Source organism: Zootermopsis nevadensis, unplaced genomic scaffold (assembly GCF_977971745.1).
Source record: "Zootermopsis nevadensis isolate Lab colony 2312 unplaced genomic scaffold, Znev_1.0 Znev_ptg000042l, whole genome shotgun sequence".
Classification (NCBI taxonomy): domain Eukaryota; kingdom Metazoa; phylum Arthropoda; class Insecta; order Blattodea; family Termopsidae; genus Zootermopsis; species Zootermopsis nevadensis.
This window is the reverse complement of record NW_028259174.1, coordinates 5,287-293,644: the sequence shown is the minus strand read 5'-3', so window position 1 is coordinate 293,644 and position 288,358 is coordinate 5,287. Positions and strand designations below refer to the sequence as shown.

General features: G+C 38.2%; 12 protein-coding genes, 4 long non-coding RNA genes and 6 pseudogenes across 60 annotated transcripts in view; 5 read left to right on the top strand and 17 right to left on the bottom strand.

Moving 5' to 3' along the window:
* Nucleotides 1-4,433, top strand: part of LOC147871733 (uncharacterized) — a 4,938-nt gene extending 505 nt beyond the window's left edge. Inside the window, exon 2 of the mRNA XM_087360295.1 lies at nt 1-4,433. This exon is cut by the window's left edge and continues 80 nt beyond it. Coding sequence (XP_087216421.1) covers nt 1,556-2,485 — 930 coding nt within the window. The 5' untranslated portion in view covers nt 1-1,555 and the 3' untranslated portion in view covers nt 2,486-4,433.
* Nucleotides 1-6,227, bottom strand: part of LOC147871732 (uncharacterized) — a 13,780-nt gene extending 7,553 nt beyond the window's left edge. Inside the window, exon 1 of the mRNA XM_087360293.1 lies at nt 6,086-6,227. The gene's annotated coding sequence lies outside the window, so the exon portion shown is untranslated. The remainder of the gene's footprint in view (nt 1-6,085) is intronic.
* Nucleotides 6,179-14,434, bottom strand: LOC147871730 (uncharacterized). The gene is made up of 5 exons (XM_087360318.1): nt 14,293-14,434; nt 14,132-14,204; nt 12,178-12,262; nt 11,870-12,039; nt 6,179-6,539 (listed from the first exon to the last, which is right to left on the bottom strand). The coding sequence occupies exons 2-5, from the start codon at nt 14,184-14,186 to the stop codon at nt 6,280-6,282; spliced, it is 570 nt and encodes a 189-aa protein (XP_087216444.1). The 5' UTR covers nt 14,187-14,204; nt 14,293-14,434; the 3' UTR covers nt 6,179-6,279.
* Nucleotides 12,450-12,562, bottom strand: LOC147871731 (U5 spliceosomal RNA; annotated as a pseudogene).
* Nucleotides 14,435-14,643: 209 nt separating the features above from the next.
* On the bottom strand, nt 14,644-23,386 carry LOC147871729 (X-linked retinitis pigmentosa GTPase regulator-like; annotated as a pseudogene). Its single transcript, XR_015538380.1, has 10 exons — nt 23,287-23,386; nt 22,867-22,929; nt 22,056-22,208; nt 20,938-21,090; nt 19,971-20,124; nt 19,443-19,601; nt 18,547-18,668; nt 15,927-16,028; nt 15,302-15,559; nt 14,644-14,836 (listed from the first exon to the last, which is right to left on the bottom strand). The product of XR_015538380.1 is annotated as an X-linked retinitis pigmentosa GTPase regulator-like (transcript).
* Nucleotides 23,387-49,916: 26,530 nt separating this feature from the next.
* Nucleotides 49,917-50,029, bottom strand: LOC147871728 (U5 spliceosomal RNA; annotated as a pseudogene).
* Nucleotides 50,030-56,597: 6,568 nt separating this feature from the next.
* On the bottom strand, nt 56,598-66,030 carry LOC147871727 (calcineurin-binding protein cabin-1-like). The gene is made up of 10 exons (XM_087360275.1): nt 66,019-66,030; nt 65,415-65,594; nt 63,862-63,999; nt 61,899-62,088; nt 61,200-61,345; nt 60,610-60,723; nt 60,116-60,280; nt 58,543-58,641; nt 57,870-57,976; nt 56,598-57,094 (listed from the first exon to the last, which is right to left on the bottom strand). Exons 1-10 carry the CDS (start codon nt 66,028-66,030, stop codon nt 57,046-57,048), a joined length of 1,200 nt encoding a protein of 399 aa, XP_087216401.1. The 3' UTR covers nt 56,598-57,045.
* A 3,563-nt stretch (nt 66,031-69,593) lies between these two features.
* On the bottom strand, nt 69,594-84,451 carry LOC147871725 (fatty acid synthase-like). Of its 10 annotated transcripts, none has more exons than XM_087360310.1 (10): nt 84,266-84,435; nt 83,414-84,118; nt 83,000-83,116; nt 80,420-80,648; nt 77,519-77,765; nt 77,313-77,424; nt 75,664-75,957; nt 73,686-73,982; nt 72,774-72,964; nt 69,594-70,025 (listed from the first exon to the last, which is right to left on the bottom strand). In XM_087360310.1, the coding sequence occupies exons 7-10, from the start codon at nt 75,676-75,678 to the stop codon at nt 69,956-69,958; spliced, it is 573 nt and encodes a 190-aa protein (XP_087216436.1). In that variant the 5' UTR covers nt 75,679-75,957; nt 77,313-77,424; nt 77,519-77,765; nt 80,420-80,648; nt 83,000-83,116; nt 83,414-84,118; nt 84,266-84,435; the 3' UTR covers nt 69,594-69,955. The 10 variants fall into 10 exon arrangements, with proteins under 10 accessions (XP_087216436.1, XP_087216433.1, XP_087216438.1 ...); XM_087360307.1 differs by having other exon boundaries at nt 77,313-77,765; nt 83,414-83,538; nt 83,893-84,118; XM_087360312.1 differs by having other exon boundaries at nt 77,313-77,765; nt 84,363-84,451.
* Nucleotides 74,626-76,322, top strand: LOC147871726 (uncharacterized). Its single transcript, XR_015538379.1, has 2 exons — nt 74,626-74,904; nt 75,379-76,322. It is a non-coding gene; the product is annotated as an uncharacterized LOC147871726 (long non-coding RNA).
* Nucleotides 84,452-84,779: 328 nt separating the features above from the next.
* On the top strand, nt 84,780-96,460 carry LOC147871724 (uncharacterized). The gene is made up of 2 exons (XR_015538382.1): nt 84,780-85,024; nt 92,671-96,460. It is a non-coding gene; the product is annotated as an uncharacterized LOC147871724 (long non-coding RNA).
* Nucleotides 91,767-128,923, bottom strand: LOC147871722 (structural maintenance of chromosomes protein 6-like). 17 transcript variants are annotated; one of them, XM_087360279.1, is made up of 15 exons: nt 128,531-128,579; nt 125,411-125,516; nt 115,900-116,059; nt 115,273-115,468; nt 114,557-114,715; nt 113,738-113,898; nt 111,571-111,660; nt 110,579-110,701; nt 104,055-104,213; nt 102,407-102,551; nt 101,229-101,289; nt 99,111-99,256; nt 97,678-97,863; nt 93,655-93,718; nt 91,767-93,025 (listed from the first exon to the last, which is right to left on the bottom strand). In XM_087360279.1, the coding sequence occupies exons 1-9, from the start codon at nt 128,562-128,564 to the stop codon at nt 104,169-104,171; spliced, it is 1,074 nt and encodes a 357-aa protein (XP_087216405.1). In that variant the 5' UTR covers nt 128,565-128,579; the 3' UTR covers nt 91,767-93,025; nt 93,655-93,718; nt 97,678-97,863; nt 99,111-99,256; nt 101,229-101,289; nt 102,407-102,551; nt 104,055-104,168. The 17 variants fall into 17 exon arrangements, with proteins under 17 accessions (XP_087216405.1, XP_087216406.1, XP_087216408.1 ...); XM_087360280.1 differs by having other exon boundaries at nt 91,767-92,573; XM_087360282.1 differs by lacking the exon at nt 97,678-97,863.
* LOC147871723 (U5 spliceosomal RNA) lies at nt 125,707-125,819 on the bottom strand (annotated as a pseudogene).
* Nucleotides 128,924-131,893: 2,970 nt separating the features above from the next.
* On the bottom strand, nt 131,894-139,925 carry LOC147871721 (uncharacterized). 3 transcript variants are annotated; one of them, XM_087360329.1, is made up of 4 exons: nt 139,784-139,925; nt 136,355-136,427; nt 136,056-136,216; nt 131,894-135,670 (listed from the first exon to the last, which is right to left on the bottom strand). In XM_087360329.1, exons 2-4 carry the CDS (start codon nt 136,423-136,425, stop codon nt 135,615-135,617), a joined length of 288 nt encoding a protein of 95 aa, XP_087216455.1. In that variant the 5' UTR covers nt 136,426-136,427; nt 139,784-139,925; the 3' UTR covers nt 131,894-135,614. The 3 variants fall into 3 exon arrangements, with proteins under 3 accessions (XP_087216455.1, XP_087216454.1, XP_087216456.1); XM_087360328.1 differs by lacking the exon at nt 139,784-139,925 and adding an exon at nt 139,133-139,238; XM_087360330.1 differs by lacking the exon at nt 139,784-139,925 and adding an exon at nt 138,306-138,794.
* Nucleotides 139,877-148,488, bottom strand: LOC147871719 (uncharacterized). Of its 2 annotated transcripts, none has more exons than XM_087360320.1 (5): nt 148,347-148,488; nt 147,806-147,878; nt 145,874-145,958; nt 145,566-145,735; nt 139,877-140,237 (listed from the first exon to the last, which is right to left on the bottom strand). In XM_087360320.1, exons 2-5 carry the CDS (start codon nt 147,858-147,860, stop codon nt 139,978-139,980), a joined length of 570 nt encoding a protein of 189 aa, XP_087216446.1. In that variant the 5' UTR covers nt 147,861-147,878; nt 148,347-148,488; the 3' UTR covers nt 139,877-139,977. The 2 variants fall into 2 exon arrangements, with proteins under 2 accessions (XP_087216446.1, XP_087216445.1); XM_087360319.1 differs by lacking the exon at nt 148,347-148,488 and adding an exon at nt 147,967-148,107.
* On the bottom strand, nt 146,146-146,258 carry LOC147871720 (U5 spliceosomal RNA; annotated as a pseudogene).
* On the bottom strand, nt 148,318-163,269 carry LOC147871718 (X-linked retinitis pigmentosa GTPase regulator-like; annotated as a pseudogene). The gene is made up of 10 exons (XR_015538376.1): nt 163,142-163,269; nt 156,961-157,053; nt 156,541-156,603; nt 155,730-155,882; nt 154,612-154,764; nt 153,117-153,275; nt 152,221-152,342; nt 149,601-149,702; nt 148,976-149,233; nt 148,318-148,510 (listed from the first exon to the last, which is right to left on the bottom strand). The product of XR_015538376.1 is annotated as an X-linked retinitis pigmentosa GTPase regulator-like (transcript).
* A 3,210-nt stretch (nt 163,270-166,479) lies between these two features.
* Nucleotides 166,480-180,352, bottom strand: LOC147871717 (uncharacterized). The gene is made up of 12 exons (XM_087360333.1): nt 180,341-180,352; nt 179,737-179,916; nt 178,257-178,382; nt 175,300-175,479; nt 173,747-173,884; nt 171,783-171,972; nt 171,084-171,229; nt 170,494-170,607; nt 170,000-170,164; nt 168,425-168,523; nt 167,752-167,858; nt 166,480-166,976 (listed from the first exon to the last, which is right to left on the bottom strand). The coding sequence occupies exons 1-12, from the start codon at nt 180,350-180,352 to the stop codon at nt 166,928-166,930; spliced, it is 1,506 nt and encodes a 501-aa protein (XP_087216459.1). The 3' UTR covers nt 166,480-166,927.
* A 3,551-nt stretch (nt 180,353-183,903) lies between these two features.
* On the bottom strand, nt 183,904-198,774 carry LOC147871715 (fatty acid synthase-like). Of its 11 annotated transcripts, none has more exons than XM_087360300.1 (10): nt 198,589-198,757; nt 197,737-198,441; nt 197,323-197,439; nt 194,743-194,971; nt 191,842-192,088; nt 191,636-191,747; nt 189,987-190,280; nt 188,009-188,305; nt 187,097-187,287; nt 183,904-184,335 (listed from the first exon to the last, which is right to left on the bottom strand). In XM_087360300.1, exons 7-10 carry the CDS (start codon nt 189,999-190,001, stop codon nt 184,266-184,268), a joined length of 573 nt encoding a protein of 190 aa, XP_087216426.1. In that variant the 5' UTR covers nt 190,002-190,280; nt 191,636-191,747; nt 191,842-192,088; nt 194,743-194,971; nt 197,323-197,439; nt 197,737-198,441; nt 198,589-198,757; the 3' UTR covers nt 183,904-184,265. The 11 variants fall into 11 exon arrangements, with proteins under 11 accessions (XP_087216426.1, XP_087216422.1, XP_087216424.1 ...); XM_087360296.1 differs by having other exon boundaries at nt 191,636-192,088; nt 197,737-197,861; nt 198,000-198,441; XM_087360298.1 differs by having other exon boundaries at nt 191,636-192,088; nt 197,737-197,861; nt 198,216-198,441.
* LOC147871716 (uncharacterized) lies at nt 188,949-190,645 on the top strand. The gene is made up of 2 exons (XR_015538378.1): nt 188,949-189,227; nt 189,702-190,645. It is a non-coding gene; the product is annotated as an uncharacterized LOC147871716 (long non-coding RNA).
* A 587-nt stretch (nt 198,775-199,361) lies between the features above and the next one.
* LOC147871714 (uncharacterized) lies at nt 199,362-207,394 on the top strand. The gene is made up of 2 exons (XR_015538381.1): nt 199,362-202,424; nt 203,934-207,394. It is a non-coding gene; the product is annotated as an uncharacterized LOC147871714 (long non-coding RNA).
* Nucleotides 206,165-217,235, bottom strand: LOC147871713 (uncharacterized). 4 transcript variants are annotated; one of them, XM_087360323.1, is made up of 6 exons: nt 217,094-217,235; nt 215,908-215,968; nt 213,792-213,937; nt 212,359-212,544; nt 208,053-208,116; nt 206,165-207,423 (listed from the first exon to the last, which is right to left on the bottom strand). In XM_087360323.1, exons 4-6 carry the CDS (start codon nt 212,541-212,543, stop codon nt 207,325-207,327), a joined length of 348 nt encoding a protein of 115 aa, XP_087216449.1. In that variant the 5' UTR covers nt 212,544; nt 213,792-213,937; nt 215,908-215,968; nt 217,094-217,235; the 3' UTR covers nt 206,165-207,324. The 4 variants fall into 4 exon arrangements, with proteins under 4 accessions (XP_087216449.1, XP_087216450.1, XP_087216453.1 ...); XM_087360324.1 differs by having other exon boundaries at nt 206,165-206,971; XM_087360327.1 differs by lacking the exon at nt 212,359-212,544.
* Nucleotides 217,236-218,126: 891 nt separating this feature from the next.
* On the bottom strand, nt 218,127-229,385 carry LOC147871712 (uncharacterized). Of its 2 annotated transcripts, none has more exons than XM_087360321.1 (4): nt 228,825-229,385; nt 224,421-224,512; nt 220,456-220,616; nt 218,127-218,997 (listed from the first exon to the last, which is right to left on the bottom strand). In XM_087360321.1, exons 1-3 carry the CDS (start codon nt 228,996-228,998, stop codon nt 220,496-220,498), a joined length of 387 nt encoding a protein of 128 aa, XP_087216447.1. In that variant the 5' UTR covers nt 228,999-229,385; the 3' UTR covers nt 218,127-218,997; nt 220,456-220,495. The 2 variants fall into 2 exon arrangements, with proteins under 2 accessions (XP_087216447.1, XP_087216448.1); XM_087360322.1 differs by lacking the exon at nt 218,127-218,997 and adding an exon at nt 219,583-219,994.
* Nucleotides 229,386-288,358: the final 58,973 nt, after the last annotated feature.

The following is a 288,358-nucleotide window of genomic DNA, read 5'->3' as shown; positions in this document are numbered from 1 at the left end:
TATGCCGAGTAAACAAATAATAACGCTTCACTACCAAGCCAGTCGCATTATAACAGTTCTACAAGCAGCACGTGGCATCGCATTATTGGAAAACATCAGAAAACTAAAATAAGACGTTATCAACTATTTGAAGTACCAGAGCCAACAACTCCAACAAGGTAAAGTGATACTAATAATACTACTCATATATATACTCGATATATTACGATTACGAAAATAAGAAGCGAAAGAAAGAAGACTTACAATGATACACGAGACGTAGAAAGTTGACTGACCAAGAACAGTTTTCCTCTGAACAGCGACGTAAAGAACTGAAATATCAGACGTATTTAAGAAATAAAGAAGAGCGAAAGAAGACTTACAATGATAGACGAGACCATATTAACGACACACGTAGAAAAACTTATTCGGTAAGAACAGAGGAGAAAAAAACAAGACGCTGAAAAGGAAAGTATTAGATATCAAAGTAAATTAGTAATGAAGAACCAAGGACGACTGCTAATAGCAGCACATTTCAACAACGACGAACATCACTGGCTTGATGAATCGACTCAACGTTCCAGTAAATCGTTTTATGATTGTTGTGCACATGGAAACCCTGATGAACTTAGAAAACTCTTTTCTCTTCGACATTTTCGCAACAAATGTCGTGTTTACAACAACATGATGGCATTCGCATCATTTCAAGCGAATCTCATGGACTTCGGAATTAGTCGACCAGGGCCATATTGTTTTAAATTGCATGGCCAAATTTATTATAACATGAATGCGGCATCTTTTCCGAAAGATAATGAGAATGCAACTTTTGGTCAACTATTTATGATCGACGAAGAAGAAGAATAGAAAATGCACGTCAGAATTCGAAAGGCGACACCAAAGAAGAAATTGTCACGAAATTAACTGATATAATTTCGCGCATTAACGTCCACGCAGAATCCTATCGCATGATGAACTACCAATACAAGCTTGAAAAAGAAAACGCTGAGCGTAACAACGAGTCTGAACCGGAGCTAAACTTGGTTATGTCGATGTTTCCTGGAGACGACAAAAACAGGTACAATCCGAAATGGAGCAATGACGTCGCTGTTGTGTGTCCTAAAACCGACGACGGTGACATTCCTGATTCGTATGTTGTTGTTTACAGTACCAAGGAGCAAAGACTCAGACGTCTTTCGACAATGAATCCATTCGTTGAACCCTTTGTCTATCCCCTTCTGTTTCCTTACGGCACAATGCAATGGCATAAAGACCTCAGACTGAAAGATGCTAAAGTTGGTGATCGTTTAACACGAGGAATGTTCGCTCGCTATAGAATCGCTACTCGCGAAAAGGAATTTAATCCAATCACAAAAAGTGGGAAACTTTTCCAACAATATTTGGTTGATACTGAAATTAAACGTCAAAAAGACGTTATCAACTACTTGAGGTACCAACTCCAACAAGGTAAACGTGTAGATAAGTGCAGCAGTTTGAAAGCAAACTTGCAAAAGAAAAGAAGAAGAAAATCGGGCGCATTAAAGTTTTGAACTCATCGTTCGTTGGATCGCCACGATACATGTTGGAACTGTACCAAGACGCAGCAATGGCAATGGTCGCTGCTTTCGGCACGCCGTGTTTGTTCATCACCATTACGACCAATCCTAATTGGCGTGAAATTCGCGAAAATCTCGAACCACATAAAACACCACCAGACAGACCCGACTTCGTTGACAGAGCATTCAAGTTGAAACTCAATCACTTGATGGATTTGCTGACCAAACATTCAGTTACGGGAAAGTCGCTCGCTTACGTGTACGCAGTTGAGTTTCAGAAGCGAGGACTTCCGCATGCACATATCCTTTTAATCCTCCAAGAAGGATCAAAAATTAAGACTGATGAAGATGTTGACAAATTCATTTGCGCTGAACTACCAGACCCCGAAACAGAACCAAATCTCTACGACATTGTTACGCGTAACGTGATTCATCAATGTAGTCCGCGTTGCATGAAGGGAAATGAGCGTAGTAAAGGTTTTCCCAAACACTTTTCTCCTTGCACAATAATCGTCGAAGACGGTTATCCAAACTACAAACAACAAAATAATGAACGCACTTACTCCGCAAAAAATGGATTTGTCGCAACAAATCAAGACGTTGTTCCATACTGTCCGTATTTGATGCACGAATTAAATTGTCACATCAATGTTGAGTCCGTATCGTCGATTACTTCAGTAAAGTACCTATTCAAATATGCTTTTAAAGGTGGTGATTTGACAAACTATACAATCATCGAAGGAGATGAGCTTCACTACGACGAGATCACCAACTACCAAGACAGTCGCATGATCACTGCTCCAGAAGCAGCACATCGCATTCTTGAAAATGAAATGCACAAACACAGTCATGCAATCAAACGTCTGCCTGTGCATTATTATTTCGAAATTCCAAAGCACTATACGTGGAGAGCAGGAATGAAAGGTACCAATGATGAAGAAGAAAACTGTTGAATACGAACAAAAGACGAACTTGAAGAAACAGAAGTCATGGTTTCCACGAAGAGATGGTAAACACACAATCGGACGCCCTAGAGATCAAGAAACATTCCATCTTCGTGTTCTTTTGATGAATGTGAAAGGCGCAGAAAACTATGAGGACTTAAAGACTTACGACACTGTCACTTACCAAACATTCACAGAAGCCTGTTTAGCACGTGGACTGATCGAAGATGACGCTGAATGCAAGAAGGTGCGATCTACCAAATGCCTTATCAGCTACGTGTGTTGTTTGTTCAGATTCTAATCCATTGTCACCCATTGCACCCCGAAGAGCTTTTCAATGATTTCATCGATATAATGGCGCAAGACTTTAAAAAAACAAGATAAAATTTCTGACTCTGACGCACGTGACAAAGCTCATGCTAATATTAATGAATTGTTAATTATTGAAGGGAAAAGTTTGAAAGACTTTCCAACACTGCCTCAGGAAATTAAAAAATTACAGACAGTAATTAACAAAGAATTAACTGTTGAGGAACACATTGGAATTGGTGAAGAAATGTACAAATCATTCAACGAGAAACAAAAGGAAATCGTTGACTTAATACTTAATCATATAGACGAAAAAATAACTGTCAAAAACCTGTACTTCTACATTGATGGTCCAGGAGGATGCGGTAAAACTTACACATATAAAACATTGTACCATTTGTTAGTAGGACGACAAAAGAAAGTCACTACGATGGCTTATACAGGTATCGCAGCAAGTTTGTTGCCTAAAGGAAACACTGTCCACAGAGTAGCCGGGCTGCCCGTTCCTGTTTTGCCTGACTCTAACACCAACATTTCGATAACGGATAACAGAGGAAAAGAATTGATAGATACAGACGTATTTATTTGGGACAAAGCACCAATGGCACCACGGTATTGTATGGATGTACTCGATAGAACTTTGCGAGACTTCACACGTTGTAACTTACCCTTTGGAGGTAAAGTTATGTTGCTCGGTGGAGACTTTAGACAGATTTTACCTGTCTTACGCAATTCAAACAAAACGTCAACACTGTATTCAACAATAAAATATTCGCCTTTGTGGAAACACTTTAAGGTCACGTCACTGTCTGAAAACATGCGCGCCACACCCCAAGCTATAAAATGGACTAAATTCTTACTCGACCTCGGCGAAGGACGCCTCAACGACCACGACGACATGGTAGAAGTGCCTGAAAACATGGTTTCCACGGGCGATTTAATCGAAAAGATTTGCGGAGATATCATAAGAAACAATGACATCGAAATGCTCGAAACTACCGCAATCCTTGCTGCAAGAAATTGTGACGTCGACGAAATAAATGAGAGAGTTGTTGACTTACTAGACGAAAAGACTGAGCGAATCTACTCGAGCATTGATGGTGTCGAAGACTCGGACATAGAAAAGTTCAGTGAAATGGTGACACCCGAATACTTAGACACTTTGCGACCACGATCACTGCCCCCACATAATTTGCGACTACGTAAGAACGCTATTGTCATGTTGGTACGTAACTTAAGCGTTTGGGAAGGATTAGTTAACGGAACGTGTACGGAATGTCAACAACACTACGTACGTGGAACGACAGATATTGATGTTGGTGACCGTCAAAAGTACATGATTTTGGAAATAAATAGATTAACTCTAAATGGAGTACGCACATTTCAAATAATGAGAATTACACAAAACAACCAATTAATGTATGGAAAACATTGGAAATTGCAAAGTGCGGTCGAATTTGTGGACATTAACGGTACTGGAAACGACGGACATTTTAAGGCATGGCGACGTTACAACGATGAATGGCTTATCTTCGACGATAATCATATTACAAAATCTAGGAAATTTATCGATTAATGTAAAAGTGTAACACTCTTATTATTCGAAAGAATCATACAATAACAAATTTTAGGTCATTTCTTTACTCTATTCTGTTGTCTTCGTATATTGCCTTCAAAAATTCACTTCCCTCTTTTGTCATACTATTTCAACACAAACAATACGTAAGTTGACTGACCAAGAACATTTGGCCTTTCAATAGCGAAGTAAAAACTTAAAGATCAGACTTATCTCACAATTAAAAAAAGCTAAAGCAAAATATTAAGAGAAGAAGGAAAGGTAAGTAAGACTTACATTCATAAACGTAAAAAAAATATGTAAAAAGAACAGAAGGGATAAGAAACAGACTAACATTTGCAAAGGTTGGGTTTTGAACGTAGGAAGTTGACTGACCAAGAACAGCGAAGTAAAGAAGTAAAATATCAGATTAGAAATCAAAAAATATCAAGCCAGTCGCATTATCACTGCTCCAGAAGGAGCACTTCGCATTCTTGAATATTGACTGACAGTTGGCCTAAAACATCAGAAAAGTGAAAGAACACGTTATCAAGTATTTGAAGTACCAACTCCAACAACTTCAATAAGGTAAACTGATACCCATTCGATATATTACGATTACGAAAACTATTATGAAAACTGACTTTATGATCGATTTTAAGACGAAGATTTGCAGGGGTGGGGCTGGACGTAGAAAGTTGACTGACCAAGAACAGTTGGCCTCTGAAAAGCGACGTAAAGAACTAATCCGTCAGACCTATTTAACAAATAAAGTAAAACGAAGGGAGAGTAACATTCATAAACATAGAAAAACGTATACAACAAGAACAGAAAAAAATAAAAAGAAAAAAAAACACGAAGATTAGCAATGGTGTTGCTGGACATAGAAAGTTGACTGATCAAGAACAGTTGGCCTCTGAAAAGCTACGCAAAGAACTAAAACATCAGATTACAGGAAGCTCTCCGAAAGGATTAGCCATCGTTGTCGACAAAAAATGACGTCATCAACAATATCACCTTATATTTGTTTACACACGGGTTAGTTTAGTGTCTTACTCAAGATTTTAAAACGCAACCAACCCCCTTCGGGGGGTTGGTCAAGTGTTTAAATCCCCCATTCGGGTGGGTTAATTTAGTTTCTTACTCAGGGGTTAAAACACTTGAATGAGACACTAAACTAACTCCACTTTGGGACTAACCAAGTTTGGTTGCGTTTTACAAACTTGACCAACCCCCCCTAGGAGCTCCAAAAGGAGCGCCCTGCTCTAGTATAGACAAGTGGGTGGGGAGTGGAAATATTCTACTTGAGTGTGCCCTTTGGAATGCAGACAAATCACATATTGGATTAACTGACAATTCATCCTCAAATAGGAATGATCATACCAGACACGGATTACAACTTAATTCAGAAGGCAAGTAGAAGCTTGTGCAACTCACTGCTAATTAGATTAGGTGCAAACTGGATACCTGTAATCACTGATGTAAGATCTAACCCTTCTTTTAGGCTTAAGCCCAAATCTGTCACCAAATACCTGAAAGATGTCTACATCAATGCTAATAAACCAGTTCTAAATTCAGAATACAATCAAGATAACAATTCTGTGGTGCACCATCATAACATAAGAGGACTTTCAAACAAAACTGATCAACTATCAGTGTCCATTAATAATATATACACACCCTAATCTGTGTTTAACCCAACACCAGAGGTAAAACTTGAAAATGTTACTTTTGGAGGTACTTACTCTAGACGAAATATGGTAAAAGAAGGTGCCAATTTCTCTTGGCAGCTGCCTTCTTCGTTGCCTTGGATTTTGCAGTAGTCTTCGGTCTCGGCGCTTCGGCTTCTTGGTAGGGACTTTTGTAGCTTTCTTAGCCTTAGATGGCAATTTCTTGGCCTTCGGCGCTGGAACCTGCTTCTTTTTCTCAGGAGTCTTCTTCACCGGCGTTTTTTCGAAGATTTCAGCTTTGCCTTTGTAGGTTGCTGCTGTTTCTTTTCCTTCGGTGCAGACGTTGAAGAACTCCTGCCGCGAGCAGTAGTAACTACTGTCGGAGCCTTCTCAGGCTTACCAGAGGATAACTTGAACGAACCAGAAGCTCCTTTGCCTTTGGTCTGCACAAGCTCTCCCGATGCTACGGCTGACTTGAGGTACTTTTTGATGAACGACGCCAACTTTTCAGAATCGACCTTGTAGTTTGCTGCAATATACTTAATTAGATAAATGTATTGTGTCACTAAAATAACAAGAAATAGAAGCTGCATTGTGCAATTGGAATCTAAACATTCCAACATATATGTCCTAGCTATATATAGAGCCCCCACTGGCAATGCTGACTTTCCTAAACAAGTTACAAAGCATTATAAATTATCTTTTTAAACCTACAGCACAACATCGTCAACTGTGGTCCCATTATCATCAATACAAATTATCTTATTGAAAGTCACCATAAAAATGTGTAAAATGCCCGAGTAGCATTTTTCAATGTCATGGCAATAGTTAATTTCCCCATAAGAATCCAAAATTACTCCATCTGATCACGATGTACAACTTCTAGTAATATTAATAATAAAAAAGTCGATCTCCAGTTATCATAAGTACAGAATACCAATCAGACTCAGAAATGAAGACACTATTAAAGAATGTACAACACATGGATTGAAAATTGGCACTCAGTATGAAACAGCCTTGATGTAGATTTAAAATTCAACACATTCCTAAATAATTTCTTAAAAATGTATAAGCAAGTTTCACCAAAAAAAACAGTGATAAAATATCTGAAAAGAATGATTGGATCACAAAGATAAAAAGAGATTACCTAATTTGTCAATAGTGGAACAACCAAGTAATGAAAATTCACTGCAAGAAATATTGTAAGATACTTACTTCCTGGAGGTCAAAATCAGATTAAATGTGACAACCACACTAAACAGCCTAGAGCAAAAAAACAAGATAAAAACAGTCTGGAAAACATGAAAAAAATAAATCAGGGAAATATTCTACAGCAATATTGACCTCATTAATAAAGATAAATGTTAATGTAATAAAAAATATTAAGCTCTTACTAAATTATTTCAATATTTCTTAACAAATACAGAAAAGATTAATAATCACACTACAAAACAGAAGCAGAAGACACAACAAAATATCTTAGTCAAATAATCCCTAACACACTAAGTAGAATGATGGCGCCATCGTCGTCCCAACCAGAGATGACATTATCAGAAACGCAGAGAGAACCCCTATTCTCGTCAGCACTTCAAACACATGTGCAATATTTTTTGTTCTTCCTTTGTGTTCAAGTTGATTTTATTTTTCAAATAGTCTCCCTTTCTCTGTTGTTAAACATCAACTTTTCTCATGTTATACTGTTTAGGCTATCTCCATTCATCCTGTCTTGATTTTGCCACAACTGAAAACTATCCCCTTGCTATTAATGTTAATTTTCAGAATTCATCATCAAAACATAGTTTATGCTGCTTCAATTTGTAACTACATACATTCTCTATGGTAGAGAATGTTAGGTTCACTATAACACTTTTTCAAATATTTCTGAAGTTGTAAAGTTGTTTCCTGGTCTTTAATATTCACACTGTGTACTTTATTCGCATTAAATCTCTCCCTATTAAGCTTTTATGCTACTCACTGGTTTTGTAACAGTCACTCCCCAACTGTTGTAACCACTGGATATTGATCGTTATCTCAGTAAATTTCTATGAAAGCTTAGACATCAAGTATAATTGAATGCTATCTTTTGTCGAACAAGATGTGATGGATATGACTGTCTCTCTTCCTATCGGGAAACACCAAAATGTATTTATACATGTCTCAAAGTGGAAACATTATACACCTCACAGTCAGACTTTCCAATTTGGAAAATGTGTTATCTAATCCCCCCTAAACCTCTACATTAGCACACTAAAATGAAGTGAAATTTTATTTATTTTCCTAATTCTTCTGTTTAGGGTACAACTATAGGATGTAATATAATTTAATTTATTTTTCACAAGAATTAGGATGAATCATGAACTAGATTGTATCATACAGGGAGCACATATTGTGAGGCTGATCAAAAGCAAAAGGTTAGCCTGGCTTGGCCATGTTGCAAGAATGGAAGGAAACCGGGTAACTAGAAGAGTGATGGAATGGAGACCGATTGGAAGAACGATGAGAGGGAGACCATGGAAACGATGGATAGACGACGTGGAGGAGGATGTGAGGACGATGGGAGTAAGAGGATGGAGAAGAATTGTGAATGATAGGACAGTATGGAAAAAAATCATTGAACAAGCTAAGACCCACACAGTGTTATAACGCTATAAGAAGAAGAAGACATGAAAATAGTAATAAATATCTCATATAATTTTGTAATTATATATATTTGCTTTAAATACATTAACTGGCTAATTACTGTTGAAAACAATGTACATATGAAATATGTTCCCTCTTTCAGTAATGCTTTGCTTTCTTAGCAAACATAATTTTATAATAATAATATATATATATATATACATATAAACTATTTGAAAATGTGACTTCCTATATCACCATTCTTGAAAATCAAACATAATCATATAACTTGTAACATAACATAGTCAAAAGTATGATAATGATAAACTTTTCAAAACTGAACATCAGTCAGAAATGACTTGAAGCTTTCACAGTGACTAAATGTGATAAAATCTTCTCAGGCAACCAGCAGCATCAATCTGGAGCAAAGTCCAGCATTTCAGAAACCTACAGGGAATGATGTGACATGTTGCTGATGTTTCTTGTTAAAATACATAATCAATGGAGCCAGACCAATGAATGCATCTGGATCTTTGTGTCAGAATGACCTGATCAGTATCGTCCAAAATCCACAAATCAGTCAAAAGTACCATCATCTGAAACTGCAGTAACACCTCCAGCTTCTTTTGGTCTCTGTGTCACTTAACATGACCTCCGTCTTCTCCAGCCCTGTCCGGTCCTAGCACTGCCTAACCTTATTTGCTTTCTGCCCCACGTTAATGAGCAGGTTCTGTGCTTGGCTCAGCGTGATTAAACTACCCCAGTTGCTCAATGGCCACATGGGAAGGGGAATCAATTATGCACATGAACAACACTGGTTATCCATCACACCACTCCCTGATAACGGAGAAAGGAAAGGTCCCCGAAACATCTGACTTATGCTGCGAATTGACATGGCTGGTTGCCCGAGAAGATTTTATAATCAGTCAGTATCATAAACTACGTAGCAGCCACACATTTCACATTCAGGCACTCAGGTACCAGACACTTCATCAGTCATCTCTCATTACGCTCCGATGTCCCACAGCAGGTCATCGACATGACACAATCTAAACATTCCAGTACCGCATCGTCTATTTTGTAGGATTATTTCACAGATCATGCAATTTCCAAACTTCTGCACGTAAAATATACAACGGAAGTAACAAAGCCTGATCAAAATCAGCGTGAATACGAGCGCTTGAAGCATTTCAGTCAGTAATCACTTGTTTCACAGAAACGAGGCTACTAAACAAATGCTGACTCCATACTGTGCTATGGGCTCAAGAAGCCCTCCCTATTGTCATCAGCTAATTTGCAGATGCCTCAACAGCTGTCAAACACGTAAGATCATGCCATATCCATATCCACAAGACAGTCACTGTCAAGTTCATTACTTTTAGCTGGAACTTCTCTAGTTTTTTGTTAAACATTCCAAGCATCCTGTTCATTTCACCTTATCAATTTGCTATTATTGCAATGTACGAGGTGCGATCAGAAAGTTTACAGACTGCGCCTATAAAAACCTGTACACTTATCTCAGGTATTAAATTCATCCATCACCCTCGGAGTAGTTCCCCTGGGAGTGAACACAACGATCCCAGTGCCGCTGCCAAGCCTGGAAGCATCCCTGGAAATCTTTCTTTGTCAGCCTGTCAAGCACCATCTGCGATTCTGCCTGAATCTCTTCTATCGTCTCAAATCTCCTTCCCTTTAGCTGAATTTTCATCTTTGGCAAGAGGAAGAAGTCACACGGCGAATAAGGAGGGTGCGGGATGACAGCCATGGTGTTTGAGGCCAAAAACTGCCGAACTTTGAGGGCGGTGTGTGCTGGCGCGTTGTCATGATGCGTCGCATGTGGAGTTCTACCTTTAGATTCAGCTGACAGGTCCCATAGCCTATCCCAACAATGTCGCACAAGTCGTTGATGGTACGACGTCGATCTTCGTAACATTTTCGGGCGTTGTGCTCGAAGATGGTCGTCCAGAATGCTCGTCATCATCGACAGAGGTTCGGCCATTTTTAAAACGTGAATGCCACACAAAAGTTTGCGGACTCCCCAAATGCTTGCTTTAGAATTTCATAGGTTTCCGTAGCCGTTTTGGCGAGTCTTTGGCAAAATGTGATGCACACACCATTCTGAAATCGCAGGAGGGTCGGTGTAATGCACTACCAAAACGCCCGTAACCAAGAAACAAATGCTACTTCGATTATGCCAGCTGGCACACTGATTCACTATGATTGTAGGCCGCACCCCCTAGCGGCAGAAGCTCGTACTACATCCGGTTCGCCCTCTATTGACACAGTCTGGAAACTTTCTGATCGCACCTCGTAATCTGCAAACCAGATACTGTGCACCTGTTTTCCATTAATTTTTCTTAGAATAAACAGTGATAATTTCTCTCAAATGCACAGCTAACTGATATTCGTAACAGACACACGTTTAATTGTCTTTGAGGTATAAACTGCATTTTAAGTATTATTTACTGCTTACTTAAACCTCACAACAATAATGAATTAAATCTTATTATTAAGAAACAGATAAAACATAAACTGCAAGATTTGAGATTCTCAAATTGGCGAGTATGAAGATGGCTGTCTTCCAGGTTGTAGTGCCGTGCTGGTAAACTTTCACCAGAATACACGACGCTACAACGCTGAAGACAGCCATTTTTAATGCTAAAATCCATTCAGAGACACTGGTAAACATCGCACACATTTTAGTGAACAAGGCTTGCAGGCATAACCTTGAAAACATAAAGAAGAAATGTTAAGCTTATTTCAGCAAGCTGATGACAGGATTATAGGAAGAGATGATTCACAGATTTCTTAGTGGCACTCACCTAAAGTAAGCAAACTAAAGTTATTATTGGTGTTTTCCCAGAACTGATAATTGTACCATTAGTGTGTTCATTTTTGTGCCTGTGCGTAACAGACATCTTCATGCATATATGTAGACAAAATTTACCAGGAATTAAATTAAATTTACAGCACCTACAATAAGTGCATTGCAATGCACAAAAACAAAAATGATGAACACAACTTCGGACATCTTGTAGGTACAATTATCTGAACCTTATTATGAACCAATAAACAACTTGTCAATAATAACTTTCGCTGATGCATTTTTGGCTTCTTGAAGATCCATACCTCAGACCTGTGAACATACAGCATCACCTATCGGTATTCCTAACCACATCATAGCATACACATTCACAAACACAGCACTCATCGTATACCCAGTGCTATGACTCAACTAACCTGTTTCCTGAAGCTTCAAATATTCTTCTTCTTGTTGTTTGATCACAATACACGTACAGGTGTATGAGCCCTGCTCAGCGAGTCCTCCTTCATAAGATGGAGACGGCCAATTTCGAGACGCACACATCGACTCTAGTGACCTAATGGGGTCGAGTGGGATGTCAGAATTCCTAGCAAACAAAGGGACAGACAGTTATCATGTCAAGACTTCAGATACACCTGGTGGTTTACTTTCATACTTTTACAGGTTCCCTGTGCTGAAGGAAATATTCTCTGTACATCAGAGAGAAGTAATGATGAACACTTACTCTTCGGAAGCAACTAAGATCCTGTCCGAAACTGATCTAGCAGCTGCTTCTGTTGCTTCCTCCGATGACCCTCCATACCCCACACCTGTGAACATACAGCATGTAGAAAGAAAATACAAGCAGTTTTCATCTAGGATTTAAGATGAGCAATGGAATTTGTAACAGTGAATTAATAACGACACAGTAGCGTTTGAGAATAATATTACGTTAGATCCCAAAACTGCACAGTAGTCATTTTTGTCTGACACTCTCAATACAACAAAGTTAAAAAATCAATCAGTAATCCAAATGTAAGAATGAAACAGTATGAATCATATGTTCCCCTCAACAGAAAACTTTAGTAAAAGGTGAAAGATTTATGCGTATTGAAGGGAAACCAGAGTTTTTAAATAAGCTAAATAATGAAGAATAAAAAATTAGATAAAACCCCACGCACTGGGGAAACGTGTAATTATTGACGTTGAAACAAATACGAATTACATGAGTATGAATTACAGAATAATAGCCAAACTGATTTCAAGAAATTCTCTTTCATATTTTATACAATAATAACGAAGACATCACAGTTAAACAACTTTTCTTTTACAACCATAACCAAAAAAGTTAACAGATTTCAAGAATTTCCCTTTCCCACCAGTTGTATTGATTATCAGGGCTAATGAAGGGTAGAAGATGCATAAATAATAAAAAAAAGAGCTAATCCAAACTATTTTGTTTGGTGCATTCACAGAACTTCACAAACTGCTTAACTTTCCTCACACAACAGACCTTCTTTAAGAAACAGTTTGTAATGCTCACTTGTTCTGAAAACTCTTTAGACTCTCCCTCATGACAGCAATGAACTTCACTCTCATTTGTCTCATGGCAGCTCTTACAATGTCCGTCTGTCATGTGCCGGAAGTCCACTTCACACGCACCACTCTGAAGCCATTTTTCAGTTCACTGTCAATCTTTTCAAAACTTCTCTTAGCATGCACCATGACATGAACTCTTGATTTCCTGATTTCTTACTAGCTCTGGAGAAAGTTTACCCCATAATCAAACCAGTGATACTGGACTCCCAGAAAACTATGCCCAAAATACGCCATCAGTAGGTCAGCCTGTTATATGGTGTTCTTTCAAGGATGGAATCACTCAATCCCTATCACATACTTTTATTATAAATTCTGTTGCCCATTCTTTGTTCTCAAATTTCCTAAGTACACGAAGCCTTTGTTTTACCGTCAGTAGAATTTTATTATGATTTTCATCCATCTTCTTTAGAACCCCCACCCCCACCCCACAGGCAAGTTGAAGGCCTATTTCACCTGTGCTTATTTAAAAAAGACGTAATGCATGAATATTCCAAACACTCATAATCAGGAGCTTACTGAACAAGTAAGAACCCATAAATTTCTCCTTCAAGTAGATTATGCAATCATAATCTACAAAGTCTACAGATTTCTAGTACTTTCCTTTTGCAACCATGACAGGCCCAATATAGACAAGTTGGTGGGGAGTGGAAATATTCTACTTGAGTGTGCCCTTTGGAATGCAGACAAATCACATATTGGATTAACTGACATTTCATCCTCAAATAGGAATGATCATACCAGACATGGATTACAACTTAACTCAAAGGGCAAGGAGAAGCTTGTGCAACTCACTGCTAATTAGATTAGGTGCAAACTGGATACCTGTAATCACTGATGTAAGATCTAACCCTTCTTTTAGGCTTAAGCCCAAATCTGTCACCAAATACCTGAAAGATGTCTACATCAATGCTAATAAACCAGTTCTAAATTCAGAATACAATCAAGATAACAATTCTGTGGTGCACCATCATAACATAAGAGGACTTTCAAACAAAACTGATCAACTATCAGTGTCCATTAATAATAAATACACACCCTAATCTGTGTTTAACCCAACACCAGAGGTAAAACTTGAAAATGTTACTTTTGGAGGTACTTACTCTGGACGAAATATGGTAAAAGCAGACCAAAAATTACAAATGAAAGATGCAGCATTTCGGGACTCCAGTAAAACTAGAAAGAGAAATATGATTTTGAGACTGGAGAGGTCCTCAGCCTACAGTAGTCTGCTACTGAACATTGACTTGTAATTATACTTCACTTTTTGAGATGAAGAATTGTTTGTTTTATGCCATTCTATAAAACAGCCTTGTTATATTTGTGAACAGAGGGTAGAGTAGCTCGATTCTTCAGTGCTTTTCGTCGCAAGAAACCATCTTAAGCACAGTCTGCTGGATTTGAAAGCTGTGGTGAGCAACTTTCTGTCACAGAGAAACGTCAGAGTAAGTATATATTAACAGTTCTCATGTTGCAATAGCAACCCACGTGCTGAAGAATTTGATTACATTCAAAGACATCCAGAAAACTTTACAGTAGTCATATATATTGTAACTGCATTAAAAATGTTAAAATGATGTGTGTTTATGCTCAGGCAGACGTTTCTATTTTACTATCAAAGACCCATAAATAAAGATACTTGACCTTTATTCTCCTCTGATTTCATTTTTACATCACTGTTGTCCTCTTGATTACCACCATTATCACAGTTACTTCTGTCACCTTCACTTTTACATATCATCAGTACTTTTTATTTCATCATTGACATCTGAATTTTCAGTAACACCCATTGACTTTGAAATAACTTCCTAAAATAAATAATTAAGACCAAATTAAATAAGAACTGTAAATTCAATATACTGTGTACATCTGCACTTGTACGTACTTACTAAACCCACTGTTATGGAGGAAAGCACAGACAGAGCTTTGCAATACAGTGAAACATCAACAGACACAGCTGCATGAACGACATTACTCTTTTAAGAAATGCATGTCCTTGTACACTTTAACCTTTAAAGGCCAAAAGGTACATCATGTCCCATAACACAAATTTGTAAGAGGCCAAATGAGACAATGACGTCCTTTTAATTGTTAAAAGCTTTACGTACTTAGATAAATAGACAACTCATGTACCCGTGCATGCACGCACACACAGAGAGACAATTAATTCTGGTCTCCCCAAAACCATACATGAGAATGATGACAGCTACCACAAAATGTACCACAATCAGATTATTATGGCAGGAATAATTTAAATTTTTCAAATAACGTACCTTTTTACCATTTTTAGGTTTGGCAGACTTTGCTGACATTTCATCATCAATATCATCATCCGCACCACTGCTCTCCTTCCTTCCTGACAAAGCAGACTTCACTTCAAGATCTCTTTCTATCACCATCTCATCCACACGACTACTTAGATCTTCTTGGAAGGATCGAATTGATTCTGTATTGTTATTGGGACTTTGAACTGGAATATGTTGCAAAGGTGGTAATGTATTCCAATTATTGATGGGCCAGACTGAATTCTCCTAAAATTATTAGAAGCTACATTTGCAACTGGTGGTCACTACAAAACAAAATGTGCCAAGGCTCAAAGAGGACTGCCCACTGAACTGGAACATGAGGAATGCTACTTGCATTCAGATACTAACGATTGTAATAATGTCTCTTGAATTTCCAATTCAAACTGAATGGACACTCTGCTAGTCTCACAAAAACGTTACATTCATAGCGATTCATGTGACTGAGGAAATTAGAAGAAATGTTATTAGTGAAACACAAATAAATAAATAAATAAGCCCCTTTTTCAATAGTCACATGTTCTAAATATGGCTCACTGCCTAGCTCTGGTTTAAGTCAAACAAAAATACTCTGAGAAAGAAAACAATGAATTACCTCACTTTCAGATTCAAGTGAATGACTGATGAGGTCTAATCCATTTTCATCATCTTGCCTTGCACTGGCTAAGACCATTGCGTGGCATCCACCACAAGCAACCTACACACAATAAAACAACATTTCACGCTCGGCAATTAATTTTATAATATGAACCTTTACAAACCTTAAAAATGTAAGAAATATATATATATATATATAATTTATTTATTTAATAAACTTGAAACACTTCTTTATTTACCAAAGCTTTAAACAAATCTTTTGTTGTATCAAAACTGTAAGACCATGGGTACAGCTACCTGTATCAATGATTGCCATAACCATTACTACTCCAACTTCCATGAATTCAAATTTCCTGTTCAATTTAAAAGAAGACAATAACTCATAGTGCATAGGTTCTCAATACGAGGACCTCCAATGTATTTTGTATGGCCTGCATACATTTTTCTAAGACCTGTGTCAAAGTGTGTAATGGAAAACACATCCCTGAGATCAGAGATCATCATGTAATCAGTATTTGGCGTTATCCATTGCTGTGACCAGTTGTTCAGCAACATGAGATGGGATGGCCTATTGGTCTATCATGGGCCAGCAGTTTTCCTCTACTAGAACACTGCCCCCTACCAGGTCATCAATGCCTGACATTACACCAGAATCTCCTGTGGATTTCGGTCTTCACTTTGGTGAGGACATGAATCAGTGCTACACTGCTATCAAGATTCACTGATTTTTATTCTTTCCTGCCTCATTTTCGAATGCATGTAAATTATTTATAATGAAGTACAGTGGCCTGAGCCACATCGGTCCTTGGGCCTACCACGTACTCGCCCCAAAACAAGGCCTAAAAGCTGGGAGTTCTGTATGTGTGTTGTCACCAAGCCTCTGATAAATGTGGGCGCAATTCAAAACAATGTATGTTTATAAGTTGTCAAGGCCATTGTCTGGGGCAAGTACACAGTATGGTCATGAACCAACATGTCTGAGGCCACTATACTTTAATGTGAATAATATGCATGAATATACAAATGAAATGAAAGGACGAGGCCGAGTTCTACAATCCGGATCACAGCCCTAAGCAGGAAACGCAACAACTAATGGAACAGCTAAGGGCCAAATTCCAAACTGCAATTCAGGCACTACAAGACGAACTCCTCAGCACTCACTTGCCAGACCTTCTCCAACAATTTCATTCTCAATATAGGCAAACATAAGAAATTACTCCATGGGATGACTACTAGAAGGCCTGCTTCAAAGTCCACCTCTCCCTCTAGACACTGTGCCCAAAATCTTCAAGCTCCCACATGAAGTCAAGAGAATCACCTCACTGATCACCATCAACAAATCACAATTCCATCCCAACCCACTTCTGCCAAATCCCACCAAACCACCATAAAATCCATCACCATCCAATAATGATTCCATCACTGTCCCATCCATTCCCATCACCACGTCACCCATTCCATCAGGAAACCATAAAAATCCTATCCCAACACATTATCATACCACCAAGAACACTCCATCACCAATACCATACCATCCCATAAACAAACCACCATCACCAACACATTCTATTGCAATTCCATACCATCACAATCAATCTCAATCACCATTCCAACACTCTCACATCACCACTTCACCACCCTATCATTATCATAACTGGCTGACATGGAGCTGCCTGGGTTGTATCACATCACCGTCAGAGCCCTTCAGAATAGACAGAGCTGTCTGTTAAGGCATTCAATGAGGCACCTACTTAACCATTGCATCTGGCTGGTATGGAGGCCCTATTATCGCATCTATGTTACCATCATAATGGGCTGGCACTGAAGCATGAATATGGCCATTGTAATGTCGCTGTATACAGAACTCTACATAGTCATTATAGTGGGCCTATATCGAATTTATAAGGGGTTCATATGCAGGTGTACATATCACAATGATATGGGGTTGTTATAAAACCGTCTGTACAGCCATTATAACCAATTGGTTTAGAGGTCTTTACACAGTCATTAAACTGGGCTGGTACGGGGGCATCTGTATTAACCAACGTATTATTGCTGAGACAGATGGTACAAAATGATGATGGTGATGCTAATGAAATGAGGTAGTGATGGGATGGTGATGGTAGGATTTGAGGTTTTCATGGTGATGAGTACAAAGATGGCCCTACTCTGGGTTGTCTGGTAGAAATTTATCAATGTTTCAGAGGTCCTTGCCCTCGTGATGGAGGTAGCAAGGACCTCTGAACCACACAGCACTACAACCCTGAAGACAGCCATCTTCAAGCTAGTAATGGTTGGGATGCTTTTTAGTGATGAAAACTTGCGAGTAGTACATGTAAATTGCAACAGAAATAAACTGGATAGTGAATGATTACTCAAGGAAAAGCAGCATTACATAGCTCAGCACTCAAGAATCTGCATCACTTTAATGACAGATCATCAAAAACCTTTAGACAGGCACATAAACCCATTTATCATTGTCAAAAACTGTCATAAAGATTTGATAAATTTTACTCATTTATGACCTTGTAGCCCGCAAGTGTGAACATGGTCCTTGGTCTCAAAAATGTTTATTGTGCAGAAACAATCTTCAAGTATGTGCATCCACACATTCTTACTTTCTGAACTGTGTATCCCTTGAACTTAGTAACTTTAAATGGAATCAACTGATTGTCGTTGTCTTGTTCACTACAAAGTTTCCCATGTCGACCTTCCCCGCATGTATACAGGCTGCCTGCATCTAAAAGATTAAAACACATTACAGCAGACTCTCAATTGTGTGAGTAAACAGATGATAGGAGAGGAAGGAAGAACAAAAAAATTATATTTTCTACTGACCGATTCACTCTAGTGACATGCATGCACACAACCAAATCACAATTTCAATTATACGTACAAGCCTACTAAAAACCACAAAGGTTTAAAACAGATTTTTACTGTGTACATAACTGAACAAGAAAACGTTTTAATATAAAAAAAAAGTGACTGCTCACACCACAGAATTTTATATGTACATTTACCTTGAAACAGTTTAACATCACATTTTAAACTTTCGAAGTAAAAAGACAAATGATTACTTTTTATGTAAACAACATAAGTGACAACGTATAAATGGCCAAAACATTCATGGCAATAAATAATATTTAAATTGTACAAAATAAAGTTGTAACTGGTGGTTTAGCATTGAGCTGATTTACCCGATACAAAGGTATGAACCGCAAAACCAATTGTAAGTTACATTAAAATACAGTATTTCTCTTCATGTTAAGTGAACATTGTGTCATGTTCTTATAGAGACTTCTGACAATTTCAATGCAACCTGTAGCAATTTGGTCCAATCCCTTTACTTCCAAAGCTTAGTATTAACATCAAAAAGAAGGAATGCAGAGACAATAGATACTGGTGGATGAGCGAGACAAAACTCTTAACATGGCAATGTCATAGGAAGAAGCACAATGTTCATAAAATCAATTTAATTAATGTATGAACGGTCTGCAAAGAAGCAATGTCCCACCTGTTATAAATGCTGTATGGCTTTCACCACATGCCACATCTCTGATCACACAACCTTCTAAACTTGTGACCCTTGTTGGCAGTACACTTTGAGGAACATCTACTCCGAGACCCAGCTGACCATTAAAGTTATTGCCAAATGCAAACACCTCACCACCAGCTGGAAATTGATAATATACTTAGCTTCATGATTCACGACTCTTACACCAATCTGTAACTACAAAACACTTTGTATTCAATTAAACCAATCCAGAGGCAATAAATTTCAAACCCTATCACGTGGTTCAATCATTATTTTGTTTGTAAATGAACTATCAAACCTGTTTATATTTTGGCACCCCATGATCACTATGTTATTTCTTGAACATTTTCATCCATCACCTACAAAAACCACTTGTACTCAAGTGCACCATTTAGATGTGCACACGTCCACAGTCACTTGTTACAAAGAGAGAATTTTATCTCAACTACATTTCTCTACAAAGAATCAACAAACTCTTGAAGCCAAAGTGAGCAGCATCAACCTCACCCGTCAATGCAACCGTGTGATATCCACCACAGAAAACAGATTTTACTGGAATTCCAAGCGTCACTTTCTGAGGAGAGGTAATGTTTGGTAAGGCTGTCGGGCAGTCCTAACTTTCCTGATTCACTTTCTCCACATGTGTATAAAGTGCTGCTTGCTGAAGACATCAAAGATCTCCTAGTACGGAAATAACTGACAAAAAATAAAATAATTATGTTCATATTTTCAGCTTCCATTACATCATTTATGCTACTAACAGACAAGTACGCCATTCAGTAATGTAAAAGTTTATGTAAGGTGAGAATATTCACTTCTAAAAAGTAAGGAATCAGAATTATTTAAAAAAGTTCCTGCTTTCAATTTTTTTGGAAGCTGGTGGAAGAAGTCAGTTACATTCTTGATACTAGCGATCAAACAAATTTACACGCTCAGTTCATCAAGAAACTACCTCTGATTGATCCTAAAGGTTCACTAGTACATTCACAACAGCCCATTGCTGGATCCTATCCTGAGCAAGTTAAATCCAGTCCACAACCTCACACCCTATTTCCATTTGCAAACAGGGACATCAAGCTCTTGAGAGCTACGACAGACTGTCACGTGAATCCCCGATGTTCAGGGCAGAAACCAATCCATGCTCACATGACTAAGACTTCATTACAATTTCCCATAAACTACTATTACTATTACCATATATGGAATGAGATATTACATAAGCTAAACTCTCTACGACTTTCCCTGTTGGAAACTTTCCATAACAAGACTTGAATTCAAACATCTTTGAATGCATTTCAATACTTCATTATGTGCCATATGCAATATCAGATTGACATAAAATATATTGCTTTTGCACGTCTAGAAAACTGTACTTTAAATTCAGTAATTTTTTGAAAAAGTTTGTATATATGCACTTCTTTGACTCATTTATACAAAATTCTATAATTTCTATTACTCAAAGATTCCAACACACCTGTAACAAATGCTGTGTGATAATATCCAAAACTGATGTGAACAATCTGCTGGTCAAAAGGCATTAAAACAGGACTCAAAACACTATCATTTGTTTCTGGGAGCCCAAGCTGACCACCTGAATTGCTACCCCAAACATAAACATGTCCACAAGCTGTAAAAAACAATGTCAAAAACTGGCATCAGCAGTTATAATATTATGAAACAGTACAAATCCTGGCAGAAGTACAATTATTGTGACAAAATACATAAATTTTCTTGATTGCAAATAAAAATGAAACCTTACTATCTTAACATTTTACTTACCTTTTTACCAACCACCAATGGTTGGACAGAAGTTACCTCTTTTGAAGACTTAACAGACATAATTTACCATGAACAGAGGCATCAAAGAAAGAATAAATTGTGACATTTCTAACTTATTTCCACTAAAACTTGTTAAAATTTAGTCAACACAACAGAATTCTAGTTTTGTTGATGTTATATTTACACATTACAGTTTATAACATAACATGAATACAACTGCAAATAAGGTACAGAATGTTGTCGTTGTTTCTGTTACTATGGTAGCAGCAGCAGGTTTTATTTTCTTTTTGAGAAAAACTTTCACTGTATAGAGTTTATACTAAATTTGTCAGCTCTAAGTTTCATACTGTCTCAAGTTTGTAAGCGTTTATTTCAAACATGACTTGTAGAAATTTTTATAATCTTTACACAAAATTTCAGATTCTTACCTCCAATTCTATCAATGAGAAAGGTGATGAAAATTTTCACAAAGACAACATTCTACAAAGGAAATTACCTTAACAAAGGTGCATATTTTATGACACACCATTTCAGGGCCCTATACTACACTACTGTTGCTCTCACATCTAAAATTTGTGTCTGTCATGTTGCTACCACTGATTGTAGGAACGTCCATAAAATTAAAAAGAAAAAAGGGGAGAAAAGAGAAAGAGGCCAAAATATTCAAAAAAGAAGGGAAGAAAGACAACATTGTAATCTCAGAAGCCCACTACTTTCCTTAAAAAAAGGAAATTATTATAACAAAAACTGTAAAATAATAACCACTCATTTAAGACATAAAGAAACATGAAAGTGCACCAAATGAAATCCTACCTGTGAGTGCAGCAGAAGAAATGCATCCTGCTGACAGCCGAATCATTTCATCACGTACACCCAAAACTCTTGTCGGTGCTGAACGATCGGCTACGTCAACAACACCCAACTGTCCGTCACTGTTGCTCCCCCATGAAAATATTTCACCTGAATCTTAGTTATAAAAAAGAGAGTCAGGAAAAATATTTAAATGCATGAACTGACATTTATACAGAATTTGTAGTTTGAGTCCTGGATAGTCTTCACCCGACCACAGACGCAAACACATCACAAAACACAACTTTGACTACAGAACGACTGATCTAAAACATAAAAAACGACGAAGAGTAAAAATAAACAACCTACAAAATGAAAACTACAAAACAAACAAATCAATGATAGTTGCATTATAAAATATACATTAGTTTTAAAGATAAAAATAACGATAAGAACCTGATGATGATACGGTAGTATCGAAACATGTTGTGAAATAAAATAATGAGCGCTAAAATTGTAACATCGTAATAGCGATGAAGAGCGCCAAATTTTAAGTTTTTAAATTTTAACTTTAATAACACCAATTTTAACAACTAAGTTTTGTGTATAGACGGAAATAAGAAATATATATATTATACAGAAATTAAGTTACAAGGTGAAGAGACAAAACTTTTACGTGCACACTGTACTCTTAGAGAAATGTATCACCTCCACCTTCAGATCCTCAAATCTCACAACTTAAGACGTTTATAAACCTTTAAAAAATCAAGTCAAACTTTATTTCACCATTTGTTCACATACAAAGGCTTAATTAATGCAGCACAAACAAACTAACCTGTACTGAGCAATGTGTGTGCTCTTCCACATGCAACATGAGTAGCCTTTTCTGGCTTCAAACCTAAAAATTAATGCACACACAAATATTAGGCATTAAGTAATAATTACATTTTCACGCATAAACACAAAATTACATTTCCAGGAGAGTTAACCTTTTTCATACTATAATAGGTGCTTAAATCCCCAAACTAAAGGCCGCCAGTGCAATGCATTGACAGCTGGCACAAGGTCAATAAAAGTTAAATATGGAATCACAGAGCATCCTCCAAATTACCCATAATTTAAACAGTTGTAAATAAAATGGTTCTGCAATATAATCTGAGAAAGACTGGGTCAGTCTTTCATTACAGATGCTGTAATACAGGTGTAATATTTTCAGTAAAACATTTCAATTCAGTGCAGGCAATGATGCACTTACTCTTCACACAGCTTGGCTTCACAGTAACATTCTTATGACCGAGACCAAGTTGTCCATAATCGTTATTCCCAAACACAGACACTCTTCCTTTCTCTGGAATTCAAACAAAATTCTACAAATATTCATCAGTCACACATCATTAATAAAACTTCCAAGTCAAATACTATATGAAATAAAAATAGCACCTCTAATAGTATTCTTAGTGTCTCTGGGGCATATCTATATTCATGTATATTGCCAGCCTGCTAATGGACCATATACTGAGCCAGTTCAATCCAGTCAACATCCTCAGTTTCTTTAAAATCCATTTTAATATTATCATCTATATATAACTGGCTCAGTATATGGTCCAGTACATAAATATAGAAAAACCCCATAGACCCTAATAAGCAGAGTGTAGGACAGGTCATAGAATAGCACATTTTATTATAAGAACATAAAATAAATTTAAAAGGTGTCCCACTATATGTCATGTAGGTGCTTGAGGGGGAAGGAGGTATAGCTCCTACTCATTCTTAACCTCGGCACTAGACAGGGTAAGTGGTCAGCATCACACCCCAGCTGTGCTTCACCCCTGGAAAAAGACCCCCGTACCCATTAGATAAGAGGCTGGGTGAACCCCGGAGCCGGTCTAGTCTCAAAGGCTGCCCCTGTCACAGATTGAACCCCGGTAGTACAGTCCGTAGTCAGTCACTATTCTGGCTGAACTACCCCAACTCACTTATTATAAGAACACACACTAACATACTAAATGACATAACAATAACATTATTTTGGTTTGCATATCAATTTTACCTATTTGAAGATGGCTGCATTTTCACTGCACTGAAAAATATGTTTTATCACAATACACAATTTACATATCTACAAAATAACATGCACGTATACATGTTTTACATGACAATAAACCATTCGGTTCCTCAAAACAAAACTTTCTGCCTCTCAACAATTTTTGAGAAAGTTATATGCAAGAGAGCAAATAAATTCTTAAACTCAAACAACATCCTTGTCGAGGAGCAATTTGGATTTAGAAAAAATCTCTCAACAGAAAAGGCTCTATTTAGTTTCACTAATGAAATTGTATGTGCCCTTAACAATAAAATCCATGTGGGTGGAATATCTTGTGACCTAGCCAAGGCATTTGATTGTGTAAACCATGAAATATTACTAATGAAATTGATATTTTATGGAATTCGAGGTATAAATCCTACCTAAATAATAGAAGGCAGAGAGTAGAAATTAAAAGCCGCCATACCAATCATAATACCTATTCAGAATGGGGTATCGTAAATCACGGAGTGCCACAAGGTTCAGTTCTTGGGCCCTTACTTTTCCTCATATAAATCAATGACCTGCCGGCAACTGTGACCTCTACATCCAAACCTATTCTTTTTGCTGATGATACAAGTATCATTATTGCACACCAAGAATTGATCTATCTTGAAAATATCATGAATGATGTCTTTGCCAACATAAATAAATGGTTTAGAGCTAACAAACTGGCACTAAATTTTGAAAAAACAAACTTCATAAAATTTGTTATTAAGCACAAGACATATCCTAGATTAAATATAGGTTTTGAAGAAAAATTAACTGTGGAAGTTGAAACAAACAAATTCCTTGGCTTACAAGTCGACAGTACCTTAAATTGGAAGAAACACATTGAATACATTATTCCCAAATTAAGCTCTGCATGCTTTGCCATGAGAACAGTCGTACCACTCATGACAATAGATACTTTAAAGCTAGTTTACTTTGCATACTTTCACTCTGTATTGTCATATGGATTAATCTTCTGGGGAAATTCAACAGACAGTAATAAAGTTTTTTACATGCAAAAGAAAATAATTAGAATAATGGCCGGTGTCAAAAGCAGGGTATCTTGTAGAAAATTATTTCGTAAATTTAACATACTTCCACTTGCAAGTGAATTTATACTCTGCTTGCTATCATTTGTGGTGGAAAACATGGATAAATTTAAAAGAAATACAGATGTACATAATTTAAATACAAGACGTAAACATGATCTCTATGTGCCAAATAATAACTTTACTAAATATCAGAAAGGAGTGTACTATACAGGTATCAAGTTGTTTAATAATCTTCCACCAACAATTAAAAGTCTAAATTATGATATAAAGGTATTCAAGCTTGCATTGAAAGATTACCTCTTTACTCACTCCTTCTATTCTGTAGATGATTTCATCTCTGCTGAAAATGTTTAAGCTTTATATCCATAATCTACGTATATGTAAAGCAAGTTTTGTATTTATATTTAAAATTCTGAGGTTTATATATATTAATTTGTAAAATTATTTTTCATACTTGTATTGCAGAATCTGAAATTTATGTACATTGATATGTGAAATACGTTCTTGTACTTGTATTGAAAGTTCTGAAGTGTATGTACATTGTATGAAATGACATGTTCTACATCCTTTGGTTGAGTCCTAAGAAGGATCTATGGAATGTAAATAAACTCTACTCTACTCTACTCTACTCAGGCAAAATGCAACAAAGAAATGAAGTTTTGCCGTAACCATTCTGCAACAGAAGTCAAACATTCTTATCAAGTATTCTGAATAGTAACGAAACGCAAATGGATTTGTATGACATATTGAAAATAAAAAAATGTCCGTGCATATACACAGTGAGTCAGAAGTATGTTTACAAACTTCGTGTTCCAGGATCAAAAATAACGGAAAATGTTCCTATGAACATGGGGTCGCAAATGTTTCATTTTCGAAATAATAGCCAAAAATAATTTTCAACAGATGCTCAAAAGTTTTCCCTCCATTTTCCACACATACACGAGCACGACGTACACAAGATTGACGGATTCGTTCGTACACGCCAGGGTTTCCTCGAATCATCTGGCACGCATTCTACACACATTCCCATAGGTCGTCATCATTGTTTATGGGTGTTGCACAAACGACGGACTTCAAGTGACCCAATCCATCGCTGGGGGTACTGTTCATTGAGATGATATCTGACGTGATGGGAGAAGTGTGCTGGGGCTCTGTCGTGCATAAACCACATTTGTCTTCTTGTATTCAGTGGCACATCTTCAAAGAGACGTGGCAAGTGTCCTCTTAGACGCGATGGAAGCAAGTGTGGACCAATAAGCATGTCGCCAACAATTCCTGCCCTAACGTTAATTGAAGATCTTTCCCGGTAGCTGGATTCGCTTTGATATAAAGCCAGTTCATTGAAACTTATTTTTGGCTATTATTTCTAAATTTAAACATTTTCGACCCATGTTCATAGGAACATTTTTTTCTTATTTTTGATCCTGGAACACGCACACAAAGTTTGTAAACATACTTCTGACTCAACCTGTATAGACATGTATTCGACAGCTTTGACACACAAATGGCGGCCGTACAAACGACTTAATTTACCGAGTTTTATGGGATGCATTCTGTTGTGTGTTGAGTGTCATGTTGACAGTCCATCTACCACACAAGAAACCAGTCCTATGACAACCCATAAGCTAAATAGCATTTTACTGTTTAATTACATAGGTGAATCTCCAACATATTCTTAGTAATATTTCCATCTTTCAATAAATGCCCCTCCCAGTAACATGTTCATTTATTGTTAACTGCCTGGATTTGAAATGTGACTTTACACCATTGATTGTGAGTAACAATGTAACTCCCTCACCATGTCGCTACAGGTGGATTCTCAACTAAATAGGTTTGACTTGTTAAAGTAGAAGTTAGTTGTGTACAGTATTGTAGTATTGTTTACAACTAAACTTCTACATACCTGGTAGAAGCAAAATGGTATAGTGCTGCATGCATCCCGACTATAACACTAATGGCACTGGTACATGGCAGCTAGCAGGGATGCAATTTCAACAGGTAATTTCCTTTGAAATTGCACATGAAATTTATTTTCCTAGGCTTTCAATAGGCGCAATGTAATGCAAGGGTGGCGATACACCGAGGCATGCTAATTACCTTCAATGCTCCTCATGCCTTAATCTTAATGTATGAGGAGACAGATTGTTTTTCTCGGACAACAAAACGCCAAGGGTGAATTGCGGGACAGTATTGCCTAATATCCTTTAGGTATTATCACATTTGTCTGGGTGGGAAGGGTGAAACTTGGATTCGAATATGAACCACAAAAGGCAAGGTAAGGGCTCTGCTACCAACTCATCCTGCTTTGCAACAGTTTAAAATCCTACATAGGAGAATTGGTGTACATATCTCACTGTGAAATCAAGATAAATTTAAATTTAACAATTTATGAAATGCACACATGGCATAGCAATTCTGTAACGTCTACCAGAGTTTTACCATTGACACTTGAGAAAGGCACAAGTAACACCAGAGCTGTCTGAGGTCAATGATCTTAGCATGAGTAAGATGTCTGACACCGGTGATGAATTCACTACAGAGGAATCCAAGCTGCTGTTGCGTGTTCCTTTGAGATCACTTGGTGACAAAACACTTACCATGTTTACTCAGAATTTGTGAACAACTACTGATATCACACACATTTTACAGAATGCAGGTATCAGCACATCAAGAGCCTCCCTTGTTTCATGATGTTTCTCATGACAGAGTGACATGATTTATTAAACTTTTGTTCAACACATAACAGGTATTGGTAAACAACTGGGAGTGTGGGCAGTTCTACTAGTCATTAAAAACACATATGAGTCATGTCCTTGAATGCACAAAAGTTCGTGCCATTCCGAAATGAAACCCAAGGTGCGACCAAGACTTCTACTGTAATTATTATGAACTGCTCGTAACAGTAGCTCACACACCAAGTAGTGTGCTGATGAATATACAATTACTGTAATCACTTAGGAAGGTACTGTTAAAACAACATAAAATGTTGAACAAGAGCACTAATGTAAGATTTAAGGTTTTCAAGTTGGTGAGGCTGTTTTCTGGGTTTTTGCACCGTGTAGTCAGTCCGGTACCGATGTTGTAGAGGTCCTTGCTGCAGCGCAACAACCAGAAGACAGCCAACTTCAATAGCATTAATACCAAGCTCCTCTTACCAGTTCACCATAAACTGTAACTAAGCATCCACAAACTAAATGACCTCTGGCAAATACTTTTTACCTTGAATCTTGTTTATCTCTAAAGTATTGACATAATTCTTAACAACACCCTTCTGCTCTTCATTACTTGCACTGCTTACATTTTCTGTATGATTAGTTTTATTTTCTCCAGCTGCAACTTCTCCTGATCCCAAAAATTTATCCCACTTCTGTAATCGCTGCTGGACTTCAACATCTGTTTCAGCAATCCTAAAATAAACAATAAGTGGACAATGACGCAGATACTGTAATAATTGAGACATATTATTTCAATGGTCCAACAGGCATCTGAATACTGTCCATAATAAATATTTTGGCTCTTATGTATTACTAGAGTGAAGTTCTGTTATATCACTGCTGAATGCGTTAACTTTTAACTCCACATTCTTGGAACTACACACATTTAAATGTAATCCAAGTCTCATTTAGACTCATTTTATTTATTTCTGTCAAGATCTCCCTATTACAATTTTCACAACTGCTGTGTAATTCTATTTTACTGTTCATGTTTTGTAATGGATCACACTTTCTGAATTTGTGGTTCATGTACTCATATTATCCTATTCTTTATTACATGCCAGTAACCATATTCTATTTCCACGCTCAATTTCTCCTTCCTACAGTCAAGAATGCTGAAGAACCATGTGTCGCCTCTTCAGTCAATTGCCTCTATGTAATATCACACAGTCAAAACCCAATGTTCACTTCACGCTCCTTCTGGCCTTAAAATGTTACTTTAGTATTCACTTGTTACTGTCCACTTGAGGATGCAATTTAGCATACTTGTGTGGATAGCAGTATAGCTCCTACTCATTACTGACCTCAGCACTGACCTGGTCACCATCACCCCCTGGCTGCACTTTATGTCCCCCTTTTCAGAGAAAGAAATACCAGTACCCACTGGATATGAGACTGGGTGAATACAAGAGCTGAACTGAAAACATATGCTAAATGGACCCTGCTGAGGATCGAACCCATTATTCAGTCGATAGTCAGACAGTACTTTCAATAGGCTACCCCAGCTCACTAATTCAGCATGTTCTCAGAATCCTATTATAAAGCAAAATAGAAAATACTAAAAATGCTTGTGTACTGTTACTAGTCTATAAAATTAAATGCAAATGTTGACAAATCCTCTTTAAAGGAGGTTCAAAATCACCATAAATCAGACATAATTAAACAAAAAATTAACTTAATTAACTAAATTAAATTCTGCAATGCAGAAAAAATGTACCCACACATCATGTAAATGTCAGACTGTAGAGCTAGGGAAGAAGAAGAAGTCAGACATTAAAAGGAAAACAAAACTAATGTAAATAATACACATATTACATTCATCTTTGTTCCAAACTGTTGGCAAGCTTCTCTGCAAAATCCACTGCAGTTTTTATATTCTGTGAACCAAGCTTGTTATTCAAATCGTCCTTTTCCTTCTGATATTCATATGATTTCTGAATCACGGTCACCACAATGAGATATAACACGTAATGAATGTAACTCAATTCCTGATCACCAGAACGCCTACATTATTTTTCTGTGTCAAGCAACTTTTTGGCTGAATTACAAAGCCTACAAAATGAAGAGTTAAAATCATTTCACATACTAATCCTTCTATTTCTAACGTTAAAACCCATAATGTATATAACATAAAATTACTGACATCATTGCTTTTTTCCCTTTGATAAATTCATCAAATTTTTTATATCTTAATTGCGTCATGCTTGTGTTCTTCAATACAATAATTTATTCACCGTCTTTACACAAGCTTAAAAATTGTTAAAATCACTTAAAATTATAACATTTCTTCATTTGATACTGTTATACTGTTATAATTTTAAGTGATTTTAACAATTTTTAAGCTTGTGTAAAGACGGTGAATAAATTATTGTAAATTCATCAAAGTTGTGCAAAACTTCCAAATCTGAAATTGTTTTGCCAATGTATAAAGGTTGCAGCTTTGTTTTTGAAATGTTCAATTTTTTATAATTAAGGAACTATTTATTCTTTTGAGTTTCTCTTTTGTAAGTTTGCAAACACAATTGGCACCAAACTTGTTACGGTAACATGTATAAATTACATCAGAATTGTCTAAAAAAACATTAAATTGTTAGTATTATATAACGAAGTCACTCGTGCACACCACTCAACTATCCATTTAACACGGAAATAGCCTTTTCTTCGACTTCTCACATCCGACATCTTGAATAACTCTCTCTTCCACTTAGTTACCAACATCCTTACATGAAATATTACTAATCTGCAATTCCACTTCTGCCAACTATCAGTTATTAGTGTCACGGTTGGTTGCTACATTAGCTCAGCTGATTAAAAGACCTGCTATTTCTTACACACACACACACACACACACAATTTTGAATAATCCACAATATAAACTGAAATTTATGAGAACTGCAGTTTGAATACTACTTAGGCCACAAACGAAATTACATTTTATTACTAATCCAGTTATCAAATTTAAAGCAGAATCAACGAACTATGGAAAGGACATGCAAAAAGAATGGACAAAATGGAAAAATAATTGGAGATGGTATCATTAGTTAAACTATGTAGGAAATAAAGGAATGTTTACTTAACGAGTGATTAATTAGATGAGAATGAGTTGTCACAATTTTATTTGTTATTTCGTCGCATGCTGATGATTTTTTTAAGGAATTATATTTCCATTTAACTTCAGATTCAGTTGTTGGAATCATTTTTAAACCAAGGAATTCATTGGAAATAAATGTTAAAAATGAAATCACATCTTCTTTTCCTAATTCATGTTAACTTATCTTTCTGCTATTGTTAGAAAGAAACTACTGAAGGCATCAGCATCTTTTCTGGACCCTTATAACATTTTATTGTTTATAAAAAGAGGGCATCTGTTCAGTTAAATGTATTTGTTGTTTCCTACTTTACCAAGTTACATGCTGTTTTTATTTTATGATTATATCTTGCTCGAAGTTTACTATAAAACTTTTCCCCCTTTTTGTAACTTTATTAAGGATTTTACAATGGTTATTATTGGATCATTAGTGTTCCTGTTGTAGATATAAAAGCCTCATTTTACATTTGTAAGATATTTCTATTATGTAATCCAGTTCATTATCTTGTGCGTACTTTAATATTTAACCAGAAAACTGGCTACAAATACTGCAGAAAAGTATACGTAGATCAGTGAGATTTCAGGTTCTCATGGTGGTAACATGAAATGGCCATCTCTAGGTTGTTGTACCATTCTACCAGACTACACAGTGCAATAACCCAGAATACAGCCCTCTTTACAACAAAATGAATTAAACTTATTCTTGCTATAACTGTCTTTTTTGAACAGTTTTCCAAGTTTAGTTTTTTAGTAGAATTTGAAACTGAATGGCTGTCATTATTTTTACAGTTCTCTGTTCCAAATGTACTATAGTAGTTGATGAATTTATTAAGGTAAATGTAGATGAGCTTAGTTTTATATTATCCACAAAAATATTGTCACCTTGAATTCTTGACAATTATTCAATCAAGAAATTTACAATGGACTGCCTATTTCTTCATCATCAATTTTAATGTTTATATGTATTCCAAATGGTCTTCCAGGGAGGATTTCAAAACAGAATGTATTCATTTACTGTTTCCACCATGCATACTCAAAGTGAATATAAAGTATGTTGTATCATTATTACTGCTGATTCCAAATGAAAGAATTACATTTCAGCATATTTAATCATTTAATTTTTGCCTCATATAATAAATGAGAAACCATCACACTAAATCTGAGATTACTTGACAAGACAGTGTGTGAATATTCAATTACTTCCACCAAACATTTTGTTAGATGACAGGTACATACAGTTTGGATCTTGATCATTGCAATGATAAAAAACAAAAAAACTGTTTTGACTTCACTCAGTCCCTCCAAGTACTCTTGAATTACAACTTCCTCCCCTCCAGCCCTCACATGATTTGGGAATTAGCCGAAACAAGAGGGGCAGAAACTTTCTGCTGCTTAGGAACACTCATGCATACACACATAGAAAAACTATATATAAACATTTTGTATATGCAGGCCTATAATGTTAAATCACATTACTGTGCGAAGGTATGCTGTTCCATCATTCAAACCATACACAATTTAACAAAACAACAAAAACATTACTGTGGTTGTAATAACTTTAGTTTTATAAAATTAAAATGACATGAAATCAAAACTGTTTGAAAGCTTGTAAAATAAACTCAGCTGTATGGAGAAATACTGCAATTATCTGTTTTTAAGTGAAAGGTGTTGATGGCAAGAATACAATCTACCTTACTGGAAAGGGGCAAATTCTCCCAAACCAAGGACTCAAATCTAGAAGGAATTTCCTTGCCAGAACCTCGCCACTCCAGGGGAACTAGAAAGATGAAAGAACCAAGCTATGGAAAATAAGAAGTGAAATAGACTGGCCCACCTGGAAAACTTTGAACAGACTCCGTACCTATACTGGCAGATGTGCGGCAAACCTAATGAGGTGGGGTTATCCTTGTGTGAGGGACCAGTGTTCCTGTGGTCACCTCCTGGCTTCCTCCATCTTAGATTCTCCCTGCACAAGCGAAGATTTGGCTACATGTACAGACACTGCCATTCTTCATGCCTGATATTGGATTCAAATATAGTTTTGTATATGTTGTAAATTTACTTTCATATTTATTCTACATTAAATTTTATCCCACCTCCTCTTTTTATCTCAATGGTATTAATATTATTCTATTTAATGATTTCTACTTTGAACGGTGTATTCGGATACAAAATAAATAAATAAAACTGGAAATTGAATCTGTGAGTACAGGGAACATCCAATCATTTTTAAGTAATTACTATCACAAACACAGTATAGCATCCACACTGAGGAACAGAGGGTAAAAAGACATTAGAATAGCTAAATCCAATCTTTCCTAACAGTTTCCATAATACATGTAATTTTCTGTATCTCTAAAAGTGTTTGAGAATATTATCTATGTCAGGCACTGCCTAAACTGATCAAATAATTTAATCCCTGAAGTCATATTCTCTATGAAATAGTAATGTATCTTCTCACTCTAACAACAATATGTCAGTGTGTAGGTCTGGTGGTGTAACTTGTTCATAGGTGCACGCACAGCCAACTTTATGCTCTGAGGGGAAAGACCTCCGAGCACCACTTGCATAAAAATTAATCTAATCGACATGACGACGAGGTAAGGCATCATGGCTTCCTTCTGTCCATAGCCTGTCCTAATTCAGAGCTCAAATAGCTCTCTCTACTCATTCGCTGGACCACACCAGACCAATATACGACAGCTTCGGATGATTAAAATTGTATGACTGCACTGTAAGTCTTACCTCCAGGACCTGTGGTGGCCAGGAAGTTTTAACTTTCTTACCATTAGCATGTTTTATGTTCTTATGAACATCATTCTGACTTCCTGTTTCAAAGAAATCTTTGTTTGAATGATTCAGATCAATGTACTATACCTCTTCTGACATTATGGTACTAGAACAAAGAAATGATTTATTTCAAGTGCTCTGATCAACCAACAAAATTATCAAACCTGTGAATCTATGAGAGTCCTTAAAGAGCCTCTAAAGCTTGAAATGTTGAATAAAAAATATGGGAAACCTAATATACCTTAGGAGCTTTGACAGTAAGGATCAGAGAAAGTGTACAAGCCCATACATAGGAACTGGTTTATTGTACAATACAAACTTCTATAACCACTTACAATTTATGGCTACTGATCGTTTCCTTCTGTAGACTGAATGTGCTGATTGACTCCCATTAATGTTTTCCCAAAATTAACACAAAACAGATCTATCATGTATTTTACAACTTTCGAGGAGTAGCAATTCAAACATGAAGAGCAACAACCTAATTGTCAGCCAATCAGGTATAAGACAAACTGAAATGGGGTTCTTTAGCACAAATTTTGGTGTTAGGATTCTGCTGCAAGTGCAGTTCCCACATCACCTCACACAAAGGAAAGAATTGAGTAAACCTTAGCCAAACGTGACAACAGTTTGGTCAGGGTGTGAGAATGCTGAGCATGTAAGCACTGCCTGGGGTGTGGCTTCTACATCCTGTTCTGAAATAAATGTGACTCCTTGGGGCAAAAAACAAATGCCTAACATGTGACTAACAGGAATGTGTCTTCCCCCTAATTCCTAATTTTTCAACCAAATGAAACTATACAATATCTGGATAGCATTTACCATACAAAATCATGATACATCTTAGTACTACAAAGTCAGACAGTCTGATTTTTGTATCACACTCTTTTTCACACAACCAAGATACAACACTGTGTTGTAAGTTGATACATCACAGTCTTTTCTATTTATCTCTTGTTGGCTTACGGGTTTTCACACCACGCCAGAGGCCATGTAACATCTTCTTGGCTTACGGGGATTTACACCACGCCAGAGGCCATGCACACTCATTCAGAAGCATTCTCTTGGGTTTCAGTAGCGAAATAGTAAACCAATGGAATAATTTCAGATTTAGATAAAGTTACAATGTTAATACATCTCCAAAACTCTAATTATGGCCAACATTCTGCTTGCCCTGACAGCTCCTGGTCAACATTCTCACTAATGTGAACACACTTTTCCTTTGTCATAAACAACTTCCTACATTAGCACACTTTTTTAAATGGCATTGATTTAAATGTGTGGCTAAGTGACAAATGAAATTAGTATAAGCAGAGTGATCAAAAAGTCAAGCAACCTGTTCCTGACATATGGTCTAAAAATAAAAATAAAATTACATTGAAATCAGAAAACAAAAACACTTATATTGTGTGTCAGAAATGTCCACTGTGCTCAGCAATTCACGCATTCATTCTTTAAAACATGTCTGAAAAAGCCAGTGAGGTGCAACTTTGCTATAGAATCGGTTCATGAGACAACATTCTCGATTTGTTTGGCACAGGAGAATCAGAAAATGTATCATTCTGGAGAGTTAAGTTCAAGCGAGATGCCATATGGTGTTTGATGACAAACACTCGTTACACTTATGAAAAAGATATCTTTGCACCTACACAACAGACCAGCTTACATGATGTGACCTCAGTGGGTTTTCTTGCGTGAATTTTTGATCACGTGGCATAAGAAGTAAAAAACTGAACTGAACATAAAATTACACATGAATTACTCTTTACATCTCACTCTCAGTTTCTGCTGAAACACAAAGTTCAAACACACCAGGTAATAGTTTCGTCACCAAAGAAACACTCAATCTTAGTGTGACTTAAAGAGTCTCCTTTGTTCCAAACAGTTTTGTTCTGCAAGGCTGAGGCAAGAAATATGAATGACCCACAAAAAGCTGGTTCTGTTCCATCTTGGCTTACAGCAGTTCCTGCTTCTTCATCTCAGGTGAGTGCTTGGCTCGTCGAAGCTGACTTCCGCTGATGCCGTTACCTCTCCATCTAGTCTGCTTAAACACTGATTCCCTTTACACTTATACACTCAATTGTAACACAGTTCGGTAACTGGTACAGTACACATTAAAACGAAGGCCAATCAGCAATGGAAACTTTTATCCAGAACTTGATGGTTTAAGGCTTTCAGTTTCATTTGTAAATCCTCAACACCGACATCTTTAAATTGAAATTCACTAAAATTCATAAAGCTTTCACCAAATTAATTAGTGATAATGAACTGCTTAGTGTATAAAATTCCTCTTTTGAAAGTGACCGATGCCTGATACTGACTGTAGGGTAAATTTGTGATAATTTTGCCCTCACTAGATGGCAAAGTACTCATTGTGATAACAGTTGTGCAGTGAGTTTGTCAAGGCAAATACATTAATTTCTACAGTCAATATTCTGCCAGTGTTCTGGTAGACTATGTGGGATTTGAGGTTTTCAGGGCAGTGAGTCTGAAGATTGCTGCCTTCTGGGTTGTCTGGTAGATGTCCACCAACGTTTCAGAGGTCCATGCTGCCTTCATCATCAGGGCAATGAATGAGCCATGTGAGAGGAAAGCGCTAGATTTATAGGAACAGGACATTAAAAGGAATAGCTAAATCCTAACCAGTGTCAGAATCAGGCAGGGGGTGGCAACCAATAGGAGGGCTTGGGCAAGTTGTAGAGTGCGCGAGAGATGGAGAGAGAGGTCCGAAGGACAACCCTTTTGAGGGCCTCAAGGAGTCCATCTTGTGGTACACACGGGAGTTGGGTGGTCAAGATGCGGAGGGAAGCAGGAGAGTGGAAGGGAGTACTGGCCGGGGACGGATTTCGCCGGAAAAGGGCAGAGTATTGGTGGGTGGGATAAGCAATGCTCTCTGGGATGCTTCCAGAGCCTTAGGAGGGAGTGAATGAGGGGCTTCCATCACCGGCTCAGGCAAAGTTCATCCTCCCTGTTGAAGTTGTTGGGATGCAATTCAATTTTGACGGCCTCCCTGACCAGCCAATCCATGTATCCAGATCTTGAAGACAGGATACAGATGTCCTGGAGTTGGATGCAGTGGCATGGACTGTCTCTTTTTCTGTGTCAGTTGAAGGTGTTTTGTACACACGACAGAAGCCTTAGATTTAAAAGCAGTTTTCTTAGCTTCCACAAGATTATGATCCGTTGTTTTTTGGACTATGGCATATAAAGACCCATACACTGCTCATAGTATGTAGGAAGCAGTATGACTGATGAAAAATGAAGGCTGGCCACCTTACAAAAGAAAGTCATATGATACACCATGTTGCACTCTAAAAGACTACTTACAAAAAGCATCCGGACGATCCTGCAAGTTTGAACCTGGAAAAGACTGAAAAACCATTTCTAATCTTTCGAAAGTATGAAGTGGAAGCATAAGGCTGTCGGACTAACCATCAATCAAGTCAGATGGGCAGCCTACAATGTTATTGAAGCTGAAGGGATAAACTATCCATTTATTTATGAAAGTCAATGGCTGGTTGGTATTGGTGGTTGAAGAGTTGAATAAAACCCCAGTCAACACTGAACATGTGCTGCCTGTGAGTAAAAAACAGTGCGAACTGTCTGCAAACAATCCATCTGCAGAAATATTTTCTCGAACCAGGCCCACACCAGCAACAATCAATCTCACCCCCCCACCCCCCCAAGGTTCATGTGGTGGATTGTATTTGGACAACAATAAGAAGAAGAATGCTGTCAAATGGATTCAGTGATAGTGGTGGATCAATTTCACTTCATGTGTGATGGGTGCGAGGACTCAGGAGACTGAATAATTACGGCACGTCCACAAATGTGGTGGCAAAGTCGATTTTGAAATTGCGCTAAACTAAACGACAATACGGGGTTACAGGCCAATCTCTTTTTGTACACCAGGCCACGTTTCTTCACAAGTTTTGCATTCACTACCAAGACTCCTCAAGAATGCAATTGAAACTTGTACCAAAGAATTTACGTAATGACACAGACGTACACAAACATCACCAGGTTTCTTGATTTTAAATTTTAAAACTTGTTTTAATTTTATTAATTAAAACAACTAAATTCTGCTATCAGTATAAATAAGTTGATGTAAAATTATCACTCTTTATCTGACTCTAAAGCCAAAAGAATATTAATAAATTTGAGGAGATTGTCGATAAGTATTATCATAAAAAGTAACCTGAACTTATATTTAAGGTTCTTCCAGCAGTGAGTCCAATGATGGCTGTCTTCTGAGTTGCAGCACCGTGTAGTCTGGTAGAAGTTTCCTAGTGTTTCAGAGGTCCTTGCTGCCTCCATCACCACGGTGACGAGTTACATGGTGCTAAACTCAGAAGACAGCCATCTTATAACTTGAAATTACCCAATGATTCCTCAGGCCTCCGTAACAGGCCATAGTGCAGCGAATAAGACTTTCAACTGCAACTAACTTTTCAGAATGCCTGTACTTGAAACTGTTGCTATAGCAGTCTGTACTCTCAAGACACTTCCTCAGCAACTCTTTGCAAGTTTCTTTATTCCTCTGAAACAGAAAACATCCAGAAATGTTGGCTGGTGACCGCTGCGCCCCCAGACCTTCACGATCGCAAAGTTCCATGGCTACTCAACTTCTTCTCAGAAACAGCGCTGCTGGGAGGCTGAAACAAGAACAAAACCTGCGGGACACGAGGCTTATGCCTCACCGCTGCATTTGCTTATGTTAGTGTGATCTAAGAAAATTTAATGTCTGTTTGTGGTAACTACAAAATAAGGAACCAGTGCGATTAACAATATCGACAAAGTAGGAATCAGTCCTATGGTTTTGGTGAGTTGCACGCGAACGTGCATCAACAGCCTCTGAAGAATGCACTAAACGCATTAAACCGAACCCTCAACGACGAACCTCGCAATGAACACATGCCTGCAAGGGGAGTGTCAGCGATAGGCAAAGGGACAATTCATTAAACGCAGTTCAAGGAAATACATCAAAGTCAATCAAGACAGGCGAAGATACCTTAACAGCCTCGGCCGGCTTTACCCCACGGAAAAAACCCCGGTACCCATTGTAGACATTACTGCAAGGGGAGAGTCAGAGATAGAAAATACATCAAAGTCAATCAAGACACGCGAACATGCATTAACAGCCTCGGCCGGCTTTACCCCCGGGAAAGGAACCCGGTACCCATTGTAGACATTCCTGCAAGGGGAGAGTCAGAGATAGGAAATACATCAAAGTCAATCAAGACACGCGAACATGCATTAACAGCCTCAGCCGGCTTTACCCCCGGGAAAGGACCCCGGTACCCATTGTAGACATTCCTGCAAGGGGACAGTCAGAGATAGGAAATACATCAAAGTCAATCAAGACACGCGAACATGCATTAACAGCCTCGGCCGGCTTTACCCCTGGGAAAGGAACCCGGTACCCTATGTAGACATTCCTGCAAGGGGAGAGTCAGAGACAGGAAATACATCAAAGTCAATCAAGACACGCGAACATGCATTAACAGCCTCGGCCGGCTTTACCCCCGGGAAAGGACCCCGGTACCCATTGTAGACATTCCTGCAAGGGGAGAGTCAGAGATAGGAAATACATCAAAGTCAATCAAGACACGCGAACATGCATTAACAGCGTCGGCAGGCTTTACCCCTGGGAAAGGAACCCGGTACTCATTGTAGACATTCCTGCAAGGGGAGAGTCAGAGACAGGAAATACATCAAAGTCAATCAAGACACGCGAACATGCATTAACAGCCTCGGCCGGCTTTACCCCCGGGAAAGGACCCCGGTACCCATTGTAGACATTCCTGCAAGGGGAGAGTCAGAGATAGGAAATACATCAGAGTCAATCAAGACACGCGAACATGCATTAACAGCCTCGGCCATCTCCATCTTACGAAGGAGGACTTGCTGACCAAGTCCCATACACCTACACCTGTGTTGTAATAAAACAACAAGAGGCAGAATATTTGAAGCTTCAAGAAACAATTAACACATTCCTGCAAGGGGAGTGTCAGAGATAGGAAATACCTCAAAGTCAATCAAGACACGCGAACATGCATTAACAGCCTCGGCCATCTCCATCTTACGAAGGAGGACTTGCTGACCAAGTCCCATACACCTACACCTGTGTTGTAATAAAACAACAAGAGGCAGAATATTTGAAGCTTCAAGAAACAATTAACACATTCCTCCAAGGGGGGAGTCAGAGACAGGAAATACATCAAAGTGAATCAAGACACGCGAACATGCATTAACAGCCTCGGCCATCTCCATCTTACGAAGGAGGACTTGCTGACCAAGTCCCATACACCTACACCTGTGTTGTAATAAAACAACAAGAGGCAGAATATTTGAAGCTTCAAGAAACAATTAACACATTCCTCCAAGGGGGGAGTCAGAGACAGGAAATACATCAAAGTGAATCAAGACACGCGAACATGCATTAACAGCCTCGGCCGGCTTTACCCCCGGGAAAGGAACCCGGTACCCATTGTAGACATTCCTGCAAGGGGAGAGTCAGAGATAGGAAATACATCAAAGTCAATCAACACACGCGAACATGCATTAACAGCCTCGGCAGGCTTTACCCCCGGGAAAGGAACCCGGTACCCATTGTAGACATTCCTGCAAGGGGAGAGTCAGAGATAGGAAATACATCAAAGTCAATCAAGACACGCGAACATGCATTAACAGCCTCGGCAGGCTTTACCACCGGGAAAGGAACCCGGTACCCATTGTAGACATTCCTGCAAGGGGAGAGTCAGAGATAGGAAATACACCAAAGTCAATCAAGACACGCGAACATGCATTAAGAGCCTCGGCCGGCTTTACCACCGGGAAAGGAACCCGGTACCCATTGTAGACATTCCTGCCAGGGGAGAGTCAGAGATAGGAAATACATCAAAGTCAATCAAGACACGCGAACATGCATTAAGAGCCTCGGCCGGCTTTATCCCCGGGAAAGGAACCCGGTACCCATTGCAGACATTCCTGCAAGGGGAGAGTCAGAGACAGGAAATACATCAAAGTCAATCAAGACACGCGAACATGCATTAAGAGCCTCGGTCGGCTTTATCCCCGGGAAAGGAACCCGGTACCCATTGCAGACATTCCTGCAAGGGGAGAGTCAGAGACAGGAAATACATCAAAGTCAATCAAGACACGCGAACATGCATTAAGAGCCTCTGAAAAACGCACTGCACGCGCATAGAGGAATATTACAGCCACAATTAATTTCACCAGTACAATTATCTGAACCTGATTAACCAATAAACAACTTGTCAATAATAACTTTCAGTTTTGGCTTCTTGTTCTGAAGATCCATACCTCACGCACCTGCAGTTGTAGTCCGATTTTCGCGATTGTTCTGTCTTCGTACCATCCGAGTCGACCTTCTCTCGTTTTTTCTGCGACAGTCTTCGTTTGCGAGGCGGTCAGCTTGTCTTTGACCGGGGTTCGATCCCCGACTGGGGCAGAGGATTTTTCCTGTAGGCTCTGCGTCCAGACCTGCTCTGGGGCCCACCCAGCCTCTTATTCAATGGGTACCGGGTTCCTTTCTCGGGGGCAAAGCCGGCCGGGGGTGATGCTGACCACTCACCCCCATCTAGTGCCGAGGTCAAGGAAGGGAGGAGCTAGACCTCCTCTCACCCCAAGCGCCTACCTTTCGCATAGCGGGACAAACTTAACTTTACTTTACTTGTGCTGAAAGAAATATTCTCTATAAATCATTGAGTAGTAATGATGAACACAACTTTGGACATCTTGGAGATACAATTACCTGAACCTTATTAACGAATAAACAACTTGTGAAAAAGCAATCTAGCTGATACATCTTTTGCTTCTTGAGATGACCGTCCATACCCCACAGCTGTGAACATACAGCATCACCTATCGGTATTCCTAACCACACATTCACACACATAGCACTCATCGTATACCCAGTGGGTGCTAAGCCTCATCTAACCTGTTTCCTGATGGTTCAAGTGCTCGTCCTCATCCTGTTTTCTCACAACAAAGTATTGCTTGAACTTGCGTTCGAGGGCGAGTTTTCCTTCAATAGTTGGTGGCGGCCAACCTTGAGAGTAATCAAGCGATGTTCGCAAATCATGTGCACCCTTTCCCCAATAGGACAAACGGGTCGACTGCTAAGGTCACATTCACTCGACCTGAGGAGGAATTTGTACTGACAGACAAAAGGAGACAATATTATACCCGTCATTGCAACCTCGAGTGAGTAAGCAAGATCTTCCATTCAGTTGCAGACTGTGAAGTAAGACTTTCCTTCAATTCAACGATTCTGGAATACCAGAACTGAATTGCAAGACATTGAGGACGTTTGGGTGTATGTAGCACCTCCATACGCCGAACGCATCACAGTTACTTGTCCAGAGCCCGATCCTGCAGACGTAACCACTAACGGGTTAGGCAAAGTTACATTCCTGAAACCTTGTTCAGGGTACGGACATCAAGTTTTAATTCAGGCACATTCCATCCGAGAAGTAAATCGCACTAATAAAGACGTAATACTTGGAATATGTCTCTTGTGTGAGGAAACTGGATAACATTAAGCTAGATACACCGATCAAAACTATTATAACACATTCCGTGCCCCAGGCTTGTCGGTTCTACATCTAAGTGTGCCGCCACTGGCCTGCCTGGTGTTGCTCTTTCGTGAAAATTGGAACGTCTGCTGCTACCATGGCAACAGGCACAATTGGCACGTGCTGATGCAGTCCACCACGACTTCTTCCCCGGTACAATCGAGTCTTAAGCCATACACGGCTCAACAGTGCGATGACTAAGCTACGTCTTCAGCGCCGTCAGAACCTCAAATGTCACCAATAAATCTGATTTCTTTATTCACTGTCTACATGGAATTGTACACAAGAGTGACCCCAAAACGCACATTTCAACGGAGCCTCGCTACCCGGTCCGCGACTTAAATACAGCGTCACAGGCTTTTTATATTCCAATACGTTTTAATTAGGAATTTATTTGGCGAGTTCGAGGGAGTGTGTTGTTTCCACGCAAATATGAAGAATATTATGCTCCAGGAATAAATGCTTTTATAGAAAGTGGGAACCTAGAATGACTATTCATCGACACGTAACGTATGAGAAGCTGAAATATTAGTAACAATTGACACCACTTTCCGATTCAGGGGCAAAGACCATTGGTCGTTGCGCAACCGAGAAACACACCGGACGTTGTAACATTTCTCAACAAAGTGCTTCAGCGCCATCGAACCCAGGACCTAGTTTCGACAACCGAAGCCACCGCTCCAATCAAGAGACAGGACACGCTCAGCAACCAAAGGCGTACAGAGGCACCACAGCCTCGGTCGACTGGTCACTCCCAACGATAAAATGAAATCAAGAGAGAGACAATGAATGCAATTCTTATGGTCCTTCAATTGAACTCACATCTGCATTCATGGATGATACAACGCGCAGACAAGTTTCGTGGGCTCACTTCTTCATAAGTCTATACGCCCACTTTGAAGAAACAATAATACATAAATAAACTCATCGCCATGCAAACTTTTGCCTGTGACGCGGACTAGATCATGCTCGCTCGTGATAATCTTGAATTTCGTAATTTTGCTTTTGTGTCGGCTTCGGGTTGTAATGGCGACTGAGAACATTACTCATGCGCCACAAGTGGTCCAGGTGATTTTTGCCAGAGAAATTACTTCATATCGAAGAATGTGCCTGAAACTCTGGTAGAGGTGGGAGAGTCGTATTTATGCAGAAGGTTAGTTCATTTCTTCTAAAAGCCAAGAAATTCTGTGGAAGCATAAATAAAGCAAACATTCACGTAAATAACTCCAAAGGCATTTCCGTTACAAGCGAGAATGAGGCATGCAGGCATTCGACTGCGTATGTGCCCTTAAAAAACATACACGGAGAGAAATTTTAGCAAATCAAAATGACTCCGGTCTGAATGTCGGCAGAAACTCGTCTAGAAAACCGGATTTTCCTTCGGGCTATTTCCCGTTGTAAGCTGAAAGAGCATTTCCTATCAACTCGATAATTAAAGAACTTATTATGGTCAGATCTAATTATTATTCCAAGGTAAATATCCCACGCAGGGAGCTACAGTGTCCCTAAGTGACGCATAAATCATGAAACGCAAGTGCAGATCTTGATCACAGCGATTAAAATATTTGCACTTTCACATTACAGCACAAATGGCTCAAGTGGTTAAGAGGGGACCCACCCCGCCTTCTACTGCGTTTTGGCAGTAGTAGACTTAGCCGCCTTTCTCCACGTAAGTGACACGTAGTCTTAGGGTTCTGGGTTCATTGCCGGATTTACCCCCGGGAAAGGACCCCGGTACCAATTGTAGACATTCCTGCAAGGGGAGTGTCAGAGATAGGAAATACATCAAAGTCAATCAAGACACGCGAACATGCATTAAGAGCCTCGGCCGGCTTTACCTCTGAGAAAGGACCCCGGTAGCCATTGTAGACATTCCTGCAAGGGGAGAGTCAGAGATAGGAAATACATCAAAGTCAATCAAGACACGCGAACATGCATTAAGAGCCTCGGCAGGCTTTACCCCCGGGAAAGGAACCCGGCACACATAGGTTTATGTGTGACTGTTTCTCACGTGTGAATACGAAACTTTACAGGTAGTAATGTTGATTAAAGGGATGTAACGTAACTCTTCATTGTGGGAAAGGATACATGTAAAACCGAAATGTGCTAATTGTTTCCTGTTATCTGTAGTTAGCAAAATTAGTACTTCAAAAATTATGTACCTGAATAAATTGTATAAACATGTGTCTTTTTTTGAAAATAATAAAAAAAAGACTGGTTTGTGGGGAATCTACAAAATTTGTTTTTCCTTTCTTTAAAACTTGACTTTAAACACTTTTACCACTTAACCCACCACCCGTTTATTCGTATCTTAAAATTTTTTATAATTCTGGAATAACGGATAGATCCCTGCTTTATCGACGTAGCTGTACAAAGTTCAGTAATTGTCCAGTATGACAGTTGTAGTTCATGATATTTCCAGTAGATAGTGGTTTATATGTTGCCAGTAGATGTCGCACGCGAACGTCTTGGTTATGATTACAGGTAAATGAAAGACTTGTGTGTAAGAGTACACTCGTATGATAGATTCTAGGCAATGATAAGTGATATAATCTGAAGGAACGAATATTGATTTTGATATGACGATATCTGAATTAACATTTATAATCTCCTCTGAGATTACTAGATCGTATTTGACAGCTTTTATGCGTGTTTTCGAAGTTCACGAGCTATAGCAGAACATTTTGTGGGTATTTTTATACGACGGCGTGTTGTTTGCTGTCAGCCGTGGTTAAGCTTAATTAATGTGCTTCGTGTGAATCAGTCTGTGTTGTGGATTACGGATTGCAAGCAGAAAGGTGGCCAGTTGTCAACTGATGTTTCGGTGTGATGCACACATGTGTGAAGTAAGTGGTTTACATTTTAAGTCTGTATACGTCATTGACATGTGTTTGCAGTAAGCAGGACGGCTTGGTGGCACTAGGACTGAAACTCATTGAATGCTTTCGTGGGACTAATGAATTATAAATCGAATGGACTAGTGTTGACCCTGTAAGGTATAACTGGATGAAAATGTTACCGTGTAATAGCAATTACAGGAAACAAGCTCTGACCAGTAAATTGACGGTAAGTCGTATTTGTGAATGAAGATGGCTTCATCACTTCTGTATTTTAAAGGTGCAAATTCGTACTTTTCAAAATGTTACCAAAGAGCTCCCTTCTTTCCATGAAATGAATGAGTGGGATGTGGAGTGTCAGAGATAGGAAATACATCAAAGTCAATCAAGACACGCGAACATGCATTAACAGCCTCGGCCGGCTTTACCTCTGAGAAAGGACCCCGGTAGCCATTGTAGACATTCCTGCAAGGGGAGAGTCAGAGATAGGAAATACATCAAAGTCAATCAAGACACGCTAACATGCATTAAGAGCCTCGGCAGGCTTTACCCCCGGGAAAGGAACCCGGCACACATTGCAGACATTCCTGCAAGGGGAGAGTCAGAGATAGGAAATACATCAAAGTCAATCAAGACACGCAAACATGCATTAACAGCCTCGGCAGGCTTTACCCCCGGGAAAGGAACCCGGTACCCATTGTAGACATTCCTGCAAGGGGAGAGTCAGAGATAGGAAATACATCAAAGTCAATCAAGACACGCGAACATGCATTAAGAGCCTCGGCCGGCTTTACCCCCGGGAAAGGAACCCGGTATCCATTGTAGACATTCCTGCAAGGGGAGAGTCAGAGATAGGAAATATATCAAAGTCAATCAAGACACGCGAACATGCATTCAGAGCCTCGGCCGGCTTTACCCCCTGGTAAGGAACCCGGTACCCATTGTAGACATTCGTGCAAGGGGAGAGTCAGAGATAGGAAATACATCAAAGTCAATCAAGACACGCGAACATGCATTAACAGCCTCGGCAGGCTTTACCCCCGGGAAAGGAACCCGGTACCCATTGTAGACATTCCTGCAAGGGGAGAGTCAGAGATAGGAAATACATCAAAGTCAATCAAGACACGGGGACATGCATTAACAGCCTCTGCTTCTTGAGATGACTGTCCATTCCCTATTGCTGCTAACAAGCAGCTATTCAAAAATTAAAGTAGGTGCTAGACGCTTCGCTTTCATACTTTTAGAGGTTCCCTGCGCTGAAAGAAATATTCTCTGTACATCAGAGAGACGTAATGATGTTCACTTTCTCTTCGGAAGCGACTAACAGTTTGTCCACAATAATTTTGGCCGCTGCTTCTTTAGCTTTCTCCGATGACCCTCCATACCCCACACCTGCAAACAAGCAGCTTGTATAAAGGAAAATCATGCAGTTTTCATCTAGGATTTAAGATGAGCAATGGCATTTGTAATAGGCTGTAATATTCCTCTATGCGCGTGCAGTGCATTCTTCAGACTGGACAGTCATCTCAAGAAGCAAAGCGTCTAGCAGCCACTTTAATTTTTGACTAGCTGCTTGTTTGCAGCAATGGGGAATGGATCAACGACTGAGGAAGACAAGCGTGGCCAGTGGACATTAAGCTAAATAAATTCACATAATCCTCAAACATTCAGTGTGGTATTCAAAAAGTGCGACCTTATTATGCTGAGCGCATTATTACAAGCAATCGTCTAATGAATTGTATGATTTTAATAGACAGACGAAAGAATTAATGTTTTTGCCACTGATGATAACCTCATGAGGTCGAAACACATTTGGCACAAAATGCTTTTCAGAACGTAAACTGTTCTGTTTGTATGCATCATTTTATATAATTTAGATAAATATAAGTTTCTAAATTTATGCTCCTGAACAGCCCTTTCAGGTTGCATCTCAGCCGCAGCATCCGATAAATGACGTCTGAATATCTGCTTTGTTGGCGCAGTCACATTTCAACAACCGCAAACCTAATCACGTCCAGTCGATGTGATTAAAAGATGAATTTAATAACTTTCATGATAAGACTTAAAAGGCAGTAGACCTAAAATTGCTCAGCACAGAAAGAGACTGTTTTCAAACTCACCAATTCAATAAATCATTTCCAGCATTTGTGTCACAAATATTCAAATCAAAATTTCGGAGAAATAACTGCACTGAAATGTCTTCAGCATAACACAGACTATATTTTTGAATTTATATCTCAATGTTCTTTGTTTTATATTTTCATTATGCACCTGTTCCACAGACCAACTCAATTCAATTCAATTCCATTCACTCACTCACTCAAGTGAGGCGTGGCATGACATAAGAAGCCGGGAGACTTTTATTCCAGTTATGGCACCTGTGGTATCTGGTGCTGAAGACCAGAACTAAATCCTGAGACATGAATTCATTTGATTCTGCTACATAAATGGCACTAAACCAGAGTCATCACAGCAAAGACAGTAAAATAGTGGAAGCATGTGTGCGCATGAAACAAAATGGCTCTTTCCATTATCTTACACTACTTTTCTTATGCAATAGTTGGCCACCCTGATTCCAGAGTTAATATACACCCTATACATTTTTAAAACCAACAGTAACACCCACGCATCAAGGTCACAGGCACAGGTGATGCAACTACGGCAAACAGACCGGTGGACAAAACAGCCAAGTGCTCAATATAATGCACCAACATCCAGTGAGGTGTTACACAAATATGATTTTGTAAAGAACACGCCTTTTATGCTCAGTTAAAAACCATAATCTTTTTGACACTGATGACCTCTAGAGGTCAAAACCCATTTCGCATTAGCGTCCTTCAAAGTGGAGACAGTTTTGTTTGTATGCAAGGTTTTAAGATTACCTTTCAACCACACGACATGGCTGGCAACCTAAGAAGAATCTTACTTGCAAGGAAAGCTCCAGGTCATACTGGCACTTACTTGTTACACTCCAGCTGCTACGACTACTTCTGCGCTCACCTTGAAGGCCCCAGGCTGCAACTGTTCCAGTCCTGAAAACAAAAATGTACAAAGTCCTTTGAAGACTAGTTGACTGGATTCCTGACATCACCATCACATTTTCTTCCTATTCCAGACACCAAATTCACCCTGAGCAACTTCTGTGGTAACCACTTTCATCTCTTAATTATTGTTATACACATTTTGGTTAATGTGTTTTTTCAGAAATACAATTATGTGAAAACTGAGCTCCAGAAAATGTTACTAGGAAGTGGAAAATGGCTGAGTGTTAATTGAAAGCACATTATCTTGGACCAACTAAACTCCCACATACAGTATGCACACGCACATAAAGAGGGGGCGAGTGACATGGGGTTTCTTAAGAACACAGGTCAAGTTTATGGTTGAATTTGGGTTGTGATATCATGTGGGCCCGCAAAGTGATGCTGCACTGCTCTTCAGACAAGCACAAACACAGGTGACACACAATTTGCCACTCAGCAGACTCTGAAGAATTAAGTAAGCCTCTAGTACAGTGTTCCTAGAATGACAAAAAACATTCACATCCAAAATATCCAGTTTCCTGAATGCATACATACACAAACAATAACAGTAGAGATTCTTGGGCAATGACATTCCAGGCTTTTTACAAAAATAAAGTATGTTACAAACATATTTCCAACTCAGTCCTCAGTTATGAAGATGGCGATATGCGTTCAACCCACGAACAAAGGACAAGTAGCGGCTTTGTCATTACGCGTGAATCGAGTGAAGTTATTTACTTCTCAGAATGGCACGTGTAAAATACCCACAATATTAATGGATAAACGTACTCAATTTCCCTTGCCCAAGTCACATACATTCGAATATGCAGTCAATTTCTAGCGTTCTTCTTCCAATCACCGCCCGCACAACATTCGCAAACAACTCAACACAACACAACCTCAAATTGCAAAAAACGAATATGAACGTACGTTGCAGCGTCTTAAAGGATAACCGAATGACAACAGGAAAACCATAACGATCCACACTGCAATGAATATTCTGATTTAATACCTGGGTCCAAGAGTTATGAAGGGAACTGACCCTCAAAACACAAAGAAACTAAAACAAGGCGGGGTCCTGCGCAAGCGCAAGACATCGTCACTTGCCAGCAGTCACAAGTTTCGTGCAAGCAAGCCGCTCTCTCTCTCTCTCTCTAACCGAATTGCTCATGACTGAGCATCCTGACCCCACATGCGTTGCTTCAATAGGCCGTGTTCAATACACTCTCAATAAAGTATCACCACGGTACATAACACAGGAAAGCCGATTTCACTGCACTACACATCACTAGAAAATTATCAGGTCAAGACTTCCGATACACCTGGTGGTTTACTTTCATAATTTTACAGGTTCCCTGTGCTGAAAGAAATATTCTCTGTACATCAGAGAGAAGTAATGATGAACACTTACCCTTTAGACGGGCCGCTGGCACACGCAGCTGGATCTTCCTGCAAGCCAGACAGCTGATCCTGAACAACATGCTTTACTCTCTTTCTTGATGGACCAGGTTCCATTGCTGTGAACATACAGCATGTATAAAGAAAATACAAGCAGTTTTCATCTAGGATTTGACATGGGCAATGGAATTTGTAATAGTGAATTGATAAGGACACGGTAGTGTTTGAGAATAATATTACGTTAGATCCCAAAACTGCACAGAAGTCTTCTTTTTTCTGACATTCTCAATACAACAAAGTTAAAAAAATAAATCAGTAATCTAAATGTAGGAATGAAACTGTATGAACCATATGTTCCCCTCAACAGAAATCTTCAGTAAAAGGCAAAAGATTTATGCGAATATCAAGGGAAACCTGAGTTTTTAAATAAGCTAAATAATGTAGAATAAAAAATTAGATAAAACCCCAAGCATTTGGGAAATGTGTGATTATTGACGTTGAAAGAAATAAGAGTATAATGAAATAACAGTATGTAACGACGCCATGCTGCAGAATTCCGCCCCAAAACATGTAATGACACACACCCTACCACTTACAATCTGGTACCTTGAAACAGTGGGGTGCTTCCTCAAGTATAAACTTTAACCTTTTGCAGCTGAAACTCGTGCAAATAATATTTAAAAATCAACTTTCTTTTTCTAACAAAAAACAGCCTAATCAACTGGTGAATGCTCTTTAGCAAAATTATCAATGCTGATCAGCCTGCAAACTAGTATACCAATTCATCAATGAAGATGAACATGACAAAAATTTAAACCAATGGCAATGGTATATCACCTACGATAGATGTGACAGACATTAAGAGTGTCCCAAGTTACATCTGTCATTTCCATACGGTTATCTCTGCACGAATATCATAAAATGTAAATGTTGTGCATTGAGGGAATTTCTATAAAAGCCCATATTATATTGGACCAAATTGTATCCTTGTATTTAAATACGTGCTCAAAAGCTGTCATTACAATAAAAAAGTCATTCAAATTCTGAATGAAAGTTCTGTAACAAGTGAATAATATGGGCATGTGAATTCTTGCAAAGCAGAAGCAATCTCCTGACCAGCACATCAACATCCAGTCACAATCCCTGCAAGATTTCAACACTGGTATAGTGAAGATAGTTTCAACAAATGTTCTCAAACAAAATGAACAACAGCAAGACCAGCAACGAACATTCACATAAAAGACACACTGCACCTTAAATTCATGGGCAAGGTCTGTGTTGGAAAAGCTGGCAAACAAATCAAAAGAAAACACAAGATACACACACAGATTTCAAACTCGACGTAACATTTGGGTTGTGGGGCTTCCATAAAAATAAATCTGTAACAGGCACAGTATCTTCACTCTCAGTCTGAAGCCATTTTTCAGTTCACTGTCAATCTTTTCAAAACTTCTCATAGCACGCACCATGACATGAACTTTTGATTTCCTCATTTCTTACTAACTCTGGAGAAAGTTTCCCCATAATCAAACCAGTGTTACTGGACTCCCAGAAAACTATGCCCAAAATACGCCATCAGTAGGTCAGCCTGGTATATGGTGTTCTTTCAAGGATGGAATCACTCAATCCCTATCACATACTTTTATTATAAATTCTGTTGCCCATTTTCTGTTCTCAAATTTCCTAAGTACACGAAGCCTTTGTTTTACTGTCAGTAGAATTTTATTATGATTTTCATCCACCTTCTTTAGAACCCCCACCCCCACCCCACAAGTAAGTTGAAGGCCTATTTCACCTGTGCTTATTTAAAAAATTAGTAATGCATGAATATTCCAAACACTCATAATCAGGAGCTTACTGAACAAGTAAGAACCCATAAATTTCTCTTTCATGACATTATGCAATCATAATGTACAAAGTCAACAGATTTCTAGTACTTTCCTTTTGCAACCATGACAGGCCCAATATAGACAAGTTGGTGGGGAGTGGAAATATTCTACTTGAGTGTGCGCTTTGGAATGCAGACAAATCACATATTGGATTAACTGACAATTCATCCTTAAATAGGAATGATCATACCAGACACGGATTACAACTTAATTCAGAAGGCAAGTAGAAGCTTGTGCAACTCACTGCTAATTAGATTAGGTGCAAACTGGATACCTGTAATCACTGATGTAAGATCTAACCCTTCTTTTAGGCTTAAGCCCAAATCTGTCACCAAATACCTGAAAGATGTCTACATCAATGCTAATAAACCAGTTCTAAATTCAGAATACAATCAAGATAACAATTCTGTGGTGCACCATCATAACATAAGAGGACTTTCAAACAAAACTGATCAACTATCAGTGTCCATTAATAATAAACACACACCCTAATCTGTGTTTAACCCAACACCAGAGGTAAAACTTGAAAATGTTACTTTTGGAAGTACTTACTCTAGATGAAATATGGTAAAAGAAGGTGCAAGTATTATTGCCAAAAAGAACCTAAAATTTAATTAGATAAATGTATTGTGTCACTAAAATAACAAGAAATAGACGCTGCATTGTGCAATTGGAATCTAAACATTCCAACATATATGTCCTAGCTATATATAGAGCCCCCACTGGCAATGCTGACTTTCCTAAACAAGTTACAAAGCATTATAAATTATCTTTTTAAACCTACAGCACAACATCGTCAACTGTGGTCCCATTATCATCAATACAAATTATCTTATTGAAAGTCACCATAAAAATGTGTAAAATGATCGACTAGCATCTTCCAATGTCATGGCAATAGTTAATTTCCCCATAAGAATCCAAAATTACTCCATCTGATCACGATGTATGACTTCTAGTAATATTAATAATAAAAAAGTCGATCTCCAGTTATCATAAGTACAGAATATCAATCAGACTCAGAAATGAAGACACTATTAAAGAATGTATAACACATCGAATGAAAATTGGCACTCAGTATTAAACAGCCTTGATGTAGATTCAAAATTCAACACATTCCTAAATAATCTCTTAAAAATGTATAAGCAAGTTTCACCACCAAAACAGTGATAAAATATCTGAAAAGAATGACTGGATCACAAAGATAAAAAAAGATTACCTAATTTGTCAATAGTGGAACAACCAAGTAATGAAAATTCACTGCACGAAATATTACAAGATACTTACTTTCTCGAGGTCTAAATCAGATTAAATGTGACAACCAGACTAAACAGCCTCGAGCAAAAAAACAAAATAAAAGCAGTCTGGAAAACATGAAAGAAATAAATCAGGGAAACATTCTACAGAAATATTGACCTCATTAATAAAGATAAATGATAATGTAATAAAAAATATTAAGCTCTTAGCAAATTATTTCAATATTTCTTAACAAATACAGAAAAGATTAATAATCACGCTACAAAACAGAAGCAGAAGTCACAACAAAATATCTTAGTCAAACAATCCCAAACACACGAAGTAGAATGATGGCGCCATCGTCGTCGCGACCAGAGATGACATTATCAGAAACGCAGAGAGAAAACCTACTCTTGTCAGCACTCCATTTCCACATCTACGAGCACACTTACAACGTATACCATTATTCGCGAGACTGTATTCAAACGTTCAACAGTCGACATACAAAGTACATCTCCACGATGCATTACCTTGATTTTCGCTTCTACGTTCTTTGGTCACCATACTCGAATACGTCACAAGATTTCGTAAAAGCATTCATAGCACGGACACATCATCAACAACACGAAGCTAAGAGTGCACGTGGTTTACGATAGCAATGAAAGCGACGTCGTTCGTTTAATCGGCCAGAATAAATTGTCAGTGACCTTGAAAGTGGTCGAAAATCAGGTTAAAGTTCTGATACTGTTACTATATAGTACGCGGGTTTACGGAACAATGAAACAACAATAACAAATCAAAATTTATTCACGACGGAATTAGGGGGAGGCTAAATTCCGAAAATGCCTGCTACTGCTCAGTTCAAAATATTTTGTCTTCACGACTGATTTCTAAGAACCTGAAGATTATAATATACGAAACAATAATTCTGCCAGTTGTCTTGCATCGGTTCAAAACGTGGTCTCTCACTCTAAGGGAGGATATTTGGGCCTAGGAGAGCAGACGATGGGGTCTGGAGAAAACTGCATAATGAACTTTAAAATTTATATTCCTCCCCCAATATTGTCAGGGTGATTAAGTCGAGAAGAATGAGATGGGCGGGGCATGTAGCGCACATGGATGAGACAAGAGGTGTGCACCGGGTACTGGTTGGGATACCCGAAGGGAAGAGACCGCTGGGTAGACCTAGACGTAGATGGGAGGATAATGTCAGGCGGGATCTATGGGAGACAGAAGTTGAAGGAGCCTGGATTTTGTTGGCCCAGGACAGGGCTTTGGTTAATTCGGTGATGAACCTTCGGGTTCGGTAAGCCATATAGTCAATTAGTTGGCTTCATAAGATATCATTTGCAAATAATATGTCGTGTAATTTGAAAGATGCAGTGTTGACAACCTTCTCTGACCCTTCAAAGTCCGGGCGTGCTGACCTCAGCGGGCCATTTGCAGCTGTGCATGTAATTGAAGACGAAACAATAAACTTGTCTTCAGTGGACAAGATAAAGACTTCCTGTCGCCCATATCAAAACAGTTGGTGATGGAAATCTTGAAAATGTATAAAAAGGTTTGCAATAACTACAAAATGCTTACCAAACCCCTTTCATCTTCTTATAGCTAATTACGTCTGTGTTACATTTGGTTAGTATCAGCCCTATAATTAGATGCGCGTACATAGGTATTCAACAATTAGTGAGATGCCAAGGTAACCCGCTCTAAAAAATGTCGAGCAAATGTGTGGAAACAAGCGCCGAAGTTGAGGCTTGAGTCATTAAATTGGTAATATTTGTCTCCTTGGCAACCTTAGATTTGTGCTGATGAGGAAATATCTTGATCACGTCCTGCTTGCAAAATGGCGAATTAAACACGTCCATGACGAAAAACCTTCTCTGAATACTTTGATATTCAGCTAGTCAAGAAATTTGTTTTTACAAAGGCTCATTTCCACGCTCACAGAAGATTAGGAGAGAAATGCATCTGCCAGAACATCATGCAGAAGTGATGGAATGATGACTGTAGGTGCTAAGGAGCTAGTTACTATGAGAAACTGGCAGAGTGCTGAGGCCACCAACCTGGTCACAAATACTTAGACACTCTGTACTGTGGACGTGGGGATTCCCCACTAAGTAAAGGAGAGCGCACCAAAATGCCTTACCTTGAGGAAACATCTCTCCATGACACACCAGCAGCAATCTCTATGAAACAACTTTAACAAGCAGAAACAGAACAGAATAAAGAATGCAACTTACCACAGAGGCCATTCCACAAAACAATACCTTTATATCTGACATTACGTCAATAAACAGTTTTACGATATGCGTTTTAGTGCACGCTGATTACTGAATTGACAGCGTGTCTACACAACAATTTCGGATTGTGGTCACAATGTTTATTAAGATCCCGGGACCCCTTCAACATGATAATCATATGCTGATTGACTACCCAATATCAAGATCAATAAGGTACCTTCTACCTCCAAGATTCATACGGAAAGGAATCTTCACTCACAGATGGCTCGAACACAAACATCCTGCAAAAGAGCTACACCACTTAAATTCCTCTCCCTTCCATTTCAGCATGTGCTTCTAAACCTGGTGAAAAAACTGTGTTTCTACTCTAGCTCAGACATCCCATGCTTCCTGGTAAATAACTCATATGAATAATCGTAAAGCATTTGCAATGGGTCCATGCGAAAGTTATCTGCTTCAAACATGTACACGACTTAGCAGTCTTGTCTCTTACATTCAAGCACTTAAAGAGACAATAGTGAAGATTAAAAATTAAGGTTTAAGCATGTAGTGGTCCTCAATAAACCATTCAACTTAAAAAAAATTTGTGCTGATGCAGTGTCAACCTCAATATATGTCAATAAATGTTTACCAGTCTGATAGCTTTTCTGATAAAGATTCATATGCAAAGGAATCTTTACTAACAGACAGCTCGAACACTCTAATATTTTAACAAACATCTTGCAAAAGAGCTATACCACAAGAAATACAACAACCAAGTTACAAAGGGCATTGTAATGATAAACAGTGCCACATATTCTTGGACAGACTTAACTCTATCACATGACAAGCACATCTAATACATCATATTGCTAGTGTACTTACACAATGCACGTCAAATTGAGACAGATACATCTGTAGAAGACAGGAGTGCCCTTCATGATCTCAGCCAATTTTCTGTTGAGATATGAAGTGAGCCTGCCAAGTGTACTGAACATAATCCACTGATTTCCTGGCAAGCAGTAGGCTGGTCAGGTGGCAGACAGCTTTCCCCCGAGTAAAATCCCAAGGATCAATTAATCTTCTTCTCCTCAGCTATTCCCATATTCTGTTTATTCCTGTGTCCCACTGCCTCAATTCCTACACTTGACCACCAATAAGAACACACGTAACTGTTGTTGTCAGTAACTTGCAAACGTTGTATTAAGAAGTAAAATATTACAACCTTTTGCGCTGCAGTGGCGTAACGCCGTCACGTCAATTGCCAGCTGACACTGGGTTACAAATTGTTAAAGAAGTTGCAATGAGGCATTCTTAAATATGTGCTCACAGTTGTTACTATATATAGTGCTTTATATTTAATAATAATCTAACCAGAGGCAAATCCAGACGTGCTTTCTTTGTAAATGGGACCTCTTCGAAAATATCCAAAGACACGGGCGGTCGTTTCTTCGTCACTCTCGGCTTTCCTAAAGCAAGTAAATACGGAATACGAAAGAAAATTATAAACCTGTTGAAACAACAGAGACATTTTAAGAGAATACTTACAAATATGGAACTAAAGAAAATTCTCAGTTTATTACAAACAACTTCCTAGTTCCACAAACATTTAAAAAGCCCCCACATAGTATTACAACAAAAATAAAAAAATTTGAAAATCATGTTTATTTCAGATAAAGACATGTTAAAATTAGCAGCTACAATCAATAAACACAAGCAAATTTCCACAAATGAATCACTCTTTCGCTCACTCACTTTCTGTTGGAATCTATAATTTAAAAGACTTGACAACAGTTTCGGGTACTCTAACAAAACTAATTCACAAGGCTGTCATACAACACACCTGCTGCAAGTTACTTTAATAAGCAATACGGTAGCTTATGACACAGAAACACGCTTACCCTTCTATTTCTCTCAAATTAGAAGCCATGAATGGTCCTGCGGCAGCATCCTTGAGCATTTTTTCAAACAGCGTCTTCAAATTGTCATCGAGCTTTCTGCCTTCATTCTGCTCCAAATATTTAAGTATGCAAGCGTGGATCCTATAGTAGACTTCTAAGGCTTCAACTGCCAAGTTCTGTGGATTACTGTAGCTTATCCTACGGGCATAACTAGCCTGCGTCTGATGAAGGTGTTCGCAAGCCTGCAATAAACGTCGCGTCTATATTCAACAGGCATACTCTTGTTCAGTTCATAGTTTGTTAATAAACCATTTTCTTATCAAGGGTTCTGGGCCTTTGTGCATATCAAGTGGTAGCACAGAGCGTGGTTTTGTGATTCTATCTAACTCAAGGTCTTCTGTTATTGCACTCACATTTTTTTCTTTTGTACTGATTATTGTGAATTGTTGTTAATCTGTCAGCTGTTTATCATCTTTACAATGGATCGTGCACTTCCGAATTTGGACTACCTCAGGAAGGATGAGCTGGAATATGAGATCAACATACGGAAGGTCACCGGCCTCCAAGAATATTTAGGTGATTAGCAGGCAGCGAGATTCACGCGTCCGCCTCGGACTCCATCAAACCTCTGGTGAGTTGTTAACCTTGTGCAATAAATTTAATCAGATCCAGGAAATAGAAACTTACATTTGGGCTGACAACATTTTTCCTAATCAGTACACCAGGATTATGATGCGCCTATGCCAGCTGACCTACGGGACTCGTGACCTTGCCGACAGGAAAGTTTCAGACCAGTCCAATCCTGCCTCCCTAGACAAATTGCCTGAGGGCATTTCCCACTTCGCGTCGTCTGTGGAGGAGTTTCAAAGCCATCTCTGCCAGCCCTCCCAGGATCCCACTCACAAACCCCATTCTCTTGATCATTTTACCTCTGACTCTAACCGGGCTCTTATTTCACAACACCAAGAATAATTATAATCCATTTATAAAAACACCAAGGAAGCCTACTGCTCTTACCTTTGCAAAATGGCTAAGGAAAACTCTTGGATTGTGGTCTCTCTTCTCTGCCACTTTACCCAGCGCTCATCTTGTATTCCACAATCCTCTCCTGCAGCATACCATATCTGTCAACATACACCAGTCCTGATATTTTAGCCACAAAAATTATAGCTGAAGTATAATCTATCATAGGACATATGACCGTCTAACAAAACAGCACGCCATTTCCGATGGACATGCGATTTCTCCTATTAAAGACAGGGCGAAGCATACCTAGTCTTTGAGCTGCCTTTCTGTATTTTGATGACAAATCAAAGGGAATTATCAAATGGGTAAACACGTGGAGAGATAAGAAATAGATACAAAATTTTAGTCAGAAAACTTGAAAGGAACAGACCACATGGAAGACAAAGGCTTGGATAAGGGATAATATTAAAATAGATTTTTAATAGTTCCTTAGGAATGGACTGGTCAGGGGCCAGTCGTACATACTTGGTCATCACGATAATGAACCTTCCGATCGCACGCAAGATGGGGAATTTCTTCATTACCCGAGAGACTACGAGCTTCTTACGATAAACTCTGCTCCATGGAGTTAGTCATATGAGATAAATGGCCTACATCTGCAATTTTAAAAATAAAAACACTCAGAACAGCGAAACAACAAACAAAGATTCACTTGACCGCTGACCTTGCTGGCAGTGGTGAAACACTTCTCTGCCGTGTCCAACATCTTCTCCTTTCGATTCTCCAATATCTCAAACATCTCCAGGCTGAGGCTGTCTGTTTCCTGCAGACACACAGTGTTCAATGGTTTACAAAAATTACAATGCAATAATGAGAATGTTTTGTTAATTAAATGGCTTCCCTGATGATGTGAAATTGTAGGTGCAGATAATGGCTATGTCTTCTGTTCTGTCTGTCAAAGATGACGCAGTGTTTCATCTCTGTGGAGAGTTTTGTTACAGCCAATCTCCAGTCTGGAGTCTCTAATGTGTTCCCAACTCCTGGTGGAGATATGAAGACCCAATTGGTCAAGTAAACCTTACTGCATTAGCAGAGGATCTTGTGCACGCCAATCTTTGAGTCTGGAGTCGTCTGCTTCGGTTCCACAGAGGACAGACAACTCCAAAATCAAGAACTGGGCATGTACAACAGGATCAGTCACACCTGCACCATCAGGGAAACCACTGAAATAAGAGAGCACCTTCAAAACTTCAACTGTAAAGATGTGTACAGACCGAGTAAAGACTCTTATCACCTTTCTAACCAGACCTACCACTCAGACACCTTCATCAAGCAACTGCTAAGCCTCACCAGCAGTGACTGACTCAGCAGAACTAACGCACTTTCAACCACTGGGTCACTAAAACTCTTCCACCTACTTTCCTACTCACATGGTTCCTAAAATGTTTCTCATTGACTCTTCTCCTACTTCACTCTGAATTGCCTTTCTGTACTGTGTTCTGCTACAGCAAATGCGTCTGGGCCAAGTCTGAATGGTAAATAAAACATCGATGGAAATCATTCCAACAAGATGGCTATAGCACATCACAGATAAACCAGAGAGAGAGAGAGAAGCAAAAGACTGGCATGGTCACAATATCTCATACGCATTCCTCCTCTGGAGATATCAGCAAGTTTCTCACCACAAATAACATCAAGACAATGCAGTGGCTGAACAAGAAGAGTATTAACATACTGGGACAACTGAAAGATGATCTGGGAGGTGCAAGGACTGACTTTGAAGAGCTCACCAACATACTCCAAGAAACCACAGCAGGGTTAGGTTAGGTTCACAAGAATGTTGAATAACATTCAGAAAGGCCATCTTGCTTCTGAAGAAAAAACTATGCATGTCAGAAGGTCAGAAAAATATCATATAAGTGCGTCACTCTAACTTGTTTTTGCAAGTTTTGAATCAGTGAGCTTAATGGTGACGACATGAGTTTATACTTTACTCTGCATAAGTAACCTAACCTTCAAAGGTCAATGGTTGTCACAAATGTAGGCCCCAGTGAATCTGTAAATGTGTGTGTGTGTGTGTGTGTGTCAATAAACACCATTCCCTGATGGTGGAGATTATAAATCGTACCTCTGCTTCAAACTGATAGACCAATCACCTGAGAATATTCTATTGTGTACATCCTCCGTCATCAGCATCAAACAGTGGACAGCATTTTCAGTTACTTGTTATACGACTCTTGCTCTCAGTGAAGCTCAAAAGCGAGTTTACAGCTACAAGAAACGCTCTTTTATCTTACCTGTTTAAGCAGGCGGGAACAGAAGGAATGCACCATATAGACAAAGGAGCCGTACTCGATCCACATCAATGAATGATTCGCCTCAATATCCAGAGCACGCTGAAAGCAACGCTGAGCAGCAGACGCTTGACGCAAAAAGTCCATCTCGCTCTTCAATGGTTCACACTGCGACATAAAATTGTGTTGAACCTTACCTATTTACAAAATACTGATTGCTACTAGCAAAATTATACACATAGGAGTCTGCTCCCAGTGGCGGATCCGCTTTTCCCATGTGGCACTCCACTGGTCTCAGGACTCTGCCCCATGCAGTTGGCAAGTCAGAGTACACTCCAATGGCATAAGTCCATACCAAATTTCATCAAAATCCATCCAGTGGGTCTCAAGTTCAATCACGCAGACAGATATGACCAGCCACACACATGCATTCACTTCATGCACATCCTGCAAAAGTGATTACATTAAGTGGAACGCACTGTAAATATTTTACTTACAGAATTAAGTTTAGTTTCCAGTTGACTCCCACGAGCAAGCGCCATTCCTGCCCAGGAGTCGATGCGTACAGGATTGACACAAACATCCAGCAGGTAGTGCCTAATTGCCTTCCCCTGCAACAGACACTCCGCACTTTAACCTTGTGTTCACTGTTTCCACACTGCACGGCAATAATCGGTGTCAAAATCATTCAGATAACACTAAGGACTCTTCCACAAACACTTATGTATGTCCATTAATAATTCTGGAGAGGAACTTCAAAGGTTCGTGTTCGAGTCGAACATTTCATGTGCATGGCACAATTTTAAAATTTCAGTACAGAAAAGTAAGATATGGGTTTTACAGGAATTACCCCACACGACCTGAAGCAGTTACTGACAGGACTAAATTACTAGCTTCATACTTACAAGGACACTGAAGACAAAATCAAGGAAGAAATGCTAACAAAGTTTTGTAATGAAATGTCTGTCTTGGTGTTACAGTACAGAAGTGAAGCGAGGGCATTAAGGAAGGTAGAATATTCAAAAAGAGAATCCAAAGAAATTAAGATTAAAGGAAGCACAATTCACATATCTTATCAACTACTTACCCATTCATTAACTTTGAAATAATAGTCAGCCAAGAGGTAGAAGATCGCTGACATGGAGCGAGGCAACTGACTACGAGCATCTCCCAACACGGGAAAAGACGGGCTCGTCCCATCGATATATGCCATCACTTTTTCCACCAGATGTGCTGAAAGCAACACAAATTCATATCAGTTCTGTACGTGCTCGCAGTAGCCGATATAGATGGGGCAGAAGCAGGTACGTCAACATTGTGGAGCCCCTTGCGTGTGGTCGCTGTTACGACTAACAGCTGTTACCGGTACCGAAGTGTCAGAATGGAATACCATGCACGGTGGGCTAGCCAGCTCTTGGCAGATGTGGGCACAGAATTCTGCAGATGCTGCGATATTGTATGGCGAACAGACGGCATCCCGATCAGAGACACTTTGAGTGTCGCCGCGGGGTCGGGACCATTTGTGAAATATTTAAACACACAGCAGGGGGCTGCGCACGCTGATCGTTCTCAGATGGTGAAGACGGCCGGAGGCAAACTGGAGTTCCGTTTACAGTTTGCCTTACAATCCTTCGTATATGGCCTTACAGTACGACCCAACATGAAGATATTCCTTCTGCATTTCACGAAGTCAACCACGTCATTAAAGTGGCTATCACAGACAGCAGATATTGTCCTACAAAATTGCTTTTCTTTTTAAAAATCAGAGTAATAGTAAATATATCACCTGGATTATAATGAGGAGGTATCAGAGAGGCAATCCTTTTCAGCAGACATTCAACATCAGCGGTGATGCTAGTGACACGGTAGGAATCAAATTCTGGCAGTTCATCAGGCAGGTAGAACTGATATAACTGCATGCCCCGCACCCAAGTCAAGGGGACTTGAGGGACTCTGTGGTCCTGAAGGTAGCGCGCCTGTTGGGAGAAGAATGCCTTAGGACCTCAGGTTTGAAAAAAACATTTATGATGAAGTTAAGTATGATACAGCTTGTATTTTTGATTCCCTAAACGTCTGTGATAATAATGGATTCTTTATAAGAACGTTACTTCCGACAGTCATGTTTCACATTTACTGCGAATGCTGTTGTTGTTGTTGTTTCCCCCCCCCCTTACTTCTGTCTTTCGTTTGCTGGTCTAGTCTTTGAGAGTACAAACTTTTTCATGATTCAAACACAGTTCATACATTTCAAACTTTCTAATATCTGTCGTATCCTAATTACGTTAGGTTAGTAGGTACCTTTCCCTGGTGACTTGTAACCGTCCCTTTCCGTCCACCACACGTCACACTGCTTGTTTAGTATACTCGTAGTCGTAGCCTGGTTTGCTCATATGATTACAGCTTCTTGACGTGGGATATGTAAAGATACAGAAAGGGATTGTTGATGATGGTGAGAGGTTGTCGGTGAGCACGAGTTTCCGACTCCCTGGGAATATACGGGAATTAGAAGGTGGAGCAGGTTTCTACACAAATGGACAACAAAGTCTTTCTGTGTTGCACTGATCGACGACACTTTATTTTTCCTTAATACGCGCAGGAACATATATATCTTTTAAGCACTATTCACGGAGGCAGCTGGATGGCTCGGCTGTTCCTTTGTTCTGTCGTACGTTTGTTAAGAAAAACACCCCCGCTCAACCGAAGGACCAAAACTTTAGAGAGCGCCCCGCAACCACGATCGCGCTTAAATACCCCTGCATTACGTAATTTGTCATTGAATTTGGCTTAAAAGCTGCGACCTGATTCGTTCCCCCACAACGGCGGGAACGCGCCTTAAGCTGAGCTCAAAGTCAATTGGTCCATCGCAATGATGCGATGGTCGTAATGCAGTCATCACCCCGCATCTGGAAGGGATGCACACTATTGGTTGGTTGGTGATCATTTCCTGTTAAGAGATTTTGGGCTCTATGAGATAATATTATAGCCATGGATATGTTGTTAAGGGCGTCCTACTATGTGCATGTACACAGTGTAGCACAGTTGTTACAACTTAGATATAAAATCATGTTTAAGACTGTACTACATTAAATCATACTACAATCTTAGTTAAGCAAAGATACATAGTGATTTTTTTGTTAAAAAAACATTAAATTTAAATTTTCATACAGTGATTTGTAAAAGAATAAAGAGAATGTGTTTTTAAGTATGACTTTAAATTTTTTTGCCATTCTTGATGGGAAATTTCCTAGTATTTGTAATCAACTATAATTCATCTTCAGAATTAACAAATTTAAACCTACACGCCCTTTTTTTTTGCTATCCAACTGGATCAGAATACGTGAAAGTGGGTGGTTCTTATGAACACAATAACCAACCTTAAGGTTCCTTATATACAGGGTAAATTCTTGGCCACATTAGCAGTTTTCAAATTCTTAAGATAGCTTATATGCTATGAAGTTAGTTAATTCGACAACCTAACTTTCATTTACTCTCTGATATACTTCTTGTTCATGAAGTTGAACAATCACCAAAGCAAAGATAACAATAGGTGCATACTGCTCCAAACAAAGTACACCAGTGTGTGAAGGGCACGGCACTGTGTAACGAATAGAGAACAACTATTTTAAGCATTTTTATATCAGTAGCTTCAAGTACAGTAAAGAGTAAATCATTATCAATTGTTTTAGAGTACTTAACAAATGCATAAGCTATAATGAATCCATGTGAAATCAGTAAAATTTTTACAATACCAATAGTGTTGTTCTTCTAAAGATTAAATGTTCCAATCTCAAGGAACCGTCCTCGATGGGCAAGACAGCGTACAGAGGCCAGCAGCATTTCCTCAGTGAGGGAGTTGAAAACAAGGTCCACACCTCTACCATTTGTCTCTGACATGATGAGATGCTCAAAAGAGGTTTCTCGAGAGCTGCCAATATTGCGGTCCGTCAACTGGGAAAGAAGATTATATGCACACATGTTTGACAATTTGTATGCATTAAAAGCAAGAGAACTACCTTCAAATTACAAAACATTCTCAAAACGGAGCATAAGATGACTTTACACATCCATTGTGAAAACACTCTAGGAATCTTACCTTCAAGGCCAAGTCCTTTCAATACCTGTTATGGTTGCATGTCTTAAAAGCATATTATTTTACTTTTCATTTTCTGTCACTGTAGTCTAACCAGTGTTATAAATAGGGAAACCTGGAGGAAGAAAAATTTCCATTTCTGAATTTACATTCTGGACAGTAACGAATATTATGTATTCTATAAGGAACATACATCCATTTATAACTTGCAGGTCTAGAGAAAAAGTTCTGCACTTTCTTTAACAGTGATGTAACAGATTCTCCTTGCTGAACAGTCTCAACATCATACCAATGCAAATCCCTATAACATATGTGGTAAGTTAAAAACATTCCAGAATATTTCAAACAGTGTACTGTGCCTGGGTCAAAGGCACGGATCCTGTACTATCTCAATGCATGAATGAGAATATTAATTATGGTAAAAACAGAATTTATGATTCTAGCCACAGAACCAGTACTCAGTTCCTTGGTCCTAGACATTCTTGATCATCTCTCATATGTACAAAGAAAAACAGTATTTTGCCCAACACAGAGAAAACCAAAATGTCCCACAATCTTCTCATGTTGAGGCCCAAATTTCCCCCCATACTAAACACCAAAAATTCAGATTAGATATTTGGAACTTATGACAGCTGCTGCCACGTCATGCATCACTGAGAACCCCCAGAGTCCATCCAGGCCAAAAACAAAAATTTACAACCAAGAAACCAGACAAAAATTATGAATGTTCCTGGTGGAGGTATGGGAACATAATCTAACAGGACAAGCTGACAGCTGCCCCACAATCAGAAAGAATAAAATAAAGAATATAAATAGGAAAATAGCACACACGTTCAGTCCTCCAGCAGATGGCTGAGACAGTAACGCTGTCATGTGAGAAATTCCATAACAGAGCACATACTTCATTATTTGAAAGGGAACTCATTTGTTGCATTGTGACTAGAAATGTTTTGGCACTGACAGGCTTTCGTAGAAGGTGATTATGTGTATGCCCAACTGTTTGGTCATGATGTTGCCACAAGCAGGCAATGCAGAAAGCTGAGCGGGGATGGGGAGCAGTATTTGAGTTCTGTGACAGTATGTTTCACATCGAAACTTCGATTTTTAATGAAATTCACACATAACACTCAGAATCTGTAAAATAATTCAATTTATCATGGCGGAAAATCTCCCCTATGTGTGCATGAGATAGGAAATAGGCTGTTGAAATACCTGTGGAAACTGTTTCTTCATGAATGCCCGTTTCTCCTGCGTGCCAACAGTAGTGAACACTGTACAACCTGCGTGCAGACAGATGTTGATGGCTGCCTGGCCTACACCCCCGCTCTCTAAGTGGACCAGCACAGACTCACCCTTTCTCATGTGACCGATCATCTCAAGTGCATAGTAAGCCTGTTCACAATAAAGCAAAGCAATAAGTTTTTCTTTTTATGTTAAATTCTCTTTAGGTATAAAGGTGGCTCTGTTCTGGGTTGTTGCACTGTGTAGTTTGGTAGAGGTCTGCTGGTGTTTCGGAGGTGCATGTTTCCTGATGGTGGTGGCACCAGCCACCTCTGAAAGATCACAACTTTTATGAGCCTATACAGTAAAAGAACTCAGAAGATGAAGATTGCTGTCTTTTGGGTTGTTGCTCCCTGTAGTCTGATAGATTTCCACCAACATTTCAGAGGTCATACTGCCTGTCATCAGGGCAATAAATGTTAATCGCCCTTTTGACGGAGACAGTATGACTTCTGAACCGTTGGCGGAAATCTACCAGAGTACATAGCGTAACAACCCTGAAGATAGCCACCTCCATACTCACTGCCATTTATACCTGAAATCTCATTTTCTTTAGGGGACTGGCCCTTGCCCAAGTACCATGTCATAAAGATAAATACAAGGTGTGAATGTTAAGATTCACAGTTTCTTGATCTCAAGATCACTAGTAGACCTGGGGGCATGATGAATCTCTTTTAAACTTACATGGGCTGGAAAACTTTACAAAAAAAAAACATCTGTTTTTTCAAACTTGTTAAATAGTTATACATACATCATACAGCTTTAATATGTTCCATTGATCCATAAGTTAGTGAGATGACAGTAGACATAATAAACCATGGATATTAAAAAAACACAATTCACAATTTATACATTGTTAAATAATTATCAATTATTTGCACTGACTGGAAATTCTTTTTAGATAACAAAATACATAATAATTCTGTTAATAACAATTGGAAAGTGTGTGTTGATTCAGACATTAAACTGAATTTTGAGTGGATTCCATCTGACTTCACCATATCCAGTTATACATATTAATATATGAAAGTATTCAATATTATGTATTCGAAACCAAAGAACTTCAATTTATGTCAATAACTTGATCTATTATTTAGTTTAGATTTATTTCGGTGCAAATAAACCCTTGGTATTTTATTTTGTCGTCTGTTACAAGAAAGACATTCAAAAGTAAGCATGTTGCTTTGACAACAAAATAGTAATGCAGAAGCTAGTAGAAGCAATTTCCACCAAAAATACAGCAGTTACATATGGCACGGGAGAAACAAATTTCTGCGAATAAAGAAATGAAACAATAACTGTTCCACCTATCATTATTCAAACAACTTTTTTAATTTGTTATAAATGAAACCACAGAAAGATAATGTGGATAGTTTTCTTTTGTCTAGATCTCGAATATATTATTTAAGCTACCTGAACATATTCACGCTGTAAGACACGAGGCCACGTGTTAGGAATAAGGTAACAAAGATGGAATTGACAAAATATGTAGTATATGCAGGAACTAATAAAAAATACATACAGACGTTTAGTTGGAAATAATAGTCACAACAGATATGCAGGCACAGAACTGACTATAACATTACAACAGAAATCAGAGACATAAATTTCAAATGGAGAGCCCAGAGGTGTCCTGTAACTCGTTGCCCATTCTGGTCATGTCCAGAGAACTCTAGCCCTTCAACACAAAAATTCTTTAGTAACAAATTCCAAGTTTTCCTGAAATACAAAAAAATTTGATGTAATATATAAAACAAACTATTACATTATGTGACATGGAGACATATATACGTGTGTGTGTGTGTGTGTGTGTGTGTCCCTCAGAATTTCATGTTGATTGTGCAATTTCTCACAAGGGCACAGGACGTTCTTTAATAGTGAATGGAGAAACCAGCATATAGACACAGAGGACAGCGTAGATTTTGAAAGCTGACAAGAGAATTGATGAGCAGTAGACTATTATTTAACTACATAATAATTACTATTGGTTGGTTGGTGATCATTTCCTGTTAAGAGATTTTGGGCTCTATGAGATAATATTATAGCCATGGATATGTTGTTAAGGTCGTCCTACTATGTGCATGTACACAGTGAGGCACAGTTGTTACAACTTAGATATAAAATCATGTTTAAGACTGTACTACATTAAATCATACTACAATCTTAGTTACGCAAAGATACATAGTGATTTTTTTTTGTTAAAAAACATTAAATTTAAATTTTCATACATTGATTTGTAAAAGAATAAAGAAAATGTGTTTTTAAGTATGACTTTAGATTTTTTCGCCATTCTTGATGGGAAATTTCCTAGTATTTGTAATCAACTATAATTCATCTTCAGAATTAACAAATTTAAACCTACATGCCCTTTTTTTTTTTTTTTTTTTTTTTGCTATCCAACTGGATCAGAATACGTGAAAGTGGGTGGTTCTTATGAACACAATAACCAACCTTAAGGTTCCTTATATACAGGGTAAATTCTTGGCCACATTAGCAGTTTTCAAATTCTTAAGATAGCTTATACGCTATGAAGTTAGTTAATTCGACAACCTAACTTTCATTTACTCTCTGATATACTTCTTGTTCATGAAGTTGAACAATCAAGCAAGCTCACTTGGCATTAAATTTTAAGTACATTTATTCTGGTCCCTCATCACTATAATGGAACTTTAAAGTAATCACATTACTGTGTACAAGAGTTGATCAGCACCTGTCAGGGTCCAGATTTCCCTCCAGCCACCTGAAGCTGGAGAAATCTCCTCGGGTCATTATGCTGACATAGGCATGTGGCACAGTAACAGTGGCACAGCTGTCTAGTGGCAGGTGTCGGTATGACCCCCACTTTCCATCACTGTATACATTCATAACAAGATCTTTAATGGGCGTGCTGATGTATCCAGAATAAAATAACACCTGAAAATATATACAAAATGTTTCAGAGATCTCATACTGAAATATACCTTCTGCTTGTTCACTTATATATTTAAGTTTCCTTGGCTTACGAGTTCACAATACCTCAGATTGGAAGAAACACATTGAGTATATTATTATTCCCAAATTAAGCTCTGCGTGCCTTGCCATGAGAACAGTCATACCACCCATGACAATAGATACTTTAAAGCTAGTTTACTTTGCTTATTTCCACTCTGTGGTGTCTTATGGATTAATCTTTTGGGGGAATTCAACAGACAGTAATAAAGTTTTTTACATGCAAAAGAAAATAATTAGAATAATGGCCGGTGTCAAAAGCAGGATATCCTGTAGAAAATTATTTCGTAAATTTAATATACTTCCACTTGCAAGTGAATTCATACTCTGCTTGCTATAATTTGTGGTGGAAAAATTGGATAATCTTAAAAGAAATACAGATGTACATAATTTAAATACAAGACGTAAACATGACCTATGTGTGCCAAATGCTAACTTTACTAAATATCAGAAAGGGGTGTACTATACAGGTATCAAGTTGTTTAATAATCTTCCACCAACAATTAAAAATCTAAATTATGATATAAAGGTATTCAAGCCTGCATTGAAAGGTTACCTCTTCACTCACTCTTACTATTCTGTAGACGCTTTCATCTCTGCTGAAAATCCGTAAGCTTTATGTATATCTATAATCTATATGTAAAGTCACTTTTGTATTTCTATTTAAAATTCTCAGTATATGTACATTGATATGTGAAACACGTACTTGTTATTGTGTCGAAAATACAGAAGTTTATGTATATTGAATGAAGTCCTGAGGTTTATGTATATTGCAGAAAATGACTTGTTCTCCATCCTTTGATTGAGTCCTAAGAAGGATCTATGGAATGTAAATAAACTCTACGCTCTAACATACCTGAATACTGCACTTTCCTATCCAAGTCACAAACACTCCAGGTGCCTCATTCTGTCTGGTTCTTCACATCTCCAACTCCAAATAAGCTGCTTCCCCATCACGCACACAACTGATCTTCTGAAACACTGACATTCAGATAACTTTGTCTGCCATCTCTTGGTAATATTACTCCACACACTACAGATACAGTTCACGAGAAAGTTGCCACTAAGCACATCCCCTGATCTCAAACTCCTCTTTCAGACAGACAAGGCACTCACACTGAATCTATAACCGTACACCTCCTCCGAAAGCAAGGAGATCACACGAGGGCCTGAGGTCTTCCTTGTGGCATTGTGAGGCATGCTACTAACTCGTGATACTTGGTCACTAGGAATCTAAAGTGTGCGACCGTGGTGTGGTGGCCACATAACCAACATTACAACCTGTAACCCTAGCTGATTACTTCTACCTTGTCCACTGCGATAGGCTCTTACACAAACTTAAATAAACAGCTACTGAATTTCCACAAGCAAGTCACTAAAACTGAGGCTGCCAACACGTGTCTGTGGATCATCCCAACCGCATCGCCTGATGAATTGTGTCCATCATGCACAATGATCATGTCAGCTCCCGGTGCAAAGTCTTGCTACCTCTGTAGTAATGATGGACTCGTAAATGCGTAACGTCTATAGTATCCCATATGCTTGCAGGCACGCCTACCTGAAACAAAACCATGTACCGAAATAAACATCCGCATTGAGAGACCAGTATTAATTCTTACTACGAAGGCACTCTACACCACATTAATGATCAACTGGCCAACTAAACCGACCTTCCATGCAACCAAAATATTTCTCACTTTACGTCCTTCACACAAAGATGACACACATCAATTCTAATAAAATCAAATTAACTTCCACGCCATGGCAATATATATATATATATATATATATATATAAATATATGACAGTGAATCTGCACTAGACTCGTAATGCAGCCCACGATCACGCCGACCTCAGAATTCGCCATTCTCCTCATACGCAGGGACGGCAACGTCGAAAAAAACAGCGAACACATCCCGCCACCGCTGAACTAGCGATATTCGATGATCGTTATATGCCCACCCTGACGAACTCCTCTGCCATCTAACGACAAAAGGGCTGAAGTAGATGTCCTACCTAGCACACTCCACTGCACTGCCGAACGAAATGCTGCCTGAAATACCACTCCACAAATTGTAAAATCATAAGCAGAAACGGGGTTGCTGGAAAGTACTTCCGTAACCGCCATTAGTTACATCTTAGCCCTTAAAAATGACAGGAACTACAAACAAATGAAGGCGAAACACGCCTACCGTCACCTATAAGAAACCAACTACCAAACATAATCATAACCTAAAATCATTTATGAAACCAACCACACGGAACAACACCTAGGATCGTAAAATACAGCTCAATCAACTTAGCACGAAGCACTATGAAACAAATAACACACATTTCGTAACTAGATCGCCTACATTCTGGCACACATTGCCTCTCGGTCACCCGAATTGTTACTGAACCCAGCGACGTTTCACACCCTGCTTAGATCAAAACCAGACACAAATCTTTAATACCTACACGACTATCTATAACACAAGACACCGAGTGAAAGCGTCCACTGCTAACCGTAGTCTCGGACACGAACTTCCACTCGTCAGACTTCATGTTGGCATGTAGACACTCAACACCTCACGCGGATTCAGCAGCGACATCTTCCCTGTTTATTCAATTCTTGGAAATTTGCAGAAACTAATAAGATGAAACGCGGGCTGCGTCAATTAATCAGGCCAACCAACATCACATATAGAAAACCAACTACCAAACATTTCCATAACCTAAAAATCTTCCATCATTTATGAAAACAGGTAGGATTTCGTAAAATACTGCACAATGAACTTAGCGCGAAGCATTCTTAAACGATTATTCTATATGTCGCCACGGGATTGTACTGCACGACTCTCTTTAGCACACCGACTGACTAAGCCCACTGGTAACCGTACTTACGAACACGAACTTCCCTTCGTCAGACTTCATTATGGCACTTGCAGCACTCAACACCTAATACGGATATTCCCTGCTCGATAATTTCTCACAACTAAATTTGCAGGAGGGCGTAGACCTTCTGCTTGTTCACTTATATATTTAAATTATATCCTTTTATTGAGACATGAATAATGCAGTCATTCGAACTGATGAATCTAATATGAATTATTCTAAGGCTCCTTATTATCATCATAATGTTACTCAATAAGTTTAATAAACATTAATGTTCATTGTCTTCACACAAAAGGCACATGTATTTAATTCAACCTTTTGAAACTCCATGAAACAGAGTCTTTCTTCCAAGCTGATGGTCACTCAGCTAGTAAAGTAAGTCCCGCCTTTCAAGGAAACCAAAGGTTTGTTGCCAACTGGTCCTTATTGTGAGCCACAAGAATACAGTTCACAGCTTCCTATCCTATTCCAATAAGATGAACTTTAATATTATCATTTCAACTAAGCTTCCATCTCCCATGTGGTCTGACTGATTAAATTTTTTTATCTGGATAAGTTTAAATGAATAACAATGAAGTGCCTGTTTCCATTTGTGATCCTTACAATTACTGATTCAGGATGCTAATCTACAGGTCATCCTCTCAACCACAATGCTGTAAAAGCTGGACCACATAGTATGTAACCACTAAACTCACTTCCAAACAAACATTTATTTTGACCTATCTAAAGAATTAAACAAAATTAAACTAACCAATTATAACTTTAAATTCATTACATAATTTCAGTGCCAATTCACAAAGTCTCTTGTTTTAATTTCATGCCAGAAAATCAGCTATCACTCCCAGAAAAGCAAGTAAGCTCTTATGCAACTGGGGAACGACAAAAATCAGCACATATTAAAAATTCTCTCTTTTTGATTCAGACAAAACTAAGTTACATTCATCTACAGAAAAGTTATGAATGGAAAATCCACACTTTAGGTTCTACAGCAAGAACAGAGTCATAGCTCTATACCCTTAACATGACAAACAATCAAACATGCAATATTTGAAAATGAATAAGAAAAGAGTGAACCAACTCAAATCAGCTAATCTTCAAGACAAAAATGTACATTATAACATTTTATCTAAACATGAACAATTATGCAAATTTAAGACAGGTTTTATTTCAACAAAAATTCTGATTGTGGACTTTATTGTAATAGTGAAACTGGCATATGTTCCAAGAATTTATAAATAAGTAAGAACAATAAATTAAATAAATCACCATCTCAGATGGAAATTTTATTTTAAAACATAAAATAATATTTATAAGTCAAAGAGATTAAATATTACACAAATGTTCAAATCTTAGAAATCAGGTGAAAACTTGTTAACATGTGGTACTTTCTTCACTGGCAGTAAAAAGGTTCAAGTAGGAGTCTCTAACCTTACAAAGTTGGTCTCTGGCTCCTTGCGGATACAGTTCATGAGACCCAAAATGCCATTGAGTGGTGTATCCTGAGCTACAAGGATAATGCGATGCTTAGTGTTGCTTTGGATGACAGTCTGCATTTGTGGCAGCCAATCATAGTTCTGGGCTGCAATGTAGATCACAACTGGATTTTCCACCATCAATCCCTGAAACAGATTCCACATACACTTTCTACCAAATATTATAACAAAAAAATCATTTCGTTTACCCAAAGTTTCTTGATGAGCTGATGATCATACTGCCACCTCTGGCTTAACTGGGATTACTTTTTATTAATCATTTTGCTCTTGTCAACCCGAGGTGGTAGATTTCCTCTTATATTATGAAATGGAATTACATAACTTGTAAAATTTACTGTAAAGACATTATCCTTATTTATACAAACTGAAAATCTCAGAATGCCTTTTCAGTAATTTCACTCACATCCATACTTATGTCTTTTATTGGAGTTTTACTTTTAATCAGTTATTATATTTTACACTATGCTGTACTGACTAAGAAGCTATATCACAAATGGATGATGTTACTTTTAGCAAACATGGAAACAATAATCTAAAGAAAGAAATATTTCATTATTAACATTATTAAAGCACATCTGTACTGTCAAGAAAGTATTATTATGGTGAGCACATGCTTGAGAATGAGATGAGTGGGGCATGTAGCATGCATGAGATAGATGATAAACATTCAAATCTTAGGCATGAAAACCTGAAGGTAGGAGGCCACTCTGAAGATTGATACATAGATGGAAGGATAATATTAAAAGAGATAAAAACAGAGTGGATGGATGGGGATTGGATTCATGCGGCTCAGTAAAAGGAAATGTCATAGGCTTTTGTGATCAACATTATAAACGTTCTGCCTTACCTTCCTGAGCAAAAGTAACTTTTCATCCTTTAGGGTTTTCTCAAACACAATTTCAAGCCTAAAGCCATAGATGAACAGACTGTTTGTTTCAGGTTTCTCACGAGTCAGGATGCACGCCCCATCAGCCAGAGCACTTAAAGCAGTCTGCAGAAATTCTCTATACAGCAGGATGTTTGAAGCAATAACCAGGGTACAGTTGCGCTCATTTTCTAATTTGTGTTCCTCAACCATTATCCCTGTCTCGTTTAAGTTTCTGTGTGACAGGTTACAACCATTCGACAGGACTGTTATATTTGCCTGCAATATACAACAACCAAAAAACATGTTCAATTATTGTCGTTCTCTTTGCCTTTTTGTGTTTTTTTAAACATAAGCTTAAACAATATTAGTAAAACATTTCAACAAGAGCCTAGAAGCATCTTAATGCTATTCACAAATCTTTAACCTTCATTAGCCATGCATTATGGCTCAAGTGTGGAACAGTTTGCCAAGGGCCACAGTAACATACTACAAAAACTATTAACCAGCAGACAGCCCCATAGTACACAGGCTTAAATCCCATATTCTCACACAATAAAAGTTAATTTGGTTACATGCACATTTTGCTTTCAGTTATAAAAATTTGGTGCTTTTGGCAGTGAACATGAATATCTTCTGCTTACTCTTTTCCAAATTGGTTACTCTAACACTCAAGTTATTTTCTTGGCACAAATTCTGTGCCTTCCCATGACTCCATCAAGTGCAAACATTACTTCTTGAAGCTTAAGCTAATTAGACATATTAATAATGAACAACGATGGAAACACAGACTATGAACTAGTAGAGATTATAAGTAGGAGAGCTGGTGTAAAACCATAACAAACTCGGTTTGGTTTCAATATTAAGAAACCCAGAAGAAGAAAACACAGAGGTATGCAGAATTATATATAGCTCAGAAGATAAATCTCATAATCTCATGAAGTGGCCCAGAAACTAGGTCATATGGAGAGTCAGACAGCCAAATGATAACAGAAACTAGCTGACACCATCAAACTGCAGAACAGTCCTCTTGATGACACAAAAGCACAGTCAAGAAGGCATGAGCCAGGAGGGAAAACTTGCTGATGGATAGATCAGGCCAAAAGGGAAGGAGCCATAAGCTATGGAATGCCACATACTAATGTTCCAACCAGCCAGGATATGGACTGGTCTGGTAACCACCATAGGAATCCTTGGATCTGTAAGTAAATGAGCCAGCCATGTTATTGGGAAATCAAGAGCTGTTAGGTACAGGAACATCTAAGGAGTGAACAGACTTTAAGATGGACGGAGAATGCATCATTAATGATATATATCATATATAGTGAACTGGATGTATTCTTTGATCTACCTAACTAACCTTACCTGTACATACAAAGAGACTGTGGAAAGGGTTAGATACCAGGAGTAAAAACATTCAGAAAGGGGTTCTGCTCCCAATGGAAAACAGGGATAGTGGCAGTATACCACCAAGACAGAGCATAGCAGCAGGCAGTAGGGTTCAAATCCTGCTTGCCCACCTCACGCCTCAAAGTGGTGCCAGTGTTAAGATAGAGGATTAGTCATGTATTCTAATAGGCCATGGTACTGCACAGGGTGGTCAGTGGTAGTACAGAGGCCACCCAAGTGAACCTATATTGCTATATCTAAGAAGAAGAATTGTTGTGTTTCACAGACAGATGTGGAAATTCTGGTACGAGAACGATACTGCAGCTGTGAGGATGATGTGGTAGGAGTTCAGCATGCAAAGTTACTAGTAAAGAAGACAAGAGAGATAATTACAGAAATGGTACAGACAACATAAAAATGTCAGGAGGTGAGACAATAGAAAGGAAAAGCTGAAATCCCACTTTGTTTCCTCCTATCAAGACATGGACCAATCAACCTCAAGTGAAATAAAAATAATAAATAATGCTGACTATAAATTAAGTAACTCTGTGTCACACATTGTTACACTTGCTTTTATAAGTGGCATGTCCGCAATGATGAGATTCACAGCTGGTGACAGAAGTGTGGTGCCTTGACTGTGCAGCTCCACCACCTTCACATGGGTGACACTCGTGTTCTCCAGAGCTATGTGTGTGCAAACCCTCAGTGCAGTGTGCAGGTTCTACATTAGGTGTGAACACGTATTTCTCGAGCACAGGCTTGGTCGGGCACTTGTATTGAGTTATGGCATTAGTTTGGAGTCCTCGTACTTCCACGCCTGCTGACTGGATGATATCCAACTCCTTATACACATGTACTGACAGCACTGTCACAAGAAACAGTAAAAATATTTACTTAAACTCTCTAGTACAAGTGAATTGGTATGTAATAGGCACAGAAATTAATGAAGAGAAGGGAGTGTGGATGATACAAACAATTTTAGAGGAACTGCATTGCTTTCAATTACAGGGAAAATGTATTCTAGTATTTTGGGTAAATGAATAAAAATATGGCTGGAGATATATTATCAAAGTTACAGAATGGCTTTAGAAAAGTAGCCAGACCAATAGATAACACTCAACAGTTGTAGATTATTCATATAACCCACCTTTGTAGTTTGAAAATGTACTTTCACCGATTTTAATTTGTCTGAAAGCATATCTGATTGTAATTAAACATTGTAAATATGTGCTAATGGTTTTTTGATATGATTATACATCAATCAACTACATAGTCTGGTACACCATCAACACCTTCTGAACATTTGCCCTTACGCTTTTTGTTACCTTTTTCAACTTTAAACTCAGTTACTTGGAATACAACCATGGTTTTATTACAACTGTGGTAACATGCAACTTGAGAATTTAACAAAATTTTGGTTCAAAAATTTATGGCTATTTCTGTGAAGTAGGAATTGAATATAATGAATTCTTCTTGGGCTACCAGCCATGTCAGGTGGTTAAATGGAGAAAAAACTAGCATTTTTAAAACCGTCTTCATCCTCGTCCTCAACAACCTGACACGTCTGGTAGCCCAAGAAGAATTCATTACACTTAGTCACCATGAATGCTTCAGATAATATACAAATAGAATAATTCTGCTGTCTTCTGTGGATTTCTTATGTTTCCTGTCCCACATTTCATTTTGATTTTTTGATCATCTTGTCCTATAGCGAATAAGAACTGCAATGCTCTGAGATGATGAGAATGTAAACATTTATTATAATTCTCAAGTATGTGATAATAAAAATAATATAAAATGGTCTGCACTATTAAAGCCTGAGTTAGATAGCACTGGCGTGAAGTATATTTGAATTCGAAAACGCAAGGAATGAGACAAGCGTAATGAAAGTCGTAAAGACAGAAACAATGATACAGAAGTGCAAAATATTTTTAACAGTGTGAATTGGAAGAGTACAATTCACTTTTACGAACTAACGAAAACTGAGTACAGACGGAATTATACTATTATATGCGACTAAACCTTAGGAAAAGCTGTACACGCTTACATTAATGTATATGGAGATCAAAGGGTCTGAAAGGTAAAACATGAAAAAAGGAGAATGCCCTATGTGTGGCATGAAAATGTTCTGAAACCAAGTTGTAGAACGAAGTTTATATTAGGAATGAAAGAGGACGTTTTGGTAATGAGATACACACACACACAGAGAAATGCACATACCTGTCAGTTGATTGTCCACTGCCCATCAGGATGATAAGTGCTCTGATGATGAAGGCAGCAAGAACCTCTATAATGTTGGTAAATTTCTTCCAGACTACGTGGTGCTACAACCCTGAAGACAGCCACGTACAAGGCAATGTTTTTGAAAGGAACAGAAATATTGTGGAGGTGTGCATGCAGTTCTCCACTCCATGCTAAGAACTCACAAGCAATCTCGTCCCATCAGTACACACATGCACGCGTACAGATGAAGTCTCGTTCAAACTGAAACGGACCAACTCGCCAACATCATGGCTCTTGGTGTTCAGTTCACGGACATCAGCTTCGTCTATTGTGATCTTCTGGATATAGGTTGGAACGAGGAGACGTCGCGATTCTTCCTCAAGTATTTTCATCTGCAGTTGTCCAGGAATGCTACCCAGTCGTCTTTCCACGAAATCTTTCCCGTTTGACCTAAGGGAGAACAAGAAATCATCTACATTAGACAGTACCGTATATTAGGGAGACTTCTACTCATCTCATACCACGAGGCCCACTGGAGTTTGGATAAGGGCATATTCTAATTTGCAGTCTATAAGAGTTTCATGATGTAAAGCCATTAAATTCTCTGTAAATGTGGCAAAGTTCAAACCAGTATGGAGAATTGAGAGCTGATTAAATGTTTGCTCTAGTTCAATTTAGAACTTCAAATGGTCAAAGACTCATTTTTCCTGTCATTAACTCATCACCTTCAACTGACTTAGAAATTTTACAATTCTTCCTTGTTGTTAAAGAAACTCCTTTAGCATGTCTGTGATTGGCAGCTTATAAGTCATTACTCGCAGTTAACATTACTGATTGGCCCTCGATAACGTCATACTACATTTAACGGAATTATATGTCATTTACGAGAGTCAAAAAACAAGCTACGTGTGGCAGTCATCACACGATGACAGCCGGAAGATGTTCGTTGTCCCAACACCACTCACTCCTAGCCAGTAAGCATTGTTACTCAACATTCCAAGTAATATTCCAAATTCATAAGCTTTACTTCTATACTAAATCAAAAAGTGAAATAAGACAGAAATTCAGTGTTTAATTACGTCTCAGAAATGTGGCGTCGTCTCACTGGTCAGTTTCAGTCAATACCCGGTAAAACGAGAGTTCTAACTACGTTCATGTGTCTCAGTCTTCATTATTTTAAATACTGCAAATAAATTGGAACATAGGAAAACCTCCATACAGTACTTATGGGCCATGCGCTAACCAAATTGGTTAATAATTATTAACCAATCTGAAGGTGAATTATAATTAGTGTTACCCAAAGTGAAGTCAAATTTCGGAAGCGTATTACCCACAATAATTAACTAATGTGCCACTGTTAAATTTAAAAATGGGGTCATTAAAATACCTGATGATTAAATGATCTTTAAAATATAATCTGTCCATTATTTATTAAAAAAAGTAAATTAAGAGTGCAAAACTTTCTCTCTCACTCTAAGGGAAAAATTAAGATTGAGGATATCTTCGAACAAAGAATTAAGAATATATTTGGATCTAAGAAAAATACATGATGAGCTTCATAATTTGTACACTTTATTAAATATTATTAGACTGATTAAATAAAGGATGATGAGGTAGAATAGACACGTACATACATGGTCATTAAACCTGAAGAGAATTCTGTGTGGGTTACATTAGTAATGGAGGGAGGTTTATATTAAAATGAACCTTTTTAAAATAGGGCTCAACTAATTCAGGACAGAACACGACAACAAATATTCATATTCCACAAAAGCGAGGAATTTCTTTACCAGTTTAGCAGCTATCAACTTTCAAGACCTAGAATCATGACTTGGCCATCATTACATCCTATTTGCACATTCATCTGATTTTATAAGAAAGAATTTACACATTTTTGGGTTGAACTTTGATAAATGTATACAAGATGAAGTCATGCTGAAACTAGCCTGTAGTTAAGAGGTGATATCAAAATACAAGCAAAGAAGGAAGAGAACACGTGACTTACGATAAGTGATGTGCATAAACAGATGCCTTTGTAATCCAGGGAGAGAAGAGAAAGAAGAAAAAGTATTGGTTTCATCTGACATATGAATGAGTGACAAAATATTTGAACATGCCAAAGACGAAACTTTAGTCAGCAAATTAAACATAAAATCAACTGAAAATAGGTGAGATTTGAGCTTTGCATAGTGATGAGAATTAAGAGGGACATCTTTTGGGATATATCACGATGTAATCCGGTAGACACTAAACATACATTTCAGAGGATCCGACTGATTACGTCGAAAGGGTAAGAACCACCTTCAAAGTTGAAAATTTGTTTATAGATCATCAAAAAATGAAACAAAGAAAATTTGCTCCATCCATCTTTATAGCTCTAAATGACAGAAATGTTTCAAGTCTCATAATGTCATGATAAAACTCTCTGAGTTCTAAGTACAACCCAGAAATTAAACGTCACAGCCACTGATGGAAATCTACCGAAATACTGGAGAAGTGAAAGTTGTGCATGTCAAGATATTTTTTTTCTGCTTCCAAAGAAATGTTCGTTGAGAATTTGTTCCTTAGTAACACACTGCGAACCAAACATTTTATCTGAATGTTTATTGACACATGAGATATGCAGTTCATAGGACGAGGCCACGTACTTGTCTAATTAACTGGACTACACATGTACACCAAAGACAATGAGGTTTATACCAATTTTGAAACCATTGAGCTATATCAACCCTGACTTAAAATCTGACTTCTTTCTACATGCAAAACACAAGAACTGTAAGAAAGGATATTGTTTTATGTGGGCTGAAAACATTAAATGGAATACATGAAATATAAAGAAAAAACTCATATGATTTCAGAAGCTGCATAACTAGCAAATGTGGAATGTAGATTCAGATGAAAACAACATTGAACGATGTAATAAATATCTGAGACCCATAATATTTTTTTGTAAAATTAAAACAAAATTGTACATTATATATCCATTACATAGGGTCACAACAGTTAGCTCATTTGCAAAAACAATGTCTACTAATAAACACCATCACATATTACAGCCTATAAGGTACATTAAAACTACTCCTTTAGATTGTAGCGCTACCTACCATGGTTGTCAGCCCCGAAAGAGTCCTTGGTAGTCACAGCCACGTAGTCGTAACTCTTTATATATGTCCTGTGATGAAAGTTCAAGCAACTCATCATTAATGTGTGGGATCGAGGGCTCCAGCAACACCGTTTCATAGGACATGTTTGCAGGTACTCGCACCAAACCACTTGCCGTTACCTCAAACCTCCCACTTGCTTGCTAAACCATGACCGTAAACTGAATGCTTCCTATAACAAAACAACTGAATATTAATGTTATGGGCTGTAGGTTAACCCTTTAAAGATAAAGAGAGTACCGAAGTGTACTAATTTTAAATGTCCACAAGCAGTTACCTTGATGAAATTAAGTGTCTAGTGTTTTGTTTCTTTGTTTTCCTTATTAAATATAGTCAGCACTGCAAACAAAAGCATTATTAAGATTTTAAAACACATTATTTATTAGCATAAATCCAACATTTCCAGCAGTGGCGTGCAGTGTTATTTTCAGTAAGGGAAGCAGAGCTTTCTTCTGATTGGCAAGTTGACAGTCAATTCGAGACTTGTCAAACATCACAATTTGCACTGTTGAAACAATGGGGGTTTGAGAGTTCTCATGTCGTTTCAGTGCTTTATGAATGTCGTTGGTATCACCGAATCCAGTCTTGTTCCATTTGTTTTCCATTCAGAAACAATAGGCACGACCAACAAAACAATTTTCCTATGTTACGGCAACCGGATGGCCACTCTGTTTTCAAATACTGTTCCAAATAAAATTTCTTCACACACGATTTGGTCTGTCAAAGTTCTGGCAACTTGCATGCCTGTCGTCCTCTTTCGATGATTATTTTCTTTTCAGAAAAGCCCCCACTATTAAACCCCCATTTTAAAAGGTGTTCGACTGCAGTCACATGAAGGTTCTCTACCAACATAACACTTTAGCTATGCATGTAGTCTAATCACTCCTCTGCCACTTGTACCACGAGATTGGAAATACTTCCCTTGCACGCAGATCGTTTACTTTCTGGAGTTTAACGCGCTTCAAAATACGATTGCAGGAGAGGGACATATCGTTGAAAGGATAGGAAACATAAGCACGTACCACTTAAGACACACATATAGACTACGAATGATAAACTGTGTCATTATTCTGTAGTCCTGTGGAACTAAACATCCTCAAATACAACAGGTACATTGGTGTGAATTTTCCCAGACATCAGACTAACTGATTCCCACACTAGTTCCTGTGCAAGATATAACGAGAATGATAAACAAGTTTTAACCTATCTTTGGAAGAACTGTATACATGAGCGTACGATGAACAGGTCTCATATCATGTATAATCTATGAACAAATCAATAATTTTTCAACAGAAATCAGCATCGGAGGTGAACACACAAGTTTTCTAGGTAATAACTTTTGTTTGAAAAGGTACAACATAACCTCTATTATCTACAGAGCCTAAAACTGAATTTAATATGGTTTCTGAAACTGAGCTGTCACGATTATTGCGTGACAAAATACAGATCTTATTAAGATTTATAACATTTACTTGTCGCACTTTTGATAACATATATAATTATATATAACAGAGAATAATTTATGCCTTACTGAAAAATATATTTCTCTCACTGATCAATGCTGCCAACAATATATCGTATCTGTATATCAAACAGATTAACATGAAGATAATGTAAAATTGTAGAAGTATCCGAAGCTTAACTACAATAAATCCTTCTTGGGCTACCGGCTGTGTAAGGTGGCTCAATAAGGAAAAGAACCTTTTTTAAGAATGTGCATTTTTTCAGTGGCTAACCATTAAATTCTAAATTTAAAAATTCAAACTGCTCCAGAACTATTACTTTTAAGACAACGACCCTGATTACAAGAGAACAGAAGCATGACACAATTACATTTCTCATCGCGTAAAAGTAAAAACCAAGTTTAGTTTTCTAAAAAGTCGTACCTAAAGATCAGAAAATATTCGACAATATAAGCTGATACTGGATTAATGTTTGTGAAATTACCATCCTTACGTAACTACAGTGATGAAAGCTATCAAATAAAAACAATCATCGGCAAGCACGCTACAGAGGACCAGTTTGTTACGCAGCTGCCCTGAAGATGAGAGCAGAGATGGCTCTCAAAACGTTGGCAGAGGATATGGTTCATTCACCATTCAGCCACCTGATGTGGCTCGTAGCCCTAAGAATCTTTCATTATATTTCTACACAAAATTGTAAATGAACACTGATTACTAGAATAATGTGATAAGAACATTTTACATAATAAAAAACCTGCATTTATATTAGATTCAAAAGTAAGTCAGATCAGCCAAACTCCTCTTTCTTACTGTGCAAGTACAAAAATCATTTCAAAACACGTTTATTATTTCTATTCGTTTTCTACGTTGAGTATCCCTTCTGGTCATATTTGTAATTTTGGTTCCGAGCCCTCTATTAAAACAACATGGATCAACTTCTGTTATACAGTGAATTTAAAAGACAAATAAGGAGCAAATTTAATCTAACCATGAGGTTGCAAGAGGGAATTTAAATTATCTTATCTCAAAGGTTAATAAAATTAATTACATTACAACTCACAAGGTAGCCAGTGGCAGGAAAGAGATTTATTCCATTAATGATATATCCAGATAAATATTTCGCTGATCCATCCTCTAAGCTGATAATCACAGATCGTTCGCCAGATTTGGCACTCGGCTGTAACAGAATCACAGTACGGACATGCATAAAGAGCAGCGGAAGAACATATCTCAGTAGAGTGGAAATAATGATTAGATGTGACTGGAAGTACACATATCTGGAACAACGAGCAAATAGAAGACACAGATTCCACAGCCACAACCACAACCCTTTGGATATTGCAGCATCATTTTTGCAGCTGACCATAAGATACAGAAGTTTACGTTTATTGTATGAAATGACTTGTTCTCCATCCTTTGGTTTAGTCGTAATAAGGATCTATGGAATGTAAATAAACTCTACTCTCTAACATACCTGAATACTGCACTTCCTTATCCAAGTCACAAACGCTCCAGGTGCTTCGTTCTGTCTGGTTCTTCACATCTCCAACTCCAAATAAGCTGCTTCCCCATCACGCACACAACTGATCTTCTGAAACACTGATATTCAGACAAATTGGTCTGCCGTGTCTTCGTAGATACCAGTCCACACACACTACAGCTACAGTTCACATGAAAGTTGCTACTCAGCACATCCCCTGATCTCAAACTCCTCTTTCAGACAGACAAGGCACTCACACTGAATCTATAACCGTACACCTCCTCGGAAAGCAAGGAGATCACACGAGGGCCTGAGGTCTTCCTTGTGGCATTGTGAGGCATGCTACGAACACCCCATATTTGGTCACTAGGAATCAAAAGTGTGCAACTGTGTTGCGGTGGCCACATAACCAACATTACAACCTGTAACCCTAGCTGCTTACTTCTAGCTTCTTCACTGTGATAAGCTCTTACACAAATTTAAATCAACAGCTACTGAATTTCCACATGCAAGTCACAAAAACAGAGGCTGCCAACACGTGTCTGTGGATCATCCCAACCGCATCGCCTGATGAATTGTGTCCATCATGCACAATGATCATGTCAGCTCCCGGTGCAAAGTCTTGCTACCTCTGTAGTAATGATGGACTCGTAAATGCGTAACGTCTATAGTATCCCATATGCTTGCATTCACGCCTGCCTGAAACAAAACCATGTACAGAAATAAACATCAGCATTGAGAGACCAGTATTAATTCTTACTACGAAGGCACTCTACACCACATTAATAACCTACTGGCAACTAATCCGGCCTTTCGTGCAACCAAAATATTTCCTACTTTACGTACTTCACACAGGAGAAAGATGACAAACATCAGTTCAAATAAAATTACAAGCCCTGGCAATATAAGAGTAAAGCTGCACTCGACCGGGCATGCATCCTACCATCACGCCGTCCGAAGTAAACAATACCAGCAGAGGAACTGCGCCATCTTCTCGCACGCAGGGACGCCAACGTCTGAAAAACAGCTAAAGAAATGAGGTTCTGACGGCGGGAAGTACGAAGATGACGGTCTTCGGGGGATTTATAGCTGTGTTGGTAAATTTCTAGCAGACTACAAGGCGCTGCAACTCAGAACAAAGCCATCTCCAATTCGCTTCAGAAGTTGTCACTGCCAATTATTTGGAAGTAAATATTTAAATTCTACTATTAAGAAGGCATGTTTATGTTGCATTATAAATAGCTATTTTTAACCCTTTAAAGCCTAATGGTAAGTATAAATACCCTAAGCTTCAACAATTAATTTCCCTGCATGTCTCGGCACCGAAGATAAATGCATTCTACTCTCGCATTTCCCTCGTCCTCAACCATCCACACAGGGTCGCCAGTCTATTTTCATTTGCTATTTTGGGCAAACTGTATCAAACAAACACACAATAAAGACACAAAATTTATCTAATTATCCGTCGGCAGGTTTCATTTCGACATGGGTTCGTATTCTTTGATTAGTTAAGCAATGAAGGCCACCACTAAAAGTATTATAGTTCTAAACACTTAAGCACTGGAGGTGGAGACAGATGAGATATTACTTTCTTCTGGCTATTACGTGAGTATATACAATTTCATATAATAATTCACGGCACTCATTGGAACCACGGTTCCGGAGAATTTGACTTAAATACGTCTATACGGAAAGGAAGTTTATATATTGACTTTATTCTAAATATTTCCTTTATAGATCCTTTACAATTGAGATAAGTTTGATTAAGACATTGATTATTTAACTTGAATTAGTTACGTTTAAGATGCATCTGTGGTAGATGAATGGCGGTTGCTTCTAACCTTTCGTCCCCCCTTCCTCAACGGCGGTCTTGGCTTCGTTTCCATAGAAACGGGAAGATGCTGTCATCACTCTGGTTACATTCTGAGACACACGACAGGTGCAGGGATGCCATAAAAAGATACATAGATTTTTAACTCCAATACTTCATGAATTTCAAGGAATTTTTGATGGAGATAGAAATTTTGTATACAGACGTAAACATGTCCACGAATTTCGTGGCATCAGGGTGAAAATTAACATAGGTTGTATCTGTTGACCTAATGATGGAAATTTTGCTTAGACAGTTATAATTAAATGTAATGATTATTAATATTATACGCCACTATCACCGTAATTATAAAATGAAAGGAAGGGATGGTATGAGGACTATAATCACATCAATGATCCTGATGGAGAAAGATGACACCTGAAATGTCGCCGTAAAAGTTTTAGGTCGTACATTCTACTTGATGTTAGGATAATGAACGACGCCATTTCACTTAAAGCCAAGCTAATAATTCCCTAGAAGAGTTTTCAACTACACGCTTCTAGAAAAGCGAAATCTAGAAAGACCAAAGACAGCTCGTGTAAACAAGAAACAGATCTAATGGACCTAAACACATTAGAAAGAAAGTTGGTGTCACAAATTCTTCCCAGGTCGAGAATTCAGGTTCTCACGGCAGCGAGTACGAAGAAGACTGTCTTCTGAGAAGTTTCGGGGGTCATACTGCCTCCATCTTCAGGGCACACACAACGCAACATCGCAGAAGACAGAAATCTTCATTCTCGCCGCTGAGAAAACTTCAAATTTCGCCCTGAAGATGGAGGCAGTATGACCACCGAAACGTTAGTAGAGATCTACCTGACTACAGAGCTCAACATCCCAAAAGACAGAAATATTCATACTCACCGCTTTGAAAACTTCAAATATCGCCCTGAAGATGGAGGCAGTATGACCACCGAAACGTTAGTAGAGATCTACCTGACTACAGAGCTCAACATCCCACAAGACAGAAATATTCATACTCACCGCTTTGAAAACTTCAAATATCGCCCTGAAGATGGAGGCAGTATGACCACCGAAACGTTAGTAGAGATCTACCTGACTACAGAGCTCAACATCCCAGAAGACAGAAATATTCATACTCACCGCTGAGAAAACTTCATATTTCGCCCTGAAGATGGAGGCAGTATGACCACCGAAACGTTAGTAGAGATCTACCTGACTACAGAGCTCAACATCCCAGAAGACAGGAATCTTCATACTCACCGCTGTGAAAACTTCAAATATCGCCCTGAAGACGGAGGCAGTAAGACCCCCGAAACGTTAGTAAAGATCTACCTGACTACACAGCTCAACATCCCAGAATGTAGGAACCTTCTTACTCGCAAATGAAAGAAACTCAAAACTCGTCCTGATGATGGAGGCAGTATGACCTCCGAACTTTACTTTTATACCCTTTAAATGGAATGGTAAGTATACGTACCACCTACTCCAACAATCAGTAACACTTTGTGTGGTTCTCGCCGTAATCAGCGGTCAATTCCTTAAACAGCGTTAACCAGTTGATCTCTGTAATGGTGAAGAGTTGTGTTTTCTTCGCGGTACGGACTGGATTCTTAAATATCATTCAAGGATTCATTCGCTAACAGCATTCTGACATTCCTTTCAATCCATGAACGTACTTCAAATTCGCTACTTTTATAGAATTCAAGTATTCAAGACTATCATCATTTCCCTTCAACTGTTTACTGAGCCTGAGTTCAGTGTTTTTCATGGAACAGGGCGCCATACCCTAAGCCAGATCAGTCCACTCCACACCATGTACGTTTAACGATGTCAGAATTGCGTGGAGTTCTACTCTCACGCCTTTATGGAGTGCGCTTTAGGCTGAGAGCTAAGTTTTTAATATTATCATTAATCAGTGCGTGGCTTGCGTTACGCAGTGGTGTTAAGACATCGCGAAGAATGACGTATTCTCCTTCAGAACCCTCGAGCGTCTGCTCTGGCTAAAATTTGTTTCCTTCTCTCTGGGCTTGAGGAGATATGAAACTATGACAACTGAGAAATGTAAAGGGGAGAATAAAATTAAAATTAACCCTGAAGAAGTAGGATGTAAGCATGTGGCCCCATGGAGAGATCTCATGAACCTCTAAATTCCATAAAAGACTGGGAATTTCTTGACCTGGTCTCAAGGACTCCACTTGTCTCATTCAAAGAACATATGAACCCTGACATCTTACAGGAACATAAATTAGATTTATTGAAATCCATGGAATAATGTAGTTTACAGTATAGCTCCTACTACAGTGTACAAATGAAAGGGACATCAAAGTAATAGATACAAAATAAATGTTCCCCAGTGAATTTCAAACCTCTCTGGCAAATAGAAGTCTCTTCGGGAAATCAAAGATCAATACCTCAAATCACTGTTTTGATTAAAGGTACAGTAAATATAGCCTCCAGCTCATTTTATGATTTGAAACATTTTATATATTTTATATCCTCACTTAAATAATAACAGAGTTGGGATCAAAAGTAATTCATTAAGAACAATAATAAAGACGAATTTGCCAGACTTTAAATAGCAAAGCGTGATAACTCGCCTAGTCAAAAGCAGCAACATTTAAATAAATATTATAAAACCCACGTGATAACTGGCAGCAAAGGTCTTTAAGAATTGTTTTCCAATCCATATGAAATGGTTCTTTAACCATGCTCAAATTCGCACGAGTTACTTATCAGCAGTGGGTAAAACAATTTCGAGATGATGGAACCACCACCCTAGCAAAGAAAACAAATTCTGCGAACACAACAACTCTCTGAAAGCGACAACAGATGAGCAGAAACGTCAGATACTCGGCCGCCATCTTTCGCGTCGGTCTACTTGATCGTTGATTACATGTAGCAAAAAAAATTGTAGGCAGTCACTGCAATATGTCGTTGCCATGGCCGTGTCCAGTTAGGTTATGTATGGCCAGGTCATTATAATTATCTTTATTTCTCTTTATTATTCGTATGTTCACTCAATTTTTTTGGATTAGCTGCTTTGTGATTCATATTTTCATTCTGTCTGTGTGTGTTGTAATTTCAAAGTCTTAAGATAGTATAATTGCGTCATATTGTGAATCAAATATTAAATTAATTATTCGGTTTTGTCCGTCTAATCATTTTACAAATAAGATAATTAAATTATCATTTTATGTCCCACATCAAATAATCGATTTACATTTGGAACATTTTTACAACGTGTTTCGGTTTCATCGAACCATCTTCTGGTGTAAAATTATATCGACAAACTTAAAACTCAATTACAATTTCGATATAATTTTACACCTGAAGATGGTTCGGTGAAACTGAAACATGTTGTAAAAATGTTCCAAATGTAAATCGATTATTCGATGTGGAACATAAGATGATATTTTAATTATCTTATTTGTAAATTTTAAATATAATTGTGATTAGACGGACAAAACCGAATAATTAATTCAAAGTCTTAAATTTAGACAGCTATGTTTCAAACAGTTGTGTGGTTAGTGCACATTCCCAGTTTCACTGTAAATTTATTCAAGATCAAACATTTGATGTCTTCTTCAGTGTTTCAACTTCTTGTGCGTAATGTGTAGATCTATTTGTAGCTTATCATTTCTCTAGGTCAATACTTTGTTTTGTATTATGTGGAATTTATATAATAGTACGAATTTTACTTTATAATATATATTGTATTATTATTTTTATTATGACTTTTTCCACATCTATCGTCATCTGACTGTCTTATGGATCCATGAAATGTAAATAAATTATTATTATTATAGGAATTACTGTGCTTAATCTAAGTCCCTATAACTTGCATGTCACTTTGATGATGTTCACATGGCTTAAGTACACTTCTGCCATTAGAATAATTTCATACAAATAGAATAGCATTAAGGTACGCCACAATATAGTCAATAAAAATATACTCTGCCACATTTATTGATTGTGCGTTACGGAACGGACATAATTAATTTAAACTGTGTCCAGTCTGAATTAATTAGTATCTTATACAAAGTGTTCAAACGTAGAGCTTGGATGAAAATGTAATGATTTAAAGAAAAAGGTCCATATATGGGGATTAAATGTAAGATGCTGGTATATGAGGCTGTGTACCTTGGCATTAGTGCAGTTGAGCAATGGAAGGTTAATGAGTTTCATAAAGGTGCACAACATGATAACAGTTTATGTTCTGGAAATTAAGTGAAGAATTATCATGAGATACCATTTTGTCCTGAAAATAATTATTATAAATTTTCAGGCATGCAGTGTTCTAATTCTGAAGTCCTGAAATTATGATATCAGAAGTCTGCAAGTTTCAGTCTGGAATCTGCCAGTGTAAAGACTCTCTCCTGTTTTGTGTGTTTGGTGCACAAGAAATGTGCTATCTAACAGAATTATGTTTAATTCATAATTTTACAGCAAGAAATTGATATTATCAAAGTAGAAAATAGAGTGAAGAAGATCCCATTGGTATCAACACTGACGAGGTTTACATACCATCGACATTTTCTGTAAAGAATTTTGAACCGGAAGTAAGCATTGCTGTTAGCTTTCATTTGCATGAAATGGTTACAATGAAACAACTTTTCTTCAGCTTAATAATGTTGCAGTTTTGTGCTCTGAACTGGATCACAGGTTCGAAGTGAATAGTCTATTGATTATCTTCACCTACTAAGTGATAACAATCGGACATAGTCGTAAAGAATGTCTGTTCCATTTCATGTAATGGGAGGGAATAGCATTGACTGATACATGTGTGGTGGTTCTACAGAACTGCACAGATTCACCGAAAGATGTACCTGGTTCAGATAGTGAGACGTGTTACGATGGAAATCAGGTCGTCGGTATAAACACAGAGGATGTCACAGATATAGAAGTTGAGGAACACTCTGTGCCAGTAACACAGGTTATCTTATTTTCACTGCCGAGAACATTTTTTACAAGTACACAAAGTCACTTTTGTAGGATCTGAGTTTTTCACAGCGGTGACTCTAATGATGACTGTCTTCTGGGTTGTAGCAACGTGTAGTCTGGTAGAAGTTTACCAGCGTTTCAGAGTTCCTTGCTGCCTCCGTCGTCAGGGCGATGAGTTGGTAACCTGTCAGATTACACGGTGCTACAACCCAGAAGACGGCCATCTTCAAACACACTATTGAGTTTTTCATCTGTTGTTCTATCTGTCCATCCAGAGGAAATGACCCACTTCTGGTGAATGGATTTTGAAGAGTGCTTTCCAAAATGTGTTCAGTGGATTATGTTTTGTTGCACATTGCTTATAGAGTACTAGTTTTAATCAGTCCTTAATTTAGGAAAGTAATTAAATATTGAGTAGATTATGAAATGTTTTAAACAGTGTTATAACCACAGGAACATTGTGTTTCTTCATCCCCTCCATTAACCCTTTGAAACCAAAGCTCATCTGAATAATTTTGAAGAATTCATTCCGTATCACTAAGAAAGCACAACTCTTCAACATTACAAAGATAGCTGGTTATGTTAGGTTATGTTAGGTTGGTTAGGTTAGGTTAGGGTAAGGAAATAATTGCTGTTTGTTAAAGTAGGTGGCGCATGTAGTTACAACTGGGCTTTAAATTGTTAAGCATTGTTTTGATAGTACATCCTGCCACTGAACATAGTTTTCAGGACAGTAGACTGATCGACACCCATTTCTTCAATACCTGTTGGAAATCTTGGGTCTGCAGAAGACTAACATCTGTAAGTATAATAATGACAACCGGAAGATGGGAACAGAACCAATATTCAAAACACTGTTTATATCAAATATAATTCAGACAACACACAATGTCCAGATTGTATCATCAGTCTGCTACTGTCATCATTGCTTAGAGAATCATCAGTTGTCCTGTTATAGACCCAGAACAGTAATGATAACTCTATCCTGCTGTGTAGGAACAGAGTGTAACAAAGTTATGAAGGAAATGAAGTTCGATCTGCTAACATTCATAGATTCTGAAAATGGTTCTGCAGTAAGTGACACTGATATTAGGGTAAGCTGAGTTACCAGACTGCACTTACAGTGAATCTTGCCTAGGATGATGAACCGTGTGGTTTAGTCTTTCCACTGGAATGAGGACTGTCTGTCTGTATGCGGTAGCCCTCTAGTGGCCTTTCCATCAACTTTGAGTTACAACTGACCAGATGGTCAATCCTTTACTGTTCTGTAATTTCCTCTTCTCATGTTCCTTTTATCTTCTCTCTTTCGATGGCTTGACATTCCTTTGCCTGGTCCTGGTGGACCATCTTACAGGATGGGGTTGTTAATAGTTGTGTTGTCTGTGCCTGTGAACTTTAACGGTGCGTGGGCTAAATACTCGATGATGATCTCTTGAGGTTGAGGCACGTTTGGGATTAGTGTCCCTTCAAGTGTAAACAGTTTTGTTTGTATGTATTATTTTATATTTCAATACAATACAAGGTTTTAAGACTCTGAAATGCTGGTAAACTTCTACCAGATTACACAGCAAAACATCTGAAAAGGCAGTTATGTTTATTTAAGCTGATTTTGTGAAAATATATTAACAAGAGTAGCAACACTATATGCTGTTAGTCAAAATCCATCAAGACAACTGCATAACCTCACTTCCTGATACTTAAGTTCCCACACACAAATTAATTTAACTTCTTGTGTGCCAGTTTTTCTAACAAAATCTGACTGGGTCAAGAGAACTTCAGTTTGGACATTACGGCATGGAATGAGAATCTGGGAAGATGTGGCATAAGTGACATTTGCAAGTCTTCCATGCACTGGAGATACGATGCCCCTGAACCTTGTTCCTACCAGGCTGTCATTCAGGAGTCCAACCGATGCATATTGAACTCAGACCTGACAAACTAAATGCATTAGCACATTTACAATATCTCGATAATTTTATAACCTAGCATTCATGTTATGTAAATTCTTCATGTACCACACAGAATTAACAGTTTAAACTAATATGGAGGCCCATAATTCTTGCAATATTTATAAAACACACCTTCCACTAAATTCTGGTCATGTGATGGGGTTTGGTAAGTAAAGTAAAGTTTGTCCCACTATACGCCATGTAGGCGCTTGGGTGGAGAGACGGTATAGCTCCTCTCTTCCTTGACCTCGGCACTAGATGGGGGGTGTGGTCAGCATCACGCTCCGGTCGGCTTTACCTCCGGGAAAGGACCCCCGGTACCCATCGTAGAGGAGGCTGGGTGGGCCCCAGAGGCTAGAGGAAAAATCCTCTGCCCCCGTCGGGGATCGAACCCCGGTCGTCCAGCCCGTAGCTAGTCACTATACTGACTGAGCTATCCAAAAAAACATAATTATCACCTTGGTTTCAGACTCATTCTTTCTCCTCTTCATGTTATGTTCATCCAGAAATTTTTCTCATTTCTTTAACAGAGTCCTTTGAGTGAACATCAACCTTTACACAGTGGAGAGAGTCCATATGCATGTAATGTGTGCAAAAAATCATTTCGTCAAAATGGTGGTCTCAGGACACATCAAGTCACGCACAGTGGAGAGAGTCCATATGCATGTAATGTGTGCAGTAAATCATTTCACTCAGAGGGGTCATATGAAGAGACATCAAAGTATATATCATTGAGACTGTTCTTATGTGTGATGAATGATCAGTGCATACGTAGTACATAGTATCCTAAATCCTATGACATGTAAGATATTTTCCTGCCCTGAGATTCTGAATAAATGTCAACTCGTGCAGAGAATATGTTCCGATACTGGAGTAACGTCTTACCTGTTCACACAAAACAGAAGATATATTTGAAAAAAAGAAGATTGGCAAAAATAAACAGCTTTAAGGGTTTCAGTGAAAGTTCTGTAAGTTCTTTAGAACTATGAAACTAATATATTCGTCTCAGCTTATTTGGCCTGCTCTTCCAATCCTCTTTGCCTACTAAATATGATGCAACACTAATTCATTCAGAACATAACAGAAAAATCTTAATAACAGACTCCATGCAGCAGAGTTCTTGAGTCATCAAGGAATTCCCAGTCTTTCATTGAACCCTAAGTTTCACAGCTTGAGACACTCGAATCAAATACACACACTTTAGAAATCTCGAAAAAAGACTTTTAAAACAAATGCTAGGTCGGAGAAAACATAACATTAATCTATTTTAAGGGATATATTTTGTTTCATTTACGATTCATTAAGGTTACAAGAACAAGAAATAAAATTCTAGCTGGAATATTGCATGGAAGCGAGCACGAGGAAAATTTCCACTTAAAGCCGTTGTGCACAGTTAATCTACGAAAAATTTTTATAAACAAGGTTATACGAGAAATTCAGATTACACATCACGATATAAACTTAAATATTGCTCACAAATCAAACTGTGCGAAACACGAAGTATTTAAACATACCATAATCTTCTTTCCTTTATACTCCAACATAATACACGATCGCCCAACCTCCTGACCGGCTCCCCTGAAAAAGAAGTGAGGTTAGGATCGAATATTTCCGAAAAACCAATATTATTCTAACCTATAGCTAGTGTAAGATAACAGCATTAACATACAAAGGACATACTTGGGACTCGGGCTTTCTTTTAGTCGACATATTTCGCCTTACGTTTCAAACCAACAACGTAGAACACACAATTTACAAACTCAATTGCTCAATGCAAAATGGGCATAGAGTACAGAGTATAGAAGTTCGTAAACAATCACAAGGTACTGTAACCTGTACGAAAGACTTTCTAATGGAACGTCTGAAGAAAATCTACTCCCTCCCAAACCTGCTCCACAGTCCAGGTATTTCTTCATTCAATTGTATGCTTTTCTCGACTGTTACGAAATGTATATGTTAATCTCTGTGTACAGAAAACCACGCGTCAGTTTCTTATATTATGAGAAGAACACCAGATTCATAAGGAACCACTAAAGTAGACTCATGATGTAATTTATGTTCTTGACAACCAAATATGGTGCTTATGCGATTACAATCGCGGTGCCCGAATTTATAACTTGTGTTGGGCAAGGCCGTGGTTTAGGCAACACGGAGTTTTCCTCCGTGGCATCCCAACAATTACTCCATTCACACACAGAAGAAGGCAATGGCAAACCACTTCTGGATCATCTGCCAAGAACGTATATGAACAGGTCCCAGTCCGAGAAAAGGATGGAAGGATCCTGTTCATATGGACCTGTCGTCAGACAGAACACTACAAATAAAATACAGACGGATTAAAACAAATAATTAATATAATATTCACAATATGACGCAATTACACTATCTTATCAGACGTACGCCGCTTTCGCACTACGAAAACTCTTTTATAGAAGCTTAGCAGCAAAGAGACGTGAAAACTAAGCGAAAGGATTCATAATTCATATGACAGCCTAACAGAGGATGCGTGATATTAAAATATGACGAGAATCGAACTCGAGCCGGAGAGAACGAAAATACGTCCCCGTGACAAAATCTAAAAATGTGAAAATCGGCGCTTCTTGTGTCTACGTGCTCTTTCGGTCGACTCTCAAGAGTCCATGTGCGTTGTTTGATCTTAGTTTACGAAAAAGATCAAGATGGCTGCCTCCATCATCAAGGCGATGAGATTCAAGGTCAACATAATTTAACCTCGCCCTGGATATCTATATTAACGTCTATACTTGAGCTTAACACACGCGGTTCAATTTGTTTGTACGAATGATTTATCATTTATTGGTTTCATTGACATAGAAATGTTAATTTTCACCGGAATTAATTTCATCCTGACTAGAGTAATTTTGTTGCTACTCTGTGCTGTGTAATCTGAGCACTTACGTGAATTAAGAATAAGCAACGAATCCGATTAGTTTAATTTCATGTTAATATTTTTGCTGTTTCTAAATGATTACAATAAACTTTCAGCCCTTCTCAACTCTTTAAATCCCAGTGGTAAATGTATATACCATCTGCTTTAATAATAACTATCTTAATTTTGTATTTATGGATATCATATGATTCTCACTTTAACCCTTTGAAGCCGAAGATCGTCTGAATATTATTTACGAATCCAGTCCGTACCGCGAAGAAAACACTACACCTCACCATTACGAAAATCAGCTGGTTAACCCTTTGAAGACGAAGATCGTCTGAATATTATTTATGGATTCAGACCGTACCGCGAAGAAAACACTTCACCTCACCATTACGAAAATCAGCTGGTTAACCCTTTGAAGCCGAAGATCGTCTGAATATTATTTACGAATCCAGACCGTACCGCGAAGAAAACACTTCACTTAACCATTAGAAGTCGAATCAGGCGGTACCACATAAGATTTAACAAAAGAACATCCCGGTCAAAGCCTTAAACATAAAAATAAACTTTGTGGGATTTGAGGTTCTGACGGAGTTGGGTTGTCAAGCCTCTGGGGCTTGTTGGTAGATACCAATGTTTCGGAGGATCTGTTGCTTCTATCCGCAGGTCTGAAGAACTGTGAGCCCAAGCCCACATGGTGTCCGAACTCTTCTGTTATTTACCTGTACTCCGATCTTAATCTGTATGTGACAGGATTTAATCTTGTACGATGGACAGATACATCTTTCAGCTCTGTGTATGTGGACGATACTTTTTGGCTTCATCCACACACGTGCTTAATTCTCTAGCTAAGATTACAGATGCTTACAAATAAGAGAAATTCAGACCTCGGTTTATTTTATTTAATTATTTTATTTTTTATATTCGACTTTAATGACTTTGACTGCAAGATAAACCAGTTACGCGGGAGCAGCGTGTTCGAGATTCAATAATACGTGAGGATGATGTTCATGCCCTGATCCGGGTAGAGAATCTGCCGTGTCAGATGGTTCTTGAACACAGGAATTATTATTTTCTGCTCGATGGAAACCCCGAACAGTTTGAAGCCCAAAATTTGTCGAAATAATATTCAAGAACGCAGTCTGTACCAGGAATGAAAGACAACACTTCACAGTTAAAAAGAGATCGGTAGTTAATGACAGTTTGTTACGAGAATCGAAGCAGTTTGAATTGCTAGTCCTCCTAAGAGAGGGGGCCTATATATTTAAAGTTTTAAAATACATGATAGATCTGTTTTGTGTGAATTTTGGGGAAAATATTAATGGGAGTCTATCAGAACATTCAGTCTACAGAAGGAAACGATCAGTAGCCATAAACTGTAAGTGATTGTAGAAGTTTGTATTGTTCAATAAACCAGTTTCTATGTATGGGCTTGTACACTTTTCTCTGATCCTTACTGTCAAAGCTCCTAAGGTATATTAGGTTTCCCATATTTTTCATTCAACATTTCAAGCTTTCGAGGCTCTTTAAGGTTTGATAATTGTGTTGGTTAATCAGAGCACTTGAAATACATTGTTTCTGTGTTCTAGTACCATAATGTCAGAAGAGATATTGTACATTGATCTGAATCATTCAAACAGAGATTCCTTTGAAACACAGGGAGTCAGAATGATGTTCATAAGAACATAAAACATGCTGATGATAGGAAACTTAAAACTGTTTGTCCACTTGGGTGCGAGCAGTGGTTGTCAGCTGACGTGCCACTGAGAGAAATGGACTCGTCTCCGGGAGAGCTGCGCCTAGATGCTACGTGCGTCGAGGGAGCGGGTCCCGGCTGGGAACCGGGGCCCTTGGCTAAAGGTTTCAGCGCGGTGGGGTGATCTTTAGTGGGGAGCGGTGTCGAGGAATCCAAACTTCTAACTCCCCAGCGCCTGGCCCAGAAGAGGAATGCCTTCTCGACACCAGGACATGATCAATCTGATTGACCACATCCATACTTGGTACCTTCCAAACAAAGGACAAGTTTCTGAAGTGTCCTTCGAGCCTTATCTTGCACATTCTGTCTCCTAAAGGCTCGAAACCTAAATAGCTTCGTTTTTATCCACCCTGCCACGTCCATCCCATACTTCAGCACCTCCGTCATCATGTGGCCACGGTCAGTGTCGCGGTTCGCTTCCGAGTCCGTGAACGTTTGCCAGGGTCCATTACCAAAATGATCCATCCGAGGCTCTTTTGAGAGTATCCTAACAGTACTCGTTTTCCGGGGTGGGGTTGTTATAACCCCAAGCCCCAACCTGGAGGACCAGGGTATCGCTCTTAGTCTGGCGCATCGCCTTAGACCTGTCCGGCTTGGGTGACCCTACCATGAGCCGAAGCTCCGGCCGGCATAGCCCTTTCACACGTGAGCTGAAGTGACTGCTAGAGATAGAAATCCCAGCGAAACGCATTGGACCCTTTCAGACGAGAGCCGCGGTGAACCTGTGCGAGCGGCTCATCAGCCACTATGCAGCTCTCCCCGCTAGAAGCGGCTTATGGCGGGGAGAGTCTTGCCTGCTTCGACATGGAACCCTTTCACACACGCAAAGAAACTTGAATTTGTAGGAAAAAGAGGTGGTTAGAGCAAAAATTTTAATATCAAACGTACCTACGGAACAAGTCAGCGATTTTAAATACTAAATTAGTCCGTTCCTTAGCTATCTTCAATGCTTTCTTGTAAATGTGACTATTTCTATGTTCCTGCAATCCACACTGAACAATATCTGTATGTTGGTACTCGTGTAAATCTAAGCCGCTGTTCAAAGTCTTGTAGCACCGATGTGAGATGTTCATCCTGGAAAGATAACATCTTTTTATCTATTAAATTTGTTACCAGCTACCAAATATGACACTGTCTCATCCAGTTCTATTGATTTGTAACTTAAAATACAAATGAAAAGGGAAAAATACAAGAGCTGAGAGGGTTTACAATGATCCGAGCTGTGCAATAAACAAATCATACTGTCGTCTACATAGGGATTTTAATTCTGTTATTATAATCATCGCTTTTCCAATTTCCATTAAGGAGTGTTGACAACTTAATATATTTCACTAAAATAATTAACACTTTAAAATAAGCACGGTACGCTTCCGTGATAAGAGAAATAATCTAAAATACTTCATCCAAGTATAAAAAGTAATCAAGTATATCAAACTGCTTACATGAATATGAAATATATCTTAGTGCGAAACAATTTATATTTCACAGAATTTATTACAAACTTTTCTCGACTTACTGCGAGCAGGCAACAATTTTTTTAATAGTGGCCAGGCTCATCACTGCGTAATATCAGTCGGACTACATTTTTTCAGTCCCAAACTTTAGGGACAAACATAAGCTAACATTAGATACCCACAAATGCTCAGGTAGAATAGAAGAAATTTAATGAACAAATCAAAATTATTGTTCTCTGGCCAGAATACATTCTGTAATTAATTAGTCTTTATGGAAATATTATCTAAAAATTATACCGCTTCGACTGATTTAATTGAATGAGTTATGAAAATAATTATCGATAGTAAAAAGAAAATTTGGAGAAAAAGCATGACAGTCCATGTTTAAATAAGCAACTTTTATTTTTGTATTATTATCATTCTTATGTCCCACTACACGCCATGTAGGCACTTGGCGTTAACCTCGACACTAGATAGGGGCAGGCAGCCCTCGGAGGAGGAAAAACCCTTTGTCCATGTTGGGGATCAAGTCTATAATCACTCAGCTACCCCAGATCCCCTTTCTATCAATGAAGATTATTAATTATAAACAAGTCTGTAGCGTATCGTCCCAGCGAATTATGTTCATTCTGTGTGTGAAAGTGATGGGTAGGAATAAACAAATGTGTCTGTAGTCTTAAGTAAATGCCTGGAATTATAGGGTAGCATGCAGAATTTAAATCCAGTTATATTTTTTTTTCCTTAAAATCCATCTGCTACATGTGGAGCTGAATCCTACCTTCAATGTGTCTATTCCTCATATTCACGGCGATTCAAATTCAGTAGATTTAAGAATACGCATGTAAAATTGCCTGTGTAATTACAAACCTTCGTTTTCTTCATCTGACAGCTCACGTTTTACGTAGTATAAAAGTAAGTCACGGATCCCATACTCATTCCGCTTGGACACTGCAAGCGATTTCTTAATAAACTCACTCGTCATATTTATTTCGTGACCAAAGAGTTCCCAGCACCTGCGACAAGTATAAATTTATAAAATGAACAAACACGATTAAATCCACGTTTACGGATCACTAATTTGTGTCTGTAAGCGTATACTGTATTCAAATCAACCAAAATTCAAATTGATTTAATTATTATAATGCAATTTAAATTTTAGTTAATAAATAAACTACAATACTGTAACAAGACGCAGCAGCAATTATTCATATATATATATATATTTTAACTCTTAATGACAAGACATGCAGTAGAATCTTATGATCTGTCACACCTGATATACTTAAATATAAAACAGCTTTAAATCACTGGGAGAAAAAGTTCAAAATTCAGTCCTGCAAGCAAAGTCTGAAAATTACATGTTAATGACAATAAACAAAGAATAATGACTTAACCTCAATTTTGATATTCACGTCCTCGACAAAGAGAGCAAAGTCCTGATGGTAGCATTTCATTTCATCTGGCAAGTTCTCTATAACAAAGTCCAATTGCACCTGCTATGCCATTCTCTTGAGAAATACTAATTTTATTTAAATTTCTGGAACATGAAAATTTGAAATTGTTCCCATACGTGGGCACCTCTAGTGACAGGATACATATTCAAATGTCTGCACAAATATTACATATCCGTTCCTTCATTTCAGTAAATTCTGATGACAACTGTGAAATTGTAGACACATTTCTTGGAATACCCCCCAAAAGAATATAATTAATATAATAAGCCTGGAGTAACAAAGGAACTGACCCAATGGCACATGGCAGAAGGGGTAGAGATCTGACTTGTTGAAACCTTTCAAATTTCATTCTGTATCATCTTCAAACAACTACCAGAAATAACACATCATATTTTCTTGTGGGGTAACGTTCTGTAACTTCGATATAATTGTCGATGGTGAAACAAATGAAATATATCGTAACAAATGTATACTTTCACTGGTCTTATTAAAAGAGAAATGGTTTTCAGATCACGTCATACAGTATTTATAAGGAACATATTCAAAATGTAAACAAACTGATATTAAAGTGATAATTAGATATGTGCACAGGTCCAATTTGTTTTAACTCAAACCCAAATACTTAAGTAAGATGACAAACTTAAAATTCGTCAGTCAAAATAAGAATCAAGCTTGTTTCGTATAACAGGTTGTAACCGTCCCACTCCCGTCTGCTGTTGGAGTTGCCCGGCTCGGTTGCAGTCTTGTCGATCCTTGTCGTATGTGATGTAATTCGGGATTTCTGCTCATGTAGGCATGGAACTTTTCTCAGGGAATATTACATGGAGGGGTATAAGCTGAAGGTTTCGGTAATGGCTTCGAGACTGAAGTGCATAGTTTTTTGCAAGCACAATTTATTTCTTTTACGATTCACATCCACTGGCCGAATCGAGCTACAAAACAATTTAGGATGTTGCTTCCTCTGAATTCCAGAAAAGAGTGTCCTCACAAGAAAAATTTCCTGTCCTTTAGTCATAGGACTTCCCCCTTAACTTTCACAAAAAATGATGTATTTGGGCAGTAATGATGCCCTAGCTCACGTGGACCATTAAAAAAACCCTTTAGCCGGCGGGTGCCCCCTGCAAGAATTTTGGGGGTCACACGGTGCGATAATTCTTTCCTTTACAGTCGTAACAAGTGAAACTCGTAAATCTTTATTACTTGTTTCCAATTTATTTTTATTTGCGCCTCACCGGGACTCGAACCCAGAACGCGCGGTCACAAGGTGTAACACGCACGTTACTTTGTGATTATAAAACATATAAGCAAGTGTGACAATTATGATGCTGAAGAGCTCTGTTGACATATAAGATATACAACTTGTAGAAGTAAGGAGAACCTAAGATACTCAGGATAATAATGCAGTTGTTAATACGCAAACAATTTTTTGTTGTTGCGAAGTGTTTGGAAAGAAAATCACCCATCTACAATATTTATTTTTTCATAATTACAAAACCAAAACTAATGCAACGTGCATTTGTTTTGAACTCACCTTCAATCAAGTGCATTTTTTCCCTCTTCTGTGGCCCTTCCCTCAGCAAGGATCACTTCCTCTGAAAACACAGACCACAATCTTGCATTTTGGAAAACAAAATTGAATTTTCAAAGCGGAAATTAAGATGAGATTGACCGACATGACAGTAAATTTCTCTTCTATGCCACCATAAATGAGAAACATTTTGATTTACTTTCTCATTTATAGTAAATCTTTCAACTGATTTTTCCTAGCCCTGGTATTAGATCTGAAGATAACAAATTCGCCTCGTGTATGTACGTTAAATGAATTATTTGAAATAAGAGCAGTAAGAGGTGCAGAGGTAAAATAGTTTCACTGGTTATTAATATCTGTTACATGACGTGTATCTATGAAATTGTTTTCTTATTGTCATTCAGATTGTTCCATCAGTGGAAGTCAATTTAGAAATCCTTCAGGCATTTCTGTTGCTCAAAGAAACGAACAGAGCGGAACAGGGGAATCCCTAAATTGGGTAGGAGAAATAACAGACCTGCATATTTTATTGTTTTATTTTGATGTCAGAATGATAAATGAGAGGCAAAATGACACAAGATTATGTTATAGACAGTACAGGAGCATTTTCACAGTCAGTGTAAATGAAAAATATGTAAGATGTGGTTTTATTCTGCTCTTTGATTCCATTCCATTAAAAGCGTGACAAATTTTAAATATTTGGGAGCAACGATAATAAATCGAAATGATACTCATGAGGAAATCAGGAGGCGACCATATTCTGGAAATGCTAGACAATTTTCAGTTCGAAATATTTCGACTTCCCGTCTGATTTCTGAGAGACTAAAGATCAATATGTACAAAACAATAATTTTGCCCGTTGTCTCTCTCTCTGAGGGAGGAACATAGATTGCAGGTGTCTAAGAAATTGTAATTATAAAACTAATATAGTGCAAGTCATTTTTGAAAGAAGTCCTATTCTTTTACTTGTGGGACCATATCCATCAAACATTTGCTCCATGGCAGTTCACATTTTACGGTAATGTTTCATGCGGTTATCAAAACCCAAAAACTATTGCCCCCCCCCCCAACAAAGCATTCAATCATGTGAACACTGTGACAAAAGAGTGAGAAATCCTTCTTATGCACAACTATGTGAATGTAACACAAACAGTTTTAGCTTTGGTGACTCTGTTAAATACCTCGTACATCTACCGGTATCTCTGCTTCATTATGTTGTTTCTACATTGTTCATAGGTGGCAGGACGAGCACTTCGCAATTGATATACGATCTGTGGTTGGTAATCCATCTTCTATAGTCAATCACTGACCGGTGTTTGCTGTAATCTGCAAGAAGTTTTAGACGAGAGCGGCTGTCTTAAATGTACGTAAGGTAAGTAATTTGTGTTTAAATGCCCTCCTCAATTGGCCTGATTCTTTTAACCTTCCTTCTTTTAGTTCATATGTGCTACAATTAATTGCTTTAAGTAAGGTTATTATAGGTTATAATTTAATTTGAAATTCTACTGCAATTTCTTGTTCATCTGATAAAGATAATTTGGCGAAATTTTTGTTTGTTACTGATCGATACGTTTCTTCGGTGCATGTGGATGAAGTGCCCTACTTTTGCCCTCTCCAATTGAACTCTGATTAATCAGAGCCAATTTATAGCAGTTATGTTGGTGCAACTTGGAATCAGAAGACTCAAAATACAAATTGCAGTATTTAACAGTGCTTTAAAAATTTTCACGTTTTTATCTGTGACGATACAAGGGGAATTCAACCCAACATTCCTGTCCTCAGATTACATTTCAAAGTATCTGTGATAATTATGAAACATGTTCAAATTTTTAAAAACTGGGCTGGCATTTTTAAAGCTTTGCTTGTGTCCGTAGAAACTTCTTTTTACGAAATGCTGCTTTATGATGAAGCAAAGGAAATACACTTAAATCTCCCTTCAGTAAAAATTATGTCTGATAATTACATCTGTAACTATAAATAAAAATCATTATACTATATCTGGGTTCAAAATAATCTGTTGAAAAAATATACTGGAAACATATTTGTGCTGAGTCAACTTCATAGCGTTTTGAAAGTCAGCTGTATATTACAAATTATATTAAAACATAGTGAAACTATTATAATATGTGTGGTAAACTTATTTAAGTACGCACCTTAAATTCTGAATAAATCAAATGTGGGTGTACATACTCGTATTAATATTGTTTATACTTTTTCAGGTATCTTTTAAATTTATCTTAATATTTAATCTTACATGGTGGTGGCCTGCATACAATTGCATCAGAAGATGAGATAGTAATCGAGTCTTCTGTTGTTTCAACACGTCGTGGTACTAACTTCGTCTAGCATTAAGCAGCTCAAATTATTGCTATGAGTGAAATAATGTGAGATGGGGCGCAAACCACATCTCACTATAAAAATTAGCGAGTCACAAAACGTTAAAAAGAACTCAATGAGGATATGGAACAGCACTAATGTGCCTGTTCTTATCCGCAGTTTTCATCACAAGAAAGGAAACTGCTCTGAGTTGAGATTCTATGTTCTCGCAATACGTACATGAGTTTGCTACCTTCATCATCAGTGTAATAAGTATGATAATGAAGGCAGCATGCCCCTCTGAAACACTGGTCAATATCTACCAGACTACACATTCGCAACATCTCCGAAGACGGTCAGCCATCTTCCTGCTCTGAATTATTACGGTACTTGAATTAATGTCCCCCTCGCTTCTCTATGAATTTCAACAAACAAACTGAGTGTCTTGGATAATTATGTCCATAATAATATAGATCTGCTCGTGCTCTGTATCACAATTTTCTGTTTTCATACCGTGCAACGCTTAAGTTGTCCTTCAATCCCTTCTGGATCATCAGAAGCAAGTTCTAACAGGCAAGTTGCCTCCTCCACGACTCAGTTCTTTCAAAGCCCTTGCAAGCCGGGGCTCTAAGTTCGATGGGGAACGGAATCTCTGGAACTCGAGCTGGACTTCTGCAAAACATAATAATGCATGCCATTATAACAACCTATCAGGGTTCTCAAATTTGTAAACATGGTTATCCTCTCCCCGTGCAGAGAAGTGGCAAAATCTCTTATGAGCGCTGGTGAAGGGTCTGGCTAAAACAGGTATCTCAAACCTGACCATCAAGAAGAATAATCAGGCTGGCTTGCATTATAAGAGGGGCAGAAAGAGGAAAGGTTTCCTCAAGAAGGTTGACTGAAAAACTCTGTTGCTGATTCAGCCTGGGACCAATGATGGGGGCTCTGCTGTTCAAGTCAGTAAATTGCAGAGGGAAGCCGGAGATATCCAGCTGTCAGCAGCCATGGATCCACCGGCTATGCTCAGGTATGGTGGTCATCAGGACATGGGCATCACTGTGGAAGTTCACGGTCGACGGTGTAAAGTGCGGAGAGGGAAACTGATGTGTTTCCTGAAGAGAAAGGCATGACACCTACCTATCTTGAGCAGCAGCACACTTATGTGTGTTCTTGAATGAGCTAAGGAATGGCTCTGAGGCGTAATTTCACGGATAAGTCACTGGGAGAGAGTCAGACTGAGAGTTGTGAAGACTGGATCAATTTCAGAACTCAGAAAAATTTGTGACATAGATCCCTGGGAAACCAGTGCAGATGGCTACCATGTTTATGAGATTTTTTTTATTATTATTATTAGTGTTCTGTCTGACGACAGGTCCATATGAACAGGATCCTTCCATCCTTTTCTCGGACTGGGACCTGTTCATATACGTTCTTGGCAGATGATCCAGAAGTGGTTTGCCATTGCCTTCTTCTGTGTGTGAATGGAGTAATTGTTGGGATGCCACGGAGAAACCGGGGAAGCCCCCGGAGGAAAACTTCGTGATACCTAGACCACGGTCTTGCCCAACACAAGTTATAAATCTGAGAACCACCGGGAATTGAACCCGGGACCCCAGGATTACAAGGCTAGTGTTCTGACCACTAGACCACTGTGGCGGTCGTTTATGAGATTACGACAGCAGAATTCAAGTCTGAGGATAGGCACAGACAAGTTCCCCAAAAAGGGGTCCACTCACCTAACTTTGAGAGTGTATGATGATGGTATTTATGCTGTTCAGAGGCATGGACAAAGGGGGTCGGTGGCTCCTTCTTAGTTATCTGAGAATGGGGCTGTCCTTCCTACAGATTAACTAGCATCACAGCAAACTGGGCACTCATAAACTCAGTGAAGAATTGACTGCAGAGCATACAAGTATATCTCTGACACAGCAGCCATGATATTGACTGTACTTCTATAGGAAGATCCATTTATATACCTGACTCAACACCAATGGCAAGGGTGTTCTGCATACTTGCTCTGTGACTCAATCAAACTGCTGCTGTCTATGTTGGCAGACATAATTAACTACTGCAGGGAAAGGCAAATGGCCTTATTAATCACAACAAGTAACATAGAGAAGTTTGGTCACCAATCCTAGAGCACTACTGGAATACCCAGAATACAAAAATTTACAAATATTAAATCAAGGAGAAAGGTTCACCTTCCTCAGCAATAGAATGCAGGAAATAATAGATTTTAATCCGTGTGAGATAAATGGATGGTGTCTCAGAACCGTCTTTATCATGTCATACGCATGTCATCTTTAATCTCAAGGGAGAGCACAAGGAGTAGGTGAACTACAGAAATTCACAGACCACCTGATGGGCCTCCTATTGGGAGGAACTACAGTCGGTTTCTTGGTCACTCTGGTATTCTGGAGGGTACTGCAATAGCTGTGGAGTTTCTTCAGGGAGCCATTCTCTCTTCATATGAAAATAACCATCCCTTATCAGACCACCAAAAGGCAAGACAAAGGTTTCCTGTTGCAGAGGTCTATTTGGCACTAAAAACAAAAGATCTTCTGTCGTGGTATCAATGACACTCCACAAAATGCTCACTAAGCAACGCAGAGACACATATGGGCCTTCTTTGCTTCCTTCCAGTGAAATGCTGGAGACTGATTTCCCTGTCTCTGAAGTGTTAAATGAGGAAAAGACTGCATGGTAATAACATTCCACATGCACAATAAAAGTAAAGCCATCCCATTATACGCCATGTAGGTCACTTGGGGGGGAGAGGATGTATAGCTCCTAATTCTTGACCTCAGCACTAGATGAGGGTGAGTGGTCAGCATCACGACCCAGTCACACCACACTCCGAGGAAGGGACCCCAGTACCCATTGGATACGAGTCTGGATGCAGAGGCTAGAGGACAAAATTTCAGTTGTCCAGCCCGTAACTAGTCACAGCTCATTCCATATGAACAATGACAAAGAAAAAGCTATTTAAGGCAATGCCAATTGTGATCTTCTGGGTTGTGATCCCATACAGCAAGTTTTTACCAACATTTTGGAAATGTTCATATAGTCTCCATGATCAGGGTTGATACAAAACTAGTTGTTTGACTCTGCATAGTGTTGCCTAACTGTAGAGGTTAACAATATCAACTTTCAGGTTATCACTGTAGTAAAGATGTTGACTGTGGGTATGCAAGTTACAATGCAGGGGCTGTACTGAAATACTGGATTTGTGCCCATTATAATTGTTAATGATACTGACATATTTAAGACAAGATGCAGCATACCAATTTACTGTTAATCTGAATCAAAGCACTGCTCTGAGATATCTTAAGTAATTTCTTAGTGGGATTTGAGGTTCTAATGGCAGTGTGAACGAAGATAGTTATCTTCTGGGTTGTAGCACTGTGTAATCAGGTAGACATTTACCAACGTTTCAGAGGTCATACTCCATTCACGGTCCAGCTCCTATAAACAGCACCACTCACCCAACTGGCACATTCATCGCCCTGATGACGGAGGCAGTATGACCTCTGAAACGTTGGTTAACATCGACCAGACTACTGAGCGCAACAACCCAGAAGACAGAAATCTTCATACTCTGATGATGGAGGCAGTATGACCTCTGAAACGTTGGTTAACATCGACCAGACTACACAGCGCAACAACCCAGAAGACAGAAATCTTCATACTCATCGCCCTGATGATGGAGGCAGTACGACCTCTGAAACGTTGGTTAACATCGACCAGACTACACAGCGCAACAACCCAGAAGACAGAAATCTTCATACTCACCGCCCTGATGATGGAGGCAGTATGACCTCTGAAACGTTGGTTAACATCGACCAGAATACACAGCGCAACAACCCAGAAGACAGAAATCTTCATACTCACCGCCCTGATGATGGAGGCAGTATGACCTCTGAAACGTTGGTTAACATCGACCAGACTACTGAGCGCAACAACCCAGAAGACAGAAATCTTCATACTCTGATGATGGAGGCAGTATGACCTCTGAAACGTTGGTTAACATCGACCAAACTACTGAGCGCAACAACCCAGAAGACAGAAATCTTCAAGATACAAGCTCCTTCTTCTTCACTGTGTATTATTACCCCTGCATAGATCATCCATCCTGTAAATAAAAATAATATATTATGATATTAAAAGGAAACACTGTCATATAGTTAAGCAGTGTTATACTACTGATGAAATAAGCAACAGAAACATGTGAACTACAGTGAAACCTCGATGCATCGTTTTCGGCGGGGGTGGGAAATAAAAACGATAGATGCGGGAAAGCATTAAAAATTTTAAAAAAAAAAACAATGTTTCTCTTTCAAAGTTACTTCTTTTTACCAAAAAAGTCTTTAATGGACAACTGGTTTGTCGAAACTTTACGTTTTAGACCAAACAGAGTACTTTCCACGTTCAAAATGTTTTCCTCGTCACGTTCGCTAATATTATGGGCATAAAAGAACGACTTCACTTTTGCCAATGCAGCGTGTGCTTCGGCAAAACTCGGCACAGCTTCGGGCTCGCATTCGTCGTCTTCCTCACCGCTCCCACCCCCTTCGCGATCGTCACACAACTTATCAATCGTGTCGACTCCGCATGTAGCAAGCTCGCTGTCTACTGCCGCGTAGTCACCAAATTTAACCACGTCTTTCACGGCGCCAAATCTATTCCAGTCTTCGTGAAAGCCATCATGCTCATCCACACTGACGTTAGAGTCTGCTTCTGTGCGAAGTTCACACCCGTAGCCACCTTTGTGAAAACAATTCAGAACAGTTGGTTGGGAGACATGCCGCCAAGCTGCCACTGTGAAATGAATTGCTTGTAGCACGTCAATTTTCATGTTGACATCCTTCCCAGCATCCATTGCACATACAGCGGTTTGCACAAGGCGCTTTCTATACAACTGCTTGAAAGATTTTATGATGCCCAAATCAAGCGGTTGCAAGACGCTCGTGCAATTTGCTGGATACTGCACGACTTTCACATTTCGTAGAAATGTCGTGTCCTTCGGATGAGTGGCACAATTATCAACAAACAGCAAAATCTTTCTGCCTTGTGCGCCCATGGAGGCATCCAGAGAACTTAAAAACGCCGTAAAGATGTCTGTTGTCATCCAAGCCTTTTTGTTGGCGTGATATTTCACCGGAAGTTTTTTCATGTTTTTGAAACAACGCGGTTTTCGTGATTTTCCAACTACAATCGGAACCCGTTTGTCACTACCGTCACTGTTAACACACAGAAGAACAGTAATTCGGTGTTTTGCACGTATTCCCCCGTGGCAAGATTCACCTTTCAATGCCAGAGTCCTATCCGGGAGGGCGTTGTAGAAAAGTCCGGTCTCATCCGCATTATAAATGTCCCGCGGCTCATATCCCTCCAGCAGTGTTGGCAGTCTCTCGAGCCACAGCTCCGTTATTTCCACATCCACAGCAGCACTTTCGCCGGCTAACTTCTTGTAGACCATACCATGTCGTTCTTTAAATCTACTAATCCAGCCATTCGACGCTGCAAAATTTTCAATATTCAGTCTTGCGGCTATCGTCTTGGCTTTTTCCCGCAAGATGTTGCCATCAACAGGAATTCCTGAGGCCCGCGATTGCTGGTACCAAGTAAAGAGGACACTTTCTAGCTCACTGAAAGTTGATTTTCTTCTTTTCTTCTTGCATGAATTACCGCACTTGTCAGTTTGTTTTCGGATTTCTTTCTTCTTTGCAACTATTGAATTTAAAGTAGATGGTGCTAATCCAAGGCGTTTAGCAATGTCGATTCTTTTTTCAAATGGATTCTTCTCCACTTCTTCTATGATTTTTAATCTTTCTTGAAGAGTTCTGACTTGCTTTAGTGGGCGAGACATGGTACAGGAATAATAACAAAATAATTAACAGGAGTAAGAGGAATAACAAAATATTTACGGGAACAACAACAAAAGTATAGACTGGAACAATAACAGGAAGAATGGAAGTACTGTTACTGCCGAACACGACGAAACGTAGCCTTAGAAGACACTGAACCACTGGAAAGGAGATGAACCAGAAGAATGAAAAGTGCCGCCAGCCTTTCTTTTGTACTTGTAATAAAAGCATTTGTGAAGAAATTCACAGTGCACATGCCATTTGGCATCGCTGGAACGAAATATGAGTGCACCCTAATTAAAATCGTAAAATTTCTGACAATGAGCACTGCCATTCACTCCAACTATCACCCCTGCACCGCTGACCCCTCATTCCAAAAAAATCTGTGCTGGTTGGGCGACATAACAGGTTACCGCTACTGCGTATTCCAAAAACATTGTGCGTCTTTCGGTATTAATTTATCTCAAAACCCAGCATTTTAAATTCTCAGAAACGATCATTGCGGGAAAATTGTTGGCCGGGACTAAGATTTTTGAACGATCGATGCGATAAAACGATAGTTCGAGGAACGATATAAGCGGGAAAATGTAACATTATTTTATATGGGATGTATTCGGGACCGAACAAAACGGACGATGCATCCGGGAAAACGATAGTTCCGGGAACGATAGATAGAGGTTTCACTGTATCTATTTGTTAGCTAAAAAACCAAATCATGCAAACAGCAAGCTAATAAATGCAAGTGCTGGCACACAATATCAAAAAAACAGACTAGAATTGTATTCTCGTGAGCCTACTGACAAGGCAACACTTTTAATGCTGCAGAAGTTAACTATTAATCTGTATTTCATGATAACAGGTACACAAACTTAGTCGGTAAACAACAAACTTTTAAAACTCTTAAAATGGCATTGCAGGGGCTGGAAAAGATTTACCACTCACAGAATAGCAAGTATAATTTATGCAATATAAAGCATTAATGTGCACACATGCAGGCACACGTATGCGCACACACAACATCCTATCCAACTTCAAACTTTTCACCAAATGTAACAGCAAAAAAGATTAAATATTCCAAGAACCCTCCAACCCAACCAGACACTGAAGATGAACGTGGTCGATACAGAGAAGAGGCTTAGTATTCTATCTTGCTCTTAGTTTATTTAGTACCTGTGTATTGTAACATCCCCATGGGACTGAATGGCGGATACGCGTTGTGCGGTGAGGAAGATAAACTGGAAGTCTGTCTTCTGTCGGGGATGGTTCGATGATCCTTTGATGATTCATCATATCCTGAAATATAAAATATTTAACTAAAGAAGCAACAAAAACCTTAAAACAAGGACTTACAAAATCACCTATGAAATGCCAATGTAAGGATAACATTTATACAAAGCCTACTCTGCTTCCTATAAATCATGTGGCCTATTTATTCGTTCTACGTGTCGTCTGGTGACGGCATAGCTTACAGTTCTCATACAATTTACTCTGAATACCATGCATGGCACAGGTCATATTTGAGGATTATGTCTACGATACCTCAGTCTTTGTGGAAATCACTATATTAAAATTAAAATTAAAATATGGTGTATACAGTCACACGCTAAAGTTAGAAATGTATTCCAACTATGAATTTGTGACTCATGAATTCAGAGTGAAAAGCAAACTAGAAGGGATTTATGTACAATGATTCTGTCAAAATAAATACATTAACATCATCACACAATTCTGTTGACCATACACATTTGAAAATATGCAAAATACTGGGCAAATAAATTGTAAAATATGGTACAAAAATCGATAAGGTGTAACATATACAGAAGAAGAATGTCTGTTTTTGGTGATCAATCTTAATTTCACCCTGCAATCAACATTTGCCAAAATCAAAGTCTCTGAGGAGACACAAACACATTACAAATTAAAAACATAGTTAACAGAACACATAAGAGGCCACAAACATCAAACATCTGGTTCAGCTTTCACTGTCAAACCCCAAACACTTTTGCCTACATACGATTTAATTTAGTTCTATTAATGTTTCACTTAAAATTAAATATCATCCCACCACACGTCTGACAATACGTTGGATTTGAGAGAGACTACTTGTCCATAAAACAGAAAAGTTGAGAACTACTGTTTTAGAGAAATGTTCTGATTCTTACTTTGCGTCCGCACCCTTGGAGCAAACTCTCGAAAAGGGACTTCACTTGCAAATCAATCATATCACGTGGTTCGATCATGTTTTCTAGATCCTGAAACATACAAAACAGAAACTAAATAACCACAGAAGAAACAGTTCAAATTCCTATAAAATTAGACAACAGCTACTACAGTCTTCAAAAACGCAACTCAAAATACCTGGTAGGGCAGGAGTACCTGAACAGCTGCATTTTCACCTTATCCAGCGAAAAATTATTAGCCACAGCTACTAGGATTCATACTACCCACGTAACAAATATCAACAATTCAGAGGAACATACTGCCTCGATATTTTCAGCCCTAAAGATGGAAGCAGGACGTTCCTCAGGAATGTTGGTATTTACATACAAATCCACATGGATTTACAACCCACAAGACCAATATTTACGGATTAACAACAACGGCTTCATGAATTCATATTTAACAACTTAAACAAATGTTTAACGAGCTAAGAAATGTATGCACAGCGTAACAGTGATGGTCCAATGTCTGTGATGTCAGTTGTCTGGAATCAGCAACAATTGATCCATAACCACTGTGCCCCTGCCAGCAGCTTCCAAAGTCTGATTTCTCACTCAAATGAAAGTAGCATTTTTTAAAAAATGTGCATTTCTCATTTAATAGTACCACACCAAAGGAGTTGCACAGAAGTGGCACTTAATCATTGATTGCAAATGACACCGAGTTTATTACTTTCACTTACATCAAAACTTGATGTTGCAACTTCCAGTGCAAAATTTACAAGTGTAACTCATACTATTACAAAGATTTAACAAAATGTAAGCAAGCACGATAAATATGAAGTTGATGCAATGTTGCAATGTGTAGTCTGGTTGAAACTCGCCTACATCGCAGAGGCGCTTAATGCCTCCGAAACGTTGGTAAATTTCTACCATAACCTAGAAGACAAGTCACCTGATTTCTTGCTGCTTGCACATTACAATCTGCACAAATAGAAAACATTCAAATACAATCTTATTCTTCTTCAGTTGGTGGACCCTGGCTTCCTTACATACAATACAAAATTTCCCTGCCTTATTTTACTTCCCCTGAGTATTACAATTTTTAATAGTAAATGAGTAGTAATTTCTCTGGAATAAACACAGCATAAAACAAACAACCATTGCAGCAGTGTAGTTACCATGTGCTTTATACACAGGAGGTCCCTGGTTCAAATTTCAGCCTGGAGACCTATTATCCTGAGACTTCCCTCAGTCCTTCCAGGCACATCCTGGGTCAGTACCTTAAATTAGGTGAGGACAAGATAGCACTCCCTCCACACCCTTTCCCATCCATTATATATCATCTAATGCCATAAAGTCTTAACTAGTAGCTAATGACAGTGGCGAAAAATAAACCACAAACAAATAAAAATATAATTTTTAAAGCAAGTGACATCCACAAAATCCGTCACCAACGGCGTATTTCCTGAAAGGATAAACAGAAAGTGGGGATGAAATTCGAGTTTCTCACAGAGAACAGGTGAGTATCAAAGTCATGGAAGAACATATTTCCTCCAGTATGTTCCTCCAAGACAAAAGGTACCCACCTACAAACCCACATGGCAACAGACAGAAAATGGGATCTCAAGCCAAGTTAATTGTAAATTTGTCTGAATAAAATAAAACTGGTACTGCTGTTCAGTCTGATATGCATTCACTACAGCGCAGATGCAAATAAGTGCATTACACAATTTAATCATTTAAAGAGGAAATGACAGCCATCTGAATTGTAAAAAAGTTGTAACAAAACTCATTCTATTGTAAACATTAATCAACATTTGAACAGAATAACAACCTCTTTCTTAGATATTAAGGGACGGTAGACGGTAGACTACTGTCCCTTAATATCGGACACACAACACATCACTTACAACCCAATATAAAACATCCAAGCACAACCTCCAAATTTAAAGGAGAGACAAAACTTAAAACCAAACAAATCAATATACGCAACGCAAGATGTACAACAGTTTTTAAAATTGATAGACCTGATGATGATGTAATACACATTGAAACATGTCGTCAATACAAAAAATGTAACAAGATACTCTTTCTTAGAGTTTAAAATGGTAGTGACCTTTCGTTTATTTGACATCGACTCTGCACATGACCATTTTATTTGTCCTACCTTCCTTGCCTTCATAAAGAATTTGTACTTCTGAGAACTGCTACTGTTTAGGAATTCCAGGACATCTTCCCGATTCAGAATTGTTACAGGATTGTCAATTTGTATGTTGAATGCTGAAACAATTTTGTCCAGTTCTTCTTTTTTCCTGGAAATTACTTCACCTGCAACAGGAAACAAGTGAGAAATGATATACACAGTAATGTAACCCACTGACCCAAATGTGATCAACTGCTACTCCAAACAAACTATTTCATTGAGACGGTCGGGACCTGGTGCCAATTTAACGAAGATGAAAGGATAGGCAATGTGCCACTTACAGAAATCTTCAATATTTAAAAGCTGTAAATTTTGTAATATAGTAGAGTCAATCGAGACTATTAGTTTGAATGGAGTACAGTACATAAATCTTGTAAATCAACCTTCACCCAAGTTATTAATTCAATACATCAAGTAACGCGAGTTGAAATAAACTGAAACTTCCTATATAATGCTGTATATGGAGGAAGACCAACAGGACTCTCAGAAAAGAAGAAGCCTAATATGACACTTTTACGCAATTTCAGTAAAATGGGCCTGAAATCTGCGTATCTTTTTAAACAGCCAAAAATAGAACATATTTGAAACAAATATGACAAAACAGACATTTACACATAATCAGTGTGCATGGTAAAATGCCCTCTTAAAACACATATACAATCAGGAAGGGGACAAGTCATATTTTATTTATAAAAAACTAATTGTTTAAAGATAACAAATTTCTTGTTGAGAGCATCCAATATATGAGATGAAGGAAAAGCAGAGGGAAAGAAAGCCCAGTACCTTCTTCTGACTTTATTTCGTATGTGCCGCGACCAGTTGCATCGAAGCGTCTCCTTACAATTATATGGTCACCATATTGTTCTCTCTCGTAATTAAGGTGACCAGTATTCTTCAATGTCACTTCGATGGTAGCAGTGACTTTACCCTTCTTTATAAATTCTGGAAGAAACAGGAACAATTCTAAAATTCTGATACACACACTTAATCTTCCTTCCAATATCATATGAAATAAAATTAAAGTTTTGGACCAAATCCACTGTTCATTCAGTATTAGGTTAACTGAGGGGATCCTTCGCAATTCTCATGTTCTCTAATTCAGTCATTTGGGCTTGATGATATTAAACATCACGATCTTACAAAATTTACTTAATGGGTTGGCAATAAATACCATGGTATAATTTTTTTTATCAGTGCAGGAATGGTAAGTCATGGTAGGAGAATATCCAGCGCACAATATGCTGGATCTTCTCTGCCCCCTGAGTTACCAAGCTCACACATGTACACACTATGAATTATTTTATATAATCAGATTAAAGAAATTTAAAAACATAAATAATATGTACTGGGAAATTAGTTTTAAGGGAAGATAAGAGATGACAAATTTCAGTTCATTACCTGTGTAGACTGTACACTCAGACTTTTCAGACTGGACTAAATTCAAGCTAGATAAGCAAAGACTAAACCTATGACCTTAGCAACTTGTTACAATATGTTACCTTTCAAAGAGGTTCCTCTCTTAATAGCTCTTGGGTTACCTCCCAAACCAAGTACAAGAGCATAAACTATCGCAGTTTTGCCACTGCCATTCTTCCCAAAAACAAAATTACCTCTTCCGTTCAGACGAACCTCCAAGGATGAGTGGCACATGAAATTTGTTATGTATATTTTTTCAATGATCCCAGATTTTGGTTCCTGTAATGTCAATATTCTTTTAAAATAAAATTGCAGTAAACTCTACAAATGAGGCAAACTTGTCCCTGAGCACTAGAACCATGCTAGTTCAGTTGCAACACATCAATCACATTTATAATAATCAATCTTCAGGGGCTCCTATAATGTATAAAGTTCCACACTTTTCTGTCAATTCATGACACACAGATTGAAACTTCAATCTGCAGTACAACAAAAGTGGAACTCCAAGATCCAAATTCTTAAAATGTTCACACATGAATACACGACTTAGAAGAAACCCAGGCACCAAAACAAATATTTAGTAACATGGCAACCTGGTACATATTATAATTTATGCTCTGCGTGTGTAATCATGTGCCTATAAATAAGGACTCATATACAGTATATATTCACGCATGTACGCGCACACACACCAGTTACATAGAACTCACATTTGAGGGGTGTCCACTAGAACTGGATTCGTCTCCGTCATTATCTCTTCGGAATTTAGAGGTGCTCGGTGCATCGTCTGATTCTCGAACTCGCTCATCTCGACTGCCAGAGTTCTTTTGTTCAAGTGAAGCTCCTTTCACATTCATTTTTAAAGATGACCTACAGAATCAGAAACATGTGAGAACTACAACTTTACTTCTTAGATAATTTCATAAAAATGTAACAAACTTAATTTGACAGACTTCAACACAACTTACATGCGTAATACCTGTCTCATATAAACCGTACTTCTTGAATGAATTATCCTAGAAATAAGATAGAACTTTCTTTCTGCTGTTACGTCCTCCCTTACATCCAAACTAAGTAACCACATCTAAACAATTACTCATAAAACACACAAAATATGTAGCTTAAACTCAAATTTTAAATATTTCACGATACTGTATCACATCACTACTCGCTTACACAGGCCCACCTGACTCAATTCTCATTCAGCTAGACACTAGATGTACGTAATTTTTAATAGGTCTTATTTCATAAGGAATTCAAGAATAAACAAATATGCAATTTCCACATTTACTTCTAGTCAATCAACATAATCTGGACATGTGAAGGCCAGAGTGAGCGAGCAATTTCGCATGAGATACGGGTCAAATGCCATTTTTAGATCAATGAAATCTAAAATCCTACAATGAGCTGGGTTTATGGCTTGAAATAGAAATCTAAGGAATTCACACTGAATTTCTTGGTAAACATCAATTTGGAAGGCACGTACTTGGAGGAGCTGGTAATTATATAATTCCCCGTGTTACATGATGGTGTTCGCTCGACTCGCCACCAAAGTCAATTTCCATTTATGCCTGTGTCCTGCCAGTGGTCTCCTTACTTCAAACATGAGGTACACATTTCATATACCTCCAATGCGCGCTACATGTCTCCTCCATCAAGCCCTCCTAGATTTTATTATCGTAACAATATTTTTGAATACGCTGGATACTACGTGCAGAACGTAAAGCCTTTGTGTTTGCATTTCTGTACAAAAAGTGCTCAAAATCGTTTATATCGAGGGGAAAGTATGGAATTTGACATAAACCGACCAGTCCAAAAAAAGAATATTAATTAACAAGAAACAGAACAAGGGGGAACAAATTACAAAATATTCTATCAACTGGTTTCAAGGCACACATTTCTTTCTACTCGGATCCCAAATACATCCATCCACATTCAATTCGACTCGAATGTAGAGAAGTTTACACAGCCCTGTTTTAGTTGCAAAGAATAACAACATACTAGGTCTCTCTTCACACACGAACATGTTTTGGTCATTTAAAATTACGTAACTTCAGTATCGCAAACCAGACAGCGTCGAATGACAGAATAATTAGTTAATAATTAACCGGAAAGTATTCAGGATGGACGGCCAGTGGCGTAGTTTAAGGTACCATCCAGGCATCTTCCTGGAGATACTGAGGAAAATCATGAAATACCTCCATCAGAAAGCACGGTCTTTGGGCTGAGAACAGAGCCTCACAAATACGAAACCCGAACTGTAATTATGTGACTGCGATGATGTTCTTTGTCACTGAACAAGTAGACCTATTTTCTATACGTGTTTGAGGATTCTTACGTTAGTAAGGGAAAATTGACTGCATAAAAACGTAACAAATGGCTGCTCAGTCAATATGTTCTTGAAGAAAGGTACATTTATCATTAATTATATTACAAAAATAACGTTATATAAATCAATAATGGACTGAATCGTTTCCTTGGCTTTATAAACTCGTCATTAAAGAAAAACTAAGATGATTTTGGTAAGATCTGAGTTCCCCACGGCGACGAGTATGATGATGGGGGCACAAGGATCTGAAACGGCGGTCAATATCTACCAAACTATAAACGGCTTCCGTACAGACTAAACTTTTAGACGACTAATAGTGCCTTCCACTGACGTTAAATTGTTTCGACGGGTAAGATCGAGCGAGTTCACCCGGTGACTGCCACGACTGCACACTGGCCGGCAGAAAAGCAGCTCATTCATTACAATTGCAGTGCCTAATTGGGCACCTCCAAATACAAATTAGAGAAAAATCCGGGCCAGCCTTGTGACATATTCTGGCCTCCTGACGATAACTGACAGATACAATGACCTGAATGTTAACGCCATCCGCAAGTTAAAAATGAACTCGGACACGCTGTCAAAAATGTATCCCCTTTTAAACCGTTGCTCTAACACTTTTAAGTTTTTCATTCGGGCTACTACGGCAACCGCTGCTTGTTGTTGTCCCCATTTTAAAGAAGAACAATTAGGATTCTCTTAGCTCGAATGTGACTCCGATGCAGTTCGAAGAGCCTCACACAACAGTTAAATGGAGTATTCTAATTGTGACTGCGCGTGGTACGTGCAGCTGCTAATACTTTAAAGGTTGCTGTGTATGCGAGTGGAAATGTATATGGATTCTGAAAGACTAAATATAATTAATTCATCAACACAAATTACAGGACAGAATTTAGCAATTAGTAAAACTCTTACTGGTGAATACCATAACATAAGTGTAAAAGTTTCAACCTGTAGTTTAATATCACCTTAGCTGTACACACAGCCACGTTGTTCACGATATCGCAGTTTAACAGCTTTCAGTAGAGGGACAAAAATGTTTGGTACTGGTGAACAGTTGTAATTACAACTAATACTTTTGCTGCAATGTCACTGACAATTAAAAAAACTGGCACAAGAACAAATACAAATAAAAGCTTTCTTACTCAGACTAGTGACAGAGTCCTCAAGCAATACGGTACGATCCCTAACTCACAAAGCAAGATGCAATCAAGGCATGGCCAGTGCATGCCTTTCAAATTCCAATGCAATGCCAAATGTAGAATGACTTTCAATAAAAGATAATCATCACAAGGCACAGAAAGTATGATCCCAAAATCCTAACAAGCTGTCTTTTTATACTAAAACACATAAGCTCCATTAGGCCCTCATGCTATTGTCATTAAAGAAAAAAGTAACCATATTTATTCCTCTGTTACTTTAATAATGCTTTGTCATTTCCGAGGAACACTTATCATAAACTGGCAGGAACATTGTAAATTATAAATTGTACAGAATACAGCAATACCCAGAGGAACTGAGGAAAATAATGAAAACTGAAAAGTTAGGGTATCAGATTTGAATCCTGAGACTATGGTGAACTGGAAAGAGAGTAAAACAAAGCAGCTGTGGCATATTTTGTTATATAGTTCACTGGAATGATGAGAAAACATCAGTCTTGACACCTGTAACCAATTTCAGGATGTAAGCCACATACAGCGGTATAAATTTTTCCTATTAATTATAGTTAATACATTCATTCCTCAATTTTTAAAGGCAGATATTCCCTTTTTTATTGCTACATATATAAAAATTAATTTCATACTCATTTAGAGAAAAATTATTATCGATATGGTAACGTGATACATTCACATACTAAATAAAACCTACAAGTAAATATGTAGTACACACACATTTAATATAATGAACACTGCTAATTTGATACTAATTAAAACAAATTATATAAACAACAAAATTATTATTCTTTAACCCACTGCTCCTCAGACTGTACAAGAAGAAAAACACAGTGAAATGTCACCTGTAATTTTAAACTGGGTTTAAGGCACTACAATCTACTGTTTAAAATGTTTTAAAAATAAATTTAAATGGTGGCATTTGACATCAATATATGACGATTCACTTGTGGGTACAAGTCGATTGCTGAGGTACCAACTGAGAAGCTACAGAATTAAATATGCTATCTTGTTATTTGTTTCATAGAGATCCTTGAAACAGCAAAGAGCATTCTCAGATTTTCTTGTTCAATATTTGGACCAAATACGTATGCTGCAGGACCCTTGTAAGGGGGGGAGACATTTAGACAGGGGTAGGGGTGATTTGACTGAAGAGTATCAATGGGATTAGCAGAGCAAGGTATTGTATCACCTGCCTGGAAAGAGTAGTAAACTATAGCACATCCCACAGTACTGCAGTATGATACAGCTTGCTTTTATGATATATAAAGAGTTCAATTTCTTCCCAATAAAAAATGACAATCTCATAAACTCGTGGGTATTTTAAGTAGAGCTGAAGTCTGAACTTCATTCCCTCAAATATATACACAGTCATAATGATATAAACAGGGGCATTTTAAACTGCCTTTAGACTGTTTAGTCCGATTTTGACATTCTGCAGGAAAACAAAATTCCTTTTAATTATTCCAAATTGTTTGAAAATTTCAAGTGAATCTTAGTTAGAGAATCCTTTCCTTAAAGTGGATGATTAGGTTAAAAATTAATCTTTGACGTACTGTCAAGCCTTAGAAGCATTTTGGACATACACAGTGCTATTTGTCTGAATATACAAACATTATAACAATATCATGACACAACAGGACCATATAGTCCTATTCAACCAACCACACACACACAAATTAATGGGACACTTAACCCTTAAAGCTTAGGAACATTTGTTCACACAGATCAACGCTTATATCGTCCAGTAACCGAGACCTTCAACAAAATGATGGACACCAAGAGAATTCAATGGATGTCATGGTATTGGCCAAATTTTATTTTAGATTTTAATTGAATTATTCTTATTACCAGATGCCATACTGCCACAACAAGCTGGTTCAATTTCACTGTCAAATGAGATTACTTCATCAGAGACACTCTTCAAAATTAGATGTTCTCTATTTCGTTCCTCAAGTTTCAACTAAACGTAACTTCAATACATATGTCAGTTTCTGTAAACATACGACGTAGGTCATTTACAGTATTCAAACTTCCAAAACAACAAAAATCACGCAACTACAAACAATGAATGAAGTATTATTTGTTGTGGCAACATTGCGTGTTTCATCTAGCTTACATTCAGATGTCACTGACAAGACATCATCCCCATGTGATCTTTTGGTAAAAATAACTTTCATAGGGTTGGTAATCTTAATTTCAATTTCGGAGTTGTGTGTGTGTTTGCTTACAGTTCAAAAAAATATATTCTAATTCATATGAAATTTGAAGTGCTTCTTCCTGGAAACCAAGAAGATATTTTAGAAAAGTCAAAAACTCAGTCCTGAATTTGAGTGCTGGTGATGGTGCTTCCTGTTGCTTGGAAACTAGACATGAAAGGACAGTGCCATGACCGAAATTGCTTTTTTCAATAAGCAGACCACAGTAAAAATGGCTGCAACTCCAAAAACAGAGATACGGGTGAGAAATGGCCAATGAATTTTGCTTACAAAACATCTTGTTCCTGCTCATAAGGTTCTTTTACATGCCCTAAAACTATGACATGAGACCGCCGGCTTTACTTCCCCTCTGAAGAAAGTTTTATCATCCTTAAAAGTCCACCGACCTTGGCTGGGTTTGAACCCGAGAACCCTGGGTCCAGTGGCGAAAACGCAAACCACAAGTCCACTGAGGGCAACTTAAAAGTACAATAGTCAAAACAAACAGGTAAGCAGATTAATACGGAGCAATCACATTATTACACATTATCAGACTTTCATCTCATCATGCTGACTTAAGAAGCAAGTAATGAATTCCCTATTTCTACCTGCTGACTCAGACGACTCCACCTTGATGTAGTAGCCTCCACATCTGATTTCACTGTCTGTGACATGATGCCATCATCCACAAAATGACGTCCAATATCCTGGATCTTGGCCAGGCGAGCTTCTGGATGATTTCGAATGTAGTTTTCAAGGTCCTTCAAAAGAATTGCTAAATCATTTACTTTCACAAAACATAAAAGTAGCTATAGTGACTTCGAAAGCGATCCAGGAATGACACTTTTTAGGATATAAGCCAAAAGACCGATCATTTGCAGGAATTCCATAATCTTCAAACACAACTCCATATAAATTGTTTGTTCTTTAATGTGTTTACTCATCAAGGAGATGTGCAGAAGACTGAAATAAGAATTATAACCTTGCAAGCTACCCTGAAAGACCATTTCCTCAGAACTCACTCTGATCCATAAATTTCAACAAGAGATGTGAAAATGAATATAAGCCAGTTCAGAATGTAACTGCTACATAGCCTGCAGATATGGAGTCTTCTCAAAGGTTTCAAACTCAGTTATTCTGACCGAGGATTTTTGTGGGGTCTCCTTAGTATTTTCACATAAATGCAAGAAAACTGCCCTAAAGTAGACTCTCCCCTCAAAACTACCCTACTCCTATTCATTCAGTTACGAGGGAAAAAAATGTGTTAATGCCTGCACTCATCACCTTCACAGTAAATAGTCTACATGCATTATCCTCAGAAGGTAAATTTCAGATTCACTGAATATGTAACATTTGAGGTTTCCACAGTGACAAATCCAAAGACAATGATCACTGGTAAACTTATACCAGACCACAGAAGACAGCCATCTTATGTCTGGTCATCTGACTAAGTGATTTCCCTAATCGCTTCTCTAGTTTGTCCAACCAATCCATTTCTTGGGCAACCAAAGCTGATTAAGGAAAATTCTCATATTTTATTCAATTACAGAAATTTCAAAAAAACAAAAACAGATGATAGCTGAAAATAAACTATAAACTCTTGCCTGACTTACAACATGACGTAAAGTCACCTGGTAATTAAACAATATCTTACTATTAAATAACACACGTAACATTTATGCACACTGAGTGGAAACATAGTGAGTATGCATATACTGAAAAACGTGAAATGATTCAGCATCTGTGCGTCAGTCACCAAGATCCAGTTATCATCTGACTTACTCATCACCCAAATGACGGAGGCTGCAAAGCATCTCAGCAATATTATGGTAAAATTAGGATGAGCGAAGAAACATAACCAGACTTTTCAGTAAGTTTGTTGAAGGAATCTGAGCAGTTGTAAGAAATGTGTGTCTTCCAAAACAATTCATCGAAGATCTCAATGGAAGCCCAGCGACACCAGAAACAAAAAGATCACAACATCAAAATGCTGATAAGTTTTTCTAATTTCAACAGAAACAACCATTATAAAACTGTTAATATAAAAGTACATAAATCTAAACAGTTCTGTCAGTACAAAGTTCCTCTGTTACGGATGATGGCACAGTACAATCTGTTAAATCATTCTCCATAAATTCAAAATCACAGGATGTATCATTTAGAGGTTATGAATCTCGATGTAAGGTCATGTGTCGTACTTGCAATTTACATTTCTTAAAAACTAGCAGAACATATGAAATAAGCAATATTGCTATAGACATCTGCAACATTTCAGAAATATCTTTGACAGAAGAAACAATTAGCAGACCTCAAATAAGTAAGCTGTTTCAAAATTTAAAAAAAAAATAAAATGACTTTCATCGAAGATACTGAAATTTTACAGTCCAACAGTAAAGCAGATAAAAAGTTATACAAATTAGGGGACTTGTTTACAAATAAATCAGACATCTCACCAAATGTAAGTTAATAAGGATGGATTCTCATTCTGATACAAAATCTTAAGAACCAACATACTGCTGCAAAATTTGTCTCATCTGCTGACTTACAAGCGGAAGTAGAGTCAAGTCAATGTGTCAAAACTCCTGGAAAACTTCAGAAAGAACCTTATTTCCTTTCCAAGAAAATCAGAAGTGATAAAACAATGGTTCATGGGTAACCCCAAAACAAATCTTCAAAATTAACAGGTCTAGTATGATGAATCATAAAAGAGGCCAGACGAGTTCACTCAAATGCAAGGAGCACATAGAATGTCCTCCTCTTTTGATGTAAACAGAAATCTGTATTGGGAGTTTATTTCATATATAAGTTTTTCTAAATAAAATGTTGTGATTGCTTTCTTCACTCTGTTGTTTGTGCAGAAATTTCTGACAACCATTCCGGCTGTTGCGCATTTCTTAACATATTCCTCCGCATTTAGTATTGCGCGACTTTTCGTTCTTCCAAAAACTCAATTTAGAATTCAAAGCGAAAAGGTTTCGATGACATCAATGAAATAAAGGGGACAATCAAAGACTAGGTTTTCAAAATTCCACAGCAACTTATAAAATTACAGAAGCTCGGTATTTGCTGTAACAGGTTTGAAAGGGTACTTCCAAACAGAACAGCATCAAATAAGTACTGAGATAAAATTTCAGTATGGAAATTTAACTTGTCACATCTCGTGACACTGGCTATTAATGAAACAATAGGAATGTGATTCCTCACAGAAACTGCAGGATACAGAATGCCGGATCTTAAATGTAACAAAGATAATACAGAAGAACCAATAATAAATATGAGGACAACATGAAAACTATGAAAAGATGCATGAGAACAGAATTCCAAAGCCACTTTATCAACATAAACCGAAGAGTAGAACAATCCAGGAATGCCTGAAAAAAAAAAACAGAATAACTTTAATCCCTGTATATGGGGCAGGCCAAAACTTAATCCATAATGTTGATGTTGATCACGATGAGACGAAACACCTTCAAAAACCAAAGATGATAAATTCAAGTTTTAGATCCTTTACAGCAACACATTCATAAAAACAGGCCAAATCTTTGGCAAGATGAGAGGACAGTATTACTTTTGACAACTTATTCCTGTCCGAAAAAACAAATAACAGTGTTCAAACATTTACCACAAGAAAAAATCTTAAAGAAATTTAATTTTCAATCATACATACACAAACAATAACAGTAGAGATTCTTGGGCAATGACATTCCAGGCTTTTTACAAAAATAAAGTATGTTACAAACATATTTCCAACTCAGTCCTCAGTTATGAAGATGGCGATATGCGTTCAACCCACGAACAAAGGACAAGTAGCGGCTTTGTCATTACGCGTGAATCGAGTGAAGTTATTTACTTCTCAGAATGGCACGTGTAAAATACCCACAATATTAATGCATAAACGTACTCAATTTCCCTTGCCCAAGTCACATACATTCGAATATGCAGTCAATTTCTAGCGTTCTTCTTCCAATCACCGCCCGCACAACATTCGCAAACAACTCAACACAACACAACCTCAAATTGCAAAAAACGAATATGAACGTACGTTGCAGCGTCTTAAAGGATAACCGAATGACAACAGGAAAACCATAACGATCCACACTGCAATGAATATTCTGATTTAATACCTGGGTCCAAGAGTTACGAAGGGAACTGACCCTCAAAACACAAAGAAACTAAAACAAGGCGGGGTCCTGCGCAAGCGCAAGACATCGTCACTTGCCAGCAGTCACAAGTTTCGTGCAAGCAAGCCGCTCTCTCTCTCTCTCTCTCTAACCGAATTGCTCATGACTGAGCATCCTGACCCCACATGCGTTGCTTCAATAGGCCGTGTTCAATACACTCTCAATAAAGTATCACCACGGTACATAACACAGGAAAGCCGATTTCACTGCACTACACATCACTAGAAAATTATCAGGTCAAGACTTCCGATACACCTGGTGGTTTACTTTCATACTTTTACAGGTTCCCTGTGCTGAAAGAAATATTCTCTGTACATCAGAGAGAAGTAATGATGAACACTTACCCTTTAGACGGGCCGCTGGCACACGCAGCTGGATCTTCCTGCAAGCCAGACAGCTGATCCTGAACAACATGCTTTACTCTCTTTCTTGATGGACCAGGTTCCATTGCTGTGAACATACAACATGTATAAAGAAAATACAAGCAGTTTTCATCTAGGATTTGACATGGGCAATGGAATTTGTAATAGTGAATTGATAAGGACACGGTAGTGTTTGAGAATAATATTACGTTAGATCCCAAAACTGCACAGAAGTCTTCTTTTTTCTGACATTCTCAATACAACAAAGTTAAAAAAATAAATCAGTAATCTAAATGTAGGAATGAAACTGTATGAACCATATGTTCCCCTCAACAGAAATCTTCAGTAAAAGGCAAAAGATTTATGCGAATATCAAGGGAAACCTGAGTTTTTAAATAAGCTAAATAATGTAGAATAAAAAATTAGATAAAACCCCAAGCATTTGGGAAATGTGTGATTATTGACGTTGAAAGAAATACGAGTATAATGAAATAACAGTATGTAACGACGCCATGCTGCAGAATTCCGCCCCAAAACATGTAATGACACACACCCTACCACTTACAATCTGGTACCTTGAAACAGTGGGGTGCTTCCTCAAGTATAAACTTTAACCTTTTGCAGCTGAAACTCGTGCAAATAATATTTAAAAATCAACTTTCTTTTTCTAACAAAAAACAGCCTAATCAACTGGTGAATGCTCTTTAGCAAAATTATCAATGCTGATCAGCCTGCAAACTAGTATACCAATTCATCAATGAAGATGAACATGACAAAAATTTAAACCAATGGCAATGGTATATCACCTACGATAGATGTGACAGACATTAAGAGTGTCCCAAGTTACATCTGTCATTTCCATACGGTTATCTCTGCACGAATATCATAAAATGTAAATGTTGTGCATTGAGGGAATTTCTATAAAAGCCCATATTATATTGGACCAAATTGTATCCTTGTATTTAAATACGTGCTCAAAAGCTGTCATTACAATAAAAAAGTCATTCAAATTCTGAATGAAAGTTCTGTAACAAGTGAATAATATGGGCATGTGAATTCTTGCAAAGCAGAAGCAATCTCCTGACCAGCACATCAACATCCAGTCACAATCCCTGCAAGATTTCAACACTGGTATAGTGAAGATAGTTTCAACAAATGTTCTCAAACAAAATGAACAACAGCAAGACCAGCAACGAACATTCACATAAAAGACACACTGCACCTTAAATTCATGGGCAAGGTCTGTGTTGGAAAAGCTGGCAAACAAATCAAAAGAAAACACAAGATACACACACAGATTTCAAACTCGACGTAACATTTGGGTTGTGGGGCTTCCATAAAAATAAATCTGTAACAGGCACAGTATCTTCACTCTCAGTCTGAAGCCATTTTTCAGTTCACTGTCAATCTTTTCAAAACTTCTCATAGCACGCACCATGACATGAACTTTTGATTTCCTCATTTCTTACTAACTCTGGAGAAAGTTTCCCCATAATCAAACCAGTGTTACTGGACTCCCAGAAAACTATGCCCAAAATACGCCATCAGTAGGTCAGCCTGGTATATGGTGTTCTTTCAAGGATGGAATCACTCAATCCCTATCACACACTTTTATTATAAATTCTGTTGCCCATTTTCTGTTCTCAAATTTCCTAAGTACACGAAGCCTTTGTTTTACTGTCAGTAGAATTTTATTATGATTTTCATCCACCTTCTTTAGAACCCCCACCCCCACCCCACAGGTAAGTTGAAGGCCTATTTCACCTGTGCTTATTTAAAAAATTAGTAATGCATGAATATTCCAAACACTCATAATCAGGAGCTTACTGAACAAGTAAGAACCCATAAATTTCTCTTTCATGACATTATGCAATCATAATGTACAAAGTCAACAGATTTCTAGTACTTTCCTTTTGCAACCATGACAGGCCCAATATAGACAAGTTGGTGGGGAGTGGAAATATTCTACTTGAGTGTGCGCTTTGGAATACAGACAAATCACATATTGGATTAACTGACAATTCATCCTTAAATAGGAATGATCATACCAGACACGGATTACAACTTAATTCAGAAGGCAAGTAGAAGCTTGTGCAACTCACTGCTAATTAGATTAGGTGCAAACTGGATACCTGTAATCACTGATGTAAGATCTAACCCTTCTTTTAGGCTTAAGCCCAAATCTGTCACCAAATACCTGAAAGATGTCTACATCAATGCTAATAAACCAGTTCTAAATTCAGAATACAATCAAGATAACGTAAGACTTGAGGTTCTCACAGCGGTGAATATGAAGATTTCTGTCTTCTGGGTTATTGCGCTGTGTAGTCTGGTCGATGTTAACCAACGTTTCAGAGGTCATACTGCCTCCGTCATATTCATCGCCCTGATGACGGAGGCAGTATGACCTCTGAAACGTTGGTTAACATCGACCAGACTACACAGCGCAATAACCCAGAAGACAGAAATCTTCAATCAAGATAACAATTCTGTGGTGCACCATCATAACATAAGAGGACTTTCAAACAAAACTGATCAACTATCAGTGTCCATTAATAATAAACACACACCCTAATCTGTGTTTAACCCAACACCAGAGGTAAAACTTGAAAATGTTACTTTTGGAAGTACTTACTCTAGATGAAATATGGTAAAAGAAGGTGCAAGTATTATTGCCAAAAAGAACCTAAAATTTAATTAGATAAATGTATTGTGTCACTAAAATAACAAGAAATAGATGCTGCATTGTGCAATTGGAATCTAAACATTCCAACATATATGTCCTAGCTATATATAGAGCCCCCACTGGCAATGCTGACTTTCCTAAACAAGTTACAAAGCATTATAAATTATCTTTATAAACCTACAGCACAACATCGTCAACTGTGGTCCCATTATCATCAATACAAATTATCTTATTGAAATTTACAATAAAAATGTGTAAAATGCTCGAGTAGCATCTTCCAATGTCATGGCAACAGTTAATTTCCCCATAAGAATCCAAAATTACTCCATCTGATCACGATGTATGACTTCTAGTAATATTAATAATAAAAAATCGATCTCCAGTTATCATAAGTACAGAATACCAATCAGACTCACAAATGAAGACACTATTAAAGAATGTATCTCTCATCGAATGAAAATTGGGAATGAGTATTAAACAGCCTTGATGTAGATTCAAAATTTAACACATTAATAAATAATCTCTTAAAAATGTATAAGCAAGTTTCACCACCAAAACAGTGATAAAATATCTGAAAAGAATGATTGGATCACAAAGATAAAAAAAGATTAACTAATTTGTCAATAGTGGAACAACCAAATAATGAAAATTCACTGCACGAAATATTTTAAAATACTTACTTCCTCGAGGTCTAAATCAGATTAAATGTGAGAATCAGACTAAACAACCTAGAGCAACCCAACAAAATAAAAGCAGTCTGGAAAACATGAAAAAATTAAATCATGGAAATATTCTACAGAAATATTGACCTCATTAATAAAGATAAATGATAATGTAATAAAAAATATTAAGCTCTTAGCAAATTATTTCAATATTTCTTAACAAATACAGAATAGATTAATAATCACGTTGCAAAAAAGAAGCAGAAGACGAACAAAATATGTTAGTTAAACAATCCCAAACACACGAAGTAGAATGATGGCGCCTTCGTCGTCGCGACCAGAGATGACATTATCAGAAACGCAGAGAGAACCACTATTCTCGTCAGCACTTCAAACACATGTGCAATATTTTTTGTTCTTCCTTTGTGTTCAAGTTGATTTTATTTTTCAAATTGTCTCCCTTTCTCTGTTGTTAAACATCAACTTTTCTCATGTTATACTGTTTAGGCTATCTCCATTCATCCTGTCTTGATTTTGCTACAACTGAAAACTATCCCCCTGCTATTAATGTTAATTTTCAGAATTCTTCATCAAAACATAGTTTATGCTGCTTCAATTTGTAACTACATACATTCTCTTTGGTAGAGAATGTTAGGTTCACTATAACACTTTTTCAAATATTTCTGAAGTTGTAAAGTTGTTTCCTGGTCTTTAATATTCACACTGTGTACTTTCTTCGCATTAAATCTCTCCCTATTAAGCTTTTATGCTACTCACTGGTTTTGTAACAGTCACTCCCCAACTGTTGTAACCACTGGATATTGATCGTTATCTCAGTAAATTTCTAAGAAAGCTTTTATATCAAGTATAATTGAATGCTGTCTTTTGTCCAACAAGATGTGATGGATATGACTGTCTCTCTTCCTATCGGGAAACACCAAAATGTATTTATACATGTCTCAAAGTGGAACATCATATGCCTCACAGTCAGACTTTCCAATTTGGAAAATGTGTTATCTAATCACCCTAAACCTCTAAATTAGCACACTAAAATGAAGTGAAATTTTATTTATTTTCCTAATTCTTCTGTTTAGGGTAAAACTAAAGGATTTAATATAATTTAATTTATTTTTCACAATATGAAGCAATTAATTACATTTTATATTTTACGTAATTTTAAACACTGTTTTCAAGGCCACTTTCTCTGCTTTGCCATACCAAGGGTTCAAAAAACACTGCAGAATATCCACCATCCCAACAGGAGCCAAACCTTCTGCTGCATTAAAGATTTGTACCTATTCTATCTTCCTACTTATAAACAGGAACATAGTAAATTAGGACTCTACACTCAAATTCCAAAAATAGTGACCATCTTCATTTTCCACCACTTAAACTTCCTCTTTGGCCTTTCCTACCTCTCCTTCTTGTATCTGCCTAGTCTCTGTTCACCAGTCTACGTTTCTCATCCCCCTATCACGCTCAATCAAATTCAATGTTCACACAAATTCATACCCTGGACATATCAGGACAACCGTGAATGTTAGTATCATGTTCCCACTACCATTTCAGTCCCCAAAGTAACCACTTTCTAGATCGTTGCTAAAACACACACACAATTCCATTCAAATACTTATTATCACCATACAAGGTATCCATACAGCCTACAAACCACCTAATTCAGAAGCTGGCAAAGGAACTGCAACCAACGCTAAACATATAAATGACATACAGTTTATATGCTAAATAACCTATGAATATATCAGCACCAGAAAAACAAAAATCGTTTTCCCTTAACACACAACAGGCTATAAACTCTACATATTCAGCTCTCACAAAGCTACCTGCAAGAAGTGGGGTTCCTTCAATGTTATTGAAGAGATATATTACTGACCGCTGTCTAACAACTGACAATCTTGAAATATAGATAAGACATGAACTGCTCCGAAATCCGTAACACTTGATAACTATAAACAGAAGCAAAAGGGATACAACACTGTACCTCAGACACTTCAATATTCCTGTGACAATCTGACTTCAATGGTCTTATGCCTCGGCCCAGAATTGGAGTCCAGCTAGCAGCCTCAAGTATTCGCATTTAAATCCCTAGTTCTCATACATTAGAGGTTAACAAACTACTACCTCTGCATCTGCACCTCCACATTTCAAACGCACTAAGTCAAGTATGGCTCACATTCCCACAGAACATTCAACCCACTGCACCTCAAACTGAGGTCTCCCCATCTTGGGTTTGTGTGTGATATGTCACTACAGCTACACCAGGCATTGCCAAACATTTCAGCTCACGGGGTCCTCTTCAATGTTTTATGAGATTCCACACAGCAGCTCTCAAATCTCACAGTTTTAATATAAAATTATGTTTCAAATAACATGTCCGACAGCTACTTGTGTACTGCTGTTTAAATGAAATTCACATTTCATTAACATGTGGGAATATACAAGAATAACAAACAAACACCAAGTTTAAGCTTCGGAATTAGTAAAAATAGATGGTTATAATCTTTCATGCTCTTGTGATTGCCCCTAAAACTATTTTACCTCTTTCTAATGTGACCTATCGCAGACACTGACCCTGACACACTTGAGCTAAGCCATGACCAGAAGCCATGTTCCCTTGTGCTATATGCTCTGACCCGACCAATGAGACTTGTTAGCCAGGACAAACAGTAGCCACGTAGATGACACTAAACTGGGTCAAAAATAACAAAATTTAACATCTTCCCTCTTTTTATAAGTCTGCTTCCTCCTCCGAAACCCCAACAATTCCTGATGCATTTCTTGTCGCTTACACCCAAGCTAAAAGATCATCCAGCCTTCATTCGCATTAGAACCACTGAGTTTCAAACTGTTACTTCCTCATATTCATAATCACTCTCACATAAAATATTCAATTACACGACTTAATGGATTCAGGATTGTTAAATGCTCTTTCCTAGATCCTGCTGAAACTCTTATGCTCATTTAAGGTACAATATTATGCTTTCAAAGTTTTCCTATGCATGCTCTTTATGAACATTGAACTGTCTGCAATGAGTCCACACGTCAGGTTAAGGGAAACAAGCAGGAAACAAAATTAATTCAAAATAGACAACGACAATCTCAATCTGACTACTCTCTCCTTTTTATAACATTCAAGACAAAAATCTGACACCAACACGACAAGTGGGCATTAAACAACTGTTTCTGTGTGTGTGTTTACATTCATAGTTACTCAACCTGGTTCACACTCTCACAACCATTTCAGTAACATCCCCTCTTCTTCAAACTACTTGTTAATATGATCTTTGCCATCAGCTTTACATAACCTGTCTGTCCATTAAACAGTACAACTGCTTTATATTGCTAAATTATGAACATTATTGCTAACAAAAATTGTAAAACTGCACACGCATAGCTGCAAAGACATATAACTTTAAACAGAGTAATTCTTTGACAGATCCATAAGAAAATTCTACACTTGCCCTAAAAATAGGGGAAACCTGGGATTCCACATGGACAACAAAGTATTCCTTACAACAAACAGTACAAACATCATCAATACTGGAAATTACATTTTAACTTTAAACGAAACAGTTTCTGACATGCCTTTAACCACTTTTACAATTTATATATATATATATATTCAGAGATTATCAACAGTTTCTCAACACAAAGAAATAGCAAGCTTTGTTCTACAAAGACTTCTGACAGAACAGTGTATGTAATTTCTAATGCTGTGTGAAACCAAGAGATGAATTGTGTAACTATCACTGCACAAGGTATGTGATGTAGATTGGTTTATTTGTAAAGACAATCCCCAATAACTATTTGTCCCAGTGTGAGTACTTTCACCTTTCTTCAAGCATGTCTACCTTGAGGGTTTGTGACTTACAAAAGAAATGGCAATTTCACAAAGAGGCAAGCTTGGCCAATGTAAAATATTGCAATGTCATGCATTTCATGCAGGAGAATTGAAAAACAATTACCAGTAAAGGCGTGTAGAGGCACGCAGTGTTTCAAGTGACACAAGATAAGCAATGATACTTGTATTTTACCAGTCCTCAGACATCCTCCATCCATACTTCTGAAATTCAAGCAGAGTAATATGATCTTCTCAAAAACATTTAGCTGCTATACAGAGTAAAAACAGTATGCAATATTTTATCACAGCCAGTTATTTTAAATCCACGATCACATTCTTTCAAGGCCACTTGCCAAAACTGGGAAAAACTTCCCCAAATCCCTGTAAGACACCTCGATAATGAACTGTGGTTCAATAATGTGCTTGTGCCATTCATCATAGTCAGATGCCATAACAGAGAAGTTACTGGATATTTTATCCACACTAAACTTGATTATTCTTTAATGCATCCTTCTTTGAACACAAGGTATAGCAAATGAGGTTTACAGTAATACACCTTTACTCTAAGTATCTTAAAGCCAGTAATCACCAGGGGTTATAAGGACTAAATTAAAATTACAAATAGGTTGTAAATGCACAATAAGGGTGAAAGATACAGGCACTGTCAATTGAACATTCATGAATCCTTTCAAATCTGAACAACTTTTCAGTTACGCACAAGTCACATGTTGATATTTTAATGCCCAATTGTCTCTAAAAGCAAATATATCCTTATTTGCTCATTCATATCATATAGTGAATTATCACTAGTCTTTAACTATGCTTTTTCATTTTATTATACAATAAGTGTATAGTGAAAAGACACAATCACAACTCGTTTCATCAATACCTACTCATGAACATATAACGAACAATTCATGTCAATAAGGCAAACAGAACAGCAAAGCAATAACTCTGATCTGTCATTAAAAAAACTAACATAAATATAGGTATCCAAGAGCATGGCCCTATGGAAACTATGAAAACTATTCAGTATTGTTTTTGACATACAGGACTGCATATAAATACAAGAATAGCAAATTCCTATATAAATCTTGTGTATTATCATCAGGCATTCAACATCACGACAGTGACTGCAGATGCCTGCACTGTCCTCTTCTTCTGTGTCAAGCAAACGAGATCAAACTTTTAATTACTAAGAAAACTTTGTCTCTGGCACGCAACCTGATATATACTTAAAAGAACTCGACTCTATGATATTCAAACTGCAACATTCACTTCTACTCAACAGACGTCCATCCACATGGTTTCACCCATACATAAGAGATTCTTCACATACAAAAATCAATTCTCCATGAAATTTGTAAATACGGGTTCCAAAACTTTTAATGGTCACATTTCATGTACACTGTATAAGCATGTATGCACTTATTAGGTGTACATATATAAAGACATATATGCATGTATACATAAATGCAAAATGCTGCTCCATCAGTTTTCATTCATGGAAGACACATATACATATCAATTGCATGTAATACATGAAAATAGTAATATTACTAAATATCTCATATAATTTTGTAATTATATATATTTGCTTTAAACACATTAACTGGCTAGTTACTGTTGAAAACAATGTACATATGAAATAAGTTCCCTCTTTCAGTAATGCTTTGCTTTCTTAGCAAACATAATTTTATAATAATAATATATATACAGTAAAACCCCTCTAGTTTGACACCCCTATATCCTGGACACCCCTCTATATTGGACACTTTTAATTGGAACCGGCGAATATCCTATAATTTTACTTGTCCACAACACCCGATAACTTGGACACCCCTTTATCCTGGAACTTGAACACCTCTTTTGTTGTAAGTTGGACAGGTTCATGCACTTAGCTTCAATGCTTTTATGGGAAACTTTTACAGTTAGTATTTTGTTGTTTTGAATTTCTGACTTATGAATGCCTTCTACCTGAGGATTACCTTATGTTTGAAGATGTGAGACTTTGGACACATCATTGGAATTATTTTGTTGAACCCTTCACTGGACTACAGTACGTATTACTGGTACAGTTTTAACTTTGTCAGTACTATGCTTGCAACTGAGTTAAACAGTGTTAACAGAAATTGGAACGGTATGCGTTCGCTCATAATCAACCAGGAGTGGTTGAAACTTTATTCTGATTGCGGCAAAAATTAGAAAGAGGATGGCAAATTCCAAGGTAAGAACAAAAAAGCAGTATCTTGTGACGGACTTTTTTATAAGAAATAAGTGACATCATATGTTGAGCTAATGTCTTAAGTACAATTAAAAAGAATACATTCTGAACATTTAAAATTTCATTGAGGCTGGGGTGCAATGTGCAACCACGAGAGTGGGTTTCAAAAGATTATTATAATTAATAATTAAATTATTCTTAATTCGAGCAAGCCTACAGTAGTTAGATTATGTAAGTAAATAGATTGCATTGTCGGTAAACGTAAAGTATTGGTGCCCTTCCCTTTGAGCTTATCCATGCAAGTTTAATTTACTGAAAACAAAATTTGTAAAAGTTTAATTTACCTTTTTGATTTTTCTTATCAATAATTTCCTTGTTGGGAAGGGCTCCATAATACTCTACAATTACCACATTGTCATTACACGACAATTTGAAAGGATGATTTTCCCCTTTCCCTCCATCCTGGACACCTCTGTAAGTTGGACACATTATCGTGGAACCGCAAGTGTCCAAGTTAGAGAGGTTTTACTGTATATACATATAAACTATTTGAAAATGTGACTTCCTATATCACCATTCTTGAAAATCAAACATAATCACATAACTTGTAACATAACATAGTCAAAAGTATGATAATGATAAACTTTTCAAAACTGAACATCAGTCAGAAATGACTTGAAGCTTTCACAGTGACTAAATGTGATAAAATCTTCTCAGGCAACCAGCAGCATCAATCTGGAGCAAAGTCCAGCATTTCAGAAACCTACAGCTGCTTCTTTGGCTTCTTGCATTGACTGGCCAGTGCCCACACCTGTGAACATACAGCACGTATAAAGAAAAGTCATGCAGTTTTCATCTAGGATTTGACATGGGCAATGGCATTTGTAACAGGGAATTGATAAGGACGCGGTAGCGTTTGAGATTAATATTACGTTAGATCCCAAAACTGCAGAGTAGTCATTTTTGTCTGACATTCTTAATACAACAAAGTTAAGAAATCAATCAGTAATCCAAATGTAAGAATGAAACAGTATGATTCATATAAATATTAAAAATAATTTCAAAATTTTCTAGGGAAATTATAGATTACTATGACGACACAAAATCATCACCTATTGGTATTCCTAACCTCATCATAGCATACACATTCACAAACATAGCACTCATCGTATACCCAGTGCTATGACTCAACTAACCTGTTTCCTGAAGCTTCATTTGCTCTTCCTCACGCTGCTTCCGCACAATGCAGAAGTGTTTGAACTTCCGATCATGCGTCAGCTGCCCTTGGTAAGCAGGAGGTGGCCAACATCGGCAAATGCATATCAACTGCAGCAAACGGATGGCGATGTCAGAATTCCTAGCAAACAAAAGGACAGACAGTTATCAGGTCAAGACTTCAGATACACCTGGTGGTTTACTTTCATACTTTTACAATTTCCCTGTGCTGAGGGAAATATTCCCTGTACATCAGAGAGAAGTAATGATGAACACTTACCCTTCAGACGTGCTGCTGGCACATGCAGCCGTTTCCTCCTGCCTCACCCTCTTTGAAGGACCAGGTTCCATTGCTGTGAACATACAGCACGTATAAAGAAAACTCAAGCAGTTTTCATCTAGGATTTGACATGGGCAATGGCATTTGTAACAGGGAATTGATAAGGACGCGGTAGCGTTTGAGATTAATATTACGTTAGATCCCAAAACTGCACAGTAGTCATTTTTGTTCTGACATTCTCAATACAACAAAGTTAAAAAAATCAACCAGTAATCCAAATGTAAGAATGAAACAGTATGAATCAGATGTTCCCCTCAACAGAAATCTTCAGTATTGAAGGGAAACCAGGGTTTTTAAATAAGCTAAATAATGTACAATAAAAAATTAGATAAAACCCCACGCGCTGGGAAAACGTGTAATTATTGACGTTGAAACAAATACGAGTAGAATGAAATAACAGTACGAAACGACGCTATGCTGCAGAATTCCGCCCCAAAACATGTAATGACACACACCCTACCACTTGCAATCTGGTACCTTGAAACAGTCGGGTGCTTCCTCAAGTATAAACTTTAACCTTTTGCAGCTGAAACTTGTGAAAATAATATTTAAAAATAAACTTTCTTTTTCTAACAAAAAACAGCCTCCTCAACCGGTGAATGCTCTTTAGCGAAATTATCAATGCTTACTGTCAGAATGATAGAAAGCAGAAACATTATACTCTGTGGCCAAATGGCACTATCACTGAACGCTCTTTGTGGTACACTTTATTACCACTGTGTTTCAAAGGCGTTATGCAATCGTATATTACCTACGATAGATGTGACAGACAGTAGGAGTGTCCCAAGTTACATCTGTCATTTCCATACGGTTATCTCTGCACGAATATCATAAAATGTAAATGTTATGCATTGATGGAATTTCTATAAAAATCCATATTATACTGGACCAAACTGTATCCTTGTACTTTAAATACATGCTCAAAAGCTGTCATTACAATAAAAAAGTCATTCAAATTCTGAATGAAAGTTCTGTAACAAGTGAATAATAAATCGGGCATGTGAATTCTTGCAAAGCAGAAGCAGGCTCCTGACCAGCACATCAACATCCAGTCACAATCCCTGCAAGATTTCAACACTGGTATAGTGAAGATAGTTTCAACAAATGTTCTCAAACAAAATGAACAACAGCAAGACCAGCAAAGAACATTCACATAGAAGACACACTGCACCTTAAATTCCTTGCATGTGTGGCAAGGTCTGTGTTGGAAGAGCTGGCAAACCAATCAAAAGAAAACACAAGATACACACACAGATTTCAAACTCGGCGTAACATTTGGGCTGTGGGGCTTCCATAAAAATAAAACTGTAACAGGCACAGTACCTTCGCCCTCAGTCGGTACCTGGCGACTAACGCACTCAAGCAGTACGCGTCACAGCCAAAATTTTATCTATGAAATCTTCCACATTCAAGTCTTCACTTTGCACAAATCCAGAATACACCTTGGCCAGATATAGTTTATAAGATTTGTATCACTGTGAAACACCAGTGTTATTAAGATCTGAGCTTGGTATGTTCCCTTCAGAACATTCACTCCTATATGAAGTTTATAAACTTGACCAAGAGAATTACATGAGCATGAATTACAGAATAATAGCCAAACTGATTTCAAGAAATTCTCTTTCATATTTTATACAATAATAACGAAGACATCACAGTTAAACAACTTTTCTTTTACAACCATAACCAAAAAAGTTAACAGATTTCAAGAATTTCCCTTTCCCACCAGTTGTATTGATTATCAGGGCTAATGAAGGGTAGAAGATGCATAAATAATAAAAAAAAAGAGCTAATCCAAACTATTTTGTTTGGTGCATTCACAGAACTTCACAAACTGCTTAACGTTCCTCACACAACAGACCTTTTTTAAGAAACAGTTTGTAATGCTCACTTGTTCTGAAAACTCTTTAGACTCTCCCTCATGACAGCATGAACTTCACTCTCATTTGTCTCATGGCAGCACTGACTATGTCCACTTCACACGCACCACTTTGAAGCCATTTTTCAGTTCACTGTCAATCTTTTCAAAACTTCTCATAGCACGCACCATGACATGAACTTTTGATTTCCTGATTTCTTACTAGATCTGGAGAAAGTTTCCCCCATAATCAAACCAGTGTTACTGGACTCCCAGAAAACTATGCCCAAAATAAGCCATCAGTAGGTCAGCCTGGTATATGGTGTTCTTTCAAGGATGGAATCACTCAATCCCTATCACATACTTTTATTATAAATTCTGTTGCCCATTCTCTGTTCTCAAATTTCCTAAGTACACGAAGCCTTTGTTTTACTGTCAGTAGAATTTTATTATGATTTTCATCCATCTTCTTTAGAACACCCACCCCCACCCCACAGGCAAGTTGAAGGCTTTCACCTGTGTTTCTTTTATCTTCTTACTATAAAAATTTCTGATTCCTCGTTGTCTTCATGAAATGACGTCATCAAATAGCGTTATCCATAGCCGAGTCACCTTTAAATGTTCATTCCTCAGGAATGGTAAGAGTAAGGGTAATGTAACCAATATGTAAAATGATCAGTAAATAAAGACCTTTAAGAATCTGTAATGTATTTTGTTGTAATTATAATTGCTTATATATTTATTGTAATTTTAATGAACCAATGTGTGCAATTTTCAATGCATCTGGCGGCGTTAAGCGCCCGCCTCTCGAAAACCGTAACAGATGGATCTGGACATATTGCGTACGAAATACGTATTACCTCTAGAGCTTTCCATATCTGTTTTCAGATTTTACATATCACAAATGGTTTAGGTTCTACAAATATTTATTTAGCGCAATCCACTCGCGTCATTTCTTTACTTGGCAACTTGAGTTCATTTTCTTCCCTACAGGAAGCAGAACAGTCACGACTTCAACGCCTCTCTCTAAAGGAATTCCGACCATGAAATACACAAGAATATGTAGGCTATCATATGCCGAGTAAACAAATAATAACGCTTCACTACCAAGCCAGTCGCATTATAACAGTTCTACAAGCAGCACGTGGCATCGCATTATTGGAAACTTAATTCACAGGGCAAGTAGAAGCTTGTGCAACTCACTGCTAATTAGATTAGGTGCAAACTGGATACCTGTAATCACTGATGTAAGATCTAACCCTTCTTTTAGGCTTAAGCCCAAATCTGTCACCAAATACCTGAAAGATGTCTACATCAATGCTAATAAACCAGTTCTAAATTCAGAATACAATCAAGATAACAATTCTGTGGTGCACCATCATAACATAAGAGGACTTTCAAACAAAACTGATCAACTATCAGTGTCCATTAATAATATATACACACCCTAATCTGTGTTTAACCCAACACCAGAGGTAAAACTTGAAAATGTTACTTTTGGAGGTACTTACTCTAGACGAAATATGGTAAAAGAAGGTGCCAATTTCTCTTGGCAGCTGCCTTCTTCGTTGCCTTGGATTTTGCAGTAGTCTTCGGTCTCGGCGCTTCGGCTTCTTGGTAGGGACTTTTGTAGCTTTCTTAGCCTTAGATGGCAATTTCTTGGCCTTCGGCGCTGGAACCTGCTTCTTTTTCTCAGGAGTCTTCTTCACCGGCGTTTTTTCGAAGATTTCAGCTTTGCCTTTGTAGGTTGCTGCTGTTTCTTTTCCTTCGGTGCAGACGTTGAAGAACTCCTGCCGCGAGCAGTAGTAACTACTGTCGGAGCCTTCTCAGGCTTACCAGAGGATAACTTGAACGAACCAGAAGCTCCTTTGCCTTTGGTCTGCACAAGCTCTCCCGATGCTACGGCTGACTTGAGGTACTTTTTGATGAACGACGCCAACTTTTCAGAATCGACCTTGTAGTTTGCTGCAATATACTTAATTAGATAAATGTATTGTGTCACTAAAATAACAAGAAATAGAAGCTGCATTGTGCAATTGGAATCTAAACATTCCAACATATATGTCCTAGCTATATATAGAGCCCCCACTGGCAATGCTGACTTTCCTAAACAAGTTACAAAGCATTATAAATTATCTTTTTAAACCTACAGCACAACATCGTCAACTGTGGTCCCATTATCATCAATACAAATTATCTTATTGAAAGTCACCATAAAAATGTGTAAAATGCCCGAGTAGCATTTTTCAATGTCATGGCAATAGTTAATTTCCCCATAAGAATCCAAAATTACTCCATCTGATCACGATGTACAACTTCTAGTAATATTAATAATAAAAAAGTCGATCTCCAGTTATCATAAGTACAGAATACCAATCAGACTCAGAAATGAAGACACTATTAAAGAATGTACAACACATGGATTGAAAATTGGCACTCAGTATGAAACAGCCTTGATGTAGATTTAAAATTCAACACATTCCTAAATAATTTCTTAAAAATGTATAAGCAAGTTTCACCAAAAAAAACAGTGATAAAATATCTGAAAAGAATGATTGGATCACAAAGATAAAAAGAGATTACCTAATTTGTCAATAGTGGAACAACCAAGTAATGAAAATTCACTGCAAGAAATATTGTAAGATACTTACTTCCTGGAGGTCAAAATCAGATTAAATGTGACAACCACACTAAACAGCCTAGAGCAAAAAAACAAGATAAAAACAGTCTGGAAAACATGAAAAAAATAAATCAGGGAAATATTCTACAGCAATATTGACCTCATTAATAAAGATAAATGTTAATGTAATAAAAAATATTAAGCTCTTACTAAATTATTTCAATATTTCTTAACAAATACAGAAAAGATTAATAATCACACTACAAAACAGAAGCAGAAGACACAACAAAATATCTTAGTCAAATAATCCCTAACACACTAAGTAGAATGATGGCGCCATCGTCGTCCCAACCAGAGATGACATTATCAGAAACGCAGAGAGAACCCCTATTCTCGTCAGCACTTCAAACACATGTGCAATATTTTTTGTTCTTCCTTTGTGTTCAAGTTGATTTTATTTTTCAAATAGTCTCCCTTTCTCTGTTGTTAAACATCAACTTTTCTCATGTTATACTGTTTAGGCTATCTCCATTCATCCTGTCTTGATTTTGCCACAACTGAAAACTATCCCCTTGCTATTAATGTTAATTTTCAGAATTCATCATCAAAACATAGTTTATGCTGCTTCAATTTGTAACTACATACATTCTCTATGGTAGAGAATGTTAGGTTCACTATAACACTTTTTCAAATATTTCTGAAGTTGTAAAGTTGTTTCCTGGTCTTTAATATTCACACTGTGTACTTTATTCGCATTAAATCTCTCCCTATTAAGCTTTTATGCTACTCACTGGTTTTGTAACAGTCACTCCCCAACTGTTGTAACCACTGGATATTGATCGTTATCTCAGTAAATTTCTATGAAAGCTTAGACATCAAGTATAATTGAATGCTATCTTTTGTCGAACAAGATGTGATGGATATGACTGTCTCTCTTCCTATCGGGAAACACCAAAATGTATTTATACATGTCTCAAAGTGGAAACATTATACACCTCACAGTCAGACTTTCCAATTTGGAAAATGTGTTATCTAATCCCCCCTAAACCTCTACATTAGCACACTAAAATGAAGTGAAATTTTATTTATTTTCCTAATTCTTCTGTTTAGGGTACAACTATAGGATGTAATATAATTTAATTTATTTTTCACAAGAATTAGGATGAATCATGAACTAGATTGTATCATACAGGGAGCACATATTGTGAGGCTGATCAAAAGCAAAAGGTTAGCCTGGCTTGGCCATGTTGCAAGAATGGAAGGAAACCGGGTAACTAGAAGAGTGATGGAATGGAGACCGATTGGAAGAACGATGAGAGGGAGACCATGGAAACGATGGATAGACGACGTGGAGGAGGATGTGAGGACGATGGGAGTAAGAGGATGGAGAAGAATTGTGAATGATAGGACAGTATGGAAAAAAATCATTGAACAAGCTAAGACCCACACAGTGTTATAACGCTATAAGAAGAAGAAGACATGAAAATAGTAATAAATATCTCATATAATTTTGTAATTATATATATTTGCTTTAAATACATTAACTGGCTAATTACTGTTGAAAACAATGTACATATGAAATATGTTCCCTCTTTCAGTAATGCTTTGCTTTCTTAGCAAACATAATTTTATAATAATAATATATATATATATATACATATAAACTATTTGAAAATGTGACTTCCTATATCACCATTCTTGAAAATCAAACATAATCATATAACTTGTAACATAACATAGTCAAAAGTATGATAATGATAAACTTTTCAAAACTGAACATCAGTCAGAAATGACTTGAAGCTTTCACAGTGACTAAATGTGATAAAATCTTCTCAGGCAACCAGCAGCATCAATCTGGAGCAAAGTCCAGCATTTCAGAAACCTACAGGGAATGATGTGACATGTTGCTGATGTTTCTTGTTAAAATACATAATCAATGGAGCCAGACCAATGAATGCATCTGGATCTTTGTCAGAATGACCTGATCAGTATCGTCCAAAATCCACAAATCAGTCAAAAGTACCATCATCTGAAACTGCAGTAACACCTCCAGCTTCTTTTGGTCTCTGTGTCACTTAACATGACCTCCGTCTTCTCCAGCCCTGTCCGGTCCTAGCACTGCCTAACCTTATTTGCTTTCTGCCCCACGTTAATGAGCAGGTTCTGTGCTTGGCTCAGCGTGATTAAACTACCCCAGTTGCTCAATGGCCACATGGGAAGGGGAATCAATTATGCACATGAACAACACTGGTTATCCATCACACCACTCCCTGATAACGGAGAAAGGAAAGGTCCCCGAAACATCTGACTTATGCTGCGAATTGACATGGCTGGTTGCCCGAGAAGATTTTATAATCAGTCAGTATCATAAACTACGTAGCAGCCACACATTTCACATTCAGGCACTCAGGTACCAGACACTTCATCAGTCATCTCTCATTACGCTCCGATGTCCCACAGCAGGTCATCGACATGACACAATCTAAACATTCCAGTACCGCATCGTCTATTTTGTAGGATTATTTCACAGATCATGCAATTTCCAAACTTCTGCACGTAAAATATACAACGGAAGTAACAAAGCCTGATCAAAATCAGCGTGAATACGAGCGCTTGAAGCATTTCAGTCAGTAATCACTTGTTTCACAGAAACGAGGCTACTAAACAAATGCTGACTCCATACTGTGCTATGGGCTCAAGAAGCCCTCCCTATTGTCATCAGCTAATTTGCAGATGCCTCAACAGCTGTCAAACACGTAAGATCATGCCATATCCATATCCACAAGACAGTCACTGTCAAGTTCATTACTTTTAGCTGGAACTTCTCTAGTTTTTTGTTAAACATTCCAAGCATCCTGTTCATTTCACCTTATCAATTTGCTATTATTGCAATGTACGAGGTGCGATCAGAAAGTTTACAGACTGCGCCTATAAAAACCTGTACACTTATCTCAGGTATTAAATTCATCCATCACCCTCGGAGTAGTTCCCCTGGGAGTGAACACAACGATCCCAGTGCCGCTGCCAAGCCTGGAAGCATCCCTGGAAATCTTTCTTTGTCAGCCTGTCAAGCACCATCTGCGATTCTGCCTGAATCTCTTCTATCGTCTCAAATCTCCTTCCCTTTAGCTGAATTTTCATCTTTGGCAAGAGGAAGAAGTCACACGGCGAATAAGGAGGGTGCGGGATGACAGCCATGGTGTTTGAGGCCAAAAACTGCCGAACTTTGAGGGCGGTGTGTGCTGGCGCGTTGTCATGATGCGTCGCATGTGGAGTTCTACCTTTAGATTCAGCTGACAGGTCCCATAGCCTATCCCAACAATGTCGCACAAGTCGTTGATGGTACGACGTCGATCTTCGTAACATTTTCGGGCGTTGTGCTCGAAGATGGTCGTCCAGAATGCTCGTCATCATCGACAGAGGTTCGGCCATTTTTAAAACGTGAATGCCACACAAAAGTTTGCGGACTCCCCAAATGCTTGCTTTAGAATTTCATAGGTTTCCGTAGCCGTTTTGGCGAGTCTTTGGCAAAATGTGATGCACACACCATTCCGAAATCGCAGGAGGGTCGGTGTAATGCACTACCAAAACGCCCGTAACCAAGAAACAAATGCTACTTCGATTATGCCAGCTGGCACACTGATTCACTATGATTGTAGGCCGCACCCCCTAGCGGCAGAAGCTCGTACTACATCCGGTTCGCCCTCTATTGACACAGTCTGGAAACTTTCTGATCGCACCTCGTAATCTGCAAACCAGATACTGTGCACCTGTTTTCCATTAATTTTTCTTAGAATAAACAGTGATAATTTCTCTCAAATGCACAGCTAACTGATATTCGTAACAGACACACGTTTAATTGTCTTTGAGGTATAAACTGCATTTTAAGTATTATTTACTGCTTACTTAAACCTCACAACAATAATGAATTAAATCTTATTATTAAGAAACAGATAAAACATAAACTGCAAGATTTGAGATTCTCAAATTGGCGAGTATGAAGATGGCTGTCTTCCAGGTTGTAGTGCCGTGCTGGTAAACTTTCACCAGAATACACGACGCTACAACGCTGAAGACAGCCATTTTTAATGCTAAAATCCATTCAGAGACACTGGTAAACATCGCACACATTTTAGTGAACAAGGCTTGCAGGCATAACCTTGAAAACATAAAGAAGAAATGTTAAGCTTATTTCAGCAAGCTGATGACAGGATTATAGGAAGAGATGATTCACATATTTCTTAGTGGCACTCACCTAAAGTAAGCAAACTAAAGTTATTATTGGTGTTTTCCCAGAACTGATAATTGTACCATTAGTGTGTTCATTTTTGTGCCTGTGCGTAACAGACATCTTCATGCATATATGTAGACAAAATTTACCAGGAATTAAATTAAATTTACAGCACCTACAATAAGTGCATTGCAATGCACAAAAACAAAAATGATGAACACAACTTCGGACATCTTGTAGGTACAATTATCTGAACCTTATTATGAACCAATAAACAACTTGTCAATAATAACTTTCGCTGATGCATTTTTGGCTTCTTGAAGATCCATACCTCAGACCTGTGAACATACAGCATCACCTATCGGTATTCCTAACCACATCATAGCATACACATTCACAAACACAGCACTCATCGTATACCCAGTGCTATGACTCAACTAACCTGTTTCCTGAAGCTTCAAATATTCTTCTTCTTGTTGTTTGATCACAATACACGTACAGGTGTATGAGCCCTGCTCAGCGAGTCCTCCTTCATAAGATGGAGACGGCCAATTTCGAGACGCACACATCGACTCTAGTGACCTAATGGGGTCGAGTGGGATGTCAGAATTCCTAGCAAACAAAGGGACAGACAGTTATCATGTCAAGACTTCAGATACACCTGGTGGTTTACTTTCATACTTTTACAGGTTCCCTGTGCTGAAGGAAATATTCTCTGTACATCAGAGAGAAGTAATGATGAACACTTACTCTTCGGAAGCAACTAAGATCCTGTCCGAAACTGATCTAGCAGCTGCTTCTGTTGCTTCCTCCGATGACCCTCCATACCCCACACCTGTGAACATACAGCATGTAGAAAGAAAATACAAGCAGTTTTCATCTAGGATTTAAGATGAGCAATGGAATTTGTAACAGTGAATTAATAACGACACAGTAGCGTTTGAGAATAATATTACGTTAGATCCCAAAACTGCACAGTAGTCATTTTTGTCTGACACTCTCAATACAACAAAGTTAAAAAATCAATCAGTAATCCAAATGTAAGAATGAAACAGTATGAATCATATGTTCCCCTCAACAGAAAACTTTAGTAAAAGGTGAAAGATTTATGCGTATTGAAGGGAAACCAGAGTTTTTAAATAAGCTAAATAATGAAGAATAAAAAATTAGATAAAACCCCACGCACTGGGGAAACGTGTAATTATTGACGTTGAAACAAATACGAATTACATGAGTATGAATTACAGAATAATAGCCAAACTGATTTCAAGAAATTCTCTTTCATATTTTATACAATAATAACGAAGACATCACAGTTAAACAACTTTTCTTTTACAACCATAACCAAAAAAGTTAACAGATTTCAAGAATTTCCCTTTCCCACCAGTTGTATTGATTATCAGGGCTAATGAAGGGTAGAAGATGCATAAATAATAAAAAAAAGAGCTAATCCAAACTATTTTGTTTGGTGCATTCACAGAACTTCACAAACTGCTTAACTTTCCTCACACAACAGACCTTCTTTAAGAAACAGTTTGTAATGCTCACTTGTTCTGAAAACTCTTTAGACTCTCCCTCATGACAGCAATGAACTTCACTCTCATTTGTCTCATGGCAGCACTGACTATGTCCACTTCACACGCACCACTCTGAAGCCATTTTTCAGTTCACTGTCAATCTTTTCAAAACTTCTCTTAGCATGCACCATGACATGAACTCTTGATTTCCTGATTTCTTACTAGCTCTGGAGAAAGTTTACCCCATAATCAAACCAGTGATACTGGACTCCCAGAAAACTATGCCCAAAATACGCCATCAGTAGGTCAGCCTGTTATATGGTGTTCTTTCAAGGATGGAATCACTCAATCCCTATCACATACTTTTATTATAAATTCTGTTGCCCATTCTTTGTTCTCAAATTTCCTAAGTACACGAAGCCTTTGTTTTACCGTCAGTAGAATTTTATTATGATTTTCATCCATCTTCTTTAGAACCCCCACCCCCACCCCACAGGCAAGTTGAAGGCCTATTTCACCTGTGCTTATTTAAAAAAGACGTAATGCATGAATATTCCAAACACTCATAATCAGGAGCTTACTGAACAAGTAAGAACCCATAAATTTCTCCTTCAAGTAGATTATGCAATCATAATCTACAAAGTCTACAGATTTCTAGTACTTTCCTTTTGCAACCATGACAGGCCCAATATAGACAAGTTGGTGGGGAGTGGAAATATTCTACTTGAGTGTGCCCTTTGGAATGCAGACAAATCACATATTGGATTAACTGACATTTCATCCTCAAATAGGAATGATCATACCAGACATGGATTACAACTTAACTCAAAGGGCAAGGAGAAGCTTGTGCAACTCACTGCTAATTAGATTAGGTGCAAACTGGATACCTGTAATCACTGATGTAAGATCTAACCCTTCTTTTAGGCTTAAGCCCAAATCTGTCACCAAATACCTGAAAGATGTCTACATCAATGCTAATAAACCAGTTCTAAATTCAGAATACAATCAAGATAACAATTCTGTGGTGCACCATCATAACATAAGAGGACTTTCAAACAAAACTGATCAACTATCAGTGTCCATTAATAATAAATACACACCCTAATCTGTGTTTAACCCAACACCAGAGGTAAAACTTGAAAATGTTACTTTTGGAGGTACTTACTCTGGACGAAATATGGTAAAAGCAGACCAAAAATTACAAATGAAAGATGCAGCATTTCGGGACTCCAGTAAAACTAGAAAGAGAAATATGATTTTGAGACTGGAGAGGTCCTCAGCCTACAGTAGTCTGCTACTGAACATTGACTTGTAATTATACTTCACTTTTTGAGATGAAGAATTGTTTGTTTTATGCCATTCTATAAAACAGCCTTGTTATATTTGTGAACAGAGGGTAGAGTAGCTCGATTCTTCAGTGCTTTTCGTAGCAAGAAACCATCTTAAGCACAGTCTGCTGGATTTGAAAGCTGTGGTGAGCAACTTTCTGTCACAGAGAAACGTCAGAGTAAGTATATATTAACAGTTCTCATGTTGCAATAGCAACCCACGTGCTGAAGAATTTGATTACATTCAAAGACATCCAGAAAACTTTACAGTAGTCATATATATTGTAACTGCATTAAAAATGTTAAAATGATGTGTGTTTATGCTCAGGCAGACGTTTCTATTTTACTATCAAAGACCCATAAATAAAGATACTTGACCTTTATTCTCCTCTGATTTCATTTTTACATCACTGTTGTCCTCTTGATTACCACCATTATCACAGTTACTTCTGTCACCTTCACTTTTACATATCATCAGTACTTTTTATTTCATCATTGACATCTGAATTTTCAGTAACACCCATTGACTTTGAAATAACTTCCTAAAATAAATAATTAAGACCAAATTAAATAAGAACTGTAAATTCAATATACTGTGTACATCTGCACTTGTACGTACTTACTAAACCCACTGTTATGGAGGAAAGCACAGACAGAGCTTTGCAATACAGTGAAACATCAACAGACACAGCTGCATGAACGACATTACTCTTTTAAGAAATGCATGTCCTTGTACACTTTAACCTTTAAAGGCCAAAAGGTACATCATGTCCCATAACACAAATTTGTAAGAGGCCAAATGAGACAATGACGTCCTTTTAATTGTTAAAAGCTTTACGTACTTAGATAAATAGACAACTCATGTACCCGTGCATGCACGCACACACAGAGAGACAATTAATTCTGGTCTCCCCAAAACCATACATGAGAATGATGACAGCTACCACAAAATGTACCACAATCAGATTATTATGGCAGGAATAATTTAAATTTTTCAAATAACGTACCTTTTTACCATTTTTAGGTTTGGCAGACTTTGCTGACATTTCATCATCAATATCATCATCCGCACCACTGCTCTCCTTCCTTCCTGACAAAGCAGACTTCACTTCAAGATCTCTTTCTATCACCATCTCATCCACACGACTACTTAGATCTTCTTGGAAGGATCGAATTGATTCTGTATTGTTATTGGGACTTTGAACTGGAATATGTTGCAAAGGTGGTAATGTATTCCAATTATTGATGGGCCAGACTGAATTCTCCTAAAATTATTAGAAGCTACATTTGCAACTGGTGGTCACTACAAAACAAAATGTGCCAAGGCTCAAAGAGGACTGCCCACTGAACTGGAACATGAGGAATGCTACTTGCATTCAGATACTAACGATTGTAATAATGTCTCTTGAATTTCCAATTCAAACTGAATGGACACTCTGCTAGTCTCACAAAAACGTTACATTCATAGCGATTCATGTGACTGAGGAAATTAGAAGAAATGTTATTAGTGAAACACAAATAAATAAATAAATAAGCCCCTTTTTCAATAGTCACATGTTCTAAATATGGCTCACTGCCTAGCTCTGGTTTAAGTCAAACAAAAATACTCTGAGAAAGAAAACAATGAATTACCTCACTTTCAGATTCAAGTGAATGACTGATGAGGTCTAATCCATTTTCATCATCTTGCCTTGCACTGGCTAAGACCATTGCGTGGCATCCACCACAAGCAACCTACACACAATAAAACAACATTTCACGCTCGGCAATTAATTTTATAATATGAACCTTTACAAACCTTAAAAATGTAAGAAATATATATATATATAATTTATTTATTTATTTAATAAACTTGAAACACTTCTTTATTTACCAAAGCTTTAAACAAATCTTTTGTTGTATCAAAACTGTAAGACCATGGGTACAGCTACCTGTATCAATGATTGCCATAACCATTACTACTCCAACTTCCATGAATTCAAATTTCCTGTTCAATTTAAAAGAAGACAATAACTCATAGTGCATAGGTTCTCAATACGAGGACCTCCAATGTATTTTGTATGGCCTGCATACATTTTTCTAAGACCTGTGTCAAAGTGTGTAATGGAAAACACATCCCTGAGATCAGAGATCATCATGTAATCAGTATTTGGCGTTATCCATTGCTGTGACCAGTTGTTCAGCAACATGAGATGGGATGGCCTATTGGTCTATCATGGGCCAGCAGTTTTCCTCTACTAGAACACTGCCCCCTACCAGGTCATCAATGCCTGACATTACACCAGAATCTCCTGTGGATTTCGGTCTTCACTTTGGTGAGGACATGAATCAGTGCTACACTGCTATCAAGATTCACTGATTTTTATTCTTTCCTGCCTCATTTTCGAATGCATGTAAATTATTTATAATGAAGTACAGTGGCCTGAGCCACATCGGTCCTTGGGCCTACCACGTACTCGCCCCAAAACAAGGCCTAAAAGCTGGGAGTTCTGTATGTGTGTTGTCACCAAGCCTCTGATAAATGTGGGCGCAATTCAAAACAATGTATGTTTATAAGTTGTCAAGGCCATTGTCTGGGGCAAGTACACAGTATGGTCATGAACCAACATGTCTGAGGCCACTATACTTTAATGTGAATAATATGCATGAATATACAAATGAAATGAAAGGACGAGGCCGAGTTCTACAATCCGGATCACAGCCCTAAGCAGGAAACGCAACAACTAATGGAACAGCTAAGGGCCAAATTCCAAACTGCAATTCAGGCACTACAAGACGAACTCCTCAGCACTCACTTGCCAGACCTTCTCCAACAATTTCATTCTCAATATAGGCAAACATAAGAAATTACTCCATGGGATGACTACTAGAAGGCCTGCTTCAAAGTCCACCTCTCCCTCTAGACACTGTGCCCAAAATCTTCAAGCTCCCACATGAAGTCAAGAGAATCACCTCACTGATCACCATCAACAAATCACAATTCCATCCCAACCCACTTCTGCCAAATCCCACCAAACCACCATAAAATCCATCACCATCCAATAATGATTCCATCACTGTCCCATCCATTCCCATCACCACGTCACCCATTCCATCAGGAAACCATAAAAATCCTATCCCAACACATTATCATACCACCAAGAACACTCCATCACCAATACCATACCATCCCATAAACAAACCACCATCACCAACACATTCTATTGCAATTCCATACCATCACAATCAATCTCAATCACCATTCCAACACACTCACATCACCACTTCACCACCCTATCATTATCATAACTGGCTGACATGGAGCTGCCTGGGTTGTATCACATCACCGTCAGAGCCCTTCAGAATAGACAGAGCTGTCTGTTAAGGCATTCAATGAGGCACCTACTTAACCATTGCATCTGGCTGGTATGGAGGCCCTATTATCGCATCTATGTTACCATCATAATGGGCTGGCACTGAAGCATGAATATGGCCATTGTAATGTCGCTGTATACAGAACTCTACATAGTCATTATAGTGGGCCTATATCGAATTTATAAGGGGTTCATATGCAGGTGTACATATCACAATGATATGGGGTTGTTATAAAACCGTCTGTACAGCCATTATAACCAATTGGTTTAGAGGTCTTTACACAGTCATTAAACTGGGCTGGTACGGGGGCATCTGTATTAACCAACGTATTATTGCTGAGACAGATGGTACAAAATGATGATGGTGATGCTAATGAAATGAGGTAGTGATGGGATGGTGATGGTAGGATTTGAGGTTTTCATGGTGATGAGTACAAAGATGGCCCTACTCTGGGTTGTCTGGTAGAAATTTATCAATGTTTCAGAGGTCCTTGCCCTCGTGATGGAGGTAGCAAGGACCTCTGAACCACACAGCACTACAACCCTGAAGACAGCCATCTTCAAGCTAGTAATGGTTGGGATGCTTTTTAGTGATGAAAACTTGCGAGTAGTACATGTAAATTGCAACAGAAATAAACTGGATAGTGAATGATTACTCAAGGAAAAGCAGCATTACATAGCTCAGCACTCAAGAATCTGCATCACTTTAATGACAGATCATCAAAAACCTTTAGACAGGCACATAAACCCATTTATCATTGTCAAAAACTGTCATAAAGATTTGATAAATTTTACTCATTTATGACCTTGTAGCCCGCAAGTGTGAACATGGTCCTTGGTCTCAAAAATGTTTATTGTGCAGAAACAATCTTCAAGTATGTGCATCCACACATTCTTACTTTCTGAACTGTGTATCCCTTGAACTTAGTAACTTTAAATGGAATCAACTGATTGTCGTTGTCTTGTTCACTACAAAGTTTCCCATGTCGACCTTCCCCGCATGTATACAGGCTGCCTGCATCTAAAAGATTAAAACACATTACAGCAGACTCTCAATTGTGTGAGTAAACAGATGATAGGAGAGGAAGGAAGAACAAAAAAATTATATTTTCTACTGACCGATTCACTCTAGTGACATGCATGCACACAACCAAATCACAATTTCAATTATACGTACAAGCCTACTAAAAACCACAAAGGTTTAAAACAGATTTTTACTGTGTACATAACTGAACAAGAAAACGTTTTAATATAAAAAAAAAGTGACTGCTCACACCACAGAATTTTATATGTACATTTACCTTGAAACAGTTTAACATCACATTTTAAACTTTCGAAGTAAAAAGACAAATGATTACTTTTTATGTAAACAACATAAGTGACAACGTATAAATGGCCAAAACATTCATGGCAATAAATAATATTTAAATTGTACAAAATAAAGTTGTAACTGGTGGTTTAGCATTGAGCTGATTTACCCGATACAAAGGTATGAACCGCAAAACCAATTGTAAGTTACATTAAAATACAGTATTTCTCTTCATGTTAAGTGAACATTGTGTCATGTTCTTATAGAGACTTCTGACAATTTCAATGCAACCTGTAGCAATTTGGTCCAATCCCTTTACTTCCAAAGCTTAGTATTAACATCAAAAAGAAGGAATGCAGAGACAATAGATACTGGTGGATGAGCGAGACAAAACTCTTAACATGGCAATGTCATAGGAAGAAGCACAATGTTCATAAAATCAATTTAATTAATGTATGAACGGTCTGCAAAGAAGCAATGTCCCACCTGTTATAAATGCTGTATGGCTTTCACCACATGCCACATCTCTGATCACACAACCTTCTAAACTTGTGACCCTTGTTGGCAGTACACTTTGAGGAACATCTACTCCGAGACCCAGCTGACCATTAAAGTTATTGCCAAATGCAAACACCTCACCACCAGCTGGAAATTGATAATATACTTAGCTTCATGATTCACGACTCTTACACCAATCTGTAACTACAAAACACTTTGTATTCAATTAAACCAATCCAGAGGCAATAAATTTCAAACCCTATCACGTGGTTCAATCATTATTTTGTTTGTAAATGAACTATCAAACCTGTTTATATTTTGGCACCCCATGATCACTATGTTATTTCTTGAACATTTTCATCCATCACCTACAAAAACCACTTGTACTCAAGTGCACCATTTAGATGTGCACACGTCCACAGTCACTTGTTACAAAGAGAGAATTTTATCTCAACTACATTTCTCTACAAAGAATCAACAAACTCTTGAAGCCAAAGTGAGCAGCATCAACCTCACCCGTCAATGCAACCGTGTGATATCCACCACAGAAAACAGATTTTACTGGAATTCCAAGCGTCACTTTCTGAGGAGAGGTAATGTTTGGTAAGGCTGTCGGGCAGTCCTAACTTTCCTGATTCACTTTCTCCACATGTGTATAAAGTGCTGCTTGCTGAAGACATCAAAGATCTCCTAGTACGGAAATAACTGACAAAAAATAAAATAATTATGTTCATATTTTCAGCTTCCATTACATCATTTATGCTACTAACAGACAAGTACGCCATTCAGTAATGTAAAAGTTTATGTAAGGTGAGAATATTCACTTCTAAAAAGTAAGGAATCAGAATTATTTAAAAAAGTTCCTGCTTTCAATTTTTTTGGAAGCTGGTGGAAGAAGTCAGTTACATTCTTGATACTAGCGATCAAACAAATTTACACGCTCAGTTCATCAAGAAACTACCTCTGATTGATCCTAAAGGTTCACTAGTACATTCACAACAGCCCATTGCTGGATCCTATCCTGAGCAAGTTAAATCCAGTCCACAACCTCACACCCTATTTCCATTTGCAAACAGGGACATCAAGCTCTTGAGAGCTACGACAGACTGTCACGTGAATCCCCGATGTTCAGGGCAGAAACCAATCCATGCTCACATGACTAAGACTTCATTACAATTTCCCATAAACTACTATTACTATTACCATATATGGAATGAGATATTACATAAGCTAAACTCTCTACGACTTTCCCTGTTGGAAACTTTCCATAACAAGACTTGAATTCAAACATCTTTGAATGCATTTCAATACTTCATTATGTGCCATATGCAATATCAGATTGACATAAAATATATTGCTTTTGCACGTCTAGAAAACTGTACTTTAAATTCAGTAATTTTTTGAAAAAGTTTGTATATATGCACTTCTTTGACTCATTTATACAAAATTCTATAATTTCTATTACTCAAAGATTCCAACACACCTGTAACAAATGCTGTGTGATAATATCCAAAACTGATGTGAACAATCTGCTGGTCAAAAGGCATTAAAACAGGACTCAAAACACTATCATTTGTTTCTGGGAGCCCAAGCTGACCACCTGAATTGCTACCCCAAACATAAACATGTCCACAAGCTGTAAAAAACAATGTCAAAAACTGGCATCAGCAGTTATAATATTATGAAACAGTACAAATCCTGGCAGAAGTACAATTATTGTGACAAAATACATAAATTTTCTTGATTGCAAATAAAAATGAAACCTTACTATCTTAACATTTTACTTACCTTTTTACCAACCACCAATGGTTGGACAGAAGTTACCTCTTTTGAAGACTTAACAGACATAATTTACCATGAACAGAGGCATCAAAGAAAGAATAAATTGTGACATTTCTAACTTATTTCCACTAAAACTTGTTAAAATTTAGTCAACACAACAGAATTCTAGTTTTGTTGATGTTATATTTACACATTACAGTTTATAACATAACATGAATACAACTGCAAATAAGGTACAGAATGTTGTCGTTGTTTCTGTTACTATGGTAGCAGCAGCAGGTTTTATTTTCTTTTTGAGAAAAACTTTCACTGTATAGAGTTTATACTAAATTTGTCAGCTCTAAGTTTCATACTGTCTCAAGTTTGTAAGCGTTTATTTCAAACATGACTTGTAGAAATTTTTATAATCTTTACACAAAATTTCAGATTCTTACCTCCAATTCTATCAATGAGAAAGGTGATGAAAATTTTCACAAAGACAACATTCTACAAAGGAAATTACCTTAACAAAGGTGCATATTTTATGACACACCATTTCAGGGCCCTATACTACACTACTGTTGCTCTCACATCTAAAATTTGTGTCTGTCATGTTGCTACCACTGATTGTAGGAACGTCCATAAAATTAAAAAGAAAAAAGGGGAGAAAAGAGAAAGAGGCCAAAATATTCAAAAAAGAAGGGAAGAAAGACAACATTGTAATCTCAGAAGCCCACTACTTTCCTTAAAAAAAGGAAATTATTATAACAAAAACTGTAAAATAATAACCACTCATTTAAGACATAAAGAAACATGAAAGTGCACCAAATGAAATCCTACCTGTGAGTGCAGCAGAAGAAATGCATCCTGCTGACAGCCGAATCATTTCATCACGTACACCCAAAACTCTTGTCGGTGCTGAACGATCGGCTACGTCAACAACACCCAACTGTCCGTCACTGTTGCTCCCCCATGAAAATATTTCACCTGAATCTTAGTTATAAAAAAGAGAGTCAGGAAAAATATTTAAATGCATGAACTGACATTTATACAGAATTTGTAGTTTGAGTCCTGGATAGTCTTCACCCGACCACAGACGCAAACACATCACAAAACACAACTTTGACTACAGAACGACTGATCTAAAACATAAAAAACGACGAAGAGTAAAAATAAACAACCTACAAAATGAAAACTACAAAACAAACAAATCAATGATAGTTGCATTATAAAATATACATTAGTTTTAAAGATAAAAATAACGATAAGAACCTGATGATGATACGGTAGTATCGAAACATGTTGTGAAATAAAATAATGAGCGCTAAAATTGTAACATCGTAATAGCGATGAAGAGCGCCAAATTTTAAGTTTTTAAATTTTAACTTTAATAACACCAATTTTAACAACTAAGTTTTGTGTATAGACGGAAATAAGAAATATATATATTATACAGAAATTAAGTTACAAGGTGAAGAGACAAAACTTTTACGTGCACACTGTACTCTTAGAGAAATGTATCACCTCCACCTTCAGATCCTCAAATCTCACAACTTAAGACGTTTATAAACCTTTAAAAAATCAAGTCAAACTTTATTTCACCATTTGTTCACATACAAAGGCTTAATTAATGCAGCACAAACAAACTAACCTGTACTGAGCAATGTGTGTGCTCTTCCACATGCAACATGAGTAGCCTTTTCTGGCTTCAAACCTAAAAATTAATGCACACACAAATATTAGGCATTAAGTAATAATTACATTTTCACGCATAAACACAAAATTACATTTCCAGGAGAGTTAACCTTTTTCATACTATAATAGGTGCTTAAATCCCCAAACTAAAGGCCGCCAGTGCAATGCATTGACAGCTGGCACAAGGTCAATAAAAGTTAAATATGGAATCACAGAGCATCCTCCAAATTACCCATAATTTAAACAGTTGTAAATAAAATGGTTCTGCAATATAATCTGAGAAAGACTGGGTCAGTCTTTCATTACAGATGCTGTAATACAGGTGTAATATTTTCAGTAAAACATTTCAATTCAGTGCAGGCAATGATGCACTTACTCTTCACACAGCTTGGCTTCACAGTAACATTCTTGTGACCGAGACCAAGTTGTCCATAATCGTTATTCCCAAACACAGACACTCTTCCTTTCTCTGGAATTCAAACAAAATTCTACAAATATTCATCAGTCACACATCATTAATAAAACTTCCAAGTCAAATACTATATGAAATAAAAATAGCACCTCTAATAGTATTCTTAGTGTCTCTGGGGCATATCTATATTCATGTATATTGCCAGCCTGCTAATGGACCATATACTGAGCCAGTTCAATCCAGTCAACATCCTCAGTTTCTTTAAAATCCATTTTAATATTATCATCTATATATAACTGGCTCAGTATATGGTCCAGTACATAAATATAGAAAAACCCCATAGACCCTAATAAGCAGAGTGTAGGACAGGTCATAGAATAGCACATTTTATTATAAGAACATAAAATAAATTTAAAAGGTGTCCCACTATATGTCATGTAGGTGCTTGAGGGGGAAGGAGGTATAGCTCCTACTCATTCTTAACCTCGGCACTAGACAGGGTAAGTGGTCAGCATCACACCCCAGCTGTGCTTCACCCCTGGAAAAAGACCCCCGTACCCATTAGATAAGAGGCTGGGTGAACCCCGGAGCCGGTCTAGTCTCAAAGGCTGCCCCTGTCACAGATTGAACCCCGGTAGTACAGTCCGTAGTCAGTCACTATTCTGGCTGAACTACCCCAACTCACTTATTATAAGAACACACACTAACATACTAAATGACATAACAATAACATTATTTTGGTTTGCATATCAATTTTACCTATTTGAAGATGGCTGCATTTTCACTGCACTGAAAAATATGTTTTATCACAATACACAATTTACATATCTACAAAATAACATGCACGTATACATGTTTTACATGACAATAAACCATTCGGTTCCTCAAAACAAAACTTTCTGCCTCTCAACAATTTTTGAGAAAGTTATATGCAAGAGAGCAAATAAATTCTTAAACTCAAACAACATCCTTGTCGAGGAGCAATTTGGATTTAGAAAAAATCTCTCAACAGAAAAGGCTCTATTTAGTTTCACTAATGAAATTGTATGTGCCCTTAACAATAAAATCCATGTGGGTGGAATATCTTGTGACCTAGCCAAGGCATTTGATTGTGTAAACCATGAAATATTACTAATGAAATTGATATTTTATGGAATTCGAGGTATAAATCCTACCTAAATAATAGAAGGCAGAGAGTAGAAATTAAAAGCCGCCATACCAATCATAATACCTATTCAGAATGGGGTATCATAAATCACGGAGTGCCACAAGGTTCAGTTCTTGGGCCCTTACTTTTCCTCATATAAATCAATGACCTGCCGGCAACTGTGACCTCTACATCCAAACCTATTCTTTTTGCTGATGATACAAGTATCATTATTGCACACCAAGAATTGATCTATCTTGAAAATATCATGAATGATGTCTTTGCCAACATAAATAAATGGTTTAGAGCTAACAAACTGGCACTAAATTTTGAAAAAACAAACTTCATAAAATTTGTTATTAAGCACAAGACATATCCTAGATTAAATATAGGTTTTGAAGAAAAATTAACTGTGGAAGTTGAAACAAACAAATTCCTTGGCTTACAAGTCGACAGTACCTTAAATTGGAAGAAACACATTGAATACATTATTCCCAAATTAAGCTCTGCATGCTTTGCCATGAGAACAGTCGTACCACTCATGACAATAGATACTTTAAAGCTAGTTTACTTTGCATACTTTCACTCTGTATTGTCATATGGATTAATCTTCTGGGGAAATTCAACAGACAGTAATAAAGTTTTTTACATGCAAAAGAAAATAATTAGAATAATGGCCGGTGTCAAAAGCAGGGTATCTTGTAGAAAATTATTTCGTAAATTTAACATACTTCCACTTGCAAGTGAATTTATACTCTGCTTGCTATCATTTGTGGTGGAAAACATGGATAAATTTAAAAGAAATACAGATGTACATAATTTAAATACAAGACGTAAACATGATCTCTATGTGCCAAATAATAACTTTACTAAATATCAGAAAGGAGTGTACTATACAGGTATCAAGTTGTTTAATAATCTTCCACCAACAATTAAAAGTCTAAATTATGATATAAAGGTATTCAAGCTTGCATTGAAAGATTACCTCTTTACTCACTCCTTCTATTCTGTAGATGATTTCATCTCTGCTGAAAATGTTTAAGCTTTATATCCATAATCTACGTATATGTAAAGCAAGTTTTGTATTTATATTTAAAATTCTGAGGTTTATATATATTAATTTGTAAAATTATTTTTCATACTTGTATTGCAGAATCTGAAATTTATGTACATTGATATGTGAAATACGTTCTTGTACTTGTGTTGAAAGTTCTGAAGTGTATGTACATTGTATGAAATGACATGTTCTACATCCTTTGGTTGAGTCCTAAGAAGGATATATGGAATGTAAATAAACTCTACTCTACTCTACTCTACTCAGGCAAAATGCAACAAAGAAATGAAGTTTTGCCATAACCATTCTGCAACAGAAGTCAAACATTCTTATCAAGTATTCTGAATAGTAACGAAACGCAAATGGATTTGTATGACATATTGAAAATAAAAAAATGTCCGTGCATATACACAGTGAGTCAGAAGTATGTTTACAAACTTCGTGTTCCAGGATCAAAAATAACGGAAAATGTTCCTATGAACATGGGGTCGCAAATGTTTCATTTTCGAAATAATAGCCAAAAATAATTTTCAACAGATGCTCAAAAGTTTTCCCTCCATTTTCCACACATACACGAGCACGACGTACACAAGATTGACGGATTCGTTCGTACACGCCAGGGTTTCCTCGAATCATCTGGCACGCATTCTACACACATTCCCAATCTTCAGTAAAAGGCAAAAGATTTATGCGAATATCAAGGGAAACCTGAGTTTTTAAATAAGCTAAATAATGTAGAATAAAAAATTAGATAAAACCCCAAGCATTTGGGAAATGTGTGATTATTGACGTTGAAAGAAATAAGAGTATAATGAAATAACAGTATGTAACGACGCCATGCTGCAGAATTCCGCCCCAAAACATGTAATGACACACACCCTACCACTTACAATCTGGTACCTTGAAACAGTGGGGTGCTTCCTCAAGTATAAACTTTAACCTTTTGCAGCTGAAACTCGTGCAAATAATATTTAAAAATCAACTTTCTTTTTCTAACAAAAAACAGCCTAATCAACTGGTGAATGCTCTTTAGCAAAATTATCAATGCTGATCAGCCTGCAAACTAGTATACCAATTCATCAATGAAGATGAACATGACAAAAATTTAAACCAATGGCAATGGTATATCACCTACGATAGATGTGACAGACATTAAGAGTGTCCCAAGTTACATCTGTCATTTCCATACGGTTATCTCTGCACGAATATCATAAAATGTAAATGTTGTGCATTGAGGGAATTTCTATAAAAGCCCATATTATATTGGACCAAATTGTATCCTTGTATTTAAATACGTGCTCAAAAGCTGTCATTACAATAAAAAAGTCATTCAAATTCTGAATGAAAGTTCTGTAACAAGTGAATAATATGGGCATGTGAATTCTTGCAAAGCAGAAGCAATCTCCTGACCAGCACATCAACATCCAGTCACAATCCCTGCAAGATTTCAACACTGGTATAGTGAAGATAGTTTCAACAAATGTTCTCAAACAAAATGAACAACAGCAAGACCAGCAACGAACATTCACATAAAAGACACACTGCACCTTAAATTCATGGGCAAGGTCTGTGTTGGAAAAGCTGGCAAACAAATCAAAAGAAAACACAAGATACACACACAGATTTCAAACTCGACGTAACATTTGGGTTGTGGGGCTTCCATAAAAATAAATCTGTAACAGGCACAGTATCTTCACTCTCAGTCTGAAGCCATTTTTCAGTTCACTGTCAATCTTTTCAAAACTTCTCATAGCACGCACCATGACATGAACTTTTGATTTCCTCATTTCTTACTAACTCTGGAGAAAGTTTCCCCATAATCAAACCAGTGTTACTGGACTCCCAGAAAACTATGCCCAAAATACGCCATCAGTAGGTCAGCCTGGTATATGGTGTTCTTTCAAGGATGGAATCACTCAATCCCTATCACATACTTTTATTATAAATTCTGTTGCCCATTTTCTGTTCTCAAATTTCCTAAGTACACGAAGCCTTTGTTTTACTGTCAGTAGAATTTTATTATGATTTTCATCCACCTTCTTTAGAACCCCCACCCCCACCCCACAAGTAAGTTGAAGGCCTATTTCACCTGTGCTTATTTAAAAAATTAGTAATGCATGAATATTCCAAACACTCATAATCAGGAGCTTACTGAACAAGTAAGAACCCATAAATTTCTCTTTCATGACATTATGCAATCATAATGTACAAAGTCTACAGATTTCTAGTACTTTCCTTTTGCAACCATGACAGGCCCAATATAGACAAGTTGGTGGGGAGTGGAAATATTCTACTTGAGTGTGCGCTTTGGAATGCAGACAAATCACATATTGGATTAACTGACAATTCATCCTGAAATAGGAATGATCATACCAGACACGGATTACAACTTAATTCAGAAGGCAAGTAGAAGCTTGTGCAACTCACTGCTAATTAGATTAGGTGCAAACTGGATACCTGTAATCACTGATGTAAGATCTAACCCTTCTTTTAGGCTTAAGCCCAAATCTGTCACCAAATACCTGAAAGATGTCTACATCAATGCTAATAAACCAGTTCTAAATTCAGAATACAATCAAGATAACAATTCTGTGGTGCACCATCATAACATAAGAGGACTTTCAAACAAAACTGATCAACTATCAGTGTCCATTAATAATAAACACACACCCTAATCTGTGTTTAACCCAACACCAGAGGTAAAACTTGAAAATGTTACTTTTGGAAGTACTTACTCTAGATGAAATATGGTAAAAGAAGGTGCAAGTATTATTGCCAAAAAGAACCTAAAATTTAATTAGATAAATGTATTGTGTCACTAAAATAACAAGAAATAGACGCTGCATTGTGCAATTGGAATCTAAACATTCCAACATATATGTCCTAGCTATATATAGAGCCCCCACTGGCAATGCTGACTTTCCTAAACAAGTTACAAAGCATTATAAATTATCTTTATAAACCTACAGCACAACATCGTCAACTGTGGTCCCATTATCATCAATACAAATTATCTTATTGAAAGTCACCATAAAAATGTGTAAAATGATCGACTAGCATCTTCCAATGTCATGGCAATAGTTAATTTCCCCATAAGAATCCAAAATTACTCCATCTGATCACGATGTATGACTTCTAGTAATATTAATAATAAAAAAGTCGATCTCCAGTTATCATAAGTACAGAATATCAATCAGACTCAGAAATGAAGACACTATTAAAGAATGTATAACACATCGAATGAAAATTGGCACTCAGTATTAAACAGCCTTGATGTAGATTCAAAATTAAACACATTCCTAAATAATCTCTTAAAAATGTATAAGCAAGTTTCACCACCAAAACAGTGATAAAATATCTGAAAAGAATGACTGGATCACAAAGATAAAAAAAGATTACCTAATTTGTCAATAGTGGAACAACCAAGTAATGAAAATTCACTGCACGAAATATTACAAGATACTTACTTTCTCGAGGTCTAAATCAGATTAAATGTGACAACCAGACTAAACAGCCTCGAGCAAAAAAACAAAATAAAAGCAGTCTGGAAAACATGAAAGAAATAAATCAGGGAAACATTCTACAGAAATATTGACCTCATTAATAAAGATAAATGATAATGTAATAAAAAATATTAAGCTCTTAGCAAATTATTTCAATATTTCTTAACAAATACAGAAAAGATTAATAATCACGCTACAAAACAGAAGCAGAAGTCACAACAAAATATCTTAGTCAAACAATCCCAAACACACGAAGTAGAATGATGGCGCCATCGTCGTCGCGACCAGAGATGACATTATCAGAAACGCAGAGAAAACCTACTCTTGTCAGCACTCCATTTCCACATCTACGAGCACACTTACAACGTATACCATTATTCGCGAGACTGTATTCAAACGTTCAACAGTCGACATACAAAGTACATCTCCACGATGCATTACCTTGATTTTCGCTTCTACGTTCTTTGGTCACCATACTCGAATACGTCACAAGATTTCGTAAAAGCATTCATAGCACGGACACATCATCAACAACACGAAGCTAAGAGTGCACGTGGTTTACGATAGCAATGAAAGCGACGTCGTGCGTTTAATCGGCCAGAATAAATTGTCAGTGACCTTGAAAGTGGTCGAAAATCAGGTTAAAGTTCTGATACTGTTACTATATAGTACGCGGGTTTACGGAACAATGAAACAACAATAACAAATCAAAATTTATTCACGACGGAATTAGGGGGAGGCTAAATTCCGAAAATGCCTGCTACTGCTCAGTTCAAAATATTTTGTCTTCACGACTGATTTCTAAGAACCTGAAGATTATAATATACGAAACAATAATTCTGCCAGTTGTCTTGCATCGGTTCAAAACGTGGTCTCTCACTCTAAGGGAGGATATTTGGGCCTAGGAGAGCAGACGATGGGGTCTGGAGAAAACTGCATAATGAACTTCAAAATTTATATTCCTCCCCCAATATTGTCAGGGTGATTAAGTCGAGAAGAATGAGATGGGCGGGGCATGTAGCGCACATGGATGAGACAAGAGGTGTGCACCGGGTACTGGTTGGGATACCCGAAGGGAAGAGACCGCTGGGTAGACCTAGACGTAGATGGGAGGATAATGTCAGGCGGGATCTATGGGAGACAGAAGTTGAAGGAGCCTGGATTTTGTTGGCCCAGGACAGGGCTTTGGTTAATTCGGTGATGAACCTTCGGGTTCGGTAAGCCATATAGTCAATTAGTTGGCTTCATAAGATATCATTTGCAAATAATATGTCGTGTAATTTGAAAGATGCAGTGTTGACAACCTTCTCTGACCCTTCAAAGTCCGGGCGTGCTGACCTCAGCGGGCCATTTGCAGCTGTGCATGTAATTGAAGACGAAACAATAAACTTGTCTTCAGTGGACAAGATAAAGACTTCCTGTCGCCCATATCAAAACAGTTGGTGATGGAAATCTTGAAAATGTATAAAAAGGTTTGCAATAACTACAAAATGCTTACCAAACCCCTTTCATCTTCTTATAGCTAATTACGTCTGTGTTACATTTGGTTAGTATCAGCCCTATAATTAGATGCGCGTACATAGGTATTCAACAATTAGTGAGATGCCAAGGTAACCCGCTCTAAAAAATGTCGAGCAAATGTGTGGAAACAAGCGCCGAAGTTGAGGCTTGAGTCATTAAATTGGTAATATTTGTCTCCTTGGCAACCTTAGATTTGTGCTGATGAGGAAATATCTTGATCACGTCCTGCTTGCAAAATGGCGAATTAAACACGTCCATGACGCAAAACCTTCTCTGAATACTTTGATATTCAGCTAGTCAAGAAATTTGTTTTTACAAAGGCTCATTTCCACGCTCACAGAAGATTAGGAGAGAAATGCATCTGCCAGAACATCATGCAGAAGTGATGGAATGATGACTGTAGGTGCTAAGGAGCTAGTTACTATGAGAAACTGGCAGAGTGCTGAGGCCACCAACCTGGTCACAAATACTTAGACACTCTGTACTGTGGACGTGGGGATTCCCCACTAAGTAAAGGAGAGCGCACCAAAATGCCTTACCTTGAGGAAACATCTCTCCATGACACACCAGCAGCAATCTCTATGAAACAACTTTAACAAGCAGAAACAGAACAGAATAAAGAATGCAACTTACCACAGAGGCCATTCCACAAAACAATACCTTTATATCTGACATTACGTCAATAAACAGTTTTACGATATGCGTTTTAGTGCACGCTGATTACTGAATTGACAGCGTGTCTACACAACAATTTCGGATTGTGGTCACAATGTTTATTAAGATCCCGGGACCCCTTCAACATGATAATCATATGCTGATTGACTACCCAATATCAAGATCAATAAGGTACCTTCTACCTCCAAGATTCATACGGAAAGGAATCTTCACTCACAGATGGCTCGAACACAAACATCCTGCAAAAGAGCTACACCACTTAAATTCCTCTCCCTTCCATTTCAGCATGTGCTTCTAAACCTGGTGAAAAAACTGTGTTTCTACTCTAGCTCAGACATCCCATGCTTCCTGGTAAATAACTCATATGAATAATCGTAAAGCATTTGCAATGGGTCCATGCGAAAGTTATCTGCTTCAAACATGTACACGACTTAGCAGTCTTGTCTCTTACATTCAAGCACTTAAAGAGACAATAGTGAAGATTAAAAATTAAGGTTTAAGCATGTAGTGGTCCTCAATAAACCATTCAACTTAAAAAAAATTTGTGCTGATGCAGTGTCAACCTCAATATATGTCAATAAATGTTTACCAGTCTGATAGCTTTTCTGATAAAGATTCATATGCAAAGGAATCTTTACTAACAGACAGCTCGAACACTCTAATATTTTAACAAACATCTTGCAAAAGAGCTATACCACAAGAAATACAACAACCAAGTTACAAAGGGCATTGTAATGATAAACAGTGCCACATATTCTTGGACAGACTTAACTCTATCACATGACAAGCACATCTAATACATCATATTGCTAGTGTACTTACACAATGCACGTCAAATTGAGACAGATACATCTGTAGAAGACAGGAGTGCCCTTCATGATCTCAGCCAATTTTCTGTTGAGATATGAAGTGAGCCTGCCAAGTGTACTGAACATAATCCACTGATTTCCTGGCAAGCAGTAGGCTGGTCAGGTGGCAGACAGCTTTCCCCCGAGTAAAATCCCAAGGATCAATTAATCTTCTTCTCCTCAGCTATTCCCATATTCTGTTTATTCCTGTGTCCCACTGCCTCAATTCCTACACTTGACCACCAATAAGAACACACGTAACTGTTGTTGTCAGTAACTTGCAAACGTTGTATTAAGAAGTAAAATATTACAACCTTTTGCGCTGCAGTGGCGTAACGCCGTCACGTCAATTGCCAGCTGACACTGGGTTACAAATTGTTAAAGAAGTTGCAATGAGGCATTCTTAAATATGTGCTCACAGTTGTTACTATATATAGTGCTTTATATTTAATAATAATCTAACCAGAGGCAAATCCAGACGTGCTTTCTTTGTAAATGGGACCTCTTCGAAAATATCCAAAGACACGGGCGGTCGTTTCTTCGTCACTCTCGGCTTTCCTAAAGCAAGTAAATACGGAATACGAAAGAAAATTATAAACCTGTTGAAACAACAGAGACATTTTAAGAGAATACTTACAAATATGGAACTAAAGAAAATTCTCAGTTTATTACAAACAACTTCCTAGTTCCACAAACATTTAAAAAGCCCCCACATAGTATTACAACAAAAATAAAAAAATTTGAAAATCATGTTTATTTCAGATAAAGACATGTTAAAATTAGCAGCTACAATCAATAAACACAAGCAAATTTCCACAAATGAATCACTCTTTCGCTCACTCACTTTCTGTTGGAATCTATAATTTAAAAGACTTGACAACAGTTTCGGGTACTCTAACAAAACTAATTCACAAGGCTGTCATACAACACACCTGCTGCAAGTTACTTTAATAAGCAATACGGTAGCTTATGACACAGAAACACGCTTACCCTTCTATTTCTCTCAAATTAGAAGCCATGAATGGTCCTGCGGCAGCATCCTTGAGCATTTTTTCAAACAGCGTCTTCAAATTGTCATCGAGCTTTCTGCCTTCATTCTGCTCCAAATATTTAAGTATGCAAGCGTGGATCCTATAGTAGACTTCTAAGGCTTCAACTGCCAAGTTCTGTGGATTACTGTAGCTTATCCTACGGGCATAACTAGCCTGCGTCTGATGAAGGTGTTCGCAAGCCTGCAATAAACGTCGCGTCTATATTCAACAGGCATACTCTTGTTCAGTTCATAGTTTGTTAATAAACCATTTTCTTATCAAGGGTTCTGGGCCTTTGTGCATATCAAGTGGTAGCACAGAGCGTGGTTTTGTGATTCTATCTAACTCAAGGTCTTCTGTTATTGCACTCACATTTTTTTCTTTTGTACTGATTATTGTGAATTGTTGTTAATCTGTCAGCTGTTTATCATCTTTACAATGGATCGTGCACTTCCGAATTTGGACTACCTCAGGAAGGATGAGCTGGAATATGAGATCAACATACGGAAGGTCACCGGCCTCCAAGAATATTTAGGTGATTAGCAGGCAGCGAGATTCACGCGTCCGCCTCGGACTCCATCAAACCTCTGGTGAGTTGTTAACCTTGTGCAATAAATTTAATCAGATCCAGGAAATAGAAACTTACATTTGGGCTGACAACATTTTTCCTAATCAGTACACCAGGATTATGATGCGCCTATGCCAGCTGACCTACGGGACTCGTGACCTTGCCGACAGGAAAGTTTCAGACCAGTCCAATCCTGCCTCCCTAGACAAATTGCCTGAGGGCATTTCCCACTTCGCGTCGTCTGTGGAGGAGTTTCAAAGCCATCTCTGCCAGCCCTCCCAGGATCCCACTCACAAACCCCATTCTCTTGATCATTTTACCTCTGACTCTAACCGGGCTCTTATTTCACAACACCAAGAATAATTATAATCCATTTATAAAAACACCAAGGAAGCCTACTGCTCTTACCTTTGCAAAATGGCTAAGGAAAACTCTTGGATTGTGGTCTCTCTTCTCTGCCACTTTACCCAGCGCTCATCTTGTATTCCACAATCCTCTCCTGCAGCATACCATATCTGTCAACATACACCAGTCCTGATATTTTAGCCACAAAAATTATAGCTGAAGTATAATCTATCATAGGACATATGACCGTCTAACAAAACAGCACGCCATTTCCGATGGACATGCGATTTCTCCTATTAAAGACAGGGCGAAGCATACCTAGTCTTTGAGCTGCCTTTCTGTATTTTGATGACAAATCAAAGGGAATTATCAAATGGGTAAACACGTGGAGAGATAAGAAATAGATACAAAATTTTAGTCAGAAAACTTGAAAGGAACAGACCACATGGAAGACAAAGGCTTGGATAAGGGATAATATTAAAATAGATTTTTAATAGTTCCTTAGGAATGGACTGGTCAGGGGCCAGTCGTACATACTTGGTCATCACGATAATGAACCTTCCGATCGCACGCAAGATGGGGAATTTCTTCATTACCCGAGAGACTATGAGCTTCTTACGATAAACTCTGCTCCATGGAGTTAGTCATATGAGATAAATGGCCTACATCTGCAATTTTAAAAATAAAAACACTCAGAACAGCGAAACAACAAACAAAGATTCACTTGACCGCTGACCTTGCTGGCAGTGGTGAAACACTTCTCTGCCGTGTCCAACATCTTCTCCTTTCGATTCTCCAATATCTCAAACATCTCCAGGCTGAGGCTGTCTGTTTCCTGCAGACACACAGTGTTCAATGGTTTACAAAAATTACAATGCAATAATGAGAATGTTTTGTTAATTAAATGGCTTCCCTGATGATGTGAAATTGTAGGTGCAGATAATGGCTATGTCTTCTGTTCTGTCTGTCAAAGATGACGCAGTGTTTCATCTCTGTGGAGAGTTTTGTTACAGCCAATCTCCAGTCTGGAGTCTCTAATGTGTTCCCAACTCCTGGTGGAGATATGAAGACCCAATTGGTCAAGTAAACCTTACTGCATTAGCAGAGGATCTTGTGCACGCCAATCTTTGAGTCTGGAGTCGTCTGCTTCGGTTCCACAGAGGACAGACAACTCCAAAATCAAGAACTGGGCATGTACAACAGGATCAGTCACACCTGCACCATCAGGGAAACCACTGAAATAAGAGAGCACCTTCAAAACTTCAACTGTAAAGATGTGTACAGACCGAGTAAAGACTCTTATCACCTTTCTAACCAGACCTACCACTCAGACACCTTCATCAAGCAACTGCTAAGCCTCACCAGCAGTGACTGACTCAGCAGAACTAACGCACTTTCAACCACTGGGTCACTAAAACTCTTCCACCTACTTTCCTACTCACATGGTTCCTAAAATGTTTCTCATTGACTCTTCTCCTACTTCACTCTGAATTGCCTTTCTGTACTGTGTTCTGCTACAGCAAATGCGTCTGGGCCAAGTCTGAATGGTAAATAAAACATCGATGGAAATCATTCCAACAAGATGGCTATAGCACATCACAGATAAACCAGAGAGAGAGAGAGAAGCAAAAGACTGGCATGGTCACAATATCTCATACGCATTCCTCCTCTGGAGATATCAGCAAGTTTCTCACCACAAATAACATCAAGACAATGCAGTGGCTGAACAAGAAGAGTATTAACATACTGGGACAACTGAAAGATGATCTGGGAGGTGCAAGGACTGACTTTGAAGAGCTCACCAACATACTCCAAGAAACCACAGCAGGGTTAGGTTAGGTTCACAAGAATGTTGAATAACATTCAGAAAGGCCATCTTGCTTCTGAAGAAAAAACTATGCATGTCAGAAGGTCAGAAAAATATCATATAAGTGCGTCACTCTAACTTGTTTTTGCAAGTTTTGAATCAGTGAGCTTAATGGTGACGACATGAGTTTATACTTTACTCTGCATAAGTAACCTAACCTTCAAAGGTCAATGGTTGTCACAAATGTAGGCCCCAGTGAATCTGTAAATGTGTGTGTGTGTGTGTGTGTGTGTCAATAAACACCATTCCCTGATGGTGGAGATTATAAATCGTACCTCTGCTTCAAACTGATAGACCAATCACCTGAGAATATTCTATTGTGTACATCCTCCGTCATCAGCATCAAACAGTGGACAGCATTTTCAGTTACTTGTTATACGACTCTTGCTCTCAGTGAAGCTCAAAAGCGAGTTTACAGCTACAAGAAACGCTCTTTTATCTTACCTGTTTAAGCAGGCGGGAACAGAAGGAATGCACCATATAGACAAAGGAGCCGTACTCGATCCACATCAATGAATGATTCGCCTCAATATCCAGAGCACGCTGAAAGCAACGCTGAGCAGCAGACGCTTGACGCAAAAAGTCCATCTCGCTCTTCAATGGTTCACACTGCGACATAAAATTGTGTTGAACCTTACCTATTTACAAAATACTGATTGCTACTAGCAAAATTATACACATAGGAGTCTGCTCCCAGTGGCGGATCCGCTTTTCCCATGTGGCACTCCACTGGTCTCAGGACTCTGCCCCATGCAGTTGGCAAGTCAGAGTACACTCCAATGGCATAAGTCCATACCAAATTTCATCAAAATCCATCCAGTGGGTCTCAAGTTCAATCACGCAGACAGATATGACCAGCCACACACATGCATTCACTTCATGCACATCCTGCAAAAGTGATTACATTAAGTGGAACGCACTGTAAATATTTTACTTACAGAATTAAGTTTAGTTTCCAGTTGACTCCCACGAGCAAGCGCCATTCCTGCCCAGGAGTCGATGCGTACAGGATTGACACAAACATCCAGCAGGTAGTGCCTAATTGCCTTCCCCTGCAACAGACACTCCGCACTTTAACCTTGTGTTCACTGTTTCCACACTGCACGGCAATAATCGGTGTCAAAATCATTCAGATAACACTAAGGACTCTTCCACAAACACTTATGTATGTCCATTAATAATTCTGGAGAGGAACTTCAAAGGTTCGTTTTCGAGTCGAACATTTCATGTGCATGGCACAATTTTAAAATTTCAGTACAGAAAAGTAAGATATGGGTTTTACAGGAATTACCCCACACGACCTGAAGCAGTTACTGACAGGACTAAATTACAAGCTTCATACTTACAAGGACACTGAAGACAAAATCAAGGAAGAAATGCTAACAAAGTTTTGTAATGAAATGTCTGTCTTGGTGTTACAGTACAGAAGTGAAGCGAGGGCATTAAGGAAGGTAGAATATTCAAAAAGAGAATCCAAAGAAATTAAGATTAAAGGAAGCACAATTCACATATCTTATCAACTACTTACCCATTCATTAACTTTGAAATAATAGTCAGCCAAGAGGTAGAAGATCGCTGACATGGAGCGAGGCAACTGACTACGAGCATCTCCCAACACGGGAAAAGACGGGCTCGTCCCATCGATATATGCCATCACTTTTTCCACCAGATGTGCTGAAAGCAACACAAATTCATATCAGTTCTGTACGTGCTCGCAGTAGCCGATATAGATGGGGCAGAAGCAGGTACGTCAACATTGTGGAGCCCCTTGCGTGTGGTCGCTGTTACGACTAACAGCTGTTACCGGTACCGAAGTGTCAGAATGGAATACCATGCACGGTGGGCTAGCCAGCTCTTGGCAGATGTGGGCACAGAATTCTGCAGATGCTGCGATATTGTATGGCGAACAGACGGCATCCCGATCAGAGACACTTTGAGTGTCGCCGCGGGGTCGGGACCATTTGTGAAATATTTAAACACACAGCAGGGGGCTGCGCACGCTGATCGTTCTCAGATGGTGAAGACGGCCGGAGGCAAACTGGAGTTCCGTTTACAGTTTGCCTTACAATCCTTCGTATATGGCCTTACAGTACGACCCAACATGAAGATATTCCTTCTGCATTTCACGAAGTCAACCACGTCATTAAAGTGGCTATCACAGACAGCAGATATTGTCCTACAAAATTGCTTTTCTTTTTAAAAATCAGAGTAATAGTAAATATATCACCTGGATTATAATGAGGAGGTATCAGAGAGGCAATCCTTTTCAGCAGACATTCAACATCAGCGGTGATGCTAGTGACACGGTAGGAATCAAATTCTGGCAGTTCATCAGGCAGGTAGAACTGATATAACTGCATGCCCCGCACCCAAGTCAAGGGGACTTGAGGGACTCTGTGGTCCTGAAGGTAGCGCGCCTGTTGGGAGAAGAATGCCTTAGGACCTCAGGTTTGAAAAAAACATTTATGATGAAGTTAAGTATGATACAGCTTGTATTTTTGATTCCCTAAACGTCTGTGATAATAATGGATTCTTTATAAGAACGTTACTTCCGACAGTCATGTTTCACATTTACTGCGAATGCTGTTGTTGTTGTTGTTTCCCCCCCCCCTTACTTCTGTCTTTCGTTTGCTGGTCTAGTCTTTGAGAGTACAAACTTTTTCATGATTCAAACACAGTTCATACATTTCAAACTTTCTAATATCTGTCGTATCCTAATTACGTTAGGTTAGTAGGTACCTTTCCCTGGTGACTTGTAACCGTCCCTTTCCGTCCACCACACGTCACACTGCTTGTTTAGTATACTCGTAGTCGTAGCCTGGTTTGCTCATATGATTACAGCTTCTTGACGTGGGATATGTAAAGATACAGAAAGGGATTGTTGATGATGGTGAGAGGTTGTCGGTGAGCACGAGTTTCCGACTCCCTGGGAATATACGGGAATTAGAAGGTGGAGCAGGTTTCTACACAAATGGACAACAAAGTCTTTCTGTGTTGCACTGATCGACGACACTTTATTTTTCCTTAATACGCGCAGGAACATATATATCTTTTAAGCACTATTCACGGAGGCAGCTGGATGGCTCGGCTGTTCCTTTGTTCTGTCGTACGTTTGTTAAGAAAAACACCCCCGCTCAACCGAAGGACCAAAACTTTAGAGAGCGCCCCGCAACCACGATCGCGCTTAAATACCCCTGCATTACGTAATTTGTCATTGAATTTGGCTTAAAAGCTGCGACCTGATTCGTTCCCCCACAACGGCGGGAACGCGCCTTAAGCTGAGCTCAAAGTCAATTGGTCCATCGCAATGATGCGATGGTCGTAATGCAGTCATCACCCCGCATCTGGAAGGGATGCACACTATTGGTTGGTTGGTGATCATTTCCTGTTAAGAGATTTTGGGCTCTATGAGATAATATTATAGCCATGGATATGTTGTTAAGGTCGTCCTACTATGTGCATGTACACAGTGAGGCACAGTTGTTACAACTTAGATATAAAATCATGTTTAAGACTGTACTACATTAAATCATACTACAATCTTAGTTACGCAAAGATACATAGTGATTTTTTTTTGTTAAAAAACATTAAATTTAAATTTTCATACATTGATTTGTAAAAGAATAAAGAAAATGTGTTTTTAAGTATGACTTTAGATTTTTTCGCCATTCTTGATGGGAAATTTCCTAGTATTTGTAATCAACTATAATTCATCTTCAGAATTAACAAATTTAAACCTACACGCCCTTTTTTTTTGCTATCCAACTGGATCAGAATACGTGAAAGTGGGTGGTTCTTATGAACACAATAACCAACCTTAAGGTTCCTTATATACAGGGTAAATTCTTGGCCACATTAGCAGTTTTCAAATTCTTAAGATAGCTTATACGCTATGAAGTTAGTTAATTCGACAACCTAACTTTCATTTACTCTCTGATATACTTCTTGTTCATGAAGTTGAACAATCACCAAAGCAAAGATAACAATAGGTGCATACTGCTCCAAACAAAGTACACCAGTGTGTGAAGGGCACGGCACTGTGTAACGAATAGAGAACAACTATTTTAAGCATTTTTATATCAGTAGCTTCAAGTACAGTAAAGAGTAAATCATTATCAATTGTTTTAGAGTACTTAACAAATGCATAAGCTATAATGAATCCATGTGAAATCAGTAAAATTTTTACAATACCAATAGTGTTGTTCTTCTAAAGATTAAATGTTCCAATCTCAAGGAACCGTCCTCGATGGGCAAGACAGCGTACAGAGGCCAGCAGCATTTCCTCAGTGAGGGAGTTGAAAACAAGGTCCACACCTCTACCATTTGTCTCTGACATGATGAGATGCTCAAAAGAGGTTTCTCGAGAGCTGCCAATATTGCGGTCCGTCAACTGGGAAAGAAGATTATATGCACACATGTTTGACAATTTGTATGCATTAAAAGCAAGAGAACTACCTTCAAATTACAAAACATTCTCAAAACGGAGCATAAGATGACTTTACACATCCATTGTGAAAACACTCTAGGAATCTTACCTTCAAGGCCAAGTCCTTTCAATACCTGTTATGGTTGCATGTCTTAAAAGCATATTATTTTACTTTTCATTTTCTGTCACTGTAGTCTAACCAGTGTTATAAATAGGGAAACCTGGAGGAAGAAAAATTTCCATTTCTGAATTTACATTCTGGACAGTAACGAATATTATGTATTCTATAAGGAACATACATCCATTTATAACTTGCAGGTCTAGAGAAAAAGTTCTGCACTTTCTTTAACAGTGATGTAACAGATTCTCCTTGCTGAACAGTCTCAACATCATACCAATGCAAATCCCTATAACATATGTGGTAAGTTAAAAACATTCCAGAATATTTCAAACAGTGTACTGTGCCTGGGTCAAAGGCATGGATCCTGTACTATCTCAATGCATGAATGAGAATATTAATTATGGTAAAAACAGAATTTATGATTCTAGCCACAGAACCAGTACTCAGTTCCTTGGTCCTAGACATTCTTGATCATCTCTCATATGTACAAAGAAAAACAGTATTTTGCCCAACACAGAGAAAACCAAAATGTCCCACAATCTTCTCATGTTGAGGCCCAAATTTCCCCCCATACTAAACACCAAAAATTCAGATTAGATATTTGGAACTTATGACAGCTGCTGCCACGTCATGCATCACTGAGAACCCCCAGAGTCCATCCAGGCCAAAAACAAAAATTTACAACCAAGAAACCAGACAAAAATTATGAATGTTCCTGGTGGAGGTATGGGAACATAATCTAACAGGACAAGCTGACAGCTGCCCCACAATCAGAAAGAATAAAATAAAGAATATAAATAGGAAAATAGCACACACGTTCAGTCCTCCAGCAGATGGCTGAGACAGTAACGCTGTCATGTGAGAAATTCCATAACAGAGCACATACTTCATTATTTGAAAGGGAACTCATTTGTTGCATTGTGACTAGAAATGTTTTGGCACTGACAGGCTTTCGTAGAAGGTGATTATGTGTATGCCCAACTGTTTGGTCATGATGTTGCCACAAGCAGGCAATGCAGAAAGCTGAGCGGGGATGGGGAGCAGTATTTGAGTTCTGTGACAGTATGTTTCACATCGAAACTTCGATTTTTAATGAAATTCACACATAACACTCAGAATCTGTAAAATAATTCAATTTATCATGGCGGAAAATCTCCCCTATGTGTGCATGAGATAGGAAATAGGCTGTTGAAATACCTGTGGAAACTGTTTCTTCATGAATGCCCGTTTCTCCTGCGTGCCAACAGTAGTGAACACTGTACAACCTGCGTGCAGACAGATGTTGATGGCTGCCTGGCCTACACCCCCGCTCTCTAAGTGGACCAGCACAGACTCACCCTTTCTCATGTGACCGATCATCTCAAGTGCATAGTAAGCCTGTTCACAATAAAGCAAAGCAATAAGTTTTTCTTTTTATGTTAAATTCTCTTTAGGTATAAAGGTGGCTCTGTTCTGGGTTGTTGCACTGTGTAGTTTGGTAGAGGTCTGCTGGTGTTTCGGAGGTGCATGTTTCCTGATGGTGGTGGCACCAGCCACCTCTGAAAGATCACAACTTTTATGAGCCTATACAGTAAAAGAACTCAGAAGATGAAGATTGCTGTCTTTTGGGTTGTTGCTCCCTGTAGTCTGATAGATTTCCACCAACATTTCAGAGGTCATACTGCCTGTCATCAGGGCAATAAATGTTAATCGCCCTTTTGACGGAGACAGTATGACTTCTGAACCGTTGGCGGAAATCTACCAGAGTACATAGCGTAACAACCCTGAAGATAGCCACCTCCATACTCACTGCCATTTATACCTGAAATCTCATTTTCTTTAGGGGACTGGCCCTTGCCCAAGTACCATGTCATAAAGATAAATACAAGGTGTGAATGTTAAGATTCACAGTTTCTTGATCTCAAGATCACTAGTAGACCTGGGGGCATGATGAATCTCTTTTAAACTTACATGGGCTGGAAAACTTTACAAAAAAAAAACATCTGTTTTTTCAAACTTGTTAAATAGTTATACATACATCATACAGCTTTAATATGTTCCATTGATCCATAAGTTAGTGAGATGACAGTAGACATAATAAACCATGGATATTAAAAAAACACAATTCACAATTTATACATTGTTAAATAATTATCAATTATTTGCACTGACTGGAAATTCTTTTTAGATAACAAAATACATAATAATTCTGTTAATAACAATTGGAAAGTGTGTGTTGATTCAGACATTAAACTGAATTTTGAGTGGATTCCATCTGACTTCACCATATCCAGTTATACATATTAATATATGAAAGTATTCAATATTATGTATTCGAAACCAAAGAACTTCAATTTATGTCAATAACTTGATCTATTATTTAGTTTAGATTTATTTCGGTGCAAATAAACCCTTGGTATTTTATTTTGTCGTCTGTTACAAGAAAGACATTCAAAAGTAAGCATGTTGCTTTGACAACAAAATAGTAATGCAGAAGCTAGTAGAAGCAATTTCCACCAAAAATACAGCAGTTACATATGGCACGGGAGAAACAAATTTCTGCGAATAAAGAAATGAAACAATAACTGTTCCACCTATCATTATTCAAACAACTTTTTTAATTTGTTATAAATGAAACCACAGAAAGATAATGTGGATAGTTTTCTTTTGTCTAGATCTCGAATATATTATTTAAGCTACCTGAACATATTCACGCTGTAAGACACGAGGCCACGTGTTAGGAATAAGGTAACAAAGATGGAATTGACAAAATATGTAGTATATGCAGGAACTAATAAAAAATACATACAGACGTTTAGTTGGAAATAATAGTCACAACAGATATGCAGGCACAGAACTGACTATAACATTACAACAGAAATCAGAGACATAAATTTCAAATGGAGAGCCCAGAGGTGTCCTGTAACTCGTTGCCCATTCTGGTCATGTCCAGAGAACTCTAGCCCTTCAACACAAAAATTCTTTAGTAACAAATTCCAAGTTTTCCTGAAATACAAAAAAATTTGATGTAATATATAAAACAAACTATTACATTATGTGACATGGAGACATATATACGTGTGTGTGTGTGTGTCCCTCAGAATTTCATGTTGATTGTGCAATTTCTCACAAGGGCACAGGACGTTCTTTAATAGTGAATGGAGAAACCAGCATATAGACACAGAGGACAGCGTAGATTTTGAAAGCTGACAAGAGAATTGATGAGCAGTAGACTATTATTTAACTACATAATAATTACTATTGGTTGGTTGGTGATCATTTCCTGTTAAGAGATTTTGGGCTCTATGAGATAATATTATAGCCATGGATATGTTGTTAAGGTCGTCCTACTATGTGCATGTACACAGTGAGGCACAGTTGTTACAACTTAGATATAAAATCATGTTTAAGACTGTACTACATTAAATCATACTACAATCTTAGTTACGCAAAGATACATAGTGATTTTTTTTTGTTAAAAAACATTAAATTTAAATTTTCATACATTGATTTGTAAAAGAATAAAGAAAATGTGTTTTTAAGTATGACTTTAGATTTTTTCGCCATTCTTGATGGGAAATTTCCTAGTATTTGTAATCAACTATAATTCATCTTCAGAATTAACAAATTTAAACCTACATGCCCTTTTTTTTTTTTTTTTTTTTTTGCTATCCAACTGGATCAGAATACGTGAAAGTGGGTGGTTCTTATGAACACAATAACCAACCTTAAGGTTCCTTATATACAGGGTAAATTCTTGGCCACATTAGCAGTTTTCAAATTCTTAAGATAGCTTATACGCTATGAAGTTAGTTAATTCGACAACCTAACTTTCATTTACTCTCTGATATACTTCTTGTTCATGAAGTTGAACAATCACCAAAGCAAAGATAACAATAGGTGCATACTGCTCCAAACAAAGTACACCAGTGTGTGAAGGGCACGGCACTGTGTAACGAATAGAGAACAACTATTTTAAGCATTTTTATATCAGTAGCTTCAAGTACAGTAAAGAGTAAATCATTATCAATTGTTTTAGAGTACTTAACAAATGCATAAGCTATAATGAATCCATGTGAAATCAGTAAAATTTTTACAATACCAATAGTGTTGTTCTTCTAAAGATTAAATGTTCCAATCTCAAGGAACCGTCCTCGATGGGCAAGACAGCGTACAGAGGCCAGCAGCATTTCCTCAGTGAGGGAGTTGAAAACAAGGTCCACACCTCTACCATTTGTCTCTGACATGATGAGATGCTCAAAAGAGGTTTCTCGAGAGCTGCCAATATTGCGGTCCGTCAACTGGGAAAGAAGATTATATGCACACATGTTTGACAATTTGTATGCATTAAAAGCAAGAGAACTACCTTCAAATTACAAAACATTCTCAAAACGGAGCATAAGATGACTTTACACATCCATTGTGAAAACACTCTAGGAATCTTACCTTCAAGGCCAAGTCCTTTCAATACCTGTTATGGTTGCATGTCTTAAAAGCATATTATTTTACTTTTCATTTTCTGTCACTGTAGTCTAACCAGTGTTATAAATAGGGAAACCTGGAGGAAGAAAAATTTCCATTTCTGAATTTACATTCTGGACAGTAACGAATATTATGTATTCTATAAGGAACATACATCCATTTATAACTTGCAGGTCTAGAGAAAAAGTTCTGCACTTTCTTTAACAGTGATGTAACAGATTCTCCTTGCTGAACAGTCTCAACATCATACCAATGCAAATCCCTATAACATATGTGGTAAGTTAAAAACATTCCAGAATATTTCAAACAGTGTACTGTGCCTGGGTCAAAGGCATGGATCCTGTACTATCTCAATGCATGAATGAGAATATTAATTATGGTAAAAACAGAATTTATGATTCTAGCCACAGAACCAGTACTCAGTTCCTTGGTCCTAGACATTCTTGATCATCTCTCATATGTACAAAGAAAAACAGTATTTTGCCCAACACAGAGAAAACCAAAATGTCCCACAATCTTCTCATGTTGAGGCCCAAATTTCCCCCCATACTAAACACCAAAAATTCAGATTAGATATTTGGAACTTATGACAGCTGCTGCCACGTCATGCATCACTGAGAACCCCCAGAGTCCATCCAGGCCAAAAACAAAAATTTACAACCAAGAAACCAGACAAAAATTATGAATGTTCCTGGTGGAGGTATGGGAACATAATCTAACAGGACAAGCTGACAGCTGCCCCACAATCAGAAAGAATAAAATAAAGAATATAAATAGGAAAATAGCACACACGTTCAGTCCTCCAGCAGATGGCTGAGACAGTAACGCTGTCATGTGAGAAATTCCATAACAGAGCACATACTTCATTATTTGAAAGGGAACTCATTTGTTGCATTGTGACTAGAAATGTTTTGGCACTGACAGGCTTTCGTAGAAGGTGATTATGTGTATGCCCAACTGTTTGGTCATGATGTTGCCACAAGCAGGCAATGCAGAAAGCTGAGCGGGGATGGGGAGCAGTATTTGAGTTCTGTGACAGTATGTTTCACATCGAAACTTCGATTTTTAATGAAATTCACACATAACACTCAGAATCTGTAAAATAATTCAATTTATCATGGCGGAAAATCTCCCCTATGTGTGCATGAGATAGGAAATAGGCTGTTGAAATACCTGTGGAAACTGTTTCTTCATGAATGCCCGTTTCTCCTGCGTGCCAACAGTAGTGAACACTGTACAACCTGCGTGCAGACAGATGTTGATGGCTGCCTGGCCTACACCCCCGCTCTCTAAGTGGACCAGCACAGACTCACCCTTTCTCATGTGACCGATCATCTCAAGTGCATAGTAAGCCTGTTCACAATAAAGCAAAGCAATAAGTTTTTCTTTTTATGTTAAATTCTCTTTAGGTATAAAGGTGGCTCTGTTCTGGGTTGTTGCACTGTGTAGTTTGGTAGAGGTCTGCTGGTGTTTCGGAGGTGCATGTTTCCTGATGGTGGTGGCACCAGCCACCTCTGAAAGATCACAACTTTTATGAGCCTATACAGTAAAAGAACTCAGAAGATGAAGATTGCTGTCTTTTGGGTTGTTGCTCCCTGTAGTCTGATAGATTTCCACCAACATTTCAGAGGTCATACTGCCTGTCATCAGGGCAATAAATGTTAATCGCCCTTTTGACGGAGACAGTATGACTTCTGAACCGTTGGCGGAAATCTACCAGAGTACATAGCGTAACAACCCTGAAGATAGCCACCTCCATACTCACTGCCATTTATACCTGAAATCTCATTTTCTTTAGGGGACTGGCCCTTGCCCAAGTACCATGTCATAAAGATAAATACAAGGTGTGAATGTTAAGATTCACAGTTTCTTGATCTCAAGATCACTAGTAGACCTGGGGGCATGATGAATCTCTTTTAAACTTACATGGGCTGGAAAACTTTACAAAAAAAAAACATCTGTTTTTTCAAACTTGTTAAATAGTTATACATACATCATACAGCTTTAATATGTTCCATTGATCCATAAGTTAGTGAGATGACAGTAGACATAATAAACCATGGATATTAAAAAAACACAATTCACAATTTATACATTGTTAAATAATTATCAATTATTTGCACTGACTGGAAATTCTTTTTAGATAACAAAATACATAATAATTCTGTTAATAACAATTGGAAAGTGTGTGTTGATTCAGACATTAAACTGAATTTTGAGTGGATTCCATCTGACTTCACCATATCCAGTTATACATATTAATATATGAAAGTATTCAATATTATGTATTCGAAACCAAAGAACTTCAATTTATGTCAATAACTTGATCTATTATTTAGTTTAGATTTATTTCGGTGCAAATAAACCCTTGGTATTTTATTTTGTCGTCTGTTACAAGAAAGACATTCAAAAGTAAGCATGTTGCTTTGACAACAAAATAGTAATGCAGAAGCTAGTAGAAGCAATTTCCACCAAAAATACAGCAGTTACATATGGCACGGGAGAAACAAATTTCTGCGAATAAAGAAATGAAACAATAACTGTTCCACCTATCATTATTCAAACAACTTTTTTAATTTGTTATAAATGAAACCACAGAAAGATAATGTGGATAGTTTTCTTTTGTCTAGATCTCGAATATATTATTTAAGCTACCTGAACATATTCACGCTGTAAGACACGAGGCCACGTGTTAGGAATAAGGTAACAAAGATGGAATTGACAAAATATGTAGTATATGCAGGAACTAATAAAAAATACATACAGACGTTTAGTTGGAAATAATAGTCACAACAGATATGCAGGCACAGAACTGACTATAACATTACAACAGAAATCAGAGACATAAATTTCAAATGGAGAGCCCAGAGGTGTCCTGTAACTCGTTGCCCATTCTGGTCATGTCCAGAGAACTCTAGCCCTTCAACACAAAAATTCTTTAGTAACAAATTCCAAGTTTTCCTGAAATACAAAAAAATTTGATGTAATATATAAAACAAACTATTACATTATGTGACATGGAGACATATATACGTGTGTGTGTGTGTGTCCCTCAGAATTTCATGTTGATTGTGCAATTTCTCACAAGGGCACAGGACGTTCTTTAATAGTGAATGGAGAAACCAGCATATAGACACAGAGGACAGCGTAGATTTTGAAAGCTGACAAGAGAATTGATGAGCAGTAGACTATTATTTAACTACATAATAATTACTATTGGTTGGTTGGTGATCATTTCCTGTTAAGAGATTTTGGGCTCTATGAGATAATATTATAGCCATGGATATGTTGTTAAGGTCGTCCTACTATGTGCATGTACACAGTGAGGCACAGTTGTTACAACTTAGATATAAAATCATGTTTAAGACTGTACTACATTAAATCATACTACAATCTTAGTTACGCAAAGATACATAGTGATTTTTTTTTGTTAAAAAACATTAAATTTAAATTTTCATACATTGATTTGTAAAAGAATAAAGAAAATGTGTTTTTAAGTATGACTTTAGATTTTTTCGCCATTCTTGATGGGAAATTTCCTAGTATTTGTAATCAACTATAATTCATCTTCAGAATCAACAAATTTAAACCTACATGCCCTTTTTTTTTTTTTTTTTTTTTGCTATCCAACTGGATCAGAATACGTGAAAGTGGGTGGTTCTTATGAACACAATAACCAACCTTAAGGTTCCTTATATACAGGGTAAATTCTTGGCCACATTAGCAGTTTTCAAATTCTTAAGATAGCTTATACGCTATGAAGTTAGTTAATTCGACAACCTAACTTTCATTTACTCTCTGATATACTTCTTGTTCATGAAGTTGAACAATCAAGCAAGCTCACTTGGCATTAAATTTTAAGTACATTTATTCTGGTCCCTCATCACTATAATGGAACTTTAAAGTAATCACATTACTGTGTACAAGAGTTGATCAGCACCTGTCAGGGTCCAGATTTCCCTCCAGCCACCTGAAGCTGGAGAAATCTCCTCGGGTCATTATGCTGACATAGGCATGTGGCACAGTAACAGTGGCACAGCTGTCTAGTGGCAGGTGTCGGTATGACCCCCACTTTCCATCACTGTATACATTCATAACAAGATCTTTAATGGGCGTGCTGATGTATCCAGAATAAAATAACACCTGAAAATATATACAAAATGTTTCAGAGATCTCATACTGAAATATACCTTCTGCTTGTTCACTTATATATTTAAGTTTCCTTGGCTTACGAGTTCACAATACCTCAGATTGGAAGAAACACATTGAGTATATTATTATTCCCAAATTAAGCTCTGCGTGCCTTGCCATGAGAACAGTCATACCACCCATGACAATAGATACTTTAAAGCTAGTTTACTTTGCTTATTTCCACTCTGTGGTGTCTTATGGATTAATCTTTTGGGGGAATTCAACAGACAGTAATAAAGTTTTTTACATGCAAAAGAAAATAATTAGAATAATGGCCGGTGTCAAAAGCAGGATATCCTGTAGAAAATTATTTCGTAAATTTAATATACTTCCACTTGCAAGTGAATTCATACTCTGCTTGCTATAATTTGTGGTGGAAAAATTGGATAATCTTAAAAGAAATACAGATGTACATAATTTAAATACAAGACGTAAACATGACCTATGTGTGCCAAATGCTAACTTTACTAAATATCAGAAAGGGGTGTACTATACAGGTATCAAGTTGTTTAATAATCTTCCACCAACAATTAAAAGTCTAAATTATGATATAAAGGTATTCAAGCCTGCATTGAAAGGTTACCTCTTCACTCACTCTTACTATTCTGTAGACGCTTTCATCTCTGCTGAAAATCCGTAAGCTTTATGTATATCTATAATCTATATGTAAAGTCACTTTTGTATTTCTATTTAAAATTCTCAGTATATGTACATTGATATGTGAAACACGTACTTGTTATTGTGTCGAAAATACAGAAGTTTATGTATATTGAATGAAGTCCTGAGGTTTATGTATATTGCAGAAAATGACTTGTTCTCCATCCTTTGATTGAGTCCTAAGAAGGATCTATGGAATGTAAATAAACTCTACGCTCTAACATACCTGAATACTGCACTTTCCTATCCAAGTCACAAACACTCCAGGTGCCTCATTCTGTCTGGTTCTTCACATCTCCAACTCCAAATAAGCTGCTTCCCCATCACGCACACAACTGATCTTCTGAAACACTGACATTCAGATAACTTTGTCTGCCATCTCTTGGTAATATTACTCCACACACTACAGATACAGTTCACGAGAAAGTTGCCACTAAGCACATCCCCTGATCTCAAACTCCTCTTTCAGACAGACAAGGCACTCACACTGAATCTATAACCGTACACCTCCTCCGAAAGCAAGGAGATCACACGAGGGCCTGAGGTCTTCCTTGTGGCATTGTGAGGCATGCTACTAACTCGTGATACTTGGTCACTAGGAATCTAAAGTGTGCGACCGTGGTGTGGTGGCCACATAACCAACATTACAACCTGTAACCCTAGCTGATTACTTCTACCTTGTCCACTGCGATAGGCTCTTACACAAACTTAAATAAACAGCTACTGAATTTCCACAAGCAAGTCACTAAAACTGAGGCTGCCAACACGTGTCTGTGGATCATCCCAACCGCATCGCCTGATGAATTGTGTCCATCATGCACAATGATCATGTCAGCTCCCGGTGCAAAGTCTTGCTACCTCTGTAGTAATGATGGACTCGTAAATGCGTAACGTCTATAGTATCCCATATGCTTGCAGGCACGCCTACCTGAAACAAAACCATGTACCGAAATAAACATCCGCATTGAGAGACCAGTATTAATTCTTACTACGAAGGCACTCTACACCACATTAATGATCAACTGGCCAACTAAACCGACCTTCCATGCAACCAAAATATTTCTCACTTTACGTCCTTCACACAAAGATGACACACATCAATTCTAATAAAATCAAATTAACTTCCACGCCATGGCAATATATATATATATATATATATAAATATATGACAGTGAATCTGCACTAGACTCGTAATGCAGCCCACGATCACGCCGACCTCAGAATTCGCCATTCTCCTCATACGCAGGGACGGCAACGTCGAAAAAAACAGCGAACACATCCCGCCACCGCTGAACTAGCGATATTCGATGATCGTTATATGCCCACCCTGACGAACTCCTCTGCCATCTAACGACAAAAGGGCTGAAGTAGATGTCCTACCTAGCACACTCCACTGCACTGCCGAACGAAATGCTGCCTGAAATACCACTCCACAAATTGTAAAATCATAAGCAGAAACGGGGTTGCTGGAAAGTACTTCCGTAACCGCCATTAGTTACATCTTAGCCCTTAAAAATGACAGGAACTACAAACAAATGAAGGCGAAACACGCCTACCGTCACCTATAAGAAACCAACTACCAAACATAATCATAACCTAAAATCATTTATGAAACCAACCACACGGAACAACACCTAGGATCGTAAAATACAGCTCAATCAACTTAGCACGAAGCACTATGAAACAAATAACACACATTTCGTAACTAGATCGCCTACATTCTGGCACACATTGCCTCTCGGTCACCCGAATTGTTACTGAACCCAGCGACGTTTCACACCCTGCTTAGATCAAAACCAGACACAAATCTTTAATACCTACACGACTATCTATAACACAAGACACCGAGTGAAAGCGTCCACTGCTAACCGTAGTCTCGGACACGAACTTCCACTCGTCAGACTTCATGTTGGCATGTAGACACTCAACACCTCACGCGGATTCAGCAGCGACATCTTCCCTGTTTATTCAATTCTTGGAACTAAATTTGCAGAAACTAATAAGATGAAACGCGGGCTGCGTCAATTAATCAGGCCAACCAACATCACATATAGAAAACCAACTACCAAACATTTCCATAACCTAAAAATCTTCCATCATTTATGAAAACAGGTAGGATTTCGTAAAATACTGCACAATGAACTTAGCGCGAAGCATTCTTAAACGATTATTCTATATGTCGCCACGGGATTGTACTGCACGACTCTCTTTAGCACACCGACTGACTAAGCCCACTGGTAACCGTACTTACGAACACGAACTTCCCTTCGTCAGACTTCATTATGGCACTTGCAGCACTCAACACCTAATACGGATATTCCCTGCTCGATAATTTCTCACAACTAAATTTGCAGGAGGGCGTAGACCTTCTGCTTGTTCACTTATATATTTAAATTATATCCTTTTATTGAGACATGAATAATGCAGTCATTCGAACTGATGAATCTAATATGAATTATTCTAAGGCTCCTTATTATCATCATAATGTTACTCAATAAGTTTAATAAACATTAATGTTCATTGTCTTCACACAAAAGGCACATGTATTTAATTCAACCTTTTGAAACTCCATGAAACAGAGTCTTTCTTCCAAGCTGATGGTCACTCAGCTAGTAAAGTAAGTCCCGCCTTTCAAGGAAACCAAAGGTTTGTTGCCAACTGGTCCTTATTGTGAGCCACAAGAATACAGTTCACAGCTTCCTATCCTATTCCAATAAGATGAACTTTAATATTATCATTTCAACTAAGCTTCCATCTCCCATGTGGTCTGACTGATTAAATTTTTTTATCTGGATAAGTTTAAATGAATAACAATGAAGTGCCTGTTTCCATTTGTGATCCTTACAATTACTGATTCAGGATGCTAATCTATAGGTCATCCTCTCAACCACAATGCTGTAAAAGCTGGACCACATAGTATGTAAACACTAAACTCACTTCCAAACAAACATTTATTTTGACCTATCTAAAGAATTAAACAAAATTAAACTAACCAATTATAACTTTAAATTCATTACATAATTTCAGTGCCAATTCACAAAGTCTCTTGTTTTAATTTCATGCCAGAAAATCAGCTATCACTCCCAGAAAAGCAAGTAAGCTCTTATGCAACTGGGGAACGACAAAAATCAGCACATATTAAAAATTCTCTCTTTTTGATTCAGACAAAACTAAGTTACATTCATCTACAGAAAAGTTATGAATGGAAAATCCACACTTTAGGTGCTACAGCAAGAACAGGATATACAATAACAGAGTCATAGCTCTATACCCTTAACATGACAAACAATCAAACATGCAATATTTGAAAATGAATAAGAAAAGAGTGAACCAACTCAAATCAGCTAATCTTCAAGACAAAAATGTACATTATAACATTTTATCTAAACATGAACAATTATGCAAATTTAAGACAGGTTTTATTTCAACAAAAATTCTGATTGTGGACTTTATTGTAATAGTGAAACTGGCATATGTTCCAAGAATTTATAAATAAGTAAGAACAATAAATTAAATAAATCACCATCTCAGATGGAAATTTTATTTTAAAACATAAAATAATATTTATAAGTCAAAGAGATTAAATATTACACAAATGTTCAAATCTTAGAAATCAGGTGAAAACTTGTTAACATGTGGTACTTTCTTCACTGGCAGTAAAAAGGTTCAAGTAGGAGTCTCTAACCTTACAAAGTTGGTCTCTGGCTCCTTGCGGATACAGTTCATGAGACCCAAAATGCCATTGAGTGGTGTATCCTGAGCTACAAGGATAATGCGATGCTTAGTGTTGCTTTGGATGACAGTCTGCATTTGTGGCAGCCAATCATAGTTCTGGGCTGCAATGTAGATCACAACTGGATTTTCCACCATCAATCCCTGAAACAGATTCCACATACACTTTCTACCAAATATTATAACAAAAAAATCATTTCGTTTACCCAAAGTTTCTTGATGAGCTGATGATCATACTGCCACCTCTGGCTTAACTGGGATTACTTTTTATTAATCATTTTGCTCTTGTCAACCCGAGGTGGTAGATTTCCTCTTATATTATGAAATGGAATTACATAACTTGTAAAATTTACTGTAAAGACATTATCCTTATTTATACAAACTGAAAATCTCAGAATGCCTTTTCAGTAATTTCACTCACATCCATACTTATGTCTTTTATTGGAGTTTTACTTTTAATCAGTTATTATATTTTACACTATGCTGTACTGACTAAGAAGCTATATCACAAATGGATGATGTTACTTTTAGCAAACATGGAAACAATAATCTAAAGAAAGAAATATTTCATTATTAACATTATTAAAGCACATCTGTACTGTCAAGAAAGTATTATTATGGTGAGCACATGCTTGAGAATGAGATGAGTGGGGCATGTAGCATGCATGAGATAGATGATAAACATTCAAATCTTAGGCATGAAAACCTGAAGGTAGGAGGCCACTCTGAAGATTGATACATAGATGGAAGGATAATATTAAAAGAGATAAAAACAGAGTGGATGGATGGGGATTGGATTCATGCGGCTCAGTAAAAGGAAATGTCATAGGCTTTTGTGATCAACATTATAAACGTTCTGCCTTACCTTCCTGAGCAAAAGTAACTTTTCATCCTTTAGGGTTTTCTCAAACACAATTTCAAGCCTAAAGCCATAGATGAACAGACTGTTTGTTTCAGGTTTCTCACGAGTCAGGATGCACGCCCCATCAGCCAGAGCACTTAAAGCAGTCTGCAGAAATTCTCTATACAGCAGGATGTTTGAAGCAATAACCAGGGTACAGTTGCGCTCATTTTCTAATTTGTGTTCCTCAACCATTATCCCTGTCTCGTTTAAGTTTCTGTGTGACAGGTTACAACCATTCGACAGGACTGTTATATTTGCCTGCAATATACAACAACCAAAAAACATGTTCAATTATTGTCGTTCTCTTTGCCTTTTTGTGTTTTTTTAAACATAAGCTTAAACAATATTAGTAAAACATTTCAACAAGAGCCTAGAAGCATCTTAATGCTATTCACAAATCTTTAACCTTCATTAGCCATGCATTATGGCTCAAGTGTGGAACAGTTTGCCAAGGGCCACAGTAACATACTACAAAAACTATTAACCAGCAGACAGCCCCATAGTACACAGGCTTAAATCCCATATTCTCACACAATAAAAGTTAATTTGGTTACATGCACATTTTGCTTTCAGTTATAAAAATTTGGTGCTTTTGGCAGTGAACATGAATATCTTCTGCTTACTCTTTTCCAAATTGGTTACTCTAACACTCAAGTTATTTTCTTGGCACAAATTCTGTGCCTTCCCATGACTCCATCAAGTGCAAACATTACTTCTTGAAGCTTAAGCTAATTAGACATATTAATAATGAACAACGATGGAAACACAGACTATGAACTAGTAGAGATTATAAGTAGGAGAGCTGGTGTAAAACCATAACAAACTCGGTTTGGTTTCAATATTAAGAAACCCAGAAGAAGAAAACACAGAGGTATGCAGAATTATATATAGCTCAGAAGATAAATCTCATAATCTCATGAAGTGGCCCAGAAACTAGGTCATATGGAGAGTCAGACAGCCAAATGATAACAGAAACTAGCTGACACCATCAAACTGCAGAACAGTCCTCTTGATGACACAAAAGCACAGTCAAGAAGGCATGAGCCAGGAGGGAAAACTTGCTGATGGATAGATCAGGCCAAAAGGGAAGGAGCCATAAGCTATGGAATGCCACATACTAATGTTCCAACCAGCCAGGATATGGACTGGTCTGGTAACCACCATAGGAATCCTTGGATCTGTAAGTAAATGAGCCAGCCATGTTATTGGGAAATCAAGAGCTGTTAGGTACAGGAACATCTAAGGAGTGAACAGACTTTAAGATGGACGGAGAATGCATCATTAATGATATATATCATATATAGTGAACTGGATGTATTCTTTGATCTACCTAACTAACCTTACCTGTACATACAAAGAGACTGTGGAAAGGGTTAGATACCAGGAGTAAAAACATTCAGAAAGGGGTTCTGCTCCCAATGGAAAACAGGGATAGTGGCAGTATACCACCAAGACAGAGCATAGCAGCAGGCAGTAGGGTTCAAATCCTGCTTGCCCACCTCACGCCTCAAAGTGGTGCCAGTGTTAAGATAGAGGATTAGTCATGTATTCTAATAGGCCATGGTACTGCACAGGGTGGTCAGTGGTAGTACAGAGGCCACCCAAGTGAACCTATATTGCTATATCTAAGAAGAAGAATTGTTGTGTTTCACAGACAGATGTGGAAATTCTGGTACGAGAACGATACTGCAGCTGTGAGGATGATGTGGTAGGAGTTCAGCATGCAAAGTTACTAGTAAAGAAGACAAGAGAGATAATTACAGAAATGGTACAGACAACATAAAAATGTCAGGAGGTGAGACAATAGAAAGGAAAAGCTGAAATCCCACTTTGTTTCCTCCTATCAAGACATGGACCAATCAACCTCAAGTGAAATAAAAATAATAAATAATGCTGACTATAAATTAAGTAACTCTGTGTCACACATTGTTACACTTGCTTTTATAAGTGGCATGTCCGCAATGATGAGATTCACAGCTGGTGACAGAAGTGTGGTGCCTTGACTGTGCAGCTCCACCACCTTCACATGGGTGACACTCGTGTTCTCCAGAGCTATGTGTGTGCAAACCCTCAGTGCAGTGTGCAGGTTCTACATTAGGTGTGAACACGTATTTCTCGAGCACAGGCTTGGTCGGGCACTTGTATTGAGTTATGGCATTAGTTTGGAGTCCTCGTACTTCCACGCCTGCTGACTGGATGATATCCAACTCCTTATACACATGTACTGACAGCACTGTCACAAGAAACAGTAAAAATATTTACTTAAACTCTCTAGTACAAGTGAATTGGTATGTAATAGGCACAGAAATTAATGAAGAGAAGGGAGTGTGGATGATACAAACAATTTTAGAGGAACTGCATTGCTTTCAATTACAGGGAAAATGTATTCTAGTATTTTGGGTAAATGAATAAAAATATGGCTGGAGATATATTATCAAAGTTACAGAATGGCTTTAGAAAAGTAGCCAGACCAATAGATAACACTCAACAGTTGTAGATTATTCATATAACCCACCTTTGTAGTTTGAAAATGTACTTTCACCGATTTTAATTTGTCTGAAAGCATATCTGATTGTAATTAAACATTGTAAATATGTGCTAATGGTTTTTTGATATGATTATACATCAATCAACTACATAGTCTGGTACACCATCAACACCTTCTGAACATTTGCCCTTACGCTTTTTGTTACCTTTTTCAACTTTAAACTCAGTTACTTGGAATACAACCATGGTTTTATTACAACTGTGGTAACATGCAACTTGAGAATTTAACAAAATTTTGGTTCAAAAATTTATGGCTATTTCTGTGAAGTAGGAATTGAATATAATGAATTCTTCTTGGGCTACCAGCCATGTCAGGTGGTTAAATGGAGAAAAAACTAGCATTTTTAAAACCGTCTTCATCCTCGTCCTCAACAACCTGACACGTCTGGTAGCCCAAGAAGAATTCATTACACTTAGTCACCATGAATGCTTCAGATAATATACAAATAGAATAATTCTGCTGTCTTCTGTGGATTTCTTATGTTTCCTGTCCCACATTTCATTTTGATTTTTTGATCATCTTGTCCTATAGCGAATAAGAACTGCAATGCTCTGAGATGATGAGAATGTAAACATTTATTATAATTCTCAAGTATGTGATAATAAAAATAATATAAAATGGTCTGCACTATTAAAGCCTGAGTTAGATAGCACTGGCGTGAAGTATATTTGAATTCGAAAACGCAAGGAATGAGACAAGCGTAATGAAAGTCGTAAAGACAGAAACAATGATACAGAAGTGCAAAATATTTTTAACAGTGTGAATTGGAAGAGTACAATTCACTTTTACGAACTAACGAAAACTGAGTACAGACGGAATTATACTATTATATGCGACTAAACCTTAGGAAAAGCTGTACACGCTTACATTAATGTATATGGAGATCAAAGGGTCTGAAAGGTAAAACATGAAAAAAGGAGAATGCCCTATGTGTGGCATGAAAATGTTCTGAAACCAAGTTGTAGAACGAAGTTTATATTAGGAATGAAAGAGGACGTTTTGGTAATGAGATACACACACACACAGAGAAATGCACATACCTGTCAGTTGATTGTCCACTGCCCATCAGGATGATAAGTGCTCTGATGATGAAGGCAGCAAGAACCTCTATAATGTTGGTAAATTTCTTCCAGACTACGTGGTGCTACAACCCTGAAGACAGCCACGTACAAGGCAATGTTTTTGAAAGGAACAGAAATATTGTGGAGGTGTGCATGCAGTTCTCCACTCCATGCTAAGAACTCACAAGCAATCTCGTCCCATCAGTACACACATGCACGCGTACAGATGAAGTCTCGTTCAAACTGAAACGGACCAACTCGCCAACATCATGGCTCTTGGTGTTCAGTTCACGGACATCAGCTTCGTCTATTGTGATCTTCTGGATATAGGTTGGAACGAGGAGACGTCGCGATTCTTCCTCAAGTATTTTCATCTGCAGTTGTCCAGGAATGCTACCCAGTCGTCTTTCCACGAAATCTTTCCCGTTTGACCTAAGGGAGAACAAGAAATCATCTACATTAGACAGTACCGTATATTAGGGAGACTTCTACTCATCTCATACCACGAGGCCCACTGGAGTTTGGATAAGGGCATATTCTAATTTGCAGTCTATAAGAGTTTCATGATGTAAAGCCATTAAATTCTCTGTAAATGTGGCAAAGTTCAAACCAGTATGGAGAATTGAGAGCTGATTAAATGTTTGCTCTAGTTCAATTTAGAACTTCAAATGGTCAAAGACTCATTTTTCCTGTCATTAACTCATCACCTTCAACTGACTTAGAAATTTTACAATTCTTCCTTGTTGTTAAAGAAACTCCTTTAGCATGTCTGTGATTGGCAGCTTATAAGTCATTACTCGCAGTTAACATTACTGATTGGCCCTCGATAACGTCATACTACATTTAACGGAATTATATGTCATTTACGAGAGTCAAAAAACAAGCTACGTGTGGCAGTCATCACACGATGACAGCCGGAAGATGTTCGTTGTCCCAACACCACTCACTCCTAGCCAGTAAGCATTGTTACTCAACATTCCAAGTAATATTCCAAATTCATAAGCTTTACTTCTATACTAAATCAAAAAGTGAAATAAGACAGAAATTCAGTGTTTAATTACGTCTCAGAAATGTGGCGTCGTCTCACTGGTCAGTTTCAGTCAATACCCGGTAAAACGAGAGTTCTAACTACGTTCATGTGTCTCAGTCTTCATTATTTTAAATACTGCAAATAAATTGGAACATAGGAAAACCTCCATACAGTACTTATGGGCCATGCGCTAACCAAATTGGTTAATAATTATTAACCAATCTGAAGGTGAATTATAATTAGTGTTACCCAAAGTGAAGTCAAATTTCGGAAGCGTATTACCCACAATAATTAACTAATGTGCCACTGTTAAATTTAAAAATGGGGTCATTAAAATACCTGATGATTAAATGATCTTTAAAATATAATCTGTCCATTATTTATTAAAAAAAGTAAATTAAGAGTGCAAAACTTTCTCTCTCACTCTAAGGGAAAAATTAAGATTGAGGATATCTTCGAACAAAGAATTAAGAATATATTTGGATCTAAGAAAAATACATGATGAGCTTCATAATTTGTACACTTTATTAAATATTATTAGACTGATTAAATAAAGGATGATGAGGTAGAATAGACACGTACATACATGGTCATTAAACCTGAAGAGAATTCTGTGTGGGTTACATTAGTAATGGAGGGAGGTTTATATTAAAATGAACCTTTTTAAAATAGGGCTCAACTAATTCAGGACAGAACACGACAACAAATATTCATATTCCACAAAAGCGAGGAATTTCTTTACCAGTTTAGCAGCTATCAACTTTCAAGACCTAGAATCATGACTTGGCCATCATTACATCCTATTTGCACATTCATCTGATTTTATAAGAAAGAATTTACACATTTTTGGGTTGAACTTTGATAAATGTATACAAGATGAAGTCATGCTGAAACTAGTCTGTAGTTAAGAGGTGATATCAAAATACAAGCAAAGAAGGAAGAGAACACGTGACTTACGATAAGTGATGTGCATAAACAGATGCCTTTGTAATCCAGGGAGAGAAGAGAAAGAAGAAAAAGTATTGGTTTCATCTGACATATGAATGAGTGACAAAATATTTGAACATGCCAAAGACGAAACTTTAGTCAGCAAATTAAACATAAAATCAACTGAAAATAGGTGAGATTTGAGCTTTGCATAGTGATGAGAATTAAGAGGGACATCTTTTGGGATATATCACGATGTAATCCGGTAGACACTAACCATACATTTCAGAGGATCCGACTGATTACGTCGAAAGGGTAAGAACCACCTTCAAAGTTGAAAATTTGTTTATAGATCATCAAAAAATGAAACAAAGAAAATTTGCTCCATCCATCTTTATAGCTCTAAATGACAGAAATGTTTCAAGTCTCATAATGTCATGATAAAACTCTCTGAGTTCTAAGTACAACCCAGAAATTAAACGTCACAGCCACTGATGGAAATCTACCGAAATACTGGAGAAGTGAAAGTTGTGCATGTCAAGATATTTTTTTTCTGCTTCCAAAGAAATGTTCGTTGAGAATTTGTTCCTTAGTAACACACTGCGAACCAAACATTTTATCTGAATGTTTATTGACACATGAGATATGCAGTTCATAGGACGAGGCCACGTACTTGTCTAATTAACTGGACTACACATGTACACCAAAGACAATGAGGTTTATACCAATTTTGAAACCATTGAGCTATATCAACCCTGACTTAAAATCTGACTTCTTTCTACATGCAAAACACAAGAACTGTAAGAAAGGATATTGTTTTATGTGGGCTGAAAACATTAAATGGAATACATGAAATATAAAGAAAAAACTCATATGATTTCAGAAGCTGCATAACTAGCAAATGTGGAATGTAGATTCAGATGAAAACAACATTGAACGATGTAATAAATATCTGAGACCCATAATATTTTTTTGTAAAATTAAAACAAAATTGTACATTATATATCCATTACATAGGGTCACAACAGTTAGCTCATTTGCAAAAACAATGTCTACTAATAAACACCATCACATATTACAGCCTATAAGGTACATTAAAACTACTCCTTTAGATTGTAGCGCTACCTACCATGGTTGTCAGCCCCGAAAGAGTCCTTGGTAGTCACAGCCACGTAGTCGTAACTCTTTATATATGTCCTGTGATGAAAGTTCAAGCAACTCATCATTAATGTGTGGGATCGAGGGCTCCAGCAACACCGTTTCATAGGACATGTTTGCAGGTACTCGCACCAAACCACTTGCCGTTACCTCAAACCTCCCACTTGCTTGCTAAACCATGACCGTAAACTGAATGCTTCCTATAACAAAACAACTGAATATTAATGTTATGGGCTGTAGGTTAACCCTTTAAAGATAAAGAGAGTACCGAAGTGTACTAATTTTAAATGTCCACAAGCAGTTACCTTGATGAAATTAAGTGTCTAGTGTTTTGTTTCTTTGTTTTCCTTATTAAATATAGTCAGCACTGCAAACAAAAGCATTATTAAGATTTTAAAACACATTATTTATTAGCATAAATCCAACATTTCCAGCAGTGGCGTGCAGTGTTATTTTCAGTAAGGGAAGCAGAGCTTTCTTCTGATTGGCAAGTTGACAGTCAATTCGAGACTTGTCAAACATCACAATTTGCACTGTTGAAACAATGGGGGTTTGAGAGTTCTCATGTCGTTTCAGTGCTTTATGAATGTCGTTGGTATCACCGAATCCAGTCTTGTTCCATTTGTTTTCCATTCAGAAACAATAGGCACGACCAACAAAACAATTTTCCTATGTTACGGCAACCGGATGGCCACTCTGTTTTCAAATACTGTTCCAAATAAAATTTCTTCACACACGATTTGGTCTGTCAAAGTTCTGGCAACTTGCATGCCTGTCGTCCTCTTTCGATGATTATTTTCTTTTCAGAAAAGCCCCCACTATTAAACCCCCATTTTAAAAGGTGTTCGACTGCAGTCACATGAAGGTTCTCTACCAACATAACACTTTAGCTATGCATGTAGTCTAATCACTCCTCTGCCACTTGTACCACGAGATTGGAAATACTTCCCTTGCACGCAGATCGTTTACTTTCTGGAGTTTAACGCGCTTCAAAATACGATTGCAGGAGAGGGACATATCGTTGAAAGGATAGGAAACATAAGCACGTACCACTTAAGACACACATATAGACTACGAATGATAAACTGTGTCATTATTCTGTAGTCCTGTGGAACTAAACATCCTCAAATACAACAGGTACATTGGTGTGAATTTTCCCAGACATCAGACTAACTGATTCCCACACTAGTTCCTGTGCAAGATATAACGAGAATGATAAACAAGTTTTAACCTATCTTTGGAAGAACTGTATACATGAGCGTACGATGAACAGGTCTCATATCATGTATAATCTATGAACAAATCAATAATTTTTCAACAGAAATCAGCATCGGAGGTGAACACACAAGTTTTCTAGGTAATAACTTTTGTTTGAAAAGGTACAACATAACCTCTATTATCTACAGAGCCTAAAACTGAATTTAATATGGTTTCTGAAACTGAGCTGTCACGATTATTGCGTGACAAAATACAGATCTTATTAAGATTTATAACATTTACTTGTCGCACTTTTGATAACATATATAATTATATATAACAGAGAATAATTTATGCCTTACTGAAAAATATATTTCTCTCACTGATCAATGCTGCCAACAATATATCGTATCTGTATATCAAACAGATTAACATGAAGATAATGTAAAATTGTAGAAGTATCCGAAGCTTAACTACAATAAATCCTTCTTGGGCTACCGGCTGTGTAAGGTGGCTCAATAAGGAAAAGAACCTTTTTTAAGAATGTGCATTTTTTCAGTGGCTAACCATTAAATTCTAAATTTAAAAATTCAAACTGCTCCAGAACTATTACTTTTAAGACAACGACCCTGATTACAAGAGAACAGAAGCATGACACAATTACATTTCTCATCGCGTAAAAGTAAAAACCAAGTTTAGTTTTCTAAAAAGTCGTACCTAAAGATCAGAAAATATTCGACAATATAAGCTGATACTGGATTAATGTTTGTGAAATTACCATCCTTACGTAACTACAGTGATGAAAGCTATCAAATAAAAACAATCATCGGCAAGCACGCTACAGAGGACCAGTTTGTTACGCAGCTGCCCTGAAGATGAGAGCAGAGATGGCTCTCAAAACGTTGGCAGAGGATATGGTTCATTCACCATTCAGCCACCTGATGTGGCTCGTAGCCCTAAGAATCTTTCATTATATTTCTACACAAAATTGTAAATGAACACTGATTACTAGAATAATGTGATAAGAACATTTTACATAATAAAAAACCTGCATTTATATTAGATTCAAAAGTAAGTCAGATCAGCCAAACTCCTCTTTCTTACTGTGCAAGTACAAAAATCATTTCAAAACACGTTTATTATTTCTATTCGTTTTCTACGTTGAGTATCCCTTCTGGTCATATTTGTAATTTTGGTTCCGAGCCCTCTATTAAAACAACATGGATCAACTTCTGTTATACAGTGAATTTAAAAGACAAATAAGGAGCAAATTTAATCTAACCATGAGGTTGCAAGAGGGAATTTAAATTATCTTATCTCAAAGGTTAATAAAATTAATTACATTACAACTCACAAGGTAGCCAGTGGCAGGAAAGAGATTTATTCCATTAATGATATATCCAGATAAATATTTCGCTGATCCATCCTCTAAGCTGATAATCACAGATCGTTCGCCAGATTTGGCACTCGGCTGTAACAGAATCACAGTACGGACATGCATAAAGAGCAGCGGAAGAACATATCTCAGTAGAGTGGAAATAATGATTAGATGTGACTGGAAGTACACATATCTGGAACAACGAGCAAATAGAAGACACAGATTCCACAGCCACAACCACAACCCTTTGGATATTGCAGCATCATTTTTGCAGCTGACCATAAGATACAGAAGTTTACGTTTATTGTATGAAAGGACTTGTTCTCCATCCTTTGGTTTAGTCGTAATAAGGATCTATGGAATGTAAATAAACTCTACTCTCTAACATACCTGAATACTGCACTTCCTTATCCAAGTCACAAACGCTCCAGGTGCTTCGTTCTGTCTGGTTCTTCACATCTCCAACTCCAAATAAGCTGCTTCCCCATCACGCACACAACTGATCTTCTGAAACACTGATATTCAGACAAATTGGTCTGCCGTGTCTTCGTAGATACCAGTCCACACACACTACAGCTACAGTTCACATGAAAGTTGCTACTCAGCACATCCCCTGATCTCAAACTCCTCTTTCAGACAGACAAGGCACTCACACTGAATCTATAACCGTACACCTCCTCCGAAAGCAAGGAGATCACACGAGGGCCTGAGGTCTTCCTTGTGGCATTGTGAGGCATGCTACGAACACCCCATATTTGGTCACTAGGAATCAAAAGTGTGCAACTGTGTTGCGGTGGCCACATAACCAACATTACAACCTGTAACCCTAGCTGCTTACTTCTAGCTTCTTCACTGTGATAAGCTCTTACACAAATTTAAATCAACAGCTACTGAATTTCCACATGCAAGTCACAAAAACAGAGGCTGCCAACACGTGTCTGTGGATCATCCCAACCGCATCGCCTGATGAATTGTGTCCATCATGCACAATGATCATGTCAGCTCCCGGTGCAAAGTCTTGCTACCTCTGTAGTAATGATGGACTCGTAAATGCGTAACGTCTATAGTATCCCATATGCTTGCATTCACGCCTGCCTGAAACAAAACCATGTACAGAAATAAACATCAGCATTGAGAGACCAGTATTAATTCTTACTACGAAGGCACTCTACACCACATTAATAACCTACTGGCAACTAATCCGGCCTTTCGTGCAACCAAAATATTTCCTACTTTACGTACTTCACACAGGAGAAAGATGACAAACATCAGTTCAAATAAAATTACAAGCCCTGGCAATATAAGAGTAAAGCTGCACTCGACCGGGCATGCATCCTACCATCACGCCGTCCGAAGTAAACAATACCAGCAGAGGAACTGCGCCATCTTCTCGCACGCAGGGACGCCAACGTCTGAAAAACAGCTAAAGAAATGAGGTTCTGACGGCGGGAAGTACGAAGATGACGGTCTTCGGGGGATTTATAGCTGTGTTGGTAAATTTCTAGCAGACTACAAGGCGCTGCAACTCAGAACAAAGCCATCTCCAATTCGCTTCAGAAGTTGTCACTGCCAATTATTTGGAAGTAAATATTTAAATTCTACTATTAAGAAGGCATGTTTATGTTGCATTATAAATAGCTATTTTTAACCCTTTAAAGCCTAATGGTAAGTATAAATACCCTAAGCTTCAACAATTAATTTCCCTGCATGTCTCGGCACCGAAGATAAATGCATTCTACTCTCGCATTTCCCTCGTCCTCAACCATCCACACAGGGTCGCCAGTCTATTTTCATTTGCTATTTTGGGCAAACTGTATCAAACAAACACACAATAAAGACACAAAATTTATCTAATTATCCGTCGGCAGGTTTCATTTCGACATGGGTTCGTATTCTTTGATTAGTTAAGCAATGAAGGCCACCACTAAAAGTATTATAGTTCTAAACACTTAAGCACTGGAGGTGGAGACAGATGAGATATTACTTTCTTCTGGCTATTACGTGAGTATATACAATTTCATATAATAATTCACGGCACTCATTGGAACCACGGTTCCGGAGAATTTGACTTAAATACGTCTATACGGAAAGGAAGTTTATATATTGACTTTATTCTAAATATTTCCTTTATAGATCCTTTACAATTGAGATAAGTTTGATTAAGACATTGATTATTTAACTTGAATTAGTTACGTTTAAGATGGATCTGTGGTAGATGAATGGCGGTTGCTTCTAACCTTTCGTCCCCCCTTCCTCAACGGCGGTCTTGGCTTCGTTTCCATAGAAACGGGAAGATGCTGTCATCACTCTGGTTACATTCTGAGACACACGACAGGTGCAGGGATGCCATAAAAAGATACATAGATTTTTAACTCCAATACTTCATGAATTTCAAGGAATTTTTGATGGAGATAGAAATTTTGTATACAGACGTAAACATGTCCACGAATTTCGTGGCATCAGGGTGAAAATTAACATAGGTTGTATCTGTTGACCTAATGATGGAAATTTTGCTTAGACAGTTATAATTAAATGTAATGATTATTAATATTATACGCCACTATCACCGTAATTATAAAATGAAAGGAAGGGATGGTATGAGGACTATAATCACATCAATGATCCTGATGGAGAAAGATGACACCTGAAATGTCGCCGTAAAAGTTTTAGGTCGTACATTCTACTTGATGTTAGGATAATGAACGACGCCATTTCACTTAAAGCCAAGCTAATAATTCCCTAGAAGAGTTTTCAACTACACGCTTCTAGAAAAGCGAAATCTAGAAAGACCAAAGACAGCTCGTGTAAACAAGAAACAGATCTAATGGACCTAAACACATTAGAAAGAAAGTTGGTGTCACAAATTCTTCCCAGGTCGAGAATTCAGGTTCTCACGGCAGCGAGTACGAAGAAGACTGTCTTCTGAGAAGTTTCGGGGGTCATACTGCCTCCATCTTCAGGGCACACACAACGCAACATCGCAGAAGACAGAAATCTTCATTCTCGCCGCTGAGAAAACTTCAAATTTCGCCCTGAAGATGGAGGCAGTATGACCACCGAAACGTTAGTAGAGATCTACCTGACTACAGAGCTCAACATCCCAAAAGACAGAAATATTCATACTCACCGCTTTGAAAACTTCAAATATCGCCCTGAAGATGGAGGCAGTATGACCACCGAAACGTTAGTAGAGATCTACCTGACTACAGAGCTCAACATCCCAAAAGACAGAAATATTCATACTCACCGCTTTGAAAACTTCAAATATCGCCCTGAAGATGGAGGCAGTATGACCACCGAAACGTTAGTAGAGATCTACCTGACTACAGAGCTCAACATCCCAGAAGACAGAAATATTCATACTCACCGCTGAGAAAACTTCAAATATCGCCCTGAAGACGGAGGCAGTAAGACCCCCGAAACGTTAGTAAAGATCTACCTGACTACACAGCTCAACATCCCAGAATGTAGGAACCTTCTTACTCGCAAATGAAAGAAACTCAAAACTCGTCCTGATGATGGAGGCAGTATGACCTCCGAACTTTACTTTTATACCCTTTAAATGGAATGGTAAGTATACGTACCACCTACTCCAACAATCAGTAACACTTTGTGTGGTTCTCGCCGTAATCAGCGGTCAATTCCTTAAACAGCGTTAACCAGTTGATCTCTGTAATGGTGAAGAGTTGTGTTTTCTTCGCGGTCGGACTGGATTCTTAAATATCATTCAAGGATTCATTCGCTAACAGCATTCTGACATTCCTTTCAATCCATGAACGTACTTCAAATTCGCTACTTTTATAGAATTCAAGTATTCAAGACTATCATCATTTCCCTTCAACTGTTTACTGAGCCTGAGTTCAGTGTTTTTCATGGAACAGGGCGCCATACCCTAAGCCAGATCAGTCCACTCCACACCATGTACGTTTAACGATGTCAGAATTGCGTGGAGTTCTACTCTCACGCCTTTATGGAGTGCGCTTTAGGCTGAGAGCTAAGTTTTTAATATTATCATTAATCAGTGCGTGGCTTGCGTTACGCAGTGGTGTTAAGACATCGCGAAGAATGACGTATTCTCCTTCAGAACCCTCGAGCGTCTGCTCTGGCTAAAATTTGTTTCCTTCTCTCTGGGCTTGAGGAGATATGAAACTATGACAACTGAGAAATGTAAAGGGGAGAATAAAATTAAAATTAACCCTGAAGAAGTAGGATGTAAGCATGTGGCCCCATGGAGAGATCTCATGAACCTCTAAATTCCATAAAAGACTGGGAATTTCTTGACCTGGTCTCAAGGACTCCACTTGTCTCATTCAAAGAACATATGAACCCTGACATCTTACAGGAACATAAATTAGATTTATTGAAATCCATGGAATAATGTAGTTTACAGTATAGCTCCTACTACAGTGTACAAATGAAAGGGACATCAAAGTAATAGATACAAAATAAATGTTCCCCAGTGAATTTCAAACCTCTCTGGCAAATAGAAGTCTCTTCGGGAAATCAAAGATCAATACCTCAAATCACTGTTTTGATTAAAGGTACAGTAAATATAGCCTCCAGCTCATTTTATGATTTGAAACATTTTATATATTTTATATCCTCACTTAAATAATAACAGAGTTGGGATCAAAAGTAATTCATTAAGAACAATAATAAAGACGAATTTGCCAGACTTTAAATAGCAAAGCGTGATAACTCGCCTAGTCAAAAGCAGCAACATTTAAATAAATATTATAAAACCCACGTGATAACTGGCAGCAAAGGTCTTTAAGAATTGTTTTCCAATCCATATGAAATGGTTCTTTAACCATGCTCAAATTCGCACGAGTTACTTATCAGCAGTGGGTAAAACAATTTCGAGATGATGGAACCACCACCCTAGCAAAGAAAACAAATTCTGCGAACACAACAACTCTCTGAAAGCGACAACAGATGAGCAGAAACGTCAGATACTCGGCCGCCATCTTTCGCGTCGGTCTACTTGATCGTTGATTACATGTAGCAAAAAAAATTGTAGGCAGTCACTGCAATATGTCGTTGCCATGGCCGTGTCCAGTTAGGTTATGTATGGCCAGGTCATTATAATTATCTTTATTTCTCTTTATTATTGGTATGTTCACTCAATTTTTTTGGATTAGCTGCTTTGTGATTCATATTTTCATTCTGTGTCTGTGTGTGTTGTAATTTCAAAGTCTTAAGATAGTATAATTGCGTCATATTGTGAATCAAATATTAAATTAATTATTCGGTTTTGTCCGTCTAATCATTTTACAAATAAGATAATTAAATTATCATTTTATGTCCCACATCAAATAATCGATTTACATTTGGAACATTTTTACAACGTGTTTCGGTTTCATCGAACCATCTTCTGGTGTAAAATTATATCGACAAACTTAAAACTCAATTACAATTTCGATATAATTTTACACCTGAAGATGGTTCGGTGAAACTGAAACATGTTGTAAAAATGTTCCAAATGTAAATCGATTATTCGATGTGGAACATAAAATGATATTTTAATTATCTTATTTACAACATGTTTCGGTTTCATCGAACCATCTTCAGGTGTAAAATTATATCGACAAACTTAAAACTCAATTACAATTTCGATATAATTTTACACCTGAAGATGGTTCGATGAAACCGAAACATGTTGTAAAAATGTTCCAAATGTAAATCGATTATTCGATGTGGAACATAAGATGATATTTTAATTATCTTATTTGTAAATTTTAAATATAATTGTGATTAGACGGACAAAACCGAATAATTAATTCAAAGTCTTAAATTTAGACAGCTATGTTTCAAACAGTTGTGTGGTTAGTGCACATTCCCAGTTTCACTGTAAATTTATTCAAGATCAAACATTTGATGTCTTCTTCAGTGTTTCAACTTCTTGTGCGTAATGTGTAGATCTATTTGTAGCTTATCATTTCTCTAGGTCAATACTTTGTTTTGTATTATGTGGAATTTATATAATAGTACGAATTTTACTTTATAATATATATTGTATTATTATTTTTATTATGACTTTTTCCACATCTATCGTCATCTGACTGTCTTATGGATCCATGAAATGTAAATAAATTATTATTATTATAGGAATTACTGTGCTTAATCTAAGTCCCTATAACTTGCATGTCACTTTGATGATGTTCACATGGCTTAAGTACACTTCTGCCATTAGAATAATTTCATACAAATAGAATAGCATTAAGGTACGCCACAATATAGTCAATAAAAATATACTCTGCCACATTTATTGATTGTGCGTTACGGAACGGACATAATTAATTTAAACTGTGTCCAGTCTGAATTAATTAGTATCTTATACAAAGTGTTCAAACGTAGAGCTTGGATGAAAATGTAATGATTTAAAGAAAAAGGTCCATATATGGGGATTAAATGTAAGATGCTGGTATATGAGGCTGTGTACCTTGGCATTAGTGCAGTTGAGCAATGGAAGGTTAATGAGTTTCATAAAGGTGCACAACATGATAACAGTTTATGTTCTGGAAATTAAGTGAAGAATTATCATGAGATACCATTTTGTCCTGAAAATAATTAGTATAAATTTTCAGGCATGCAGTGTTCTAATTCTGAAGTCCTGAAATTATGATATCAGAAGTCTGCAAGTTTCAGTCTGGAATCTGCCAGTGTAAAGACTCTCTCCTGTTTTGTGTGTTTGGTGCACAAGAAATGTGCTATCTAACAGAATTATGTTTAATTCATAATTTTACAGCAAGAAATTGATATTATCAAAGTAGAAAATAGAGTGAAGAAGATCCCATTGGTATCAACACTGACGAGGTTTACATACCATCGACATTTTCTGTAAAGAATTTTGAACCGGAAGTAAGCATTGCTGTTAGCTTTCATTTGCATGAAATGGTTACAATGAAACAACTTTTCTTCAGCTTAATAATGTTGCAGTTTTGTGCTCTGAACTGGATCACAGGTTCGAAGTGAATAGTCTATTGATTATCTTCACCTACTAAGTGATAACAATCGGACATAGTCGTAAAGAATGTCTGTTCCATTTCATGTAATGGGAGGGAATAGCATTGACTGATACATGTGTGGTGGTTCTACAGAACTGCACAGATTCACCGAAAGATGTACCTGGTTCAGATAGTGAGACGTGTTACGATGGAAATCAGGTCGTCGGTATAAACACAGAGGATGTCACAGATATAGAAGTTGAGGAACACTCTGTGCCAGTAACACAGGTTATCTTATTTTCACTGCCGAGAACATTTTTTACAAGTACACAAAGTCACTTTTGTAGGATCTGAGTTTTTCACAGCGGTGACTCTGATGATGACTGTCTTCTGGGTTGTAGCAACGTGTAGTCTGGTAGAAGTTTACCAGCGTTTCAGAGTTCCTTGCTGCCTCCGTCGTCAGGGCGATGAGTTGGTAACCTGTCAGATTACACGGTGCTACAACCCAGAAGACGGCCATCTTCAAACACACTATTGAGTTTTTCATCTGTTGTTCTATCTGTCCATCCAGAGGAAATGACCCACTTCTGGTGAATGGATTTTGAAGAGTGCTTTCCAAAATGTGTTCAGTGGATTATGTTTTGTTGCACATTGCTTATAGAGTACTAGTTTTAATCAGTCCTTAATTTAGGAAAGTAATTAAATATTGAGTAGATTATGAAATGTTTTAAACAGTGTTATAACCACAGGAACATTGTGTTTCTTCATCCCCTCCATTAACCCTTTGAAACCAAAGCTCATCTGAATAATTTTGAAGAATTCATTCCGTATCACTAAGAAAGCACAACTCTTCAACATTACAAAGATAGCTGGTTATGTTAGGTTATGTTAGGTTGGTTAGGTTAGGTTAGGGTAAGGAAATAATTGCTGTTTGTTAAAGTAGGTGGCGCATGTAGTTACAACTGGGCTTTAAATTGTTAAGCATTGTTTTGATAGTACATCCTGCCACTGAACATAGTTTTCAGGACAGTAGAATGATCGACACCCATTTCTTCAATACCTGTTGGAAATCTTGGGTCTGCAGAAGACTAACATCTGTAAGTATAATAATGACAACCGGAAGATGGGAACAGAACCAATATTCAAAACACTGTTTATATCAAATATAATTCAGACAACACACAATGTCCAGATTGTATCATCAGTCTGCTACTGTCATCATTGCTTAGAGAATCATCAGTTGTCCTGTTATAGACCCAGAACAGTAATGATAACTCTATCCTGCTGTGTAGGAACAGAGTGTAACAAAGTTATGAAGGAAATGAAGTTCGATCTGCTAACATTCATAGATTCTGAAAATGGTTCTGCAGTAAGTGACACTGATATTAGGGTAAGCTGAGTTACCAGACTGCACTTACAGTGAATCTTGCCTAGGATGATGAACCGTGTGGTTTAGTCTTTCCACTGGAATGAGGACTGTCTGTCTGTATGCGGTAGCCCTCTAGTGGCCTTTCCATCAACTTTGAGTTACAACTGACCAGATGGTCAATCCTTTACTGTTCTGTAATTTCCTCTTCTCATGTTCCTTTTATCTTCTCTCTTTCGATGGCTTGACATTCCTTTGCCTGGTCCTGGTGGACCATCTTACAGGATGGGGTTGTTAATAGTTGTGTTGTCTGTGCCTGTGAACTTTAACGGTGCGTGGGCTAAATACTCGATGATGATCTCTTGAGGTTGAGGCACGTTTGGGATTAGTGTCCCTTCAAGTGTAAACAGTTTTGTTTGTATGTATTATTTTATATTTCAATACAATACAAGGTTTTAAGACTGTGAAATGCTGGTAAACTTCTACCAGATTACACAGCAAAACATCTGAAAAGGCAGTTATGTTTATTTAAGCTGATTTTGTGAAAATATATTAACAAGAGTAGCAACACTATATGCTGTTAGTCAAAATCCATCAAGACAACTGCATAACCTCACTTCCTGATACTTAAGTTCCCACACACAAATTAATTTAACTTCTTGTGTGCCAGTTTTTCTAACAAAATCTGACTGGGTCAAGAGAACTTCAGTTTGGACATTACGGCATGGAATGAGAATCTGGGAAGATGTGGCATAAGTGACATTTGCAAGTCTTCCATGCACTGGAGACACGATGCCCCTGAACCTTGTTCCTACCAGGCTGTCATTCAGGAGTCCAACCGATGCATATTGAACTCAGACCTGACAAACTAAATGCATTAGCACATTTACAATATCTCGATAATTTTATAACCTAGCATTCATGTTATGTAAATTCTTCATGTACCACACAGAATTAACAGTTTAAACTAATATGGAGGCCCATAATTCTTGCAATATTTATAAAACACACCTTCCACTAAATTCTGGTCATGTGATGGGGTTTGGTAAGTAAAGTAAAGTTTGTCCCACTATACGCCATGTAGGCGCTTGGGTGGAGAGACGGTATAGCTCCTCTCTTCCTTGACCTCGGCACTAGATGGGGGGTGTGGTCAGCATCACGCTCCGGTCGGCTTTACCTCCGGGAAAGGACCCCCGGTACCCATCGTAGAGGAGGCTGGGTGGGCCCCAGAGGCTAGAGGAAAAATCCTCTGCCCCCGTCGGGGATCGAACCCCGGTCGTCCAGCCCGTAGCTAGTCACTATACTGACTGAGCTATCCAAAAAAACATAATTATCACCTTGGTTTCAGACTCATTCTTTCTCCTCTTCATGTTATGTTCATCCAGAAATTTTTCTCATTTCTTTAACAGAGTCCTTTGAGTGAACATCAACCTTTACACAGTGGAGAGAGTCCATATGCATGTAATGTGTGCAAAAAATCATTTCGTCAAAATGGTGGTCTCAGGACACATCAAGTCACGCACAGTGGAGAGAGTCCATATGCATGTAATGTGTGCAGTAAATCATTTCACTCAGAGGGGTCATATGAAGAGACATCAAAGTATATATCATTGAGACTGTTCTTATGTGTGATGAATGATCAGTGCATACGTAGTACATAGTATCCTAAATCCTATGACATGTAAGATATTTTCCTGCCCTGAGATTCTGAATAAATGTCAACTCGTGCAGAGAATATGTTCCGATACTGGAGTAACGTCTTACCTGTTCACACAAAACAGAAGATATATTTGAAAAAAAAAAGATTGGCAAAAATAAACAGCTTTAAGGGTTTCAGTGAAAGTTCTGTAAGTTCTTTAGAACTATGAAACTAATATATTCGTCTCAGCTTATTTGGCCTGCTCTTCCAATCCTCTTTGCCTACTAAATATGATGCAACACTAATTCATTCAGAACATAACAGAAAAATCTTAATAACAGACTCCATGCAGCAGAGTTCTTGAGTCATCAAGGAATTCCCAGTCTTTCATTGAACCCTAAGTTTCACAGCTTGAGACACTCGAATCAAATACACACACTTTAGAAATCTCGAAAAAAGACTTTTAAAACAAATGCTAGGTCGGAGAAAACATAACATTAATCTATTTTAAGGGATATATTTTGTTTCATTTACGATTCATTAAGGTTACAAGAACAAGAAATAAAATTCTAGCTGGAATATTGCATGGAAGCGAGCACGAGGAAAATTTCCACTTAAAGCCGTTGTGCACAGTTAATCTACGAAAAATTTTTATAAACAAGGTTATACGAGAAATTCAGATTACACATCACGATATAAACTTAAATATTGCTCACAAATCAAACTGTGCGAAACACGAAGTATTTAAACATACCATAATCTTCTTTCCTTTATACTCCAACATAATACACGATCGCCCAACCTCCTGACCGGCTCCCCTGAAAAAGAAGTGAGGTTAGGATCGAATATTTCCGAAAAACCAATATTATTCTAACCTATAGCTAGTGTAAGATAACAGCATTAACATACAAAGGACATACTTGGGACTCGGGCTTTCTTTTAGTCGACATATTTCGCCTTACGTTTCAAACCAACAACGTAGAACACACAATTTACAAACTCAATTGCTCAATGCAAAATGGGCATAGAGTACAGAGTATAGAAGTTCGTAAACAATCACAAGGTACTGTAACCTGTACGAAAGACTTTCTAATGGAACGTCTGAAGAAAATCTACTCCCTCCCAAACCTGCTCCACGGTCCAGGTATTTCTTCATTCAATTGTATGCTTTTCTCGACTGTTACGAAATGTATATGTTAATCTCTGTGTACAGAAAACCACGCGTCAGTTTCTTATATTATGAGAAGAACACCAGATTCATAAGGAACCACTAAAGTAGACTCATGATGTAATTTATGTTCTTGACAACCAAATACGGTGCTTATGCGATTACAATCGCGGTGCCCGAATTTATAACTTGTGTTGGGCAAGGCCGTGGTTTAGGCAACACGGAGTTTTCCTCCGTGGCATCCCAACAATTACTCCATTCACACACAGAAGAAGGCAATGGCAAACCACTTCTGGATCATCTGCCAAGAACGTATATGAACAGGTCCCAGTCCGAGAAAAGGAAGGAAGGATCCTGTTCATATGGACCTGTCGTCAGACAGAACACTAAATAATAATAAGATGAGGTGGTCTAGCGGTTAGAACTCTGGCCTTGTAATCCTGGGGTCTCGGGTTCGAATTTATAACTTGTGTTGGGCAAGGCCGTGGTTTAGGCAACACGGAGTTTTCCTCCGTGGCATCCCAACAATTACTCCATTCACACACAGAAGAAGGCAATGGCAAACCACTTCTGGATCATCTGCCAAGAACGTATATGAACAGGTCCCAGTCCGAGAAGAGAAAAGGATGGAAGGATCCTGTTCATATGGACCTGTCGTCAGACAGAACACTACAAATAAAATACAGACGGATTAAAACAAATAATTAATATAATATTCACAATATGACGCAATTACACTATCTTATCAGACGTACGCCGCTTTCGCACTACGAAAACTCTTTTATAGAAGCTTAGCAGCAAAGAGACGTGAAAACTAAGCGAAAGGATTCATAATTCATATGACAGCCTAACAGAGGATGCGTGATATTAAAATATGACGAGAATCGAACTCGAGCCGGAGAGAACGAAAATACGTCCCCGTGACAAAATCTAAAAATGTGAAAATCGGCGCTTCTTGTGTCTACGTGCTCTTTCGGTCGACTCTCAAGAGTCCATGTGCGTTGTTTGATCTTAGTTTACGAAAAAGATCAAGATGGCTGCCTCCATCATCAAGGCGATGAGATTCAAGGTCAACATAATTTAACCTCGCCCTGGATATCTATATTAACGTCTATACTTGAGCTTAACACACGCGGTTCAATTTGTTTGTACGAATGATTTATCATTTATTGGTTTCATTGACATAGAAATGTTAATTTTCACCGGAATTAATTTCATCCTGACTAGAGTAATTTTGTTGCTACTCTGTGCTGTGTAATCTGAGCACTTACGTGAATTAAGAATAAGCAACGAATCCGATTAGTTTAATTTCATGTTAATATTTTTGCTGTTTCTAAATGATTACAATAAACTTTCAGCCCTTCTCAACTCTTTAAATCCCAGTGGTAAATGTATATACCATCTGCTTTAATAATAACTATCTTAATTTTGTATTTATGGATATCATATGATTCTCACTTTAACCCTTTGAAGCCGAAGATCGTCTGAATATTATTTACGAATCCAGTCCGTACCGCGAAGAAAACACTACACCTCACCATTACGAAAATCAGCTGGTTAACCCTTTGAAGCCGAAGATCGTCTGAATATTATTTATGGATTCAGACCGTACCGCGAAGAAAACACTTCACCTCACCATTACGAAAATCAGCTGGTTAACCCTTTGAAGCCGAAGATCGTCTGAATATTATTTACGAATCCAGACCGTACCGCGAAGAAAACACTTCACTTAACCATTAGAAGTCGAATCAGGCGGTACCACATAAGATTTAACAAAAGAACATCCCGGTCAAAGCCTTAAACATAAAAATAAACTTTGTGGGATTTGAGGTTCTGACGGAGTTGGGTTGTCAAGCCTCTGGGGCTTGTTGGTAGATACCAATGTTTCGGAGGATCTGTTGCTTCTATCCGCAGGTCTGAAGAACTGTGAGCCCAAGCCCACATGGTGTCCAAACTCTTCTGTTATTTACCTGTACTCCGATCTTAATCTGTATGTGACAGGATTTAATCTTGTACGATGGACAGATACATCTTTCAGCTCTGTGTATGTGGACGATACTTTTTGGCTTCATCCACACACGTGCTTAATTCTCTAGCTAAGATTACAGATGCTTACAAATAAGAGAAATTCAGACCTCGGTTTATTTTATTTAATTATTTTATTTTTTATATTCGACTTTAATGACTTTGACTGCAAGATAAACCAGTTACGCGGGAGCAGCGTGTTCGAGATTCAATAATACGTGAGGATGATGTTCATGCCCTGATCCGGGTAGAGAATCTGCCGTGTCAGATGGTTCTTGAACACAGGAATTATTATTTTCTGCTCGATGGAAACCCCGAACAGTTTGAAGCCCAAAATTTGTCGAAATAATATTCAAGAACGCAGTCTGTACCAGGAATGAAAGACAACACTTCACAGTTAAAAAGAGATCGGTAGTTAATGACAGTTTGTTACGAGAATCGAAGCAGTTTGAATTGCTAGTCCTCCTAAGAGAGGGGGCCTATATATTTAAAGTTTTAAAATACATGATAGATCTGTTTTGTGTGAATTTTGGGGAAAATATTAATGGGAGTCTATCAGAACATTCAGTCTACAGAAGGAAACGATCAGTAGCCATAAACTGTAAGTGATTGTAGAAGTTTGTATTGTTCAATAAACCAGTTTCTATGTATGGGCTCGTACACTTTTCTCTGATCCTTACTGTCAAAGCTCCTAAGGTATATTAGGTTTCCCATATTTTTCATTCAACATTTCAAGCTTTCGAGGCTCTTTAAGGTTTGATAATTGTGTTGGTTAATCAGAGCACTTGAAATACATTGTTTCTGTGTTCTAGTACCATAATGTCAGAAGAGATATTGTACATTGATCTGAATCATTCAAACAGAGATTCCTTTGAAACACAGGGAGTCAGAATGATGTTCATAAGAACATAAAACATGCTGATGATAGGAAACTTAAAACTGTTTGTCCACTTGGGTGCGAGCAGTGGTTGTCAGCTGACGTGCCACTGAGAGAAATGGACTCGTCTCCGGGAGAGCTGCGCCTAGATGCTACGTGCGTCGAGGGAGCGGGTCCCGGCTGGGAACCGGGGCCCTTGGCTAAAGGTTTCAGCGCGGTGGGGTGATCTTTAGTGGGGAGCGGTGTCGAGGAATCCAAACTTCTAACTCCCCAGCGCCTGGCCCAGAAGAGGAATGCCTTCTCGACACCAGGACATGATCAATCTGATTGACCACATCCATACTTGGTACCTTCCAAACAAAGGACAAGTTTCTGAAGTGTCCTTCGAGCCTTATCTTGCACATTCTGTCTCCTAAAGGCTCGAAACCTAAATAGCTTCGTTTTTATCCACCCTGCCACGTCCATCCCATACTTCAGCACCTCCGTCATCATGTGGCCACGGTCAGTGTCGCGGTTCGCTTCCGAGTCCGTGAACGTTTGCCAGGGTCCATTACCAAAATGATCCATCCGAGGCTCTTTTGAGAGTATCCTAACAGTACTCGTTTTCCGGGGTGGGGTTGTTATAACCCCAAGCCCCAACCTGGAGGACCAGGGTATCGCTCTTAGTCTGGCGCATCGCCTTAGACCTGTCCGGCTTGGGTGACCCTACCATGAGCCGAAGCTCCGGCCGGCATAGCCCTTTCACACGTGAGCTGAAGTGACTGCTAGAGATAGAAATCCCAGCGAAACGCATTGGACCCTTTCAGACGAGAGCCGCGGTGAACCTGTGCGAGCGGCTCATCAGCCACTATGCAGCTCTCCCCGCTAGAAGCGGCTTATGGCGGGGAGAGTCTTGCCTGCTTCGACATGGAACCCTTTCACACACGCAAAGAAACTTGAATTTGTAGGAAAAAGAGGTGGTTAGAGCAAAAATTTTAATATCAAACGTACCTACGGAACAAGTCAGCGATTTTAAATACTAAATTAGTCCGTTCCTTAGCTATCTTCAATGCTTTCTTGTAAACGTGACTATTTCTATGTTCCTGCAATCCACACTGAACAATATCTGTATGTTGGTACTCGTGTAAATCTAAGCCGCTGTTCAAAGTCTTGTAGCACCGATGTGAGATGTTCATCCTGGAAAGATAACATCTTTTTATCTATTAAATTTGTTACCAGCTACCAAATATGACACTGTCTCATCCAGTTCTATTGATTTGTAACTTAAAATACAAATGAAAAGGGAAAAATACAAGAGCTGAGAGGGTTTACAATGATCCGAGCTGTGCAATAAACAAATCATACTGTCGTCTACATAGGGATTTTAATTCTGTTATTATAATCATCGCTTTTCCAATTTCCATTAAGGAGTGTTGACAACTTAATATATTTCACTAAAATAATTAACACTTTAAAATAAGCACGGTACGCTTCCGTGATAAGAGAAATAATCTAAAATACTTCATCCAAGTATAAAAAGTAATCAAGTATATCAAACTGCTTACATGAATATGAAATATATCTTAGTGCGAAACAATTTATATTTCACAGAATTTATTACAAACTTTTCTCGACTTACTGCGAGCAGGCAACAATTTTTTTAATAGTGGCCAGGCTCATCACTGCGTAATATCAGTCGGACTACATTTTTTCAGTCCCAAACTTTAGGGACAAACATAAGCTAACCTTAGATACCCACAAATGCTCAGGTAGAATAGAAGAAATTTAATGAACAAATCAAAATTATTGTTCTCTGGCCAGAATACATTCTGTAATTAATTAGTCTTTATGGAAATATTATCTAAAAATTATACCGCTTCGACTGATTTAATTGAATGAGTTATGAAAATAATTATCGATAGTAAAAAGAAAATTTGGAGAAAAAGCATGACAGTCCATGTTTAAATAAGCAACTTTTATTTTTGTATTATTATCATTCTTATGTCCCACTACACGCCATGTAGGCACTTGGCGTTAACCTCGACACTAGATAGGGGCAGGCAGCCCTCGGAGGAGGAAAAACCCTTTGTCCATGTTGGGGATCAAGTCTATAATCACTCAGCTACCCCAGATCCCCTTTCTATCAATGAAGATTATTAATTATAAACAAGTCTGTAGCGTATCGTCCCAGCGAATTATGTTCATTCTGTGTGTGAAAGTGATGGGTAGGAATAAACAAATGTGTCTGTAGTCTTAAGTAAATGCCTGGAATTATAGGGTAGCATGCAGAATTTAAATCCAGTTATATTTTTTTTTCCTTAAAATCCATCTGCTACATGTGGAGCTGAATCCTACCTTCAATGTGTCTATTCCTCATATTCACGGCGATTCAAATTCAGTAGATTTAAGAATACACATGTAAAATTGCCTGTGTAATTACAAACCTTCGTTTTCTTCATCTGACAGCTCACGTTTTACGTAGTATAAAAGTAAGTCACGGATCCCATACTCATTCCGCTTGGACACTGCAAGCGATTTCTTAATAAACTCACTCGTCATATTTATTTCGTGACCAAAGAGTTCCCAGCACCTGCGACAAGTATAAATTTATAAAATGAACAAACACGATTAAATCCACGTTTACGGATCACTAATTTGTGTCTGTAAGCGTATACTGTATTCAAATCAACCAAAATTCAAATTGATTTAATTATTATAATGCAATTTAAATTTTAGTTAATAAATAAACTACAATACTGTAACAAGACGCAGCAGCAATTATTCATATATATATATATTTTAACTCTTAATGACAAGACATGCAGTAGAATCTTATGATCTGTCACACCTGATATACTTAAATATAAAACAGCTTTAAATCACTGGGAGAAAAAGTTCAAAATTCAGTCCTGCAAGCAAAGTCTGAAAATTACATGTTAATGACAATAAACAAAGAATAATGACTTAACCTCAATTTTGATATTCACGTCCTCGACAAAGAGAGCAAAGTCCTGATGGTAGCATTTCATTTCATCTGGAAAGTTCTCTATAACAAAGTCCAATTGCACCTGCTATGCCATTCTCTTGAGAAATACTAATTTTATTTAAATTTCTGGAACATGAAAATTTGAAATTGTTCCCATACGTGGGCACCTCTAGTGACAGGATACATATTCAAATGTCTGCACAAATATTACATATCCGTTCCTTCATTTCAGTAAATTCTGATGACAACTGTGAAATTGTAGACACATTTCTTGGAATACCCCCCAAAAGAATATAATTAATATAATAAGCCTGGAGTAACAAAGGAACTGACCCAATGGCACATGGCAGAAGGGGTAGAGATCTGACTTGTTGAAACCTTTCAAATTTCATTCTGTATCATCTTCAAACAACTACCAGAAATAACACATCATATTTTCTTGTGGGGTAACGTTCTGTAACTTCGATATAATTGTCGATGGTGAAACAAATGAAATATATCGTAACAAATGTATACTTTCACTGGTCTTATTAAAAGAGAAATGGTTTTCAGATCACGTCATACAGTATTTATAAGGAACATATTCAAAATGTAAACAAACTGATATTAAAGTGATAATTAGATATGTGCACAGGTCCAATTTGTTTTAACTCAAACCCAAATACTTAAGTAAGATGACAAACTTAAAATTCGTCAGTCAAAATAAGAATCAAGCTTGTTTCGTATAACAGGTTGTAACCGTCCCACTCCCGTCTGCTGTTGGAGTTGCCCGGCTCGGTTGCAGTCTTGTCGATCCTTGTCGTATGTGATGTAATTCGGGATTTCTGCTCATGTAGGCATGGAACTTTTCTCAGGGAATATTACATGGAGGGGTATAAGCTGAAGGTTTCGGTAATGGCTTCGAGACTGAAGTGCATAGTTTTTTGCAAGCACAATTTATTTCTTTTACGATTCACATCCACTGGCCGAATCGAGCTACAAAACAATTTAGGATGTTGCTTCCTCTGAATTCCAGAAAAGAGTGTCCTCACAAGAAAAATTTCCTGTCCTTTAGTCATAGGACTTCCCCCTTAACTTTCACAAAAAATGATGTATTTGGGCAGTAATGATGCCCTAGCTCACGTGGACCATTAAAAAAACCCTTTAGCCGGCGGGTGCCCCCTGCAAGAATTTTGGGGGTCACACGGTGCGATAATTCTTTCCTTTACAGTCGTAACAAGTGAAACTCGTAAATCTTTATTACTTGTTTCCAATTTATTTTTATTTGCGCCTCACCGGGACTCGAACCCAGAACGCGCGGTCACAAGGTGTAACACGCACGTTACTTTGTGATTATAAAACATATAAGCAAGTGTGACAATTATGATGCTGAAGAGCTCTGTTGACATATAAGATATACAATTTGTAGAAGTAAGGAGAACCTAAGATACTCAGGATAATAATGCAGTTGTTAATACGCAAACAATTTTTTGTTGTTGCGAAGTGTTTGGAAAGAAAATCACCCATCTACAATATTTATTTTTTCATAATTACAAAACCAAAACTAATGCAACGTGCATTTGTTTTGAACTCACCTTCAATCAAGTGCATTTTTTCCCTCTTCTGTGACCCTTCCCTCAGCAAGGATCACTTCCTCTGAAAACACAGACCACAATCTTGCATTTTGGAAAACAAAATTGAATTTTCAAAGCGGAAATTAAGATGAGATTGACCGACATGACAGTAAATTTCTCTTCTATGCCACCATAAATGAGAAACATTTTGATTTACTTTCTCATTTATAGTAAATCTTTCAACTGATTTTTCCTAGCCCTGGTATTAGATCTGAAGATAACAAATTTGCCTCCTGTATGTACGTTAAATGAATTATTTGAAATAAGAGCAGTAAGAGGTGCAGAGGTAAAATAGTTTTACTGGTTATTAATATCTGTTACATGACGTGTATCTATGAAATTGTTTTCTTATTGTCATTCAGATTGTTCCATCAGTGGAAGTCAATTTAGAAATCCTTCAGGCATTTCTGTTGCTCAAAGAAACGAACAGAGCGGAACAACAGGGGAATCCCTAAATTGGGTAGGAGAAATAACAGACCTGCATATTTTATTGTTTTATTTTGATGTCAGAATGATAAATGAGAGGCAAAATGACACAAGATTATGTTATAGACAGTACAGGAGCATTTTCACAGTCAGTGTAAATGAAAAATATGTAAGATGTGGTTTTATCCTGCTCTTTGATTCCATTCCATTAAAAGCGTGACAAATTTTAAATATTTGGGAGCAACAATAATAAATCGGAATGATACTCATGAGGAAATCAGGAGGCGATCATATTCTGGAAATGCTCGACAATTTTCAGTTCGAAATATTTCGACTTCCCGTCTGATTTCTGAGAGACTAAAGATCAATATGTACAAAACAATAATTTTGCCCGTTGTCTCTCTCTCTGAGGGAGGAACATAGATTGCAGGTGTCTAAGAAATTGTAATTATAAAACTAATATAGTGCAAGCCATTTTTGAAAGAAGTCCTATTCCTTTACTTGTGGGACCATATCCATCAAACATTTGCTCCATGGCAGTTCACATTTTACGGTAATGTTTCATGCAGTAATCGAAACCCAAAAACTATTGCCCCCCCCCCCCCCCCAACAAAGCATTCAATCATGTGAACACTGTGACAAAAGAGTGAGAAATGCTTCTTATGCACAACTATACGAACAGCTTTCCTTAGTTTTATCTTTGGTGATTCTGTTTAAATACCTCGTTCATCTACCGGCATCTCTGCATCATTATGTTGTTTCTACATTGATCATAGATGGCAGGATGAGCACTTCGCAATTGATATACGATCTGTGGTTGGTAATCCGTCTTCTATCGTCGATCATTGACCGGTGTTTGCTTGCTGGAAAAACATTGATTCAAATATACGGCTTTTCGCTGATGATTGTATAGTATACAGGAAAATAATGGATAGTAGTGACATTGATAAGTTACAGACAGATATGAATAGATTATGGGAATGGGCGGTAGAAAATGAAATGAAGATAAATCCAGGTAAAAGTAAAGCAGTCAGCTTCAATAGAGCTAGGGTGAAGGATAAGCTGAGTTACTTTTTTGGGGATCAATTAATTCCAGAGGCAAATAGCTTTAAGTACTTAGGAATACTTATTCGCAGTGATCTGAGCTGGGCAGATCATGTGAATTATACACTAATTAAAGCATGGAAGGCTCTCCATTTCGTAATGCGTATACTAAAAAAGGGAAATAACAATACGAAACGTTTAGCTTATACGTCGCTAGTGAGACCGATACTTGAATATGGAGCTGTGTGTTGGGACCCTTACAGGGAAGGACAGGTAAGAGCACTAAATCGGGTGCAGAAGAGAGCGGCTAAATTTGCTAATTTCACGAACGAATCTGGTTGGGAAACATTGGCACAGCGTAGATTGATAGCCCGAATGTGCGCCCTTTTCAAAGCATACACGGGGGGCCGGGCTTGGAAAATGATAGAGGATAGATTATTAAAGCCATGCTACCTGGGCAGGGACGATCATACTCGGAAAATTAGGACTAGGAAACAAAGAACGGATGTAGGCAAACATTCCTTTGTAAATAGGACCATAAGAAGCTGGAACCAATTACCTCCAGGCGTGCTAGAGTCTTTCCCCTGTAAATTAGGCACCTTTAGAAAGAGGGTCAGAAAAGTAGTTACAAGCTAAGGGTTATTAAGTTGGGAATAAATGGTGATAAGTGAAGTGAAGTGTCTTAGTCTCCAAGTGATGAAGGGCTGTAGTTCTTTGGGATAAAATTTTCATGTACTGAGAGCGGACTTTATATTCTACTCTTAAGTATTGTGATTAATTAGTGGATGTGTGTTTTTTTATTGTGTGTCAGATGTTTTATTTTGAGTGTGGTATGTTGTATTGTTGTGTCTCATTGTATTGTTGTGTGAGTGCATCAGTTCATGACGTTTGTAATACATTACAGTTATTGTCTTATGTCTAGGTGGTATTAAGTTCTTTTTTTTAAGTTAAGTACTTGAGGTTGGATGGTTTTGTAATTTATGAGTTGGTTGATTTTGAGTGGGATGTGTTGTTTTTGTTGTGTCCTTTTTTATTGTTTTGTTCTGTCTCTGTGTTGATGTATCTCATTGTATGTTGTGTCTTATGGTTTTTGTTGTGTCCTTTGTTTATTATTTTGTTGTGTCTCATTGTGTTGATGTATCCCATTGTTTGTGTGTCATATTGTTTTTGTTGTGTCCTTTTGTTTATTGTTTTGTTCTGTCTCTGTGTTGATGTATCTCATTGTTTATTGTGTCTTATTGTTTTTGTTGTGTCCTTTGTTTATTGTTTTGTTGTGTCTCATTGTGTTGATGTATCCCATTGTTTGGGTGTCATATTGTTTTGTTGTGTCCTTTTGTTTATTGTTTTGTTCTGTCTCTGTGTTGATGTATCTCATTGTTTATTGTGTCTTATTGTTTTTGTTGTGTCCTTTTGTTTATTGTTTTGTTCTGTCTCATTGTGTTGATGTATCTCATTGTTCTGTTCTGTCTCATTGTTTTGTATGTTATTGTAGGACACTGCCACCGGGTATAAACCCATTTGCAGTCAATAATAAATAATAATAATAATAATAATCTGCAAAGAAGTTTTAGACGAGAGCGCCTGGCATAAATGTACGTAAGGTAAGTAATTTGTGTTTAAATGCCCTCCTCAATTGGCCTGATTCTTTTAACCTTCCTTGTTTTAGTTCATATGTGCTACAATTAATTGCTTTAAGTAAGGTTATTATAGGTTATAATTTAATTTGAATTCCTACTGCAATTTCTTGTTCATCTGATAAAGATTATTTGGCGAAGTTTGTTTGTTACTGATCGATACGTTTCTTCGGTGCATGTGGATGCCCTCTCCAATTGAACTCTGATTAATCAGAGCCAATTTATAGCAGTTATGTTGGTGCAACTTGGAATCAGAAGACTCAAAATACAAATTGCAGTATTTAACAGTGCTTTAAAAATTTTCACGTTTTTATCTGTGACGATACAAAGGGGAATTCAACCCAACATTCCTGTCCTCAGATTACATTTCAAAGTATCTGTGATAATTATGAAACATGTTCAAATTTTTAAAAACTGGGCTGGCATTTTAAAGCTTTGCTTGTGTCCGTAGAAACTTCTTTTTACGAAATGCTGCTTTATGATGAAGCAAAGGAAATACTCTTAAATCTCCCTTCAGTAAAAATTATGTCTGATAATTACATCTGTAACTATAAATAAAAATCATTATACTATATCTGGGTTCAAAATAATCTGTTTAAAAAATATACTGGAAACATATTTGTGCTGAGTCAACTTCACAGCGTTTTGAAAGTCAGCTGTATATTACAAATTATATTAAAACATAGTGAAACTATTAGAATATGTGTGGTAAACTTTTTTAAGTATGCACCTTAAATTCTGAATAAATCAAATGGGGTGTACATACTCGTATTAATATTGTTTATACTTTTTCAGGTATCTTTTAAATTTATCTTAATATTTAATCTTACATGGTGGTGGCCTGCGTACAATTGCATCAGAAGATGAGATAGTAATCGAGTCTTCTGTCGTTTCAACACGTCGTGGTACTAACTTCGTCTAGCATTAAGCAGCTCAAATTATTGCTATGAATGAAATAAAGTGAGATGGGGCGCAAACCACATCTCACTATAAAAATTAGCGAGTCACAAAACGTTAAAAAGAACTCAATGAGGATATGGAACAGCACTAATGTGTCTGTTCTTATCCGCAGTTTTCATCACAAGAAAGGAAACTGCTCTGAGTTGAGATTCTATGTTCTCGCAATACGTACATGAGTTTGCTACCTTCATCATCAGTGTAATAAGTATGATAATGAAGGCAGCATGCTCCTCTGAAACACTGGTCAATATCTACCAGTCTACACATTCGCAACATCTCCGAAGACGGTCAGCCATCTTCTTGCTCTGAATTATTACGGTACTTGAATTAATGTCCCCCTCGCTTCTCTATGAATTTCAACAAACACACTGAGTGTCTTGGATAATTATGTCCATAATAATATAGATCTGCTCGTGCTCTGTATCACAATTTTCTGTTTTCATACCGTGCAACGCTTAAGTTGTCCTTCAATCCCTTCTGGATCATCAGAAGCAAGTTCTAACAGGCAAGTTGCCTCCTCCACGACTCTCAGTTCTTTCAAAGCTCTTGCAAGCCGGGGCTCTAAGTTCGATAGGGATCGGAATCTCTGGAACTCGAGCTGGACTTCTGCAAAACATAATAATGCATGCCATTATAACAACCTATCAGGGTTCTCAAATTTGTAAACATGGTTATCCTCTCCTCATGCAGAGAAGTGGCAAAATCTCTTAGGAGCTCTGGTGAAGGGTCTGGCTGAGGGTGAGGCTAAAACAGGTATCTCGAACCTGACCATCAAGAAGAATAATCAGGCTGGCTTGCATTATAAGAGGGGCAGAAAGAGGAAAGGTTTCCTCAAGAAGGTTGAGGGCCTCGACTGAAAAACTCTGTTGCTGATTCAGCCTGGGACCAATGATGGGGGCTCTGCTGTTCAAGTCAGTAAATTGCAGAGGGAAGCCGGAGATATCCAGCTGTCAGCAGCCATGGATCCACCGGCTATGCTCAGGTATGGTGGTCATCAGGACATGGGCATCACTGTGGAAGTTCACGGTCGACGGTGTAGAGTGCGGAGAGGGAAACTGATGTGTTTCCTGAAGAGAAAGGCATGACACCTACCTATCTTGAGCAGCAGCACACTTATGTGTGTTCTTGAATGAGCTAAGGAATGGCTCTGAGGCGTAATTTCACGGATAAGTCACTGGGAGAGAGTCAGACTGAGAGTTGTGAAGACTGGATCAATTTCAGAACTCAGAAAAATTTGTGGCATAGATCCCTGGGAAACCAGTGCAGATGGCTACCATGTTTATGAGATTTTTTTTATTATTATTATTAGTGTTCTGTCTGACGACAGGTCCATATGAACAGGATCCTTCCATCCTTTTCTCGGACTGGGACCTGTTCATATACGTTCTTGGCAGATGATCCAGAAGTGGTTTGCCATTGCCTTCTTCTGTGTGTGAATAGAGTAATTGTTGGGATGCCACGGAGAAACCGGGGAAGCCCCCGGAGGAAAACTTCGTGATACCTAGACCACGGTCTTGCCCAACACAAGTTATAAATCTGAGCACCACCGGGAATTGAACCCGGGACCCCAGGATTACAAGGCTAGTGTTCTGACCACTAGACCACTGTGGCGGTCGTTTATGAGATTACGACAGCAGAATTCAAGTCTGAGGATAGGCACAGACAAGTTCCCCAAAAGGGGTCCACTTACCTAGCTTTGAGAGTGTACGATGATGGTATTTATGCTGTTCAGAGGCATGGACAAAGGGGGTCGGTGGCTCCTTCTTAGTTATCTGAGAATGGGGCTCTCCTTCCTACAGATTAACTAGCATCACAGCAAACTGGGCACTCATAAACTCAGTGAAGAATTGACTGCAGAGCATACAAGTATATCTCTGACACAGCAGCCATGATATTTACTGTACTTCTATAGGAAGATCCATTTATATACCTGACTCAACACCAATGGCAAGGGTGTTATGCATACTTGCTCTGTGACTCAATCAAACTGCTGCTGTCTATGTTGGCAGACATAATTAACTACTGCAGGGAAAGGCAAATGGCCTTATTAATCACAACAAGTAACATAGAGAAGTTTGGTCACCAATCCTAGAGCACTACTGGAATACCCAGAATACAAAAATTTACAAATATTAAATCAAGGAGAAAGGTTCACCTTCCTCAGCAATAGAATGCAGGAAATAATAGATTTTAATCCATGTGATATAAATGGATGGTGTCTCAGAACCATCTTTATCATGTCATACGCATATCATCTTTAATCTCAAGGGAGAGCACAAGGAGTAGGTGAACTACAGAAATTCACAGACCACCTGATGGGCCTCCTATTGGGAGGAACCACAGTCGGTTTCTTGGTCACTCTGGTATTCTGGAGGGTATTGCAATAGCTGTGGAGTTTCTTCAGGAAGCCATTCTCTCTTCATATGAAAATAACCATCCCTTATCAGACCACCAAAAGGCAAGACAAAGGTTTCCTGTTGCAGAGGTCTATTTGGCACTAAAAACAAAAGATCTTCTGTCGTGGTATCAATGACACTCCACAAAATGCTCACTAAGCAACGCAGAGACACATATGGGCCTTCTTTGCTTCCTTCCAGTGAAATGCTGGAGACTGATTTCCCTGTCTCTGAAGTGTTAAATGAGGAAAAGACTGCATGGTAATAACATTCCACATGCACAATAAAGGTAAAGCCATCCCATTATACGCCATGTAGGTTGTTTGTGGGAAGTGGAGGTATAGCTCCTAATTCTTGACCTCAGCACTAGATGAGGGTGAGTGGTCAGCATCACGACCCAGTCACACCACACTCCGAGGAAGGGACCCCAGTACCCATTGGATACGAGTCTGGATGCAGAGGCTAGAGGACAAAATTTCAGTTGTCCAGCCCTTAACTAGTAACAGCTCATTCCATATGAACAATGACAAAGAAAAAGCTATTTAAGGCAATGCCAATTGTGATCTTCTGGGTTGTGATCCCATACAGCAAGTTTTTACCAACATTTTGGAAATGTTCATATAGTCTCCATAATCAGGGTTGATACAAAACTAGTTGTTTGACTCTGCATAGTGTTGCCTAACTGTAGAGGTTAACAATATCAACTTTCAGGTTATCACTGTAGTAAAGACGTTGACTGTGGGTATGCAAGTTACAATGCAGGGGCTGTACTAAAATACTGGATTTGTGCCCATTGAGTTTCATCATGTATTTATTATTGACTGCAAATGGGTTTATACCCGGTGGCAGGAATATTCTACAAGACAAGACATTCTAATTGTTAATGATACTGACATATTTAAGACAAGATGTAGTCAGTGTGCAGCATACCAATTTACAGTTAATCTGAATCAAAGCACTGCTCTGAGATATATTAAGTAATTTCTTAGTAGGATTTGAGGTTCTAATGGCAGTGTGAACGAAGATAGTTATCTTCTGGGTTGTAGCACTGTGTAGTCAGGTAGGCATTTACTATTTTCAGAGGTCATACTCCATTCATGGTCCAGCTCCTATAAACAGCACCACTCACCCAACTGGCACATTCATTGCCCTGATGACCGAGGCAGTATGACCTCTGAAACGTTGGTAAACATCGACCAGACAACACAGCGCAACAACCCAGAAGACGGAAATCTTCATACTCTGATGACGGAGGCAGTATGACCTCTGAAACGTTGGTTAACATCGGCCAGACTACACAGCGCAACAACCCAGAAGACAGAAATCTTCATACTCTGATGACGGAGGCAGTATGACCTCTGAAACGTTGGTAAACATCGACCAGACTACACAGCGCAACAACCCAGAAGACAGAAATCTTCATACTCTGATGACGGAGGCAGTATGACCTCTGAAACGTTGGTAAACATCGACCAGACTACACAGCGCAACAACCCAGAAGACAGAAATCTTCAGGGGTCAAGAAGTTTATTCCCTGGTCCCAAACCAGCTATTCAGTCTCGCCAAGTGTTGGAAGGCTCATGGTTATAGAGTGGCTGCAAATGAGGCAGCCAAAGCTCCTCATTGAAATGCCTCTGGACAAACTATCTATGGACCTACTGGACGCGGAGAGAAATAATGCAGGTTCATAATGGTTGTGAAATGGTCATTAAACATTGACGTGTCACCTATATGTATATTGGCGCATGCTCAAAAAACTGTCACATGCAAAAGATGTGAACAGGAGGAATCCTCCTAAAATATACTCCATCAATGACCAGCACTGGCTCGACAAAGATTAGTGATATTCAGTTCTACACTTCTAGATCCAGCATACATTAGGAGGGTCTCAGTCAATCGGTGTGGTCGTGGTTCTTTGAAGGACCCTAACATGATCAAGAGAACGCAATGTGTCCAGTAATGATCCAAGTGCCTGGGGCAACCTAGATCAATACCAATAGTAAACACAGCTTACCTGCAGGAGGAGCATTTATTCCTGGAGTCTGGCAGCTGCTCTTTCATTTCCTTCAGTGTGCTTTCCTGGGTTTCAAATTCTTCAATAAGTCTCTGCACATATCACAGGAAATCAATATATAACTCTTATAACATATTTACACAAATACATTTCATATATATTGGTACAAATGATGGACTGAACAGTTTATACCTCTCCTTATGCAAAACTCATAAAGAAGTGTATATTTAGGAAACTAAAACTGTCTACACTGTGAAGTCTGAAGGTTTCTCATGATGGTGCATTATAATGCGTAAAATTATTTTTTTTGACTTTGTCCCTCGCCTAAATTATAAAATAATAAAATTACATTTCAGAAACTGGATTCTGCTTCCATCTTCAGGCAGAAGGGGCGAAAAGCGCAGAAGCTCTATCTGCAGGGTCCCATGGTTGACCTAGCCTAATAGATAGGGTTTCTGTCCTGAAGAAAGAAACAAAATTGAGCTTCTGAAACACTGTGATTTTATAATTTAGACAATGGCCAAATTTTCAACAACAACAACAACAAAAAATCCACACTGGAGTCAAGGTTCTCATGACAGTAATATGAATATGGCTGTCTTCTGGATTGTACCGAGAGGTCCTTCCTGCCTCCATCATCTGAGTATGCCATGAATATGAAACGCAAGACAAAGAAGGAAACAATCTCCAGACAACATTCAAACATATACTGATGTTAACCAAGTGCAAACCAAAATCAGATATCCAAGAATGGTCCAAGCTAAAACAAGAATTATATAAAAAGGAAAGTAAAGATGTCCCATTAAACACCACGTAGGTGCTTGCGGGGGAGAGGAGGTATAGCTCCTACTCATTCTTAACCTCAACACTATGTGGGGGGTGAGTGGTTAGTGTCATGCCCCAGCCACACTCCACCCCACTGTAAAGGAAGCCAGGTGAGCCCCAGAGCTGGTATAGATGCAGAGGCTAGAGGAAACATCCTCTGTCCCCATCGAGGATCAAACTGCGGTCGTCTAGTCCAGTGGCATTCAACCTTTTTTGTTCGCGTACCCCCCAGATATAATTCCTCTTCAACTTTGTACCCCCAAAGTTGTTGGTGTATAATACAAGTTATACATAGTATATAATCTACATCTAAAATAAATTAAATGAATTACATTACTGATTATTCAGTGTTTGACATAAAATAATATATTTTTTTAAATTTCACGTACCCCCTAAGATGTCTTCGTGTACCCCCAGATATAATTTCTCTTCAACTTTGTACCCCCAAAGTTGTTGGTGTATAATACAAGTTATACGTAGTATATAATCTACATCTAAAATAAATTAAATAAATTACATTACTGATTATTCAGTGTTTATCATAAAATAATATATTTTTTTTAAATTTCACGTATCCCCTGAGATGTCTTGGTGTACCCCAGGTTGAATACCACTGGTCTAGTCCATAGCCAATCACTATACTGACTGAGCTACCCCGTATCTATAAATCTAGTTTAATGTAATTTCTCTTACAAAGTTTAAAGGTTGCTGTGTTGGAGTCTGAAAGACTAAATATAATTAATTCATCAACACAAATTACAGGACAGAATTTAGCAATTAGTAAAACTCTTACTGGTGATCCACGTTGTTCACAATCTCGCAGTTTAACAGCTTCAGTAGAGGGACAAAAATGTTTGGTACTGGTGAACAGTTATAATTACAACTACTACTTTTGCTGCAATGTCACTGACAATTAAAAAAACTCGCACAAAAACAAATATAAATAAAAGCTTTCTTACTCAGACTAGTGAATACTGAGACCATTCCTTCCGATCATGAAAGAAAAAAGTAACCATATTTATTCCTCTGTTACTTTAAGAATGCTTTGTCATTTTCGAGGAACACTTATCATAAACTGGCAGGAACATTGTAAATTATAAATTGTAAATACAGCAATACCCAGAGGAACTGAGGAAAATAATGAAAACTGAAAAGTTAGGGTATCAGATTTGAATCCTGAGACTATGGCGAACTGGAAAGAGAGTAAAACAAAGCAACTGTGGCATATTTCGTTGGAATGATGAGAAAACCCGTCTTGACACCTGTAACCAATTTCAGGATGTCAGCCACATATAGCGGTATAAATTTTTCCTATTAATTACAGTTAATACATTCATTCATCAATTTTTAAAGGCAGATATTCCTTTTTTATTGCTACATATGTAAAAATTAATTTCATACTCATTTAGAGAAAAATTATTATCGATATGGTAACGTGATACATTCACATACTAAATAAAACCTACAAGTAAATATGTAGTACATACACATTTAATAAAATGAACACTGCTAATTTGATACTAATTAAAACAAATTATATAAACAACAAAATTGTTATTCTTTAACCCACTGCTCCTCAGACAGTACAAGAAGAAAAACACAGTGAAATGTCACCTGTAATTTTAAACTGGGTTTAAGGCCCCACAAACTACTGTTTAAAATGTTTTAAAAATAAATTTAAATGGTGGCATTTGACATCAATATATGACGATTCACTTGTGGGTACAAGTCGATTGCTGAGGTACCAACTGAGAAGCTACAGAATGAAATATTCTATCTTGTTATTTCTGTTTCATAGAGATCCTTGTAACAGCAAAGAGCATTCTCAGATTTTTTTGTTCAATATTTGGACCAAATACGTATGCTGCAGGACCCTTGTAAGGGGGGGGAGACATTTAGACAGGGGTAGGGGTGATTTGACTGAAGAGTATCAATGGGATTAGCAGAGCAAGGTATTGTATCACCTGCCTGGAAAGAGTAGTAAACTATAGCACATCCCACAGTACTGCAGTATGATACAGCTTGCTTTTATGATATATAAAGAGTTCAATTTCTTCCCAATAAAAAATGACAATCTCATAAACTCGTGGGTATTTTAAGTAGAGCTGAAGTCTGAACTTCATTCCCTCAAATATATACACAGAGTCATAATGATATAAACAGGGGCATTTTAAACTGCCTTTAGACTGTTTTGTCTGATTTTGACATTCTGCAGGAAAACAAAATTCCTTTTAATTATTCCAAATTGTTTGAAAATTTCAAGTGAATCTTAGTTAGAGAATCCTTTCCTTAAAGTGGATGATTAGGTTAAAAATTAATCTTCGACGTACTGTTAAGCCTTAGAAGCATTTTGGACATACACAGTGCTATTTGTCTGAATATACAGACATTATAACAATATCACGACACAACAGGACCATATAGTCCTATTCAACCAACCACACACACACAAATTAATGGGACACTCAACCCTTAAAGCTTAGGAACATTTGTTCACACAGATCAACGCTTATATCTTCCAGTAACCGAGACCTTCAACAAAATGATGGACACCAACAGAATTCAATGGACGTCATGGTATTGGCCAAATTTTATTTTAGATTTTAATTGCATTATTCTTATTACCAGCTGCCATACTGCCACATCAAGCTGGTTCAATTTCACTGTCAAATGAGATTACTTCATCAGAGACACTCTTCAAAATTAGATGTTCTCTATTTCGTTCCTCAACTTTCAACTAACCGTAACTTCAATACATGTCAGTTTCTGTAAACATACAACGTAGGTCATTTACAGTATTCAAACTTCCAAAACAACAAAAATCACGCAACTACAAACAATGAATGAAGTATTATTTGTTGTGGCAACATTGCGTGTTTCATCTAGCTTACATTCAGATGTCACTGACAAGACATCATCCCCATGTGATCTTTTGGTAAAAATAACCTTCATAGGGTTGGTAATCTTAATTTCAATTTCGGAGTTGTGTGTGTGTTTGCTTACAGTTCAAAAAAAATATATTCTAATTCATATGAAATTTGAAGTGCTTCTTCCTGGAAACCAAGAAGATATTTTAGAAAAGTCAAAAACTCAGTCCTGAATTTCAGTGCTGGTGATGGTGATTCCTGTTGCTTGGAAACTAGACATGAAAGGACAGTGCCATGACCGAAATTGCTTTTTTCAATGTGCAGACCACAGTAAAAATGGCTGCAACTCCAAAAACAGAGATACGGGTGAGAAATGGCCACTGAATTTTGCTTACAAAACATCTTGTTCATGCTCATAAGGTTCTTTTACATGCCATAAAACAACGACATGAGACCGCCGGCTTTACTTCCCCTCTGAAGGAAGTTTCATCATCCTTAAAAGTCCACCGACCTCGGCTGGGTTTGAACCCGTGAACCTTGGGTCCAGTGGCGAAAACGCTAACCACAAGTCCACTGAGGGCAACTTAAAAGTACAATAGTCAAAACAAACAGGTAAGCAGATTAATACGGAGCAATCACATTATTACACATTATCAGACTTTCATCTCATCATGCTGACTTAAGAAGCAAGTAATGAATTCCCTATTTCTACCTGCTGACTCAGATGACTCCACCTTGATGTAATAGCCTCCACATCTGATTTCACTGTCTGTGACATGATGCCATCATCCACAAAATGACGTCCAATATCCTGGATCTTGGCCAGACGAGCTTCTGGATGATTTCGAATGTACTTTTCAAGGTCCTTCAAAAGAATTGCTGTCATTTACTTTCACAAAACATAAAAGTAGCTATAGTGACTTCGAAAGCGATCCAGGAATGACACTTTTTAGGATATAAGCCAAAAGACCGATCATTTGCAGGAATTCCATAATCTTCAAACACAACTCCATATAAATTGTTTGTTCTTTAATGTGTTTACTCATCAAGGAGATGTGCAGAAGACTGAAATAAGAATTATAACCTTGCAAGCTACCCTGAAAGACCATTTCCTCAGAACTCACTCTGATCCATAAATTTCAACAAGAGATGTGAAAATGAATATAAGCCAGTTCAGAATGTAACTGCTACATAGCCTGCAGATATGGAGTCTTCTCAAAGGTTTCAAACTCAGTTATTCTGACCGAGGATTTTTGTGGGGTCTCCTTAGTATTTTCACATAAATGCAAGAAAACTGCCCTAAAGTAGACTATCCCCTCAAAACTACCCTACTCCTATTCATTCAGTTACGAGGGAAAAAAATGTGTTAATGCCTGCACTCATCATCTTCACAGTAAATAATCTACATGCATTATCCTCAGAAGATAAATTTCAAATTCACTGAATATGTAACATTTGAGGTTTCCACAGTGACAAATCCAAAGACAATGATCACTGGTAAACTTATACCAGACCACAGAAGACAGCCATCTTATGTCTGGTCATCTGACTAAGTGATTTCCCTAATCGCTTCTCTAGTTTGTCCAACCAATCCATTTCTTGGGCAACCAAAGCTGATTAAGGAAAATTCTCATATTTTATTCAATTACAGAAATTTCAAAAAAACAAAAACAGATGATAGCTGAAAATAAACTATAAACTCTTGCCTGACTTACATGACGTAAAGTCACCTGGTAATTAAACAATATCTTACTATTAAATAACACACGTAACATTTATGCACACTGAGTGGAAACATAGTGAGTATGCATATACTGAAAAATGTGAAATGATTCAGCAACTGTGCGTCAGTCACCAAGATCCACTTATCATCTGACTTACTCATCAACCAGATGATGGAGGCTGCAAAGCATCTCAGCAATATTATGGTAAAATTAGGATGAGCGAAGAAACATAACCAGACTTTTCAGTAAGTTTGTTGAAGGAATCTGACTGATGAAGAAATGTGTGTCTTCCAAAACAATTCATCGAAGATGTCAATGGAAGGCCAGTGACACCAGAAACAAAAAAAGATCACAACATCAAAATGCTGATACGTTTTTCTAATTTCAACAGAAACATCCATTATAAAACTGTTAATATAAAAGTACACATATATAAACAGTTCTGTCAGTACAAAGTTCCTCTGTTACGGATGATGGCACAGTACAATCTGTTAAATCATTCTCCATAATTTCAAAATCGCAGGTTGTATCATTTAGAGGTTATGAATCTCGATGTAAGGTCATGTGTCGTACTCGCAATTTACATTTCTTAAAAACTAGCAGAACATAAATCAAGTTCTGTATGAAATAAGCAATATTGCTATAGACATCTGCAACATTTCAGAAATATCTTTTGACAGAAGAAACAATTAGCAGACCTCAAATAGGTAAGTGGTTTCAAAAGTTCAAAAAAAAAAAAAAAAAAAATACTTTCATCGAAGATACTGAAATTTTACAGTCCAACAGTAAAGCAGATAAAAAGTTATACAAATTAGGGAACTTGTTTACAAATAAATCAGACATCTCACCAAATGTAAGTTAATAAGGATGGATTCTCATTCTGATACAAAATCTTAAGAACCAACATACTGCTGCAAAATTTGTCTCATCTGCTGACTTACAAGCGGAAGTAGAGTCAAGTCGATATGTCGAAACTCCTGGAAAACTTCAGAAAGAACCTTATTTCCTTTCCAGTGATAAAACAATGGTTCATGGGAACCCCAAAACAAATCTTCAAAATTAACACGTCTAGTATGATGAATCATAGAAAAGGCCAGACGAGTTAACTCAAATGCAAGGAGCACGTAGAATGTCCTCCTCTTTTGATGTAAACAGAAATCTGTATTGGGAGTTTATTTCATATATAAGTTTTTCTAAATAAAATTTTGTGATTCCTTTCTTCACTCTGCTGTTTGTTCAGAAATTTCTGACAACCATTTCCGGCTGCTGTGCATTTCTTAACATATTCCTCCGCATCTAGTATTGCACGACTTTTCGTTCTTCCAAAAACTCAATTTAGAATTCAAAGCGAAAAGGTTTCGATGACATCAATGAAATAAAGGGGACAATCATAGACTAGGTTTTTCAAAATTCCACAGCAACTTATGAAATTACAGAAGCTCGGTATTTGCTGTAACAGGTTTGAAAGGGTACTTCCAAACAGAACAGCATCAAATAGCCAATAAGTACTGAGATAAAATTTCAGTATGGAAATTTAACTTGTCACATCTCGTGACACTGGCTATTAATGAAACAATAGGAATGTGATTCATCACAGCAACTGCAGGATACAGAATGTCGGATCTTAAATGTAACAAAGATAATACAGAAGAACCAATAATAAATATGAGGACAACATGAAAACTATGAAAATATGCATGAGAACAGAATTCCAAAGCCACTTTATCAACATAAACCGAAGAGTACAACAATCCAGGAATGCCTGAAAAAAATATACAGAATAACTTTAATCCCTGTGCATGGGGCAGGCCAAAACTTAATCCATAATGTTGATGTTATTCGTGATGAGACAAAACACCTTCGAAAACCAACGATTATAAAATTCAAATTTTAGATCCTTTACAGTAACACATTCATAGAAACAGGCCAAATCTTTGGCAAGACGAGAGGACAGCGTTACTTTTGCCAACTTATTCCTGTCCGAAAAAACAAATAACAGTGTTCAAACATTTACCACAAGAAAAAATCTTAAAGAAATTTCATTTTCAATCATCTGGAATAAATTCAGAGCCATGCGATTATAATAGAATTTGTCAGAATATGTAAAGTCATAAGGGGCATAATTTAAAGCTGACCAATTCATTAAAGCTTGGTGAAAATAATATTTCTTTTTCAGCCTACTTCCCTTTCTCATCTATCTAAATGCTGCTCTACAAACACAGAAATATGGACAACTGTCCCTCCCCCTAAACTCGATCGGAGGTTAATTTTTCAATTGCCCTCGTAAAATGATTTCAGTTTCCAGAGTCAGCATCAGAAGCAGGGGATTTTGAATACAATTGATTTTACTGTTCAAAAATGTGTAGGTGAGAGCCATCTGCAAATCACTGCACGGATACATGAAGAAAACAGAAAAGTAGGCTTTATGAGATGGTTCTTTATAATGAAAATCAAAGGTTCCTGAACAGCTTCATATGCTAATCATTCCACTACCAAAGGGCACAAGTGACTACTTTATTCCAGCAGAGTTATTAGGATATCTTCCAACTACCCCTCCACACATGTGCAAATGCACAGAGGTTATATCAGTTATGGTTTCAGGTGGAGACAAACACATACGAAAAGTTAGTCGTTTGATAAACAATAGATAAGTACAAGATTTTCATTTGAAAACCAAACACAAGAATACTTAGGAGGAAAGTACTGAAACGTTAGGTGAGAATTAATTTTTCTGTAGCTTTCAGGTTGCCCATAATGTTACAGATATTGCAACACATCTACATTTCAAAATTTGGAACCTTCAACTATTTCCAATACTGAAAAAAAAATTTGAAGAAGTCTTCATACTTCCTGCTGTGAGAACCTCAAATCTTACAGAAAAAAATATGTAACTAAAATCTGGCACAGAAACAAGAAGCATGTTATTTTTATTTCCAATAATTTCTTAAAAACAATGAATAACAGTTCTAAATCAAATTATTTCAGTAAACAAAATGACCACATTAACTTAGATTGTAAGAAACAGCTGATTCCCTCACGCACTGAGTTAGCGATGCACAATCACTTACAACAGCAATTTCTACACTTACCTCTAAATTCACCATATTCTTGTGAAGCTTCTTTAAGGATCTTAAACTTATTGCAACTTCCATCTGTTACATCACTCCATTTGGCATTTAGATGTGTGAACTTCCTTGCAACATTCTGAACGCAGTTGCCTCCACTGCTCCGCAAAACAGATCACTTCCTGTGAAACACAAAAATAAGGAGAAACAAAAAAGCTGTACATATAACAGAATTATGATGCCAGTTCAATAAGTTCCAATAATAAAGTTTACTGCAGCAGTCGTGGGCACTGAAATGAGAAACTAGTAATTTCTTATATGAAGAAGCATCACTGGGAAACATGTAATGTGCTGCATATGACACATGCTTCACAAGTATGTCCGCTAGACAGTGCCGAAGTATAAGGTGGTTAATTTTTATGTCAGTCAGGAATTTTTGTAGTCAGCAGTCAAAATGTCAACATCAGAACTTATGTAAATAAAGAACAACAAACAGTTGTCTTTATACAAATGCTTAGCCCTCACACAAATGCTGGTTCTTAATTGTAGTGAAAATAATGTTCATAAATTGAACAATTGGTATAAATTTACACAGTTCATTGCATGATACATTCCTAAGAAACATGAATGTTTTGTTATAAAGATTTATAAACTTAATGACATGACTGGCTACACATGTGACATTGAAAATCTCACTGGGAGAGTAGCAATAAACTTTAAGACTAAAATCTTTTCTCTTCTATGGACTTATGCGGTATCAACTGTCAGTCAGAAACATACGATGACAGGGGAACTTTGGTAATTAGACACTAAAACTGAAATGGAGGTGTCTCAACAGCAGTGATATCGAAAGGCTAGCAAGATGTGAGCTTACTAATCCAAGTACATGAAAACAAATTAATATGTTTTGTTAATGGAAATACGTCGCAAACAGCCTGCATACAATTTATATAGACTCCAATCTATTTTCTGCTTTTGTCTAACTATTCAGTTATAAAATTCACAGCTATAATAATTAATTTATAAGGGTCTTCGATAGAAATCACCAAAATTCTTCTCTCTGTAATACAGCCTCCTCCTTCAGAAACAGAAACTTGTTCAGCTGATCATAAATTTGATTATTCTTATGAGAGTTGAATACTCATCACTGTGATCACAAAATCCTGTTATTTATTCTGAGTCACTTCAAAGCAGAAGTCATGTATAATGTCCTGAAGATTATATAAATTGTATGAAATGACACGTTCGAAATTGTTCTTACTTTACGGCCTCCACACAAGGGAAAGACGACACACACAAATTCAACACACGCTCAAATAACAAAACATTAACTTGGACGCCCTCGCAATATATATAACAGAAGAAATGCAGTGGACAGAAAGGATACACAACAGTTACGCCATTTTCTCGTACGCAGGGACGGCAACATCTGAAAAGCAGCGAACAAATCCCGGGATCGCGGGAGAATGAGGGATATTCAATTATCATTCTTTGCGTACTGTAACAGACTCTGCTGCCATCTACCGACCACGGATCTGAAGTAGATCTACGTCGAAGCACGGTCCATTGACCTGCTGTTTGAAATGCTGCCTGCAATACCTCACATATTGTAACATAGCTGTGTGTTGGTTGTCTTAATAACCTTCCACATTAGCCATTAACCCACAATATTATGATGCTCAAACCTTATTACACAAGTCTTATAGCATCAAATATTCATGGAAAATGGCTAATAACTTACAAAACACAGAAATACACACAGTAAGAAAACAAATTCAATAAGTCAAAAAATCAAAAAATGCTTGAAATTGTCAAAAAAGCGCACAAAACCAAAAAAATCGAAAAGTTTCACTTTAAAATTTTTTCCCCTAATTTTCAATTTTTTTTTTGTTTTTACGCTTTTCAGACAATTTCCAGCATTTTTTGATTTTTTTAAAAAATCAAAATTTTCAAAAAATCAAGAAATGCTGGAAATTTTGATAGACGCTCACAAAATAAAAAAACTTTTTGGTTTTTACGCTTTTCAGACAATTTCCAGCATTTTTTTTTTAAATTTTTAAAATTTCAAAACTAAAGTTGGCACCTTCCTAATTTGACACAGGGATGATTAAAAAATCTACTGTGTGTTCAGTTACAGACAAATGCAAGAAACCGCTAGGACTCTGTGGACCACAGTTGGTGAATGGGAAAATTATGAAAAAACAACTATGCTGGCAGTTTTAACGAGACAGTAGTAGAGATGAGCAGTGATAAAGGCAATCATGTCTCTGCGGGTTTTCACACTGGTAAGTAAAGCACCTTTCTTTCTGTTTCTTATGCTCAAATGTCCATATGAAGAGGGCTTAAAATGGTAAAATTAATATTTTATGTTGTTAAATTATCTCTGTTTACAACTGATCTATCTTCTGCCTGTGAAAGACTAAACAATTAACTGCTAAACACTGAGACTATACTGGAAATTTCCAATTGCAGGCATGTAACAGAGGAAAAGTATGTCATATGTTTCAACACACGGTTGTGACTGTTTAAGCGGAAAGGAACTTAGCTCCCTTGATATAGTTGAAGCAGCTTCTCTGATCTTATTGACCCTCGTTACAAATTCTGCTGCGCGATCTCCTCCAACATCCTAACAAACGAAACAAAATTCATATTAGGCAATTGCTTGAGATCCCTAACTATCTTTAGATTGCAAAATAAAATAATGAAGATAAATATTTAACCAAGTGGATCGAGAAGATGGCAGTCACTCAACAGGTCAATAAATTATACGCCTTTTACGAGTTCAATCCAATCCAATACAACCTATTGTCTGTGATCCATTTCAAGTAATATCCCATCTATACCTGTTCTCCTAAAAAGGGTTTTTCCTTCATGTTTCATGACTAAAATTTGGGTGATTTCCCTATCTTCGTCATTTGTGCTGATGCTCAAAATTTTAAGTTTCGATTTATCTCATAGTACCCTTGAACCGTGCTCCAAGCCAGTCAATGGGTCCATATTCAACATATTTGGACTAGAGTTGATGAAAAGCCAGATGATATGGTTTATTTACGGCTTGAAACCCAGGAGTCTTTCATCAACATCAGTCGCCATGAAAGTCTCACTTTATCCATATTTGGACTACCCCACCACACCTGGTGGAATACTATGGAACTACATATATCCTATACAGCAGAATGCTTAAACCTTTCCGATCATTCGATCTATTTTTCCAAAAGACTTAACAGTCGATTAATGTCAGAAACAATCGCTTATTCAACAGCTGTAAAAACATGCGTTACACTACCCTCTAAGATGAATCTTAAGAATAATATTTGGAGTCGAAACTGGACAAAAAAACAGTCTAGTCCATGACGATAAAAATGAAGATAATAGAGTATTTAATTATGAGATACTATACACAGACATTCAGATAAATAAAAAAAAATCTCCAACAGAATTTCCACAATTAGACACTTTGCCGTCATGAACAATCTTCTCCTTAGAGTCTTTCTGGAAATGTTGAAACTGTCCACGTACATCGTTCCATCTCTCGTTTATTTTTGTAACCGTACACGCTCAGTATCACCACAACCAATTTTCAATCTCTGAAGTTCTGTACATTTCTCATTCAGTCTTGCAATCTCTTTTCTTTTCTTTTAAAACTCCTCCTGGAAAGCCTACAAAATGGCATACATTGAACAACAGTGTTGTATGTTGAACTCGGCAAACAATTACAGTGCTATAAAGAATAGGTACTACCTTCATCTGCTTGTTCCAACCTTCTTTTGGCATCCTTTAACCACATCTGTAATTCAGCCACTAACTTCTTGTACTCTTTTGATTCATTCTCACATTGCCGAGCCCCCACTTTCCTTGCCTACAGACAAAAATAAAGAAAAATTTCGTTCTAGCATACAAACAGTTTATAATGTAGGGGACTGATGATTCCTGTTTGCCCAATGTTCTCCTACTGATTCACTCCTACAAAAAACACGCCCTGAGATCAAACGTAATGTGTCCGTGTGCATGCGTGTGATTAAGTATGTATGTATATATTTATTTATGTACATACAGTACACAGAGTGTCTCACCTGACTTTGAAAAAACTTCAAATATTTATCTAATTTTAACACGTACAGGAAAAAGTATCAAATAAAATGTACACAGTGTCTAATGGGGTACACATTAAGCAATAAAATATTAATTATGGAAGTGCTCTTAAGATGTTATTAAGGTTACATTCCTTTCCTTTAAATAGGAACCTTTTAATTTTTAAGCCAGAATTACAGCCAGATTTGAGATGAATTCATGTTTGATGAACCATTACTGATGTCACCACTCAAAGTATGAGACAAATGCATCAATACATGCCTACATTGAAAGTTGGAATGTTCATACAAAATTTACAGTAATAATTATTCAAAATTGTAACTATTGTTATAAATACACTTTAGATGCATTACATTAACGAGGAATTCACAGACAGCTGAGTTTAGAGGCACAGCACACAATACAACTATTTAGAGAGTTACAACTTTAATAAATTTTATCAATTATAAAGTTAAAACAATGAAATTCCTAAATTTTTCGATACAAAATAACGACATCCTTTTCAAGAGTCCATGTGGCAGGAGAAGAGGGCAATCACCCTGATTATGTACACAGCAAGTACCTATCAAACAATGGTAAACTTCTACCAGACTACACAGTGCTACAGCCCAGAACACGGACATCTTAATTCTTTTGCATCTGTTTGACTGTACTTTAAAATGAGCTCAATTTTTTTACTTTCTATAGAGCCACAAACTACCTACATCTGCAACAAATTAATCTTGTTTGGAGGGAAAAATCAATTTCATGCATTCACATTCGTCAGTGCAAGTGAGAGATGCAAGAAAACTTTTTCGAAACCTCAAATAGGTTAATAAAATGCTGTACTTCCGAACAATTTATGTATCACATCATTGCAGGTACTGACTTCAACACCAAATCATCAATAAATTAAATTTAAATATGGGTGGAAGAGGACAAAGGAATTTGAGTGGGCATCAAATAAATATCGTATTCAGATTAGTAAAATGCGATTACAGAGAACACATCTGTAATTCCTTTCTAATGCTGCCACTCCTCTTTTTATATTTGACTGTAACTCCTGCTATTAATTTCAGCATCTTCATTCATTCTTTCATCACTTTCTGTTATTGCCCATATTTCTGATCAACATGAAATAACAACTCATGTTTACTATAAGTAACATTCTGATTTTGCCATAACTACTTTTCACAAATATATCAAAAAAGTAAGTCAGTTTACTAGGTTTTTCAATGGATATTTCAAAATGGATGGTCCAGAAGCAAGTAAGAGCGAGCCAGGATTCAGTTTGTGCATAATGTGTTTTATATTACTAAGAATATTTTATATTAACAAAAATTAAGCAAATAAAGTATTTTTGTGTTTACCTTTGACATTTACTTAACGGGGCCAAATTAATAAGAACCTGAGTTTTTTCTGTGAGTTTCATAATGATTGAGTCTGAGATGTCCATATCATTACGATATTTAAAGTAGTAATGAAACTTAGAATCCAACATCAAAGTGAGTCCGAATCACTGCCTTACCTTACGTGTAGGTCCTCGACCAAGTGGCGGCTCTCCTGTACCAGCCTGGTGAATACAACACACCATGATCTCTATGAGACTGGTTTCCTGTCAGCCATCCAATGCTTCTTCTGACGGTCCTGGTTCCTCTAGCAGCAAGTACGTCATACACTCCCAATCTTTCATCATCTCATTTGATTTCAATGAGGGAATCCACCAGATATGCACCATGCTCATGCAGCTGTAAAAAAATTGGTTACAAAACTTATTATAACAAAGATCACTGACTTCAGAAAAATGTTCATTAGTGTGAATTTGCACTAATAAGAAAAACTGAGAACATCAATACAATAAAAGTAGAGCTCTATCAAAATTTTGTGTATTAAAATGACATTACAGTCTTTAAAAACCAACCAAATACATCCACTTTCATTTAAAAGAAAGAAAAAACAACATAAAAACAGATTCTTGGTACACAGATCTGCACATACATGACAAGTAATAAATACACATGGTCAAATCTTATCACTGTACTGCTAATGTAAGAGGCTTCCTTATATCCAAGACCTTGAATCATATAACAAACCAATAAATAGCCACGTAATTAATTTGTTGTTAATGGAGGTCTTCAAGGTTATGATTTTATGAGGATTTGTAGGTGGGAACCAATGAGTCATAGGAACATCCTGTCATCACCATCAGCCTTCGAAGATGGGGGCAGTAGGTTGTTCCAAAACGTGGTACTCACCTACAAGTCCACACGGCATCATAAAGACCACCCAAGACATCTTTAATATCATAAGAACCCCAATATTATTCTGTTATTTAACAATTCTTTAAGATGCATCTCGCAAGGTCCCAGTATTTTGTTTTGTCTTATCCAGAATGGTCTTGGAACTGAAACGAAAATGAAAGAAACCTGAGGGTATCGTAAATGAACCACATGGAGGGAAGCAGCTTAATCATGCTGAAACGAATATCAAATAAAATTATTACTTCAGGTGTGATAACTCATTCACCTAACTATGGAAAGAATATTTTTTTCTCTACGTGTCAAAGACTAACAATTCCTTATAGCATTTAAGTGAGTCCCTTGTCACCACTCCATAGTGCAGTCTTTGGTTCGAAATAAAGATGGCCTCTAAATATGAAGACTAGTTGCAACTGTGTTGAATAAACAGTCATGGACAGTTAAAAATGTCTGGTCCTCCAGTCTTCAAATAAAAGGCCTGTATTAGTCGGAGCATCAATGATAGTATCTACACAGATAACCTAACCTTAAACCTCTCCAAGATCATACCTGTGGCGAGATAAGACTGAGCGAAGGAAGTATCACTACAATGAACACATTCGCACGCCTTTCCTCTTACATTACACACAAGAAACTATATTAATGTATACATATGTGAACATGTGTGGAGCAAAACAATGAAATACAGTAGGTTAGACTATTCAGCTTACTTCAAATACGACACCCACCAATGTCTTTCGTGCATTGTCATATTTTACATAAAATATATGCACACACCACGCACATCACTTTTAATTTGTATTATAAAAAGCATATGCACAAGATAATAAATAAAATATAAAACAACCCAATAAGTGCACTATTTCTCTTTCACTCTCGACAGACGCACAGAGCAACAGCGCCAACTGGCGGAAAAGATTTAAGTGAGTAGAACTATTTCGATGAACATGGTGCTGCCATCTAGAAGTGATACGGTAAACGTTTTTAAAATCTACCTTTCTTGTAAAAATATATTTTTATTAGTGACCCTCATCGTAAATGACTTGAAAATTTTTACAGTCTACCACCTACTTTTAAATTTATTTCAGATTGAAACGAGATATTTAAACTTATATCTTAATTGCATCATGCTTGTGTTTCAATACAATACTTTTATTTTCCGTCGTTTACACAAGCTTATTGTTAAAATCATATAAAATTTCACATAAAATTGTTACATTTTAAAATTGACGACATGTTTCGATATACAATCTTATCATCGTCAGGTCTATCAAAATTAATTAATTAATTTTAATTTTGATAGACCTGACGATGATAAGATTGTATATCGAAACATGTCGTCAATTTTAAAATGTAACAATTTTATGTGAAATTTTATATGATTTTAACAATAAGCTTGTGTAAACGACGGAAAATAAAAGTATTGTGAGATATTTAAAGTAGCATTAAAAATATAAATAAATACACATGTATTTTATTCTGTTGATAAATTTCTATAGTCTATTGGGGACTCGAACTTTTGATGGTTTATTGTACTTATATAGTCCACTATATACTAATGTATTTAGTGTAACCTTTTAATATTTTCATGCAAAACATTTATCTTTTGTTTAAAATAAGCAATTCTTTAAGCTGTACTCACACGGCCCCTGACGTGCAGACACCACGTAAGGCAGAGACCGAGACGGACAGAGACAGGATGTGGCATTCACCGAGGCTGGCATGCATCTCTTGGGGGAGAGTTTTGAAAAAAGTTGAAAATTTTCAAAATTTTCGAAAAATCAAAAAATGCTGGAAAATGTCTGAAAAGCTCAAAAAAACATTTTTTTTAAAAAAAATTGAAAACATTTTGAAAGTGGAATTTTTTCAAAAATTTTATGGTTTGTGCGCGTTTTGGTTAATTTCCTGCATATTTTGATTTTACTAAAATTTTCAAAAATTTTGAATTTTTTTTCTCCAAAATTATCCCCACCTGATGCCTTGCAGAACCGGACTCTGTCCCTGACGTGCAGTCTCTGAAAAGCCCAGGTGCGGCAGAGACCGAGACGGACAGAGACAGGATGTGGCATTCACCGAGGCTGGCATGCATCTCTTGGGGGAGAGTTTTGAAAAAAGTTGAAAATTTTCAAAATTTTCGAAAAATCAAAAAATGCTGGAAAATGTCTGAAAAGCTCAAAAAACAAAAAAAATTGAAAAATTTGAAAACATTTTGAAAGTGTAATTTTTCAAAAAAATTATGGTTTGTGCGCGTTTTGGTTAATTTCCTGCATATTTTGATTTTACTAAAATTTTCAATTTTTTTTTTTTTTTCCAAAATTATCCCCACCTGATGCCTTGCAGAACCGGACTCTGTCCCTGACGTGCACTCTCTGAAAAGCCCTGGTGCGGCAATTTATCGTCCTTTAGTGTAAAAAACAAGACTCCCAGTAACCGAAGGTCCTCGCACGTCTTTGTCCTAAACAGTTGGGTAGATGTCATGAAATGGAAGTATTCATCCCAGTATTACACTCCAAACACCACAAAAAGTTGAAATTTTGAAACGAATACTTAAAAGAAATTCAGATCAATAAAGTAATAAATCACCTCAGCAGAAGATGTAATTTGGACCGTTACACAGAGAGGGGGGGGGATAATGGGCATCACATAGTTAGAATGTTCCCAGACAATGCCCGCTCGTCCTTCTGGCAAGGATTAAAGCAAGGGTGAAGACGTTAGGGCGATAATTAGTGAGAGTTTGGCAGAAATTTGACGGAAATTTTCAATTGCTTATTACAAAACACTGAAGATATAATTTGGAAAGTTGGAGGGAGGGTAAATTTAGATAAATTAAGATAGGGAGGGTTGCATGAGAACCATGCAGTGTACGAAGCCGAAGAGAGAGAGAGAGAGAAGAGAGAAAGTGGGGGGGAGTAGCGATAGGCACTACTGTAATAAATGGGGGAGGGGTATAAAGTTGGTTGTGGGCTACGAAGGTTCCCAGGCAGTGCCCGCTCGTCCTTCTGGTATGAATAAGTTTAGTGAGGACAAGGGATTTAGGAGACAGGATGGGGTAAGAAATAAGGTAGGGGGGGAGTTGGTTCGGGTCTTTGCGTTAATTTTGAATTTTGATATTGGCCTTGGGGGTGGCGTTAGGAATAATTTACGTTAATTTTGGGGGGGGGGCTACTATAGAGCGGAATTTTCATATTACTCTGAGAGGGTTGCATGGGAGGCATGCAGAGCAACGTGGAATTTGGGTACCAACTCAGCATTTGCTCTAGTACCTAGGAAAACCACGGAAAACCTTGGTCGAGTTGGACGAAGCCGAAGATCACCTAAATAATATTTAAAAACCCAGTCCGTACCGCGAAGAAAACACTACACTTCACCATTACGAAGATCAACTGGTTAACGCTGTTTAAAGAAATAATCGCTGTTTATTCTGATAATTAATTAACCCTTCGAAGCCGAAGCTCGTCTAAATAGCATTTAAGAATCCAGTCCGTACCGCGAAGAAAACACAACGCCTCACCATTACAAAGATCAACTGGTTAACGCTGTTTAAGGAAATAATCGCTGTTTATTCTGATAATTAATTAACCCTTCGAAGCCGAAGCTCGTCTAAATAGCATTTAAGAATCCAGTCCGTACCGCGAAGAAAACACAACGCCTCACCATTACAAAGATCAACTGGTTAACGCTGTTTAAGGAAATAATCGCTGTTTACACTGAGAATCATACATAACCTATAAATAATGTCGAGACTTCAGGTTATCACAGAGGCGAGAGTGAAGATGTGTGTCTTCTGGGATGTCGTGCGTACATTTAAACACCTGTAAAACATCGGTCATTTCCTACGAGTGCCAGGCTACATGACGCAACATCCCACATGACATATTAGTGATTTACGGTCATCTGAAGTGCGTCTTCGTATGTAAGGAGCGATCGCTACTCAAATTACTTTGTCACTCTATTAATCACTGCCAGCCTGAGTGTGTGACTTTACATTTGTTTGAATTGTACGATTTCATGTGGACGCCTGGACGGGAGGTAAAAAAATCTACTTACATAAAACGACTTTATCTGTGACTGCAGAACGAGTACAAATTGTGAAATAGCCGTCTAACCAGTAACTCTGCGAAATAAATGTCAACTCGAAAGTTTGTCAAGAAATTCCCCGATATTTAAGGAACTAGAATGTTCATTACAGTGTCCTCAAAAGCCAACCACCGGCCATAACCTCAAACATATAAATTTGCTCCAAGTCCTAATCCTCTTCGATCTACTTTAATATTATCCTCTAATATACTGTTCTGTAATACAAGCTGTTTCTTCCATTACCGCCTTCTACCTAAAATTCTGCATACATTTATCACGAACAGAATTGCGTGCTGCATGTATTGTTTATGTTGCTCTCCTTAACCAGAACTAATAAAAGTTATAATATTTCCAGTCTCTTCATCCAACTTAGGTCCGAATATTCTCAAAAACCTTCAGTCTGTGCCCTTCCTTCACAGACAGACAAAACAACGGATAAAGTTGCAGTTTAAACTTAAATCTTCACATTTCTGGCTAGAAGGTGATGCAGATTCACTCTTAAGTGGCACTGGGACATATCCCAGTTTTATATCCGTCGTTAAAATCCAAGTTCTTCTACCCGCTGTACCTTTATCTCCTGAGCTTTGTTTTACCAGTGTTAACGTGTTTTTAAAGCAAATATAATTTGATTTAAACCGCCAGTTAAAATAACTGCATGCACATCCACCTCTCTACACCCCCTCCCCCACCCCCAACGCGGTCCCCAAGACACTCACCGACTCTGGTCTGCATTACGTTGCAAGTCACAGGAGTCTTCATGGACCCTGGTTCGTATCCATGTTGATGTTGACTCTATCCTGTCTTCAGAAATGAATTTGACCTTACAATGTCGATCAATTTTCTTTTTTCGTTTTCAATTTAAAATGAGAGCTGAATAAGCTGGAGATTTCAAGTTGCATAACAAACGTTGTGAAGGAAAATAATCAATTAGGTTAGTAGAATCATAACATTTTTAATTTAACAACCTGAATATGGTTATGATAATAAATAATTTAATCTTTGTTCTTCCAGTGCACTGGCTTTAAAATGCCAGTTGAGCACATAATTCATGAAGTTTATTATGCAGAAGATTAATATAATAATATACAAGCAATTAAATGGTTTATTAAATCTGCGTGCTAATATCTAAGCTACTTCATAATAACTATTAATTTGAAACTCTTTAAGCACGCGTTAGTTAAAAAGAAGAAACAGAACAATAATCCACAGTACATGAGGCTACATAGAGAGAATTTCGTGACTAGCTGATCAAAGTATAGATTCTTTAAGGATTCTGTTCCACGCACTTAATTTCCATAAGCACCAACATCGGGAATTAATTACATCAGTATGGTCTAATTACAAAAGCCATGGGTCCTTACAAGCCCCTCCTCGCTATCAGTGAGGGGTGCGGAGCACGAAATACCCCATCCCTTATCTGTGACCCTGTGACGTACATGTACTCGGAACCACAACGCTAAACAAAATTACCCCCTTCTTTCTATAATTTTAATAAAATACAAGTCCACTTACAGGACAACCGAATTTTTATTACTGTTATAATCACCTGCTGATAAGACCGCCAAAATTGCCCTATTGGAAACAAAAGCAGGAGAATTGATAATGGTGAGGGTTGATATAAAAATAATATAATTAATAAACCATTATTATCATTAGTATTGTTCTCGAATTTTCCAGACTTGCTAACAGAAATATAATGAAGGAGGAATCAGAGAAACTATTAAAATATGGCGACCCGTAGAATGGCAGAAATTCGGAGTACCTGTATGTTTATCAGGACCGTTTCAAATGAATTTACATGACATCCTTGGTAAAAAAAAAATCCGGATTGGAATGACAGAACAACAAATCTAAACTTTTGTTTAACCCTTTGAAGCACGAAGCTTATCTAAATAATATATAAGAATCTGGTCCGTACCGCGAAGTAAACACAACGCCTCACCATTACAAAGATAAACTGGTTAACGCTGATTAAGGAATTGATGGCTTGTTTATTATAAAAAACATACGAAATTCAATAACTCTGCAGTTTTACGAAAGAATGCATTTGTGTTTTTGAAACAGCGTTAACCAGTTGATCTTTGCAATGGTGAAGTGTATAGGAATTGGAGTTAATTACTACTGTTAGTTGTTCAGACTAACGTATCAACTAATTAATGTTGTCAATATGTTTTAACGAAGTTCTACATGAAATGTATCTTGTAAGTTGCATGTCTGTTTTATAATTTAAGACATTAAAATGCCATCACACTTTCAAAACATGCACGATATATTAAGATTCATTATGCCTAAAGATCAATCAACTGACGAAAGTCCTTTCTACGGAATTGGTACCTTCGAGAAGAGTCTGTCAACTGATTTCTATTCCTTTCATGTAAACAGTCAGTGAAAGTCTATAATACCATGTTACCATAATATAATACTCGAGTGGCTTAAAAAGCTATGTTCCCAACGTTTCGGCTAATCGAGATGTTTCTTAAACTGATTAAATATACACAGTTACGGCTATTACTATGATATAACAAAGCAACGTAAATTACGTGGACTTAACAAACGTTAAACACATGTTAAAACATAAATATGAGATTCGTGATTTATAAAACTCTCTTGAATTGTTAGAGCAAAGACATTGTGAATCGTACAAATAATGCGTACGGAGAAAATGCGGATATACAGAATTTTTGTTCAGAAGCCCCTCGGAATGACAGCAACTTCGTCATAGACGTGGTTTTTCCGAAAAAAAAAAATTATCTGCGCGAAGGTATGAACACGATTTGTCAGGACAGCTTCCAAAAATAAGATCTGATTTCAGGGACGATATAAAAATTTGAACCTTGCAGTCAAATTATCCTTAACTTTCAAGAGTTTTAGGACGTTAGATACCTGTTCCTTCTACAAAACTGCAAAAATCTTACTCTTTTAATATTGTATCTGTGGTTTGACAGTTACTTGTTATCTTTGACCACTTTGTGCGTAATCATTTCTTTAGGCACTATCTAGTCTTTCGTTATTGCCAACAAAAATCCACAGATAAATAAATGAGGTAAGATGGATGCTTACGAAGGATAGGCAGTGAGGTTTCAAGACATCGTGACGTATTACAGCCATGAGAAAACTGCTAGGATTAGCTGGTCGCTTAACCACAGTAGAGGTGAGCCAAAACATTCAGCAGAACATCCAAGAATGCGATCTGTGACAGCAGAATGTGTCCACCGTGAAGTTTCGTATTTTGTGTCTGTTTCGGAAAAAACAGGAGAGTTCTGGACCTAATAGCTTCCGTACGTGTGTGCGTGAACAGGGCAAGGGGTCTCTTCTCATGCCCCAGAGAGAGTGAGAGAGGGAGAGAGAGAGAGAAAGGAAAACTACAATGAGGCAATGAGAGATTATCTCTGCGATTCACCTGACGTGCCCTCAGAGAGTCATCTGACTCTATTCTCACAGACACACTAACGGTTTTATTTAAACTCCTACTTCTGCATTGCTGAGAAATGACTGGGAAGCGTTGCAATCGTGTGTGTGTGCTAAATTGGCTTCCTGGAATTTAAATTGAGGTCTATCAGAAGAACTGCGCTGACTACTCTGCTTATTAAATGCTGGAACCGTGAATAAGGCAGAAAATTAATTACTTCATGATGGAGTATCTGGTGAGACAATTTAGAATTTAATAAGATCCCTGTTCATTTTCATAATTTTAACTGCGAAGATAGCGTGTTTCATAGAGTCTATAAATATCCCGAATGACAATTTTTCATGATGACATATCCATGGTATATCATAGTATCAACGGATAAGAAATAGTGAAATATCAAAATTTCGGAGTAACCTGCTCACTTTGAGTAAATCAGGGCCTTGTGAATATGATAACAAAGCTGATTAGTTTTGTGTAAGAAGTCACAATCATTCCGATGCAAATAAAGTATGTGAACAGTTAACTGAATGTACAAAGACAGCAGTAAAATATTATTCATACTGCTAAATGAGATTCTGCGTTCAAATGTAGATATAAAATATTTATATATATATTTACGTACTCTCCCGTTAATTAATCATCACCGTCACAAAATTCTAACTGCTCATGATCAACCATTTCGTTGACAAAAGAGTAGTCTACTCGAAAAGCCCTCATTTTTATAATCGGGAATTTCAAATGGCAGCCCAACGCATTGAATTGTCCGTGCTATAAATAACCTAATTTATATTGCTTTAATCGAATGCAGTCGTATGTCGGACCAGCCAGTGTGGAATATTATTATCATGCTTCCAATTTCGAATATTACTCTTGGCCTTTACACAAATTAGTGCTTATTAAATGAACATCACCATTTCCAATTTTCGAAACTATTGACCGAATTTCGATTATATCTCATATTGTGTGACCACGCTAATGACGTACAAAACTGATGTTGATTTCTTTCGATTTCTGCGAAGTCAGACGTACATAAAGATGGACGGAAATAGTTTCCGAATCTATGTAATATAAAGATTATATAGTTGTCAGCTATTGAAGTTTATTCATTTTTGATCAAACTACATAATTAAAGCAAATCTTAAAATGTAAATATTGCTGAAAAAACAAACGAAATTTCATTGCACGCGCAATGTTTACTTAAGTTTTAAAAATAATATTATGTATTAATGGATAAAAAGCAAAACTCTTCCGCCACACGCCATGTAGACATTACTAATCTCGACACTCTACAGAGGTGAGTGGTCAGCGTCACGACCGGCCGCGCTGTGTTCCGGGGAAAAGACCATTGGACAGGAGGCTGGGTGGGCCCCAGAGCCAGTCTTGATGCAAAGAATAGAGAAATATCCTCTGTTTCTGTCATGGATCTAATCTCCGTAGCCAGGTACTATACTGAGTGAGCTAAAAAGGACTTACCGGTAGTAATGCAAAGGCAAATGATATAAATAGTCCACTTTGCTATTTCGATAGTTTTTTACACTGTATACGCGTAAACCTGTGCAAAATAAAGCGAAATGAATATCAAATCTAAAACTTCTTGACGATGGTGAAGAGTCAATTGAATAAAAATTTCCTCGGATATATTTATTAGACGATGGTTAATATCCAAGGAAATTTTTATTCAAAGCGAAATGAACTTATCTGTTTCAACACATTCCGCTTATCGCACCGCTAATTCTGTTCATATTGACACAAAAGGAGAAAGAATTCAACACCCATAAAAAGCACAGTTACCATTATCTGTGACGCTAGATGTGCATAACAAAAGCAATGTTCCACAGCCACATAATTTGCTATTTGAATGGATTCACATGCAAGGATATTCGAAAGGGTTAATCAGTACTGGGTCTGCACAGTTTTCAAGTACCTTATTTGCATCGCGTCATGATGAATCATGGCAAATCCAGATTTAATTTAGGCCGTAACATTTTCCAGCACACAGAATGATACGATACGAGATTGTACTAGGGCCACATGCGGTTGCGGATCACGGACTGTGGTCTAATAGAACCTGTATTACACTTTGTATTTACTCAATTGCTCCTGTTAAATTACGAGGCGCGATCGGAAAGTTTAAAGACTGTGTCAATAGAGGGCGAACCGGATGTAGTACGAGCTTCTGCCGCTAGGGGGTGCGGCCTACATTTATAGTGAATCAGTGTGCCAGCCGGAATCATCGAATTAGCATTTGTTTCTTAGTTACGGGCGTTTTGGTAGTGCATTACACCGACCCTCCTGCGATTTCGGAATGGCGTGTGCATCAAATTTTGCCAAAGACTCGCCAAAACGGCTACGGAAACCTATGAAATGCTAAAGCAAGCATTTGGGGAGTCCGTAAACTTTTGTGTGGCATTCACGTTTTAAAAATGGCCGAACCTCTGTCGATGATGACGAGCGTTCTGGACGACCATCTTCGAGCACAACGCCCGAAAATGTTACGAAGATTCGGCAGGCCATTCACGAAGATCGACGTCGTACCATCAACGACTTGTGCGACATTGTTGGTATAGGCTATGGGACCTGTCAGCTGATTCTAAAGGAAGAACTCCACATGCGACGCATCCTGTCTGAGGACCAGAAGCAGAATCGACTTCTCGTTTGTCAGGAGCTCAAAGATCTTGCAAGAACCGACCCCAACTTCCTTTCTAAGCTCCGTGTGACTTCTTCCTCTTCCCAAAGATGAAAATTCAGCTAAAGGGAAGGAGATTTGAGACGATAGAAGAGATTCAGGCAGAATCGCAGATGGTGCTTGACAGGCTGACAAAGAAAGATTTCCAGGGATGCTTCCAGGCTTGGCAGCGGCGCTGGGATCGTTGTGTTCACTCCCAGGGGAACTACTTCGAGGGTGATGGATGAATTTAATACCTGAGATAAGTGTACGGGTTTTTATAGGCGCAGTCTTGAAACTTTCCGATCGCACCTCGTAAACCAGTTAGGCTGTAGCAGGTGGAGCGGGCCGGCAGATTTGAAGGAGCAGTGAGCTTAATTGTTTCCCATCGCATTTTAACGTCACGTGGTTATAAATGTTTGTGAAGACGATCGCCGACAGTACGTCCGCGGTCATCAAGGTGCCCGCCAGAACATTTACATAAACAGAAGTTGTCAATGCGGTTTCTTGTGTCTGAGGTATGGTTAAAACTAAGGAAAATATTTCTGTAACAAATCGATGGCACCTTAAACGTACAAAGCAATGCACTTAAACTGGGGCAGTTTTGTGTAAGTGTGTAATAGCATATCCACATAATTGCCCTCAACGAAAAAGATTAGCAACCCCCTGGTATGGAGCCACTACAGCTGTCAAATGCAGCTTGGGTTCTCAAACGAATACTCCGTGTCCGATTCCTGAAACGGTGATCATGACGTATCAGTGTGGGAGGGGTCCGCGGTACCAGAGAGGTTGAGAAACATTGAATTAGACAATTACAAGTTAGTTTACAGAGCAATAGTGCAGACCGTAAAGTTCATTCGAAAAATAACTTAAATAGGAATACAATATTAATATTATAAGGGCATAACACAATGAAGTCATATAGATAAGTAGAATTAGACAAAGAAGATAAACAAGCGAAAATTAACTTAGTAGGTTGAGATTTGAGGCTAAGAAGTCGTGCCCCACAAGCAATAATAAGTATACAACACGTTTAATACAGTAATTAACGAGAAGACCATCATAAAACTCTTGTCACCAGTCGTCTTGGTCTGTTGCAACTGCTCATTCCCGTGCTTCAACCGGGAAACCAAAACAGCAATAGGGCATTTACCCATTTCCCACGCTTTCCTGACACGAGCCACGCTGGGGGGGGGGGGGGTAGCCAAGGTAAATGTTCTTCTGGTAGCGACCCTGCTTAAGGGTCAGGGTGAGGGGTAATGGAAGGGGACTGTTATTAACCTGCCTATCTGCTGGAGGAGTGATTTGTCAAGCTCACTCGACGTCAACATTGTGCTTACGGTGGGGCGGTGACAAATGGAAACTGAACGCTCTGTAAGAGATACGATCATAAACAAGACAGACATAAACCAAGTCAGCATGGCCTAGTATTCGAAGTTCCAAGGATCGAAGTATCTCTCGTTTATAAACGACCACCATTAAATGACGCTACTGACAGTGTAGTAACAATAACTGGAATAATTATGTCATTCAGTAAATGTAATCAAATATGATTTATAATAGGCATAATTGTTATAATCATAACCTTTATTTAAATATGTGCTCCTTGCGTGAAGTTCATAATCCAGAGGCCCCCCACAAACTAGTTACTTCCGTAACAGAACGGGTTAGATGAAATTCGTTATAAGAACTATATCAAAATATATTAAAGGAATTTAACTTTGGCTGGTTCGGTTCAATATAACCCCCATTTTATATAAATATCATATATAACTTAACAGTTCCCTTCATAGTACATCGTGATCATACCATGACACAAGCGTGTCTCATTCAATTCCACAATTTTTATGCGAACAATACAGTTAATTGCTCTCGAAGGCTTTTATGTTCCTTTACAACACCGTAAGATTTCAGCCAGTTAATCCTATATTTTTGCAAAACGTTCTTCAAAATTATATTTGCAACTAACGTATTTTCATCTCATAATGTGTTTCTGATCTCAGAATTGAATTAAATTAATGTGTAAACTGTTTTATTAAAAGGAATCGTTCATAAGGATCTGCGTGAGATCTGACGATCTACTACAGGAGATCAGTCAAGTTCAAACCTGATTGAGGAACCCCACCCCTCTCCGTGTTGTAACAGCGTTCTGAGAAGGCAAACATTTTGCGATGGGTCTATCTCCCGTCTTAAGAGTCCCACCAAATATCTAAATGACTCAGTAGTTCGGACTTTATTTTGAATCGGTAAAGGCCATCAACTATCGCGAACAGGTACACAAAGCAGTAACGAAGTGTGCATGCACATTTCATTTGAAACAGAAATACAATCCACACGTTGTGTCAGCTTTGTCTTTGGCGGTCAAATGGTTCGAACGCAAGTCAACTAGGACACCCTTATCCTATTGTTATTATTATTGCTTTCTTCAGTACTTCATATTAAATAAATATCAGGCGACTACAGACTGACATCCATATGCTGTCTAGAATAGGTGTTATCAAACACGGCCCTCGGATATGTTTTAAGCGGCCCACAAAAATTTTCTATCATCCCTAATACGTCACACACTCTATTATGAATAAAATATTTCCCTGATATCAGAGAACATGTTTTTTCTTTGTCGTCAGTATTTGAAAGTAACTATCGCTGTGAGCAACTATTCAAGTTAGGGGAAGCATGCAAATCTCAAAAAAATTGAACCTCAACAACAGTGGGGTCAAACATAGAATGACTTGAGTAATATGTCAGTCTGTTTGCAATAGAAATTGGTAGCATTTTTATAGTGTCACGAAGTTTCAATAAATTGTCCTCATTTATAATCTTGCGTCCCGCGAGAGGAAATGCAAGTGAGAAGATCAGCCCTGTCTGCAAAAAGTTGATAACCCCTGAACTAGAATAATTTTCATACCTGTAAAGCAAGTAATCCCGACTATTAAATTTACATACCAAGTACCACAAAACATTGCAACAAAATAAAACATCCAGAGAAGTGACAGTTAAGTACGTCTCTTTTTTATTTTGTTGCTAATGGAGCAGGCATTTTTATTGAAGTGATGTAGTTTTCGTAGAAAAATGCAAGTTTTAAAGAATAAAATCTAAATGTAATTGTTAACGTGATGCATTTTATATACCGTTAATATCAGACTGGCAATTTACTGATAACTGAAAATATCGTATGGTCTAATGTTAATTAAAAGTACGTATAATGAAGGATAACTGCATAGAACGAAACAGTAAAATATGTCTATTAGTGAATAATAGTGACTATGATGGGCAATGCATTACAGATTACTTAGTTATCGATGCAAAGTTGTCACTGACCTTCGATTATCCGAATTTGGCTTCTGGTTTAGAATAATGACAAAATGAATATTCCAATCACACAGAAACCATCATAAAATTCAACTTTCACAAACGATATTCACTACAACACGTATCACGTCTAACAAAATCAAATGCCACCACATCGTGTAACACCTAGCGAAACAAACAGATAGCAGCCAGCGGCGAGTCGTCTGCGAGAGCTCGCATGTTACGTCCGCTTCGCGCGGCTGCCACAGGCAAACTGCACCTGCCCTATCTTCTGTTCGACATCAGAGTACCTCGCGCCACGGTGATCCAACAGCCCGTTCCCGTGTTGTGTTATACAAGAACCGACGTACAACAATAGGGCCCATAATTGCCTTTTACTCAATGGACTTTTCGGAGCGTATATCTTGTGCAAAGGAAAAGCTTTTGTGTGTACCACTACTACACCACAAATCCCACCATCCTATACTTCCCTTTTACCGTGGCAAGTGATTTTGAGCCTTATGGAAAATTCCTTATAAGTTATCCTCTGCAAAGTCGGTGGTAGTTGTGTTGGTGTGTATAATAATGTCTGTTGTATAGAAAACCATTTGCTTCAATGATTTCAATTAGATTCGTAAACGAGTTTAATTACAGACGTATTAATTTTAAAATTGAGGTTTTATGTAAAGAAATGGCTTCGGAATCTGATTTTAATATTTATAACATATCGTGAACTGACTCTGGGGGAAACAAAAGATAGTATTTCACTGCCTTTATAAAAATAGGCAAAATTACAATCAGGAGCGTTATATAAATGTCTTTCACTTTACAATATCCACTTCGGAGTGAAGGGTAGGTAACTCAGCTTCCAAACATTTTTATTCAGTTAGAACCTCGAGTAATTGGAATGACGTCACAAGAAGTGAGCTGACGGCAGTCTTCGCTGTAGATACGGCTAGTAGCATAGTGAAATGCACACGCGGTGGCATTTATGTGGACTGCAGACCAAATACTCAAGTACATATTCAAAATAACACGCTTGCCAAAAGTACTGAAGTAACATTTTCTATTCAAAGTTTCCAGCCAAGTAGCACCATCATTTTACTTAAAAGTTTATATAAAAGGTTTGTATTATCTAGTAACGTGCTCACACATTGGATGAGTTGTGAACATATGTATCTCGTAAAACCTATTTCTCAATTTTGCAGACTTACATTCCCACAAATCTGTATTTGGTGCTTCTGGCTCATGTAGGTTTATAATCCAACTATAAAACCGGAAGTCGCGGCCGAGTGGTTATCAGTCTCGCTTCGGAATGTCGGGTTATCATCTCGGTTATTCTTGACCGATGCTTATCCCTTCAGTCAAACTGCGTCACAGTAGCTTAAAATAATCCACGACCGCTTCCTTTCATATTCTTTTTCATTCATTGTTCATTCAGTGCCAAACCTTTCGACGACACATAGTAATAGATACTGACAGCATTATACATAAATTATAATTTAAACTAAATAAGAAAATCCAATGAACTCTAACTTACTTCCCCTGTCAGTGTGCCACGTTCGAGCACAGATAGTCAGTCACAGGGTCGAAGCAAATCACTACAACTGCACGAAACTTCGCAGAAGTCTAGTCGGTACTTATGAATTGTGTTCGGGAGACCTCAGTTTCAAATTTCGGCCTAACCACCGACAAAACTAACAACGGTTTCTTGCGATTTTTCCTGTATACTAATCTGTTTTGAAGTAGGCCACGACTTTTTCCTCCACCTCTACTCCAATTCGGTAATAATTAAAACCTTATAATTTGAAGCTGTCTTTGGTAATCTGTGAAAACGTCGAATTGAATAGAAATAGCATCTTCCTGAACATCGAAGATATAATCTGAAACAATTGCAAAGTCACAAAACAAAAATAAATAAATAAATAAATAAGTTAAAAGCAACTGTAAAATGCACTGTTATTATCGTCATTGTGACCACCGTCGTTACGATTTCGATGGTGATGCGGCACACCAAAATAAATTATTATCGCTATTATCTTTGTAGGAATAACTAACTAGGTCTACTTCAGTATAAGTTCTGACTACGATTCGTTGATTTTAGTTTTGAATTTGAATTCGTATTATATTTTGACTGTTGCGAATGATTAGAACAGTTTAATTGACTAGGAATTAACAAATAAGTTAAAGAAACTGATTTTACGTTAAATAAATATAATTCAAACAAAAAAATATGTAACCAAATATAATTCTTATTTTAGCACTTGTTCGCAAAATTATTCCGGAAGCATCAAGAACATTCTAAAGCCAAAATGGGTCTTTTGTTCGGTAGTCTTATAACGACGAAATGGTCACGGCCGCAAGTATCTTAATATCAATACAATACACACTGTATCAGGTACTTTCGTCTACATTAGTTGTGATCCACCACCTGCGTTCTACGTGAGCGGCCGGTGAGGTCACGTGTTTCGTCTCCTCGTAGCAATGTTCAGCTTACCTGATCTTATACAGCCCGAATACATTGTCAAAATGGGCAGAGAGCGTTGATATATTTCTGTAGAAATGGGATGATTCTGACTGCTACATTTGCTTCTAAAGCAGCTCACGTTTGACCAGTAAACCTACCAGTGACAAAGCACGGGAGATTTACCATTCTCAGTAAATTTGTTTATGTATGACAACTGTTTCGCCGAAACTCGAATCGCCATGCCATGTCCGGTGCAATATTTCATAACATTTAGGTATTTATTAAAATTATAGAAAACTGCTTACGAAGTATGCCAATTTTATTAAGTTCTATGTCAATTACCGCGTTATATGTATTATCGAGACGTGGCCGAATGATTCATTTTACAACACCTTAGAACAGGATGTTCAGTTACATTTTGTTTTCCATGCGAGCAGAGGCTATTCCGACAACTCAAGCACGATTTCGCTATTTGGTTTACAAAATGGCAGTCCTTGTCAGTGTCAAAATAGTGATTATAGTCTACATTCTTTTAGGTTGCCAGGAAGTTTAAATTATGCACTTAAACCTGAACAGAACACGACTTTTTAACTTTGGAAACAGAATCATTCACCTGAAACTAAAATATCAAAGATGTGAGCAAGAATAACACAAACTCTAGCGTACAACAGGAAAAGAAAAAATATTATTGAAACTACACAGCTGGTGTTAATAAGTACATTTGAACTAAGAACTCTTAATACTGACGAACTACATTCGAATCGCGTTCTAAATCCCGAATACGAATGTTAAGAGTTACAACTACAGAATTCTGCTTGCTAACTGCGATGGTTTATAGGCGTATCAACTAACAAAGTTATTTGTGCCTTTACATTTAAGACTGCCGTACACGGAAGGAGTAAAAGGCATCTTGAAAAACACGAAAGATAAATATTTCGAGAAATTTAGATTCTGTAAATAAAAAGAATAATGGGACGTAATGAAACCGTATGTACCATGGTACCTCCACGTTATGCAACACAGTTCCTAGTACACATATATGAAATCCAACAGTGACAACCCATAAAGAGTTCTACTACACCCGTCTCATTCTGAAGCCCGGACACCTTAGAAGAGTGAACAGGTTCGAAATTAACAGAATTCTCTCTTTGTTATCAGGTCTGGAGGGCACTCCACCCCTCCCGACGTCCTATAATATACGTTCCAGGGGATCTTCCCCTCGGGTAAAGTAGGCCAGAGTACGAGACAACTCACTTCCATCTCGTGTCGAGGTCTGGGATGTGTCTTCATGGTGCCTGACGACACATACAATTCTAGTTTGTGACACGTGACCGCTGCATTTAGACAACTCCAGCAAAAGAAATATGGAAATAAAGGGATGTAAGGGATGCAAAAGTGTATATATATAATAGCGTATAATTTGTGCAGTCTATTTTCAGGGTTTAAGAGGGACGAAAGAGACGCGAGGAGGTGGAAAGAATGGGTGAAGGCAAACGATCCTCGCTTGTTCGTGGTGAGAGACTGACTCCTCCCACTCCCTATTGTGATTACGTCGCATTCCCTAGGCTGAATCGAAACACACACACACACACACACACACACAAAACCCGGAACCGTCACAATAGCTATTCAGTCTTTTAATCTCCTCGTACATTGTGTCCGGTGCGAAGGGTTGCGGCGATAGTCCATGCGATGGGGCTACGTGTGTAGGTGTGAATGAGACGGCGGCAAACACAAATAAGCAGATGCTAGTGAATATACGGAGTTAGGTTAGGTTAGGTTACGTTATGTTATGTTCGGTTAGGTTAGGTTAGTTAGGTTAGGTTATGTTATGTTCGGTTAGGTTAGGTTAGTTAGGTTAGGTTATGTTATGTTCGGTTAGGTTAGGTTAGTTAGGTTAGGTTAGGTTAGGTTAGGTTATGTTATGTTCGGTTAGGTTAGGTTAGTTAGGTTAGGTTAGGTTATGTTCGGTTAGGTTAGGTTAGTTAGGTTAGGTTATGTTATGTTCGGTTAGGTTAGGTTAGTTAGGTTAGGTTATGTTATGTTCGGTTAGGTTAGGTTAGTTAGGTTAGGTTAGGTTAGGTTATGTTATGTTCGGTTAGGTTAGGTTAGTTAGGTTAGGTTATGTTATGTTCGGTTAGGTTAGGTTAGTTAGGTTAGAATAGGTTAGGTTAGGTTTGGTTAGGTTAGGTTAGGTTATGTTATGTTCGGTTAGGTTAGGTTAGGTTAGTTAGGTTAGGTTATGTTATGTTCGGTTAGGTTAGGTTAGTTAGGTTAGGTTAGGTTAGGTTAGTTAGGTCAGGTTATGTTATGTTCGGTTAGGTTAGGTTAGTTAGGTTAGGTTAGGTTAGGTTAGGTTATGTTATGTTCGGTTAGGTTAGGTTAGTTAGGTTAGGTTATGTTATGTTCGGTTAGGTTAGGTTAGGTTAGTTAGGTTAGGTTAGGTTAGGTTAGGTTATGTTATGTTCGGTTAGGTTAGGTTAGTTAGGTTAGGTTATGTTATGTTCGGTTAGGTTAGGTTAGTTAGGTTAGGTTATGTTATGTTCGGTTAGGTTAGGTTAGTTAGGTTAGGTTATGTTATGTTCGGTTAGGTTAGGTTAGTTAGGTTAGGTTAGGTTAGGTTAGGTTTGGTTAGGTTAGGTTAGGTTATGTTATGTTCGGTTAGGTTAGGTTAGTTAGGTTAGGTTATGTTATGTTCGGTTAGGTTAGGTTAGTTAGGTTAGGTTATGTTATGTTCGGTTAGGTTAGGTTAGTTAGGTTAGGTTATGTTATGTTCGGTTAGGTTAGGTTAGTTAGGTTAGAATAGGTTAGGTTAGGTTTGGTTAGGTTAGGTTAGGTTATGTTATGTTCGGTTAGGTTAGGTTAGGTTAGGTTAGGTTATGTTATGTTCGGTTAGGTTAGGTTAGTTAGGTTAGAATAGGTTAGGTTAGGTTAGGTTAGGTTAGGTTATGTTATGTTCGGTTAGGTTAGGTTAGTTAGGTTAGGTTATGTTATGTTCGGTTAGGTTAGGTTAGTTAGGTTAGGTTAGGTTAGGTTAGGTTATGTTATGTTCGGTTAGGTTAGTTAGGTTAGGTTATGTTATGTTCTGTTAGGTTAGGTTAGTTAGGTTAGAATAGGTTAGGTTAGGTTAGGTTATGTTATGTTATGTTCGGTTAGGTTAGGTTAGTTAGGTTAGGTTAGTTAGGTTAGGTTAAGTTAGGTTAGGTTATGTTATGTTCGGTTAGGTTAGTTAGGTTAGGTTAGGTTAGGTTAGGTTAGGTTATGTTCGGTTAGGTTACGTCAGTTAGGTTAGGTTAGGTTCGGTTAGGTTAGGTTAGTTAGGTTAGGTTAGTTAGGTTAAGTTAGGTTAGGTTAGGTTAGGTTAAGTTAGGTTATGTTATGTTCGGTTAGTTAGGTTAGGTTAGGTTATGTTATGTTCGGTTAGGTTAGGTTAGTTAGGCTAGGTTAGGTTATGTTATGTTCGGTTAGGTTAGGTTAGGTTAGGTTAGGTTAGGTCAGGTCAGGTTAGTTAGGTTAGGTTAGGTTAGGTCAGGTTAGGTGAGGTTAGGTTAGGTTAGTTTAGGTCAGGTCAGGTTAGGTTAGGTTAGGTTAGGTTGTTAGGTTAGGTTAGGTTGTTAGGTTAGGTTATAAGGTTAGGTTAGGTTAGGTTAGGTTAGTTAGGTTAGGTTAGGTTAGGTCAGGTTAGGTTAGTGAGGTTAGGTTAGGTCAGGTTAGGTTAGGTTAGGTTAGGTTAGGTTGTTAGGTTAGGTTAGGTTGTTAGGTTAGGTTAGGTTGTAAGGTTAGGTTAGGTTGTTAGGTTAGGTTAGGTTAGGTTAGGTTGTTAGGTTAGGTTAGGATAGGTTAGGTTAGGTTGTTAGGTTAGGTTGTTAGGTTAGGTTGTTAGGTTAGGTTGTAAGGTTAGGTTAGGTTGTTAGGTTAGGTTAGGTTGTTAGGTTTGGCTAGGTTGTAAGGTTAGGTTAGGTTAGGTTAGTTAGGTTAAGTTAGGTTAGGTTAGGTCAGGTCAGGTTAGTTTAGTTAGGTTAGGTTAGGTTAGGTTAGGTTAGTTAGGTTAGGTTAGGTTAGGTTAGGTCAGGTCAGGTTAGGTTAGGTTAAGTTGTTAGGTTAGATTAGGTTAGGTTAGTTAGGTTAGGTTAGTTAGGTCAGGGTAGGTTAGGTTAGGTTAGGTTAGGTTAGGTTAGGTTAGTTTAGGTCAGGTTAGGTTAGGTTAGGTTAGGTTAGTTAGGTTAGGTTAGGTTAGGTTAGGTCAGGTTAGGTCAGGTTAGGTTAGGTTAGGTTAGTTAGGTTAGGTTAGGTTGTTAGGTTAGGTTAGGTTGTTAGGTTAGGTTAGGTTAGGTTAGTTAGGTTAAGTTAGGTTAGGTTAGTTAGGTTAGGTTAGGTTAGGTCAGGTTAGGTTCGGTTATCGAGAATGCATTAATACATGCAGTATTTCAACTGAACGTGGAACAAGAGTTCGTACGCCGAGCTGTAGCTGAGGATAAAGATGGTTCTCTTCTGGATTGTTTCGCCGTGTAGTGGTTTCAGAGATGCCTCCATCAAAAGGGCGATGAATGATGATGGAGACAATACGCATTTCTGAAACTTCAGTAGTCTTCTACCCAAGTGCATGGTAAAACAATCAAGAGGACAACCATCTTCATACTCGCCGCCCTGTAAACCTGAAATGCCACAAGACTGAGTGAGGTTGTGTGCTCCATTATAATTTGTGAATTAATTTTTATGATTTTGCATTCTTAATTAGGTATGATATTTATTTATATAGTCAGTGGGCTAATCACTCACTACTACATGCACGACCAAGACCAAGAAACCTGTGAAAAAAGGCGGCGAAAACCCACAACATTTATTTATATAACTTATTTATTGTAGACGGAAACCCCTTTTGCAACGCTGATTTCATATAGTGTACACAATGTAGAGCCAGCGACTACTTATACTTATAATTTTTTAAACTTTCGAAGATCGCGCAGAATGGCTAACTCTCCCGCTGTGTACACGGGCTTTCCCTTGTCTTATCATTGTTCTTAATGTTATCATCAGCCACGGGTATTCTCTAACCTCATTTATAACTTGAAAACTTCTTTCCTGATGATGAGTAACTCACAAGGAGTATTTGTCCCTAATCTTCTCTCTCAAATTCATTAAGACGTAAATATTAACAGTTGCTTTATAAATATAATGACTGATATGCCTGTTATTATTTTCGTGGTTTGTTATACGTTTTTACTAGTAAAACCAAATGAATTTGGAAAACTTGTGTTTATTTCAATAAACAGACACACACACACACACACACACACACGAGTACACTGCAAATACTTTGAGTCTTTCAAAAGAGCCTGTCTGAGTACTTAAAAAGACTTGAAATTCAAGTGAATGTGGGGAAGTGGAAACAATGTCCTTACACCGATATCAGCAGCATCGATTCTCCCGTCGTCTACTGACCAACGCTGCTAAAGCCAGTACAACTCATGAATCCCCAACTCAAGTCCCGGTTGCCGACGTACGTACTGTACTAAATGCCGGTGATACAAAGCGGAAAGGTCAGTGGCACAAAGACATCGGTCTCGGAATAACTATAAAAGAAACAAAACAAAAGAACCAAATCTACCGTCTCGAACGACTTTTAACCGAAGAAGTACCAGCGAATTTTATTAATCTTATTTTAAAATTACAGTTAACCTATTCAGTATTTTTCCTACCGCTAGATGGAAAAGACCTTAACTCGAGGAATTTCAAAGTTCCATATAATTTTCATATCTAGAATAGCATTCCTGCTCCGCAATCTGGATGACGTGAGTTCGATTCTTGGCCAGAAACTGACTCAGGATTTTCGTGTTTATTTCAGCCACTCCCAGACAAATGCAAAGCCATTGCTCTAAAATAGATCACGACCAGTTCCTTTCACATCCGCCTCAACAGATTATTTATAACCGTGTTTATATACGACGCTACATAACTCATATTCTTACGAACGTTTCGTAAAATAACACAACATTTTGGCTCACTGCGTTAGTTTTACAATGACGCTTGGTCGGAAGATATATATTTTGTTGTCAAAACATTCCGTCCAATAAGTTAAAAGTATAATAAGTGCGAAATGATAATTCGTTGTAACAAATAATATAATGTAAGATTTGAGATTCTCACAGCGGTTAATATGAAGATTTCTGTCTTCTGTTATGTTGCGCTGTGTAGCCTGGTCGATGTTTACCAACGTTTCAGAGGTCATACTGCCTCCATCTTCAGGGCGATATTTGAAGTTTTCACAGCGGTGAGCATGAAGATTTCTGTCTTCTGGGTTGTTGCGCTGTGTAGTCTGGTCGATGTTAACCAACGTTTCGGAGGTCATACTGCCTCCATCATCAGGACGAGATTTGAAGTTTTCACAGCGGTGAGTCTCAAGATTTCTGCCTTCTGGGTTGTTGCGCTGTGTAGTCTGGTAGCTGTTTAACAACGTTTCGGTGATCATACAGCCTCCATCTTCAGGGCGATATTTGAAGTTTTCTCAGCGGTTAATATGAAGATTTATTTCTTCTGGGTTTGTTGCGCTGTGTACACTGGCAGATATTAACCAACGTTTCGGAGGTCCCACAGCCTCCATCTTCAGGCCGATATTTGAAGTTTTCTCAGCGGTGAGTATGAAGATTTCTGTCTTCTGGGATGTTGCGCTGTGTAGTCTGGTAGAAGTTTACTAACGTTTCAGGGGTCATACTGCCTCCATCGTCAGGGCGATATTTGAAGTTTTCTCAGCGCTGAGTATGAAGATTTCTGTCTTCTGGGATGTAGCGATGTGTAGTCTGGTAGATGTTTAACGTTTCGGAGGTCATACTGCCTCCATCTTCAGGGCGATATTTGAAGTTTTCTCAGCGGTGAGTATGAAGATTTCTGTCTTCTGGGATGTTGCGCTGTGTAGTCTGGTAGAAGTTTACTAACGTTTCAGGGGTCATACTGCCTCCATCGTCAGGGCGATATTTGAAGTTTTCTCAGCGCTGAGTATGAAGATTTCTGTCTTCTGGGATGTAGCGATGTGTAGTCTGGTAGATGTTTAACGTTTCGGAGGTCATACTGCCTCCATCTTCAGGGCGATATTTGAAGTTTTCTCAGCGGTGAGTATGAAGATTTCTGTCTTCTGGGTTGTTGCTCTGTGTAGTCTGGTAGATGTTTAACGTTTCAGAGGTCATACTGCATCCATCATCAGAGTATGAAGGTTTCTGTATTCTGGGTTTGTAGCGCTGTGTACTCCGGCAGATGTTCAACAACGTTTCGGAGGTCATACTGCCTCCATCTACAGGGCGATATTTGAAGTTTTCTCAGCGCTCAGTATGAAGATTTCTGTCTTCTGGGTTGTTGCGCTGTATAGTCTGGTAGATGTTTAACGTTTCAGAGGTCATACTGCATCCATCTTCAGGGCGATATTTGACGTTTTCTCAGCGCTGACTATGGAGATTTATGTCTTCTGGGTTGTTGCGCTGTGTATTCTGGTAGATGTTAACCAACGTTTCAGAGGTCATACTGCCTCCATCATCAGAGTATCAAGATTTCTGTCTTAGGGATGTACCGCTGTGTAGTCTGGTAGATGTTTAACAACGTTTCGGAGGTAATACTGCCTCCATCTTCAGGGCGATATGTGACGTTTTCTCAGCGGAGAGTATGAAGATTTCTGTCTTCTGATATGATGCGCTGTGTAGTCTGGTAGATGTTTAACAACGTTTCGGAGGTCATACTGCCTCCATCTTCAGGGCGATATTTGAAGTTTTCACAGCGGTGAGTATGAAGATTCCTGCCTTCTGATATGATGCGCTGTGTAGTCTGGTAGCTGGTTAACAACGTTTCGGAGGTCATACTGCCTCCATCTTCAGGGCGATATTTGAAGTTTTCACATCGGTGAGCATGAAGATTTCTGTCTTCTGAGTTGTTGCTCTGTGTAGTCTAATAGATGTTTACTAACGTTTCGGAGGTAATACTGCCTCCATCTTCAGGGCGATATGTGAAGTTTTCTCAGCGGAGAGTATGAAGATTTCTGTCTTCTGATATGATGCGCTGTGTGTCTGGTAGATGTTGACCAACGTTTCGGGGGTCATACTGCCTCCATCTTCAGGGCGATATTTGAAGTTTTCACAGCGGTGAGTTTGAAGATTTCTGTCTTCTGGGATGTAGCGCTGTGTAGTCTGGTAGATGTTTACCAACGTTTCAGAGGTCATACTGCCACCATAATCAGAGTATGAAGATTTATGTCTTCTGGGTTGTTGCGCTGTGTAGTCTGGTAGATGTTAACCAACATTTCAGAGGTCATACTGCCTCCAACATCAGAGTATGAAGATTTCTGTCTTCTGGGTTGTTGCGCTGTGTAGTCTGGTAGATGTTGACCAACGTTTCGGAGGTCATACCGCCTCCATCTACAGGGCGATATTTGAAGTTTTCACAGCGATGAGTATGAAGATTTCTGTCTTCTGGGATGTTGAGCTGTGTAGTCTGGTAACTGGTTAACAACGTTTCGGAGGTTATACTGCCTCCATCTTCAGGGTGATAATTGAAATTTTCACAGCGGTGAGCATGAATATTTCTGTCTTCTGGGTTGTTGCGCTGTGTAGTCTGGTAGCTGTTTAACAACGTTTCGGGGGTCATACTGCCTCCATCTTCAGGGCGATATTTGAAGTTTTCACAGCGGTGAGTTTGAAGATTTCTGTCTTCTGGGATGTAGCGCTGTGTAGTCTGGTAGATGTTTAGCAACGTTTCGGAGGTCCCACTGCCTCCATCTTCATGGCGATATTTGAAGTTTTCACAGCGTTGAGTATGATGATTTCTGTCTTTTGGAATGTAGCGCTGTGTAGTCTGGTAGATGTTTAACAACGTTTCGGGTTTCATACTGCCTCCATCTTCAGGGCGATATTTGAAGTTTTCTCAGCGGTGAGAATGAAGATTCCTGTCTTCTGGGATGTTGCACTGTGTAGTCAAGTAGATGTTTACTAATGTTTCGAAGGTAAAACTGCCTCCATCTTCAGGGCGATATTTGAAGTTTTCTCAGCGGTGAGTATGAAGATTTCTGTCTTCTGGAATGTAGCGCTGTGTAGTCTGGTAGATGTTTAACAACGTTTCGGGTTTCATACTGCCTCCATCTTCAGGGCAATATTTGAAGTTTTCTCAGCGGTGAGAATGAAGATTCCTGTCTTCTGGGGTGTTGCACTGTGTAGTCTGGTAGTTGTTTACTAATGTTTCGAAGGTCAAACTGCCTCCATCTTCAGGGCGATATTTGAAGTTTTCTCAGCGGTGAGTATGAAGATTTCTGTCTTCTGTTATGTTGCACTGTTTTGTCTGGTAGATGTTTAACAACGTTCTGGAGGTCATACTGCCTCCATTTTCAGGGCGATATTTGAAGTTTTCACAGAGGTGAGTATGAAGATTTCTGTCTTCTGGGTTGTTGCGCTGTGTAGTTTGGTAGCTGGTTAACAACGTTTCGGGGGTAATACTGCCTCCATCATCAGGGCGATATTTGAAGTTTTCTCAGCGGTGAGTATGAAGATTTCTGTCTTCTGTTATGTTGCGCTGTTTTATCTGGTAGATGTTTAACAACGTTTCGGAGGTTATACTGCCTCCATCTTCAGGGCGATATCTGAAGTTTTTACAACGGTGAGTATGAAGATTTCTCTCTTCTGAGATGTTGCGCTGTGTAGTCTGGTCGATGTTAACCAACGTTTCAGAGGTTAACGTCAGCCAGTCTACACTTTGCAAGAACCCAGAAGACAGAAATCTTCATAACTGTTCTTACAGCGTTAAACAATTCGCCTTAAGTTCTAACATTTCCATAAGCCTTGCACATATGAGGTACAATCAAACATATTTGCTTCTTGAAAAATGACAACTCCATTTACAAGACTCGTTCTTGAAATGCTACTAGTCTCTCAGCTGGTCATGAAACCTCCTGAATTTTCACAAAACCAAAGCTTCAACAGCCGTAACTTTATCACAACAGCCCATTACAGAAACCTCTCCCGGGGCAGATAAATACAATCTATGTAATCTAAACCCATACACCACTTCATAAATGCAGTGCCATTATAATATTTACACTGGGAAATTGATTTGTTATTGCCAGCAGCAAGCTCGTGTTCGTAATTACTAATCGCCCGGGAATATATAGCACTTACAACTACTCCTATTCTTAGTGCATAAAGTATTGTACGGTGCGTAAACCACATAAAATATGGACCTTAAATTCAAAGAATCTCAAAGAAACACATTTAGATATAAATGAGGACGGAAAATGCAGTTGCTTAGATGAAACTGCTTCATGTCATTTCTGAAGTGCGACGTGCTTTAGAAAATTCTTACCTGATCAGCAGGTCAATATCAGAGCGTCCACCGAATAAAGTAAAATTCAAAACATTAACTTCACTTCCTTGATTTCTGTCTTTGTTTAATCGTCAAATTTTCTTTTTCAATTAAACTTCAAATAAAAAAATCTTCAGCGAAAACGATTTCTTGGTCTCTTTATTCATTCTCCTCCTTCTGCCTCTCTTTCCGACTTCATCCACCGCTGCTTTCCCCAGTAACAAATTACACATGACTCTCTCTCTCTTCCTCTCTTTCTGCTCTATCTATCAATTTGCTCTCATGTTCCGCCATCTTCTTCCTCCCTGAACTTCTGTTCTCCTGCGTTCGTGATTTGTGGTGGAAATTCAAGAGAACCCGACGCTACGGTTTTTCGTGAAGGGTGATTTCATGGGTTCAAACTCAAACCTTTTCCTCCAGGATTCTTTTCTTTTTTCCATTCACTCCTATTATTCGTTTCCCCCCATCTTTTCATTATCGAAAATAATCCAAAATAGGAAACAAACTTGAAATTCTCGACTGACATCTTGGAGTAGCGGGAGTCAACCCACTATAGCGACAGATAAACTGTGTTGCAAATATGGCAAAAGAAATCTGGGCTCACTTAAGGTCACCTTATATGGAAATATATATACATCCTGTATACGCACATGTAAACTCATCAATTCATCTTATTATGCAAACAATTATTTATCCACATAGAGAGATTTCCTGCTCTTACGGCTGCGGGTAAGAATATAGTTATTTTATAGATTGTAAGCCCATGTAGTCTGGTAAAAGTTCACCAACGTTTCGAAGGCGTTTGCTGTTTCCATCATCAGGGCGATGATGGAGACAGAAAGCACTTCTAGCAACCCAGAAGACAGGCGTCTTTTTCATTTACATTTAACAGATAATCGATACTTCATGATTGCTGAAGGGCTGTTATTAATTAGGTTTTGCTACTGCCAAGATTTGAAACTAATAAGACTTAAATATGACATGATAGAGGCTTGTCTAATTGACATTTTAGGTACTGTTTCAAAAACAAGTTGTTATTATACGTTATGTGACACATGAAGTCTTGGACATCAGACATTCATATCCTCTCTTATTAAAAAAAAACATCATTTAATTGTCCAGGAACGACAAAGCGTAGCCACGAAGAGTAGCGGAAAAGTCTATGGTTAGCGAAGATGGTATTTCTGAAGAGTGTCCTCTGTTTCTATAAAGGCAGCAGCCATTTCTGGTAAATCATTGTAGGTCTAAACATTCAAGTGCAAGAAATTCGTGCAATCTATAGTTTTACATATTTCTCACTCCTTCAGTAATTTCTGTTGGATAAATTATACGTCGCTTCTCGGATAAATCTTTCATCCATTGATTTTTCCTTCATTTCTTTGCACCAATAATTAAAGCCAAATTAATACCTAAACATGCCCTTCGTATTTTCATTTTCCAACCCGGTTAACGGCACAAGTCTCGGTTATAAAATGATGTTATCTGCGTAGTTAAAATTGTATGACGAAAATGGCTATCTTCCTGTTTGTAGCGCCGTTTAGCCTGGTCTCCATTATCAGACCTAATTATTGAGGCAGCAAGGAACTCTGAAACGTCGGTAAACTTCTATCAGACCACACAGCGCTACAGAACAGCACGGAGCCATCTTCGGACTCACAGCCGTCAGAAACTCAAATCCTACCTAACATCGTAGGTAAAGGCAGATTCAAATAAAACGTAGTGGCTCTTATCACAGAATGATGACTCGTTAAAAATAACATTTTAATTGCTTTAATAGTTTAGTCTTGGATTATTAATGTCTAGTTCGTCGTGCTTTAATTCATAAAGTATAACTTATTAAATTACAGCAAAAATTACATTATTTTCTTGATCCAAAAATATGGTCGTTGTAAAAATGAATATACTGGAAATTTAGTAAATGAAATTTCATTTACCATTGTTGAAGTTCTTAAGAAAGGATCATATTAAAAATAACATTACAAGAAATCAACATGAGGAAACCAGCATCGTTGAAAGTACTGATGTCGGCCATCCGAGCTGCTTATCCAATGCGATCGCAACGATCCTATTTTGAAACCGCCTTCTTCTCCCAGCGCATTGCTAACGGGAGACTCTCTGCATAATGAAAACAACAGACTAAAGGAACAGGTTATTTTGGTTGTACCAAACTACACGATCTTCAGATGGAGCTATTTCCTTTACTTTAAGATAGCAAGGGAAAAAAACAGAATAATCAAGGAGAAGAATACTAATGTAACACAATACAGGTAGCCCTCGATTTACGCCGGGGATGCGTTAATGGACAAACCGGCGTAAATTGAAACTCTTTTATAATGTAAATTAATGGGAAGTCAATGACTTGCGTTCCAAACACCCAAACATTGACGTATAATATAATGGCATTACATATATCTGAAATAACGCAAATAAAATAAAGGGAATTTAAAAAATATATTTTATACACTTACAATCGGCAATTCGTTGGTCCCCGCGATTGATGTGTACAGTCATCTCTGCTGATATGCGATAGTTGCATTCATGTAAGACGCCGACCTATAGAAAATCGCGTAGTAACAATAACCCCGTTGCCTCCGCAGAGATTAAATTAATCCTTTGAAAGTTTAAAGCGCCAGGAATGAAATTGCATAAGAGCAAACTCGCATATACAGAAGTTTGCATTTCACAAACAGCTTTTACCGATTCATCGATCTCATTGGAGAAAATTCGCGTTGACGAAACATACGTAATTGCAGAGGTGACTGTATTTATAATTTTTATTCGAAATCAGCGATGTAAGAATTACGATTTAGTATAAGAATCAGTACGAGATAGATTATAAAACGTTATAAATAATAGTAAACTATATTATTTTCACTTTTTGACTTTCTGGTTTCAAAATCGGCGTTATTCTGAATCGGCGCAAATCGAGGGCTACTGGTATATGACAGTAGATTATGAGGCATAGAATAAACATAAAACTTTGTGAAAATTAATCGACGTTTCGGATGAACTCACTGAGTCCATCAGATAGCAAGGTTAAAAATTCCAAAAGACAGCCATCTTCACATTCGTCAAAGTAGGAACGTCGGGTCCAATATACGAGGCGCGTCCCAAAAGTAAGTTTCCCTGGGGCCGTTTACAGAAACAAAACACAATTTCATGGAAATATTTATTTCAACAGATACAGCAAGTGTCCAGCTATTTTTCAACATATTCGCCACCGGAATTGAGACATTTGTCATACCGTGGGACCAACTTTTAATACCTGTGTCGTAGAAGTCTGCCGCCTGGGATTGGAACCACTGTGTGACAACCATCTCTGCCTCTCTGTCATTCTCAAAACGCTGATGCTGACCGGACAGGAATTTCTTGAGGTGTAGGAAAAGATGGAAATCACTGGGAGCTAGGTCCGGGCTGTAGGGTGGATGATTAAACACCTCCCAGCTGAACTCCTGCAGGAGACTTGCTGTCCGTCGAGCCGTGTGCGGCCTAGCGTTATCGTGCAGGAAGACAATACCGGCACTAAGCATCCCGCGCCGCTTGTTCTGAATGGCCCGTCGCTGAAAATTGTCTGCACCAGCGACGCACCATCTTCTTGCTCATAACGTTAGGCCCATAGACCCGGCAGAGCTGATGATGAATTTCGATCGGCGCTATGCTCTGTGCATTCAAAAACTTTATCACTGACCGCACTTCACAGTCGGCGGGAGCTGGAATAAGAACCTCCATCTTCAACAGCTGCAACGATGCTTAGTGCCGGTATTGTCTTCCTGCACGATAACGCTAGGCCGCACACGGCTCGACGGACAGCAAGTCTCCTGCAGGAGTTCAGCTGGGAGGTGTTTAATCATCCACCCTACAGCCCGGACCTCGCTCCCAGTGATTTCCATCTTTTCCTACACCTCAAGAAATTCCTGTCCGGTCAGCGTCAGCGTTTTGAGAATGACAGAGAGGCGGAGATGGTTGTCACACAGTGGTTCCAATCCCAGGCGGCAGACTTCTACGACACAGGTATTCAAAAGTTGGTCCCACGGTATGACCAATGTCTCAATTCCGGTGGCGAATATGTTGAAAAATAGCTGGACACTTGCTGTATCTGTTGCAATAAATATTTCCATGAAATTGTGTTTTGTTTCTGTAAACGGCCCCAGGGAAACTTACTTTTGGGACGCGCCTCGTATATACTACGTAATCATGGTTTGTATCTTTTGTTTTCTTGAATGCTGTTCTCGAGAGATTCCTGGAAATTGTAAGGCAACATGAATGTTGTGTCGGTGGTACCGCTAGAGGACTTCATTCTTCGCCATCGTAAATATAAACATAATCCTATGAAAAGGGATTCTCATACCTACAGTCTCCGCTACATAAATCCCCCATTATAGCAATACAGATTCAGGATAATCGCCATGTCATTACGTAGGTCTCCCGGCGCGACTTGATTTGTACACTCAACGCAGAGAAGCATCCAAAGATGTCGCTGTCTGCATGCACCAAAATGTCTGATAACGCGAAACATTTCCGTTAACGGTCACACAATGTGGACGGTTACTGGAATTTTGTCATCATTTTTTGACAGCCTCCGTTCTTGCCATGTGACGCCGTGATGGATGATCAACAACCATAGAATCGCTAGTAAACGGCGTTCACTTGCCACGCACTGCGTATCCCCTTCTTTCATTACATGCTTTTTTAATATCGATTTTTGCAAAGAAGGGTTAATCAGCTTTTAGAACCTATCCCTGGATTTATGCAAACGAATGTGATTTCCAGTCCTTTACTTGTAAATTTGAAAATAAATTCATTGAACACTGCACTATCCGTAAATTTATTCATTTCTAAACAAACTTCATACTTTGTCGGTTTACAGAGAAGACCCACAGGTGTCACGGCAAATCCAAAAATACAGCCGAGAGTCGCATTGCGCTGCTCCATTGTTTAACACTAATAAAAAAAGAGGACGTGCTGCCTATATTTCAAGCGGACCTCGTGTTCGGAGCAGTGTCTGTTTAAAGCAGGGTTCACACCAAGACGGTCAACGCCATCGAAAAATGTTTGTGAACAAAACTGACTGAACGCTGTTCGCGAGCGATGATAATGAACAGTGTGAGAAACGCTTAAAGTCCAGACGAGAACTTGTTTTAAGAAAACATTAAATCTGTGAAATATTCATGCATTAGACTTATATTTATAACCTATGATGTAACATCACACAAACAAGCCTGCAATTAGTATTGATAAATTAAATTTAACATTTATTAATTCAACCACTTTCCACCAATTCTTAAACAAAGATATGAATAAGCTAACTAAAACTAACTAAGAAGAGATCTGTCTTCTGGGTTGTTGCACTACACAGCTGAACATCCCAGAACACAAATCTTCATACTCATCGCTGTGAAAACTTCAAATATCGGCCTGAAGACGGAGGCTGTATAACAACCGAAACGTTAGTAAACAATTACCAGGCTACACAGCGCAACAACCCAGAAGACATAAATCTTCATACTCACCGCTGTAAAAACTTCAAATATCGCCCTGAAGATGGAGGCAGTATGACCTCCGAAACGTTGTTAAACAGCTACCAGAATACACAGCGCAACAACCCAGAAGACAGAAATCTTCATACTCACCGCTGTGAAAACTTCAAATATCGCCCTGAAGATGGAGGCAGAATGACCTCTGAAACGTTGGTTAACATCGACCAGCCTACACAGCGCAACAACCCAGAAGACAGAAATCTTCATACTCACCGTTGTGAAAACTTCAAATATCGCCCTGAAGATGGAGACAGTATGCCCCCCGAAACTTTGGTTAACATCTACCAGACTACACAACGCAACATATCAGAAGACAGAAATCTTCATACTCACTGCTGTGAAAACTTCAAATATCGCCCTGAAGATGGAGGCAGAATGACCTCTGAAACGTTGGTTAACATCTACCAGACTACACAGCGCAACAACCCAGAAGACAGAAATCTTCATACTCACCGCTGTGAAAACTTCAAATATCGCCCTAAAGATGGAGGCTGTATGACCCCCGAAACGTTGGTTAACATCTACCAGACTACACAGCGCAACAACCCAGAAGACAGAAATCTTCATACTCATCGCCCTGATGAAGGAGGCAGTATAACCCCCGATACGTTGGTTAACATCGACCAGACTACACAGCGCAACAACCCAGAAGACATAAATCTTCATACTCACCGCTGTGAAAACTTCAAATATCGCCCTGAAGATGGAGGCAGTATGACCCCCGAAACTTTGGTTAACATCTACCAGACTACACAGCGCAACATATCAGAAGACAGAAATCTTCATACTCACCGCTGTGAAAACTTCAAATATCGCCCTGAAGATGGAGGCAGAATGACCTCTGAAACGTTGGTTAACATCGACCAGCCTACACAGAGCAACAACCCAGAAGACAGAAATCTTCATACTCACCGTTGTGAAAACTTCAAATATAGCCCTGAAGATGGAGACAGTATGCCCCCCGAAACTTTGGTTAACATCTACCAGACTACACAGCGCAACATATCAGAAGACAGAAATCTTCATACTCACTGCTGTGAAAACTTCAAATATCGCCCTGAAGATGGAGGCAGAATGACCTCTGAAACGTTGGTTAACATCTACCAGACTACACAGCGCAACAACCCAGAAGACAGAAATCTTCATACTCACCGCTGTGAAAACTTCAAATATCGCCCTGAAGATGGAGGCTGTATGACCCCCGAAACGTTGGTTAACATCTACCAGACTACACAGCGCAACAACCCAGAAGACAGAAATCTTCATACTCATCGCCCTGATGAAGGAGGCAGTATAACCCCCGATACGTTGGTTAACATCGACCAGACTACACAGCGCAACAACCCAGAAGACATAAATCTTCATACTCACCGCTGTGAAAACTTCAAATATCGCCCTGAAGATGGAGGCAGTATGACCCCCGAAACTTTGGTTAACATCTACCAGACTACACAGCGCAACATATCAGAAGACAGAAATCTTCATACTCACCGCTGTGAAAACTTCAAATATCGCCCTGAAGATGGAGGCTGTATGACCCCCGAAACGTTGGTTAACATCTACCAGACTACACAGCGCAACAACCCAGAAGACAGAAATCTTCATACTCATCGCCCTGATGAAGGAGGCAGTATAACCCCCGATACGTTGGTTAACATCGACCAGACTACACAGCGCAACAACCCAGAAGACATAAATCTTCATACTCACCGCTGTGAAAACTTCAAATATCGCCCTGAAGATGGAGGCAGTATGACCCCCGAAACTTTGGTTAACATCTACCAGACTACACAGCGCAACATATCAGAAGACAGAAATCTTCATACTCACCGCTGTGAAAACTTCAAATACCGCCCTGAAGATGGAGGCAGAATGACCACCGAAACGTTGGTGAACATCTACCAGACTGCACAGCGCAACAACCCAGAAGACAGAAATCTTCATACTCACCGCTGTGAAAACTTCAAATACCGCCCTGAAGATGGAGGCAGAATGACCACCGAAACGTTGGTGAACATCTACCAGACTGCACAGCGCAACAACCCAGAAGACAGAAATCTTCATACTCACCGCTGTGAAAACTTCAAATACCGCCCTGAAGATGGAGGCAGAATGACCACCGAAACGTTGGTGAACATCTACCAGACTGCACAGCGCAACAACCCAGAAGACAGAAATCTTCATGCTCACCGCTGTGAAAACTTCAAATATCGCCCTGAAGATGGAGGCATTATAATCTCCGAAACGTTGTTAACCAGCTACCAGACTACACAGCGCAACAACCCAGAAGACAGAAATCTTCATGCTCACCGCTGTGAAAACTTCAAATATCGCCCTGAAGATGGAGGCAGTATGACCTCTGAAACGTTGGTTAACATCTACCAGACTACACAGCGCAACAACCCAGAAGACAGAAATCTTCATACTCTGATGATAGAGGCAGTATGACCTCTGAAACGTTGGTTAACATCTACCAGACTACACAGCGCAACAACCCAGAAGACAGAAATCTTCATACTCTGATGATAGAGGCAGTATGACCTCTGAAACGTTGGTTAACATCTACCAGACTACACAGCGCTACATCCCAGAAGACAGAAATCTTCATGCTCTGATGTTGGAGGCAGTATGACCTCTGAAATATTGGTTAACATCTACCAGACTACACAGCGCAACAACCCAGAAGACATAAATCTTCATACTCAGCGCTGAGAAAACTTCCAATATCGCCCTGAAGATGGAGGCAGTATGACCTTCGAAACGTTGTTAACCAGCTACCAGACTACACAGCGCAACAACCCAGAAGACAGAAATCTTCATACTCATCGCCCTGATGAAGGAGGCAGTATAACCCCCGAAACGTTGGTTAACATCGACCAGACTATACAGCGCAACAACCCAGAAGACATAAATCTTCATACTCACCGCTGTGAAAACTTCAAATATCGCCCTGAAGATGGAGGCAGTATGACCCCCGAAACGTTGGTGAACATCTACCAGACTGCACAGCGCAACAACCCAGAAGACAGAAATCTTCATACTCACCACATTGAGAACTTCAAATACCGCCCTGAAGATGGAGGCAGTATGACCTCTGAAACGTTGGTTAACATCTACCAGACTACACAGCGCAACAACCCAGAAGACAGATATCTTCATGCTCACCGCTGTAAAAACTTCAAATATCGCCCTGAAGATGGAGGCAGTATGACCTCCGAAACGTTGTTAACCAGCTACCAGAATACACAGCGCAAAAACCCAGAAGACAGAAATCTTCATGCTCACCGCTGTGAAAACTTCAAATACCGCCCTGAAGATGGAGGCAGTATGACCTCTGAAACGTTGGTTAACAACTACCAGACTACACAGCGCAACAACCCAGAAGACAGAAATCTTCATACTCTGATGTTGGAGGCAGTATGACCTCTGAAATGTTGGTTAACATCTACAAGACTACACAGCGCAACAACCCAGAAGACATAAATCTTCATACTCAGCGCTGAGAAAACTTCCAATATCGCCCTGAAGATGGAGGCAGTATGACCTCCGAAACGTTGTTAACCAGCTACCAGACTACACAGCGCAAGAACCCAGAAGACAGAAATCTTCGTGCTCACCGCTGTGAAAACTTCAAATACCGCCCTGAAGATGGAGGCAGTATGACCTCTGAAACGTTGGTTAACATCTACCAGACTACACAGCGCAACAACCCAGAAGACAGAAATCTTCATACTCTGATGATAGAGGCAGTATGACCTCTGAAACGTTGGTTAACATCTACCAAACTACACAGCGCAACAACCCAGAAGACAGAAATCTTCATACTCTGATGATAGAGGCAGTATGACCTCTGAAACGTTGGTTAACATCTACCAGACTACACAGCGCTACATCCCAGAAGACAGAAATCTTCATGCTCACCGCTGGGAAAACTTCAAATATCGCCCTGAAGATGGAGGCAGTATGACCTCTGAAACGTTGGTTAACATCTACCAAACTACACAGCGCAACAACCCAGAAGACAGAAATCTTCATACTCTGATGATAGAGGCAGTATGACCTCTGAAACGTTGGTTAACATCTACCAGACTACACAGCGCTACATCCCAGAAGACAGAAATCTTCATGCTCACCGCTGGGAAAACTTCAAATATCGCCCTGATGATAGAGGCAGTATGACCTCTGAAACGTTGGTTAACATCTACCAGACTACACAGCGCAACAACCCAGAAGACAGAAATCTTCATACTCATCGCCCTGATGAAGGAGGCAGTATAACCCCCGAAACGTTGGTTAACATCGACCAGACTATACAGCGCAACAACCCAGAAGACATAAATCTTCATACTCAGCGCTGAGAAAACTTCCAATATCGCCCTGAAGATGGAGGCAGTATGACCTCTGAAACGTTGGTTAACATCTAACAGACTACACAGCGCAACAACCCAGAAGACATAAATCTTCATACTCAGCGCTGAGAAAACTTCCAATATCGCCCTGAAGATGGAGGCAGTATGACCTCCGAAACGTTGTTAACCAGCTACCAGACTACACAGGGCAACAACCCAGAAGACAGAAATCTTCATCCTCACCGCTGTGAAAACTTCAAATACCGCCCTGAAGATGGAGGCAGTATGACCTCTGAAACGTTGGTTAACATCTACCAGACTACACAGCGCAACAACCCAGAAGACAGAAATCTTCATACTCAGCGCTGAGAAAACTTCCAATATCGCCCTGAAGATGGAGGCAGTATGACCTCCGAAACGTTGTTAACCAGCTACCAGACTACACAGCGCAACAACCCAGAAGACAGAAATGTTCATACTCATCGCCCTGATGAAGGAGGCAGTATAACCCCCGAAACGTTGGTTAACATCGACCAGACTATACAGCGCAACAACCCAGAAGACATAAATCTTCATACTCAGCGCTGAGAAAACTTCCAATATCGCCCTGAAGATGGAGGCAGTATGACCTCTGAAACGTTGGTTAACATCTAACAGACTACACAGCGCAACAACCCAGAAGACATAAATCTTCATACTCAGCGCTGAGAAAACTTCCAATATCGCCCTGAAGATGGAGGCAGTATGACCTCCGAAACGTTGTTAACCAGCTACCAGACTACACAGGGCAACAACCCAGAAGACAGAAATCTTCATCCTCACCGCTGTGAAAACTTCAAATACCGCCCTGAAGATGGAGGCAGTATGACCTCTGAAACGTTGGTTAACATCGACCAGACTACACAGCGCAACAACCCAGAAGACATAAATCTTCATACTCACCGCTGTGAAAACTTCAAATATCGCCCTGAAGATGGAGGCAGTATGACCCCCGAAACGTTGGTGAACATCTACCAGACTGCACAGCGCAAAAACCCAGAAGACAGAAATCTTCATACTCACCACATTGAGAACTTCAAATACCGCCCTGAAGATGGAGGCAGTATGACCTCTGAAACGTTGGTTAACATCTACCAGACTACACAGCGCAACAACCCAGAAGACAGAAATCTTCATGCTCACCGCTGTGAAAACTTCAAATACCGCCCTGAAGATGGAGGCAGTATGACCTCTGAAACGTTGGTTAACATCTACCAGACTACACAGCGCAACAACCCAGAAGACAGAAATCTTCATACTCTGATGTTGGAGGCAGTATGACCTCTGAAATGTTGGTTAACATCTACCAGACTACACAGCGCAACAACCCAGAAGACATAAATCTTCATACTCAGCGCTGAGAAAATTTCCAATATCGCCCTGAAGATGGAGGCAGTATGACCTCCGAAACGTTGTTAATCAGCTACCAGACTACACAGCGCAAGAACCCAGAAGACAGAAATCTTCGTGCTCACCGCTGTGAAAACTTCAAATACCGCCCTGAAGATGGAGGCAGTATGACCTCTGAAACGTTGGTTAACATCTACCAGACTACACAGCGCAACAACCCAGAAGACAGAAATCTTCATACTCTGATGATAGAGGCAGTATGACCTCTGAAACGTTGGTTAACATCTACCAGACTACACAGCGCAACAACCCAGAAGACAGAAATCTTCATACTCTGATGATAGAGGCAGTATGACCTCTGAAACGTTGGTTAACATCTACCAGACTACACAGCGCAACAACCCAGAAGACAGAAATCTTCATACTCTGATGATAGAGGCAGTATGACCTCTGAAACGTTGGTTAACATCTACCAGACTACACGGCGCTACATCCCAGAAGACAGAAATCTTCATGCTCTGATGTTGGAGGCAGTATGACCTCTGAAATATTGGTTAACATCTACCAGACTACACGGCGCAACAACCCAGAAGACAGAAATCTTCAGACTCACCGCTGTGAAAACCTAAAATCTTAGTTAGAACTAACTAAACTAACTTACTAGCTTACTGACTGACTGACTTCCTAGTAGCAGAACCCGCAGGTCCAACGCCCGCCACCAGCCACAATCTTGAGCCAACTCCATTCATTTGCCGTCCTAACAGTCCACCTCCCTAAGATCGATGTTTGTCATACTCCCATCTCTTTCTGGTCTGCCCAGTAATCGTTTTCCATAAGGATTTCCCACCAAAATCCTGTATGCTATCCTTGCCTCCCAATGCGTGTTACATGCCTAGCCAATCGGAGCTTCCTAGATTTCGCTATCCTCACTATGCTAGGTGACCCGTACAATTCACGCAGCTTCTCGTTATGCAAAATTCTAAATTCCTCTTCCTATGTCCAAATATTCTCCTGAGCACCTTGTGTTCAAACACCTGTAATCTACGTTCTTCCTTTAATGCAAGAGACCATATTTAAAATATTTAATGAAATAATTCAGTTCGTTAACCGAAGATTAAAACGACATTAAACAAATATCAACTTGCCTCGAGCAGTCAAATGGTAAAAGCAGCCTGAGCTGCCTCTTGCCAACATGGCTGTGCCAAACGCCCCGCTAATTCTCAACACAGGCATTATATACACGGGGTAAGCTTCACGCCCCGGCCGTCATATCCCCAATATTCAGTGGATACGCTGTCGAGTGTTCAGGAGTCAGTGCGATCGGGATCCCGAAGAACACAATCGAGCCCCTGAAGGTTCCGAACCACGGTCGGCCAGTCCGTTGAGTCACTCCACCGCTTGAGCTGGCCGACTCAAGTTTTAAACGAATTACGCTGCACGCCTCACACGGAATCGAACAGCGCCCCTCCCCCCAGAATATAAATCCCTAAAGTCGTCGTGAGCAATTCATTTCAGTAAGGAGAAACGTCTGAAAAATATTTTTGGAAAAAATAAAGAGAAATATAAGAAGTGTCTTCAGGATGATTGTATATCAACACAAAGAAAGCAGTTTTTCCTTTCGAATATCATAAAGTTGTTTAGTGATGAAGTCTCAATTAATATTATAAATCTTCAAGACATCGATTCTATGGTTCCCTGTTATATCTCGCTATCAGCGACTGGATCTACGAAAATTCATTCATCGTTTCATCGTATTATGACCAACAAATGTGACTGTAGTGACAGCCTTAGATTACAACTTCTAACCCAGAGGAACTCGTGAGTGTCATGATTAAACTTAGTAAAGATATCCAACATCTCATTCAGGATTCGCTACAACTGACTTCCTAGAAGCGTGGGCGAGAAATTGGAAACTCACTTACAAGAGCAAAAGCGATGTGAAAAAACAGCTTTCAGCTTTCCTTAAGAAATTTCAAGGGCTGTTCAGAAAAAATGTACCAGACACAAGCAATCCATTAAATTAATTTATAACTTAATTGCGTCATGTTTGTGTTTATTAATACAATAATTTATTTACCGTCTATACACAAACTTAAAAATGTTGTTAAAATTACTTAAAATTATAACATTTTTTCATTAGATACTAGATCTTGTTACATTTTATATTGACGACATGTTTCGATGTGTATTACACCATCATCAGGTCTATCAATTTTAAAAACTGTTGCACATCTTGCTTTGCGTATATTGAGTTGCAATCTGCCGTCCCATAATATCGGACACACAGCACACCACTTACAACCCGATATAAAACATCCAAGCACAACATTTAAAGGAAGAGACTTAAAAAAAATCAAACAAATCAATATACGCAAAGCAAGATGTGCAACAGTTTTTAAAATTGATAGACCTGATGATGGTGTAATACACATCGAAACATGTCGTCAATATAAAATGTAACAAGATCTAGTATCTAATGAAAAAATGTTATAATTTTAAGTAATTTTAACAACATTTTTAAGTTTGTGTATAGACGGTAAATAAATTATTGTATTCCATTAAATTAAGGAAATGAGAAAGAAAGTTGAAGAATATCCCTTTCATGGGGATTAAATCGTGTTGCTAGGGCAACGACTGTCGTCTAAATGTGTTATTACAGCGTGTCTGGCAACTACCTTGTGTGCTTTCAACAGCGAGAGACAGATGGCTCTGTCAGCATAGCACAGGCGGAATGGCTGTTTACTCAAGTAAATGAACAGAGAGTAAATAAACGTACGGCACATTCACGGGGGTTATTATTTCACATGTGAGTTGCTTAGCGACACTAAAAGGAGTTCAGACTATAGGGCGTTAAATAATAGAATTATTAATATTTTATAAAATGTGAATAAATACAGGCCCTGCTTTGGGTTCAGAATTACAGCGATCAGGAGAGGCAAAGGACGAAGATTGTGTAAAGCAGATGATGCTCAGTCAATACACGATTACTACAATTCAGCGAACCATTTAAATCGTATCCTCGTCTAAATGACATTTAAGAATCCAGTCCTTACCGCAAAGAAAACACAACGCTTCACCATTACAAATATCAACTGATTAACGCTGTTTAAGAAAGTTATCGCTGAAGAATGACACCATTAAAATAAACTTAAGAGTTACTCATTGTCAAAGCAGATGGTACATATAGTTACCATTGTGTTTCATGGAATTAAGCTACTTGGTACGCGACACATGTGCTACAATTTTGTATCCACACGTGTATAATAGTTAATATAAATTATTCTAAAGACCTCTGTCTTCTTGGTTGTTGCGCCGTGAAGTCTGGTAGAATTTTACCGACGTTTCGGAGGTCCTTGCTGCCATCATCATCAGGGCAATGGTTCTGAAACGTCGGTAAACTTCAACCAGACTACACGGCGCTATAACCCAGAAGGCAGCCATCTTGTATAGACGTATTTTATTTGTTTCCGGGGTAAACTTGTCACCTGACATAATCGACTCAAAATCCGTACATGATGAACACAACACACAAATGACTTTCAAACGCTAGGCATTGCAATGCATTGGGGTGAATTTTATGTCAAATATCATCCATCAGTGTAATAGCAAGGTAATTGTTGGATATTTGATTCGTGATAAGCGATTTTGGACCTTCTGAACGTAGGTTGGTATTACCGTTGCCACAGTAATGATTTTAAGGAATTTTGAGCCTTTTCGGAAAATATTTATGACTATCTGTGTTTGCTACACATTTTCCCACCATTCTTCAAGGGGAACTTTGCAATTTATAACAACCATTTAAGTAACTAACTAAGAAACTATATGTCAGAGTAATTGCCTGGCTGATTAAGTAGATGGAGGAATACCATCCTAGAGAAGCTGCTAGTCGATCAGCTACAAATAAAATCCTCTAACATTTATGAGTCCTGAAGGTTAATTTCTGCATTCATAAGAGCTCGCTACCTGTTCCTAGCCGGTGCCAGATGAGTCCACTCACAACCTCTAACCGTAATTCTCTGAGATATTCTTTAATATTATCCTTGCATCTATGCCTAGTTATTCAGTGTTGCTTCATTCCTTCCTTTTCTCAATTCAATGTGTGCCCCATACACGTTAATAAGAGACATGCAGCAGAGATCGACGTTTCAGGAACAAATTTAAAACATTCGGTTGGCTGCATACACTGCCCCTAAGAGTTCTCGAATTATATTAAAGGAAAACATGTCTGGGTTAGCATCTACGAGTAAAATATTTTAAAAATAAAAATGTTCCAGTAAAAACCATTGTCTCAAACGCTCAAAACAATAACCACAAGGAAAAATCTAATTATCAATCTGAGAAAGTCATAAGAGATACATAAAATTTAAATGATAATACGATTATAAACAGCCAGAGAAAATGTAAATATATCGCCGTCGCTTAACTATGAGACGTGCTACACAGTCATACGGGGGGAGTGGAGGCACAGCTCCATGCATTCTTAATAGACGTCTCAGCGGCTTTGTTCCGGAAGTCAAAGGCGGTCTGGACGCCTTACTAAAGACATAAAACCTGGTTAATAAATAACTTTTTTTCTTCCCTTAACATAACGAGGGCACTGACAAGTAGGAAGTGCTTTATTTAAAAAAATAATGGATTAGTAGACTAAACGATGCATCATAACAGATTAACAAAAGCACTATATCTAAAAACAGTGACTAAATATAGGTTTCTTAATTTTGGACCCAAAAATAAATTAGCCTGACTGTTTCTCGTGATCCCCTCAGTAAATTTAGGAAGTTTCAGAAATTAAATAACCATAGTTGAATTACATACACTTCCTAATTTGTTATTCATTACACAATCAATTAATCGACGGTGTGTATTCTGAGAAACTGAGGGAATTATTAAATGAACCACGCGAAATACAGTACACTTGATGATATGATGTCGCTTAGGCCTACGAGGATTAAATGTTTACCGTAGGTTTACACGTGTACAGGTTAGCTTTGAACAATAATAAATTTTGAACTTGAAGGACTGCTTGAAAGTTATTTGCCTCTTTCTCAGCTTCCTTTCTCATCCCTCCCCCTATCCTTGTCCACGTCATCTTGGGCGTCTGATGCACTTACATCTCACAGTCCTTCCGACCTTATCCTTTTATTTATTTCTGTTTTTACCATCTGATTTGCATGTCTGTCCATCCCTCCATTTATCTCTCCTCTGTTTTTATTCACTCTTACCTGTCGTTTATTCTTCATTTTCTTCTCACCTTATCTTCAACACCGCTTCTCTCTACTTCATTAACACGTTTTCTTTTTTAATATATTCGATCATTTTACTCAACAAATTCTTACTTAAAATATTAGTATGTAAAATAACACATAACTGAACATTTTCTGACAAATATAACTGCATTTATCATTGTAGCCAAAGTTCAATTTTATCAGATTAGGCCCTCTTGCCTGTTCAAATTGAGAATTGACTTCTGAAAAAGACTCCGTTCAGATGAGCGATCGTCCCGATGCAAGGCGTCTAGGTACACACGAAGGTACAAAGCAGAAACGCGTCGACACAGGACCATGCCCTGAGCGGTGTGTTAAAACCACGATCCTAGTGCTTTAGCGAACAAAACTTCACATGTTTTATATCGCGTGTGCAATTTCATCGGCTGTAATATTAGAATATGATTTTTTTTTTAGTGTTCTGTCTGACGACAGGTCCATATGAACAGGATCCTTCCATCCTTTTCTCGGACTGGGACCTATTCATATACGTTCTTGGCAGATGATCCAGAAGTGGTTTGCCATTGCCTTCTTCTGTGTGTGAATGGAGTAATTGTTGGGATGCCACGGAGAAACCGGGGAAGCCCCCGGAGGAAAACTCCGTGTTGCCTAGACCACGGCCTTGCCCAACACAAGTTATAAATTCGGGCACCGCCGGGAATCGAACCCGCGACCCCCAGGATTACAAGGCCAGCGTTCTAACCGCTAGACCACCTCATCTTATTATTATTTAGTGTTCTGCCTGACGACAGGTCCATATGAACAGGATCCTTCCATCCTTTTCTCTTCTCGGACTGGGACCTGTTCATATACGTTCTTGGCAGATGATCCAGAAGTGGTTTGCCATTGCCTTCTTCTGTGTGTGAATGGAGTAATTGTTGGGATGCCACGGAGGAAAACTCCGTGTTGCCTAGACCACGGCCTTGCCCAACACAAGTTATAAATTCGGGCACAACGGGAATCGAACCCGAGGCCCCAGGATTACAAGGCCAGCGTTCTAACCGCTAGACCACCTCATCTTATTATTATTTAGTGTTCTGTCTGACGACAGGTCCATATGAACAGGATCCTTCCATCCTTTTCTCTTCTCGGACTGGGACCTGTTCATATACGTTCTTGGCAGATGATCTAGAAGTGGTTTGCCATTGCCTTCTTCTGTGTGTGAATGGAGTAATTGTTGGGAAGCCCCCGGAGGAAAACTCCGTGTTGCCTAGACCACGGCCTTGCCCAACACAAGTTATAAATTCGAACCCGAGACCCCAGGATTACAAGGCCAGCGTTCTAACCGCTAGACCACCTCATCTTATTATTATTTAGTGTTGTGTCTGACGATAGGTCCATATGAACAGCATCCTTCCATCCTTTTCTCTTCTCGGACTGGGACCTGTTCATATACGTTCTTGGCAGATGATCCAGAAGTGGTTTGCCATTGCCTTCTTCTGTGTGTGAATGGAGTAATTGTTGGGATGCCACGGAGGAAAACTCAGTGTTGCCTAGACCACGGCCTTGCCCAACACAAGTTATAAATTCGGGCACCGCCGGGAATCGAACCCGAGACCCCCAGGATTACAAGGCCAGCGTTCTAACCGCTAGACCACCTCATCTTATTATTATTTAGTGTTCTGTGTGACGACAGGTCCATATGAACAGGATCCTTCCATCCTTTTCTCGGACTGGGACCTGTTCATATACGTCCTTGGCAGAAGTGGTTTGCCATTGCCTTCTTCTGTGTGTGAATGGAGTAATTGTTGGGATGCCACGGAGGAAAACTCCGTGTTGCCTAGACCACGGCCTTGCCCAACACAAGTTATAAATTCGAACCCGAGACCCCAGGATTACAAGGCCAGCGTTCTAACCGCTAGACCACCTCATCTTATTATTATTTAGTGTTGTGTCTGACGATAGGTCCATATGAACAGCATCCTTCCATCCTTTTCTCGGACTGGGACCTGTTCATATACGTTCTTGGCAGATGATCCAGAAGTGGTTTGCCATTGCCTTCTTCTGTGTGTGAATGGAGTAATTGTTGGGATGCCACGGAGGAAAACTCAGTGTTGCCTAGACCACGGCCTTGCCCAACACAAGTTATAAATTCGGGCACCGCCGGGAATCGAACCCGAGACCCCCAGGATTACAAGGCCAGCGTTCTAACCGCTAGACCTCATAAAAATTTCTCGCCTCCCTTTAATTAAAAATGTGATCACAAAGATATTCTTTGGTCCCTGGAAAGTGGTAAATCCGTCAACTGCGGATTCTGTACCTCAGACAGCGTCCAGAATTCGTGTTGTCTGCCACCACGTACGAAGTCCTCCTTCACGAGCAAAGGGTGCCCCGTTTGTTCGCTGCTTCCCGATTTTTCGCAGCAGTAGTTTTCACACTTAATGCTACTTAGCATACATTCTTCGACCTGTTTTGTCAGGAACTCACGGGGTTAAAACTAAATTTTGATCGACTTCACAAACGTAAACATCGATTTAGAAGTAATCTGATTCAAGCGACGCATTGAATGAACTATCGACAAGAGTATACAATCGGAACATGACATGGTCTGCATTGCGACCAAAGTACATATTACGCTGTGCAGAGATGTTGAATTGCACAGCGCGAAATGTGTGGTCTTACTTACAGTTGTAAAGTCACCTTGGAAACGTCCAGTTACATACGACACCTCCCGCCTCCCCCCTGCCAATGTTAAATCGCGAATCGAGCAGCTAGCCCGAGCAAGCGTATCCACAGACTGGCGAAGTTATTGGGGGTCAACGCAAGCCGATTGCGACTTAAGACATTTCCTATAAATTCGTTTTAACCTAACCCGAAGCCACACAACGCAGTAAATGACTATTATTAAACCAGTAAAGAAATTAAATTCCGCCAAACTTATTCCTTCTTCTTCATTACGTGCGTAAACGTACGGCACCGCTCAGATTTCTATCTAATGTGTACGAGGCTTACCAAAAATATCTTCTCCATTGACTGCTTTCATAACTTTTCCCCGATAATCTGTCTACAAATTCTGCCCACTTCTGTCACTGTCGTGTATACGCACCATCTTTTTTCGTCCGTGAGCATCATTTTACATTTTTCCAAAAATAAATTGTTCCTTGCTTCTTCGCAATCTCTCCACCAGAACGTAAGCCTCACTCTACAAAGTTGAGTAACACCTCTGTACTTTTCAAGTGCTTTGTAAAACTGAAATTGTGCCTTCTTCCTTGCTGTACGCTTTGCTTTTTCCAACATTTCTAAGAAATAACCGATTATCAGTGCATTCTACTGTGTATAATTCGTCGAACCAATAAATTACGAAGACAATAAGATACATCTAATTATTTATTCTACCCAAAACCCCATAATATTTTAAACGGGCGATGTTTAATAATTAAACGAAATTTATTAATATAATCACGGAATATTCAGACAATAAAAAGTAGACCTAATATTGAGTGACTCTGATTTTGGTTAATCTTCGATAATTTGACAAATACATTTAAATACAGACGACACGTGTATTAATTTTTACGTTGTTTAACGACGCTTAAAAGTGCCGGTATTATACCGTCGTTGCCGTGTACGCTCTGAGCTAAACCACGAAAAATATCAGCAACTTTCTTTCCCAGAAAATATTCAGGAAGTGTAGGAATCAGAGTTCAATCAAATCATTTCATAATTTTATATTTAATTTTAGAAATCAGCCAAATTCTAATAAGCGGACATAAGACAATTTCCAGCCATAGAAAATAATATCAGAACACAGTTACATCCTAAGAAATGCAAATATTTGTAACCCAGAGACAATAAATTTGTTCCCAGACGTTAATAAAACGATTATCGTTCGCTGCGTGCGTGTCTGGATACGAACCGCGTGCTCTATCGCGAGATGCAGGTTCATGGCTAGTTCATGCTCTGTTTTCTGTGCAGATAATTTGCACCGGGGTCAGCAATGCAACCAATAGCTGTTTGTTCTTTGTGTTAGGTTAGCAACAAATTGCTTCCGACTGAGTTGTCAGAATCCTTGCGGTAATGCTCTGTAATGGCGTGCGTCCATTTGAGATAGCAAACAAGAGCTAATCGCCCAGGAAGCTTGCGTGGCGAGGGAACGAAATACTTGGAGGGTTGTTTTTCCCTCCACCCCAAATCCACCCTCGCACACTCTCCTTATTATATTACATTTTTACGATGATGTTCCCTTTCTACTTTATAGCTGCCGCGTTCGTGAGCTTACGCGGGGGAACGTGCCACTATCTGTTGCTATTACTTTGCATTGCATTGTCACACTTTAAAACACACCCTGTACATAATAAGGCGCACACACATTAGGCGCCTTATATATGGCACGCAGTAATAGAGAAACAAGGCGAAGCCAGCTGATACGGCCACTTCATGAAAGCATTTTATTCTTAATTAAACGTCATATAAACATCGTGCAGTGCATTACAGTGGCATGTTTCCGACGAAACGTTCACTCGTGCAATAAAATTTGTAAAAATATGCAAGAGCAAAGTGTTGGAAGGGCACAAAATGGAGTAGCCTTTATAACTCGCACAATGCTACAGGGGAATCTGTCTCTTACAGACTACCACCATCGAACGCGGGTCTCATTCACAATGGAGAAATGGATTATCCGAAAATGCTCAACGTCTCACAGGATAAAAATCAGGGAAGGACACGTAAAACGAATGTGCGCCGACTTTTATACTTCAGAAAAACACGTAAATGATGGGACTACGTTCTGAAGTGTCAAACAAAATTGGAAGGTAAAATCCGTACCGGAATACACGGAGTTTCCACTTGCGTATTTTTTTAACTTTTATTCTAAATGAGAGCATCCATCGAAGAATTATTTGTAGAAAATAGCAACAGTTCTAAGTAAGTCCACAAATTTGTCTAACCTCGCCCACCTAAACAACCCTCTTCAAGCTCAACCTTCCGTAACCTAACCTAACCTAACGTAACCGAACCTAACCTAACCTAACCTAACCTAACTAACCTAACCTAACCTAACCTAACCTAACCAAATAAACAGGGTGTCTCTGCCCTAACCGTACGCCCTCTTACACTGCTCCTCCACAAAGTCGCTGTTGAGGGCTACGCCCCTAAAACGGACCTCTGCATCTTCCGTCCGGGCTTCAGGCATGGATATTCTCCCAGCAGTAAATTCAGTAAAATTAACCTAACATTGCATAACCCACCGTCATAATCGACGCACCCAAGCCTAATTCAACCCAAACTATATAATCTCATCCCACCGAAACCCCCCCCCCAAAAAAAAGAAAATGTTATTCGGCGAGACAAAAGTTTCCTTTTTTATGGCCACTGAATATGAATCGCTGAATAACTAACTCCCGGGTAGCATAACCCGCAGGTCCAACACCGCCACCGGCCACCTTGTAAAAATGGCCGTGGAAACACCAAACCTCACTTCTTCGTTCTTTGAGCCATCTCAGACTGGGAAAATTCTTAGAGCCAGCCTCTTCCCTCGAGCCAAGAAGTGTCTGGGGTAAGTACACGGGGTACAACCGTGAAATTGGTTCCACAGTTGCGGGCTGTGTCGTGGCCTGTGCGTATCAACTCAGTTGCCGTATGTCTCAGAGAGAGAGAGAGATTGTTCGTCGTAGGATGACGAGGCGGGGGGGAGGGGGACTTTGCTCCTGGCCGGAAATTGCAGGTGACTAACTGCATAAAACCACGCGGTACGCAGCACTGGACTGAGAACAAAGCACGGAATGAAGACTAAAACGCGGAGACAGAGAGAACATGGGGAAGAGGAAATGAACGACGAAAGGAGATTGAGGAAGAGAGAGGATGGATGGTAAGAATGGTGGGCGTCTTTTTTGTTGTAACCCATCTCAGATCAGATTACATTTTGCAAACATCGAAAGCAAACAACAACAATTTCAACCAATAAACGTGCTGAGACATGTGTCGATAGCCCGACTGCTCCTGCCCGATTCAACCCAATGAAACAAATTAATTTAATATTTCCAATTTAATTTCGTATTCGGTTTGAAAAGCCGGATGTGACGTAACTACCTCTGCTCTGCCTACGGCAGAACGTTAATTCCCCGTCTGATCGCCTGGTCTGCAGGAAATCTCTCTCTCTCTGTCTCATGTCCACTTTGTAACGCTGGTTGCTTGCGAACTCGGCGCTCTTGCGGGTTGCACAAATTTCTGACCTCGACCAGCCCAGCGGCCACACTCATTCATATGTTTCGAAGTTGTCCTCGGCCCCTCAGGTGAATGTGGGGGTAGTAACTCACAGATTCCCTCTCCGCCAATTCATAATAACTCTTCTGGCAGTGCAAACGACGTCTGTTCAACAGTTCTTACGTATGAACGTGCTATATCAGGCATTGA

What these genes read in the sequence shown, in the direction of transcription:
- LOC147871725 (XM_087360312.1), bottom strand. An exon ending in AGTTACTTTTGCTCAGGAAG is followed by an intron (nt 72,965 to 73,685) that starts GTAAGGCAGAAC and finishes AATCTGTTTCAG; the next exon opens with GGATTGATGGTGGAAAATCC. An exon ending in CCAGAGACCAACTTTGTAAG is followed by an intron (nt 70,026 to 72,773) that starts GTTAGAGACTCC and finishes TGTTTCAGGTAG; the next exon opens with GCGTGCCTGCAAGCATATGG.
- LOC147871730 (XM_087360318.1), bottom strand. Translation starts at nt 14,186, where the DNA reads ATGCTGCATCTTTCATTTGTAATTTTTGGTCTGCTTTTACCATATTTC. An exon ending in ATCTTAGTTGCTTCCGAAGA is followed by an intron (nt 12,040 to 12,177) that starts GTAAGTGTTCAT and finishes TTTGTTTGCTAG; the next exon opens with GAATTCTGACATCCCACTCG. An exon ending in TTTGAAGCTTCAGGAAACAG is followed by an intron (nt 6,540 to 11,869) that starts GTTAGTTGAGTC and finishes AGTATATTGCAG; the next exon opens with CAAACTACAAGGTCGATTCT.
- LOC147871712 (XM_087360321.1), bottom strand. Translation starts at nt 228,998, where the DNA reads ATGACAGCAATTCTTTTGAAGGACCTTGAAAAGTACATTCGAAATCAT. An exon ending in GGAGTCATCTGAGTCAGCAG is followed by an intron (nt 224,513 to 228,824) that starts GTAGAAATAGGG and finishes TGATATGTGCAG; the next exon opens with AGACTTATTGAAGAATTTGA. An exon ending in AATAAATGCTCCTCCTGCAG is followed by an intron (nt 220,617 to 224,420) that starts GTAAGCTGTGTT and finishes TATGTTTTGCAG; the next exon opens with AAGTCCAGCTCGAGTTCCAG.
- LOC147871721 (XM_087360328.1), bottom strand. An exon ending in GCCAGCAGCACGTCTGAAGG is followed by an intron (nt 136,217 to 136,354) that starts GTAAGTGTTCAT and finishes TTTGTTTGCTAG; the next exon opens with GAATTCTGACATCGCCATCC. An exon ending in AATGAAGCTTCAGGAAACAG is followed by an intron (nt 135,671 to 136,055) that starts GTTAGTTGAGTC and finishes GTATGTTCACAG; the next exon opens with GTGTGGGCACTGGCCAGTCA.
- LOC147871727 (XM_087360275.1), bottom strand. An exon ending in ACCTCCTCATTATAATCCAG is followed by an intron (nt 61,346 to 61,898) that starts GTGATATATTTA and finishes TGTTGCTTTCAG; the next exon opens with CACATCTGGTGGAAAAAGTG. An exon ending in GTTCCCGCCTGCTTAAACAG is followed by an intron (nt 58,642 to 60,115) that starts GTAAGATAAAAG and finishes GTGTGTCTGCAG; the next exon opens with GAAACAGACAGCCTCAGCCT.
- LOC147871717 (XM_087360333.1), bottom strand. An exon ending in TTAGAAGAACAACACTATTG is followed by an intron (nt 171,973 to 173,746) that starts GTATTGTAAAAA and finishes TTCTCCCAACAG; the next exon opens with GCGCGCTACCTTCAGGACCA. An exon ending in ATTTCAAAGTTAATGAATGG is followed by an intron (nt 170,608 to 171,083) that starts GTAAGTAGTTGA and finishes TGTCTGTTGCAG; the next exon opens with GGGAAGGCAATTAGGCACTA.
- LOC147871713 (XM_087360323.1), bottom strand. Translation starts at nt 212,543, where the DNA reads ATGAACATCTCACATCGGTGCTACAAGACTTTGAACAGCGGCTTAGAT. An exon ending in ATCGCTGACTTGTTCCGTAG is followed by an intron (nt 208,117 to 212,358) that starts GTACGTTTGATA and finishes CTTCTTTTTCAG; the next exon opens with GGGAGCCGGTCAGGAGGTTG. An exon ending in ATAAAGGAAAGAAGATTATG is followed by an intron (nt 207,424 to 208,052) that starts GTATGTTTAAAT and finishes TTGTGTGAACAG; the next exon opens with GTAAGACGTTACTCCAGTAT.
- LOC147871722 (XM_087360276.1), bottom strand. Translation starts at nt 128,564, where the DNA reads ATGAGAGATACATTCTTTAATAGTGTCTTCATTT. An exon ending in GCCAGCGGCCCGTCTAAAGG is followed by an intron (nt 116,060 to 125,410) that starts GTAAGTGTTCAT and finishes CTGATTCTGTAG; the next exon opens with GTCATCTTTAAAAATGAATG. An exon ending in CTAGTGGACACCCCTCAAAT is followed by an intron (nt 115,469 to 115,899) that starts GTGAGTTCTATG and finishes TTGACATTACAG; the next exon opens with GAACCAAAATCTGGGATCAT.
- LOC147871715 (XM_087360301.1), bottom strand. An exon ending in AGTTACTTTTGCTCAGGAAG is followed by an intron (nt 187,288 to 188,008) that starts GTAAGGCAGAAC and finishes AATCTGTTTCAG; the next exon opens with GGATTGATGGTGGAAAATCC. An exon ending in CCAGAGACCAACTTTGTAAG is followed by an intron (nt 184,336 to 187,096) that starts GTTAGAGACTCC and finishes TGTTTCAGGTAG; the next exon opens with GCGTGCCTGCAAGCATATGG.
- LOC147871719 (XM_087360320.1), bottom strand. Translation starts at nt 147,860, where the DNA reads ATGCTGCATCTTTCATTTGTAATTTTTGGTCTGCTTTTACCATATTTC. An exon ending in TTTACCATATTTCGTCCAGA is followed by an intron (nt 145,959 to 147,805) that starts GTAAGTACCTCC and finishes GTATGTTCACAG; the next exon opens with GTGTGGGGTATGGAGGGTCA. An exon ending in TTTGAAGCTTCAGGAAACAG is followed by an intron (nt 140,238 to 145,565) that starts GTTAGTTGAGTC and finishes AGTATATTGCAG; the next exon opens with CAAACTACAAGGTCGATTCT.